The following is a 279,685-nucleotide window of genomic DNA, read 5'->3' on the forward strand; positions in this document are numbered from 1 at the left end:
AATATTTGGATTGTAAACAATTTTAATGTATTACATAAACTAAAAATTTATTAAAAAAATAATATTTATTTCTAACATAGTTAACTTCAAATAATATCATATTAGTTAATTAAATAATTATTTAAATATTATATTAATTAATAAATTTATAATTCAAATATCATATTAAAAATTTTATAAATTTAAAATCAAATTAAATATTTTATTATAATAAAAAAATGATTCATCATATATATATATATATTTTTTAAATGCTTTTCCCTCTCAAATGAAATGAGTCGGTATGTTTCTCTGTCTCAACTCTTTATAAAGTTATCGAATCATAATTGTGGCTTAGAATTATATCTAACTTGGATTAACTTTGTCGGTCTTACATGACCAAATTATTATTAAACTTTGACAAAAAGGAAATATATAATATAATTGAGAACCTCTGTGGTGTATGCAATTTTCTTTCCCGCCATTTTTCCTTTTATCAGACCTTTTATAATAAACTTATAATTTTTTTTTCTTTTCATTTGTTACAAATTTTTATATATATTAAAAAAATAGAAATCAACTTACATTAATATAATTTTAATTTTTTTAAATCATTAGATTAAAATTATTAAATTAAAAATATTATTTTAATTCAAATAAATCATAAATTTAATTTTTATTAAAAAATATAAAAAATTATATAAAAATTATACTAATATAAGTACATATTTTATCCATAAATAACCTATGAGCAGAGGAAATAGGTGACGCAAGGATCAAAGGACAAATTGTAAAAACGGGTGTCAGATCCCAAAAACGAATAATCATGGCTGTAATCTAATAATCTATCTTTAGAGATTAAAATATATATATATAGTAGTACTACTTTTTTTTTTTTTAATTTCCAACAAAATCTTAATCTTATTTCAACAATCTTATTAGATTTTTTTTTAAATTAATTTGAAATTTTACAAAAAAGATAATTCTTTGAATCTAAAGCCAACTTTTATAAACTCAAATGTAATAGCAAATCAATCTTTAAAAATACGTTAGTGAAAGGTAAGATTTCATCTCCAAATGTTGTATTTAGCGTCAAGAAGTTTTAACTTCGAGTCTTTTAACTCTGTAATACTAACTCAATGAGTCACTTGAAAGTATTAGTATAGATCTAAAACCAACTTTTGGGACTTAATTTTTACACAAAACTAAATTTTAAAGCCTCAGCCTTCATTTTTACCAATTAAGGACTCAAAGTTCAAAAATTTTCTAGCATTTTCTATTCTATTTAATAATTTTTACAATATCTATTATTTTTTTGTAACAAATACATTTTTATTTAACAACAAAATCTCATTATTTTAGGTTCATTATCTTTATTTGTAATTTTTCTTTCTCCAACAAACTTTTCACCTTTTCCCATGCATCCAACTTACGGATTTAAAATTTGAGTAGTCTTTCAAGTCAAGCATGTTTGTAATGATAATAAAGACATAGTTACCAACGGTTAATGATCGATCGATCAGACTGATTAAACTTATGGCTTGTTCGATATCATGAGGTGTATCGAGACTCCATTGAACTTCGGTTGATCTAAGCCAGAAGCAAACCTCCATCAAGATAAACCTTCCCTTCTTTAAAATTTTGATTCTTTGATTTGTACAGGTGAATAATGAATTTTTAAATTTTGGTTTTTTGTAATAATAAATTTCCTTGAGGCCGATGAAGCTCCTAACAAAGGTGAATCGGGCCCATTTTATAAAGAATGTCCCTAGCCATAGCCTATAGGTGAGGCTCCAGGGTTGTAAATGAAAAAAAGCCAACCAAACCAAACCCATTTCAATGGGTGGGACTCACGGTTCGGGCCACAAATTGACATGGGTTCGACATGTCATTGCTGATGTCAGGGCGACGTCAGCATGCAGACAAAAATTAAAAACTAAACAAATCCAAATAAAAACAATTAAAACGAAAAGAGAAAGTGAAATTATTACAGGTGGGCCCAGCTTTTGATTTTGGCGATAATACAAAAACAACATTAAAAAAAAAAAAAGGAGGAAACGAAGAGGCAGAAGCTGTCATAGTCGGCGTCCAGGGATAGATTTCTCCTTTTAGATCTGAGAGAAGGGAGGCAAAGGCGGGCCGAAGTGGGCCTAAGAAGGGGCCCACCTCAATGGCCAGGCAGTACACTCCAAAAACTTTAAGTCCCTTTCAAACAAGTAAAGTCCAAACAAAAAGAAAGAGTTCTATTTGTATTATCCTACTCGCAGACCCCTAACTTTGGGCCCACAAACCGCCTCTCTCTGACTTCTTTAAAATTAAAAAACCAAAGGTCAATCTTTAAATTTCTATCCCTCTCAATTAATTTTTTTGCATAATTAACCATCCTAATTTGCATATATTTTAAAGGGGTCCAATAGTCTGATCCAAATCCATTCTAATTTTGCGATATAAAAAATACCCGTTCCGCCTCAAAAATATTCCAGTTATGCCTATCAATTAGATAAACTCTATAATTAAGTTTCATCTAATGTTAGATACTGAGTAAATTTATGAGAGAGGATAAATTGAAAAAGATTATTCTTGTTATATAATAATTCAATGGATGGATATAAAAATTAGGATAAAAAGAATTTAATTGACAGGCTAGCTAATATCAATCGACATTAGAATGTCGACTCCTATATTTTCGCTTGGCTTGATTATAAAAGTCTAAAGACTTGCATAAATCTAATTTCACAAACTTGATTTATACGAATGAATTGACCTAACAAGTTGACTCTAAGTCCTAAGCTTGGATTATTGAGTTTTTCCAAGTGCCCCCAAGATGTCAACTTTCATTTGATTACTTTAGTTGTATTATTTTAAATCTTCACCAACAAACCATCAATTTGGCAAACAAGACTAAATTAAATTCTCTCTAACCAATTTCTTCTCAATTCCAAATAAATCAACATAAAGATTTGAGATTTAATCTTCTTTTTTATTTATTTATACAATTATTTTTAAACTATAATATTTAATATATATGATTTAAATTTTAATATTTATAATTTTTTCTTTTATTTTCGAATTATGACCTTATTTTAAAAAAATTAACACCCAAACTGCTCATTATTAATAATCTACCTTATATTTTGGATTTGTGAAGTATACTTCCTCATTATCATTACTAAAATAATACTAGTAAAAATCTTTATTTTTCTTTCTTTTTTTGTATAGATTGGTGATGTGGTTACAAAAATTTTCACACATACGTACATATATATATATAGTAAAAATCCAATGTAGCTCTTATTATTATTATTATTGAATTAAAATTATTAAATTTAAAAATATTCTTTTGATTAAAATAAATCATAAATTTAATTTTGATATAAGGATTCAAAAAAAATGTAAAAGTTATATAATGTATGTTAATCATTCCTCCCTATATATCTTAGTCAATAGAGACTCGAAAAAAGCTATTGACATGTTATACATTGGCTTTTTTTTTATTTTTTCTAGAATATATATTTAACAAACTTGTAATATAAGCATAAATATTATATTATCCTTAATGATGCTACAATAAAATAAAACTTAACATCATTACACAAAACCATTAACATAATTATGAACTAGAAGAAAACTAAAATTGAGTATTTGACTAATCCCATTTTTATTTTATGCCAATTTAGTGGACAACCTCATCCAATTGAATTCAGACCTTTGTTTTTTCCTTTTCTAGTTGTACATGAATATACACCTTTTATTTTAGGTCAAATTAAACATGAATCTAAGTTGACATGCTTTTATTTTTAAGTGATCCAAAAACAAAAGGCAACCTTAGTTAATGCTGGGCAGAGAATCACTTTTTCTTTTTTGAAGTACAAATATACGGAGATTTGTCGATTTATATTAAAAAATATTTTTTTCTTATTTCATAAATCTCATTTATGTTATTTAAAATTTAAATTCAAATCTTTTAATTTTAAAATTGAAGCTCGAGCTTTTTAAGCTTTTAATATTAAATTAAGGTAGCCAAGCAATTTGCTTTTTCATCATCTCATTTTTACTTTAAAAAAAATTACACATAAGGCTTAATTTACATGTAACATGATGCGAGTAACTTTAAAAATAAATAGGAATACATAGATTTACATGCTTAGTTTACACGTGTGGTGGCATGTGGGCCACTGACCAATCTCAGTTCATGGTTCGTCCGCTAGCGCCTTGGACTCGAGCAGGGCGGTAAAGTTCGGTTTGATTAATGGGCTGTCAGTCACGTGATCTGCCGTGGGAGGTAAATTCCCTTTTTCGCGTGCGTACTTCGCTTGGCTCTATGTGCTTAAACTTGAGTGATTGTCTATCGTCTGATCTAATGACATTATTTTGAATTGTCCCACACGCTCAGATAAATCATTAAACGATAAAAGGACAGTCTGGTGGTGGGGATTGGGACCCCTCTTCTGAAATATCCTTTCTTTACCGTTAACTTGCGATCAGCATATTCTCCCCCCCCCCCCCCCCCCACCCCTATTTATGAAAGATTTATTCTTGTTGGGAAGAGGAATATGGTTTTGGTTTTATTATTATTAGTATTTTTGTAATGAGACAAATTTTGTGAGACTACACTTCATGTTTTTCACTAAAAGACTTCAAATAGATAAAACTTGTGCATCAATTATTGTGTAATCGACTTCAAATAAATAAAACTCATGCATTAATTATTGTGCAATCTGTTAATAAAATATTAAAATTTAAATTTAAATAATTATAATTCAATTATTGACAGCTAATTAATATCATTGGGAATCTTAAATCAAATTATGATATATAAATTCATAGTTTTTATAAATCATTGTTTTTAATTTTAATATAAATTAACTCTTGTGCAATTTTATTCTTTATATAGTATCATTGACTATATTGTTGTCACGCCACCCTTTACCTCCCCCCTTTTTTAATATGTCACTGATTAACCAGTCATGGAGAATTATAATTAACTTCTTTTTTTTTTGGATAAATGGAGAATTATAACTTCGTTTTATATCCTCACTATTTTTTACTAGAAAAAAAAGAGAATTAAAGCAGTACTCTTTGTAAACAAAAAAATAATAATAAAACATTGCCCTCTGAACGAGAAATACATATACTAACCTATAAATTAATTAGTTATATCTAATTTACTAACACATGAAGCATGATCATGTCAGGCATTGCTATATCTTTTTTTTTTACCATTATTTAAAGTTGTTAAATCGATATTATTATAGAGAATCAAAGATACAGCTGTTCGTTACAATGAAATTGGTATGGTTACTAACTTACTATGGCAGTAAAATTAAGCAGAAATTAAATGTTTTTTTCTAAATAAGTTAATGAAAATGATTTGAAAAAATACTTGGTGCAATTGGTTGAAATTAATTAATGTTCTGTTTTTTCTCTCTCTTGCCGCTAGGCTCTACCCCTTTGACTTTTGAAATTCAGCAGACATACTTTTGACACATGGAAGCTAGAAAAAGCTAATGTAGAAATATTAACCACTTGTTAATTATTTTATATAGAATAAAAAATAATATATTTGTTTTATTTCTGGTATTAAAAAACAATATAAGTGACTGAGTGGAGAGAAAAACAGCAAAGTGGGAATTATTTTTTCCCATATGATATATAAGAAGACAAAAGAATAAGGATTAAAATAAAAAAAAGCTTGGTGTGAGAGGGTATTGGGATCTGTATTTTAGTTGGATATAAGAAAAAGAAAGGAAGAAATCTAAATAATTATTTCATAATGAGAGTGATTGATTGAATTTTTTATACTCTGCTGGGATATGCTTCTTCCAATATTGTCTGCCAACATTATTCCTTTTATAAATTTTATATTTTATGTTATTTTAAATTTGCTTTATGAAATTTAATATTTGATTAAAACAAAGATGCCTTAGGAAAGTTTGTGCAAAATTAAAAACTAGAAGCATATATTATTATATGCAAAAATTAGAATTACTTGGAAGGTGAACCTAAGAAAAAGGCAAGAAAGGGGAAGAAAATTATGGGAAAGATTTGATGAATTTTAATCATAAAAAAAAAAAAAAGTCTGAAAGATTTTGGTTGGATGCTTTTAAATGCGTGCACGCCAAGCCAAAAAAGCACAAAGATGAACATAGTTTCAATCTAAAAAATGCATCTTCAATCTTGGGTTGACACTTGAGAAAATTCTCAGTCAATATAAATCGTTTATTGATGATCAAATAATTAATTAATAGTTTTTTTCTTGCCATTTATTAATTTTTTTATTAATTAGTTAACAATATATGCAATTTGATTATCAATGCTTTACAATATTTGTTTGGTGAATTCTTCATTAGTTAAAATGGACTTGATGTTGATATGGCCAGGGAATGATCTATCGATGTTTTTTTTAGGACATTAATGATTCTGTGTTCACAAAAATGCAACATTCTTAATAATTCCGAAATGTTGCACTGACAGCATGCAGTTGGGCAATAAACTTTTTTTTTTTTTTCATTTAGTAGGAGATTTGGCTACAGCATAAAAAAAAAAAAGAGTTAATTATTAGCAATAAGCATGATGTCTATGATTAAATTGGGTGAATCACATTCAAAAGAAGAAAAAAAAGAGAACTACTAAAGTTTAAGTCATTAGTCACAAGCTATAAAAATGGAAAAGAAAAAGAAGAGGGAATTTTCATGGTCTAAAATAGAGTTTTATCCCAAAATTTTAAAAGTGACGTTACAGGAAATTGGACTGTTTTTTATTACTTCTATCGCAACGTTTCATTAAAAAAATACCTCGAGCTTCCATACTTTTCAATTTTAACAGTGATTATATAGCCATTTCATACTTTGCACGACAACGATAAACAGACAAAACATGACAGGTAAAGAAGATTTGTTCTTGTTTATTGCCACCAACTCTAGATATTTGCTGATTTTTAAACACTAAAAAAATCTGCCCCTTTGATTTTCAAATGAAAATGAAGTGTCTTTTCTTTTCTTTTCCTTTTTTTTTTTTAAACATGATTAATGCGTAAACAAACATTATGGGGAAAAATTTCAAGGAAAATTTCATGCAACTTTTTATTCTTTTTTTAATATATAGGAGTAACATGCTTTCTCCATGGCTTAGGGAAGTGGAAAACTTTCATAGAATGGCTGTTTGGATCAAATAGATCTAGTTGATCATCAGGGAGTTGATACGAAAAAAATAATTTATTAAAAATTTGAATTTAGATTTAGCAAATTTCAATAGAAATTAGATGTGAACAATTGTTTCTTAATTTTTAATACTTTTCAATTAAAGAGAAATCGAACTAATTTATATAACTTCTTTTTCCTATCACGTTTCTCTCCTATTGTTTACTTTCTTTTTCCCTACCATCCTACGCATTTATCAACTAAACACACTCATAAAAGGCCTTTGAGTTAAGGATGAGAACAAGCCCGCTTATCCCATTAAGCTAGCATATACATTTATATATTAATTTAAGAAAGAAAGATTTGAATTTAACTCTTCAAACAAATATATAATTAATCATGCATGCACTCTATTTTTATATGTCTAGGTTAGTAAATATTTCGTTACAAATTCAAATTTTCAAATATTTAACCTCAATTTGCACTAGCTACAGCTTTGCCCACCTCAAGTTCCCTTACCTTTCAAATACAAATTTTCAGTGCAATTCTCACGCTGGTGAACTTTAAAGTAGGCAAGTGGATTTCATTTCATCCACCAACATAAAACAAAACAAAAAAGAAATTGTATATATTTATGTTATACGGTGTATCTATTAAGTCTTGGGTTACCTTTATATATTCAAACTGAATTTCTCTACTTATATATAATTAATTGATTTTAGATTGAACATTTAAAATTATATTAGAATCCGTATTTATTCTATTCTCATGCCTGAATTTGTTATACTTTCATACCATATACCTTTGTTGGGTTTATCATGTGATAATCTTGTCTAGACATGATGAGGCATGTTAATTGGAGTTATATATTCCACATCTATTAAGTCTTAACTACATATGATCTTATAGCCAATTAATTTTAGAGTGGATGTTCAACAGTTTATACATCATACTTTAGCGCCTAGCTATGTTGTTTGTCTAAATTTATTTTTAACCCCTAGCTAATTACAATTAGGTGAAAAACCTACCAAACTAATTATAGCATTCCTCCATTTTAAAATAAGAAATGAAGACGAGGGTTTTAGGGTACACGGGCATATATAAAACAAGCCGTCTTGGGATCACAAACAAGAATTATGGCTTTAATTAATCCAAATTTATTGGTTGTATAAAAGTATGTGAACGAGGAATCCACTGATGAAATCATGAAACAAACAAAAAAAAAAAAAAAACGCAAGCTTTGATTGGGTATTCGAGTTGGAAGGAAACGACATGGCCAAGGGGGGTTTGAACTTTGAAACATTAATTGTCGATTTCGATAGTCAGGGATTATAATAGATATTACTGCGGAAACAACAAGCTGCAGCAGCAAGTCATGCCAATTCAATGGTGTCGGTATATCATTCTTTCTTAGATTTTGTTTTGGTGTAACGACAATTAGATGATTCAAAACCCATCATGCTTAATTTGCCTAATTAACATTAATTTAGCTTGACCGTGATGAGGCATGAATTTTGTTGTTTCTCGAGGAAGAATTTCAATTAAATAAAGTCGTATATACCAGGTGCTATATTAACTAATTAATTAATTTATTAAACAAATCCTCATTCATTCATTTTTATTATTTTTTATTCTTTCGAGCTTAAGATTTTTACTTATTAGTTAATCCTCCGGCCTCCACTCTAATTACTTGAGTTAAACCCAAATAATTCATTCCCTTTTACTACTAATATATATATATATATATATATAGTTATAGTTATATCCCTCTTACTAGGGAAAAAATCTATAGTTTGAAAATAATTTAAAGTTATAACATAAAACTATTAAAAGAATGAATCTATGAACTTAATGCAATTGGTTCATGTAATTACCTTTAAAAGATAATTTTCAATAAATTAATTTGAGATTCAAATCCTAAAATCTAACTCCTATTTTTATCCACAAATTACAATCTCTTTAAAAAAAAGGATTAATTAATATTAAATTTTATTATATAGTTGACTTAATGAATTGTAAAAAATGAACGTTCGAAATTCAAATACTCTAGTTAAGTATCAATTTAAAAGGAATGCTACTTAAGTTTCACTTAAGTGGTAAGGTGGGATTTGGATAGAACTTAATGTAATTCTTATTCTTGTATTAAAAAAAAAAAAGTTTTAGGAGGAATGAGGTTAATCAATCAAAGCATACATTAACCAATTTGAACTCCATCCTAATATAAAAAATGGAAGTAGATGGAATGAACAAAAAGTGAAAATGGAAAAAGAAGAGAATATAAGGGAAGGAAGAAGAAGACAGGAGAGAGGTGTTCGCTCCATTCTTTGTTATTATTATTATTATTTTTTTGTTCCAGCCATTCGTTGTTATTTGGTTGGAGGAAGGTGGAATAGGGACAAGCAGCATAAAATAGGAAAAGGGGGGGGGGGTGTTAAAAAAAATTGAGGTACCTAGAAAAAGACATGGTGACCCCGACAAAGATTTTGGCAGTACGGACAAAACCTATCCATGTTCCCTATCCCTTATAAAATCCTCCCCAAAAACAATATTGTTTTATGTTCCTAAATAGCTTAATTGTCAGATTAGCTCGGGATTTAAGGGGCTACAACGTTGAAATGCGGTTCAAGGGAATATTTGTCATGGAATAATCCCACGAATTAATTGGGAGATATTCGGTGCAACAATAATGAGTATTTTCAATGTTTTATTTTTGAAAAAAAATCTCATAAATCTCCTATACTATACTTAAATCATATATTTAAAATTAGTACAAAAAATATATATATTTTAAATCTGTTGAATATTATTTAATTTTTGTAAGTTGTTTTACATACATTCCATTTAGGGCATGCTAACCAAAAAAAAATTATAAATTCAAAGAGAAGAAGCTAATTATTGTCCTTTCAACATACTAGCTTGCAAGACCATTTTTACTACAAAACACAATAAAAATGGAGTACTATTTTTTTTTTTTTTTTTTACTTCATGGTGTTATTAAAATATATATAATTAGTATTTAAACATTTGATTTAGTAATTGTTACTAATTAAAATAGGGATGGGTTTTTTCTTTAAAATTAAATTTACAGTAAAAATAAATAAAAGTACTAATGTTTTTTGACCATTGGAAAAAATTTTGAAATTGAATTTTGTTTTACATAAAAACAAGGTGAGAGATGAAAGAGAGTAGCGGTATTAAAAACCCAAAAAAGAATGGCACCTCAAGTAACAAACTAAAACTACAGAGAAAAATGTTGGATGTAACCAAAAAAACAAAAAACAAATGCTGGATAAAATATTATTGATCTTGGAAATGGTAATCATTCCCTGGAAGACCTGAGGTTAGGAATCTCCAAACCCTAGGTTTTGACCTCTTGAAAACCGTGGCCTCTCTGTCCTCTCACGGGCTGCTCACCATCCTTTTTCAATTTTGTTTTAAAAAAAATAATAACAAAAACTTAATAATTAATACTTAATCCAAACACAAACCTTACCCTTATTTTCCATTTTTCCATCATCCTGACGTCAGTCACTAACACTGCCTCCAAAAATTCTACTACTGTTATCTTTAATCAAACGCAAAATTATAGTATTACTATTTATTCTTGCATAAAATCAATTAAATTAGGGTTCTTATTTTTATAAAATTAATGAATAATAATTGCTACCCTCTAAATTAAGTAGTATAATTTGAAAACCATTTCATAGCTAGCTGGAAATTATCTAGTAATATATATATATATATATGGATGTAACCTCACAATTAAGGAAACCCCTATACTAAGACAAGGACAAATCCAATCTTTAATTTCAATTAAGAAATCATACTTTCTCGTACTCACACCAAGGGTTGTGATGTGAAGCTTAGCTACCTAGATATATATGAAACCACTACACCCATCAAAATAATTGTGAGTCCATACATATCCACTAATAATATATAGCTGATCAACTAAGTTTCCTCATCACTCAAGTTTTTAATAATTGGAGAATAATATAAATATAATTCTATTTATTAGGTCATCCTAAAAGATACTCGTCAATTAAGTATATAAATGTAATTATATATTTCTTTTCAATTGTGATTAATTTCTTCAAATGTTTGTGAAATATCACTTTTTATTTTTATTGGTGTGTTTCTCTGTAATATATTATAAAAAGTTAATAGAATTAACTCAGGAATTGATTCTAGCCCATTTATAAGTTTGGAAAAAAATTGAGCACCCAAAAAGAAATAAAAACCCAATTTCATGAACTAAGTAGTACAATTAGTAGAGTGAAATTAAACATGAGTATAGATATATGTGATGAAAAAAATGGTTATGTCAAAAGTTACAGTAGCAAGGTTAATTCTTTTGCTTTTTGTGTTTGTTTGTTTTGTTATTTAATAATTAGAAATTGAGAATTGCCTCCACCTTTTCTGTCCCACTTTGAGATAAAGCAAAAGCAGGGAAAAAGCAAGAAAGAAAAAGAAAAACATAAAAGAAAGGAAGAAAGAAAAAGGCAAAGCAATAAAAAAAAAAAGAAATGAAAGAGAGAAAAAACAAAGCTTCTCAAAACCTCCATGATTCAAATTCTCTCAAGGAATAGGACTTGAGGGTGTCTTCTCTCTTCCCTCTACTTAAACCAGAGTAGGAATACCTCTCAAAATTTCTACAAAGACTTGTTTGGGAGCTAGCTTCAAGGAGAAAAAAAAGAAGGGGAAAGAGAAAGTGAAAGTGAAACGAAAACAAGGAGGAAAAAACAAAGTTTTAAGTGTTCGCTACCATCATCATCAAATTAGTTTTTGGAAGGGAAGGCCATGAACCGAGGAGTGTTGCAGAGCTCACCAGTGCAGCAGATGATGGCCGGAAACCCTAACTGGTGGAGCATCAACAGCATGCGTCCACCAACTCATCAACAAGCACCGTCTCCTTTCTTGCCTTCTCCTCCTACTACTTTCTTCCCTCAATTCATACCCACTTCTTCTTCTTCCTCCTCTTCTTCACTTTCTATTCCTTCTTGGCATGATAACCAGGATCAGCTTCCTGAGTCACTGAGTCAACTACTATTGTAACTCTCTCTCTCTACGCTTTTCTGTCTCTCGTGTATAGGCTTTAGATTAACAAAGCTTGAACTTTGATTCAATACTTAAGTATAATATTTATACATATATATACGATGCATGTTTTGAGATTCGATCTTTAAAATTGATTTTCATGTGAGCTTGATAAAAGACAGACAGTTAACTGTGTTAATTTATGTTACATGTGTTATTTCTAGGGGAGGATTGATGGGAGAAGAAGAAAAGGGTGGTATAGGCCAGTTTCAAGTTCAACCCAAGAAGTGGGAGAACTGGGAGGAACAAGCATTACAACAAGCCTCAAATGTTAATTCTATTGTGGATGTGAAGCAAGAAGACTCTACAAGCAGCTATGTGTATGGACATGCAAATGAAGATTTTCATCAGGCAACTAAACCAGCTTGGTCTCATCAAATAATGGCTCCAGCTTCATCCCCCAAGTCCTGTGTAACAAGTTTCAGCAGTAACATGTTGGATTTTTCGGGAAACAAATCTGATTTAAGGCAGCCACCCCCAGATCGGTCTTCTGAGGTAAAAGGGGACAAAAAAAGAAAATTGAATAAAAATTTTTAACACATTTTAGGGTTTCCTGATTCATTTGAAGTTATATCAAATTCGTGATCTATATATTTATAGATTAATGAATTATATATACCCGGAATTTGATCTATTATTCTACTTTGATAAAGTAGTACAACTGATGGTTGATATGAACAGTGTTTTTATCAAGGTTAGTTGGCTGAATGTCTTGATCTAGGCCATGAACGGGTTTTTTTTTTAACTAACCGTCTCTGATTTATCAGATTGCTGTCCAATCAGAATTCTCGTCCTCAGTCCTTAGTCCTTACTTTCTTTATTTTTTATTTTTCTGTAGTGTAACAGCACTGCCACTGGTGGGGCATTTAAGAAAGCTAGGGTTCAACCTTCTGCAGCCCACTCTACCTTCAAGGTAACGTACAATACAAAGAAAAAAAAAAAAAACCCAAGTAAAAAATTTACCTAACCCGTTCAACCTTCTCTTTCACTCTCTTTCCTACTCACCACATAAACACAAATTGCACGCACACTTATACCAGATACCCACAACCAGAAAACACACACATTTGCGCTGGTCAAGTACTGTTGTCCTTCTTGATTGTCCATTTCTTCACGGGTGACGATTCTTTGGCCTTGCTATATATCTCTCATATATATATTAAAAAAAATACAATGTAAGTGAAAAGTAGTTAATCATCGGCTTATTTTTCTGATTTTACAAATTTATTTATATATACCAGGTGAGGAAGGAAAAATTAGGAGACAGAATTACAGCACTTCACCAACTTGTTTCTCCATTCGGGAAGGTAATTAAAGCTTTAATCAATGAAGTTAACAAGGCTCAAATATTTAGATCTTTTGCAGAATGGAAATTAAAGGAATAAAAACATTTATATTCTTTATGTAGAAAACCCATAAAGAAGGTCTTTTTCCAAGGATGAAAGCTTTCTTTCTTCTTCCTTTTTTTTCTTTAGTTAAGCATTTGAAAAAGGGAATCCTAAATATGACTTTGGAGGGTTTTGGTGTGGTATTTTTCTCTTTTGCAGACTGACACAGCCTCTGTCTTGTTAGAGGCTATTGGGTACATCAGATTCCTTCAGAGTCAAATTGAGGTGATATTTCTTCCTTCCTTCCTCCCTTTTCTTTTTGCAAACAACCATGAGCCAGTGATGGCACACACTGTTTGAAGTCTCAGCCTCCCAATGTTTCCTTTTAACATTTCTTTGTTTATTGAAGTACCTAAATATTATTCCTTCTCTTATACATGTATATCCCCCTTGAATATAGGCTCTCAGCTTACCGTACTTGGGCCGTGGATCAGGAAACATGAGGCAGCAACAGTCTGTAAGAAAACTATATCAGTATCCTTTCCCAAAAATATGAAATAAAGACAAGGATCTCTCTATGTCTCTCTGCATGTGGAATTGTGAATATATGCATGTGCATGAGAATAAATTTTTATGAATAATGTGGTATTAATTGATTAATGATTACTATAAATCTTTTGTTTAGGTTCAAGGGGAGAGAAATTGTATATTTCCTGAAGACCCTGGTCAGGTAGTAAGCTTTATTGGATCCATTACCTCAAATTAACTCGGGGGGAGGGAACTTGAATTTGGAAAAGCTGTACCTTTTTACTGTGTTTTTTTTTCCCCTTAAAACCAATAAAGATAGTGTTCAAAGAACAATGTTCTCAGCTTTATTGCTGGCTTTACTCTTTATTAATATCAATTCATTTGCATTTTGAAATAATTAATTAAGGTCATCTAAACAAATGGAAAAAAATGATAGGCTTAGTTTGACAAATGAATTAAAATGGTAATACTTTTTTGCGCAGCTGTTGAATGAAAATTCCTTGAAGAGGAAAAGTGGCCCTGATCAGCGGGTAGCTTCTTCTTTCAATTTTTTTTTTTTTTTACATGCATGATATATCAAATGGAAATAATAAATTTTTTTTTCCATTTTCTTTTCAAAGGATTGTCATGAAGAACCAAAGAAGGACCTCAGGAGTAGAGGGCTATGCTTGGTTCCAGTGTCGTGCACACTTCAAGTTGGGAGTGACAATGGAGCTGATTACTGGGCTCCTGCTCTGGGCGGTGGATTCCGATAAAAAGGTTATTAGATCTGTTGGAAAGGGTAGCTGTAGCACACTTAAAAAGATTAAAAAAATAGTAGAAGATCAGAAGCAGCTTCACCAAAACGATATAACATCATGAGCAGTCACTCTGCTAAAAAGTTCAAAGGCTGATTGCTCATGATGCTATACAAATATTCTTTCTTTGGACTATTTCTAGCTGATGTGTGCTAAGCTGTAGCTGGCCTGGTGATTTGGAAGAACTACCTCGATATCTCTAATTTACTACTAAGATTTAAGCTTAATGATCTCTATTTTTCTTTCTTTCATTACGTTATTAGCTGCTTGCTACACTATTTGCTTAATTTTATGCATATCCAGTCGTAATTAATCAGTTTGATGATGCATTGACTGAGATTGGCAGCATTCTTGAATCACCCAATATCTTGAGCAATATTACAGTATCTACTATATGTTATACAATATTTGATATTTAAATTAACACACACACAGATATATATATATATATATATATATATCATACACAGTTAATGAAATTTAAAAACTCTATAAATGACATTAAATGATAGACACATACCTTTGTAGAATATAATAAGAAAAATGATGCATGATAATTTTTCTAACTCCACTTGCAAAGATTCAAAACTTGATCGATGGTGATGTAAGAAATAATGATCTTATATATTTTCTTCTTTAAATTAGTTTTAAGATTTACTTTTTCAAGCACTTAATTAATTTCATAAAAATTTCTGAAATATATGTGTATAGTGACAAGAATCCACTTGTGTATTTTTAATGTTAAAATTTTAAAATTTTGATTCATATTACATCAAACATTTTAAATCATATATATTCAACCCACAAATCATAAGTACTTGTGCTTCCAAAAAAAAATCATAAATATTTGTTTTTTTACAAGAATGTTTAAAAATGTGACACGTGTTACGTGTCAATGATTCTGTCCCATGTGGCTCATGCATTTCATGTCAACATGATGTTATTTGTTGGCATGGTTTGCAATGTCCAAGTCCAACCAACCCCATTCCTACCAACGTTTATTTGCTTTGCATATGTGCTCAATAAAACCTTCCTTTTTATTTTCCCAAAGAATGTTTTTCTTTTCTCCCCCTATAATTAGATCCAACTACAGGGATAAAATTTGTTGCACCGTACGTTTTACCTACTAAAAATTATATGCAAACCCTACCAACCATGAAAAAGCAAAATTCTACTAGAAATATAATTATTTCAAATAATTAAAAAATTGAGAGCATCAGATCGAGCATTTGATGCAATATATTAAGAATATATCTGAACCTCTTAATCAAGTAATTGAATTTTAACTTTTTTTTTTTTATCAATAACTATATGATATGTCGATAATAGCATTATTAGTGACTTTAAGATCATTTGAATCTTTTACATTAATTCAATTCCTTTTCCAACAATCATTAGATCTATCAATAAAATACTAAAATTTAAATTTAAATTATTAAAATTCAATCTTTATCAACTTCAACTATTATAACACTCCATTTAGTTTGGAGTGTTTTTTAATTTAATTTTAGGATTTTTGTATTTTGTTTAGTTTAAGATTATTTATTTTGTTAAATAAATTGATTTATGATTTAAAAAAAGAAAGAGAAGAGTTTGATTCCATTTGAAGTTTAGTTATTTCAATTGAAAAAAAGAATATATTGGGTCGAGTGATAGACTTGGATTAAAAATCTAAAATTGATTTTGATTAAGAAATTGAAACCAAAAAAACCTTTTCCTATTATAATTTAGATTAAAGCCTGTAAAAAGATCCTATTAGAATCAATCAAGGGACAATTAAAAAAAAATCAAGAGAAAAAAGTTAAAAAAAAGCAAAAATTAAAAGTTTTCTTATATTTTTTTTATTTTTGGGTTTAATTAATTAAGACTTTCTTTTAAGCAATTTAGGTTGGGAAAAAAAGTGGAAAAGAAACGCAAGGAAAGGCTGCGTCGTAGGAAAAGAAAGTGATCCAAGCTTGAACAAAGGCATTAATTTAAGTGGGCAAGTACCATTACATAGATTCATGTCACAAATTCCACCACTTTTAAACCAAGTAATGTCCCACCTGTAATTTTGCTTCTTTGTTTCTGTTTTTTTTTTTTTTTTCTTTATCATTTATTTGATTTCATTTATTTATTTATTTTTTAGTTTATTGTTTCATGGATATTTAATTTTTGCATATAATTTTAATTTTTTTAAAAAGATAAAGAAAGTTTAATTGGGTAAACAAATTAAATGTATATTTTTTTAATAAATAAAATTTCAACTAATGATGAAATTTTTAAAAAGTTATAGGTGTGTAATTTTCTTAGGAATTTTAAGGGAGAGAATTTTTTCTAAATTCGATTAAAACATTTGAAGATTTAGAAATTGATTTTAATATAAAAAATTTTATTTATTTTTATTTGAAAAATTAAAATTGGAAACAAATTGTGATGATTTTATAATTGATTAAATTGTGATTATTTTATCATTGTATTTTATTGAATTTTATATTTGATTATTGTATTTTGTGTGTATTAAATTTCATAAAATATTTAATAAATCCAACGATGACGCTTATTCAAGAAAACAAATGTGTTACTTGAATATTTTTGAGGTGAAGAATATTTTTATGAGATTGACCAAAGCGTTGGAAAAAATTTAAAAATATGTTCAATATTTAAATATTAAAATTAACAAATAAATCAAATAATAAGAATGAATTAGGATCATTGAATTAAGGCTAAAAAAATAATTTGAGATTAATTGATACCATTTTAGTATGAGTATTGTAGGGATGCTATAATCTTTTTTATATGTAACTAAATTTTCGAACTTAATTTTATTTAAAAAACCAAAACCTATTTTTTCAAAGAGATCCTTAGTCAAGTTTAAAATAACTTTAGTAGGAATAAATTCACTTAAGTGATTAGTCACTCATATTAAAAAAAAATTAATGATGACTCAAGTATTTAATAAGTTAGTTTTAGGACATTACACGTTATGACAACTATAAAAAAAAAAAAAAAAAATCTAAAACTAGAATGAGATAGCCTTAGCTATGCAATTGAGGACATTGGCCCATTATGTGAAAAGTTTGATGCTGTATAGGAAAAGGTTTTTCGTATCTTTCTTTTAGGCCTTAACTTTTTGCTTCTAAATTTGTTTTTGGGCCATAATAGTGAGGATTGTCCACGAAACACAGTTTCGTTTGGTCATGGGCCTAAAACTTGGGCTTCAGAATCAAACAGTTAACTTCTCTTGCCGAACGGCAAAAGAAAAAAAAATCAATAATCATCTTCCTCTTATTCTTTTAAATCTCTCATATCTTGCAAAACTTCAAACTCATAGATCTCTTTACTCTCTTTTAAAATCACCTTGTTTTTATTTGTTTGAGCTCCCATCCCCGGCCTTCTGCTCCTCTAAAAAATCTATTGAGAGAGTAATTTTTCACTTATAAAAGCCGAAGATTCCTCAAATCCATGAATTCTTGATTCTTGAAAACTTTAATGTGGGGAACGTTTATATGTTTTCGAAGCACATGATCTCAATTTTGGTTTTTGATTTAGATAGCAGAAAATCAAAAGAAGTTTTGACTTTTTGCTAGATCAAAAAGTCTTTGTCCATAATTCGAAGTGTAATTTCATTGAACATGTAAACAACATCATTCATATTTCTTTCTTTGACTTTTTGTTTTTTGGGTTTCGTAACAGTCATTATATATAAACTTAATTATTTCATTTTTTATTTGCACCCACGTGGAGAGATTATCTGAGGGAAGCCATGGCCTACTATTTTACTTTTGTTTTTTCATTTTTTTTAAATATAAGGTAGGGATTTTTTTTTAGTTGAAGTACCAAATTATAATATATATATATATATATATATATATATTGTTTTAAGGGGATAGAATCTTACAATAAAGAGAGAGGAAAAAGATTAGAATCGAACCCGACCTTATATTTTTTTAAAATGTTTTTTTAGTTGAATTATCAAATATATGCATATTTATATATTAGTAAACTAAATTATGTCAAGGAATAGTGCCTTCCAAAGGTAATAACCTTAAATCTAAATGGAATTAATTTAATTTATATTGAAGAATAAAATGGATTTAATTTAATATATATTCAAGAATTTTGCTCAACTATAAATGTATTCCACGAGTGGGAGTTGAATTCTTTAAAAATCTAAATGGACTTACAATTAAAAATGGTACTATCAAAATTAATAAATTGCTTTCCTTTCCTATGGATTGGATTCCTGAACCAGCCCGCTTAGCAAGCCTAAATTTAATTACCTTGTGATCTGTTATCTTATCATCCAATAAAAAAAAACACAATTACGGGAATCTCGAGAGAAAAAAAGTTCAAAAAAAAATAAAAAAACAAAGCAAGATACGCTGACAAATACTAGTATAATTGGTGTTTGACTCTGGTGATCCATAAGGTTGTAAACTTTGTAATATTCTATTTCTTGACGGTATCAGTGAATCCACTTACGCACGCAAACACCCTTTTTCCACGAATTTATGTACATATCAAAATTTTACTTTTCTACTACTTGATTGGTGGGAATTGGGAAGTGGGGACCCAGTATTCTGCGTCCACACATTCGGATCAACTTGGAGAAATATCTATGGTTTGGTAAAGAGTTTTTAAGTAATTTCGTATGGGAACTCTGTTTGCGGCGTTGAAATTTCCAACCCCTTGTTACATGCAGGAAGCGTGGAGCATGTAAAAGTACATTTGCACGTTTATGGAGGAGTGAACAGATATATAAAAGTGTGCGCGATTGTGAGCCTCCGGGATACAGGAAAAGATGGGGGTGTGCTTGAGGATGGTGTTGTTTCTGGTCGTTCTTGCTTTGGGTATTGGTAGCAATGGAGTCTACGGTGAATTTTCTTCTTCCGCTTTGAGAAATATCAGTGGAATAAACACGAAGGGTCCGTACTTAGGTATAATAGTGCCAAATTCCTTTGAGATGAATCCTCTTATGCAATCTGGTAGCTTTGTGGCTGATCACGACCTTCCTTACCTGGACTTTTCAGGTGATTATGACTTTTCATGAAATTTCCTTGTCATTGCATTTTCTTGGTTAAATTTTAAATTACATGTAGATTAAACCAATTCTTTGACTTTGTTTCTTGTCCAGGAAGAAGGTTTCGAATTGGAAGCTTGGAAAGTGAAAGGGTTATAATTGTTTTGACAGGGTTGAGCATGGTATGTGTATTTTGGATATGTAACGGTAGTTTCAATCTATCTTTTTGGTTGCTAAGGTATTGACACTTATCTCCTTGGAATGTTTATAGCTAAATGCGGGTATAGCTACACAATTGCTGCTCAGCCTATTCAAGGTGAAAGGAGTTCTGCACTATGGGATAGCAGGAAATGCAAATCCTCAGCTTCAAATTGGAGACGTAACCATCCCTCAATTTTGGGCTCATTCAGGTCTTTGGAATTGGCAGGTACTAAAAACTTTTTATTCATTCAATTCCTCCTCCCTCCCCCTATTGATGGTGATATATTTATTTAGAATTAAAGATGATTGGATATTCAACGTTGAAATGTTTTGCTTACTCAATGCCAGATTCCATCATTACACCATATTTAACTTTGAAAATGTTTTCAAAGTGTTTCAGTCTTCCTGTTGGCTAGATATGGGCATTGTTATTGAAATGATCATAGAAGCCTAGCTGGCACAAATTAGGAAAAAGTGCTAATCCGTTGGAATTGTTTTTAATCGGAGTATTATCTCAAATGAAGGATTTCTCTATGTCAGATTATGCATATTGTCAATTGCACAAAAAGATTAAAAAAAAAGAAGGGCAAACCTTCTATCTGTTGGGATTTGCTTTGAATCTCAGAATCTCACATCGAAAGTTAAGTAAGTTTGAGTTTATTTTGTATCCCACATCCGAAGTTTAGTAAAGGTATAAAGGGTTTCACCCTTATAAATAGGATGTTTTGGTTTTAATTTGGTAATCCCAGAGAGTTAGACATCAAGAGCTAAGTGAGTAAGCAATTAAAAGGGTATAATTGGATTTTGGGTTAAGTTTTGAGTAAAAAGTTTTATGAGATTTTTCTCATTCTAAAAATCTCACAATTGTAAAGATTTATTTGTTAGTGGATTAGGTTTGGAGTAGGCCATTTTGAGTTGGGCCGAATCAAATATGTGTGTGTTCTTATTCTTGATTTGAGTTTGCTATTTTGTGTGTGGTTGCTGCGTGTGAGTGTTGTTTTTCCTAACAAGTGGTATTAGAGTGAGGTTCGAGGTTTAAGGTTCGTGGGCCTAAGAGATTGTGAAACGGTGTTTCAAGATGTCTGAAGAAGGTATGTCAAGTATGCCTATGCCTAAGTTTGAGATTCCGTTATTTGATGAAAAGAATAATTTTATGTTATGACAAAGTACGATTCAAGATTTGTTAGTACAACAAGGGTTGGATCAGGCATTAGAGAGTAGTAAGCTTGATGAATGTCTGATGCTAATTGGAATAAGATTTAGAAGAAAGCTGTTAGTATTATTAGATTGGCGTTAGCTCTAGAAGTAAAGTACAGTGTATTGACTGAGAGTACTTCGAAAAATTTATGGGATAAGCTTGAAGGTATTTATGCTTCGAAGTTATTGACTAATAGATTATGTTTGAAGATGAATCTGTATTCTCTGAAGATGGAAGAAGGTATTGGTTTTCATAATCACCTGAATGAGTTTAATAGATTGATTTCTCAATTGCTAGCGATTTCTGTTGATGAGTTAAAAGATGAAGAGAAGGCTTTAATTTTGCTGTCATCTTTGCCCAAGTCTTATAGGCCTTTAGTTCAAACTGTGTTGGTAGGCAGGTCTACTTTGAAGTTGAATGATGTGACTACCTTGTTGCATGAGAATGAAAGGTTTATGGGAGCTCAGAGCTCATCACCTAGGGGGAGTACATTAACTGTAGAGGGTTTTGATCGAGGGATGACTCAAAAGAGGATTGATAGATCAAGATGGAGATCTAAGTCAAGAGACACAAATTACAGTGATGTAGAATATTATTATTGTGGTGAGAAGGGACATATCCAAGTGCGCTGCAGGAAGCTGAGAAGGGATATGGCTGCTTTCAAAAGGACGAATGATGAGAAGAAATCAGATGAAGAAAAGAGTGATACTGCTGCTGTCGTATCTGATGATGATGATATTGTTTTGATAACTTGTATGGATGAGACTCAGACTTTGAAAAGTGATAAAGTTGGATTTTAGATTCAGCTGTTACAATTCATGTTTGCAATGACAGGAGTTGCTTTGTGGAGTTGAATAAGAATGAAAAGTATGGGGATATTGTGGTTGCTAACAAAGAAAATGTGCAGATTCAAGGCATTGAGAATGTTCGCCTTAGATCTCACGATGGTGTTATTAGGACACTTCGTCATGTAAGGTATGTACCAAGTTGTCACTACAATTTGATTGCTTTGGATGAGTTAGTTTCTCGGGGGTACACATATTATGGTACTAATGATTGGTTAAAAGTGTACAAGAATGATAGTGTGATTCTACAAGGGAATAGAGTCAATAATCATTTGTACATGTTTGATGGAGGTTCAGTTGCTGAGATGCCTATGATGAAAGAAAAAAAGAAAGGTAAGCGTGTTAGCTTTGCAGATACTGTTGAAGTGTTTGGAGATTCAAGTCAAGGGAGGATTTGTTGGGATTTGCCTTTAATCTCAGAATCCCACATTGAAAGTTAAGTGAGTTTGAGTTTATCTTGTATCCCACATCAAAAGTTTAGTAAAGGTATAAAGGATTTCACCCTTATAAATAAGATGTTTTGGTTTTAGTTTGATAATCCCAGAGAGTTAGACACCAAGAGAATAGCTAAATGAGTAGGCTATTAAAAATGGTGTAATTGGATTTTGGGTTAAGTTTTGAGTAAGGAATTTTAGGAGACTTTTCTCATTCTAAAAATCTCATAATTGTAAAGATTTAAGAGGCCAGAAATGTTTTGTCTTTCCTTTGTTTTTTTCCTCAGAATTATTCTATAATCAGTTACTTATGATCTCCCTTTTACAATTTATTAATGTTTAAAGAGGTATGGAGATGGACCTGAGGATGAGCTAGCTTTAGAATCCAATGGAGATTACACCAGAAAAATTGGTTATCTTAGGTTTTCCGATTACAACAATAGCACAAAATGCAACACGTCTTCGGAGAACCTCCTCAACAATGTGTGGTATCAGCCTGAAGAAATATTTCCAGTGAATGGAATTCCGGAGCAGAGGCAACATGCCTTTTGGGTTCCAGTCAACAAGCATTACTTTGCCTTAGCGGAAGGAGTTCTGGTAAAGTAAATGCATCCTAAAAAATCCATTTAATTTCTGTGTCTTTGACTGCAAGTTTTGTTAAAAAAAAAAACTATATCTATTCTTTCAATTCGGCTTTTTGAAACAGGCTTTGAAGCTTGGTAGATGTTTCAATGCAACTTGCTTACCAAGAACTCCAGTGGTGGTGAGAGTACAAAGAGGGATCAGCTCAAATATCTTTGTCGACAATAGCGCTTATCGAGAATTCTTGAATTCCAAGTTCAATGCAACTCCAATCGACATGGAGACTGCTGCAGTTGCTCTGGTCTGTCACCAACAAAAGATGCCTTTTATTGCATTTAGATCCTTGTCTGATTTAGCTGGTGGAGGTTCGGCCGTGTCAAATGAGGCTGCTGTGTTTTCCGCTTTGGCAGCTCAAAATGCAGTTGATGTTCTGCTTAAATTCATTTCTTTATTATCTTCATAAGTATGAAAGCAATTTTCTTTTAAGGCATCTCTTTGATTTTTAAAGTTCTAATTTGATTTTTGTTGGCTACTACATTAATATAAGTTCCAATTTCGTTCTGAACAGTGGGTCTTATTTGTATTTGAGAACATTATTCAAAAAGGTGGTTTATCATATTTTCAATAAAAAAAAAGGGTAGTTTTTCTCAGTATCTTATTTTGCTTGGACCTGTCTGCTTTTGCATCAAGAATTATGAACACTAAACTGAAGCTTCTCTAGGTATATATATAACCTCTACTTCCCATTCCGGCTAACGGGCAAGGCAATAACGACAAATGCTAAGGTTTGAGGCTGTGGGTAAGCTGTGAAGAAGAGAAGTTGAGTTCATCACCTCAATAAAAAATTGCTGCAATTTGTCAAACTAATACTTATTAATTTACTGTATGACTATGACCCAATCTTTATTCCTGCGTATAATTTAACTTTAACTAATAAATTAGAATAAATTGCAGACAATCGGCTCAGCCGCTGAGGTAAGAAATATAGTACAAGAAATGGGGGCTATATCCATATCCATGACTACGGGTTTGAAAGAAATAGCAGGCAGCATTTCCATGGAATCTATAATCCATTTTTCATAGGCCAATTAAGCAAAGGTGTGGCCCATCTATAATTCTGAGTCTCGTGCTTTGATCATACAGGAAACCTAGCTGACGACAAATGGCAGAAACCATTGTGCAGAGCCCGGATTAGAAGCAGTCCAAGTACGCAAGAAGCGCGTTACAGTGAGGCCGGCCTGGGCGGCAAGGGCCTCTTTTTCCTCGTCTTTTGTAATGATTTGCATAACTATCAAGGGATTCAAGTCAACGCCAAACTTCAAATTTGTTTTAATTACCTTTTTAGCATGTTCAGCCGATATGTTTTCAAGCCCTAGAATTTGCAAAACTTGTTAATTGAGGGGGGACTGATGGGTCATTTTAGATAGGCCGTCCCATTGTCTTGGCGCCAACGCAAAATTAGGTATTGCTGTTAATATCATTCCATTGGCCTCCATTTCAACTTCAATCCCTCAAAATCCCACACCAAAAACCTCTCTTAGAACTTTTCTACTCAACAAAATCGCTACCATTAGGCACTAGCACCACGGCACTACCATGAATACCGCCACTACATCATCCCAAATCCTCTATCACACCACCGCTTTCACCTCCGAAATCCTTCACAATCTGAGCTCCGCCACCACATTTTCTCCATCCTTCGCCGCAACCTTTTGCCCTCTGATCAACTCATACTTAAACCCTTAAACCTTGCAGCTGAAACTCTAGAAAACGCCATTTCCACATCTAATGCCTCCATCCAATCCTCCTCTTTCTGCCCTGCTCAGCAGCTCCTCCTTTCCTATCCTGAAACTGCATTCTCTTCGTTCCTTCTATCCCTCATTTACACTCTCTCCAACCAACCCATCAAATCCTCCCTTAGTCTCCTACAACTTTTCTATCTAGACCCTTCATTGGCTAGATCAGAACTAGCACCTACCCTTTTCGAGGAGCTCTTTCTTATTCATTTTCTCCCTCTTCTTCAATGGTTCAATGAACAAAGATCAATCATTTTGTCATCTTCATCACAAAATGCGAATCATGATGCTGATGATTATTCCATATGCGATGTATCAGTCATCGTTCCATGCTTGAAATTGTTATCTAAAATAAGTGGTGATCAAGCTTCAGAGCTAAAAGAATTGGAAAGAAATTATGGAGAGGTTCTTGATGAGAAATTGAGAACTGCAGAACTTTTGTTAAGTATTTCAAAGAGGCTTTAGAAAATAGTGATGGCAACAGATTGATTAGTCTACCAGCTTTGGTGTTGAAACAAGAAGAGAAGCTGAAGAACTAGACTACCATGAAGATATGAACATTAAAACCAAGGAACTTGGATTGAAACACGGACGGTATAATGTAATGCTGTAGCTTTTAATAATCAAACCCAATTTCTTCTTCAGTTGATTTTCATTTTCAATTTTATTCCTAGACATTTCTTTTCTTGGTTTCAATTTTTTTCCTATCACGTTTCCCTCCTATTATTTACTTTCTTTTTCCCTACCATCCTATGCATTTATCAACTAAACACACTCATAAAAGGCCTTGAGTTAAGGATGAGATCAAGCCCGCTTATCCCATTAAGCTAGCATATACATATATTTATTAATATAAGAACGAAAGATTTGAATTTAACTCTTCAGACAAATATATAATTAATCATGCATGCACTCTATTTTTATATGTCTAGGTTAATAAATATTTCGTTACAAATTCAATTTTTCAAATATTCAATTTGCACTAGCTACAGCTTTGCCCACCTAAAGCTCCCTTACCTTTCAAAAACAAATTTTCAGTGCAATTCTCACGCTGGTGAGCTTTAAAGTAGGCAAGTGGATTTCATTTCATCTACCGACATAAAAACATAACAAAAAAGAATTTGTATATATTTATGTTAAACAGTATTATCTATTAAGTCTTAGGTTACCGATATATATTTAAACCGAGTTTCTTTATTTATATATAATTAATTGATTTTAAATTGAATGTTTAAAATTATATTAGAATCCATATTTATTTTATTCTTTTGCCTGAATTTGTTGTACTTTCATATCATATAACTTTGTTGGGTTTATCATGTGATAATCTCGTCTAAACATGATGAGGCATGTTAATTGGAGTTATATATTCCACATCTATTAAGTCTTAACTACCTATGATCTTATAGCTAATTAATTTTAGAGTGGATGTTCAACAGTTTATACATCATACTTTAGCGCCTAGCTATGTTGTTTGTCTAAATTTATTTTTAACCCCTAGCTAATTACAATTAGGTGAAAAACCTACCAAACTAATTATAGCATTCCTCCATTTTAAAATAAGAAATGACAACGAGGCTTTTAGGGTACACGGGCATATATAAAACAAGCCATCTTGGGATCACAAAGAAGAATTATGGCTTTAATTAATCCAAATTTATTAGTCGTATAAAAGTATGTGAACGAGGAATCCACTGATGAAATCATGAAACAAAAAAAAAAAAAAAAGCAAGCTTTGATGGGGTATTCGAGTTGGAAGGAAACGACGTGGCCAAGCTTCAGATGATTATTCCATATGCGATGTATCAGTCATCGTTCCATGCTCGAAATTGTTATCTAAAATAAGTGGTGATCAAGCTTCAGAGCTAAAAGAATTGGAAAGAAATTATGGAGAGGTTCTTGATGAGAAATTGAGAACTGCATAACTTTTGTTAAGTATTTCAAAGAGGCTTTAGAAAATAGTGATGGCAACAGATTGATTAGTCTACCAGCTTTGGTGTCGAAACAAACGGAGAAAGCTGAGGAAGTAGACAACCATGAAGATATGAACATTAAAACCAAGGAACTTGGATTGAAACACGGACGGTATAATGTAATGCTGTAGCTTTTAATAATCAAACCCAATTTCTTCTTCAGTTGATTTTCATTTTCAATTTTATTCCTAGACATTTCTTCTCTTGGTTTTAATGTGCATGACCTTCTCTCACATTTAGCTATAGTTATGAAATTATACTTGAATGCCAAGCCTAAATTATCTTTTTTTGTCCAAAATATTTGCTCTTTGCATTTGTTCTTGCCTTGGGAATTTCCTCTGGTGAATTTGAGTTGACATTTTCTAGTCCATGTTTCATTCGTTTGTACATATTTATTGCATATCAGTCTGTTAATACCTCTTATTTTCTCTTGATGCTTGAACTTCTTCTCCACCGTGTTTGGTACATTATTTTTGAATCAGTCAAACAAAAGAGATTAGTATATTAAACAAAAAGCAGAATAAGTTGCAAAAGATCTAATAGTAACGAATTATTCTTGTGTTGGTGTGCCTAACATCTTCCGGGAGCTGGACCATTGGCACTGGATCCCCAGAAAGCATCTTTAAACTGTAGAAATATTATGGCTAAACTTGGTTCAGCAGATCCAGGCAAAATAATAATAATAATAATAATAATAATAATAATAATAATAATTCTTTGCAAATTAGATTGAGAGCTCTCTTGAGGAATTTAAATTTGTAAATAGTGGCCAATAATTCTTCTTGTAATTTAATTCTTATGAAAACTAATCATTAATAGATAAATTTCAACAAAAAAAAATGATTCCTCTTTTTAATTATTACATTTTTCCAATAACTAATTCAGTCTCCCTTTTAAATTTTTTTTTTTTTCTTTATGATATGATTGGATTATTCCAAGGCTGCAAGTTCCAACTAGCAGAAAATGGTTTGGAATTATGCCCAAGATTTTCTTGTTTAAAAAGTTTTGATTATGGTCTCTTCTGCCCTGCATGTTGTAGCTACAGGTAAAAGGTATTCAAATAGTGGTTTTAATTATCTCATTTTTAGTTAATGGATGCATAATTTTCTGTGTGAAAGCGTAGTTCTCTGAATTCAGTTTCAAAATTATTAGCTTAGTCCAGTTTGTTGCTCAAGTTCAATGACTTATCCTTCAATTCATGCAGCCAATATGGGGTGAAGGAGAAAGGTCAGTTGAATTTTATAGCAGCAGCAGCAGCTGCAAATCCAAGTCTCCACCATTTTATCCTCAGAGAGTCTCTCTAGATATCCTGAGAAAACAAAATTCTAGGACATTGACAACATCTTCCTATTTAAATTCTGATTCAGAACTGGAGTCTGTTTCCAAGAACAATTCAGCCAATTCTTGTTCCTCGGAATCCGAAGCTGAGATTGAGGTAATCGATACAAACAAGTAACGAAATCTCAACCCCTGAGGCCCTGACTGATCCAACTATGCATTTATTTTAGTTTTGAAATATTACGTTTGTGTCTTGTAGGAAAACAACAAAGAAATTGCATTGTTGGAATACGGAAAGAGCCTAACACAAGAACAGAGGCAACCTGTCTTAGCTGATTCCAGCCAGTATGTAATACAGAAAATTAGCAATCATCTTTACATTGTCTACTTCACTTTCTGATATTTGGATTCTTCTTGCTATCTATCAGCTCTCCTCGTTATCTAATGGCAGATAATGGTAACCCCCCCGGCAGTGGGAAACATACACATCCCCCTAAGGATTTTGTATGCCCCATCACAAGCAATTTATTTGATGATCCTGTCACCCTTGAGACAGGTCAGACATATGAGCGTAGAGCAATCCAAGAATGGCTGGATCGAGGAAACTCAACATGTCCAATTACCCGCCAGAATCTACATAGCACTCAGCTGCCTAAAACAAATTATGTACTTAAGAGGCTGATCGCAAGCTGGCTAGAAAAGAATCCAGGTCCAGTCCCACATCAGTCTGAGAATCATCAAGATGCAGAAACTAAGCCAATGATCAAGTCAGTAGTTCCTGCAACTTCTCCTACTAGTGTCATAAGTCAAGCCACCATGGATAGAACTATCAATGAGTTGCGCCAAGCGATTACCAATCTATGTATGTCTGAAAGTCTGAAGGATACAGAAAGGGCTGTTCTCCAAATAGAGAGGTTTTGGCAAGAAATGAATATAGAACCTGATATCCTAAATATGCTCTCAAAACCTCCGGTAATCAATGGGTTTGTGGAGATCCTTTTCAATTCTGTCGACCTCCCGGTGCTGAAAGCAGCCCTTTTTCTCCTGTGTGAACTGGGGTCAAGAGATGAAGCTGTGATCCATACACTTACCCGAGTTGACTCTGACGTAGAACGTATTGTGGCTCTATTTAAGGAAGGGTTGGTGGAGGCAGTTGTGTTAATATATCTGTTACGACCTTCAATCACTGGCCTAGTGAAGATGGATATTGTGGAATCCCTCCTAGCAGTTATAAAGGAGAAAGACGACGAGTTGGTTAAAATGTGTTTGAAGCCAAAAACAGCTTCTGTTCTCTTATTGCGACAAATTCTTCAAAGTAATGAAGAGGATGTTGCATCTTCAATTATCAGTACGATTTTTTCTTCAAAAGTGATAGAAAGTATTGTTGTCAGCTCAGGAGCTGAATGGGCAGTTGAAAGGATTGCAGCAGTTGGTATCTTAAGAAGATGCATACAAGAAGATGGTAAATGCAGAAGCATCATAGCCGATAAAGCTCAGTTGGCTCCAGTTTTAGAAAGCTTCATGGGCGCAAGCAATGAAGAACGATTTGAGATAGTTTGCTTTTTGTCTGAGTTAGTCAAATTAAAGAGGTACATTTATCTTTGTGTTAGTCAATATACATTATTATCACCTTTCTTGCCGATGAATCTTGAGCTAATGCCTGCATGAATGAATTTGTCTTCTCCAGGAGGACATTCAATGAGCAAATTCTCAACATTATCAGGGATGAAGGCGCTTTTAGTACAATGCACACTCTCCTAGTTTATTTACAGACCGCACTCCTAGACCAATGTCCTATTGTAGCTGGTCTCTTGCTCCAAATTGATCTTCTGGTTTGGTCCTAATATCTCCCTCCAGAATTTAACATATAAGAAATCTGTATCTATAGGCTTTATGATTTGTCTATTTCATACAGTAATTAACTTCAACAATCTTTCATAATTGCTTAGATGGTTACATCTCTTAAGATGGTAGCATTAAACTAATAATTGATTTCTTGCTTTCTAGGCTGAGCCAAGAAAAATGAGTATATACCGTGAAGAGGCAATAGATACCCTTGTTTCATGCCTCAGAAATTCAGAATTCCCTGCTGCTCAAATTGCAGCTGCAGAGACAATTGTATCACTGCAGGGAAGGTTCACTGGCTCTGGGAAGCCCCTTACACGACCTTTTCTTCTAAAACGTGCCGGACTCGAGAAAAATTACAGAAAGCTCATGCGGATGGAGCAGCTACACAAGAATCCCGGAGACTTGGAAGATATATCCGTGAGTCATTTCAAAAATAGTGAAAACTTTATGTTGTTCACCATTTTTTGCTAGTTTAGTGTATTGCATCTATTACATGCTTTTCATTTTTCTTTTGTCACTTCAATTAACAATTGAATCAACAGGACGAAGAGAAGGCAGCTGATGCTTGGGAAAGAAGAACGGCATTTGTTTTAGTAAGTCATGAATTCGGTCTGGTTTTTGAAGCTCTGGCAGAAGGGCTGAAGAGCAGATCTGCAGAGTTATGTTCGGCGTCCTTTGTAGCAGCAACATGGCTAGTATACATGCTCAGTGTTATTCCAGACACAGGAATAAGAGGAGCAGCCCGTGTCTGCCTACTCAAGCACTTTATATCAATATTCAAGTCTGCAAAGGACATTGACGACCGAACTCTTTCCTTGTTGGCTCTCAAAAGCTTCATTCATGACCAAGGTAGATTTTAATTTTTGAAGTAAAAATGATAGATTCATACTTGTTTAAAAGTTGCAGTAAAATGCTCTCAAGTAACCCTTCGAGCTTGAAATCCTCATTTCCTTTCTTTTCATCTTTTGGTCGTTTTTATGTGCCATCAGGATAAGAATCATGACTTCTTTTTCATAGCATATGGTGGATTAAGCAATAAGATATTATAGTGAATTTTCTGTAAAGGGAAATTAATCACCAGCTCATTGCTCAGATCAGCTAATTTAGCTCTGAAGTTGGCTAACTATGCAAAGTTATCTGAATTTCAGAAGGACTGCGTGATCTGACTTCCTATTCGAAGGACATTTTGAAAGTTCTAAGAGAGCTTAGGAAATCCTCCCCACTGGCATTTGAAATTATGAAACTTCTCTCTGAAGGACAAGATTCCAGTGCTGTATGTTTGATAAACTTCTGAATTAATAATTCCAGGAAAAAAAAAAGTGAAGAATGAAGTATATAAGCAAACTTGTCTATTTCTGTTGTGCTGTAGGACTTATGGAATCACAAAGAATTATTTCAAGTAGACTCCAGTGGAAATGGAGACGTATTGTCAATTGTTAGTTTCAAAGACAAATTCTTTTCAGGCCATTCAGATGGAATTATAAAGGTAACGCTCTGCTCTGATGTTATATTTCAGAACTCCACGTATTGTTTAATAATTATACTAACTTCATTGCACAACTGTTTATAACTTTGTTGTATGCAAGTATGTGTATGGATATTCAATTATATACAAATAAATCAGATCCTGCAAATATATTAAAAGAAGAAATTGCATTTGCATCCTTTTGTATGAAGACAACTTTCAGTTTTTTGCATTGATGAAGTTCTACTCCTTATGTTTTAAATGGTGGTACAGACATATGCCAGAAAATGGTTAAACCATTATCTATGTGAGCTTTCAATGAATAAGCGGTAGGATTCAATAGGTTCCTTAGGCCACTTCTCCTATGTTGAATTTTTTTGGCCACTCCATATACGTGGAGTTTATTTCTGGAGAAAATACAGCCCTTAATTGATGATACAAGTTTAGCACTGATCCAGATGATTACCTCACCTGACAGTAGAATAAAGTCTTGAGTAAACCACTTAAGATGAACACATTAAGACTATTTTTGAACTAAAAACTTTATTTTATGAAACCGTGCTTGATAGAAAGTTATGATACTTGAGTTTGACTGTTCTGTTCAAATTTGAAGGTCTGGACCAGTAAAGGCAGCACTCTTCATCTTGTCCAAGAAATTCAAGAACATAGCAAGGCAGTTACAAGCTTGTATATTCTACAATCTGGAGAGAGATTATACAGTGGTTCACTTGATAAAACAGCAAGGGTATGCTCTTTTGCCTCTTCCAGATTACATCCGCCTCAATGGCACACTGATGCATTTTGTTGCAATGAGCAGATCTGGTCCATTGGCAATGAACTAATACATTGTGTAGAAGTACATGATATGAAGGATCAGGTTCACAACTTGGTTGTTGCCAATAGCATTTCATGCTTCATTCCCCAAGGAGCTGGGGTCAAGGTATCAGATCATTTCACTCTTCCTCTTTGTGCTGGGTTTTCATTTCATGCTTAATTCTACAAGGAGTGTCCTTATTCTCTTAGCTATCTGCATCTGAAGGGAGAACTTTAATGTGTAACTGAATTTAACCTTTTTATCCCTACCCCTTGCAGGTTCATGCATGGAATGGACAATCAAAACTATTGAATCAAAATAAACACATCAAGTGCTTGGCTCTTGTACATGGAAGATTATATTGTGGATGCCATGATAACGGTATCCAGGTATCAGGTTTTCTTTCACAAAATTAAAAGCATCATTGTACCTAATCTCTCTGGACACATTGTTTTTCATTTCTTCTCAGTCATTATTGAAATCCTAATCAAAGAAGTTTGATTTTCAGGAACTTGATTTGGCGTCAGGAACACTCAGTACCATTCAAACTGGTTCTAGAAAATTACTAGGCAAAGCACATCCTGTCCATGCACTCCAGGTTCACAACGGACACGTATATTCAGCCAGCACTGCCTTGGATGGAGTAGCTGTGAAGGTTCCTTTCTCTTTTTTGCTATCCCTTCCTTCTTTGCCTTTTCTGCATTGTGGTGACAAGCAATGACTTATACTTTCTTTTGATCTTCTTTTATTTTTCCTGGAAAGATTTGGAGCGCTACAAATTATAATATGGTAGGATCGTTGCCAACTACTTCAGAAGTGAGGTCCATGGCAATAAGCTCAGAGCTGATATACTTGGGATGCAAAGGAGGAATTGTGGAAGTTTGGGATCAGAAAAAACAAACTAGAATTGAAACACTGCAAACAGGAACTAATGGTAAAATTGCTTGCATGACTCTGGATGCTAATGAAGAAGTTTTAGTTATCGGAACTTCTGATGGCAGAATTCAGGTAAAAAAAAAACAAAAACAAATCTTACTTCCCTCTTTGTCTTCAATATTTGATGTATGCTTCAACCTTCAAACATTCACTAAAGCTGAATTATTTGATGTGATAGTTAACTGTCAAAGCTTATTTCTTCTGCAGGCATGGGGATTGAGTTAAACGCTTGAAAACGTGGAGAAAGGATGCTGTAAACTATGGGGAAGAGAACACATTGCCTACGAATTAATAGACTTGTTTACTAATTTGACATATGCTTTGCACCATTCAAATAACCATCATTGGAAACCCTGGAAGAAGAAAAAAAAAACCAGTGAAAGTTGTACAAAATTCAGCTCAACCTAAATTGTTAGTTGTCATTCTATGAATTGACTTTGCACCAAACTGAATTGTAAGTTTTGGAAACAATTAATAATTGTTTAGAATTGTATATATAGATGAACATTAATATACATTTATCCGAACCCTTAGCATTATTGGAGGAAATTCTGACATTTCAGAAAATGGCATTTGGCAAATAGAGGAGAGGAGGATGTTATATATCACTTAGTCCAAGACTCAAGAGATTCTAAAATTTTTTAAAAAATGCCAGAGCACAAACCCTAAAATTCTCATAACTTTTTATGTTCTTATTTGATTGTAAAATCATTAATTTCATGATGGTACCATTCATATAAAAATTCAAATGGCTAAAAATAATTTTTATTGTTTAATTATAGTTTGTCATGACTGCATAATTACTTTTTATATATTAAATGGACGGACAATGAATTTTTTTCTTAAAAAAAAAAAAAATTGTCTTTTTCTTTTGGCCATATGGTATTTCCAAATGGGAAGTGTAATCTCTCCATTCCGGTTTTAACTCTATATCTATTTCTTTCTTTTGGTTCTCTTTTAACTGAATTCAAGCGTAATATCAACCATTTAAAACATCGAGATTTTGATTTTCAAGTCGCAGTTTCAACCACTGTCAATGGAATAATTGGGTTAGCATCTAAACATGACAACAGTCAAGACTTTTGTCTACCAATGCATTTTGCAGTTAACAGGTTAAATTAAGGACAATTAAAATATTCTTTTAGGAAACATTTTCTTATTTAAAGTATTATGATTCTTCTCAATTTCAAAAGCAGAAATATATATTAATTATAAAATTTTTTTATAAGCTTTATCTTATTTGTTAGCATTTCCTTTCATGTATATGTCATTGTTAACTTAGTATTCAAACATTTTGAATAAAAAAAATTTATTGAAAGAGAATATTCATGCAATCGCCAAAAAAAAAAAAATCAAGAATATAAAGTAACCTTTTTTTAATATATTTGAGAGGTCTATTAATTCACCCACTCAAAAGAAGGCGACCCTAAAAATAAGGAAATGCTGCTATACCATTTGAGTGGTGTTGAAGCTGACCTCAGAAACGGGAAACACTCAGCAGCATCAGCATAACGGTTCACAGACAAGCCAAAGTCATCCGTTACTTAAAGGTTATTTCGGTAAACTTGGAGAATTCTCAATACGTGGCGAAATATCATTGGAAAATTTGGATGCGGGGTCTACGCACGTATTTTATCTCCCATAATTTTGATTTGCGGATTGCAAATGTAATTAAAATCCAGCTAAGAGTTTCTCTCTCTCCTTTTTTTTTTTTAAACGCCCTAAAGCTAAAACCCTATAAATGCCCTCCCCTTTCCTCGCTTATTACCGTTCATTTCCTCCGCCCTCATTTATCACTGTCCGATCAAGTGTCTCTAACACAGCACTAATATCATCACCGTCGATTTTTATCCAATGGCCCCGATTGCTGTCGGTGACGCGCTCCCGGACGGTTCTCTCTCCTACTTCGACGCTGAGGATAACCTCCAGCAAGTATCTATACACTCCCTCGCTGCCGGGAAAAAAGTCATTCTTTTTGGCGTTCCCGGTGCCTTTACCCCCACTTGCAGGTAAACAATTCTCTCCTTCCTCTCATGTTTTAACCATTCGTTGCCGCTCAACGGGGCCGATTATGTTTTAGTATTTTTTTAGCTGATATTTTAATAGAGGGCTTTGATTTGGTGTAAACGCAGCTTGAAACATGTGCCTGGGTTCATCGAGAAAGCAGGGGAGCTTAAATCCAAGGGTGTTGATGAGATTATTTGCATCAGTGGTAATTTTTCATTTTTCATGAGTTAGTCATTTTTTTATCATGTATTTAAGAAATGTATTGTTATAGAATGCTGAAGTCATTGCTGTGATAAAATCTTCATTTCTTGGTTAAAAATGGAAATTGTGTTCTTGAAGTAAAAGTGAAATTGAGTTTGTATTTTTAAAAAAAGTAAATATATAGTTTTTCCTATATAATAAATTGCAGGATTTGTAGTTTTATTTTACTTATTTATTTGCTTTTTTTTTCTCAATTAATATAATTTTCTTAGTTTTACTATTTTTGCTTTATAATTACATTCCAGGAATCAAAAAGTAAATAATCTTATAACCAGACTGTTTTCTCTTTTGCCTTATGAAATGTTTTTCAATGAAAATCTTATAGTGAAATGTCTATATAGTTTCTTGAAAACAGAAATTACAATAAATAGAATGCACATCCTATGTTTTTGATACTTGATTACCAGATTTGGCTTTAGACTGTTGACAGGAATTCAATTTTCTCATGTTTGAAAGGTAAGGGGACTTAGCTCTGGCTTTGTAGCATTTGTGAAAGTCCTGTAATTTGACTTTGGTCATGAATTGGTTTTTTTGCAGTGAATGACCCCTTTGTGATGAAGGCATGGGCCAAAACATACCCCGAGAACAAAGATGTCAAGTTTCTGGCCGATGGTTCAGCAACATACACCCATGCTCTTGGTCTTGAGCTTGACCTTAGTGAGAAAGGGCTTGGCACTCGTTCCAGGAGGTTTGCTCTCTTGGTCGAGGACCTCAAGGTGAAGGCTGCAAATGTTGAATCTGGAGGAGAGTTTACCGTCTCCAGTGCTGATGACATTGTTAAAGCTCTTTAGAGAATAGAGTTGCTTTGTCCACGGAGGTGTCTCTTCTTGGCCCTATAATTCCTAGTCATCTTGTTAAGCTATCATTTGGTTTTTATACTGGCTAGTGGCTATGAATACGGATCGTTTTATGTAGTACTTGATGGTTATGGTAATAAATACCTTTCTTCAATTTCTTTCGTTTGTTTGACATGATGAGAATGCCATGATTGGCATGGTTAGAGGAAATGCTCTTGCAAAAACTATGATCAATTGGAAGCTATAATATATATTCAAAACTATTTGATGATTCTCTCTTGTATGGTCTCTCAGTTGCATTCCGCATAAGTGCATCCGTCCAGAGAGTGTGAGGGCAGTTCGACCAATGGTACATTCAAGATTTTATGAGGGCCTCTTCCATGCTAAAAGGACGTGCTAGGTAGAATTAGAAAGTAGAAACGAAGGGAATGATTATTTGTTTGATGCATAACTATTCTTCTCCAAAAACTGTTCATCTAAATATAAGCCTGATGACGGACTGAACTTATCGTGATTTGTTTGCTGTCGGGCTCTATCCCTTGCTGACTAACCTCTCCAATGCTTTGTTACCATCTCGGAAGTTCATTCAGCACTTGTTTGCATCATCAGCATCTTCAAGTTTCACGATGCAAGGAAGACTTCCACATCAATTTTTTTGGGCTCTTCAATGGCCTTTAGAAATGCTGCGAGACTTGGAGGCATATATGGATTGGATTGGGTTTGGTTGATTCTTTGAAAACCCAATTTAGGACCTAGTTTAGTCCGGTCAAACTTGAATAGTTTCGATACTGTTGTTAAAATATTAAAATATTTTTTTGATATTTATAGTTTAATATATTTAATTAAATGAAGGAATTAAAATTAAATAAAAACCATTTTTATTAATTAAATAGTATCTTGGGCCCCGACTTGACCTGCCAAATCCATGGACATGTCTAGGCCTTGCTTTCAACAAATTGTAGCAATATTTTTAACAAATTTCATACGTTTGATTGATAAAAAATACTTCTAAAATATTTGCTTGTTTACATGGTCTATCTATTGTGACCACACATGAGATAAGGTTAACCTTCTGGAATTCCAGAGTATCAGATTCAATCCCCAAAGCATGAACTTCCAATTTTGTTTGTCTGTGTTTTGACTCTTTCAATTCCATAGAAGTGAAATGTTTTTTTTTTTTTCTTTTTTAATATCACATTATTATAAAATATGGAATAGGTGAGCGATTGAAACACAAAATATAAACTAGACTTTGAAATAAAGTATAAAGATAGGTATCATAGATTACATTATTTTGAGTTTAGCCAAAGAAGAGTGAGGAAAATGAAATATCAGCATTCCGAGGCAATCTGTGACAAATCTAATTCTTTGGACGTGAGGCCCCTGAATCGTTATGAGTGATGATAAAAGTAAATTTTTTACTCCAGCAGTGTCCATTTTTGGATTGACGCTCAACAGTAACATTTTCACTCCACATTGTGCCCCACTTCCCCCGAAGTGGGGGAGGGGAAGGGCTGCTTAACTGAAATAGAATATGTTAAGGAGAAAAAGAGTTACTACTAAAATTTATGTAGAAGCATTTATCAAAACAAAACAAATGCAAGTGAAATGAAGTAGTGAATTTGCATATACTCGTCAAACATCCCCAAATCAAGGGAGACCTTGTCCCTTCAGTTAATCTGGACACTGTCACTATTTTAAGTGATGGTTTGTCAAGATCTAGTGTAAGTTTGGTTTAAGACAGCTAGATCTTTTCTATGCTCCAGATTGCCCCAAATTTTGCTTTATCCTCTGTAAAGCAACAGAGAGGATAGTCCTTCCACACCAATTATTACTGAACTTAAGTTGAATTCCTTGTATTAGAACACATAATGTTCTTTTTCAGGTTTGGGTTTAACTCTTTTTCTTTCAATCCAAGTTGTGGCAATTCAAAGGTAGGTGAGTGACTAAACCGAACTCTTCAATGCAGAGAAGAGCAACCAAATCAGCCTGCTAAGCAATTAATGCCAACAAACCCAACTAACCCTGCCATCAAACATTAATACACGAAACACAATTTCACAGTCCCCCAAAAGCCAAAACTGGTCGTTCTTTTCAAGAAAAGTAGAAAACTGATGACCAATGAAGAAAAAATACAATTTTTTGTACCCTCGTTTATTTGTTACAGACTTGAGTAAAAAACACCTAAAAAAAAAAAAAGAGATTTGGGCCAAGCAGAGAAAAAATATGGCTAATGTATTTTGTCTTTTGCAATGGCTTGCATGTGTATGATGAATAAGGACAAAAGACAAGAGGACATAATATATGTTAGTGTACTAAATTGAATGAAATCTAACGGTCCCTTTCATTTCAAAAAACTATTTAAAATTGGGAACTATTAAAGAAACCATTTCTTTACTGTTACTGTGTTCTTTTTTTTTTTTTTTTTGGAGCACAGGTACAGAAAAGGCATTTAGTAATGGATTGTTGCATCTTTGTTCTGGGCCTTAAGAAAATGATGTTGCCCCATATAATTTCTTTTTAGGTCCTTTCGATCACCTTTTGGCCATTATTCTGTAGAACTACAATTAATATAGTAATTTACTGAGGTTTTTGGTCTTTAAATCAAAATTGAATGAAATTAATATTGAGCTATCGAGTTTATTCAAGTTATTTACTTGAATTGGGAGATTGGAACTTGGATAAATATTTTAAAATTTGTTCATAACATTCTTTTCTAGGTCCGTACTCAAATCAATCTTCAATGAGCCAGTGTTTTAACAATTGTATAAATTCATTGGAGGTTTATTTGTTTAATCATACCAACCTTAGCAGTAATAAATAATGTGAAAAATCACAAGCTGGAAACCAACAACAATGAAGAAAGGCCATAGCTATAGGTGCCCGTTTGAGAGAGGGGCCCATTTTTTCTGCAATTCAAAAAATTTTTCTGTTGGATTTTTGAAATCTATTGAGAGGGACGATAAAGGCAGCAACACCCTTTGACTACAGATGATTACTTCTCTCATAAGCTTTGTTTTTTTTCTTGTTCTCTTGAAACTACAGCATCTATAATATATCATCTTCTCACTCTTCAACTCACCTAAAGAAAACACTTTTCTCTTCTTTCTCTTGTTTAACTTTTTACTCTTTTACTCTGAAGAACCTTGCTTACTTTACCTCAACTTTTCAAATAGTTTTAACATATACATTAGTGCTGTAGCTAAAGAACTACTGCTATTTCTGTACAAGTTGGAAGTTTAAGAGATCATGAGTGCTACAAAGTTCATCAAATGTGTTACAGTTGGAGATGGAGCTGTTGGAAAAACCTGTATGCTTATTTGTTACACTAGCAACAAGTTCCCAACTGTAAGTTTTTCATAGTACCCACCTCCTGAAAATACTTCCTTCACTCTTTTTTTTTATTTGTTTTCGTTGTTTTTATGTACTTTGAAGTCATTTCACCATTAAGGCTTTGTCTTGCAGCACTGGATAGTGTTTCCTTACCTGTGCAATTTAAGTAATCTCAGTTTTTTTTTTTTTTGTTTTTTGCTTTTATTGGTGTCAGGATTATATACCAACAGTGTTTGACAATTTCAGTGCTAATGTGGTTGTGGATGGGAGCATTGTTAACGTGGGTTTATGGGATACTGCAGGTATTTAGGTTTTCTTGCTATGTGAACTTTAGTTCTTCTTTGCTGCTTGCTATCATTGGTCGAAGATTTGGTGGGTTTTGCTTGATGCTTCATTTCTAATTGATTTTCCTTTTCTTTTTATCTGATTTAAAGGTCAGGAGGATTATAGCAGGTTAAGGCCACTGAGTTACCGAGGTGCAGACATATTTGTCTTAGCTTTCTCGCTAATTAGCAGAGCAAGCTACGAAAATGTTCTCAAGAAGGTACTATTTTTCGATGCCAATGTTTTCTACTTTTAACTTCTCTTCTGTTCTAAAAAAAGTATTTTTTGTTATGGTACTTTTAGATCTTGTTTGAAAAAAGTGGATTTTTTTCAATTCAAATTAAAGTCAAATGATTGTTGGCTTTTTATACTCTTTCTTAGAACAAAAGATTTTTACTGTTATCTCGGTGACTGAAAATTGGATTAACAGCATCAAGTCACGAGCTGTTTTTAGTTTGTCATATCCAATATCCTAAACTATCCATTTAATCTGTTAACAGTGGATGCCAGAGTTGCGTAGATTTGCCCCAAATGTTCCAATTGTTCTGGTTGGGACAAAGCTAGGTAGGCATCTATTTTGAGAATTTTGTCATATAATGATGCACATAAGTTTTTTTATACGGAGGGAGTTCATGAATAGCATCGGATTATGTTGTTTCTATATAAATCAGATCTTCGGGAGGATAGAGCATATCTTGCTGATCAAATGGGGTCGAATATTATAACATCTGCTCAGGTATCCTTTTCTTAAGTTTAACTTAATTGTAAATTTATTTGTGGACGTTATTTGCCCTTTGGCATGAAGGAAGTAGCTCACTCAGATCATGCTTACACAGGGAGAGGAACTGAGGAAACAAATTGGTGCAGCAGCATATATTGAATGCAGCTCCAAGACTCAGCAGGTGAATTCGATGTCGCTGTATTAAGGCTTGTACTGTTGTCTTTTCCATCTCCAGCATTTCTCGTTTCTGTATTGTTTTGTAAATGTTTTAATGAATACAACTTCATCTCTGTTGACTGTTCAGAATGTCAAATCTGTTTTTGATACGGCAATCAAGGTTGTTCTTCAACCCCCAAGGAGGAAGGAGGTGGTAAGGAAGAAAAGGCACCGAAGGTCTGGCTGCTCAATTGCGTAAGTATACCATTTCTTCTCTTTTGATACTTATGGTTGCTTAAGACATAATCCTCTCATTTAAAAAACTTAGTATGTTAGTGTTCTCTTATAGACATAGGGCACATGATTGAGTTGTCTTGTACCATTATAATAAATAAATTCAGTTAAGGTTACAGAATCCTGATGGTTGTGGAGAGGATAAGTCCTGTAGAGAGCATAAATGAACTGTTTGGGAAAGGCTTTGAATGAAACACCTTATCTGATGTCCTTTTCTTATAGGATCAGATCTAGTAAAAGTTTCCTATGAATTCAGATCACTTTACACGATTAGACTCATCTAAGGCATCCCCTAGAAGCTTCTGTCAATTTGATAGCAATCCAAGCAGAAAACAAAGTAACTATTGGTGAAGAGACCTGATCTCACCATGATCTTTCAACTTCACTGATGTGGAATCTAACACCAGTTAACAAATGTTTCACTACCTTGTCTACAAATATTACTAATTATTTGCTATCTTTCAACTTAACCATTGCAGGAGTTTGGTCTGTGGAGGATGTGATGCGTAATTAGGAGATAGTGGTTGGGGATTGCTAGTTCTTGATGAAGATCATTTTGGTGTTTGACAATTACTGCTTCCTGACAGGAAATTTCATAATATGCTTTAATGTTTTTGGGGACTCAATGGCATGTAGTGGACCAAGAAACTGACTGGAAGAGGGACAGAGGGAATTGTTCATTCTCTCATGTATTATCAGTATTACTCTCTAAACTGTATTTTTGTGGTTTCTGCAGAAATATAACTCGCTATGAAGTATGAATTAAAAATATGTTGTTAAAGTCCTTGTCCACCTCTCATTTTTTGACCCTTTACTTAGAATATCTCATGTTCCCTATTTGTTGAGTTACTCTCATGGTTCCTTGCTGTTTGTGTCAATATTGGGGCTGTCTTGTCAATTGTCATGGTTCATCATCTTCTTGTTTGTGATGAAAACTATTACTTGAACTGGGTTTTCTTATATACCCTGAAAAATAGGTATTATTTCAAGTTGCATTACCCCATGTGAAGAAGAGGAAAAGAGAAAGAAGGAAAAAGGTTATGGTGCATCAACTTTATCTCAGATTGTTGTTGGAATCACTAGAAGAGTAAATTTTGTAAAATAGTTAATTCGGTGACATTATAATCTAAAAGAAATCCTGATATTAGACAAGCAATAAGTAACTTTTAATAACAAAATCAGGTTTCGATTGTTCCAAGTGATTACCACTCTCCATTTCACTGTCCCTGGACACTTTTGGGAGTTTTGTCTGATCATCTCCCATCTTCATTTCATTAAGAATGCCAAATTTTGAAGTTCAATTTGTCTCCCTAGTGATACAAGCGTGAACAAGTACGGACGGAACCATGGGATTTCTGGACAAGGACTGAAAATCATAATAAATAACAACTGGCCAACTGGAGGAAGTAGATAGGCAGAATAAATACATGTAGGAAACCTTACCCTCCCTTCACATTTTTAAGAAAATTATAAAATCAGGATAAAAAAAAGATAGTTAAATTATTATTTTAAAAAATTTAATTCAATACATTATTTTTATTAAATTCAAGAAAAAATAATGCATTTATTACAATTTTCTTTCTTTCAACATCATATTAACCAGCGTGACTAACGACCACCGCACCGGATAAAGTTTCTCAAAAACAAATTTAAAAAGAAAGTTAAGAAACCAAAAAACCAGACCCAGAAATCCATGTGCTGAAGTCTGATGATTTTACTGGCCAAAAAATAAAAGAAAGGCTGATGATTTTGACGACTGGAGCTCAGCCGAGTAGTTCATTTCATTTTTCAGTAAATTACTTGAATCACTCCCGCCCCTCATTGTTTTCTCCTTGTTTTGTATCTCTTGGGCTTTGATGTCGGGCCCAATAAAAGATGCAAGCCCTACCGATTAATTAGTAAGTGACCCATTTCTCAAAACGATGCCGTTTACTCTAACTCCTCATCCTCGTCATATTGATTCTTCTAAACGCAACGAAGACAATAAAACAAAATGGAGCATCCATCACCGAAGAGCTGGAGCATTCACACCCGACCCGATATCGTCGCCAATTGCCAGATCCTGGAGCGCGTTGGCTCTGGCGCCTACTCGGACGTCTGCAAGGCGCGTCGACTCTCCGACAACCTCATAGTTGCCCTCAAGGAAGTCCACGACTATCAATCGGCGTTCCGAGAAATCAAGGCCTTGCAAATGCTCCAAAACTGCCCCAACATCGTCGTCTTGCACGAGTACTTTTCGCGGGAATACGAGGACGCCGTGCTCGTCTTGGAGTTCTTGAGGACCGATTTAGCGGTGGTTATTCACGAAGCCAAAAGGAAGGAAGGTGGGGTCCGACTCGGAGAAGTTAAAAGATGGATGCTTCAGATTTTATGTGGGGTTGACGCCTGTCATCGGAATATGATCGTTCATCGGGATTTAAAGCCTGGGAATTTGTTGGTTTCTGATGATCGGGTTCTTAAGTTAGCTGATTTTGGCCAGGTAATTTTTATTCGATTTTCTTATCTTTAGTCTGGGAATGTTTGGATTTTGAGCTTGCTTTAATTTAATGGCACTCTCGGCAGGTGTATGAACCTGGAATTTTCAATTGTTCAAGACAATAACTTGTTTGCATATGCATTACTGCCCTGGTAAATATTCTTGTTTGCATGTGATTAGAATGTTTCTCAAGAATGTAAAGTAGAATTATAGTCTACAAAAGAACTGTGTAAATTTGTTCTACTTATCATCTTCCATGTGTCATATGTCTGTTTGGCTCTGTTTTCAGGCAAGGATATTCATGGGGCCTGGATTTGTTGCTGACAATGATAACCAACAGCCGTTTGAGCAGAACATAGGATACCAGGAAAACATTTCTCCACCATTAGATGCTGTCCATGAAGCAGGCAGCTTACCCAATAGAGGATATAACAACCAAGTAGAGGAAGATATGAGTAGAGAAGAATATTTTAGGGAGTTAGTTGAGCTCAAGGCCAAACGACATGCCATGGATGAAACTGACAAAGAAACAAATATTAATGACAGAGACACATATTGGCTTGCAGCAGGTACCATAAGTGACATAGAAGATGATCCTCTCAAGAGTCTTACTCATACGAGGCTGAAGAGGGTGGGGATGACAGACATGGTGCTCTCACATCGTGTGTTGGCACTCGCTGGTTCAGAGCCCCTGAACTACTCCATGGATCTACGTACTGTTGACAGTTTGAAATGTGTGCACGTTAGATAGAAAATTTAATTATTGATGATTAATTATTGTATTAATTTTATATATTTTTTAAATAATTATATTTGAACAGAAATAATTATCATATGACAAATAATCACAATTATTTGAATATAAATAGATTATTATTCATAAAAATCATAATTATACAAAAAGTCATAATCATCTGAATATAAATTTATATCTGTTCATTCATTATAACTAAATCTTTTAGTATAATCATTTTTATTTACTTTTGATTAGAGAGTTTGAAGCTTATTATATCGTAAAAGCATAATTGCTTTTAAAAAAATGTTTCTTACATCTTAAAGCGAAATTTTTTTTATTATTTATCTTCTCTTATTTATTTTTTTTAACAATTTAAAGGTAATTATGATAAATTTATATTTTGCATGAGAAAGATACAAGAAAAAGAAATTGATATGATTTGGAGATCAATATTAGAGAATGTTCAAGATGTTAAAGGATTAATGTTTCTATGGATCAAAATATTAAATTTCATAAAAATTTTCATTAAATGTATGTATTTTATTTTTTACATAACTGCTAGTAAAGATATTGACTAAATGAGATAACACATTAACAATTTATTTCATTAATGTGTAAAGTCAAAACACAATGTGCAAAATATTGATTACATTGTATAAGTTTATGTATATATTGAAATTGACTCCACAATTGAGTTTAATGAATTGTATTATATTTATTTAAAAAATCAATACTTATAAATACTATGATGGAAAATAGCCTAAAAACATAAAAGAGAAAGATATGAATTGATTTACGATCAAAATAATTATCACTTGTTATCAAATAACGAATTACATTAAGTTTTAATGGAATGATCGATTGTTTAATTGTCATGTCTTGATTATATATACAACAGAAAAATTGTCTCATAATTTTTATGAAAACAATCATAAATGGATAAAGAAATTTACCATGAGAAATTAGATGCAAGTAGAAACTATATACAAAATAATAAGATTTGGCTACAATATTAGTTTTATTATTAAATCATGGCACCAAAATTGAAATAATAAGTCGAGTTAAGCTATTTGTATGATTATATATTTGTTGGTCGTTTATAAATCAAATGTCGATATATATATTTAAAATTTATTGTTGGTTCAAAATTTGACTAGTATTTAATTTTCATGAAAATAATTTTAAATTAAATTGATATATGTGAAATAATTATTATTAAGATATAGTGTTTCATGGATTAATTGATGGATAATAAACTAAATAGTGATTATTATCATAAACATGAATAGTGTGACATGTATTTTGCCTGCTGGGTGTATTACACTAAAAGTGATTTTACAAAATAAAATTTTACTGTGAATACTCACAAAGTGAAAATCATAAAAAAATTGTCAAAGAGTTAATCAATGGTTATAAAAAAAAAAAAGCATTGTTGTTTTTCGTATATGGGATATTGATTAAACGAAAAGGCATGCTATTAAAAATATTGAAGCATTTGTCAGTTACTAGCATTTTGAAGGATGCTCATCGATATCTAATTAGGCATTTTATAAATTAGAAAAGAACATACAGATTCAATGTTCCAAAAGCACCAATACATGCATATGTTTAATTTTATTTTGTGATGGCATGAAAAACATTGGTACAATTATCATATATTACGAAAATGAACTAAATGTGATAGAATTTTCTTTCTTATATATATAAGAAATATATGGACTATGAAGATAAAATGCCATCATCTAATTAATACGTTATTGGTTAAAGACAATAAATGTATTTTTACTTCTTATACTTAGAAAAATGACGTTTTGCAAGCTATTAAAATGAAAAGTGAACAAGTTTTCGAGGTTTTCAATAGTTTCATGACAATGGCAAGGATGTAGTTCATTATATACCATATTAACATATGGGTTTAGATAATAATATTGGTTTGTAAAAGCTGTAAGCTTTAGAGTTAGCCAATCAATGATTTAACTTATGCAAATTCATTATGAATTTTTTCATGAAATATGAGTAGAACTTATATTATAATTATTGTTTATACTATTTTATAAAAATGATTCTTTGGATTCATGTTTCATGACTTACATTGATATGATGATCTAGATATGAACATATTGTCACAAAATGATTATGAAAGTATTTGAAATTGGAGTTAAATACACTATAGACTTTTATTGTTTATAAGCATATTGGTCCTATGAGTAAAGTTTGAATTTATTATATATCCAAAAATGTTATTATCAATTAAAAGAGATAAATAACAAAAATATATAGGCTACACAATGGTAGAGAAATAATTCTCATAAAATTTTGAAATCAAGTTTAGAGATTTCAATAATCATGAACTTGGAATCGGCCAATGGACAATTAATATATACATTGAAAACTCATGATAACATTTAAGATAGTTGGTTGTTACTAAAAGTAATCATTATAAATGAAATAATTTCAATAGCTAAATCTACATATTTTGTAGTATAAGTTGGATTATTATGGTTGGCTTAGAATAGCCATAAGCCAAAATTGATGTCACAATCTTGATCACATTATGGTAGTTTTTGTTATGTATATGGTCTACTTTATGGATTGTATAAATGATTTATCATCTATAATTTTATATCGTGAAAATTTCAAAGTATATTTACTTTGAAAGCCATGAGTAATTCAAAGATTTTGTGAATTTGAAAACTTTTATAATAGCAAAAAGAATGCTATTTGATCCATTTAGGTGATGAAAATGGTTTTGTTCATTGTAATAAAAAATTATTAATAGTATCCATGATGAAATAGATTCATATAAATATTTATGAATTGACATAAAAGTCTTAAAAAAAATTATAGAAACATTATTATATTTGAAATCTGCTTATTAATGCAAACTCTTATATTGAGTTAAAATATAAAAGTTTTGAAACTTTTATTAAAATATTAAGATATTAGCTAATTATCTTTCACTAAGGGTGGATTTGGAGGCCTCCCACTAAAAAAAAAATCAAAAAATAATGAAAAGATAAATGAAATGATAACTTGATTAAGTATATATGATATTTTGATAATTGAATGAGATATTTTTTAATAAAAGAATGCATACTTGCATATGGTGGGGGTGATGAGAATAAAATGAAATAAAAATCATCAACATAGTGTTGTAAGATTTTAGTATACTTTTATGAGCAAATTATATAAGCTAATAAGTTTAAACACTTATTAAAGTAAAGTCCTAAAAAGGTCCTTAAAAGTCTTAAAAATGCTAATATTTTGGTTTATTCATTGAGTTTATCTAATTGTATTAGAAGTATAATTGTATTAAAAATGTGCAAAAGTATGAAAATAGAATAGTCGAAATTAATAAATATATAGTGGTGGTCATAACCAAAACCATCTATTTTTTATAATGATAAGAATGAGGCAATAATGTTTGGAGCATATAAATGATATGCAAAATAAAAAGTTTAGACATATTAATTTAAAGTGATTTTATTAGAGATTCAATCTTAAGTGAGAGTAATTACCATAAAAAAAATTAAATTTTAAGATATTTGGTTAGTAGTATTACAAGTAGAATGGATTTAAAACACTTACTATTATACATCAATAATGAGAACCAAACTTTGAATTAGTAACCTTTAATTACAAAGTTTAATAAGTAAAAATAAATTATTGTTATGTATCTGTTAAACACTAGTAAAATTCATTCAAATTTTAGAAACTAGTGTGATCCATTACATGAGAATGATAAATTTTTATACTCTTATTGGAGTTTTAAATGTCTAAAGCAATGGAGACATAATGAAAATTTTACCTATATAAACATAGAGATAGTGCTACTTTAACAAGAAAAATTAAGGTATCTCTTGTAAATATTTATGAATAAGATAAGTACATGGCTATAATAGTACTAAAAATGATTATAAATCCCTAACAGAAGAATAATAAGTATTATATATGTTATATGTTTAATTCTAACACTAGGAGTTGATATTTAATCTGCGGACACCATCAAATTTGTTAGAATTCTAAGATATATATACGTTAATTAAAAGTTTAAATTGAGAGATACCTTCTTGTATTTATAATATTTATTTATGTGAAAGGTAAAAATTAAGCACAAATATTCCAAACTAGTGAGGGGATTGTTAATAATTTAGAATGTAATGAATCTCACATTGAATAAAAAGATTTAATTATTGATGAATAAAATTAATTTATATTAATTATATTCATATTTTAAATAATTTTATTTGAACAAAAATAATTATCATATGACAAATAGTCATAACTATTTAAATATAAATATATTATTATTCATAAAGATCATAATTATACAAAAAGTCATAACTATTTGAATAAAAATTTATGTCTATTCATTTATTATAAAATTTTTTTTTAATATAATCATTTTCACTACTTCTGATAAAAAAGTTTGAGATTTTGTTGTATCATAAAAATATAATTATTTTTTAAAAAATATTTTTTATGCTTTAAAATTATTTTTTTTATTATATATCTTCTGTTTTTTATTTTTTCTAACATAGACTATGAACTGGATGTGAATTTGTGACCATTGCGTTGTACTTTTTCAGAACCCTTGAGGCCCTTTTCCCTGGGATTTCTTACATTGGTCAGCTTGGCAGAATCATCAGTGTTTTAGGAAACTTGACTGAATAAGTCTCGCCAAGCTGTTCTAAACTTCCTGATTACAGAACAATCTCTTTTGCCAAGATAGAAAATCCTACTGGTTTAGAAGCCTGTTGACCCAACCGGTCCCCAGATGAAATCTCTCTTGTCAAAAGACTTGTTTGTTATGACCCAGCTAATAGAGCCACTACAATGGAACTTCTCAATGACAAGTATTTTAGTGAAGAGCCTCTTCCACTTCCCGCTTCTGAAGTGCATTTACCTCTCACAAAGAAGGGCCATGATGAGGTTTCACCTGGTGGGTGGAATGATTATGATGATATGGGTTCTGACTCTGATTTCGATGAGTTTGGCCCTGTTAATTTCAGGACCACCAGCAGTGGTTTTTCTATTCAATTCTTTTGAGCTTGGTCTGTATTTAGGTTTGGTGAATGCTTAAATTATATTATTCCATTATGTTTAAGGTATAATTAAAACCACAAATTAGCAAGGTGAGAAATCATGAATCTGTCAAACTTTCCTTTTATTGTAAAAACCAAAAATATATTATACACGTGGTAAAACGAAAGTTTTATCCCTTTTTTTATTTTAGTTATTTGAGGAAAGGCATAAGGAAAAGACCTTTAACCTATTAGTTCTCATCCCAACTTTTTATTAAAATCCATCTTTCTAGTTAATACTGTCATGGTTAGTGAAAACAGGGACTCAGTAACATCCATGGAGCAGTTCAGTATGCATTGAGTAATTGAAAAAAGCTAGTAACTAGAAATAAATCACAAATTCATCCCCAGTGATTGAATGTAGAATATGAAAAATTAACTCCTTTCAAAATCCTACCTTGTAGGCAATGCTCTCAACTTTTCTTCATTTTGTGGGGAAACCGTTCGGCTGTCTTTGTTTGAGGTTAGGTTTCGATTGAAAGTACTAATTGCAGAAGCAATTTCTTGGGATTTATCAATTACTCACTATAAGTTTAAGGTCATGGGTTGCTTTGGTTTCAACTTATAAGTTAGAAATCGAAGATTTTGTGTCGCGTGATCCTGAAGTCAATTCCCTATAAGCGCATGCAAACGATATGCTGATTGGAAGAAATGCAATGTTACCTGAGAATCAAGCGAAATGAAGTGAACCACAAAGATCCCATACAAATGTCACTTAGCATTATCGACGGCACTTCTTATATCATTTGAGGCCGGAATACATCGGTCTTACTACAATATTACGAGAAAATAAAGCCCCACACAGATCACATTGGCCCGAAAGAATTAAGGGGCCAGATGGATTTTTACAACCGTAACTTTACGTCAAACACCCATCTGTCTACGAAAAGTTGGTTGCATGAAATCTATTGTTAAATCAAGATTTATGTTTGACCTGCACCTAAATTCATTCCACCATGTCAGAAGGAATTATTTATAGGCAGAAGTATCTCCCTCTCTCAGCACTACATGTACTTGTGATATGGTACAAGCAAATCCATTTTACGTGTTAGGTGGGTATTCTGCAGTTGCTCTATAACTAACATCCGAGATTGAATCGCCAAGAAAATTTTAGGATGCAAATATACCTCTATTCCTGTGGGAGAAGAGCAATCTCGATTTCTTGAAGAGATTTTCCTTTGGTCTCCATTACATTCTTTTTAACAAAGATCACAGCTGTCATGCAAACGCTTGCAAATATTGAGTATAAGAGTTGCGGCCCAAGTTGCTCCAGCAAACGCAGGAACAGCAAACCAACAAAGAAATTGATTACCTAAAGAGAAATGCAAAAGCAACCAAAGAAAAACCATCAGAAGATAGCAGCAAGATTCCAGTTTGATATCCCAGCTTGTGTAGCTAGCTGCATTTGATTGCAAAAGCTGTCACGATCACAAGGATGCTAGTTCGTGCTTGGAAGAAGAGAAGCAAACAACCAACAATGAAAATGAAAGGAGAGAGAAGAGAAGAGAAGTAAATTACCCAGTGCACTGACATACAGAATGCCATAGCTTTTGCCCTAATTCGACTAGGGAAAATTTCTGGTAGAAGGAGACCTGGAACAGGACCAGCTCCTAGTGCAAATGTTAAGACGAACCTGCACAATGTTCGAAATTAGAGTCCGTTTCCTGAAATTATCTATCTATTTGCCTTCCAGCAACCAAGGCTGACATTTTACATGATAGTTAATTTACATTTCCAGTTTTCCACAATGAAGGACATAATCAATTACTGAAAGTTCTGCCTCATGGTTTATGCTGACTGGATGCAAAAAGACTAATATTAGATATATTTGATAATCTTTTCATCATTTGCGGAACATCAATTCCACTTCTAAGTTGTTGCTTATTCCATTGATCAGGTTCAGTCAGGGACTCAGGTCTCAGGACCCAAATGCACTGAACTTGCAACCAAGATTTCCAACCATGACTTCCACAAATTTTGAATACTTTCTGCCACGCCATATAAAATCTTCATGTTTAGAGTTTTTAAAAAGCAAGTGAATTATAGCAATACTTACATTAGCATTCCGCCAACTGATAGCCATAGGTATAAAGATCCAGAGCCAGACACATAAGTATTTGCCGCAGCAACTTGAAGGACCATTGATATAGTCTGAAAAAATCAAACGCACACATAAAGTCCAATTTTCAAAATTAATTTCCATTCTTTCATTCAAGAAAAGAGAATAAACATTTGCTTTAGCTGAGCCACGCAAACATGGTAGCAGCAGTGTAACTTAAAACCGTACTTCCAAATTCCTTGTAAGAATGATATACTAGCTTCTTTCACTAAAAATAATCATTTTTGTTTCAAACTTGAGATGCATGGTAAAATTTAACCAATGAGGGCTCCTTTCCATTGGCACAAAAGACAAAACGTATAAAAGCATAAGGGATGTAAATTCTAATGCGCATGGGCAAACAATATGCCTTCTTTTCTTCATTTCTCTGGTTGCACGTCATGTAGCTCTCCTACAATACTGCGTATATATGAAAGGGCTTTCCATGAGAAAATTAGTGAGACTGCTATTTACCATGCCAAAGAAGCTCCACAAAAGAAGCACCTTCCTTCCAAGTTTATCCATTAAAAGCATCGCAATGATAGATCCTATCATGAAGGAAAAATCATGCATCATGAGACAAGGAAAAATAACATAATACAATGTGGGCAAGAAAGCTATCAAGGGAAAAATATATACCTGATAAATTTGCAACTCCGATTAACACATTCGCAATGTCTGATGGTACTACCGCACTTTTAAAGACAGATGATGAAAAATAAAATACAGCATTTATACCAGATAGCTGTTGTAAAGCAAATAGGGTTGCCCCAATATAAACAACTGCAAAAGGAGAACATGAATAACAAAGCCCAAAAGGAAAGAAGCAAAGCAGAAGAGGAAGCAACAGTGGTGGCAGCAGCAATGAAAGCAGCTTTAGATACCAAAAAAGTACTCAGAAAGCCTTTTTACAAGCATAGCAAGAAATGGAAATATCTACCTCTGAAATGGCGGCCATAGAGCAGTTCTGAGAGTTTCACGGTGTCTGCTTCATCCCCCCTGTCCAATTTGGATAATTCTACCATGGCATATTTGACAGGTGATCCACCTAAACGCCTCTCAAACTCAGCTTCAGCGTCAGCGCTTCTTCCTTGCTGCAGGACACCACCAAGACAATGCAATCATTTTACTTCAGCATGAGCTTTAATAAAACTGACAATCTGTTTTTAAGGAATTTGGTCACATGCTACAGGCAGTGGGCACATCTTGGAAAATCTTCAAAAGAATAATGGTGCAGTTTTATATGGAAAAAGTAGAAAGAATAGAATAACATGACAGAAAGGGATCTAAGTAAAAATTGATAGTGATTCTAACCAATGAATTGCATCTTTAAAAGTGAGGAAGCAACACACATACACGTAGAGAAGGGCATGGAAACAATTTATATTCAAACATAAAATCAGATGATTAGAATAATGCAAAAGGGAAAAATGATAAGAATCAATATCCAAGGCTTTGATTCAACACTCATATAATACTATTAAGATTGACATGGAAAATTATCTTGGAATTGCAAATCATGCAAATCAGAGAGCAAACCTTGTATAACCAATGTGGACTCTCTGCACAAAACATCATAGCAAATGCAAGGAATCCAGCAGGAATAGTGGAGATCCAGAAACAAATGCGCCACCTGAGCAAATTATGCAAATTAAGTCTGAAAAGCAACATATGAATAACAGATACTGTGATACCTAAAGCATGATTCATACCAGCCAGCAATTTCTTTGACAGGGATTCCAATAAGAAGAGCTGCCATAAGACCCAGACATGTTGCAATCTGGATGAAGCTTCCAAAAGTTCCCCTTACAGAAGCAGGGGAAACCTACACACATTGAGTACATAATATCAGCAGACAAAACACAGTTCATGTTCATGCACAAAAGAGAGAGTGCTATAAAAGTCCGTGATTAATGCAACATAAAATTAACAGTGTGAAAACCTCTGTCACATAAAGAGCTGCAACAGGTGGACCAAGTCCCATTCCAGTCCCAACTAAGAACCTTCCAATGAGCATACCTGCCAAACTTTTTGTTGTTGCACTAAAATGAAATTTTTGTTAGTCAGAGTCCTAGCCTTATAAATTCAGACTTTATGAAGTGAAACAGAGAGAACAGAATGATGAGGGGATTAGAGCAAGTAAACCAAAGTTTCTAAGGACAATAAGGAAATACTCCATAAAATATCTATTAACTAGTTCAATACATGACCTCCACCAAACTAAGGATGTAAGAGTAAAAAGTTGTCACAGGTTAAAATAGAAGAAAAATAATTGTTTAACATCTATCAATCAATGTCCTACCTATTCTTCATTCAAGATAATAGAGTTGAATTCAGTCGTAAGTTTTTCTAAAGGTTATCAATGTATATCTAATCCATATTCCTTGCATTATAAAAAGTAAAATTTAATCCACTGCACCAAAGTTAAACAAATATATTAAAAAAAGGGAGGGGGTTAAATTTAAATCACAAGCTATTATTAGGAGCATTAGCAAATAAAATAAAGAGCATAGCACCAAAATCATTCATTACAAGCATTTGATTAGATTGCATATCACCTTGTAGAAGCACCAATAATCATAGGCAGAGCACACAATTGAAATGCCCTACGACGCCCAAAACCATCAGCAATCCAACCACTGAACAAAGATCCAATAAGAGCACCACCCAAACATGTACTCACCACCAGACCTACATTTAACATTTCATCATAAAGCCTATAATTTTACAAGTCAAGACTCTAGATGCAAAAGTCAGAAAAAGGAAAGAAAGATTGAGAAAAAATGTCACCTTCAGCCAGGGTATTCCCACTGAAACCTAAATCTAAAGAGATGCTTTCAAGCGGTTCATTAACTACGCTGTATAGTATGGACAATATGCAAAACATAAACACCTAGTCTTGTTATGAGGGTTATCAAAATGAGTAACAAGAAAAATAAGGAAAATACAGAGATGGCAGTTTAAGATAGCACACAAACCCAAGGTGGTAGCCAAACAGGAATGAAGAAATGGTTGCCACTATTACATGCGGGAAAGAAAGCCACCATGAAGGATTTGTAGTTTCCACATCCGCGCTGTTCTGTAAGAGAGCTAAACAAACACAATAGTTAAGAACAAAATTCTTCTTAAATACTTGAACAATAAACGCTAATAATGATTTAAAAGAACTAATTCAAGTAACACTTTTCCTAATTTAGTTAGATATCCTAAAACAACTGCAAATTTTTAATCTGTTTTTCACATCATGAATAACCAAATGCCAATTTCTGAAGGATCAATTAAAAAGAGCCAAAAAATTCTGCAACTGAAAAATGTAATGCAGGAAAAGAAGAAAAACAATTCCAAAATCCTGCCATTGGTAAAAAATTTTCTCTATACAAAATTCACAAAGACCCATCTCACAGGAACAATAAAAGTAAGTGCTTCAGGCAATTAGAGTCAAATTGGAGTTTGTTGATTCTGGGTCTCTCAACTCCACAGCCATGGCTGTGCAGAGACCCTCAGCTGGTCTATAGATAAATTTACCTGAGCTCTCTTCTACATCCACTACAGCTGAATGATCTCTTGATGGCATCCTCTTGTACATCGAGAATGCTTCACGTTGAAGTCCCCACATGCCAAACTAGTGCATCCAGCTCTGGCCTTCAAATCACTCAATCTTGCTCGTTTTTGTAAGGGCCGTACTGTCACATTGCATGTAGGACATAAATTAGCATTGAACATCAAAATCCAATTTCCTTCGTTCATAAAAAAAACGTTTAACATAAAAAGCTTTATTTATTTGCCTGTACTAGAACTTCAATATAAAAGTTAAACCATTCAAGCTCAACAGCTTGTAATTTACGCTAATTTCCAACAACCAAACAAGTTCAACAAAATCTCCAAACAAATCATATAATCGACTGAAAGATAACTGTTTAGATTGCAATTATGTAAATAAAAAGCAAACAACTCTTTAGTGTCATCACAATAACAGAAAAATGATCTTACTCTGATTTTGATTAAATTTACACCAGAAATTTAAATTGACACTACAAACCTGAAAATTAAGCTAACTTCTATCTTTACCGTTCAACAGTCACTTCATTTTTCCCTTTTCCTTGATTTTCTTAACAACCAAACGGAAGGCAAAGGAAAACAAAGGATCTCCAAAGTGAACCGAACTAAAACTATGAAACTAAAATAGATCACCTTCATCAATCAATACAAATGCAATTAGCTTTTCTTTTAACAGAAAATCAAATTAAGTTATAAACCGTACAACGGAATGCCCATTAAAAAAAGAAACCAACGAAGATTAACGCTAAACAAGCTAATATTTGATAAAAAAAACAGGTAAAATTAAATTCACCTCGCTTAAGATGTTTTGATAGATCTGGCGTAAGAAATCAGCAGAGAACTTTGGTGACGCTTTTACTGTAAGGTAACGAAATTTCGAGAAAAGAGAGAAAGCTCTCTCGTCATTTATAAGTGAATAAAAACGAAAAAAAATATGGCTGGGTACTATCGTGCGCCGGGTGAGGTGGTTTATGAGAAATAAGGAAAGAGAGCGGAGGCAATGGTTTTCTTTTTCTACAGAGACTGGCAGAATTAAAGCACAAGAAAGAGACAAATTTTATAGCACACTATTTAATAAAGCTTATTTAATATAATTAAAATTAATTAAGTTAATTAACATGTTGATTAGAAGCTCAAACACATTTACGTATCTGGGAAATCAAATTAGTGTCTTAAAGAAACGTGATTTATGAACTCACTGTCAGTCCGTACGAGAAAAAGCCAGGGGGTTTGATTTGGTGTCCCAATTGTTTATTATTTTTTTTAAGGTGGACACCTATCTTTAAAGGGAAGGTGACAAGTGGGTGGAAGAAGACGGTGAGTGGGGGTAATTTAGACATTTCGTGTATGGGGAATTTAATTTTGACGGTCGTGGAGAAGACAGGTGGCGAAATGTTGAACCTGTTGCAGCCATAAAGAGACTGCAGAGTCGTCGTTACGTAATGCAGTGCTAATATCTTCATGCTTTAAACCACCTTGGAGACAAGTTTTTTCTAGGGTTAAGTAATTTATAATCTTAATTTCTAAGGGAAGTACATTTTAACGGTGTTCATTCTCGGATAAGGTCGGATTAGAATAGAATTCATAGTAGATATTAATAATTTATATTTATATTTTATGTAATAAAAATATAAAATAAATATAATATTAAAATAAAATTTTATATATATTTATATAATTATAATATTTAATTATATTTATTTTATTTAAATCAAATTCAATTTTTATTTTTATATAGATTCAAAAATTAAATAATTATAAATAATTTATTTAAATTCATTTAATGAATTTTAAATTTTTATTTAAATCTTTTTAAAATTTAAACAAATTTTTAAGTAATAAATAATTCCACTCTTGAATTAAATTTAGTACTTTGTAAACTTTTATTTTAAAAATAAAAATATTTTTGTATGTCTAAATTTATGTCAGGATTCCATTTTAGGAAGACTCCAAATTAGCATGTTAAAAGTGAAAATGCTGCTCCTCTCTTTCTCTATTCTCTCCTCCAACCATATATATATTCACATGATCTCTCTCCGATTCGTATCTTCTTTTGCCAAAAGCACGCACTTATCGTTAATTATTGTCATAAGAGATAATGATACTTACATTTCTATCCTTCATAATAATTTAGTAGGAGGGCCATTAGATATTAATTCTTTCCATTTAATATATTTATTTATAAAAAAAGATGTTTAGAGACCTATAAAGAAGGCAAAAAATATTGGTGGGATCTTTGTGCGATCTTGCTAACATAATTTGGTTGTTAGTAAAATATGAGATCACAATCTGCTGTGCCTATTAGCCTTTCATTAAATTTTTTCATAAGCTAGGTCTTAAGTCAAAGTAATTTTTTAAAGGTTTTATTCAATTTGTCAAATTTAAAAGATTGAAAAATTTTTAAAAATATATAAAATATTAAAAAATTTATAATCTTAATATTTATAAATATATTTTGAATAAAAAAATATTAATAATTTAATATCTAAAAAAAAAAAAACTCGAAAAATCTCTATGAAAGCCTCCTCTCGTGAACAAATATACCTTCACAAAGAAAAAATGCACTTCAATTTTCTTTTCCTCACCCTGTCCCGAATTTCCAGTTTTGTAGTTTCTTTATATGTTAGAAAATCTAAAACAATTGGCCGGTGAGATGTCATTCTTCCCCTACCCACTCCACATCTCTCCAAATTTGATGACCCAAAATGATTATATGATAAATCATCCATTTGTAATAATGAAGAGTAGCTTGGCTTCTTTAACAAAAATTCGAATGAAAAAGAGACAAACCGAAAAGCATAGTGTGCAAAAACTAAAAAAGATTCATGCTTGACGTGGATTTTGATCTTACATTTTACTTGAGTTTACATATATATATATATATATATATAGGGTTGAAAAAGAAAAAGGATTAAATACCAAAAAAATTTGTTTAATTTTTACCAAGATTTTGTTTGGAAAAAATTATTATTAGGAACTCTATTTTTAAAAAAATTTATGATTTGTTATTTTCTTTTGAAAAAAATGACATAACATACCTTATTTATAAAAATAAATTTAAAAGTACTTATTTTGAGATTAAATATTTTAAACTATCCTAATTAAAGAAAAATTCTATATTTTTTAAAAATTATTAATCTATCCTTAATTTCCAATCTCAAATTATATTAGCAACTAAATCATAAACTTCAACATTAAATAACAATAAAAAAGTATTGAAGAATTTAATGAAAATTTAATGTTATGTAGATTAGAAGGAATTATCTGTAATATATAGAAGAACTTAGGGAGAAAGTACAAAATTCAGAAGCACCGGGGGCTATTTCAAAACAAAAAGAAACATCGGGGGGCAAAACGAACTTTCCGGAAGTCCCTTTGCAAAATCGAAAAAAAGCTCTCGCTTCTCACGTAATTCCACGGCCGAAAAATCAAGTACGTGGCGCTAGGGTTTATATACTTCACCCACACCAAAGTATCCAAAATCTCGGCGATTGGTCATCAGACAAACGTTCTCATACAAAGAGGAAGAGAGAGAGAGAGAGAGAGAGAGAGAGAGAGAGAAATGGGGTCTAGAGACAAGGACCAAACGACCTCGCATCACCAGCCACTCCTAAGCAGCCTTGTTGTGCGGCCTTCGGCCAGCGACGGAGCTGCTGGCGGTGGAGGCGGAGGAGGAGGCCGTGGCGGTGGTAGCGATTACGAGCCTGGAGAGGTTCGACGCGAGCCGCCTCCTTATTCTCGCTCTGATCGACACAATGATGAGCCTGGTTCGTTTTTCTTTTTTCTTTCCTTTTTGTTAATTCGTTAATCAATTTTCTATTTGTTGTTTGATTTTGTTTCTGTGTTTTATTAATCTACTGGTAATCTGGAGTTCAAATTACATTTGCGACGTTGTTTTAATTGAAAGTAAAATGAATCTTGTGATTTGAAAGTTAAAACCGTAGATCGAAATAGGATTTAAAACCAAATTGAATTGGGCAATATACTGTGTGATTGATTAGATGGCACTGATGAACTTAAATGACTCTAATTGCATTTAGTGATTTGTGCTATTGAGGAGTAATTAGATGATTAATAGGCTACTCAGTGAATTTAGGGGCTCCTAACAAAAATACGATTCATGTTCCCGAGAGAGGAAACATAGCAGTGAGGCAAACAGCCTAATTGCAGTGTATTTTGTAAATTTGATGAAACATTTCAGTAAGAAATAGGTTATAAAAAGGTTTTGTTTATATTTGTGTTTCAATGTCATGTAACCTGTCCTGTTTGTGCTGTTTTGGTATTCCTCTTACCAGGATTCTCTATTGACACATTTGCATTATGGTATAAGCATATATAGGGTCTTGTAGCTGTTGTTTAAATGCTCAATTGTTTATGTTCTTGCGGAGTGAGATTTGTAACATTATTTGGTGACTATTAAAGTTCAATGATTTTGTTCAATGACTGTATTTGTTACATAACAGTTGGGTTTGTACAGCCTGTTATCTCTTCCTTATGTTGCATGCTGAGCAAGTGGATCTAATACGCTTATGGAATATTGAGTTGAGAATGAATTTTGCTGTTGTGTGTTACAGCTGTGAATGTTGCCTGCAAGAACTTGGGTCTTGACGAAGGCATGTTGGTGTGAGTGCAATCTTGGATCATTTTTGGGGTTAATTGTTTTTCTATGTTTAGGGGTTAATGTTTTGTGCCAAATGCCACTATATGTGTTGGGTATGATGAAAGAACTTGTGATGCTGATCACTGAAGACAAATTATTGTATCTCGGTTTTGAAGCTATTATCACTAGTTTCAGATTGGGCAAGAGTTTGAAGATAGTGACTATGGGGTTGGCTTCGATAGAGTATCATATCTAATTTGATATGCTAATTTAAATGCCATTTTAAAGGGTTTGTGGTTATGCGTTTCAAGATAGTTGCAAAGCATGATATGGGAAATGAAATACTGACAGCATCAAATGGTTTGGGATGGCCAGTTGGGTCTGCTCAATGGTAAGGTTGGTCTCTTGGCTGGAAAAACTAGTGTAGTTGAGGCCTTCAGTGTATGTTTTAATGGAAGACAGTATTGGGCCATGATAACTAATTTCGTTGGTGGGAATGGAGTTCTGTCTCTCCTGGAATTTTGTTGGTTTTGTTAATTTGTGGAAGTGCTCAATAGTGGAGTATGTGGTAAACTGATAGTGGGACACTTTGGAAGGAATTTTACTTGGTTTGCTTGTGGTTTTTATTTAATTTAATTTTTCTTTTTCCTCTGGAAGGGGTAAATAGGTTTAAGTTAGATGGCTTTAGAATAATAATTTTTGTGATTAGTTGTATTCTTTTACAGGTGAATGGGATATTGTGGAAATCTTTCATGTGCTATATTCTATCTTCTTGAGGCATCTTGTGTGTTTCTGTATAATTTTGTGTTTAATGGGGTAGTTAAGCTGTTGGACAAAGTTACTGGTTATATAAGCATTTAGCAAAAGTGGTCAGTGAATGATGCATTGCTGCTTTGGGGATGGAAGAAGCCCTGTTGGTTTCTACTTTCTAGCCACCAAGTCGTGTATAGAGATAATGAGCTCAGGTTTGGGTGGTAATTTGTAGTGTCAAATGGTGGAACCTTTTCAAACAGTTTGCTGGGATGAGCTATTGAGAAGAGCATAAAATCTGGTGGTGGTTGACTTACTGGTCAATTTTCTATTTCCACATGGGTGGATATTCTTTGGTGGTTTACACCCTTTAGTTTTGCTTTGTTGCTCAGACTGCTGCTTTTTATTAATGCAATTTGGATGAAGGTTTTAGGCATAAATTTTGGTGGTTAATGGTTTTTGTGTTGGACTATCATGTATTAGGTATATGTACATTTTATTATCTGCATGCTGCGGATGTAGATGCTGTCCTTTTCCTGCTTTCTACGTCTACTGTATCAAATTTGGTTGCTCCAGATTTATGATTTTGGGGTTGATAGCTCAGATATTAGGTTGAAAATCCATCTTTAAGCATGTAAGGTTTACAAGGTAGACGATTTTGGCGCTTGAGTCTAGAACTTGGCCTCTTTTCCTCCTGAGGACTGTGAGCTGTTCTAATGTATGTTGGGTGTTGGTAACACTCCTGGTTTTGACATGCTTGATGCTGGTAAAATGCTGTGTTTGAAAGTGACAAGGACAGTTAACATTCGAAACAAGTAATCCCTTCTATTCTGGATTTTTCTTTCTGTAGTTATGATGAGGAGATCTTGACTGGTGGTAACCGTCCTTGCAAACTTTATTTTATTGGTCATTTGGACATTGGACTAGCCATAAGTCTTCCAATATCATAAATACATCATATTCCATAATATTTCCCTTATTGAATTGGATTTGCTTATCTATAAGCATTATTGGCTTTTTTTCCAGGATATAGAATTCATGCAGGTTCTAGTTCTCCTGTACGTCACAGGGATGTGGATCATCGATATGGTTCCAATTTTGATCGCTCAGGTGGCCCATCAAGAAGTCGTGATTTTGGTAATGGGAGGGATCCTGGCAGATATCGAGACTCTTCACCTCCTTATAGTCGAGGACCAGGTGGTGGCAGGCCACATAGTAGCAGAGGTTTTGATGGGACTGCATATGGTCCTGCACCTTTCAGAGGTGAAGGCATGACTAGAAATAATCCTAATGTGCACCCTCGGGAAGGAGACTGGATATGCCCTGATCATTCGTAAGTTTTTGACCTTCATGATGTGAACTTTGTTTCTAGTTTTCTTGTTTTTTTAATATTTTTATGCTGCTTGCTTTACATTTTTTTTTATGCCTTGTCACCCTGCTTTTTTTTGTGCGTCAGTTGAGGCATTCTTTTGCCAGTTCTTGTCCTTCAAAATTCTAAACAAACATAGATTGTGTAATTTTAATTGATTGACAAGTTGTATTTTAATCAGCAAGAGTTATAAATCTTTACTGTTTTAAGTTTAATCCTGCTTTCCTGGCACAGATGACAGATTTTTTTTTATATAATTAGCCTATTTTCTGTCTAGTGCCTTTTCTTATGAATTTGTAAGTTTGAAGCATCGGAAGTTACATTTTATTTTATATCCTCACCATGTCTCAGGTGTGGAAACTTAAACTTTGCAAGGAGAGAGTACTGTAACAACTGCATGAGATTTCGCTATGCACCTGTGGGAAGTCCTCGTGGAGGCTACCCTGGTCCTCCTCCTTCGCATGCTCCTCCCAGGCGCTTTCCTTGCTCTCCCAGGTATCTATCACCGCCTGGCAGGAATATGAATGGGTTTAGATCTCCTCCTCGTGGTTGGGCTAGGGAGTTCCCCAGAGACTTTGGAGTTGGTGGTCCACCACCTCCCAGGCATGAAGGCAAGTTTTCTGATCATAGCATGCGTAGAGATCGGCTGGATTATCTAGATGATGACTACAGGGGGAAGAGTAGATTTGACAGGCCACTGCCTTTGGATTGGGGACATAGAGATCGCGGAAGGGATAACTTCTTCAATGAAAGGAAAGGGTATGAGAGACGACCACCATCTCCACCTCCACAGCTTCCTCCTCGTGGCAGATGGCCACGTGATGAGAGAGAGAGGAGCAGATCACCAATCAGGGGTGGTCCTCTGCCAAAAGAATATCGTCGGGATATGTATTTGGAAAGAGGACGAGAGGATCATCGGGGTGTGGGACGAGATAGAATGGGAGACGCATATTAGCAAGGGTAGAACTTTTAGATATTGGTTTACATGGAGCTTGTGTTTTCTGTAAACTGAGGGAAGTGTTGACAAGACAGCTAGGACTTAATTCCAGTTCTTGCTTATGATTCCTATTACCCCCGAAACATTTGGTAAATTTGTAAGAGTTGACTGTTAAATTCATTATTGTGCTTGTTGACTTGAAGAAAAATTCTTGTTATTAAGTGTAGACTTAAAGAAAAGAGATTGGAGGCGTTGTTCTTCTGTCTTACCAAACTCTACGTTGCAAATCGACTCAAGTCATTATGCTGTCATCTCCTTCTTTCACTAACACGTTCTTGGTCATTTTTGTAAGGTGCGTGTCTTAAAAGTCTAAGGTAAGTGTTTTGTTCATACTTTTGCACAGGACTTTGCATTTAAATCTAATGGACCAAAGTTTAAACAATGTACTAGCTGACAAAAACCTTGCTCGAAACAATGTGCTAACTTATAAATCCCTGCTCCAATTTTTCGCTTCAATAGGCTAATATTTATCAAGTAGGTGTGTTGTGTATTGTTGTATTCTGTTTTCTTTTTTGTTGAAATATTCACAATTTTATAATATTTTGTTTTTATTTTTTAAATTATTTTCATAATCAGATATATACTGCTACTACTATAACTTTTGTTAAAACAAACAAAGCCAGATAGTAAATGGTAGTAGTATTAGCGTCATTCAGATAATCTCCAAATATATCTTCCACGTGTCAAAACTGGAATGGAAGTCACTACCGTACCCTATAGTCACAATCTCACTTTACACTCTGCCTTTTAAGTAGCCCGCACCATTTTTGTGGAAACCTTGCGTTTAATCAGATTCAACGGTCAGCAACTTATCACACTCACTCCTATGAATTTCTCCCGTCAGATTAATTCTTTCAACGTGGACCGTCGATCGAAAACTCAAGCGAATCTCACCATTCAATATACATAAAAAAAATTGAAATTTCAAAACTTAGCTAGAGAGAGGGAGGAGAAGCGAAGCGGAAGAAGAGGAGAAGCAGAACACTAACAACGAAATAAAAAAGGTCCTTCCACTTTTGCTTCTCTTTTCCCTTGTTTGTTTTACAAAATCACTGCTGTAAAAACCTTAGCCCACTCTTGTCTTTCTAGAGTTATTTAGCTTCTTTCTCTATGCACCGATTGCAATCAAAATCTTCTCGATTTTTTGGCAGCACTCGGTGGAAATATCGAGCTTGGAGAAGTCGCGGATATTTTTGTAATTTGAGGATTTGGAGATTGTAGATTGGGATTTGGATCTAAAAGTGGATGAATTTGGGTTGATTTAAGGCAATTTGTGAGATTATGTGGTGGATTTTCAGCCGTGGCCGTGTGGACGAATTGGAAAAAAGATTGGAATTTGATTAAATTTTTTTAAATTTAGGGGAGTTGGAATTGAATGGGGGAAGGAGAAGGAGGTGAATTCCCGCCAAAAAATGTGCAATCGGGTACGGTGGATTTTCCGGCGAAGAAGCTAGCAAGGCAGCTAGATTTCACGGCCGGTTTTGGCGGGTTTTCTTCCGGTGGTGTAGTTTTGCCTGAGCACCCGCAATCCACACAAGGGATGGGTGTGGCTTCGTCTTCGGCTGCGTCGGCTTCAGTTACTCAGCAACAGCAGCAGCCACAGATAAAGCAGCAGATAGTGGCGACCACTCCTGTGGCCGCCGCGCAATCTGTTCCTCTAACTACGGCATCGTCGAGGGTTGTGTAAGTTTTTGCTATAAAATTTTGAGATTTTTTCTTTTATTTTGTCATTCTTTTTTCGTGTTTGCTCTGTAGATTAATTTTTTGTTTAATAAAAATTAACTGTTTTTTTTTTTTTTCCTTTTTGAGAGTGTACATGGTAAGGAAGCCTCGGTTACGGTCTTCCATATCCTGAGTAACATATGTTTTTACATGCTTCAAAATTAACTCTTTAGTTTCAATAGTCAATTATGTTTAAATCAAATTCTGGTTAATTTTGTTTTTTTTTTCCTCTAAGAAATAAACGATGTTTGAGTATTTTTTCTTCTGATTATTAAACAGAATAGTTGGTTTCTTTTGGGAATTGATCTCTTGGGGCTAATTGGTGCTTTTGCATCCTTTCCTCTTACAAATTGAACATTGTTTTGGAGTGAAGGAATGAATCAGTTGCTTTGTTGGGAACTTGGTTTTGTTTAAGCTTTATCAGTCACCGTATATAGCTTCCTAGGTTCTTTCCTGTTTTTGTCCCATTCTTTCTGTTTTGATCATAGGCTGTAACTGTACGGTGTGAACATTGGTCTTTTTTGTCAAGGGTGTACTGTTTTCTAGGACATAACAGTTTGGGGTATTTTCCTCCTTACCTGTTAATTGCAATGAAAGTTGTCTTGTTCTCTTTCTTTTTTCTTTTTTTTTTTGTCAATTTGGATGGAAAAATCGTTCTTTCTATTGTTCTTGATTTCATTTATTGAAATGCTCATATTTCTGACCCTCCAACTGAGGATGTGTTCAGCATTGCTGTTCCTTTTCTATCTCTGATGATTATTAATCTTAAAGTGCTGATGAAATACTTATGGTGATTATTAATGCTGATCTTCACAAATATTTGTTGCATTTATTGAAGATATTTACTTTACAATGTGTTATTGTCTGAAAATTTACTGTTGAAGCTAGTTACCTTTAATTTTATTCTTTTTCTTCATTTCTTGCTCTATTCAGAAAACCAGAATCCCCAACATCAAAACCAAGACCAAATGAACTAAAAGATGGTACTCCGAAGAAGCAGAAGCAGTGTAACTGTAAACATTCTCGATGTCTGAAACTGTAAGTGCATTGACTTATATGCTCATTTGGCATGAATGAGTTATTCTTCCATGATTCACTGCTGCTTTACTCTGGATATCTTATTAGCAGCTGTTGTTACTATTTTACATGTTAGTGACATATTTCTTACAAAGTTTTCTATATTGGATTCCATGTGCCATTTTAGATATTGTATGCGTAAGACGTGCAATCTTTTTCGTGTACATGATGAGAAATTGGTTTTCTTCCTTACATGCAACTTTACAGTTCATGAAATACTCATTAGGTTATAGGTAGTGTCTTTAAGTGTATCATTTTGCTGAAAACAGAAATTTCTCATTTTGCAGCTAAAGAAGCTTTGGTTAGCTAGAAATGTTTAGGTTTAGTCTTGTGACCATAATCTTAAGAATTTTTTTGTGTTCATCTTTTTGTGCTACTTTAACAATGCCATTGATCTGATTACCTCAAGCCTTTTTTTTTTCTTATTTTTCTCTTCTTTCAAATTTTTAGGGAAATAAATGTCCAATGAATTTGAAGGCCACTAAAAGAAAAATACTTGCAAAGTTGAGTTGGATAATAGAAGGAAATATTTTGCCATAAATAGGGAAGTTTAGTACTTCCTATTTGATTTAGTGTTATATCTATCTATGTTTTAATAAAAGAGTACTACAACTAATCAGCAACAATAAAGTAAATACTCTTTTCTATATTTGGTACCAATATTAGTTAATGCATAGTTCTTTGAAATATGTCTTGCAATATTAATTTCTGTATCACTAGCCCCTAGCTAAATCCAATGTCACCTTTTATCTGGCTGATAAGTGGTATTTCCTAGCTTACAAGTTTATTTTGCATCACCTTTTTTCCACATTTAGATTGGTTTGGCCCAAGTAGCTTCAAAATGAAAGTAGTACAAGGTGTAGGAATATTTCCTTCTGTACTAATTGCGGAAATAAGATGAACTCTACTAATTGCTGAAATAGGAGGAACATGCCTTCAATTTTCAAAAATTCACTTCATTCTCCATCCAAATGTGCCAAGACCCTTGGCATGCTTCAATAACAGATACTTCTGTTAAAATATTTCCTTAAGGCTAACATTTCCTTCTTATTTTTTACCCTATTCACTTGAGGTATCTAAATAAATTTTCTAGCTTAGGATCTCTATGACAGATGTATAGATCACACTGATTAGATTTAAAGTTCCCGTATGTTCTATCTATTGAGAAGTGTGCATGACAGGAACTTAAGGTTATGACTTTTATTGGTAGCATCTAAGCAGTTTGCCTTGGCATTTTAGATAATACTAATTTTCCTTTATTATTTTTTTGTATGATTTTTCTGTTCATATAATGTGATTAAACGATTTTATATGTGAATTGTAATCAATGTGTTTGATGATATAAGATGTAGAAAGTTAATAATGCAATGCCTTGACCAGGTACTGTGAGTGCTTTGCATCTGGCATATACTGTGATGGGTGCAATTGTGTTAATTGTTATAACAATGTTGAGAATGAAGCTGCAAGACGAGATGCTGTCGAAGCAACCCTGGAGCGTAATCCAAACGCATTCAGGCCAAAAATTGCTAGCAGCCCACATGGTGCACGGGATAAAAGGGTATGGATGTCAAACCTGATTTTTGTTTTTTTTTTCATTTTGATTCACATTATGAAATAAAAAGTTACCTTGTAGATTTTGCACAGCATTGATCCAACAAAAAGCCACATGATCTTTTCATTAATTTTTTTTTATCATTGAAGATACTAATATTTATAGGGCTTAGTTAACATGTCTAGTCAGGGTCATATTTTTGTTGCCTTTACTTATTGACGGGCCTGTTGGAATATACTGAATCTTTTAAAACAATATCCTTCTGTTGAAATGTATGACCATGCATTTGGTTTAGCACATATTTGATATCCTCTTTTCTGAATTCTATCTGGTTACACTCTTGGAAAATTATCTTATGGAAAAAGGACTTCGGCTGAGTTTCTGATAGCAAAATATACAATTCAAAGTATAGCATGAATGCCTTTGTGATTTGATATAGCTTGCTAAAATTGGCATTCTCATATGGACTAGTTTTGAATTGTTTTTAGGAAGAGGCTGGGGAAGTTTTGATGCTGGGAAAGCACAATAAAGGATGCCACTGTAAGAAATCTGGGTGCCTTAAAAAGTACTGTGAGTGTTTCCAAGCCAACATTCTTTGCTCCGAAAACTGCAAATGCATGGACTGCAAAAATTTTGAGGGAAGTGAAGAGAGACAGGCTCTATTTCATGGTGACCATGCTAACAATATGGCATATATTCAGCAGGCAGCAAATGCTGCCATAACTGGAGCTATTGGGTCATCTGGTTATGCATCCGCTCCAGTATATAAGAAGAGAAAAGGTCAGGATCTGTTCTTTGGGTCATCTGCCAAGGATCCATCTATTCACAGGCTTGGACACTTCCCACAGGTAAACAGGTCTATGCATATTTATTGGCATTTGTCTTTGGAGAAACTTTGTGAATCTTTTATCAATTACAGTTTACTTTGTCTTAAGCTAATACTTCCTTTGTTTTGAAAGAAAAGAATGCGTGCACAGCTAGTGAATTTAATTTTTCCATTCTCATTCTTCTTCTGCTGCTTAACATTTGAGTTGTGCTTCACTTGTCCCAATAAAAGCTTTCTCATTATTAGTTTGAGCTTATGCTCCTAGAACTTACATTTGCTGATTATTTTATATGTTAATCAGGCAAATCATATCAGAGCTTCTGCACCCTCCTCTTTCTTGTCTTCTATGCCAGTTTTTCGTGCTGGTACAACTGCTGCAGTTGGCCCATCAAAATTCACATATAGGTAAATGGAGTGTCTTGATGGAAAGATATTTGTAGTCTGCTTGTTCGGGAAACTAACTTATGCAATTTGGTGGAAGGTCTCTGTTAGCAGACATAATTCAAAAGCAGGACTTGAAGGAGCTTTGCTCTGTTTTGGTAGTTCTATCTGGAGAAGCTGCAAAGACACTTAAAGGTAAAAGGGAATGCATGTATTCAATTCACTGGTCTAAACCTGCAGAGTCTAATTCCTGACATCAGTGCTTAATTCATGCATTTGCATGAGTAAGCATATGGTCATTTGTGCTTATTTATCCAAAAACACTATGAATTTTATCTTGCGTGATGATCAACTTATGCTTGCTTTGCAGTTGTATTCATCTCTAGCTGTATTTGTCTACTGATATGTTATTCTCTAATGGAAAAAAATTTGTGTAATGCTGTTTTATTTGAATCCTTTGCAAGTACATGTATATAAGAAGATTAATGGTACAACTTTTTTCTTTGTGATGAATAAATTAATGGAACAAGTTTTGTTTCAAATGAAGACATAATGCCAGCATTTAAAGTTAGAGACTTCCTTAGTCAACAAATACCGTATTAAAAATGTTTTGAATATTGGTATTTATGTTGGTTCCGTAAATATTTCTTTTACTTTCGACCATTCTTTTTGTAGTGAGTACTTGTAAGAAATAATACTTGGACAGTTGAAGCCACTAAAAAAATCCTTATGTTTTGAATTTGCTTTTGGCAATTAACTTTTGAGTCAGTTAGAAGAAGTTAATCAATGTGCCACTTTTTCATCTTATGGGTTTTCCTTCAATTTCTGTATACATTCAGATCAGAGAAGCTTGACTGAAAAACTGGTAGAAGATCAGACAGAAACTTCCCTTGCATCATCCACTCAAGACAGGCGGCAAAGCCATAAGGATTCTGATGCTGAGAAAACCACAGCTGACGATTGTTCAAGTGCCAACCAGGCTGATAAAGCTGGCCCTGAGGATTCCAGCTCAGATGGTGCTGATATGCCAAAGGGAAGGCCTATGTCTCCAGGAACTTTGGCATTGATGTGTGATGAACAAGATACAATGTTCATGGCAGCTGCTTCTCCTAATGGGATCATGGGCCATGGCTGCAGCACATCTTCACAATTGCCTTATGGACAAGGCATGACAGAGATCTATGAAGAGCAGGAAAGAGTTGTTTTGACAAAGTTCCGAGATTCTCTCAATAGGCTTATCACTTGCGGAGAAATAAAGGGCAAGTTTCCCTCTCTTTTCTGAAAATTTGATTTATAATGAATTATATTCTGTACATCAAAAAGGAAGAAGGTTTCAAATGATGAAACCATCCTTGCAGACACTGAAAAACTTCCTTAATAACTAGGAAAGAATCAGTTTACCAAAAGTTTGTGGATGTTTAAAGGAAGGGGTTACTGAAATAAATAAAGTTGATATGTTGGAATTTAGAAAGTTAGATCATTTTGTTTCACAGATATTTGAAATAAGGTTCCTGAATTTTAATTTTTTGGAATAGTACTATATGATGGTGTGGACAAACTAAGAAATAAATCAGTGTGGAAACAGAATGTATATTGGAAAATTGCTTCTTATGAATTATACAAGAATCTTAGGTTTATATACAACTAACTAGGGGTTAAACTAGGAAACTAAATCTTCCTAAAAAACTAATCTTATATTTGAGGGATTGTTTATCCTAATTTTAGGGATACAAATACTTAATTCTAGAGATACAAATATAAATATACAGATTACAATATTACAATCAGCTGTAAATAAGTGTTTTTTCACACTCCCCCTCAAGTTGGTGAATAGGTGTTTTCCATTCTTAGCTTGAAAATAATTTTTTGAAATGTTGCACTACTGAGACATTTAGTCAACACATCTGCAAGTTGACCCTTGGTTGATACATAAGGTATACAAATCAATCCACTGTCTAGTTTTTCCTTTATGAAATGTCGGTCTACTTCAATGTGTTTTGTTCTATCATGTTGCACAGGATTGTGTGCAATGCTTATTGCAGACTTGTTATCATAGTAGAGTCTCATTGGTCCATCCCACTTGATCTTCAAGTCTTCTAGGATAATATTTAATCATAGTAGTTCATAAATTTCTTGAGCCATTGCTCTGAACTCTGCTTCAGCACTTGATCTTGCCATCACTTTCTGTTTTTTACTCCTCCAAGTCACAAGATTACCACCTAAGAAAGTGCAGTAGCCTGAGATGGATCCTCTATCAGTTACTGAATCTGCATAATCAGCATCTGTATATGCTTCTAGAACTAACCCCGAATTTCTTTTGAATAAGATACCTCTCCTAGGATTGGCCTTCAAATAGTGCAATATACGGTAGACAGCCTGTAGGTGCACTTTTCTAGGACTATGCATAAATTGACTTATCACACTCACAGCATATGCTATATCAGGTCTAGTATTTGAGAGATAAATGAGTCTTTCAATTAATCTTTGGTATATCTCTCTATTTACAGCAGCATCTTCATTAGCTTCTCCAATTTTATGATTAGGATCTATAGGGGTATTTGCAGGTTTACATGCAAGCTTCCCAGTTTTCTTCAGAAGATCCATCACATATTTCTGTTGTGAGATGAAAATATCATGCCGTGAGTGAGCTAATTCAATTTCTAGGAAGTACTTCAATCTTCCTAGCTTTTTTATCTCAAATTCTCTAGCCAAACACTGTTTTAGAGATTCTCTCTCTTTTTCATCATCTCTAGTTATAATTATATCATCAACATACACTAATAGAACTATGACTCTCCTTGAATCAGAGTGCTTGATAAACAATGTGTGATCTCCTTGACTCTGTTTATATCCCATTGCTAGCATCACTTTGGCAAATCTTCCGAACCAAGCTCTAGGAGACTGTTTAAGGCCATATAAAGCTTTTTTCAGCCTGTATACTTTGTTTGCTTCTAGATGATCTCCAAATCCCGATGAAACCTTCATATATATTTCTTCTTCCAAATCACCATATAGAAAAGTATTTTTTACATCAAATTGTTGAAGCTACCAATTGTAATTTGCAGCCAATGATAACAAAATTCTAATGGTATTCATCTTGGCAACTGGAGCAAAGGTTTCTTGGTAATCCACTCCATAGGGTTGAGTGTAGCCTTTAGCCACTAACCTGGTTTTATACCTTGCAATAGTACCATTAGCCTTGTATTTTACAGTGAAAATTCATTTACACCCCACTGGATTTTTTTCTTTAGGCAACTCTACCAGTTTTCATGTCTGATTTTTCTTTAAGGCCTCCATTTCTATTTTCATGGCTTGCCTCCATTTCTCATTGGATAATGCCTCGGATAATGTAGTTGGAACAAAAATAGTGTTTAGGCTCACAAGAAAATTTTTGTGGGATGGTGAGAATTTTTCAAATGACACAAAATTAGAGATTGGTATAGTGGATGCTTGGTACATTCTCTAGTTCCTTTCCTAATGGCAATAGACAGATCATAATCACTAGTTATAGTTTTAGGATATTCATGCTCATTTTGAGAAATAGAGTCAAAAACTGTAGTTACCTTATTTTTAGAGTTAGGATCAGGTTCTTGGACTGGCACTGCCTCAGGATCTGAAACTTTTTTTTTTTGAGTATATCTATAATTCTTTCATAGAATCAATAACAATATTATCTTTTGTCACATTTTTCGCATTTGGAATGGGTTCAGACTCAAATTCAGTGTTTGACTTGGGCTCAGCAAAAACAGGTTTCGACTCAGAAGAATTAATGGGTGTAAATATTGAAGAAGGGGGCAAATCAAGCAAAAAGAAGTCTCTATCCTTATCTTTCATGAATGAAGTCTCCTTCTGAAGATAATGTTGAGTAAAAAATGGTTTATTTTCTTCAAAAGTGACATCTGCAGACACATAAAATTTTTTGGTAAGAGGATGATAGCACTTATATCTTTTTTGAGTTGAAGAATACCTCACAAAAATACACTTAATCGCTCTTGGATCCAATTTTCTCTTGTTATGACTGTGAACATGAACAAATGATGTACAACCAAATATCTTAGGTGTGAGATTATTTGTGGTTTTGAGGTTGGGATAAAATTATGAGAGTAGTTTCATAGGAGTTTTAAATCTTAAAACCCTTGAAGGTAATCTATTTATAATATGTGTGACAGTGAGAATAGCTTCGTCCCAGTAAAATTTAGGTACATTTGCTTGAAAAAGAAAGGCTCGAGTTGTGGCTAGTAAATGGTTGTTTTTCCTCTCTGTCATTCCATTTTGCTGTGGAGTATTAACACAAGATGACTTATGGATAATCTCTTCTTTTTGAAAATAGGTAGATAAACTCTGGTTGAAGTAGTCTCTTGCATTATCAAACCTAAATCTCTTGATTCTCACTCCAAATTGATTTTGGATCATGTTTTGGAAGCTTAAAAATATACTATTCACATCTGATTTGGATTTAAGTAACAAAATTCAAGAGACCCTGGTACAATCATCTATGAATGAAACAAATCATCTCTCACCAGAAATATTAGGAATTGTAGAGGGATCCCAAATGTGACTATGAATTAAGTAAAAGGGAGTAGAACTTCTTTTGTTGTTGATTGAAAAAGACACGTCTATGCTTTGCAAGTTCGCAAACATCATAATGAAAATCTTCAACATTTAATCCTTTGAACAAAGAAGGAAACATGTTTCTCAAGGTTCCAAAAGAAAGATATCCAAGAGGAAAATGATAAAGTCAGATTTTATGTTTATTGGAAGATTTTTCAGAAAGAAATGACAAAGGTAAACTATTCTTGATACTACTTGTGTTATTTCATGTCTCAAGATAGTATAGTCCATCTTTCTCTTTAGCAAGTCTAATCATCTTCCTCGAACTCTGATAATGAAATTCACAATAAGAGGGATAAAAAGTTACTTTGCAATTCATATCTCTGGTAAGTTTTTGTATAGATATCAGATTAGTAGATAATTCAGGAACATGAAGAGCATTTTTTTAGAACAAATGAGGGATTAATTTGAATATCTAATCCTGCCACTATGGTAAGTGAACTATCTGCAACAACAATTTTCTTATTACTAGGACAAAGGTTATATGTAATAAACTTTTGTGAGGAATGAGTCATGTGGTCTGTGGTTCCTGAGTCAATGACCCAAAAATTCGTAATAGGCTTAGCCGAGACATTTAATCCATGAGAACTAGAAGTTTTACCTGAACTAGAAACCTTACTCAAAGAACATACCACAGTAGGCTTTTCAAGGATTTTCAATAAGTTTCTCAGCTTTTCAATCTCTTCCCTGTCGAACTCTCCTTGTTTATGAGACATCTGTAGCACTCCAGTGATTTTTTCAGTTAACATTTTTTCAAATTGGGTGGTAGTGATATCTTTCTTTGAAAGGGTTCGGCAATGAAGGCCTAAACATGATTCGGCAATGAAGGTCTAAAAAAGTCAGCAATGAAGGCTGAAAATTTTGCTTTACAAGAAGAGCCTAAAGCTCTGATACTATGTGGACAAACTAAGAAATAAATCAATGTGGAAACTAAATGTATATTGAAAAATTGCTTCTTATGAATTATACAAGAATCTTATGTTTATATACAACTAACTAGAGGTTAAATTAGGAAATTAAATCTTCCTAAAAAACTAATTTTATATTTGAAGGATTGTCTCTCCTAATTTTAGGGATACAAATATTTAATTTTAGAGATACAAATATAAATATACAGATTACAAAATTACAACCAATTGTAAATAAGTATTTTTTCACGTATGACATATGTAAAACATGGTTAATGATTGATAGGTTCTCTAGAATGAGACAGTTTGCATCAGCACCTATCAGCCCGCAGAGATTCCAAGTCGTAATATGTATCTAATTGCTGTGCTTTTCTGATCCTGGAGTGCTGAAGCAAATTGCTATCTGTAAAGTGGCAGAGAGTGTACTTTTTCAATTTTTATATAAATATATGTATCTTATGGTGTATTATGTTTTCCATGCATAAAACTACCGGTATATTGACGATGCTGCTCTTTTCAATCACAGAAACGCAATGTTCGTTAGCTAGAACAGAGATAGGTAGTCAAAGAGGCCCTCTCAGCAGTGGAACTGAAATTGTCAGAACTGAGACTGGGAATCGACAAGGATCCATTACCAATGGAGTTGCGAAAACTGTCAGTTCACCTACAGTCAAAGCATCTCAGATGGCTGCTGTGGTGGTCACCACCGCTAACAATGATCTCCCAAAAGTTCCATCCCTACCTGAAAACGGGGATGCTAAATCAAAAACCGAAAAACAGATGTAAAGATCCTAAATGCTGACAATTGGCCCAAGGTATGATACTGCAGCTCTCTGCAACATTCCACTGTTCACTCCACCTTCAGCTTTGATTCAATATCAAGGTGATTGTGGGCATAATTCTTGGAACTGACCACTGCTTTGATTAATTTCTCCCATTATTGATATATTTATCAGTTTTCTGCCTCAACACTTCAGCTCATACCACTGTAAATTGCATGGGAGTACAATATATACAAACATGCCAGCCAACGATCGTCAATAGCTCCTAGGTTAATATATGGAGCACAAGATATCTGCTACACCTAGCATGTTATATGAGATTAATTATATAAATTATAATGCAATTTAAAATGTGAGATTAATTGGAATTAAAATGCAATATAAAATTTGAAGTTACGGAGCTGACTTCTCTCTAACATCATTTGTCAAAGTCTGCTATGTTATTAGTAATGTTTATTGACCAACGGTAGTTTTAGTTAAACTGGCGAAAATTTTTTTAAATAAACCTTTAAATTTTTATTATATCCAATTGAGTTCTTAAAATACCATTATTGTTTAATTAAGTCCTTATTTTGTATCCAATTAGGCATGCATCAATATATATCCATGGTATGAAAGATTTATAATCTATATTAATTATAAAAGTCTAGATTTAGTATTGTGATGCAAGTATCATCGGTTCAACTGAAGAATTTATTTAAAAGATAAAATAAAATTATAACTAAAATTAAATTAAAAATATTTGTGTCTTTTTTTTTTTATATAAAGATAAATTAAAAAATTACCACATTTTAACAAAATGTAATTTTCTCTTCCCTATAAAAACACATTCTTTTTATCAAAACATGTATGGTTGGCCAAATTCTAGTTATAGCTAAAACTAGTGCGTAGAATAGGAACAGGAATAAGAATGGAAACAGGATGGGGGAATTAGAGCACTTCTTACTGCATTGGATGGGCCTCCCAAAACATTATTGGACCCATCCTACTCCGAGTTAGCCTATCAATCCTTACAGCAAGTAGGCCACAAATTTATTGCTTTCATTTCAACAATTATGTTGGAGTTAGAGTCTATCAGTCCTTATAGCATACTATTATTGAACCATAAATTTATTGCTTTCATTTCAACAATTGTGTCGGAGCTTCTCGGAGAATGACAAAAGGAAATAAGAGGACGACAGGCATATATAATATTTCTATATGAAACCAAACTCTTTCTGTTGGTTTTAATGACTGGGTGAATTTTGAAATTTTATTAGCCTAGAGCCTCGACTTTGATGATGGAGATGATGTTGCTCCTGCACTCTGCAAACAGGAAAAGGTAAAAGAAGGAAGTTATAATCTTTTTCCCTTTCTAACTCCATTTTGAGAAACACATCTATGTCCGGAAAATGCTTGTGAATCAAACAAAATGAATTTGGTTCTTACCAATGGGATGCCCTTAATGGCTCTTTCTTCCAAATACTTTGATGGTTTATAGAAGCCACCATACATTTCTGACCACTTCTTTAAACTTTTATATACATGATTTGCCCCAACCGTATCTGCCCAAAACACTATACCACCGCTGCCAAAAACGAGATAAACACTGTCAGATGCAGCAGAACCCACAAACAAAATATGGGTTGTGAGGCATTACTGCATAACCTATATTAATCAAAATGACCATGCGTTTGATGAAACAATATGCAAGTAAATATTTAGGATAGCTGCAATGGCATTAAGAAATTATCAAATTAGCTATAAATAATAATAAATAAAATAGAAACTGTCCCTGAATTTTCCTGCTCTCAACCCCAAAACAGTATGAAAGAAAACTGCCCCCAAAGACTCACCGATAAGATGGGAAGCTCATTCCAAGAACAGATGCAATGTCAAGGTCTGCTGCTCGAACCACGACTCCTTCATCAAGAACCCGGCTTGCCTCATTAACTACTGGGAAGAGTATCATCTCCAGAATTTCATTATCAGTAATTGATATAGGCTGTCAAACGTTTGCAATAACAATACATTAGCTATTTTGCCTACAAAAACAACAGAAAAGATGATGACAGTTGTTTTGTATTTTTTATAGCCTGCTAACAACAACGCTACTATGGGCCATAAATCTTATAGTTGGCATCAGTTGACCAAATTTCATGCCTCTAGAATGTTTTTGAAGGCAAGTGTACCTTTCCACCTGGCATATTTTTGGTATGCTGTCTAAACTCCTCAATAATAGGTAACACTGAAGGATCAGGCTTTGGCTTGCTTCCCTTCTCATAAATATAGTATCCTTTCCCATTGTTTTTCCCTGAAATACCAAAAGTTCATAAAATGCCCCAATAACAAAGGAACATGCATTAACAACATTGTTAACGGGGAAAAGAATGTCACATCAATGGAAATATAGTATTTCTTTACCATTTCGTCCATTTTTAACCAAAAGTTCAACCAACGAAGATTTGAATATTCGATCTGGGAATGCATTTGCAAATTCTTTCCCAACTGCCAAGGCCACCCCGTAGCCAGATAAGTCTTGAAGCCTGTAAGTATTGCAAAATAGAAGCATAACTTATCACCACTCATTAATAAATATCAGGACATACAAGTTCATATGTTTTGCTTCAATCGGATCTCCACAATCAGATGAACTGAAATCTGATCAGTACTAGAGCTCTAAGTTTAACTGATCCATTTTCTATTCAGCCATCAGCCATCAGTTGTGTGTGTTTGTGCAGATGCATCAATATGCGGCAATTATTACTTCTTAGGTTTCCACCTCACGGATAGACCACTGGTACCCAGATTTTAAGTTGTAGAAGCATATTATGCTGAAATCATCGTTACACCTAAGCTACAATAAAGTAAGATGACAGTTCGATGACACAAAAGTTATTTGATTGGCTCACTTTCTATCATAAGAGATCATGAAAATTGGAAACATAGGTACTCAAATCATGACAAAGCTATCTAATGCTAAAGAAAGAATATTACCGGAAAGGACCGATAGGAAGGCCAAAATTGCTGATCACCCTGTCAATTCTGAACACGTCGACACCTAAACTGACCAATAAATGTGCACCTTGTGTGTAGGGGAAAAATGTCCGATTGACTGCAAAGCCGGTGCAATTACCAACCACAACAGGAACTTTCTTTATTGTTTTCCCAACTGTCATGAGATCAAGAATTACTTGTGGGGAAGTTTTTTGTGCTCGTACAATCTCCAAAAGAGGCATCACATGGGCAGGACTGTTTATCAGAGAGCCAAGTCAAATAAGCAGATAAAAAATGCCGGTTTATTAAGAATCAATATTAGAAAATACATTTAACAGATATAGTGCATATGACATTTAAGGAACCAACTCATTTTATGTAAGGTCTAATCTGTTCTACTCAAGTATCATCACTTCCTTAAGTATTCATTTTTTTAAGCTCTGCAAAGAAATCATATATCTTGTGCCATTTATGATTTATCCAAAGGGTGAAAATTTCATGTTTGTTAAAACAGGTTTCCCACTAAACAAACAAATCCCTACAAATTAATTAATTGTCCATGGTGTAAAGAGGAGGGGGGAAAAGAAAGTAGGAAAGGAAGAAATGAAAGCTTCTGAGGAATAGCATTCCTGCTATCAAAATCATTCTCGAATGCAATCAATTAAAAGTGCCATTGACTCCAAGAATGTCCACATAAGAAACACTCGGTATCGATTTATGTCAGGGCCCCTAAGAAACATTCTAGTGCTATCCCAAACACAAAAGTTCAATGTACCAAATGGAAGAAGAGAAAGGCGGTAAAAAATAAAGTTTAATCAGTTTGTTTTGGATGATCCTTTTAACTACGATTGAAGTGTAACTACTGATTACACTTATTGTTGTTAAAACAGAAAATGTTAAGATATGCAAGAACTGAAGAGAAAGTTTTACAGATTGGCAAAATATTCTTCGTTCGCAGCAACTATAAAGATTATATTAACTAGGCTGCTTAAAAATCACTTAAGGTTCTTGCAGAAATGTTAACCTCTCCCAATGTCCATGAGGGCCACAAGATGTAAGAGGGCTATAGCTCCATAAACCCCCAAAATAATGCACCTTTCAAACTTCATGGAGGATTGAGATGCTAGATTCTCCATGTACAAGGCATATGATAGAGAATTAGAATGTCAACAACATATCAGCAAAAAAAAAAAAAAAGGAAAATAAGTTTGATAACCTGAAAAAGTGAGCTCCTATAACACGATCTTCTGATTTTATTTTTTCTCCAATTAAATTGAGGTCAATAGTGGATGTGTTTGTTGCCAAAATGCAGTGAGGAGGGCAAGCCTTCTCTATCTCACTATATATTTTTTGCTTTAAAGGGACATTTTCAATAACAGCCTGCATAGAAGAACTACATTAGAAATATTTCATGGCAAATCCTCCAACATGACAAAAACCAAAGTAAGTAGATATTGACAAATTACAAGTAAAGACAGTCGTTAAAGATTATGTGTGGCCACATGGCAATCAATGGTTCAGAAGTGTTATAAATTCCATAACATGGCTCACCTCAATTACCATGTCTACATCTTTAAATTCAGAGTAATCCAAAACTCCTTTAAGCATTGAGAGAGCTCTTTCTGCCTCATCCTTTGTCAATTTTCCTCTAGTTACTAAACCTCGAACATTCGCTGCCAACCAAAAAAAAAAAAGGAGAAAAAGGATTATTAACCATCTATAACATGCAAATAGTTCCACGTACAATATATATATATATATCTTGAAATAATTATCAATGTCAAAATTTAAAAATAAGAATTAGAACATTATAATTCCTTGTCAAGAAAATACTAGTATCATCAGTTTATTGACTATTAAAGGAGCAACCATAATCTATGAATAACCACCTTCTATCGTTTTTATCCCCTTCAGGAGATATTCAGAATTAACTTCCTTGAGAACAACAAATATATTGCTCACTATAAGAGCCGTAGCTATTCCAGAACCCATTAGGCCTCCACCAATAATGGCAACTTTCTTTGTTTGCCTTGGTTTTAGACCAACATCAGTAACATTTGGCACCTGCACAAGTAAAATTTCAGAATAAATAAGACCACAAAAGATCCTATTATTTGTGAGGCTTCAATTTCAACTTTTAAGTTTGGATTCCTCCACTCTATATAGACAGCCAACTATTTCACATGGCAAGTGCCAACACTGCTTAATTACTGCTAGTTGAATTAAAATGAGAAAAAGGTGCAAAGTGTTCCAGGTATCAGCAATTACCTTTGATGTAGCACGCTGGGCAAGAAAGACATGAACGAGACCTTTTGCAGTGTCTGAAAGGATTAATTCCTTAAAAACTTTTTCCTCCTGCATAAAAAAATTCCTATGTGAAAAATAAATATGAATATAGCAAACCAAATGTTTAAGTACAACCAAGTAGAGATTCTTATGGGACTAAACATAGTCACAGATAAGATTAAATGCAGGGGATCATATAAAATCCATCAATGCACACCCCAAAAGTTTACGAGGTACTATTATAAATGCTGCATTACAAAGAAAAAAACAGCAGAAGCAATTTCTACAGCAAGACCATTATACAAGTAAATGCAACAGGTCTGTAAGAGCAAAAACTACCTTTAGAACTCCGTTATATCCCCCACGGACAATGCCCTCCTCAATTACATCTAGACAGGCCTGATGCTGAGGCAAATTTGGGGCGGTCATTTTGGCTTGTTGTCTTGCAATTCTTAACACCTCCTGTGCTTCAGAGAGGGATCCAATCTTGTCCGTTCTGTGGAGGGAACGTACCCATGGTTTACGTCTCTCTGCAATTTCTAATGCCCATGTGCGAGAAACTTTCAGCAACTCTTCAGAAGGGACAATAGCATCAATAAGACCTAGCTTTTTCCCTTCTTCAGACATCGTTGGTTTGGATAACTGCAAAGCATTATGCATATATGAATTAGATTTATTAAGTGAAAAAAGTGGACTCCACAACCATTAACAATGAAAAGCATTTAAAGTTCAGGCGGTGAAGGATAAAGCACCAGCATAGGGAAACTAAACATTTTCTTAATCCACTCAAAGTGTCCGGAAACTAGTTTACAACAAAGGAATGAACCGTAACGACAAAGTTTTCCAACTCTAGGGGAAGATGGAATTCATAACATGGACTTTTTAATGTGTTGAAAAATAAACCCCTCTCCATCACTCCCTTTTTGTAGTGACGAATAGGTAAAATGACAATGCAGAATTAATTACAAGGCACTAAAAGTGGGAAAAATAAGTTAACAAGCCATAAAAATTTTCAAAAAGCATCACAGACAGGGAGTATTACCAGCATCATTTCAATAGCCTTTGACAGCCCTACAAGCCTTGGAAGACGTTGTGTACCTTTTGAAAGAGCCATAGCATAAGAAGTCAGTCAATGATTGTAAAGTACAAACTAGTAGTTATCATCCAAACTCAAAATAATTGCACATCTAAACATGTTTTTTTCAACATATACAAGTGGTACACCTCCAAACCCAGGAATCACTCCAAGTGACAATTCTGGCAAGCCAAGTTGAGCTCTAGGCGCAGCAACACGTGCATGGCAACCCTGCATACGGATAACAGGATTAGACAACTGAGCAAATTAACGATCATGACAGACAAAAAAAATTGTTAGCAAAAGAAGTTAACCACGTAAAATATTCATCAAGAGAGAAAAGAACAAACCATTGCCAATTCTAAGCCACCTCCAAGAGCCAATCCCTCAACAGCTGCCACAATAGGCTTCTTGCAATCTGAGAGGATGAAAAGAACCACATAAGAGTAGCCATTAATAACAGTAAAAAAAAAAAAAAAAACACTTAAAATAAGTAAAAAGGATAAGGAAAGACCTTCAATAGCATTAACGACAAGATCAACAGATACATCGGGTATAATTGATGCATCACCTGTTGTAAATTTCCACTTCTCGTTAAGTAAGTTCCAGTAACTAACTTGTGAATTAGTAAAATTAGCCGCACAAAAAGAACTGCAAAGAGTCTAATTAATCAACTAACTCATACCGGTTCCGTGAACTTTCTGGAAAATATTGATATCAAAACCACCAGAAAACCTTCCTCCCCTGCCTTCAATAACCAATTCAAAAAATATATTTGAAAAAATCAGTAAAAAATTTCAAGAAATTATAAGATAATTCAACATAAGATAATTATAAAAAATATATTTTATTAAATTCGATTTTAAAAATTGGAAGCTCACCGGTTAAAACAATAGCTTTAACATCGCTTCTCCTCGCCGCCTCATGGAATTTCTCCTTCAATCCAGTAAGTACTGCAACAAGAAAAAAAAGAAAAGAAAATCAAATTAAATCACCAAATGGCAAATGAAGAAATAAAAGAGAAATGAAAAGAAAGCCATAGAGTTTGACTGGGCAGATATTTACTGGGAAGAGCTAAGGCGTTAACGGGAGGATTAGAGATGGTGATAACTGCAACGCCGTCTTTTCCGAGTTCCATCGTTACTTGAATTTGCGACATCGCTCTTTTAGCTCTCAGTTATAGACCTTTCCCAACACGATAACATGTACGTGAGAGTGCCGTTGCTTCGCTTTATGTAGCCGTTGAGTGGAGAATTTGGAGATGTCTACTCAATTCACGTGGACAATAGAATTTGGACTTTGAAAAAAAAATTTTCCGCTTTTTTTTTTCCCGGAGGTGAATGCGAATTGTAAGGAATTTTCCCATTGCGTCGTGTGCCACTTGGATTTTTGGCCGGTATCTTTGGCGGTACAATTACAATCCATGAACCCATGAAAATCGTGAAGGTAGGTGTACGAACTAGTCGTTTTCAGTTTCAATCAAGTCAATGGTTGTTGGTTTGAATTTATGAAAGAAGAAGTTTCGAAGAAAGAAATTTTAGGGCTTTTTTGTGAATGACTTTCCAATTTCACATCGTAACTTATTTTGTTGCGTTCACAACTCATATAACCATATTGTCTTTATTATTATTATTATTATTATTATTATTATTATTATTATTGATAATATATTTATTTGTTGAAAAAGTTTAACATTATTAAATTATTTATCAATTAAGTAATATAAAGAAAAACGAGTGCAAGTGTAAGGTTATTTTTATATTTAAGTTTTGTTTTTATTGGAGACCCGGACTCCTAGTTTTTCTTTTTTCACTTAATGCTCATTTCTTTTTCGAAACTCCACTATCATACTTACCTATTCTTTTAATGAATGAGTTCGTTCGGTAGAACTTTTAAAATTTCATAAGTAATATTAAAAGATTAGTGTATTTTTTTAGTTATATTTTTTTTTTTTACTTTTAGTATATTTTAAAAAATATATGATAATTTTTTTATTTTTTTGATAGAGTAAACAATTTTTTCTGTTATTGTATGAAATAATTTTTCAATAATAATCAATTAAAAAGTGTAAATTTACAATTAATTTATTGAAACTTGGATCCACCGGTACTGTTTTTAGTGCTGCAGTCAATAAGCACAGATGACTAATGTGGCATTATGTTTTGTATTTTGGTCTTGGTCTGAATCACGAGCCAACGAGTCAACGAGTCAACCAGTCAAGGAGACAAGACGACAAACTCGATTGCTTAAGAAGGCTTTGAATTTTTTTTTTTTTAAAAAGAGGATTTGAATTTAGTGCACCAAAAAGGAGGTTGTTGAGTTATTGTGGGAACTTCAAAGCCCCTATCCCAATGGGCCTAAATCCAGTTTTCTTCATTTTAACAATGATTCTCATTCTTCAAAGATTGATTTCATTTTCATTCAAGATTTTTTTTTTTTTTGCAAAAAATAATAAAAAGAAAAAAAGAAGAAGAGAAAAAGTATCAATTAAAAGGAACTTAAATGAAAAATAATTTGTTTAGTAACATTATTAAAGCATGTTACTTTATAAAAATGTGGGTGAAAAAAGTATTTGCAAAAACCAAGATTCAACCTTGACAATTACATCTATTTCTCAAGGACAGAATTATAACACGATCAAATAACTTCCACGTTGTCACTCTCAATTGAAACACGTTGCCACCCACACAAAACAGCACGACATGCTAACGTCTAGAAAAATGCCACCGCATGCACATAAATCCTATCCTATTCTTTTCTGTTCTGTTCGTCGTGGTTCACTTTCAATCAGAAGTTTGAGTGTTTGGCATGTCCGAATTTGATAAAGTTACCTTACACCAAAGAAACATATGGTTTGGCACTTGGCTAGCTGGCATATCTGAATTCAGATGTGATTGTTGTATCGAAAGTCAGGCTTTACCCTTAAAAAAAAGAAGAAACAGAAGAAATTGACATGTAATTTATCCTAACTGCATATGCTTCTGCCTGTTCAACACTTTTTTAAGGTTTCAGAAAATGAAATTGGGACAAATACCAATTTCTTATTGCTTTAAAGGTTGGTGTGCATTAAGACAGATGTATCCATAACACTGGTTTTTCCCAGCCACCACATTCTTGTTATCCGGCTAGAGCTTTGAGTTTGGTTTTAGAGATGATGATGCTGCTGCACTCTGCAAAAGAAGAGGAACAAGAGATGATACAAACTAGAAACTGAGCACCATGAGACATAAAATATACCAGGTTCTAAAGTCAACTAGAATTGCAGAAAGTTAGTATACTACTTTAAGTTGGCATTAGAAATTTATAATGTGACAGATAAACTTTCAATTTATTAGACTCATGATAGAACAGATAAAACAAGGAAATAGTTCTTAGTTCTTACCAGTGGCATGCCTTTCATGGCTCGTTCCTCTAAAAATCTAGATGGTTTAAAGAAGCTACCATACATTTCTGACCACCTCTTGAGACTCGTATAGATATGGTTTGAACCAACTGTATCTGCCCAAAACATGACACCACCACTGCCACAGAAGAGATTGTTTTTGTAAGACATGGAGGCAATAAGAGACCAAGTAATGAACCAGAAAAAAGGAGTGCAACAGAGCAAGGTGACTTTCTGGCATATTCAGGAATCAAATAGCAAACAAACTAGACACAAGTAGATTTACTTCAAAAATATTACCTGAAGAGACTGAATATCATCTATATATAAAAGTGTGAACTCTAAAAGTCTTAATAGTGAACGACATAAATACTCTTATAAATTTTAAGAAATAACAAATTTACTTTTAAATTTCTAGCATTTTTTAATTATTTAATAATGATTATTTGTCATTAAATATATAGCTTTTATTAGTTAGTTATTTAAATTTAAATCTAAAAGTGTTAAAAATGAATAACATAAATATCTTTATAAATTTTAAAAAATAACAAATTTATAATTCAATTTCTAGCATTTTTATTTATTTAATAAAGATTATTTGTCATTAAAAATATAGCTTTTATTTGTTAGTTATTTAAATTTAAATCAATTAAAAATTTACAAATAAAATTTATATCAAATTAAACTACATTAAAAATTTATTTGTGGGATATGGTAGGCCTATTGTCCAAAATTAACTTAAATTTACTCTTATCTTTATTTTTAAAATTCTTTTGTTAAATTTCATAAGTAATAATTCAATCAAATTAATATAAAATACATTATCATCCTATGGGCTGTGGCATACTATGAATCCATAATATTGAACAAAACATAGATAAAATTTTTTTTTCTGTTTCTCAATTACTAATTGTTTTAGTCTAAATTATTAGATCATAATGTGTATATCCCAAAACATTTAACTTTATCTTAAGTAAAGCATATAATTTTTCATTTTCAAGATATAATCTAATTTGCTCTTAATCTTCTTTAATGACACATATCATGAGTCCTTAAATATATTTGTACTTTTTGTTTATTTATTATAGATTAATTGAAATTAAAATTCATACAAAATTATAAATTAAATTATAAAAAAATTATTCAAAAAGAGTAATACGTGTATTATGGTAAATTTATATGTTTGATTATTTTTATTTTTATGATAAATATAAATTTTTATGTTTAATGATTGCAATAATTGATTATAATATTTCTAATTACTCTATGCAATCACGCCTTAACATTATAATACTTAAATGAATGTTTATTTTATGAACATAATCTCATGTACCCTTGAATTGTTACTAAACTTAGTTTTTATTTTATCTTCTATAGATTGATTCTATACTACACCCAAGTTAATTTCATTCTATCCTTATTTTTTTTTTATAGTTAATGTCAAATATTTAGTACTTAAGATATTTTTATGAGACTAAAGTCAATATTGCTAAGAAACATTAATCTTGAAGAAAAGAAATTATTTGATATATTGTTAGCTGAATTTTTTTTATCTTCTCAAGTGGGTTAAGAAATTAACACATCACTCTTTTTTTTTAATTAATTTTTTTAATATACTCTAAAGCTTAAAAGGTATATGTTTCGTTGCTAACTTCATTTGTGAAATTTAAAATTTATATTATGAATATATTTTATGATTTTTCCTTGAAAAATATAAATGTATTTTTTTCAATTAAGAATACTCTAACATATTTTTATGTTTTGATAGTAAAAAATATTGATTAATTGTACGCATTTTGTTGAATGATCAATGCTTTGTTAATTCTCTAATCAATTATTATATTCTTTGAAACAATAATGTTATAGTTCATTTCATTTTATTTGTTTATATACTTAAAGTATATGATTATTGATTTATATTATTATCATAAAAGTATTTATTTAATAATTATTTGTACTTTTATGAGTGTGTTTATTATATATAAATACATATATCATCTATGATATATACATAAAAAAAGTGAACTCCAAACAATATTAAAAGTGATTTTTTTAATTAGGTAGACTACTATTAATAATACACTACATGCCAATCATGCATATTTAACTAATTTTTCAATTCATAAAGAAAGGAAGACTTATAATTGAACTCATTAAACGCATGATAAAAAATTTGAAGTATGATGATGCGAAATTAAATATATTTATTTTATAGTCTTATAATTAAGATAAAAAATTAACTCAATTGATAAAATTAAATTATATATATATAATAAGATAAATGAATCAATTAATATTTCATATAGATCTTAAGATTACTAAATTAGTCTTTTTATTACGCAATAGGTCAATACATCATAATATATATGAAAATGAAAAAAAAAAAAAAGCATTAGATTATAGATGATAACATGAACTCTGTTTTTTTTTAATTAATGTGTAAAAGGTGCTCCATTTGAAATTTAGCTAACTTTACTGTACGTAGTTATTTAAATTTTAGCTAAAAATTTAGAATATTGACAAACATTTGCATATTTTAGATTTTATAACCTACTTTAAATAGGAAATTTTATAATTAAAAAGATGTTTAATATATATATATATCTATATTATATATAAAATGTGATAATTTATTAAATTATCTCTACTTATTTTTATTTAATAGTTTTTAACAAATTAAAATATTGTCTACTTTTTATTTATTTTTTTATTAAAATATCTTAGTTAAGTCATTCATGCCCCACTTAACATAAACAATACAACTAGAAGGTTTAAAATAGTTTTTCTATATATGAATATTTTAGTGTTTATAACACATTTTACCTATTAATATGTTTTATACAATTAAATTAATTATAGAAGATTTAGTGGTAAATAAATTATAACATAGTAGTAAATGTATAATATTCCCTCTATCTTATTTTTTGTCCATCTTTTTTTTTTTTTTTGGATGTCCTAAAATTTTGTTTATTTTTGTTTTAAACATCTAAAACTCTTACTTTTTTATATTTTAAATTATTTTTTTATTTTTTAACATTAAAAATCATAAAACTTTAATTTTATAAAAAAAATTTAATTTTAATATTAAATACATTAAAGTCAAAACTTTTATTTTAACTCCATAAAAATTAATGCAAGACAAATAAATAAAGATGGAAAGAGTAATATAGTAGCAAATTATTAATAATTTTATTATAAATTAATGATAATTTAGACACTATTCTTAATCTTTTAATCTTTCTCAAATATTTCAAAAATATTCGAAGTTAAAAGTAATCAAATGATATCACCGAGTTACTAATGGCAAAAAAATTTTTTTTTTCAAAATTATGTATCATTTAACAAATTAACTACAAGTCTCATTCGAATTTGATTGAAAATGAAAATTAGGCATACTCTCTCTTCGAGCTTGACCAATTACCAATTAATAGAAAAAAATTCAAGTTTGTTTTTTATTAGATAGATAAAATGGTTTTTTTTTTTTACATTTTTTTGTTTTGATGTATTTTTCATGTATAAATGGAGATGTATAAATTATAAATGTAGTATGATAAAAAAAATAGGCAGAGATAGAAAAGGAAAGACTTTTTTTGTGTTTTTTTTTTTTATTTCATCAATTCAATTTATATATCATAATATATCCTAATCTATCATATATTTAATCAATGATAACTCTATATTAAATTATGGATAACTTAATAATAAATAAATAATAATTTAGTAATAAATAATTGATAAGATAATTATATGCCAATGATAACATAATAATAAATACATAATAATATAGTAGTAAATAATAAATAACTTAATGGTAAATTATTTATACATAATTGTAAATATATAATAATACAATAGTAAATTAAGAATAATTTAATAAAAATAAGTGATAACTTAATAATAAAGTAATGATAGCTTAATAGTAAAGTGATGATAACTTAATAATAAATTAATAATAATTTAATAGTAAATATGATTCAGTTTAATAATTCCTCCATCCCACTAAAATTGTCACATTTTTATTTTTGTTGGTCAATTTTTTAACTTTAGTAACTTATTATTTTATATTTATTATTGATAAAAATATGAAAAAATATATTTTTTAAAAACTTTAAATAAAATGGTTTCTAAATGTATGTTTTATAAAATTTGATTTATTAAAATATTTAAAATAATAGATGTCAAAATTAAAAAATTTTAACAAAAAAAAGTCAACTGTGACAATTTAACTGGGACAGATAGAGAGAATAATAATTAATTGATAAATTTAATGGTAAATCATAAAGAACTTAATATAAATTAATGATAATTTAGTAGTAAATAATTTAGAACTTAGTAGTAATTAATAATTAAAAATTAAAAATAAATCAATATAATTTAATAGTAATCATCGATAAATTAACAATTAATTAGTGATGATTCTGTATAATAAATTAGTGATAACTTAATAATATATCAATAATAATTTAATAGTAAATAATTGATAACTTAATAGTAAATCAATAATAATATAATAGTAAATGCATAATAACTTAATAGTAAATCAATTATAACATATTTGTAAATGCATAACAGCATAGTAGTAAATCAATGATAATTTAATAAAAAATAAATGATAATTTAATAATTAATCATTGATAATTTAATAGTAAATCAATGAAAATTTAGCAATAAATTATAGATAACTTAATAGTAAATCTGTTTTAGTTTAATATAAATTAAATTATAAACTTAGCAATAAATCATAAATAATTTAGAAATAAATCAATGATAATTTAGTAGTTAATCACTAAAACTCAATAGTAAATCAATGATAACATGATAGCAAATACATAATAGTATTTAGTAAATCATTGGTATTTTTATAGTAAACTATTGATAATTTAGTAGTAAATCACTAATAATGTTATAGTAAATTATTGATAACTTCGCTGTAAATAAGTGATAATTTAGTATAAATTAATAATGATTTAGTTGTAAATTAATTAATTATTAACAACTTCTTAGTAAATTATCAATAACTTTATAGTAAATTAGTAATAATTTTATAATAAATTATAGTAAATTAGTAATAACTTTATAATAAATTATCTATAACTTAATAGTAAATTATTAATAATTTAGTATTAAATCGTTTTAACTTAATAGTAAATCATCTATAACTTAGTGATAAATTAATGATAATATAAAAGTAATCAGTGATAAGATAGTAATATGTAATCGATAACTTATTTGTTAATTAGTGATAATATTTTTCTATATTTGAAATTACCAGTGATTGAACATTGGTTACTAGAAAGAGTGAAGCTAGAACTTTCATCATTAGGAAATATAATAGACCTACCATAAACTTATTCATTAAAAAAATTTAGTAAAAAAAATTCTAAATTTGAATGAAACAATGATGTTATTGTATAAAAAGAAAATTATCTCATATATTGTAATTTATTGATAAATTAATAGTAAAGCATAAATAACTTTAGTAATTCAATTGAAAACTTAGTAGTAAATAATTAATAACTTAATAGCCAATTATTAAAAAATTAGTAATTGATCAATGGTAATTAGTAAATGCATAATAATATAATAGTAAATTATTGAATTTAGTAATAAATCACTAATACCATACTAATAAATCATTTATAATTTAATTGTATATCAATGATAATTTAGTAATAAATTAGTTAATCATTGATAATTGTATAGAAATCATTTATAACTTTATAAAAAATTAGTTATAACTTTATAATAAATTATCAATAACTTAATAGTAAATTATTCATAACTTAATAGTAAACCATTGATAATTTAATAATAAATCATTAATAATATAATAATAAATTAGTTATAATAATATATCAGTGTTAATTTAATCGTAATTTATTGATAACTTAATGATAAATTAGTTATAACTAAGTTGTAAATCAGTGATAATAATAAATTAATGATAATTTATAATAAATCAATTTTAGCTTAGTAGTAAAGTATGGATAACTTAATAATAAACTATTCATATTTTAATAGTAAATTAGTGATATAATTTAGTAGTAAATCATTTCTAACTTTTTTTTTTTGTTTTGGTTGAATATTAATATGGAGCTATATTTTTTTAATATGTGTAACATAGTTGATTCATTTAAAAAATTTTATTTATTGCCATTTAATACCAAGGTATTGAATTACAAATATTTGTGGATATTGTACACCTATATAAATGATTAAAACAATATTCATATACCAATTACTATAACAACATAATTTTATTGAAAAAAAATCCATTTTTGAAGTGAAAATTTGGAATGACTTTATCTAAATTTGTATCTCATTGATTGTCTACTTGATAATAAATTAATAGTAACTAGAGTAATGCTATATCTTTATTAAAAATAAAATTGTTGTGTTATGTGGTATCCTTTATAACACTAATAGCAACTATATAAAAAATTATTGTCTTTAAAGATATTTTTAAAATGAAAGAAAGAAATAATTAGTCTAAACTTATTAGAAAACACCATAGAAAAATTACGTATAAGTTATTTTCTCAAGTACATAATATTTTAAATTAAAATACCTGATTTAATAATACTAATAATAGTATGAATTCTATAAATTAAAATTTTATAATAATATCAGTTAAATGATGAATTTTTTGTATGAATTATACTAAATATATGATTAAGTATTCGTCAAATAAAAAAATTACTCTATTTTAATTAAAAAAGAGTTCAAATATTAAAAATATATTCATTATCAATTTTAAAGTTAAGATTTAAAACATAGTTTACCTTCAAAATATAATAATATCTTTTTATATTTATCTAAAATAAGTCATATCTTATTAATTTTAGAATTCTTATATTTTGTTATTTAACAAACAATAATAATATTGAACCAAATTAATTAAGAAGAGTATTTCAATATTTAAAAAACAACATAAAAATACCATTTGATTATGATAAGATATATCTTTAAGTAAAGTGTGTTATTTAAACTTTTATTATAACATATTTTAGTAAGTTATATGTATTTATGGCTTTTTAAGAAACCAATATTCAATATTAAAAGTAGTTTTAGTCAATATTCCTTGTAAATACATAAATAAACATCATTGATGATTACATCGAAATTTTAATAATTCTTGATTGCTTCAAATCCTTTTTTTTACAATATGTTTATGTAATTTTTTTTAATTAGTAAAATTCATGTAAGTATGTAATTTTTTACCATAAAATTAAACTACAAGATGATTTATGTGACATAATTAAGTACATATCAAAATCAGAGATAAGTGATCATGAAAAAGAAAACATCATATATTTACTTTATTTCAAGCGACAAAAACTTTATAACAAAATATTTCAAATCAAAATAAGAAATTTAAATTTCAAATAGCAAATAGATAAAAAGTAAGAGTTTAAATGAGTTCAACAATAATCGATTGTCTCAAAAATTTATAAAATTGAAAATAAAAATCCACTATAAAAAAAGTTTAAAAAAAAAAACTCGAGAAAAAGCATAAAATAAATAAGAAAGGAAAGTACAAAATCGGATTCAATTGTGGTATAAGATAATCTTTTGAAAAAATTTAAAAAGAAAGAAAAATATATAAACAATGAATGAAGATGATGATCTAAAAACACAAGACTTAAAAAAAATCAAAATAGAGAAAGATTAAATATTTATTTTTATTAGAATTTTAATTAAAAAATTTTGTTATATTTATTTTTTTCAAACTTAAATTTATATTTTCAATTTAATTTAATACGATGATAGTTATTTCAATTTTATTACTATAAAAGTAATAAAATTATTTTATTATGTTAGAATTATAATTTGGTTAACAATTACGTGCATAGCAGGTAAAAGAAAACTAGTATATAAAATGACTGAGAAAAACACATTACATGAAAATCAGGCAATACACAACGTATTTCAGCAACAATTTCTTTGGTGTGAGATGGAATTTAACTGAAAGGTATTTGGCATTGCAATTTATTAGCAAAGAGAGGCTTTTAATAGATAACAAAGAACCCCACATCTAAAAATAGTTATTGAAGAAACTTAATAGATAACAAAGAACCCCACATCTAAAAATAGTTATTGAAGAAACTACAGCAGTTGAAAATGGAACCAAAAAATTTTCCAAACATCAGAGATTATTCTTGAGGAGTTCATGTAGAAGAGACCAAAAAATGTCAGTGAAGTACCTACCGGTAAGATGGAAAGCTCATTCCTAGTACAGAAGCAACGTCAAGGTCTGATGCTCGAGCAACTACACCCTCATCCAAAACACGACATGCCTCATTAATGGTTGGAAAAAGTACCATCTCTATAATTTCTTCATCTGAAACTGATATAGGCTGTCAAATAAAGTCCAACAAAAATATATTAGTGACACTCAGAAGATATAAAAAGAGTAATTTTTGTTGTTAACTCACACAGAATGCAGCCAGCTGAGGAATGTGCCCCTATAATCAATCTAAGGTGGTGTATAAAAGTTCATGCTGTACAACAGTTTTGTTCAAATAAGAGGCTATAATACCTTTCCACCAGGCATAATATTCATAAGCTGTCTAGATTCCTCAATAATAGGTAGCACCGAAGGATCAGGTTTTGGTCTGCTTCCCTTTTCATAAATATAAAATCCTTTTCCATTGCTTTTGCCTAAAATGCCAGAAAAAAATCCAATGATTCCAAATGCTAGATGATAGAAAAGCATTAAAAGCGTGAATTGAAGGGGAAAGAGAAAATATTAGGAGCAGAATCAAAATCCCTTTTTTTTTTACCATTTCGTCCATTTTTCAACAAAAGTTCTGTCAATGGCGACCTGAATGTTCGGTTGGGGAATGCATTTGCATATTCTTTCCCAGCTGACAAGCCTAGTCTATATCCACCCAAGTCCTGAAGCCTGCAAGCATTGCAATTGAAAAGCATAAATTATCACATCCATTCAGAAGGCACTTCTAAATGCAAGTCTACATGCATTGCTTTGAAATACAGCTTCCTAAGGAATCATGCATAGCATAACATACAACTCAGCGGATGGAAAAACCACTAGACATCTCAGATTTGCGGTCACAAGACTACGTATGTGCTAGCAACTGCATTTGCAGAAGTCAATGTTGCTATTATGCCAAAGTCATCATTACCATTTACCACATAGCTACATTAAAGCATACAACATTTTTACTTTAATGTAGTGCTGACTTTCTGTTGACGCATTTTCTATTTCAAGAAAGAAATCATCTATGAAACATTACACACATCAGACTCAAAAGTCATACAGAAAGATTTGGGAAGAAACATACTGAAATGGACCCATGGGAAGGCCAAAATTCCTGATCACCCTGTCAATTCTGAACAAGTCCACACCTAAATTGACCAAAAGATGTGGACCTTGCATATAGGGGAAGAATGTACGATTAACTGCAAAGCCAGTGCAGTTACCTACCACTATAGGAACTTTCTTTATTGTTTTTCCAACAGTTAGGAGATCAAGAATAACTTGCGGGGAAGTTTTATCTGTTCGTACAATCTCCAGTAGAGGCATTATATGAGCAGGACTGTTCATCAGAGAGCCAGGTCAGAGAAGCATAAACAAGTCATTCAGATAAACAGAGTGGTTAAAATTTAGGTACACTAAAAATTTATGGTGTGCATCCAACAAAAAGTAGTTCATTTCCGTAAATAGCAGCATATGCTTCCTCTTAACCAGATGATGGTAGTGAAGATAAAGCAAGCCTTACACAAGTTCATGTCTAAATAAGGAATGAAGAAGCCAACAACTCTTTTCCTTTTTATGCTTTTGGTTTAGAGGAGCTGTATACTCCTGGTTTTATTTCATGGAATCCATAATTGGGGTTATTATGGCGGTAATAATAAATACATTAGCATACAACTTAAACAAGTTTAACAACCTGAAAAAATGAGCCCCAATAATTCGTTCTTGTGAGTTGGTCTTTTCTCCAACTACATTAAGGTCAATGGTGGATGTATTTGTTGCCAAAATGCAGCAAGAAGAGCAGACGCTCTCGAGTTCACTAAATATTTTTTGTTTCAATGGAACATCCTCAATAACTGCCTGCAAGAGGTATAAATGAAGTGAATAATTACAACTAGCATAGGGTGTAGACAGCTAGGCACAAATGCATCTTATATTTCTGAAATCCTCTGATATCATAAAAACCTAAGTTACTAAGTAAAAATTGATAAATAAAAAATTCACAGAGGAGAAACTTCAATTAATTCCTCTTTATTCTGACTATAGTTTCTGGCCTGATCATGTTTTGTAAAGATTGAAGGTGCTATATTGTTCATGCTACATGTGAAGCTAAATCCTACGTGGAAAGGCTTGCTGGAAATGCTAGAGGACATCACTTATGTTTTCTTATTCACAATTCTATTCTTCATTAGCTAGAAGGCTCCGATCAACAAGGACTGTTTGGGAATACTAACACCTAGTTATAAATTGGCATAAACTACATCCATCTATGGAATAGGAACAGCAAATTATATTTGGCCAACTTGAGATTATCTTCTGGTACACCAATTTACCAGCAGAGACAAAGGCAACCAAGATTTTGAGGAGGAGCTAATTTTCAACTACTTGATGATAAAACACCCCACCTCTATGACCGTATCCACTTCCTTAAATTCTGAATAGTTGGACACTCCTTTAAGCATTGAAAGCGCTTTTCTTGCCTTATCCTGTGGCACTTTTCCTCTAGTTACTAAGCCTTGAATATTAGCTGCCATAAAAAAAAAAAAGCATGTAATTTCTCTGACATGAAAAAAGTGTGATGTCCAAAATGAATCCAAGAAATAAAATATCATAGTAAAAAATAAAAGATAAAAAACCAAATACTTTATCCAGTTCTCAATGTTAAAGGTCTATACTCTGATTGTCCTTATGTTCGAATTCAACTATAAGATCTAGTTGCCCTATGCTTACACTTCTAGAAACAAGTCCGGCCAAGATGGCAAAGTCAGTTCTTCATTATACCTTATTAAAAATACAAATATTTCTAATTTACAGAAATACCAATTAATGTATGTAATATCAATTGTTTTTATTGTCACAATAATATTTAAATCTTTACTGCCTCTGACATTGTCAATAGCAAAATCATAAAATAAACTCATCTATTTGACTGAATAGATAGGTGCCAATAACCTGAACATATTTGCAAAAATTCAAGTGACAATGTATAGATGCCATCTTTCAGTAATTCAACCCTCCAACAAACCTATTGACATTTTTGGTTTTTAAAGGCTAATGTTCAAATATGACCATTTCCTTCAAACTATATTATTATTCCCAAAAGAGCACATATTGTATCAATGTCATAGCCACCTTCTATTGTTTTCATTCCCTTTAGAAGATAATCAGAGTTGATTTCCTTAAGCAAAACAGATATGTTGCTTAGGATAAGAGCTGTAGCTATTCCAGAGCCCATTATGCCTCCACCAATAATAGCAACTTTCTTCACATTCCTTGGTTTGAGACCGACATCAGTAACGTTTGGCACCTGAAGAAGTAAAAAATTCGAGGAAAATATTGGAGATCTGAAATATTACAGTTTCTAATTTTTAGAAAACGAACCAATCAACTTCCATAAAAAAGATTTGGATGCCCTATATGGCAAAAGGATGACAGTGCGTCAAGAACACCGGGTTTAGAACTCACTCAACCTGCTATGCTACTAAATCACTGCAAGATGGAATCAACTAAAATACATGGGAAGAGACTAGGGATTCTAAGAATCATTAGTTACCTTTGCAGTAGCGCGTTGTGCAAAGAAAAGATGAGCAAGAGCTTTTGAAGTGTTTGAAAGAAGTAACTCTTTGGACACTGCAGCCTCCTGTTCCAATTAATTACCATATAAAGAATGTTTATGAATAGATTAAACCCAGCTGGTGCATGACAAATTGACTTGGCAGATCTTATGAGATGAAAAGTTGTTCACTAATGAAAATTAAAATGTAAGATATCTGACAGGTTGTCACTGAACTTAACATACTGCAGGGGAATAAACAACTATTGCTAAGAAAGTCAGCTTGATGTTATTAGCATTACTAGGAAACAGCGGAAGAAATTTCTTCTATAAGGATGTTGATGTAACAATGTAAAGTAAATACATAGGCCTCAAAACTAAATACCTTTAGAAGCCCATTATATCCTCCATGGAGAATGCCCTCCTCGACTACATCAAGGCATGCGAGGTGGTGAGGCAAATTGGGAGCAGTCCTTTTGGCTTGTTCTCTAGCAGTTCTTAACAACCCCTGTGCTTCAGACAGGGATCCAATTTTGTCTGTTCTGTAGAGAGAACACACCCATGGTTTACGTCTCTCTGCAATCCCTAGAGCCCATAGTCGAGACGCTCTCAGTAACTCTTCAGAAGATGCAATGTCATCAATAAGACCTAGCGACTTTCCTTCTTCAGACGTTATGGGTTTCGAAAACTGTAAAGAGATTATATTTATATTGAATTAGATTTAGTGACAAAGAAAATTGTCCCGACAAATCATTTAACCATTCAAAATCAGTTCATTGAAAGAAGCATGGATGTGGAAGGATATAACCCATGTTAGGTTCTCTTCTCATAAGGAAAAGGTGGTGGTTTTGTTCTTCCATAGCTTACTTGCAGCAGTGAGTTTTATGTATCATTCTACCATAACCATTAAAAAAAATTAAAACTAGTGGGACATGAATAATAATTCAAATATTTTATTATTAAAGAAATTCTGAATTGGAACCACTCAAATCATCCAGAAACAGGACTACATGATGCCTCTAGCCGAAGCAAAAGAAATCAATGAAACGAAATTCAAATCATCCAGAAAGAGGACTACATGATGCCTCTAGCCTAAGCAAAAGAAATCAATGAAACGAAATTAAGGAATCAAGACAATGATTTTTTTACTATGATGATCAATGACCATAATATGTATCTGCTCCACCCATAACAGTCTTACCAGCAGCATTTCAACGGCCTTTGGTACCCCTACAAGCCTTGGAAGGCGTTGTGTACCTTAAAAAACAACCATATTGAAAATCAGTGAATGCTCGTAAAATGATCACTTGAACAAAGCACCATTCTGCAAGAAGAACAATGCTATTTTTCAAGAACTCTACATAAATGAGCAGCCATACCTCCAAGCCCAGGAATCACCCCAAGTGCCAATTCTGGCAAGCCTAATTGAGTTTGTGAAGCAGCAATACGTGCATGACAACCCTGTATGAGATTCAGCAGAATGAGACAATTGTGCTATGATTCTACTGTCAAAGTTGCTAACAAAAGAAGTTAATCACAGCTGCTTCCCTGCAGAAAATACAAACCATTGCCAATTCTAAGCCACCTCCAAGAGCCAATCCTTCAACAGCTGCAACAACAGGCTTCTTGCAATCTAGATTAAAGAAGACCAGAATTGACAGAGTCACAATACTGTAGATCAATTTTGGCCAATTACAAATTAATCAAATTAACCTCATTCCTAAGAATGTCTTGTAGGTATTAGTAATGATATTATGTAGCCAACAGTCATGTGGTCTGTTGGTACTTGGTAGAGTGCTGGACTCTTAGTTTGAGCGGTCAGGGTTCAATCCGTGGCATCCTCAATTATAATATATATATATATTATATATATATTATGTAATCAAGTTAGTGCATTAAACTCCTTTTTCTGGTAGGGTCTATGAGTTTATTCCATATTCCTAAGATGTTTTAGAAAGTTTTGGCCTAGTGGACTCAAATGATAACCTTTCTCTGAGATGATGAGTGTCATCAAATATGTTATTCTTGACATCTGGCTGATTAATACCAGCCCTATAACAATTTTTTACTAGAAGGCAGTTACCTAGACTTTACTAAAGCTTTCTTTAGTACAGCAAACTGACATAATATCGGATGCACTAAATTCATTTCATATCTTCATGTATGGCGTATAAAACCTCATTTTGGAAACTAGGGACTTTTTCATATAGAATTTCTCTTCCCCACACTTGCTTCTCACTTTCTACGCTCAAGTCCTATTCACTATTCCAATGCCTTCCTGCTTTCTTCATTTCTAATAGCACTCTTTACTCCAGGACTAACCCAGATCCTCTTCTTTTCTGTCTCTACTTGTACCATTTACTCAATTGCAGCACTCACGTAACTCATAGAAAAGAAGAAAGAGAGAAAGCAAGAAAAAGAAAGAGTTTAAAAGTACATAACGAACACTCTGTAATATTGCAAGAATTCCTCAAAACCCAAACCAAATTAAAAGAATATAACAGTAACAAGTAATAAGTTCAAGAAATCAACTAAGGCCAAGCAAACACCTTCTATAGTGCTGACAACGAGATCAAATGATTCATTTGGTGAATCTGAAAAATCACCTGCCATGCCAACAATATTGATGTTTACTTGAGTACTTTCAGAAAATATATATAACATGTAAACAATCACAAGGTCAACTGGAAATGGGCCAACAAATAACTCATACCTCTCTGATGAACTTTCTGAAAAGCACTGATGTCAAACCCCCCCGAAAACCTTCCACCCTTGCCTTCAATTGCAATGAAAACTCACAGAATCAGCAAGAAATCTCCAGTCTTAAAACAACTTTTAACATGATGACATTTGTCATGCTTTCACTTTGCTATAATTTTATTTTTCTTTAAACAAACAATTGAAAACTAAAAGTAGAAATAGTTAGTCTCATCACTTAAATGCAAACTCAAAATCCTCTTATATATGGCTTTTAATCCAGTGCTCATTTATAAAGAACAGAAATTCTTTAAAAAAAGAAAAATTATCCAATAAATACACCAGGAATCTAAGAGGGGAGAGATTTTGGCGCTCGAATTAGTAGATGTATAAATAATGAGAGTTGTAAGGAATGATGGAAAGACCTAAAGAGAGTTGTAGGATTTTATGGGACTAAAAGAGATTGAGAATGCCATAAGTATGTGTGTTTGAATGTTTTGGTATGCAGATATTTCATTGGGAGAATGAGAGCGCTTATAAGTATTGGATGTTTAATTTGAGATTACTCTAAGAAACTAAAGAAAAATGAGAGTGTTCGCGGGTGTGGTAAGTGTTTGTTCGAGTCGAGATTAATTTATGTATTATTGCTGCTTTAGCCCAACAATTTCTTAACTTGGATAAGCTTAACATATGCCTCTGACTTGAACAAAACTACTGTAAGAATACTATCAAAAGGAACTAAAAAAAAAAGGAGATTATTGATCATTCAACCAGATTTAAAAACTCACCTGTCAAAACAATAGCAGTAACATCCCTCCTCCTCGTAGCCTCACTGAATTTCTCCTTCATTCCCGCAATCACTGCATACACAGAATATAACAAAATAGTATATACCCAAACGAACACAACATCATTAAAAAAATAAAGTAAAAAGATTCTTAAATCTTACTTGCAGCGTTTAAAACATTCAAGGGAGGATTAGAGATGGAGATGACAGCAACACCATCATTTCCAACCTGCATTGTCACCCCAGACGTTACAGACATTGCTAAAGCTCTGTCTTCTGTCTTTTACTTTCTTTCTTTTGTTTCTCAATATTTTGAAGAAGTTGAAATCAAGAGCTAAAGCTCAAGCTTCAGACAGAAGATTAAAAGCAGCTCGGTAGCTGGTAATGACGAAAAGGACCCCATAATGTTTCCTATTGAATCAGAATTGCCTTTCTGGTATGTTGAATTCTTTAAATAGCATTTACTGCAATGTGCATAGGATGTAAATGTTAACCATAGCCCATGAAGAATCCCATTTTTTATTCTAATAGAGATAAATATATGTATGGAGAGAAGTGTAAGTATGATTTTAAAATTTTATTAAATATAAAAATAAAATATATAATATAATATTCGTTTGATATTCGTACATTAATTATATATTTATAATTAATTAATTAATTAATTAATTTAAAGTATTATTTTAGATTAATTGAAATTAATATATTTTTATTAAAAAATATATTAATATATATTTATAAAAAATTATCTAAATATATATGATAAAAATAAAAATATTTTATTTTATTTTTTAACTATAAATATAGAAATTATCTATATCTAATTAAAATTCACAAAAATAAAAATAAATTTAAATTTAAAATATTCATAAAATAAAAATACAAAAATTAATATAATATAAATTTTTTTTTTAAAAAATCTTTATTCTTTTCCAGGTGTCCCCTTCATTTATTCCATAGCTTCCACTTTAAATATCTAATTATAGCTTCGGAAATTGGTAATTTGGTTTTGATTTTGTTTTAAATTGAAAATGATGCCGTCTTCCCTCTCCAATCGTCACACGTGATGTATGCAGGCATATTGGGCGACAGAATGCTGTAAATTTTACGGCCACTGGGAGGGCTTTCTTGGACATGTTGAAACACATTTAACGCTGGCGTAGCTCCCAAAAGTTGTTCTACATGGGTAAAGCCGCACGTCAATTTCAACTCACTCCAAGTCCATACCATGCCTCATTCCCAGAGCGTCCGACAATGCACGGAGTTTCAAGTACTGAGTCAACAAGTTACAAGAGTTAAAATTATTCAGCTTTTTTGACTTAATGGTTAAAAAAAAAAAAGCTTAAAATGATGTAAGTGAGAGTTTCAACTCTATCATTTTCATTCATATCTCTTATCCAACGAATAAAAAAAAATTAAGTGTTAAAAGAAGTGGAGTATTAATGGAAAAAAGCATATTGTATACCTAATACATTAAATTACTATAATTTTGTTTAAGTTTGATTAAAGTTGTTTGGTAATTGCAAATTGCCATTCGCTTTTTCGAAAAGAAAGATATTTATATTTTTATTGTTGCGTGAATCGCAAAACATAATTCATGAAAATAGTTCTGCGTTAAACAAAGAAAATTAATACTGTCATAAATTTGATTTGATTTGATTAATCTCTACTTAATTATTATATTACAACTATCTATATACTATTAGTTGCTTTCAGATATCTGCATGATTAACGGTACCAAGAATTACAAATGAAATATAATTTATATATTTTGCATGATTGAGTGCTGGAATAATATATAACAATTATTGTATGGGGTTGGCAACTTGGTTTGGGGTAGCTGGCTAGATCTTTTTCTTTTTTATGTTTAATTGTTTTCTTCTTTACTACACAGTGATTTTGCATTAATTATTTGCAGAATGACTATTTTTTCTGTATATTTACGTTTAGAATATTATTAAGGGAAGTATTATTATTATCAAATTTGAAATTTGAGATAAAGTTCAAATATATCATCGTGCTTAGTTGATGTAATTTTACTAGCATAATTTTAATTTTGGAAAGAATTTAACATTATACTTTTTAATTTTGAAAAAATTAAAAAATATTCAATAAAATATTTCATTAAAAGTTGTTTTACAATTAAAAAAACAATTCTAAAAACAGCACGACATAGAAAAATAATCATGAAACTAAAATATGATTTTTTTTTATTTTATGATGAAATTTTAATAAAATATAATGCTACATAATCCTACAATTTTTTTGTTATTTATTTGCTTCTTTCATCATTTAAATTTTTACTAAATAAAATGTATTTTTTAAATTTAATTGAGGAGGAGCTACCCCATTTTAAAATTGTAAATAATATGACTCGAATTTAAATATTACAAAAAAAAAATCTTATTCTTACTAATTCAACTAACACAAATAAAAATTCATATCATGATTTTTGGTTAACCTTGGTTTTTTTTTTTTCTTTCTTGTCATTCCATTATTTTTAAATTAATTAATTATAAATTAAAAGTATAATAGTAAATGTGCTTCAAAATTAAAATATGATAAAATTATTAAAATATTGCTGATAAATTTGGAGCACTAGAATGATAAATTTATACTTTTATATCTAAAAAATTTATATATAAATCAATTAATTTTTTGTAATAAATTAATATTTCGTTCACTAAATTAATTAAAAAAAAAAAACTCAAAGTGCTCTGAAGGAGATAATAAAATTTTTCATACATAAGAGTAGTGTGACTTGAACCTAAAATATTTTCAACAAGACCTCACTCACTGCTCTCTAATCCACTTCTCTGTCACAGGTCGATTCCTGCCGCATTCATCACATTCTCATTGTTCAACTACACGCATTTAAAACCTGTAAAAAAAAACATGTTGCCAATAAAATTACGAACAAAGTTCAGAGAATGAGAATATTGTAACTGATAAAACAATAACCTTTTTTGCATCGCGTGATATATTGAAAGCTTGAAATCGAGGGCTTTTGCTGCACTCTTTGTTACTAGAACTTTTAAATAAGAGGGAACTTTGAAAATTAAACGTGAGGCAGATGCGTGATCTATCCGGATTCTTGATTTTGAAACTTAACTGTTTAGATGATCTGCACCAGTTATCTAACTTTAGACTGGTATCCTATTTGAAGGCGTAACTTGGAAGCATCTTTTTCATATTCCATTTGAGTAGGGCATTCTTGATTCAGTTTCTTAATGGCTCACGTGGTTAGATGGTATCTTAGTGTTTTTGATGGATGGTAATTATTTAGAATTTAAGAAATGTCGACTCTATCGTTATTATTTTTTTTTTTTGTGATTGATTAATTATAAGATTATAAATTATAAAAAAAAAATTATAGGTGAAATATATATTTTTTGTATTTTTTTATTAATAGATACTAAATAAATTTGCTATGATCGTCTTAAAAATGTCATTGTATTTCTGAACTTGGTGAGAACTTGAACATTTATGGCACTAAAATTGTTTTAATAAACGCAGGTAAAAGTCCTTCAAGATTTTCTTCTGGAAGAACATAGAATGAAGAGCTATGGGAAACCCAGCAGACGTTCTCCAGCTTGTCTAAGCCTTGCACAAGGTGAAAGAATTTTTTAAAAAATTGATGACCCTGCATAAATTTTTATTGCGTTTGATTAGTTATAAAATTATATTGACAACAAATTTAATTGTAAAAAAATAATAAAAAAATTATAAGGGATATGCTTGGTTTTTTTTTTTTTTTAATTAAAATTGTAGTGGGGACTGACTGGAGAGATTTCAACTTTCAAAACAAACGTTACCTTTGGTGAAAATCTAAAATATTGTTCCAATCGAGGTGGATTTGCCTTAGATACGAGGAAAAGGTGAAGACTGAAGATTATTAATTTGTCATTTTGATTAAATTTCTAAAAATTTTCTAATTTAATAGTCTATAGTTAAAGACACGTATAGTAAAAGAAAATGAATTTTATTTGTTTATTGAAAGGAAAAAATTTAAGTGATATTTCGGTATGTAAAAGTTTTGTTAATAGATCGAATAATTTATTAAGTTTCTGGGTCGAGTTTGACTCAGATCAACTTTTAAATATTGGTTTGATTTGGTCAATTATTATTTTATTAATAAAAAATTGGCTTTATTTAAATTTAATTTTAAATATATTTTAAAATATAAAAAGTTTTTAAATATTTTAATATTAGATTAAGTAATAAATTGTTCTATTTGGGCCAAATGAATGGGCCGAACCTAACGTAAGAGTAAGGCCTTAGCCTGACCCAACCAGGCCACGGTAACTTCTAGTACAATGTACTAAGTACATAATAAGCCCCACAGAGATTTTTTAGGCCGAAGCCCCACTCAGTTCAATGCTATTCCCGTTCCTATCAAAGGAAAAAAAAAAAATGATGGAATTTTATTTATTTTAATTGGAACCCAACCCATATATTTGTTTATTTTAATTGGAACCCTGGTAAGTAGAATTTATTAAATTATTACGAGACCATATCATAAAGACAAAGGAGGGTATCTCTACGGCCACGCATGGCCTCCTTTAGTTTCAGGACTCTGCAACACCAAGGGCACTTGCTTTCCATCACTCTTTGTGAGTACCCTTCATCTTTTACTGCTTTCAACTTCCCTTGTTTCTCTCATTTTCTTGACCGTTCACCTCCAAAACACAAAATTTCTTTACTTTTCGTAGATAGAAGACATGTTAGAGTTAGACAACAATTTCATGCAAAATTACCCACAAAAGACTGTGAAACCTTAAGAAAGACTGGGAATTCTAGAAGTAAGAAAGAAGCTGGTTCTGGGTTTAGTTCTTTAAGGTCTGAAAATGAGGGAGCAGAGAGAAACTCCTTGGAAAACCTGTCTTGTTCAGTGTTGGAAGAGAAGGCTGAAGAGAAGAGGTATGCAAAAGATAATAATGCAAGAAAAAGAGAGAAATTATTTAAAGAAGGGAGAGAAATGGGTTCTGGGAATTCTTCATTGAGGGTTGAAGATGAGAATATGGGGGTTAAATTCAAATCTTCTAATACCATGAACAATTCAGTAGCTAAGAATGGTGATGGGGTGGTGGGAGAGAAAAAGGTGGGGAAAAGGTCTAAGAAAGATAAGGCTAATGCACCTGAAGTACACTTGAGAGTTCAGCTGGAAATGTGTTCAAAGAGGGGGGATGTGATGGGGGCAATTCAGTTGTATGATGAGGCTCTGAGAGAAGGAATTACAATGGGGCAGTACCATTATGCTGTGCTTTTGTATCTTTGCTCTTCTGCAGCTGTGGGTTTTGTTCAACGTGCTAAAAGTGGTAGTGGTAGTCGAACTTTAAATATGTTACACGTGTCCAATGGAGCTTCGAATGAGAATTCAATAGGGTTGGGTGAATCAATAGATGAGGATAGTGAGAATTCTAGTTCTTCAGAATTGAGCAATCCTCTTTTAAACAATGGGAAATTAGTCGATAGTGGTAGAAGCCAGGAGAATAGTGAAAAAATGGAGGCTAAGTTTAGTAAAAGGTTTGATAATCTAGATAATAGTTTTCCTGGCAAGAACTTAATTCAGTTTTCAAATGGGTCTGTAAAGCCATATTCTCAACTTTCGGTAGGTTCTAGTTCTCAAAAAAAGGGAGATGAAGATCATTTAGATAAAATCGATGGGAGCAGCAGTGACCAAGAAGGTTATAAAATTTGGGTAAGTGAAGATGTCAAGAAGTATGCACTTCTCAAGGGATTTGAGATCTATGAAAAGATGTGTTCTGATAATGTCCCAATGAATGAAGCAACCTTGACAGCTGTGGCAAGAATGGCAATGTCAATGGGTAATGGTGAAATGGCATTTGATATGGTAAAGCAAATGAAGCCACTGGGTATAAATCCTAGATTGCGGTCTTATGGTCCTGCTCTATCTGTTTTTTGCAATACTGGAGATGTTGACAAAGCATTTGATGTTGAAAAACACATGTTGGAACATGGTGTTCAGCCAGAAAAGCCTGAACTGGAGGCACTCTTAAGAGTTAGCGAAGAAGCCGGAAAAGGTGACAAGGTGTATTATTTATTGCATAAACTAAGAACAAGTGTAAGATTAGTGTCAATTTCTACTGCAGACATAATCGTAAGATGGTTTGAGGGCAAGGCAGCCTCAAGAGTGGGGAAACGAACAATGGATCAGAGATTAATAAAGGAAGCAATTGAAAATGGAGGGGGAGGTTGGCATGGGCAGGGCTGGTTGGGTAAAGGAAGGTGGAACGTATCAGATACAGCTGTTGGAGATGATGGCTTATGTAAATGCTGTGGGGAAAAGTTGGCTTTAATAGATCTTGACCCTGTAGAAACAGAGAAGTTTGCTGAATTAGTTGCATCTATAGCAATAAAGAGAGATAAGAATTTCAGCTTTCAAAAATTTCAAGTATGAAAAGCATCTTGATGTCTTTTCAACCACTCTAATCATGTACATAAGTTTTGATAAAGTGGTAAACTTATTTTGTTGCAGAAATGGCTTGACTACTATGGACCATTTGAGGCTGTGGTAGATGCAGCTAATGTTGGTCTTTTGAACCAGAGAAGATTCATGCCATCAAAGGTTAGTTTGGCTTAAATGAATCACTAAAACTTCACCCAATTGTTTACCTTTGCATTTTTGTGATTGACTTAGAATTCTCATATGGTAAATTCTTTAGGTCAATTCTGTTGTTGACGGAATACACCGGAAACTTCCATCAAAGAAATGGCCACTCATTGTTTTGCATAACAAACGGATCACTGCACGGAAGAAGGATAAACCAGTATATAAAGCATTACTTGAAAAGTGGAAAAATGCAGATGCACTATATGCAACACCTACTGGATCCAATGATGATTGGTAGGAAAGATATGCTCAGAAGTTACAGCTGACTTGCATGATTGCTTATTTGCATAATTTCATCAACTTTAGACATTATGGCTTGGTTTGTGTCTGGCATTTTTTTCCAATGCATATGCATTTAAAGCCATGGGTAATAACCTGTGCTTCAGGTACTGGTTGTTTGCAGCTATCAAGTTCAAGTGCTTAATTGTGACCAACGATGAGATGAGAGACCATACATTTCAACTTTTGGGAAATGACTTCTTTCCAAAATGGAAAGAAAGGCATCAAGTGAGTAAAGCTCTCTAGTATTCCAAGCCTTTCAATGAACTTTTTGGTTTACATCTATATCTTCCAAAATTTTGTTTATTTAGATTGCTGCGTGCAACTTGTTGATAAACCTTGTAACAAATATGCTCAGTTGACTAGTATGATTCTCTAAAGCAATTTTCCTAACAAGGCATCTGTTGTTCTACACCTAAGGTGCATTTCAGTTTTTCGAAAGCTGGTCTAGTTTTTTCCATGCCTCCTCCCTATTCTGTTGTAATTCAGGTCAGTTCCTATAAACTTTTGTATCCAATATAAGTGAATAAACTGACAGAATAGAGCTATAAAGTGTGCCGAATACTCATAATGGAAATACATGTTAACAGGAATCAGAGAAAGGTCACTGGCATATTCCCATTGAATCCGAACTTGATTATGATACTGAAAGGACATGGTTATGCATTACACGAGCAAACTCACATGCAGTGAGGGAAGATTCCGCAATGATAACTGAAGGTAAAACCATGTTTAGCTTATTGATGGTTCTTCTCTTCAAACATATGGATTTGGTATTTTCTTAGCCATAATCTGTGATAACTAATTGCTGATTTTGTGTTCTGTTATTTCTATTTGAACAAAGCTCTTTTAGGAGACTCAAATAGCGTTCTCATGGTAGTAGTAGTGTGCATGCAATTAATTTGATGCCAATAACTGCATGTCCTTTAGATGATTCTTTTATGGCTACAATTTCAGTAACTTTATTTATTTTTTTCACTTTTTAGAGTTTCTGGGTTTGTTGAGGTGTTGACAATTTTATGAAAAGATGGCTGTAACCAAACTTTATTTTCGCAAGGAAAGAGCCTTTATTTGTTGGAAAATTTGTAGTTATGAGTTTTAAGGTGTAATTATTGTGAAAAGTCTTTGTTCCTTTGAATGGATTGTTTTGCATATCTTGGGATGGTTATGCACAGAAAGGTTAGCTAGTTCAATCACTGGTTTGACTTAAATTGATAATCTGCTTATGAGGGCTAAAGCCAAATTGACTTTATGGTGTCCTATAGATATATTTACTTACAGAGTTTTCTTGTATAACAGATTCGCAGCCTCTTGACCATAATAAGGAATGTCCAAGCCCAACTACTCAAACCAAAGTTAATACGAACTCTCTGCCACTAAATGATGGCAACCAAGATAAACCACAAAAGCGTACTGAGGAAATATACAAAAATATCGGAGATATTTTGTCAGCTTCCATCTCCTCGGATCAATACACTGTTCTGTCTGAAATAGAGGCTGCAGAGATGGTAGGTAACTGTGTAATTGATTTTCAAATATGAAGCAAGTGGCTGTTGTGTAAAGTTGCAGAAATACAAATGAACTCCCAGTTGGAATCCCTTTGTATAGCTTTGAAGAAGTCCCTGATTGATGCTTGGTTTACTTTAGCAAGGTTTTTGCCCATTGAAAAGTTACTATAACATATATTGAGGGTATTTCTTTCAGGAGAGGTGGAGGAGTGGGGTGGGGAAGGAAAAAGGTTGCTGTTTCTTCATATGCAGTTGTAATTTTGTTCTCATTGAAAAATTCATTTTTGAGAAGAAATCAGTTCATCCATGCTTGCAAACAGTAGATTTTGCTGATACTACCCGTTAAAATGTCTTCTGGCTCTGCAATCACTTGTCGGTGAGTCACATGCTAGCTCAGATTTCAGCTACTCAATTTAATTAATCACCAGCATAATCACTCGGATATATGCTGGCAGGCAGACCATACATTCTGTTGCTGCATTATAATAACAGGTTACATTTTGTTATTGCTGGGAATAGTTGCATATTATACCAATTGATCTTGTCTTCTTTCTACAAAGTTAGAGAAGGTTGGTAAAGAGTCTAAAGACTAATGTGACTCGATTTGGTCGCCTTTTTTTTTTAACTTGGATTTACTCTTTCTTTCACAACAAACAAAAAAAACAATGATCAAAGAATTTCTTGAAAAGTTTCCCCTGATTAGCATAAAGAAAAAAAAAAAAAAAACTTTCGAGGGTTCACAAACAGGTGAATTCCAGCAAGCTATGGTCCTACGGTTTGCTGTTTCAAAGAGAGAGACTATGGCTGAAGAAATGTCGGTGATAAAGGAAAACATGCTAGAAAAATGCTATTTTTAATAATGTAACCAAACAAAAGTGTAAACAGTACCACTTTATCTAACATTATTCAAAAGCTCATGAACATAAGCTTCTGGAGTTGAGTAGTTTTGATTTGATATGATATCAGACTCGCAAGTTTGTCTTACAGCTCCTTATATGTTTTATTCGTGATACTACTACATGTAAAATGAGCGGTATATCTACATTTATTATATATGCCATGACAAATGAAGTGTGTGGCAATATCACCAGTTGATTTTTTCAGAAAGGGACTGCTCTTTTGCCAGAGAAAGAGTTTAAAAAAAAAAAAAAGCTAAGAAACACAAGATCACGGGACTGAAATGCTTTATTGTCGTCTTTCTCTATTATTCCCATTCGTGCCAAGGAGATAGGCTTTAATGACTTCCTAAGTTTCTTTTGGGGTTGTTTCACTGCTCCATGATGAAGACAGCTCATGCCTTTATCTTCTCCATTCCGCCTTATTTTCACTTAACCTAGCTACTCTAGCAACTTACCAGTTACCATCATCAGTTAGCTCTGATTTTGAAAGACAAGAAATTAAGAATGCATATTACAGAAATATTTTCTCCTTCGAATAAAGAAGATAATTCGGACGAGGGCTTTCGTTTTGACAAGTCTCTCCAGGTTTACTCCATCTTTTCTATTTGGGGGGGAGGGGTTAGTTTTCATTGAACAAAACTTCCATGTTAATGCTTGTTTTATTTTTTATGGTTGTAGGAACTCAGAGATTTGCGGTCTCAGCTTCATTACGCAGCAGATTACTATGAAACAACATTCTTAAACTCTGAAGGGGAGAAAGCGTGAGTTTTCTTGATCTCTAAGCAGTCAAACTACTGTGACAACTGAAAAAAAAAAACTCGTTTTGCATCCTAAACCTGATGAAGCTTTGTTTCTCTTCCTATTCTTCCGTTGATGGTGGGGTTTTTCTTGTAACTGTCTATAATTTGGAAGTTGGTGTTTACTCCGAACTCGCAACCAGAAGTCTCGACGGGCCATGTCAAAGCTCCAATGTTCCAAGCTCTTTCATGGTTGAGTGAGTCTAACATGAGCTTGAGTCGTGAGTTAACTTATGACTGACTGGCTCAGCTTCTCTCTAGTTTTTCTTCAGGGGCTTGAGAAGCCATGTAGGATCATGACGCTACCTGCTTCTCTGCACCTGATAATGGGGTCCCAATCGTCATTCAGGACTCATTTACAGCCCATTACTCTTCAGAACCCAAGACCTCTTTCTTTCTCTTATTTTGTGCCTGAACCTCTTTCTCTCTCTTGGTCTTGACTTATATAAAGTCCATTACTTCAGTCTTTGGACCCAGTCACTGCGAACCCATCGTTAGGATGTTTATGGCCATTTGAGCAGGTCTTGGGCCTTATCCGTGCTAGCCCATTTGTCTCCTCATCCTGTGGTCATTGGGTCAGTGACCTCATGACCAAGTGATGCCATGATGTAGGCTTGGGCTCACCCTCTCCCAGCCCATTTCATACAGTTCCTACCCTCGACCTGTCGGCCACTCGCCTCTGCTCTGAGGAACTGACGTTTGGACCAATAGAGATAAACACTTTCCGATGTGAGCGTGTGAAACATGGAAAGTCACTTACCATATTAAATTACGATTGGTATGTTTGGTAATTTGCAGTGTGGTGGAAAACACAAAAGAGTATATATGCAAGGCAGTTGTTACTTTTGTTGATCATCTGGGAAACGTCTCTGCTAATCTAAATCACTCCATTTCCCAGACTAATGCATTTTCTGAGGCTGAGCTCCGCATCAATTGCCTAAAACAAGTCAGTGTATATGGTCATCTTGATGATACACGCAACTCAAATTTAGGAATTGGCATTTACATATGACTTGTTTGATGTTCTACCAGAGACTTCTCTCATGCGAACAATTTGCTCACAAGCTTGCTCTAACCAGAGTCAAGTGGAACCCAAATTTGCCAAGACATCACAGGCGCTACTTATCTGCACGTAATTATTCCAAATCACCTCTCTTGATTATGTTTATAATTAGCTACTTTCCTCTATGCATTACTATTTTAATTCTTTCTGTTAATCATTTGTTGTTTCTCTTTTTCTAAACACTGACAGCAACATTAGCAACAGTAGAGAAGTGGAATGAAGACTCAAGGTGCCATCAACTCTATTCAATCTTCATATTATCACAATGATAAACATAGGTATAGATATTCGTTCTACGGCTTCCAACCATTTTCTCTAATGCAGGGTTTCCATTGCTCCAAATCCTGCAAAAGTCATGGACAAGCATGAACTTGACACTGAAGGAGTGCCACTTTTCTTCTTCACTTGTACAAACAAGCCTTCATTATCTAACTGTCCATCACTCAGATCAAATTTGGACGAAAGTGACTCTGATTCAGCATTTGGTAAAATATATTTTATCAATCGAAAGTACTTGAGCTAGTAGTATTTCCTTTAATTTCCTTCAAGTCTGCGATAGTTTGATTGTTTTCATTTTTCCCAACGGGGGTCTTAATTTCCCAGGGCCTGTTCGCGATGGCCTCTTGACGCTATCAAAGGGTTCAAATCCTACTTTTCATTTCCAGGTGATTTTAGCTTTGGTATGGTATCTTAAATTAATAATTCCCATTTGCATCAAATTGAACTTTGGTCTGGTGGTATATATGTTTTGCAGCAAGGAAACAAAAAACTTGGAAGGAAAAGCTTGTACAGAAAACCATTGCAGAGTGTTGATATCTTATCTTTCTTTCGACGGGCAAGAAGATCAGCAGCTTGAGAAATTTTCTTTTGCTACTCTTTTTATGTTGAGCTAATCGTTACATAACTCATGTCTGGTTTTAGGACCTCAGAGAGATGCCTGAATATTCCTCAATGCAAATGGCTATTATTGAAGATTTCTTGTAATATAATATTAATGGGTTTTGCTAAAGTTATTATTGTTAAATAATATTTTCTTTCGTTTCATTGAAAAACGGCATATTAACTATTAACCATTACATTTATCAAAAGCAATCAATTATTAAAATCAGCGAGACTACCTTAAATGTAATTTATAAATCAACTTTCTAACAGATCAAGTTAAAAAAAAAAAAAAAACTTATTTAATTATTTATATCTAATTACACAGCTACTGTAATTTATGAGTATTCATTTACAAGAGCTTCTAAAGTTTCATAGCTCGATAATTAGGTGATAACTGCATTGTTAATAGAATCAATATACTATTATCAGGGCATGAAATGTCAAAAAGCAATTAAAGAAAATAAATCATGATAACGTTAACCATTATAAAGAGAACAACAAAATGTCAAATTTTATTTGAAGTTGACCAATGACAATTAAAGATACCAAAAAAAGATTTTATTAAACCGACTTTACTAGCCAATAATTTATGGCTTTTCATTTGTAGGGTTGAAAACTATTTTCTTTTAATATTTGCATTTAAAATTGTTGATATATTGTCAATGAGATCTTGAATTTTGATTCAATTATAATTTATTAATTAATTATTTAATGTAATTTTTAAAAATCCATGTATGCTTTAAGTACCGCTTCTTTATTTTAGTATTATTATATCTAAAAAATATTTTCAGCTATTTTATTTCTATTTATTGGGGGTGGGACCCATGAATCCACGTAAGACCTCACGCCCGACGCCGCATCAGCATTTCTCTACCTAAACATTTCATAAAAAAAAGGTCATCGAAGAAAGTTAATAAAAACGATCTGAAAAAGTGCAGCGTTGAGAAATGCACAAACGCCCACAGTTTAAGGTCTTTTAAGCGCCCACTGCTTAAAAGAAACCAACCTAAGAATCTCATCTTATAAGAAACAGAGACCTCCTCTGATTCTAATAATTCTCAACCTTCCACTAAGCCCACATAAGGTCGTCCATTCTTTTCCAAAGGCAATGGATTCAGTGTTTGCCGCCATTGCTCAAGCTCCTGAAGATCCCATTCTTGGGGTAACTCATCATCATCATCTTCTCTCTCTCTCTCTCTCTCTCTCTCTCACTCACTCTCTGGTTTATACATTTCTTTCGTGAATTATGAAGTAATACCTTATTGTAAGTTTGAACCGATCCTCTTCGTTGATCGGATCATTACGAGTTCGATCGTAGGCAATCATGAACCGTATGATCAAACATAACCGAAGATTTGTTTTTGCTTATTTGCATGTTGCTGTAATAGTAAAATTTAATTTTTTTTGACAGTTTCCTTTTTCTAAAAAAGGATAAATAGACGAACCTTCGTTTTATTGATTAATGTTTTTATGTAATGATTTGATTGTTTTTCTATTATTCTGGATATTTTATTTGAAAAAATAGGTGACTGTTGCTTATAACAAGGATCCAAGCCCGATCAAGTTGAATTTAGGCGTTGGGGCTTACAGAACTGAGGTCTTTTAAATCTCCGTTTTTTTCCCCTTTAAAAATAATCTTGATTAATTTTTTCTCATGGTGTTGATTCAGTTGATCTGTTTATGCCAATAACAGGAAGGAAAACCTTTAGTTCTCAATGTAGTTCGAAAAGCGGAACAATTTCTTGTTAATGACCAGTAAGCGACTCAAACCCATTTTGTTTTTCATGCCTCGGTAACGTTTTTCAACTGTCCTGTAAATTTGTTAATCATTTTTTGTGTATTTCAGGTCAAGAGTCAAGGAATATCTTCCTATTCTTGGTCTAGCAGAGTTCAATAAATTGAGTGCTAAACTCATTCTTGGTGATGGCTGGTAAAGAAAGAAAGAAATAAAGAAATAATTAAAGAAAAAAAGCGCCTTTTGATTCATTTGAAACCATTTATAATATTTTTGTCTAGTTCTTTTGCAATTTTTGTTGTAATACGTTGATAGCTTATTGGATTTTTCTTTTGTTTGTTGCTTTTGGGGTAGTGCTGCTATTGAAGAGAACAGAGTGGCTACTGCTCAGTGCTTGTCCGGTACCGGTTCCTTGAGGGTTGGAGCTGAGTTTTTAGCAAAGCATTACCACCAAGTAAAATGCACAATCTTTTACCGTTTTTAGTTTGTGTATGAGGAAGTTGTTATTATTTTAAGATTAAGTAATGCTTATTTACCTATCTTCTGTTTGCCAGCATACTATATACATTCCACTGCCATCATGGGGAAACCATTTGAAAGTTTTCACGATGGCAGGGTTGTCTGTGAAGACTTATCGCTACTATGATCCAACAACTCGTGGGCTTAATTTCCAAGGTCTGTGTTAATGATTCTATCGATAGGCTGTACTGTGAATGAGTTGCTGCTGTTAATAATTTGATTAGATTAACAAGTTCTTCGAGAAACAATTGAAGTCTTCATTTATTACAGCTTGCCATAAGTCATTACCTTTTTATTGCCTGTTTTTGGTTACAAATTTCTTCACACAAGTTCTCTATAGTTTATGGAACCAATGATCTTGGTTCTTAATTGCCCTGGTATACTAATAAAAAAGAATGGTAAAACTTTTGGGAAGCAGGCTTGCTAGAAGATCTTGGTGCAGCACCAGCAGGAGCTATGGTGCTTCTTCATGCGTGTGCTCATAACCCAACTGGTGTTGACCCAACTCTTGAGCAATGGGAACAGATCCGGCAGCTGATAAGATCTAAAGGGTTATTGCCTTTCTTTGACAGTGCTTACCAGGTAACTGTCCAATATCGAATAAACTAATTTTTAAAGCTATATGTGATATTGTTAGAATGCTGCATAATGGACTCCATAAACGTTAATCTTAGAGTTTTAATAGGTTATGCAATAGTTGATTTACAAACACTTGAATTTTGACATTCCAGGGATTCGCAAGCGGTATTTTAGATGCTGATGCACAGCCTGTTCGCATGTTTGTTGCAGATGGTGGTGAATGCCTTGTAGCTCAGAGTTATGCAAAAAACATGGGACTTTATGGGGAACGCGTTGGTGCTCTCAGCATTGTAAGATGGTGTACTTATAAATCTTGAGCTAATCTCTTTCATTAGGAGTAGGTAAATGCTGGAGGCCCATATCTTATAGGTGAAAACTGTAACTCTGACAATTAAGCAGAATCATCCCTGATGTTCATTAAGACATTTAACCTTGTAGGTAAAAATAATTTTACCCTCTCTTGTTGATTTGTCTGTCAACACTGTCTGAAAGTTAAAACTTTACCACATTCATTGGTTCAAAATAGAAATGATATTTTGGAGGCAGGCCTTCTTTTGTTTTATAATAAGCATGGCAGTCAGGGAAAATTGAGTGCTCTGCTTCCATTTACTCCTAGCTACATTAGCATAGGAATAATAATCGGTCTTTTGTGCCTGACACTCGGAGTTGTATTCTGCAATCAGATTGAATTGGCTTTAAACCATATAAGTCCACATTTATAGAAAGAACTCACAACATGATGTCTTTTACTGTGTGTAAATTGCCAAGTGTTTTCATTCCTTCTTCTTTTTTAATTTTTCGAATATATTGCTGTGTGCAATTTTTACAATATTTTGGAATTCATTGAAGACGATTGGTTTGCTAGATAGCCATTTAAGCGAATTCAGAGGGAGAAATTATGTTTTGCATTTTAATCACTGGCATTGCTCCACCTGTTTTAGTTTTTTATGTGAAGTATGGCTTCTTGCATGGAATATAGTAATAATTTTATTTACAGGTCTGTAAGGCGGCTGATGTTGCAAGCAGGGTTGAGAGCCAGTTGAAGCTTGTGATTAGGCCTATGTATTCTAATCCACCTATTCATGGTGCATCAATTGCAGCCACCATTCTTAAGAATAGGTAAGGCCTTTTTATAGTGTAACCAAAGAACCTGTATTTAGAACTTGTTAGATGACAGAGAAACTAGTAGCATTCTAGAAATTTTCAGAAAATATAATGATTGGAACAGTTTGTCTTGATGTTAGAGATTGATTAAAAGTGAATGTTAAGAGTCTTGAGACATTCTGATTACTGGTGACCACTGCCCAAATCGTCTAATAATAATTAGAGAAAAAGAAGATGTGTTTACTTTTTTGGGGATAATTTTTCATCTATTATTTTCTTGTTGGACATTGGACATTGAGTGAGGTAATTACTCAAATCAACTTTAAATTTATTTATATTTATCGTTGCAGTGATATGTATGATGAGTGGAAGATTGAACTGAAAGCTATGGCAGACCGAATTATTAGCATGCGCAAACAACTATTTGATGCTTTAAGCGCTAGAGGTTTTACTTAATCATTTCCTCCTATGTTATATATATACTTGTGCCTTTTTTTTTTTTTTTAGTTTTCCTGTTGGCATGAAATGTAAGTTTGATAGATATTAGTCAATCAACATTTGTTGTTCATATCAACTTAAAAAAATTCTGCTGACCTCCTTTACATATAATTGACAAAAATTTTGCTTGTATTCTTTTCTGGTATTTTCTTCACTGTTGAGTGAAATCTTTGGCGTATTCATCTAACTCAGAAACTAAACATGTTTCTATCTCCTTCGAGGCAGGCACTCCTGGTGACTGGAGTCACATTATCAAGCAGATTGGAATGTTTACTTTCACAGGATTGAACAGTGATCAAGTTGCGTTCATGACCAAAGAGTACCACATTTACATGACATCTGATGGGTAAAAAAATCTATTTCTTTTTTCTTTTCACCTTTTTTATTGATTTTTCTTTTAAAACATCCTTTGAGGGTGAGAGGAAGTTTGGGGGTTTGGTGGTGTTTGGGTAACAAGGATTTAGTTCCCTGTTTCCAAAATTCTGCTTTTTTGCAGGGAAAATCATTTCTAGGCTAGAAAATTACGCCTTTGGATTTCTCCTCCCAGTATTCTTGCATGAGTAGAATAAGATCATTTGACATCGATGCGATAACTGTTGTGCTGTGATTATACATTTTCATTCAACACGTAGAGAGCTTCTTTACTGCTATGATAAAGTCGTTTTCTGTTTTGAATTTATATGGTTTTGTATTGCTAAGAAATGGATCTACTTCCTAAATGGAATAAGTAGATATTCTAGTTATAGTTAAAAGGAATAAGTAGATATTCAAGTTATAGTTTGGTATTCTCTTCTTCCTCTAATGCTAGTGGCTCACCACCTCCCCTGCTCCCTCACCGACCATGTCAAGGGCTTTCTATGAACCAACCACAAGGCAAATACTGTCTCACCAACTAATATGGATATGTTAGGGCCTGAAACTTTGCTTAATATAGCATAGGCTTTAATGTCATTTTTCTTACTTCTTCTTTGCAGGAGGATTAGCATGGCAGGTCTTAGTTCCAAGACTGTCCCCCATCTTGCTGATGCTATACATGCTGCAGTCACCCGTGGCTGTTACAAACAGATTTGAAATTTATGTTGCAAGTACTTTTGGTTTTTAGTCAATCTGTGTGATGACTTTTCAACAACCTTTTCAATCAAATATGATTTTCCATAATAAACACTTTGGATTTAAACCAGATGTTGATATTCCGTGTTATATCATCTATGTTAACTTTTTGCCAAAGGTACCGTAAATGCAATCGTAAATCGTGTTCAATCAGCCAGGAGAAAATCACTTACCCCTTCTGACCCAACTTTAAATGACGTGATTGAAAATTTTTGAAAAAGAAATTTCAGCTTCATTTATTAGGCTTGCGATTGTGAATCTCTCTTTGCTGTTTGTGGAAATGATAACAATCTGAAAAGAGGAGAAATTTACAAATAAAGCACAATTGCAGAGCAAACCAAAAAGTTCTGCACATTGAAGGCAAAAAGCTGCATAACCCCAGACCAGATAGCTGACAGTAACTAGAGATCAAGACAGCCAGAAGCAATTCCTATTAAGATTTACATAATCACACTTAATTTCTTGTTGCCCAAGTTCTGAAGGAAGAACACTGTTAAGTTCTAGAAAGCTACTGTCCCAACGGAATCCTACACGGAACTGAATGTACACATAATTAAGGTAAGCTTTGTAAGTAGCTGTTTTCCTCTATATAGTCTACCCCCTTGTTCCTCGTCTTTCCCTCTTTCTTCTACTTCCTCGTCTCCTCTTCTAAGTAAAGTTACCGGTTATCAATCAATCGCGATCATTCGGACTTCTTAGGCCACTTAAGTTTTCAAGCTTCTCTAGATCGGAAGCTTTCTTGGGGGTGGGATTAAGTGGAGGCTTGGACGGTTTTCTGTCATTATCACCCTTAAAGCAGATTTCTAACTCACTTGAACTACTCCTCGAGGAAGCAATATCCCAACCCATGAAATCTGAGAGTGTTGGTATCTCTGAAGCACTCAGCCTCGCTGCTTCTTCGTCGGAGGTGGAGGACATGTCAGATCTTGCTGGTGATGACGATGTTTGAGTAAGGGAGTCGGCGTAAAGGACATCCTCAATTCTTGAGATGACTGTGAAAGCCAAGCTCTCTAGAATCCTAGAATAGCTCTCCAGAATAGCGTGTCCTACATCCTGTGAAGTTCAAAAGCAAATCAGCTTTTATCAAACTTGAATACGTTGAAGGAAAAAGATTAAAGGCGGCTACAATGGTTTCGGTACCCTATTATCTTGGATCTTAGATATATCAAGTGAAGATTGTGGAAGTCCTGGAAAGTGCTGCTTGAGTAGGAGTAAGACAGTCTCTGCCCTCTCTTCAAAGAGTTCCCTCTTCTCCAAGCTGACGCCTGAACCCCAAGAAGACCTTCCGTCTTTCTGGTGCATCTTCCTCTTCCAAATAACAATTGAGGCCTCAATCCTGTTCTTAAGGTCAAGAACTTTGTGTTCTGTTGACAAGTCCATGGTTGTCAGGAATTGCGCGGGATCAAAGTACTCCACCGTGATGCTTCTATAGATTGAATCTCCAAGACTTGCTCTTCCATTCTACATAGACACGACGGAGGAGATCAGTCAAAGTTATAAAAATTCTTTATGGTTTTAGTAGATGGGGGAGTTGCATTTCTTTACCTTGGGGAGGGAATCGATGTAGCTTTCAGGGATCTCTATTTCTGATAGGACTCCAGCATTGATGGCCATAGCTGCTTTCAGTACCTGGTTCACAGACTCCTTTTGAGACTGCAGCCATCTTCGCGATGTTTCTGATAGCCCATTTGCAGGAACCTTAACAGTTGGATGCCACCATTTGTCACCCCCTTGTCTCTTTTCGTTCTCTTGATCATCATTTTTGGACACATACCAAAATTCTTTTTCTTGTCCAAAGTTGTCAAGAGTCTCCTGTTCATTATAATTTGATCAGCAACCATTTGCTATATTATTAAGTGATTTTATCAGGTTAGAAAATAGAAGGATAAAGATACTCACAATAAGCAATGTGTCGAGTTTGCGCAGGCCAGGTATATTCACAAGCAGATCGCTCCTTTGTCTTGTGACCATAATCTATCAAGTTGAAAAAAATTGTTGGCAGATAATATGGTGAAATTGTAATCAAGTTCTGGAACTGATGAAGGAAAGATTTTCCAACAAATTCAACAATATAGCTTGAAAAAAAATCTGTGGTGTACCTCCATGTTTGTTCCATCCTTGGACTTCTGTTGTGAAGGAACAAATTCAACAATGTGATCAGTTACAGATAAAAGCCAATCCATTTCTTTTCTCCACCTTGCTTTCCTTTCAGGAGCCATAGGTTCTAATTTCCCTTTTTCTCCAAATACGGATGCTGCATTTATAATTAGCCATAGGGAGAGGTGAATGAGAACGACCATGAGTTAGGTGCATTTTTGTACTACAATAAAGTGGTAAAGTGTAGACTAAAATTCGTCCAATAGGCTCAAAATTATTAACATTTTGCATCATGAGATGAAAAGGAAAAGCCAGAAGATTGCAACATGGGCAACCCTGAAACCTGGCCGCTTGCAAGTATATTTCTACATGAAAACATATGCATTTGGTAATTGGATTTTATTATACCGGCTAGGTTTGTCACTGCATTTGACAAAGCCAAAGCTGAAGAAACACCTTTTCCTCCTCCTGACATGTCTTCACCCAAAAGCAACTTGGCAAACCTTTCCTTCATCAGTTCCATATCTATATCAACGAGAAAACAATTTATTAGAAGACAATCATTAGCATAATCTTCATTCTTGTGATGAGGAGAAAAAGACAGACAGAGATTCCCCTTTCTACCATATATTTAGGTTTGGCATTGCAATTTACATATGCAAATTAGCTTTCTTGTTCGTAAATGGTAAAGCAGAATATATAAACAAGATTAACTCGTGACAAAAATCTCACTCACTTGACAACAACGTGAGGAGAACTTTAATATTTATATAGCCGCAGCACAAAGATTAAGATAAACCAGCTTACAATTTAAACAAAAGATACTAGTTTTGAATTCAAATTTCAATTGTTGTAATTCCTATCAAATTAGCAATGAAAAAGATAGACTTTCTATGGAACAAGAATTCCAGATATGGTAATCAACATAGAAAGGTGCTTAAGTGCACCTGATTGTGGCCTCTCCTGTGGAGTTCCTGTCCCAGACTCTCCTACATTTTGGTGTTCCATTGATTGGTCTTCTGCATTTCCTGTGTCAATACTCCTTAATTGCAGGTTATCATCAACATCTTCCACATCATTACCGTCTGGGATCGGCTGCCTTCCTGGATTGTCAGGCATTCTCCTAATGAAAGACGTCGAGTTCTGAATGCTGTACCGACGTGTCAGTGTTCGAACCATTCTCAGTGCAAGCTTCTTCTCTTTGTGTTTCTTCTTTGTTTAAACAACAAAAATAAAGAAGAAACAAAGGTGAAAATGATTATAAAAAAAAAAAAAAGAAGAAAAGTCTCCTTCAGTTTTTAGTTATAACAATACCTTATCAGATAAAAAAGGGAAAACTAACCCTTTGAAATGAAAGGCTAGCGATTAAAAATGAAAGGGTCTATCTAATTCTGCAAGGGATGAAGAGATAGAGCTCCGAGTGTTTAATCTCGTTTTCTTTTTTTGCAACAAAAGAATGTGGGGTGCATGTTTTCAGAAACATAAATTTGAGGGTCAGTTGTAACAAATAAACAACAAAGATAGTAATTTTGAAGGGATTTTGTCTAAAAGAAGTCAATTGTTAAGAGAGGAGAATGCTGGCAAAATGCCTGGGAAAACATACAAACCTTAACTGCTTTAATTAACTTCTCTCTTTTCTCTCTTACTGCAACCCATTTTAGTAAAATTTTGTTCAGTTACCTATGACAGTGTTTTAGTTGGAGAATGTTATGGTTCCCAAATCTTTACGTTTCACAAAATTTTGTCTCTCTCTATCTTAAGCAGAGGCATAACCTTGTGACATTAGGACAAATGCAGGGGCCAAAAGGTCAAATAGCAGGATATTTTCAACAAGTGGCACGAGAAGAGGTTCAATGAGGTATGAAGTATCTCAGATTAATTTAAGTCGACCAACATAAATATCTTGAATGGAACATACTAGGAATATCATTGGATGATTCAGTCAAAATAACTAGAAAGCTTGAGGGAGGTTGTGTATAATGTGAAGTAAAGGGATCTGAACTATTATCTGTAAATTCTTAATCATGAATTTCAAGCTCATCTATCACTTTATCTAAGAAAAACTACCTCAGCGGCTAGCAAGTGATTGTTCAAGCAAATATGTGTGTAGACAAAGGCTTAAAGTGCTAGCTCATACCCTGCCCTAATATAGAAAATATATATAACGCTGATGAAAAATGGAAGAAAATACTTTCCTTATACTTAAATTTACATTAATAAACTATGAATGGAGCTAAAGTTTACTCGAAAGTGAAGGCAATTAAAAGACTAGAAACTCAATGGTAGTGTTTTATATGCTTATAGCTTCCAAGGATACTTGAACTCCCTGGATCGATTCTCCTTACCTCAAATCCTTTGATTGACAAAAACTTCTTCATTTTCTCTGAAATCTGAAATGAAAGAAAAATGTACCAACGTTTTGTTTTCTGAAACATGTTTGGCGAAGGGGGAAACCGACTTTTTCAACGTTCCTTCAATATCAATGGAGGGCAATGTTCCCATGGTTACAGCTGATAAAAATATTGAGTTTACGTTAATAGTTATTACTCCTATATACAAAGATTGAAGTTTAACCATTAAAAAAAGAAAAAGACTGAAGTTTAAGATTTGAATTTTTGCTCTTTGTTATATCTGTAAGTATCATATACTGTATCATTACAGCTCCGGAAGTTAGACAAAAGCATTAGGAGGGCCACAGTAACTTTGTCTTCACATTTCACATGCCCAGACAACAAATTTTGTATTTACAATAAGGAAAAAAAATAGGGAATATTTTGATTGTGAGGCATTCCCTTGTGTGCTCTTTTTCTGAAGGTTTTTCACCCTATTATGGAATATAATGTCGGGAAGTTCATTGTTGATTTTTCATCCAGAAGTTTTTTTTTTTTTTTTTTTTAATTTGATTGCAATATAGCTTGACTTTTAGTTTATGATGAACAGTCGGAAACTTTTGTCTAATTATTAATGGCCCTTGTTTGTACCAATCTGATTAAGCACTTTTGGCACAATAATTAGAAGCCTTACTAGCTAAAATACCGTGTTTTAGTTGCATTAATAAAGATTACAGATACATCAAAACATAGAGCATGTGCTGACTGTCCTCCTTGAAGGGGAAAGTGTGATGTGATTGGGAAGACCATTTTGATCCTTAATTAAAGGATATACTGTTGTATTTTATGATTTGGATTATTGGCAATATGGAATATATAGCCGCATTGACAAATTCTTGGTCAGAGATTTAAGACTTTACGCAGAGACAGGAAACAAAACTAAAACTGCCAACCATAACAAGAATTGTAGGCTCTTCTTAATCTTAAACAGTGAAGATCAACACTTGATGAATCATATAATCACCACTTTCTGAAAAACATGCCATATATTATATATAGCTAAGAATGACATGGCTTGTGCAGTTGTTTTTAAATATTTGATGCATTTTTTTTGTAGTTCAAATGGGAGCTAAGAAGCTGAATCAGATAATGGACTCATCAAGGTAGAAAAAAGATATATCTATATCATTGATAACCTGAAAAAGAAAAAGAAAAAGAAAAAAAAGAAAAGAAAGAAAATTATATCAGGATTGAATTAGAGAGAGGTTTATGATGGTCCCAAATGTCTTTTGGCTCAGCATGAGTGCAGGGACAAAAGGGTTCTGTCAATTTCATTTCAAGTTGCTGATAGCTTTCTGGGCTGAGCAGTCCATGTTGGTAAAAAAAGTAGTGAAATTCAAAGCATGGCTAAGCCAATAACCTTACATGTACGTTAACACCAGCCAAAAGAATGGGATCAAAAAAAAAAAAAAAGAGGTTAGGATTCGATTACATTTATGATAGACACCAAAAGTAGTAGTAACACCATACAAGAGTCCCGTGACAGCATTAAACTGTTCAATATTTTCAGCTCTGATAAGTTTTACCTGCTCACTGCAAAACATAGATAGGAAAGGTAAATCTTGAATCTATTAAAAGTTCATTTAATTAATAATGTGATGGTGAGAGGTGATTTAGACATGGATGCAAGTGGCTTTTCCCTTACCTGCCTTTCCCTTTTTTTTTTTTTTTCCTGATATTTTTTTGGGTTCTTTCCCTTACCTCCAAGGCATTGTGAGCCCATGATTTCCACTAAGTGGTAGAAATTTAATGTAGTAGGCATACTATGGTCAAGACTGAACAGTTTTGGTAAGTAATGAGTAAATGAAAAGAAAAAATGGAGCCTGTTTCTGAAAGAACTCCCAACATTCAAAGGCTTGATACTTTCATTTGGTATCTGTTTTAATTAAAATTTGAAGCTTTCATTGTTCAAATTTTCCACTTGCACTCGTGTTAGGTGTTCTAAACCTGTTGAATTTGTTTCTGGTTAGTCGAAAAGAGTTAGGTGTTCTGAACCATGTACGCACCCAAAATGTGGCTCATTAATGCACGATTTCTGTCTTTAAAACCTTCGATTTAAAGTAAAGTAGTGAAAGATTTTTTAGGTTTGTGTGAGTAAATTACAGCTTCTCTCCTAGAAAGTGAAATCTCAAAAATTCATTGAGGATAATACTATAGGCTTATAGAACTAGTCATTAGATGGTTGGTTAGGCATCTTTCTTTTTCCCAAATAAAAAAAAAATATAGTAATTTGGTTTCAAGATTAGCAACAAGTAAACCAAAATTTTGGTCACTCAAGTCAGCTAATTGGAGGTAAAAATTTTTGGACAAAGATTTGAAGTTCTGAGCTTTAATACTTTATCACTTTTTCTTTCTTTAATTTCAAACATGAGGTTCATTTTTAATTTCTTTTCGAATATTATAATCAGCTGGTTGATTCTTCTTTTGTCTCTCTTTTTTTTCTAATACTAGTGGTAATATTTTTTAGTTTTTTCCTCCACAAGCATCACACCTTGTACATATTAAATAAAAATGAAAAAAAAAAACCATAAAAATATACAATTTATCGGTTAAATATGAAAATCCCAGCATTGTCCATGCATTTTCTAAAAGATACTCGTAATAGGTGAAAGTGTGAAACCACCATAACTGATGTTGGTTTCTGAAGGAGTTAAAGTGGAGAGAGTTGCCTTCCGTTCCCTCGTCCTGCATTTGAACAGATTCCTTTGTTTTGGTTAGTCTTCTCTGTCTCTCTCTGCAACACGCGTACGAAAAATATAACTAAAAGTCCTACCGTCGTGAAATCACGCCGCTTACTAATCTCATCATCCCCATTAAACTAAACGAATAAACTGTATTTTCAACTCTCTTTTTCTTTGCTTTGGAAGAAAAACGAAAGCCCCCCCCCCCTGTACACACTCCTTCTTCATTGCTTCACAAAGCCAATGCACCTTACTACTTTCTCTTTCTCTTTGGATCTGAGTCTCTGCTAGCTCACTTGCAGCAGGTCAGCTTTCCCTGCTTAAATTCTTGGGTTGGGTCTTGATTTTGTTTCTTTTTTACTTGCATTTTCTCATCTTTTTTAGTTCTTGGTTCTGAGTGTTGGGTTAAAGAAGAGAGAATTGGGTTCATTGACCGGTGTTCAGGTTCTTCTGCACTAAGTATTGAGAAAAAATGATTCCTTTGCCTGTTCATAAATAGATAACCTTTTGCTTTTAGTCTGGTAGTCTTGTATCCTTTTTCAATCATGTAATGGAATTATATAAGTTAATCTTTCATGCTTATGTATGGTCAAACTATGAATATACTTTCTTGCTCAAATCTAGTGCCTCCATTTTTCAACACATCTCTGTCTCTCTCCTGGATTTATGATCAACATTAGTTTTAAGGATCTCTTTGGATAAGAATCTCCGGGAGATGATTCAATGGCTAAAGTTTGAAACATTACAAAGGGAAATGGAATTTTTTCCCCATTTCTTTAATGACATTGATTTTGTTTATTAGGACGGCACCAACTGATTATGGTTTTGCTTATGTTGTTTTCACTGAAGCAGAACCGAACAAGTGTTCCTTTTATTGGCCAAAAAAAAACAAGTGTTCCTTTTGTCTGTTTCAGATAATCATTGCAAAGAACGATTAGAATATCAAGAGCATGTAAGCATCATCTCATGAGAAATATATATTATTGGTGGATTTGGTCTTTCAACATTTGTAAGCATCTGACTTTATTAATACTTTTGGTAACAGAATATGCCTCAAGGCAGTCTGATATCAGTTGTGTACAGGTCATTTGTTACATGTGATGATCCAAAGGGAGTCGTCGAATGCGGAACAATTAGAAGGTCCAAAAGTGCTTCTGAGAAGATGGAGCATAAGAATGAAGGCCGGAAAACACAGAACAGATCGAACGTATATGTGTCGCATAAGGAAGAAAGAGAAGAGGTGGTGTCTAAAGGGGCCATAGAAGAAATACATAGCTCATCTTCCTGTCAGCTCTTAGAGGTTTCAAGAGGAGCTCACAAGCTGAATCAGGTAATTGACTCATGGTCCAAAGGGCTTTGGTATGATGGCCATTCGAAAGATATAGCAAAAGATTTGTTGAAAGGAGCACTTGATTTGCAAGACTCTCTAAACATGCTAGGGAAATTGCATGAAGCATCTCATTATATGGCTAGGTTGAAGAAGAAAGAAAACGAAAAATGCGATAATGTGAGAAATGATCAAGCGATTCAGAGAACGAATTCTAGTCCAGTTGCAGAGCGAAATTACCAAACGGGAAGCCAAAATCCACGTCTTTCTGCTGATGGTTCTTCAAGAGATTGCATTGAGGAGCTTAGGAAAGTAATTAGAGACAGCCTAGCTCGGCAAAATCTGTTGCCAAACATAAATGCTGAAGAAAAGAGATGCTTCAATAGAAGATTTCTGGACTCAGCTTCAGAAATCCCGTCCACAAGCTCGAGCCAATCTTCAACTGTCCAAGCTGACAACTTTACCTCCATAGTTTCATCTATCTCTTCAGCAGCTCTGGAGAAGAAGGCAAAGGGCCCAAGTTTGATTGCAAAGCTTATGGGCCTAGAAGAAATGCCTTCAAAATCATTACAGACAAGTTCCCAGAAAGATTTGGAGAATAAGAAGATTTTCAGTCAACAGAGGCCTATATTTGAAATTGATACGCCAAAAGTAAGGAAGTCTTGGTTTGTTTTTCAGAAGGAAGATCCAGAGAGCAGGACGCTGAAGGACATCCTTGAGACCATGCATTTTAAAGGACTTCTGAAAAGCAACTCCATCAACGAGATTAAGCCTGATTCCCATCAACAAAGTGACTTCTTTTCTGAACAGAAGTTGATTAATAATAGCCCTCCTATTGTGCTCATTAAACCTCGACGTGATCCAAACCTGCGACCACAAACAAAGTTTGCACCAGTTTTTCAGGATGGAAGCTCAAACACAGAAACTATGCTCAAAAAACTGAAAGTAAAAGAGGATTCTCCTTCCAAAATAACCCACTCCAATAATAGAGGTTTGGACTTCAACAAAATGAGCAGAAGATTGGAAGCAAAAGAAACTCCAGTGAAGAGACTTAGCCAGCAGGAAGGTGCCAAAGACAGCCAAGAGAAAGAGACCAGACCAGTAAAAAAGGAAGTAAAGATTAAACAGAGGCTTTCTACTAAGATGAAAAGTTCTGGGCCTATAACTCATCTATCCCTGAAGAAAGAGGAAACTGACAAGATACCAAAACCTGTGATAAGCGGCAGGAAAACAGTCGAGAAGGAGGTTGCAAAAGCAAAGAATTTATTGAGGGCTAATAAAGATCAAGCCAAGGTTACCCCTCCAAAGCCCAATAAGCCCGAAAATGGATCAAATGTTACAAAAAATAAAATTTCCAGTCAAATAAGTGCTACTGCAAACTCCAATTCTGATTGCACACCACAAACTATGGTTGATGGTCCCAGTGATCTGGAAAAGAGTCCAACAAAAAAGGCTGTGCGCAAGGGTACAGCAGTTAAAATAACTGTGAGTCCTTTTAAGTTTACATTCTGCTTTTATAATTCTAAATTTCATTAAACAGCATGTTGACATATGAGATTTGAAATTCCTCTGCTACATGTATCAAGCAATAACATTAAATGCAGTTTATCTTCTGTGCAGAGTAAGAAATTAGAATGCAAAGGAGATCATATTGTTTTGGAAGGAAAGAGTTTTGATCTTACATCTGAAAATGATACTGTTTTGGAAGGAAAGAGGATTGATCTTGCATCAGAAAATGACACTGTTTTGGAAGGAAAGAGGATTGATCCTGCATCAGAAAATGATACTGTTTTGGAAGGATATAGCACTGAAACTGCAGATCAACTTGCTATAGAGGAGGGAACAGAAGCCACTGATATTCAGATTGGAGGTAACACCCTTTTTAACCGAAAATTTATTAAATCACAGTGTTGTAGGTGACATAAATCAGCTGCCATTTGCTCACTTTAGAGAAGTAAATACATATAGACATGCATTTCTGATGTAATTGCATGTAGAATGCATGTCATACTCAAATAATTACATGTTGAAATTTGCTGATTTTCTCCTCTAATGCTGATACCTCTCCTGTCCAACAAGAACTTTTCGGGAAAAAATTCAAAGCAGTCAGCAACATAATATTTGAAAGCTATCAACATGTTGAGAAACATGACTATTAACTCAGATTATCTAACCTTAAAAAGAAAAGCATATAGCTTTTGAATAAACTTAATTGGATACAGCGCAATATGCTTTCTCATTTTGTTATTTTAAGAAAAACTTACGGGATGAATGATGAGAAAACATTCTAGGACCTCCAAGTCATAGGTGGAGTGTTTATCATCATAAATATTCTTTTTTCCCCATTTTGATGATATATATTTGGAGTGAACTATTAACTGCCTTTAATTAACCATCTAATGGAACTGGAAAAATACATTCTAATATGTCAGTTCAGAAAAATGTACTCTTGTACTTTTTGTGCAAAATGTAGATGCTTAACAAGTTCTTTTATTTTCTTTTTCCCCTTTTTTCTTTTTTATAGAACACTACGATAATAGTGAGAGTTCTGTTTGTGATGTTACCCTGGTGATTACTGATGATCATAACAACAGAAAATCTATTGGAGAAGTTGATGATAACTCCATAATTCCCACTGGAACCAACAGTGAACACTTCATGACAGGGACCAGTCTTAAGGCTTTGCTATTGAGCAGTCCAGCTTTTCTCAATCACGCAGAGGAGCTTTTTGATTTCAACGTGCATGGTCCTACAACTTCACAAAATTTTGGCATCGGTGACTTCACCAATTCCAATACACGGCTCTCCTTGGATTGTGCAAATGAAATTGTTCGACGAAGAAGCTTTCCTGATTCTCAAATGATCCACCCTCCGTTATTAACCCTGGTTGGAAATGCCAGAAGCCATATCTCTTTAGATCGTTTGTTAAAGGAAACTTGTGATGGTATTGAGGCTCTGAGAAGCTATAGTGAACTTGCTGGTGAAAACTGTCCTACTGATAGTCTTTACGCAATGCTGGAAAGAGATATAAAGCGCAGTGAAGTTTTAAGTGGAATATGGGACTTGGGTTGGAGGAAATGCTTTTCTGTGGATGACACAATGCAAGTAGTGGATGATATAGAGAAGCAATTATTGAGCGGGTTAATTGAGGAGATTTGTGCCTAAAGTCTGCTTTACGTACCATCTTCTTAAATGGTTCAACAGATGTTCTGCTTCAAGAGGTCAGTGTTGCAGCATTGTAAATAAGCTTACTTTGGTTGAATAAAGGTGGCAAGAGTTGGAAGTGTCAGCCATATCTCGGATTCAAAATTATATTTCAACTGAAATTTTAGTTGCTATTTGTGCAAATGTAAATTTAGATTTCAGGCACTGAAAAAGAGTTAAAGCCTGGCACTTAGGTGTATTGATATCTTGATCAATTGAAATATGTATAGAACCCTTGTCTTTTTTTTTTTATATAATATGAATTAGTTATATCATATCTTTTCATGATTATTAAAAGACACATGACCTAATGTAAGTGTCTTTGGATGCAAATATTCTCTTCAAATTTCGTAAGTCGAGCTCAACTAAGGAACTCAATTTTGGCCCAAAACAAAACAAAAACAAAGAAAACTTGCCCATTTTTACTCAGTCAACCATTACACCTCCGTCTGTCAAGCTTAAATTTCAAAAGGGCAGGGCAGCAAACCTGCAACCATTGAAAAGGAATGGCGTTTGCCAACTGCCAAGTCTATGAGAAGTAGCTTGCCCGTTGAAAAGGACAACCACCATATTAAAAAAATACAACAGATTTCGTAGTAGCAATAATTACATTATTCCAAGTCCATAGTATTTCTTTTTTATCAAATGCAGCTGAAGTCAAGAATCCCTTATCCTACTTCCTTGCAAACAGGCAAATTTGGAGTACCGTGCGTCTCTACAGATTCAGAATAAAAAGGACATTTTAACTACTAGTCTGCCATTTGAACAGAACTCTTGGCACCAGCATCTTACACCCTAATTTCTGCTCGTACCCTGGATCAGTCACTGCTAACAAATAAAGCTGTTTTTGGTATGGCTGGCCTGGCTGCGTTTTGTTCTTCTGTCAGTCTCTTCTCATCTTCATAATATTAAGAAGATGCTCCCTTGAAGATAAGGAAATTGAGGGTCCCCAGAGCAAAATAAACGAAAGTACCTTTTGTATGAGTGAAGAAGCACCCAAAGTTTGAACCCACCACACATTGCCATACGCCCCCATATCTCTTGTCAAATTCCTGCCAGAAATTCCAAACATATGAACATACCACTAAAGATGCCCCAAACCCAAAGCCAAGTTTATACCTTGTAATAAATACAACTTCATTCAAACGAAAACAGTAACCGATAAATAAAACAGAAAAAAAAAGGGTTTAGTGAAAATGAAAAAGAAAAACTAGCTAGAAGCAAATAAAGACCTTCTTGATGTAGGCAGCAATTGAGATGCAGTCAGAAACATCATAGAGATCTAGTGCATGCGAAGCAGAAGCCATGGCTTGCCTTTGCATCTTCTCTGGCATGTCTGTTTCTTTTATCATAGCTTTGCCTTCCAACATCTCTTTTTTAATCCTTTCTGCCTTGCCCTCTCTCACAGCCTATAAAAGATTCTTCTGTCTCTCAAGTTTTGTTCATGCATGTATCATTTGGCGGTCTTCAGCTATAAATATATCTATATATAAGCAAAAAAGTGAAAAAAAAAAAACCTTAAAACCAGAAGTTTCTATGTTCCACAATGATATAGAACAGAAGAGAGAGTAAAAGAGATCATTATTATTGCGTATAAATCGGAGAACCTTTTTGAGACGGCGGCACGTTGTCCAACCTTTTTTTCTACATTTGTTTTGTCAGCTTCTTCACCTCTTTGCTGAGTCTTACTTTTCAATCCCTTGTGGCTCCCGTCTCATCATCTCTACTTGTAATAATCCTTGGATAATTGTTAACCAAAGTTAACTTTTCCTTTTTCATTTTTATAATAGTAATAACAATATTATTATTTTTGAACAATTTATCCAATAAAGTTAGTATTGCTTGTAAATAAGACGGGTAATATTATGAATATTTTTATCGTAATTTAGATTAATTAAAGAAGAAATTTAATTAACGTTGAAAAATAATATACGAGAAACATGGCTTAAATTATCCAATTTGCTAATCAGCCACTAGTAGTACGGGTTAGGGTCGTTTTTTTTTTTTTAAAATCGGATATCGGTTTGGATTGTGGTCGGATAAAGTAAAAAATTTTCGAGTTCGAGTCGGAGTCGGGTTTTAGTCAAATCCGACCCGATATATATAAAAAAATTATTTTTTTAATTATTTTTTTAATTTTATATTTAATTATATATATTTATATATATATATATATATTTAATTTTATATTTATATTTAAAATAATATTTTATTAATTTCGAGTCGAATCGGATCGGATTAATTTTATACAATGTCGGATCGAATATTAAAAATAAAAAATTATCAGATCGGATACGAGTTCGAGTATTATATATTTAAAATCGGATCGAATTCGAGACGAGCAAAAACCTACCCCGACCCGACCCGTTGCCATCACTAGCTGCAAGAAACTGCAACGTGTTTTCGTCCTGCGGGCCTGCATAGTCCACATAGCTGTATGGGCCAAAGGTTGGAAAGGGTTTAGTTCTTAAACACTGTAGCCCCATCTCCAACAAGGAAAATTTTTTATAGGTGTTTTTTTACCACTGTTGTCAAATTTTTTTTTTTAATTTTTTAAGTTAGTTTCTATTAGCCATAATTCAAAACATGTTTGGTTATTGTTGCAAAGTTTTAACAATAAAAAAGGAAAAATGTCACTCTTTAAAAATATGTTTGTAACAGTGTATATGAATAAAATTTTTAATAAATTATTTGTGAATATAATTTGTTTGTATTTATTTAGTAAGTTTATTAAATTATTTAAAATAATCTTTTAATATTTATTTAATAAAAAAATTGAATACAAATAAAATTATTTTGAAACTTTGGACATCAAATTAACAATATACAACTTAAAGTTAAAAGGAACACAAATGTAATTTACATGTTAAATTATTACAAATGAACAAGTAGAAATATATGGACTATGAATGGATTGATAATGTGTATTTTATATTAAGACAAGTATTAAAATTGAAGCATTTTGTTCTTTTTCTTCTTTTTATTTTAGAAAAGGAATAAGTGAGGGAGGGTTTCAAACTTAATGATTCTTAACTTTTCTAAAGGTATGACTATTGACCAACATTTTTGTGTCAAGCTTGTCTTGGTCTTCCACTTGAATTGTACGCCATTGACCATTGGTAAGTCTCAATATCATGTGTGTTGAACCTAAATGGTTTTGGAATTGTGAATATTCAATTAGTAGTTTTTGCATGCACGTTTCAACTTCACATTAACCTTTTATAAGAGCTTTTTCTTGATAATTTTTCTCAACAATAATTGAACTCATAATTTAATCAAAGATCATGCTATTGAAACATTAAAAAAAAAAAAAAAAAAACTCATTAAACAAATAAAGAAAAAAGCTTTTTTTTTTTTCATTTTTGTTAAGTAAATAATAAAATTTATCTTATTCACCATTAATAGAGTTTTTAAAAAGGAGTGACACATTTCTTTTAAAATAGATTAAAAATAAAAAAATAACAATTCTTAATCTGTAAAATTAAAAAAAAATCTCACCATATAAAAACAAAATCTTAAATTAATTAATTAAATATGACAAAAAAACTAATTAATAAAGTTTTATGGATTTGGATTACATACGTGGCTTTGAGGCATAATGCCAGCCGTCGACAGCTCATCCACAAGACAGCAAAAATACGGTTAAAAAATTTAACCCCACGAAACCCGAAAAAAAAAAAACAGCTTATCAGATAATTTTTATTAAGCTTTGATTAATCCGCCCTTAAACCCATAACTATTATAGCGCTAAAAAACATAAACATCTCCTTGAAAGATCCTCCAATTGTTCTTCAGCTCTGATCTTACCCGCCCCAATGACCCGACCCCATTATTTTAGTACTATTCTTTTATTAATAATAAATAAATAAATAAATAAATTAAATAAAAAAGGAATAAATGGCAGCCAGATTAAGCGAGGCGGATTTCAAAGAGTCTTCTCTTATCTCAATTGCCAAAATTGAACCTCTCCCTTTCTTTTTCTTTTTATTATTTTGTTGTCTTTCTTCTTCTTTACTGATAAACAGTGAGTTGAGAGAAAACGGTTGAAGCCAGTTAGGGTTTTTGGGATTATTGAGAAGGACAATAATAGCGGGGTGTTCTGGTGATGGGGGATGAGAAATCGACGATCGTGATGGCGAGTAGAGATAGAGAGAGTAGAGATCGAGAGCTTCTAATCCCGGTCGCTGACTCCGTCCACGATGATTCTTCCAAGCCTTCTTCTTCTTCCTCTTCTTCGCATCACGCCGGCCGCGAGGTCTCTCTTTTTCTCTCTCATTTCTTTTTTTTCTTTTTAAGTTGTTACCATAAGATACGACCACTTAGGGGATAAAATTAAAGACTGATGGTTGATAGGGTTCTGTCCAAGATTTGTGATAATGGTTGCCTTTTCTCTTGGAGGTTTCGTATATATCTGGGATTCATTGTCTAGCTTAAAAAACTGTGTAAAGCGTGTTAAAGCCCATAACGGAGACTATATTATTACTTATATATTTGTATTCAATATCTGTTTTAATTCCCTATGATAAATTTAGTAAGTTGAATTATAGGTTTGAATTTGAAGTTACCCTTCCTCTCATGAGACTTGTTAACATTGTTTTGTCTGGTTGATGGAGTGGGTTAAGAAAATTGATGGTTTCTAATGAAATCTTTCAAGACAAATGTTTTCAGCCTGTTTCCTGTATAGGAACTGTATGGTTATACTTGTTTATGTACTCATGTAATGGTACGTTATTTTTAAAATTTTTCATGACAAGCTTTGTTTTATCCAGACCTTTTACAAAGTTTTCCGGAGCTGGGCTTCCAAGAAGTTTATGACAGGATGGTAGGCGGCATTGTTTCAAAGCCTTGCTTTAGATTTATGGGCTCATTATAGATATTTTTGCAATTATCATCTCTATGATATTTAATGATTTGCATGGTCCTACTATTATCTCCTTATAGAAAAATGATTCGCACATGCTTCCAAATCAGCTTCTTGTATCTTATGTCCTTGATATTGAGTGAAAATGCTTTCACTAATGTATCAAACCTAAATATCTTTGTTTAGCTTTTCACTTTTAATTATGATTATAGTAAATTTTAGAACTTTGTTAGCTGTTAATTGTTGGAATAAGAGATAAGTTTATTTCCCAAATTATTCAGCTATTTCATACACAAAGTGCTTGTTGAAAAATAAGTGTTTCAGTGGAATGGTTGGGATGCATTGTTCTCTCCTTTCATTGGCATTATTCAGCCATTATTCCATATAATTAGTTTCTTCATTCAAAATGCTTTCTTGGAAGAGTTATGTTGGAATCTTCATTTGAGAAGTGAAATGGAGGTGACAGATTTAATTCTGTGACCAGCCTGATACCTTAATTTAGTTTTTCCTTGTTTCCACCTTTTGTCTTCTCATAGGTTGATTGTCTTGAAATTCCTATGCTACTTATCTATCATCTTACAAAATGGTAGTTCTTGTCATCATGAATTAGTGCTAACATTTTATTTGATGGACTTAGAAATTTAGTAGATTTAGTTTCTAATAGTGAATGTATGTTTATGGCATTTTATCATATAGAATTTCTATTGTCATTCACGATTCTGTTATTGCAGTTGCTGATTCATAGTTGTTTTGCAGTGTCATACTGTTTCCTATAGCAATCACTTTCTACATAACATGGTGGTTTATTCACTTTGTGGATAGCTTTTTTTCTCCAATTTATGCTCAACTTGGCATTGATATATTTGGTGAGCATCTCACTTAGTTTGCTGCTAAAAACTTTCCTATGCCTTTCCCGTCTAGACCTGTGAGCTTGTTTCATAATTTGTTAAATCTTTTACTCTTTTTCTCCTTTAATTGGATCTTGGAGATTGTAAAGTTATGTTATCTTTCCTTAAGGCTTCTGAATGACAAGGATTGTTTTGCACTGCATTTCTTTTTTTTTTTTGGGAGATTGTGGACAATAGCTGTGATAATTGTGAGAGCTTGTATGATATTCCATAGACTGGAGGAATCTTTTTTTTTTTTTTTTGTCATCGGTCATCTTTTCCGAATTTTTCCTTATGCCTACAGCCTACATAATACTTATTAGCATTCTTTGTATGAAATTTCCATGAAGCAGACTTCAATTTTATGGAAATAAACACACAGATAGATATTCAGGACAGTTTAGCCTACGAGAAATTGCTTATTAGATTGCAGTTTTACATATCTTTAACATGATATCTTGCTATGTATGATATCTACTGCAAGAAAGCTAAATTGATTTTCACACAGTGGCCTTTGCAAATGATTTGCTGATATCACATGTATCTAAATATTGATCTTTTTCATTTTTTTTTAAGAATGTCTTTTTCAAGAGTATGTACCATCTGGTTAACTTAACAGGCGTCTTAATGTTTTCTCCTCCTTTTGCATCTTGGATAGGTCTTGGATTTGTAACTTCTATAACATTCATCTTCTTGGTTGGGGTATTCATGTCATCGTGGTTGGGAGCATCTGTCCTGGGCCTTGGTGAGTGGTTTATCAAGCGGATGCCATTTGTTCGTCATATCTACAATGCCTCTAAGCAGATTAGTTCTGCTATATCACCAGGTGTGCTTTTCTGCTGGCTTTCTTCCACATTAAAATAAATTATTTGAGTTGGTCACTTTATTAAAATTGGTTCAGTCAGTGACAATCTATATGCTACATCACTTTTTATGTTTTATATCTTTCTTGTGCTTCAGATCAGAACACACAGGCCTTCAAGGAAGTAGCCATCATAAGGCATCCACGTATTGGTGAATATGCATTTGGGTTCATCACTTCATCTGTTACTCTGCAGGTGGGCAAATGTAGTTTTTGTTCCAAAACTATCATTTTGGATTGGCTTCCCTTGTTTTTCTTATTTTCTGATTTCATAATCATCACGCTTCACATGATCTTATTGGCATGCTGTCTGCATCACTTTTTCTTTCCACAAAACTCTTGGAACTGCTTGTTGCCAAGTGGTTTGGTTCTTGATCATGGCATTTTTCTTGGGAAAGACTGCCGACTGTACAAAAATCTTTTTCCTGAAATGTAGCTAGTGATTCTCCTCTCTTTTTGTCCCAATGTTATTGTGTACATCCCATGTTGTGGTGACACAACTGAAGCTCAGGAGGAGTTTCCATGCAGCAGCAGTATTTGACATCTCATTATCTACTACTTTTTTTTTTTTTTTAAAAGAAATCTCATCATCTATTTTTATGTCCTATAAACTATTAAAATTTTGGTTGCTTGACTTTCATTTTAAAATATGAGCAATATCAATAATGATGTTTTTATTATTTTTCATTTTTAAAATGCAGACCTACTCTGGTGAAGAAGATCTATGCTGTGTCTATGTTCCCACGAATCATCTTTACATTGGTGATATATTCCTCATCAATACCAAGGATGTCATCAGACCGAATCTATCAGTCCGTGAAGGAATTGGTGAGGGATTCCTCTTCTTTTGTTGTCCTTATTTACAAACACAAGGAAAAAAGAAGGGGGGGGGAGAGGGGGGGGGGGGGCAGGGTTATGTTTTGTTTTCTATTACCGATTATTATGTCTTGTTATGGGCCTCCTAACTCTTTACTCCCTATTGTTTGGGGTAATAGGAAGCCTTGTTAATTGCATTGCTTCATGGGGGTTATTTTGAAATTGCCCCATCCATGAGGATGGTTTCTCTATTCTGAAGTGATGGTCTGTTATAGTTGTGGAATATTTATATGAAAAAGGAAAAAAACAGAATGGAGTAAGGGCATTACTATAACTTTTCCTGCTTCAATTTAAGCTTATATCTTATTCATTCTTCCATTGCAGAAATTGTTGTGTCCGGGGGGATGTCCATGCCCCAGATCCTGTCAACACTAGATACACGTTTGCAAATGGAAAGTAGATCTGACAGAAGCTGAGGTTTAAGGTGACAGTTGTAGAGGTCTTTATTTACTGTATTTTCTCTGGTTTCAGATTTGAGTCATCAGAGCTTTTATGCAATCAAATGTGTTGGTAATGAAGGATTCAGAATTAGGTTATAAATTTTGTTGGTTGTGTCTGATTCTGGTGGCTTATGTACGTTGCTTGTCTACATAGAATGTTACACTTTGTTTTCATATATAATTTCGTTGAGATTATGGGGCAGGTGCTTTGTGTTGGATTGTGTTTCTTCTTTCAACTATTAGAACGGCAATGTTAATGTACTGAATATGTTCAAGTCTCTACCTCTGAGCTTCGGTTCAGTTGAGTTATATATAGCCTGGTTCAGTTGAGTTAGCTTCAAGGTTGTCTTTGGCCTTCCTTTGGGACTGGAAGTTCTTGCATCAGTTGTTGCCTGAAGGATCCATGTGTGGTAGACTGGTAGTGAAATGCAATTAGTAATATTTAATCATGGTATTAAAATTTTGAAAGCAAATAATAATGTAATGAAAATGGAATTTTATTAACAGAAATTCATATCGATATGCTGAAGCAGCCATGCGAAAGGTTATACAGAAACACGAGGATTTCGTGATCCTTCAAAAAATTTTCCTGTTTTTCCTTTCTTTGAATTTTTTTTTAAAAGAAAAATATTAAGAAAAAGGGAACGCTGACGATTTCAACTTTGAAAGGTCTTGTTTGTCGTATTTGGCTGTTTTTCTCTTTCCTTATTTCCATTTTGTTGTTTACAAAGCTAGTAATGGTTTTGATTGAAAATCGACCGGCCGATGATTATGTATTTTGAATGACAATCAAATGTCCGAAATATTTCATGTTGAAATGCCTAATCTTCTCTATGAGGTCGATTCTCCCTTTCTTTTTCCCCCCTTCTGAGGCTCGTTTAATTTTGTTTTCATGTTTTTTAATTTAAAAGATTTTTGGAAGAAGTGGTCAAGTGATGATTGAAAAAGCATAGATCAGCTGATAATCCCCTTGATTGTTAAACTGTCAAGTCTGTTGCTCCCATCCGATGACCCATTTTTTTTATTACTACTATTAACTCTGCTTCTAAGGTGATAAATTTTGCGTTTTTTTTTTTTTTTTCTCTGGGGACATTCTCAACTCTGTCAACGAGCAAAATTTATAACATCTTTTTTTTTTTTGGTTATAAATTTTTAACATCGATCGATGCGACTATAACATTATTTACTAAAACTAGAAATTTTGCCAACTAAGTTCACATAGGGCTTAATTTGCTGCGACAAAACCCATCTCAAATCTTAATTGAGATTTGAGGCTTGGTGCAAAATCGCACACTCTTTTATCTTTTAAGGGTCGTTGTTTTTTTTTTTTTTTTTAACTCTATTTTATTTTGAGATAAAGGGTATAAATTTACTATTACACTTAATGATTCAAATTTATCATTAATTTTTTAATGACGTATTTTATAATTAAATTAAATTTATTATCATAGTGTATAATTGAAGGAAAAAAATTCTTAAACGTAGAACAATGCCAAATAACTCTTCCCATCTGTCTCGTATCTTTTGCTTTTTCGGTTTATAGAAATGAAAATTTTCAATTATAAAAAAAAAGTCTTCAAATTAAAATAAGAAGCATAGTTCAATAAAAAAAAAAGTAGTTATCTAAGTTCTAAAAGGTTAAACAAGCTGAAAACTTTTCATCGAAAAAATTTGGAATTGCAATGTTTGGGAACATGGATTTAAAAATAACGGATTTAAACTTCGGTTATTATATAAATTATGAAAATAAAATTTAATAATTATACAAAAAATAATTAAAATTTAATATAATTATATTTAAAGGTATAAAAAATGAATTTCAAATTTAAAAATACTATATATTTCAATTTTACAACTAAATAAACATTCAACAAATTCATAAATTTAAAAAATGATCTTGAATATTGTATTAATTTTAAAATCCAAGTTTCTAAGACTACCTAAACTAATTTATGAAATCCTACTAGCTCCAAGTAAAAACGACGTCGAGATGCTTTACTAACTATGTTCATCAACCTCCGTCAAACATGACGTGAACAGTATTCCCACCCAACAAACAAAATAAACGGAATCACAGCCGACACTCGTCCCCGAACCTCCAGCTTCACACGTCCCATACCTTACGTCCGAACCTAACCTTGGTTGTACGGTAGTAGTTCTTACATTTCCCCACTCTCGTCTGTCTCCCCGAGTCCCTTCCTCCCCTAGTCCTCACTGTAAACTGTCCCACACAACTCAACTGATTGATTACCGATCTCTCATCTTTGGAAGCAATTCGGTTGGAAGATCATGATGCACACCAAATCAGATTCTGATGTAACAAGCTCAGTCGACCCATCGTCTCCAAGATCTCCCAAACGTCAACTCTACTACGTCCAAAGCCCTTCCAGGGACTCCCACGATGGGGACAAGTCATCGTCCGTGCAAGCAACGCCCGCCTACAACAGCCCCATGGAATCTCCTTCTCACCCTTCCTACAGCCGTCACTCCAGGGCCTCATCTGCTAGTCGTTTCTCTGGAACCCTCAAGAAAGAAAGGAAGAGAAACGAAAAGGGTTGGAATGAGTGTAATGTTATTGAAGAAGAAGCTGATTATGGGGAGTATTTTTATGGAAGGGACAAAGGGTTGACGAGGAGGTGCCAGATTTTGATGGGTGTGTTTGGGTTTGTGGCGGTTTTCAGTTTGTTTTGTTTGATCATCTGGGGTGCCAGCCGCCCTTACAAAGCTCAAATCGCTGTTAAGGTTTGCTTTTCTGAAATATACAATTTTCTTGTCGATATGTGAGATAATATTATTTAATTACCCTCTGATTCCTTTAGACATAAGATACTCGAAAAAAGTAATATTAAAAATCTTAAACTTTTGGGTCTTGTCAGTAACTTGGGATAGTTCTGTTCTTTCTTAATTTCTGCTCTACAAATTGACTTGTCTTAATGAAAAAATTATTGTTTTGCAGAGCTTGACAGTCCATAATTTTTATTTTGGAGAGGGAGCGGACACGACAGGAGTTCCAAGCAAGATGCTTACCATGAATTGTTCAGTGAGGATGACAGTATACAATCCTGCTACTTTCTTTGGTATTCATGTTAGCTCCAATCCAGTCAACCTAATGTACTCAGAAATTGCAGTTGCCACTGGTCAGGTAACATTTTCTCGGACATTTTACACAACAATCACTGAAATCTTGGAACAAGCTCAGATTATCCCAAGTTAATTCTACTTATTTATAGTAGCCGTTTTTGTCTACCATTTTGGTTTCTTATTGTTTCTATTTATATGTTTCTGATTGCAGTTGAAGAAGTACTATCAACCAAGAAAGAGTCATCGTACTGTAGTTGTGACTCTCCGTGGAGATAAGGTTCCTTTGTATGGGGCTGGGGCAAGCTTAGCAGTCTCAGATGATGGAGGTGGAGTTCCAATGAATTTAATCTTTGAAATTCGGTCCAGAGGGAATGTGGTGGGAAAGTTGGTGAGGTCAAGGTATCGGAAACTTATCTCTTGTTCCTTGGTTATTGACTCCCATAGTAGCAAACCTCTCAAGCTAAAAAATAGTTCCTGCCAACATGACTGAGTCTGAGAGTGCTGGTTCTCCAGCATCTACAGAAGATTGCTCTCCGCTTGGAAATGGTGGTTTTGGGCTGTTTTGAGTCATTTGCAAAGCTTCTAGTGGCTTGGTATGTGTGGAAGTAATAAATTCTTTAGAAAACAGTATAATCATTTAAATCAGTTTTGGGTGAAATTGAAAATTTGTTCCAAGTTAATTTGTTTCTATTTGGAGAAATATGAACTATCATCTTGGTGTAGGTTATATCTTGTCGATTAGGATATTAATTTTGATTCATTAAGAAGTTCCTTGTTTCCATTTACACCTCTATGGGTGTGTAGAAACTCCATGAATGATTTCTGTGATAATTGTTAAAACAAGATTTTATTCATATCTGTTGTTGCTATTAGCTTTTGTTCTACAAGGTTGTATTTCGTTTCCCTTGTGCGAGTAGTCTTGGAATATGGCTTGCCTTACATCAGTGAAGCATGGCGGCGTGTTACCACATAAATTTGTGCTAGCCAACCAACGTCTAGGGGAAACAGAAGCAACTAGAAAATTGCGACGTACATGATGAATAGAAACTTGTATAAGCAGCAACGGAAGCTCTGTTCTTGCTCTTAATGCATGGCCATTTTGTAACATTAGAGAAGAACATAGGAGTTTAAGAAAAGATTCAGTGTTTCTGAACAAAAGGAGAAACAAGGGGAACTGACAGATGATTAGGTAATTAGGTGTTTTTGAGTAAATTTTACGTGGGGAACGGGGAACTCTTCTCCACAAAACTATGGAAGCAACATTTAAACTTGTCTCAAGGGAGTTAGAGTAAGTGATGTTTGAATATCTAAATTTTGATCCTTCCCTCCTACAAAACTATGCATGCAAATCAGAGCTCTGAACTTATTTGCAATGCCAAATTTAGAGGATTTCCTTCCTCAATGAAGAATTTCAAGTCCTTTATTAGTATTATTAAACTGTAATTCAATAAATCAACTTGCACTGAACTAGAAATGGATCGATGGAAAACAGAAAATTGGTTGCATTAATCATTACAAGGGTCAATCTACATTCGCAGGAAGACCATATAACAGGCCAAAAGAAGGACCTGTCTTACAAGAATAGCCTTTCTACTAAAAAATGATAGTATTGCAGAAATTTTGTAAGAGAGAGAAGAGAGAGAGAGAGAGAGAGAGAGAGAGAGAGAGAGAGAGAGAGAGAGAGAACTAAAAGCTCACAATGAGTAAGAAAAGAAACAGAAAGGTTATTAGGGAAAATGGCTTAAACAGCCAAAGGATTACTTTTCATATAAATCAGTAAGCCTGAATATATCTATTCAGATGCTTTGACACTCTCCTGCTTGTCAACAGCACAGCCACGCTCAAGTACTGTGCTACCTATCCTCTTTGGAGGCCAATATCGAAGTACTGATCTTCCTATGATATTCTTGGCAGGGAGGGGACCCCTAAACAAAACAAAACTCAAGAAATCAACAAAATGATATAAAGGGTAAATCAGGAGATTCGAAGGATCATGGATGCACCATTATCAAGCTGCTAGAGCATAGTATCTTACCAAACGTGGGAATCATAACTATTATTACGATTGTCACCCATCACAAAGACAGAGTTCTCAGGTATTCGCTGCAACATGAATAGCACATAGACAATTAGAAACATATGGCACAAACTTACAAATAAGGCAAAACTTCAAGCTAGCACTACTTGTGAATTATTTGTTCCTTAACTTAAGACCATGGTTTAACCTCTACGTCACAGGAAAGGTTTATATAAGCACGATTGTCTCCATACTCCTTCCAATGTTCTCCTCTCTTCCCCTCTTTCTTTCTATTTTTTGTCTTTTTCTCTTTCACGCAGGCAAATCTTATCTTAATGAGAAAGGCAAACTACTTGTATTACATAACTTGAAATAAATTTTCTACTCAATAGCTATCCCACTCATTTGGGCTTGGGTCAATGGAAAAAAAAAAAAATAGAAGCTATAGGATTCAAAGATTAGATATCAATACTTACAATTGGTGTCATTTCATAAGAAGGTGCTTCATTGATGAACTCTTCATCTCGTACAACCCCATTAACAATAAGCTTTCCGTTATGAACCTGCATCGGAACAAATTTTCATATTTCAATTCTAATGAACCCAAAAAATAGTTAATAATGCATGTGTCAAAAGGAAATAAAACAAATGGGTAATAACTGTAAAGGAATAGCATCTTATACGTAACTCAGAAAAGTAAGATAAGATGTCTCCGTGCCTAACATGTGGGATTGAAAGCTAAACAAAGTGGATAATTTGCAAAAATATCCTTTTACTCTATTGTCTTCCTTAGTTCTTGTGATTACACATCACAACATCCAACATTAATACACGTAATAGTTTTTCCAATACAGTGAGAAACAGAACACTATCAGGTTATCAAAAGAAGAAATATAGATGCTAAGAAATTGTCAGAGTAACCTCACCTCCACAATATCACCTTCCTTAGCTACTACTCGTTTAACGAAGACATCTTCATCAGTGTATCCTACTTCCTGAAGAACTGGTGGGCTTTTGAATATGACAATATCATTAGCACATGGCTTCCTGAAGTAGTATGAAACCTGACATTTTCAATTCAAAAAACTGTTCATGGTATATGTAAGAATTAAACATGTCCACTTATTGAAGCATGTTTAAAGCAAAATAAGATCTGATGTTCACGTCATATCCCTTTTTTAGTTAGATTAGAGCTCTTGGTAAATCCTAAAACATGCATATCCTTCGGCGGTAGTCTATAAAGCTAACACTGACTGTCGTATCATAGTTTTTTTTTTTTTTTTTTGGTTTTTGAGGCTTAAGAGGTCTTTTCACTTTCAGATTTTAGCATAACTATGAAAATCATTAAACCAAAAGCCTGCAGGCATGTTCCAGTTAAGGCAATCTAAAAATAAAATACTTCAACAAAAACCAACTTTGAGATCACTTAAGCATCCAAAGCAAAAATTATACTTCCTTGAACCCTATACAATATATGCCTTCTTACACTTACCAATTTCAGGTATCAACAAAGGTAAGTTAAAATCTTATTAGACGAAGACACCTATGTTTAACATTGATCATTCCAGTCAAAGGTAAATCAGGCCTTTAACTCATCTTTAATCACTCCAGAAGTGCTGTTTTCATTATTAATTTGAGACAAGCATACTTAAAACTCCATTAAACTTCATTTCTTTGCCTTCACTGAAAGTTAAGAATGTATGTAAACCTTAACACTAATGTTTCACACAATTTAACCTAAGATGAAGCCATTAGCAGAAAACTTTAAGAGATAAACGCCAATCCTTATCCATAAAAAAAACATAAACACAAACATAAAAAATCCATAGCATGTAATCGATCTTTCCACTAGAAACTTTGTGCCAATTAACTAACTAACTATCAAACAAATAATAACTACCTTCTCAGCAACAATTCGATCCCCAACATCAAACGTAGGATACATCGACAACGAAGGAATATACCTCGGCTCAGCCACGAATGACCGAAAAGCAAGCGATATTGCCACAGCAGCAAAAACCGTTTTTGCATCATCTGAAGTAACATTCAACCATTCTGGCAATGACCCACTTTTCTTCTCTACCTCTCCATCGTCTCCATCCCCGCCGTCACCACCACCACCACCACCACCTCCGCCGCCGCCACCACTGGAGTCCACCACTACTTTATTATCCTCCCCGGAGTCCTTAACCCCATAACAGTTAAGTCTTTGAAATAGGTTTCTAGGGCCTAAAGTTGTCGCATTTTCTATCTTAAACCCCAAAGAGTCAGGAATTTGGGAGGGAAATGTGGAATGGGAATGGCTTAAAAGGTAGGGTTTTGAAGATTGGTGGAGATTGAGGATTGTGAGATTAGGGGTTTTGAGGGATTTGAAGGGGATTGAAGTGAAATTAGGAGTTTTAATGGGTTTGGAGAATAGGGTTGAATTGGGATTAGGGTTTTGAAAGAAAAGCAATGGAGGAACAGAGAGTAGAGATACCACCATCTCCACTCAAATAAGTCCAGAATTTAATTTTCCGAGGGATTGAAATCTGAGCGTATAAATATAGGGGGAGTGGAAATCCTGCGCATTTAATATTAAATATATTTTCTGCAATCGGTTATGGTATTAGTTGTTGTAGTGGGGTCCATGCCCACTTGTTATGTTATGATTTTATCAGTTGGCTAAAGACATACCAGAATCCCATGTAAAAAACCCCAAGAACTAGAACAACATTTTTTAAAATTTTAAGGGTTTATTATAAAATAATTAATTGCTTTGCAATGGTTTTTTTTTTATTCCAAGTACTAAAAACTCTACAATGTTGCCTAATTTCTCCAGCTTTTCCAACAACCTGGGTTCTTCCCATCTTCATCATATATAAGCCTGTGCTACCTCCTTGCAAACATAGTTGCATTTGATGCAAAACCTGAAACCATAACTCCGGCGTCTAGATGTTCTATGATTAGCTAATTCTCGATCAATCAGGATATTACCCTTATCTTCAAACCAATCTGGTTATAAAAGGATGTGCTGTGGTCCACAAATGCTGTAGGGTTAGGATTCGAGGCGCTGGCTACACAACGAATCCTCCTAAGCTTTGGTAATCTCTAAGCCAAAGCAGGATCTTTTGTAGGAACGGGTCGCCCAGTTCCCTAGAATTTGTAATCCTGTCTAAAAGGAAACTACTAACAATGCCCAACACCAACTGAATGTGCACCCAAAAGCGTAACCATACCATTCATGGTTATAGTTTTAGCCCTGAAAGCCTGAGATACAAGACAATGTTGGCCCTGGTAAGTTTACTTCATCAGGATTTCAGACTAGACTGTCTAGCCTTCCTATAGGAACAGCATAAAAGTCCTCCTGCTAGAAGCCTAGAACTGCAGCATCTCGGGTTGCTCAGCAAGGGAAACCGTTGAAATGCATTCAGCCTCTAGGTTTTTCTTTGCTTCATCAATGAGCTCAAATCCACTTATGGATTGGCTGCATCTTCGTCTGATTGCCTTTTCAAGGAAGAGTCAGAATAGATAAATAGATGCTTTACAAGCCCATATATAGTATAATGTTATAAGCATATGGTGCAAAAACTTTCATGCATTTTCCCTTGATCAATTTTTTTATAAATTCAAACAACTATAATTTTAGTTTAACTGTGATTAAAAGCAATGTTTTCCTGCTTTTTATAGCAACTAGTCATCAAGATCAAATTCTAATTGGAGCATTTAGTACTCGAGACAAATTCACTACATATCTGTACGAGTCATACAAATTCGTTACTCATTCTTCTCACGAGAAAAAGAAATATCCTTGCACATAACTCTTACTAATTAGCAAATTGAAAAAGAAGCAGAGTATGCATAGGCCTCCGAACACTGTGATACCGTATCCTCAAGAGAGCAATTCTCTAGAGATGATCTTTTATTTGGACTTTAGCCTTGAGGAAGATGCATGAAGGTACAACAAGAGAGTGAATAATGACAAGAAGATTTGATTAACAAACAATAAATTGCACACTGTTATGAGACTCTGAGGATAAAAAAAGAGACTCGGAAGAAGAGATATGACTAACAATCATTGTGAAAAAGTCATGTTTGTCTTTAGCAGGCTGCAAATATTTTCATGATGGATTCAGATCATAATATTTGTTACATTCAACGCAATTTGCAAACTAAACAAGTAATCAAAACTTTCCAATAGACTTGGCAGCCGTTATTCACTGTTTGGAATGATGTAAATGCAGACATATACTGAGCAGAGAATTTTGGGAATAAATAATGACATTATTTCACAATATATACCTCCACAAGAATCACAACTGCTTGGAAAGTGAACAGCAATAAGCATCTACTTTGCACAATTGTTGCTAGTAGTAAAATGTAAAGTCTGATGACAGCGAACCACCTTTGTGGAAAATGTCGGGAAAACCAGCAGTCAATCTAAGGCTTTAACTGGCTTTAACAATTTCTATTTTTTTGCAGAGTTGCAAGCCATTTAATAGAAACTATATATAAATAACAAATCCATAAAAGTCTATCAAAAAGACAAAGTAATTACCATGCATGCATTGATGCTGCTACACAGTTATTTGGACTTCAAAATCTTGTGACATGAATTTTGAATGCACTTGGGAGTACAACAGCTAATTGGGCAAACCAGTTTGATGTTCAGTTGAATTTTGCACCAATAATAAACCACGTAGATTACAAATGATAAGCTGCAGAAAAAGATTAACATATCCAAAATTGCATTGATTCAGACAAAAATGTAGACTGTGCATTCCAATTTGGTAAATTAGTAACAAATGTAAAAACAAATGAACCAGAGCCTCTGCTTGCGTTTGCAATGTTCTGGACCTATGAAGAGTTCAGACTCTATCCCTTTTCACGACCATATAGTTTATTCGGATGTTAGGAATACCGGAGATATTGAACTCACTTTCCAGAATAGGACACCATCTAATCTCCAACGTCTCAATACTCGAATTTTGAAGGTGGTGTGGCAGTGACTTCAACCTCGGGCATCTGTTAATCAACAAGAAATTCAGACATGGCATTATAGTAGTTTGCTCTTTTCTCTTGCCTAGGAAAGGAATCACCCCATATTCCCACTCTTCCAACTCATTCATGTCATGAATTTCAAGTCTTTTCAGATTCGGGAAGGGAATAATAGATGAGGATGAAGATGGTTGCTCCTCGTCTCTTTCCAGCCCTAAAAATTCAACTCCCACTTTCTTTACTCTCCTCATGTCATAGATCCAAAGTGATTCAAGGAATGGAAGTTTCCCCAAGGGAGGCAATCTCTCCCAGTTTCTGCATGAGCACACTGCAAGATGCCTTAGGTTAGTCAATGCCAACATCCAACTTGGCAATATGCTGGGGCCTCTGTAGTTATGTATCTCTAAACATTCCAAGTATGGAGGTGGCTGTAAGGCTTCAAGAACAAGTGCATCGCCATGTGGTATCCTCCCTTCCGCATTTTCCTCATCCATATCAAATTTTAATAACAGATTAAGGAGGCATTCCTTGCTCTGAAGTTTTGCTTCCTTGGCCTCATTCACATCTCTCACATTTCCCAATCCTCTAATCTCAAGATAATCTCGAAGGTGGTTCAAGCTTCCCAATTTCCCAATTGAAGATGTTTCACAATTACTGCCACCTTCCCCCAATGCAAACTCCCTTAGTGTTCGAAGACATGTTAATTTCTCCATTCCTTTAGGCATGGACCTTACTCTCCAAGTACCGTAATTCTTAAGATGCCTCAAGTTTACTAGTTTTCCAATTCCATTTGGTAATCTCTTCAGCTTTTTGCAAAAACTGAGGTCCAAGGTTTGTAAGTTATATAGTTCACACAATGCATCTGGCAATTCTTCTAAATCACCATTGTTACTCATGTTAAGGTATCTCAAATGAATCAAATTTTCTATCTCTTTAGGAATTTCTGTGATTGAACTACCAAAGGTAGTATGATATTTCATACTCAAGTCCAACGTCCTCAGGCAAGTCAACTGATTAAACAACTTGGGTAAGGATTCACTCATTATTGAACCATAAAAATTGCTTGGTTCAACAAGGAGCGTACGCAATTGTTTAATACTATAAAGGTAGCTAGGAAATGTGACCTTCTCTCCAAGCACCAACATTAAATGATGACCTTTTTCACTGTAAGTATCTACCTTGGACTGTCCAACACCACTGGCTTCTACCATGAAACACTCATCCTTTGTCAGAAACTGGGAAAAGTCATGGACTATATCATGCATTTTGCATTTAATTATGTTACCATCATCATCTCTTTCTAAGTCTTGAAAAAAAGAGCATATTGCTAAGTCTTCAAAATAATCTTGACCAAGGATTTCCATATCTTTGCTTTGCTTCTCCTTAAGGAAACCTTGCGCCATCCATAGTTTGATCAGCCTATCTTTCTCTATCACATAGTCTTTAGGAAATATGGCACAATATGAGAAGCATTGTCTTAAAGCAGGGGCCAAATCGTAATAACTCAACAATAAGGGAGGGAAAATACCTCTTTCAGCTTCCTTCAGCTCCCATATTTCACTATTCAAAACACTTTGCCATTGTTCTATAGTTCTTTTGAAGCGCATTAGACCCCCAATAGTCTTCACAGCAAGTGGCATTCCTTGGCATTTGGCTGCAATTTTCCTACCACAATCTTCCAAAATCCGGCATTCTCTGCTAGTCCTTCCATAAAAGGCTATCCGACTAAACAAAAGCCAACATTCTTCTTTGGGCAACTTCCCTAGTGGGAACAAAGTAGTGCAACCCATTATAACTGCAACATTCTTCTTACGTGTGGTCATTAAGATTTTGCTTCCCAAAGAACCACAACTGAGGGTTTCTTTGAAGGGTTCCCACTTCCTGTCATCTTCATTCCACACATCATCTAAAACAAGAAGAAACTTTTTTCCTACAATTGCCTTCCTAATTTGATGTAGAAGAGTTTGTAATTCAACAAAGTTTGTAGCATCTCCAAGAGCTTCAAGAATTCCTTTGGCGATCTTGATGTCATCAAAAGGATCCGAGACACTCGCCCACATTTTTTTGTCAAAATGATTATCCACAGCATTATCATTGTAGACTAGTCGGGCAAGAGTAGTTTTCCCGATTCCTCCCATCCCTAATATAGAGATGATTTGAACTTTGGATGCTTTTTCATTATTCTCTTCCAACAATATCTTTAAAACAGCATTCTTTTCTTGATCTCTACCATATACCTCAGTAACATCTATGAAAGAGGTAGTTATTCGATGTTCAGGTTCCTCATGAACTCCCCTCCCTAGTTCGAACTTGTACCTATCTTTCTCAGCAGCAACAAAGTCTAATCGGTCATTCAATTCTTTGATCTTCACAGCAATGTTGTGATGTAGCATGATTTGAGTGGAAGAGAAGGAGAAAGTGTAGCATAGCTTCTTCAGCAAAGGAGCATGTTCAGCTGCTCTTTCTTGTTTCTGAAGTTCTGATTTGAATTTCGCAGTATTCCACTCATCCAACACATCCTCCACATCGTAGGAAATACTTTTGAGCTTACATAACCAATATCTCACGCTGGCATCCTTCACCTGTCTTCTTTCTGCATCTTCAAGAACAGCTTGTATGGCCTCAAAGTTGCTGGTGAGTTTATGGATTTCTTCTTCAAGATCAACAGCCAATCCAACATGTTGCTTTATCTCTTCCGGAATGAACAAACCATCCAACTGCCCCAGGATCATGGAAAGAAGTGCTTTTGCCATTGCTTTTGTTGTTACTGAAATGGAAGTTAATCAATGAAAATAGAATTAATTGGTTGACTGAACAAGAGGATGAGACTGAAGCTGCTTTTCACTGACCCTGTTTCTTAACAATGAAAAAGGTAGACATCACCTCCTATAATGATGGAGAAGACAAATCTCTTACAATTTAACCCCAAAATCACTCTTAAAATACAACATGACACGTAAAATACTTTAAATTGGCTTGTAATTTTTCTTGAAAGACAACTAGACATAACTACAGAACCATTTGACTAGAATGGTTCTGCTGAACAACTTCAAATGGTCTTTAATTGATTAGAAAAACAAATATTAATAAGTAACTTCTTCAGAGTTAATATATATTTCCCAACTTTAAACAGCTCAAAACGTTTGAGAACTTTATTTGGTTATAGTTTTGATGATGAATTTGAAAGTTAATACTAATATGAAATATAAGCTTGAAATAAGTCATCCAAAAGTCCAAGCATATAATATAATTTTCCAACAATCAAAACTTTAAAAAGTTACATAACAAAGGTAAAAGAAAAGCTACGAACTTACCCACTGAAAGTAAATGCGATGAGAATCAGGAGAATTGCAAATGGTGGCGGCGGCGGCGGCGGCGGTAGTAGTGGCTGTAGGTGCCAAGCAGCGAGCGGTGGGAATGATGGTAGCAATTGTTTTCCTTTTGAAGCAACGCGAGACTCCTGGGTGGTGTTGGTTGGACAAAATGAGGAAGAAAGTTCGTAGGTAAGTGTTAATGGATGGGATGTATAACTGATGACGGATGACTAAAATTACAGCTAATAAGGTGTATCTGTAACAGCTTGGTTGGTTGAACGTGCACTAAAGATAAAGACTTTTTCGTTCTTAACATTTGTCTCTATGCAATACTATGAAGTGTGAGGCTTCCCGTTCAATTAATCTGTCCGACGAGGTGAATAATTTTGACATTAAATAATAATAATGAAAATGTAAATGATCCAGAGGTCGGCCTAAGAAATGAGGACGTGAAAACACTCCATGCCAAGCTTCAAATCCGAAAATTTAGAATATAATAATATCGTATATTCATGAGATGAGAAGAATTTCATAAATATGCAAAACATTATCCATGCAAAATAAGTTCTATAATCATTTAACAGAAAATTTTCACATCTTGACAATATATAAAAATATTATTATGAAATCATATTTAAAAAATATCAAACTATATTTTAAACTCATAACAAAGAAATCATATATACATCTTACATACTCAACTCGATTTATAAAACAAATGGATAAAATAATATATATTATATATTTTAACTCTAAATATATTGAAGCTGATTTTTAAGGACATAAAAATCAAAAAAATATCAAATCACTTATTTGATGTGTTAAACCGAAACTTAAGCAACGAATTATTCAATTCTTCTAATATTTTAATAATTCAAAAAATATTTAAAAATCAAAATTTAACCTAAATACATAAATTTCATAAGTCAAACCTTTCACCAATCATTTTAAGCAAATTGAGTTGTGTGACAATTTTTTCGATAATTCGAAACTATTCGAAAGTATTTTCTTTTAATATATAGAATAAAATTTTTTTAATATAGCAAAATGATTAGAATTGAATATAGATATGAAATTAATGATTAAAACATAAAAATCAATAACAATATAAAATTTTCTACAAATATTTAATTTTCAACATTTAATAGTATTTTTTTTAAATCTGAATATAATTTAATAGCCATTTAATAATACTAATAGCATGTAATTAACATAATAAAAATATATTAAAATAAGTAAAAATTTATTAAAAATAATAAAACTAAAATTCAAGTAATTTATAACTAAATACATAAAATATTGATTGGAAATAATTTTTAAAATTATTAAAAACATAATTTTTTAAGTTCTAAAATTTTTGTATTTTATAATCATTTGACTTATTTTTAACTTCAAAATTTCTAATATCTTATAGTTCCTAGTGCCAAAGGAAAGCATGAATTTAAAGTAAGAATGTAATCCTAAAACTTAAAATTTTGTTTTAACAAATATGATTTCTAAAAGCCTAAGTTTTGAAGGCAACAACTTGACAAATTATCACAAACAGTCTAGATTTTTTAAGTTTCAGATTCATGAAACCTATTTTAGGATTTTGATTATCTTATTTTATAAATCATCTGATCAAATCAATTATATCACTAATACTATCAAAAGCACCTAAAATTCAATCAAATAGGCCATCGGAATAAGAAGTTTTGATTACTTAAAGTTGATTGTCTGTAGTTATTAGAAACCTAAAAATAAAAAATTTGAAACATTAAATTCTCTTAAATTACTCAACTAAATCAAGTATTACCTACAATTTCGCTAAAAAGTTATTGGAATTGCCTTAAAATTGAAAATATTAAAAACCCTAACCTAATATTTGGGTTTTTATCACAAAAACAAAAAAATTTAAAAAATAAATATTTCAAATTTTCAATTACACGATTAAATTCTCAATCTTAACCATTCTCTTCTCTTCCTTATAATTTTTTTTTCTAATATTTGTATTTTCTTTCTTTTAAGAGAAATTATCAAAGGAAAACTAGTAAATTTTTTTTAAAAATTTATAACATATGAATTAAGTCAACTAATTAAAATATGAAATTGAGGTTGGGTATTACACTCCACCTAAAAATTCTTTTTATTTTTTAAGTTGATATGGTAGTGGCTGATCATGATGTTCTAACGTAGGTTGATGCTTGGGTTGCTTGAATGCTTCTTTTTCTCATTTCTTGCTCTTTGGTTAACTCACCTCCAAACAAATCATTTTTCTACAAATTTGTGACCGCATTCCTCTTCTTTCCCTTGAAAAGAACTGACTTCATTTCTTTCTTTTTTTTTTTGTGCCAGCATCTCTTTTTTGTGATGGATCATGGTAAAAAATTGAAGAAACAACACATGAACAAGAAAGAAAACAATTCCTGGGACTGGTGAATCACGTTCTTGGTATCAGAGAATCAGCAATACAAGGGAGAATGCAAATACATACTATATAAAAATTGAGTATTCACTTGTCAAAATAAAACTAATTGTGTTACTTTCACAAACAAATTCAAAGTAGCATTTTTCTGGCCTGTCTGATACCAACACTGTGGGAAGCCATTGCATTACCTACACAGAATGATTGTATAATCAATCATCCAATAAATATGAAGGTATGTGTTGAAGAACAGCTTCATCAATATCTACAGCTTTGAGTCATCAGCATTTCCAAAAGTCCATGGTGCTGAAAAATCAAACCACATGATCTCTAGACAACCATCCCAAAAATTCTCATCAGTTTATGAACACCAATTTACATGAATTTACAAACAGCCCATGCATCCTATCCCTTCTAGTTAACTGCTTCTGGCATATAATCGCTGGTTGAACCAAAGTAAAACTTGCTCGAGAAAGAAACATAGATGAAGAATTGTTTTTCTTCAACACCATTTGAATTCTTATTTTTGCAGTGGATGATCCGTTTTGGTCAGGCCTGGCTACTCTAGGTATCTGCAGAACATTAGAATAAGGAGCAGTAAGTTTTTGTTTCTTATAAACCTTCTCCAAACCCTCTGCTGGTATCTCATCTGTATTATTTGATGCAACTTGATCAAAATTCTTTACAATTCTTCTTACTTCACTTAGTAAACCAATGGCACGCCAAGCATCCGCAACAAGCTTCATGGTGCTTCTCTCAGCAGAGATACCCTTATCTTCTATAACCTACAAGAGTTCTTCAGCTTACCCTGGCTGTTTAGCGTCCCCATATCCCCATATCAAAGTCTCATAAGTAGTCAAATAGGGGGAAACACCAATTTCACACATTTTCTTGTAAACTCTGGCTGCATTCTCCATTTTTCCTGCAGTGCACCACCCGCTGATGATGGTTGTGAAGATCACAACATTTGGATGCACATTGAATTTGCACATGAAATCAAGGAGTGACTCAGCCTCTCCTGGCTCCCCGGCACGAACATAACCTTTTGCCAGGATGCTAAATGCAAGGGCATAACCTTTTGCCAGGATGCTAAATGCAAGGGCATGCTAAATGCAAGGGCATCCGGTTCTATACTAGCCTTCACCATATCATCAAATATCTCCAGGCATTTGTTCATCAGCCCTGCTGAGCTCCATGCATTCATGATCGTGCTAAATGTTATAACATCTGGTTTGATCCTGAATTCTTCCATCAGTGTTAGTGCCTGTCAAATTATGCTTATTGTAAGCGAATGATTAACAAGAAATATGATATAAGTGGTGCTTTCAAATGCTATACAACCAACTAAAGGAATATGTGAAACCTTTGTTTACATTTTCTCAAAATTGGGACGAACAAAGCTATTCTATTCTACCTAGTTGTACTCTTATCCTTGTGGAAGTGTCAAAATGAACATGAAAGTAAAGCAAAAACTTGCAACACATTGAGCTAATGACAGCAGATTAAAAATTCCATTCTTCATTTTCCTTTATTACACAATCTCAGAACAGGAACAACTCATAATCATCCAGTTAAAAAGATTAAAATATGGCTGTTTAAAGAGAAAGCTTTACAATTTGAATCTCTCTAGTGAAGGGAAAAGTTCAAACCCAAAACACAGTTCTCTGTCTTCATAACATAAAGTTTGCCATTTATTATCCTTGAGATATCTGGAAGCCCTTTAGGCATAGCACATATTGAAATACCTAGTGCATGATTCCAGCAGCATTTTAGCCCTTTGAAGCATGTTATAATATACAAGATGAAGGAGAAGAACTTTCAGAAGAAAAATATACAAGAGTAAAGGTCGAAACTCACCTCATCAACTCCTTCAGTGTCTTTAACATCTAGAAAACCTTTTATCAGAGAGTTGAAAACAACAGGATTTGGATGTACTCCTAACTCCTTCATTCTGTACACAAACCTTAAAGCTTCCTACATGTTACCTTCTTTGCAATATCCAGTCACAATGATACCACAAGTACGCTCATTGGGAGCCACTTTGTTGTTTTGCATCTCAAGTATCATCTGCTCTGCCATATAAGTCTCCCCAGTCTGAGCATAGGCTCTTGCTATTGTATTATAAGTGACAACATCAGGATACATACCAGATGCAACCATTCTATAAACCACATTCCATGCTTCTTTTATGCTCTTTTTGTTGCACCAGGCTCTAATTAGGATATTATATGTCCTATTATTTGGTTGCACATTTTCATCCTGCAACATTAACTCTAGTAATTTTGAAGATTCTTCAGCGTTGCCAATATTTCCATATCCTTTCATGAGGGTATTAAAAGTACTGGTTGTGGGCTTGCATCCACTCTTCTTTATTTTCTGAAAGATTTTCATAGCTTCTTTGACATTTCCAGACTCAGAAAAGGCATTGATCATAGCATTGAAGAGAATTGAATCAGGCTTCATACCATTCTCTTCCACTTTGGAGATAAGTGAAATAATGGACTTGTATCGTTTCTGATGGGTTAAGGCAGACACAAGAGTCGTGTAGGTCACAAGAGTTGGTTTATGTCCATCTTCTGTTAAGCTGTTGAAAATAGAATGAGCTTCTTGAGGCTTCCCCTTCTCAATCAGAATATTCATCAGTTTTGTTCTTGCACGAACGGTCCGGCAACCATTGTTTCCCAAGCAAACAATGCATTTGGATTTAACTTCAGAGTCTGCAGAAAATGTAACTGAAAGCAACTGGCCCTTCTCATATATATGTGATTCCTATGACATTCAAACAAATCTTAATTTGATAATGACCGTGCATATAACAGGAATGTGCTCATTTAGATAGGTATCCATACAAGGTAAAAGAACTAAACCATAGAAAATCTTTTATCAAAGTAAGCAGCATCATTCTCATGTTAATTATGATGTATTTGAATGCAATTCAAAGAAAGGTACAAGCATCCAGGCCAAATGAAGTGAAACTAGTCAAAATCTAAATGATAAGATGTCATAATGCATGATAAATGATTTAATCAATCCCCAGCATGAACTGATTGTTAAGCGGCTGGAGAACCATGTTACTTGCTAAGTCAGTGTTAAGTATTCAGCTAAGAGAAATGGAGTTGTTAAGATAACTGAGTATCAATGACTAATGACTTCAATCTCAACAAAAATTTATAACATAAATATTAAATGCATTCAGAACAGATCAAGTTAATGCCTGAGAAGCTGATCCATAAAAAGGATAGAAACTTTGATTTCCCATTCTGAAGCAGGCACGAGGGAAGCATTAGTTTTCACTTTCCACAGACAATAATTGTTTAAACTATAACTTACTAAAACATAAAGCTAATGATCAATCGGTTAGTAGACTACGACCAAATTCTTCATCACAGATCACTTCCTTAGGCTTCATTACGACTTTGTTAAGGCATCATAAAATGAAATTGAACAAAGTTACAATTTTATTACTAACCTATTAGAAATACAAAATAAATCAGGAACAGCAACAATACAGCAACTGCTGAAGCTTTAACTGGCTTCTTGCTAATGATTGTCCTCTCCTGATGTTGACCCATGGCAATGGACCTTCTGCTTGCCACACTATCCAAACTTTCTTCTCTACTGTTCACTGTGTACAAAACCACCGTCCACCCTTTGTTGGGTTGAAAATAATCACTTCCATACGATATTAGGAGGCCAGGAACTTGTTTTCCAACTCAAATTCCCGTGTTTAAAGGTTATACTGGAGAAGCTGTCCTAAATAGAACCTGAGAGTGCCGCAAAACCGACATGTTATGCATCAGAAAACTAAGTGAAGCAAGAATGACCTTCAGCAACAACTAGGCCCAATGGCACCAAAAGGAAACTGTGAAAGTAGATGCACAGAAGAAGATTCCGAAATCTGCACAACTTAGTTCCTAGAAGCGAATTTTAAATGTACGCAGTAAATCCCAGAATGTCACAGATTAAATGGAATAAAAGTCTTTTATATTTTCTACATAAAGTAGCTTTTGACAATTGTCGATTTTCCATCTTACACAGCCTACTTGTACAGTCAATCTTCCTAGAAAGACTACAGATATTTCGATCTCTTACAAATCACGTCCATGCTTCTAATAATTTACTAGATTTCACTGCCAGCAAATTAAAATCCTGTCATTTCCCGTGATCTAGTCATCCCATTACACACACACTCACACAAAAGGAAAAAAGAAAAAGAGAAACTTAATAAGAATGGCAAGAGGCATTTGACAAATACAGAACCACCAAAATGGTATTCGTAAAAAATTCAAATCTTCATCACAAAAAATGGTAATGCCATATCATTCAATTCCAATAAAAAACAGTAACTGAGATATATTGAAAACTTAGTTGAGAACATCCAATTCAACATTCTACTTTACACTAAATCATGTTTTTGGCATGAACATTCAGTCCACTAACTACGATCTCAATTCACTAGAAGACCAGATGAACATCTATCAATAATCTAATCTTAATCATGTAAGTATACAAGTCCACGAGAATGAACAGATTAAAATGCAATTCCCATGTATCATCAGACGTAATGTTTAATGACCAAGGTCAGACCCTGGAACTAAATTAATATTTACACATAACAAGAATCTAGATTAAAATAAAAATTCCAAACATTTAAAGCAGTGTTGGTCATACCTCTAGAGGCAGGAAGCTGCAAAGCGTGGAGAGAGAAATGGGTTTTTGCAAACATGCAAACGCAAATAGAGTTGAAGTAGGGAAGAAGTGTAGTGTGTTGGAGTGTGGTCGGCGGTGGTGCTTGTGTTTGGACATCCATCCACAAAATATTATCCCGATAGATTCTCTTCGGATAATTTTTTGAGGCCGTCAAAATTTTGTTGCTTCATACAACTTGTACATTATTTGTGGAAGCAGGTGCTGCCACGGCAGCCTTTGCTCCCTAGGTCAACATTTTAGAACAAAGAAATTTTGTAAAATATTTATATGAAAGATTTTTTTTCCTTCGCCTGTATAACACTGAAAGCCAATGTGGACCAAAAGTAATGCTAGAAATATATATTTATTTTTTTAATTTGAATTTGTTGACAAGTGTCTTATAAATATTTTAAAGTATAGAAAATAATATTTTTATTAAATCATTTAAAGTGAAAAGATTATATGACATTAATCATTTAAAAAGAAAAAAAAATGTAGAACTTGGGCTTCTCCTACTTGACAACCATTAAAAGTTACTCCACAAGAGAAAAAAAACCATTATCACACCCCACTATTTGCTAATATTTGTGGTTCAAAAGCTTAAGTATACATTAAGTTTAGGATTCAATGGAAACTTTGTGGGTGACCTAGGCACTGGGACTAGGTCAATCTCACATCACTAGCATTTCCATTTACTAATAAATCATTATTAAAATAGTGGTCAAATTAGAATAATACTACATCTTTTATTATTTTGTTAATCATTACATCAAATTTGTTGTGTTTTGAATAGCAATAATGAAATAATGAAATATTTTCCATGTTTTTGTTCAAATAAAAGTCAGTCACCCGAATTTGCAAAATCAATGAGTCAAAGATAGGCATGGTCTGACCTCCTGCTGGCAAGGTGGTCATCAATAGGCCATGGGTTCCAAATTTCTCTTACAGCCGCCTCCTCCTCTCTCTGCCCACTTTTTTTTCTTCACTTCTCTTCTTCTTATTTTACGTCACAAAATGTTGTGGACATGGAAATGGTACCAGAGCTGCTTATCCCTTCATCCTCTGAAAACCCAAGTTATCAGCTCAGGTTTCCTTTGGGGCATTGGGGATGTTTCTGCTCAATACATCACCCATTCCACCGCAAAGAAACGCCTTCCACATCAAGTAAGCATCTTTCTCCAATCCCCAGGAAATCCATTTTTTCTCTATCTCATTTTCATGTTGTTTTCACCTATCTGAGGTATTGGGTATCTGCGTTTTTTGTTATACCATTCAAAAAATTCCTTTATTTATTATACTTTTTTTTTAATTGGGTATCTGCATGTTAGATTTTTTATGTTGGTTTCTTGTGGTTCTTGCAATCTTCAATGGTTGTTTTTGTTTATATATTCCCATTTTATTCATAGGTCTAGCATTATGGCCCCTAAATATTTTTTATTGTCTATATCGTCCTGCTTGATGTTCATAATCATATCCTTGATTGAGTGCTATTGGTTGGTAATGTTCGAGGAATAATTTAAAGGTTTCATTTTCAAGGGGTAATGTAAATTGAATCTGATAATGGCAATTATCCATGAGGCATTTGTTGAAAACATATGGCTTTACGAGAACAGCTGGTAAAGTTTCATAATCGGCGCTGTTTCAGTAATGCAAACTAATATTTACATCTTGTGGTGATGGCTCCAATGTTGGTGATGATAAATGCTAAAACACCAATTGATGGTGTGCAATTAAGTCCATGAGACATCCTAGTGTGCTACAAGGGTCTCACTTGAGATAGAAAGAGCTGTTAAGGAAAGCATGCTCACTGTTTTCTTCCCTCTTTCTTTTGTTGTGGTTTCAACAGTTACTGCTGATCTAATGGTGATAAAAGCGAAAATGTGTCTTAGTTAGCATCTCTGCATACCCATATTTATGGTCACAATGGATTTAATGATGCTATGAATGCATTTATTAGCATACAATATAAGTTCGAGTTGTTCCTTATTCATTTTCTTGTTTATTCTGTCATTTGCAAAATGCTCTCATAAGTCTTAGGTGATATGAATAATAATGCCAGTGACAAAAGTCTTAAAAACTTGTGTGGTTGTGATAACTTGATCCCAAAATAATTTGTTATAAGAGTTGGTCGATCTTTGTGTTTTACGCATTTAACAAATTCGCACGGTTGTCCTCAAGTTTCGCAGTAAGAATAAAAAAACCTTGTCTATAAATTTACTTAATTGAACTTTGGAAATAATTTCCTAATTCTGCACCAAGATAATGTTGGTTAAGCACTTGGTGTCAGGAGTTTTCTTTCAGTTGATCTTATGCTTTCCAGTCAATTAATTCTTGGATTATTCATAATTTAATGGCATATTTTCCAGATCCTTTGCTCTCTATTTATGCTTACTGTTTGTGCGTGTAAGATATTCTAGTGTGTCAGAGGCGACTCACGTAGAAGGCAATAGAAGTATTAAGTGCATGGTTTATTTATTTTTATTACTTTCTTACATTTTAAGCAACCAATTTCTTCTGTACGGTGGTTCTTGTGTAATGACGTCAACAAATAACATTATTCGTATTGATATAACTACTTGTACTGATTGGACATATGTTTTCTTACATGTTTTATTTTTTTATTACTTACATTTTAAGCAACCAATTTCTTCTGTATGGTGGTTCTTGTGTCATGATATCAACAAATAACATTATTCATATTGATATAACTACTCGTACTGATTGGACATATGTTTTATATATTCTGTTTTTGTTTACGTTGCCCAATGACTTGTTGGTTAGAACCATGATTGATTTCAGAAATTACTGGTTTTATTCATCGGTTTGAGTGAGTGAAACTGGATGCTGAATAAAACAGCTCCTCTTACACTAGTAAGACAATAATTGGTGTTTCATTTTCAGGATGCAGACCATGAATTTAAAATCAACTGGAAAAGGGTAGCTATCACAGGTATGTTTGGGTTTGGCTTTGTTGGACCAGTCGGACACTTCTGGTTCGTTGTTTTTCTTTGTTCCTTTCCTATGACTTATGTAGCCTGATTTTTGTTTATCTGCTGAATTATACTGGCTTCTTATGGAACACTGTCTTAAATTAGACAGAGTTTGTGCTCAAAAAGAAAAAAACTTGGAAGGTAGTTCTTGGGGAGTATTTGACAGTTTGAAAAAAACTGTGTTGCCTTGATTACATCTTAGAAGAGCTTGCTGAATTCTTCCAATTTCTTACAGATTAGTAGAATTAATATGTAGAAAACTGTAAAGTAAATTGTAAATAAGACTTAGAGCTAGCTTTTGAAGTCAAATTAAAGAAACACAATTATGTATGAGATTGGCGATGGCAAAGTATCTGTTGAATTGGTTACGCTGGATGTTCATAGTGTGAACTGGCAGCTGCTTACAACCCGTCGTTTCCCATGTAGGTATGAAGGCTTGGACAGATTTATAAAGACGAGGCTTCAACTACGCCCAAAGTCAGCCAGGTTTTTTGCTACCAAAGTCGCGATGGATGGCCTTATCTTTGGCCCCTTTGACTTGTTTGTATTTTTCACTTATATGGGGTTTTCCACCGGCAAAAGTGTTGCTCAAGTGAAGGAAGATGTGGAGAGGGATTTTCTGCCAGCCTTGATTTTGGAGGGTGGTGTATGGCCAATAGTTCAGGTTGCAAATTTCCGATATGTTCCTGTGAGATACCAGCTCCTTTATGTTAATAACTTCTGCTTGTTAGACTGTGCCTTTTTGTCATGGATTGAGCAACAGAAGGATGCACCCTGGAAACAGCGGTTTGCCTCTTTTACCTAGATGAAGGAAATGGGAGGCCAAGGCAGATTGTGATATTCCTCCCCACATTTATATATATATGTATATATATATATATTTTCTTACTGATCCCAAGCGTACAATAGAGGATTCATGTACTGTTGAAAGATTTGACGTCCCCAAAATGCCAACTGGGGTTTTAGACTTTGAGATTTGGGGAGTGATGGAATTACTTTAAGCTTTCATTAATGTTACAATCGATCTGGTGTGCAATTCTTCTTGAATGCACCAATAAATATGGATGATGCGTGTTGAGAAGCATGAGCTCAGGTTGGCATAAGCAAGTCGGTTCCCTTCATCAGCATCAACAAACACTCCTAAAAATAAACAAATGATTTTTTTTCAAGCAGAAACCCAACAAAGAGGAGCAAAAAGAAGCTAGCCAATACGGTTGTGGTGTTCGATTCCGGCCACAGCCATCCTCCTGGAGAAAGCTTTGTTGTACTTGTCCATATCTACTAAGATTGGCGTTTGGGAGCCAAGGCAACGGCAAAAGACGCGAGTTGAAGGAAGTTATTGAGTTCCATAACAGAGGTGATGATGGTGGTGGTGGGGCTTGAACCAGAATTTGGGTTTTGGGTGTGGAGGGTAAAGGTAGGCTTTGGTTCTGATTTGTGAACAGAGGACTACGCCTGGCGCCATCTAATGGGTCGAAGCAGTCCGGTGTGCATTGCCACCTGCGAGTAAGCCGGCGAGTACTTAAAAGACTAAGTACAAGTCACAAAACCACTTTGGTGTATTATAGAAATGTAATCGATAGAGTGTAAATCGATACAATATTAAATTTTATTTTTAATTTAATTTATAATTTAAAATTTGAGTTAAATTCAATTAAATTTTATTTTTTTAATTTAAATTTAATTTGAGATAAAAATTAAATTATTTAAGTTTATTTAATTAGATTTATTAATATATAAAAATAAATTCAATTAATACAATTGATAAAAATTTAAATTTTTTTGTTCAAATTTAAAATATTTTATTAATTAAAATAATAAAAATATATTTAAATATAAAAATTTGATTAGAATTATAAATTATTCAAGTAAAATATAAAAATATTTAAATTTAATTTAATCGATAAATTAAATTATTTAAATTTAAATTTAATTTGATAATAATTAAAATAAATTTAAATTTTATTTAAATCAAATTTATATAATTTATGAATATTAATATATTATTTATATTTTTAATAAATTATCAATCGGTTTTGTTACATATAATTGAGGTCCCAACCCATTGACACAATTACCATAAAGTATTAAACCCGCCCATGGGTTACGACTTGATTTCTTTTATTATTATTTTTTTATTTTGAAGCTACTTGAACACTGAATTAAATTGATTATATGGAGTTGGCATTTTGTTTTGCCTGATAATTAGGCCACGTCACTTTCTCCCTCGCGTAATATTTGGTTTTACGCCATGTGGCACTTCACTCTGATAAGTAATTTAAGTATTAGATATTGAGGTTGTTACAAATAATAATAAAAAAAAGTATTAGATTGACGAGGTTGTCCGAACTCGGAAGCCCAATACCAAGATCCAAGCGAAGTTCAACAGATCTCATCTTCTTCCATTTCTCTCTATCCGATGAGGGGATTTTCCCTCCAAACCAATCATGATCACACTTCAACCTCCATTTCCTCTCAAATCCTTCCTTTTCATTCTTCTCCTCTCCCTTTCCCTTCTCCGTTTCAAACTCTCTTTCAACCCCACCCGTTACCAAACCCTAACCCTTACCCATAACCCAACGACACAACCCCCAACCCAAACCACCCCTAACAACTACGTAATCCGGTTCACCCACTACAAACCGGCGTCCCATCATCGTTCGTACTTAGAATCCAGCCTTCGATCCGATGGCTGGGAATGGATCGAGAGACGCAACCCGGCCGCTAAGTTTCCAACCGACTTTGGGCTTCTTTCAATTAAGGATTCCGTAAAAGAAGCCGTGATTGAGGAAATTGAGAGGTTGGGATTGGTTAAAGATGTGAACGTTGATTTGAGCTATAACAGGGGCCTGCTTGGTGGTGCTTTCGAGAATGAGCAAAAACGACCCGGAAAGATGTTTACTTCGATGTCATTTAGTGAAGAGAAACATTTCCACTATTCGGGTTTAAGTAATTCCTCAATTAATTGGAGTCGCCATCTTTTGATGGAGGTAAATTTTTAATTTGATTAAGTAAATTTGCCAAAGTTAAAAATTTTCTTTTTTTTTTTTTATTGAGAATTAAAATGCGGAAAGTTATGGAATTACATATTTTGATGTTGCAGAGGTCTCAAGTTACTTCCTTGTTCGGAGCGGATGCTCTTTGGCGAAAGGGGTATACTGGTTCTAAAGTAAAAATGGCTATTTTTGATACTGGAATACGTGCTAATCACCCTCATTTTCGAAACATTAAGGTATATCGTTAGTGGGAAAATGGAGTTCTTTAAACTTTTGTTTTTGTGAAATTAATTTCTCATTGAAAATGACATTTGTTTTACCAAGTTAATAATGCGGCTTTGATCGGGAGCTTTAATATTCATTCTTGAGAGCAAATTTTTCAGGAACGTACTAATTGGACTAATGAGGATACTTTGAATGATAACCTTGGACATGGGACATTTGTGGCTGGTGTTATTGCTGGTGAGGACGCAGAATGTCTTGGTTTTGCACCGGATACTGAGATTTATGCTTTTCGTGTTTTTACTGATGCACAGGTAACACACATCGGCATTTGAAATTTTCTGTGTTTTTGTATCGTGATTGGAAGTTTGCACCTTGTCTTTACTAATTACACCCTTTTTGCCCATGGTTTCCTCTGTATTTTATCTGGTTATCTATTTGAAAATGCCAAGCATGCATTACAGAAATCTGAAGTTCTATAAAATTTTGCTAGATTATGAGAATTTTGTCCTCAGCTTATTGCAGGTATCATACACATCCTGGTTCCTTGATGCTTTCAACTATGCTATTGCAACCAACATGGATGTGCTAAACTTGAGCATAGGTGGACCTGATTACTTGGATCTCCCATTTGTAGAGAAGGTAAAACTCCCATGGCCTGTGGATTTATTGGGGCCAACATGTCAACCATCATTTGATATTTTGGACTGCAAAATGTTGGTTTTATTCTGCTGTACTTTTGTCTCACTATTTTTGTATGTTATTGACTGTGCCTAATTTTGTTTTTAGTAGCACATGGAAATGCATCAATCATGTGGCTCATTTCTTTATCAAAGTTATTGAATATTCTGCTAGGTTTATGAGTGTATTCAATGCATTTACTTGACTCCATCAAGCTTCTATGGCCTCTCTTAAATTCGATGATCCATGCTATGATCATTCAAATTCAATGAGTTGACTTTCTCTTTTAATATTTTACATTTCAAAGAAGATTGCTTGTCTTCTTTTGACATTTATTTCCAAATAGGGAAGGATCAACTTTTGAGGTTGTCCACTTTAGTGCTGAAACTTCCAATTTTTGTATGCACATGCACTTTTGCATACCTTTTTCTTTGTTTTTTAATATGATGCAGCTGAACCCTTTTTGTTTAATGTTTGCTTCTTTATGCTTCTCCAGGTTTGGGAAATAACAGCCAATAATATTATTATGGTATCAGCCATTGGAAATGATGGGCCACTTTACGGCACTTTAAACAATCCAGCAGACCAAAGTGATGTTATTGGTGTTGGTGGCATCGATTATAGTGATCACATTGCCTCATTTTCATCGCGGGGCATGAGTACTTGGGAGATTCCTCATGGGTAGCATATCATTCTATTCTATGATATTTACTTATCAAGTAATTTTATATTTATCTTACTGGGTTTTGAATCACTAAATGCTCCAGTACTGTTTCTCTCTCTTTCTTCTCCACTTTGATAAACTACTTAAGTTGCTTAGTGATTTTTCTTTTTATGCAATACCTCTTCTAGCCCTCTATCTTTTTCTTTTTAAGAGAAAAAAAAAAAAAAAAAAAGCTAGCCCACCTCTCCTGGCTCTTGACTCAATTTTTGGTTGGGTTGTATTGGCAACAATGAAACTTAAATATGTTTAATTTTGGAGTAAAGCTTCTTATTAATGTAACCCCTTTACTTTTTGTTTTCTTTAAATGTGTTCAGGTCTAGGTATCGACACATGTCACTTATCCCTTCTTATTAGTGCTGATCTTATGAAGGCTTTAAATTTTCATAGTCATGTTGACTTTTTCTTTTTGTTATGATGCTCCATGTATATTTCCCTTAACAAAAAAGCTTTATTATGCTGATTAATGCATGAAGATTTAGCTTGGTTAATTCTCTTTGCAGTTATGGTCGTGTCAAACCAGATGTTGTGGCATATGGACGGGAAATTATGGGATCCAAGATCAGCACTGGATGTAAAAGTTTATCAGGCACTAGTGTGGCGAGTCCTGTGGTTGCTGGTGTTGTATGCCTGCTTGTCAGTATCATTCCTGAGAACAAACGAAAGGAGATTCTAAATCCTGCTAGTATGAAACAGGCTCTGGTTGAGGGTGCTGCTAAGCTTGCTGGTCCTAACATGTATGAGCAGGGTGCAGGGAGAGTAGATTTGTAAGTTCATCAATCACATGGCTTCTCCCTCCTCTAAACATTGAGAATTATTTCTTTTACATCTATTTAGTGTGCTAATTACTGGTTTTTTTGCTATTCTTATTCTGACTATCTGCATTTCCAGTTCCAGTAAAAGCAGCTCTGATTATGTTTATTTCATTTTCAGATTAGAATCATTTGAAATTCTGAAGAGCTATCGACCTCGAGCAAGCATCTTCCCTAATATTCTTGATTATACTGATTGTCCCTATTCCTGGCCCTTTTGTCATCAACCACTCTATGCCGGTGCCATGCCTGTGATATTCAATGCTACTATTCTGAATGGGATGGGTGTCATTGGCTATGTTCAGAGTCCACCGACATGGCATCCTTCGGATGAGGAAGGGAATCTTCTAAGCATTCACTTTACTTATTCAGAAGTCATCTGGCCTTGGACTGGTTACTTAGCACTGCACATGCAAATTAAGGAAGAAGGTGCACATTTTTCTGGAGTGATTGAGGGCAATGTAACTATTAGAATATACAGTCCTCCAGCCCAAGGAGAGAAGGCTGCTCGAAGTAGTACTTGTGTGCTTCAGTTAAAATTGAATGTGGTTCCAACCCCACCACGATCAAAACGGGTTTTGTGGGATCAGTTTCACAGTATTAAATATCCTCCTGGATATATTCCAAGAGACTCATTGGATGTGCGGAATGACATTCTTGATTGGCATGGGGATCACCTGCATACAAATTTTCACATTATGTTCAACATGTTGCGAGACACTGGCTATTATGTTGAGACGCTTGGTTCTCCTCTTACATGCTTTGATGCTAGCCAATATGGGACACTTTTGCTGGTTGATCTTGAGGATGAGTACTTTCAAGAAGAGATTGAAAAGCTCAGGAGTGATGTTATTAATACTGGGTTGGGGTTGGCTGTGTTTGCTGAGTGGTATAATGTGGACACAATGGTGAAAATGAGATTTTTTGATGACAACACAAGGAGTTGGTGGACACCAGTAACTGGAGGTGCAAATATTCCAGCACTAAATGATCTTTTGGAACCATTTGGGATTGCTTTTGGGGATAAGATTTTGAATGGTGATTTTTCTATTGATGGTGAGCAGAGTCGATATGCATCTGGAACAGATCTAATGAGGTTCCCAAGAGGCGGGTTTGTACACAGCTTTCCTTTTTTGGATAGCTCAGAAAGTGGGGCCACTCAAAATGTGCTGCTAAATTCTGGCGTGAACAAGGTGATTGGACATAGTTGTTCTGTTTTTTTTTTGTTTTGACTCATGGAGCATCATTCATCCTCCTCCCCCTTCCCAATTACACTTCCACTCATCTAATACCTACAATTAGATTATTTCAGCACACATGAAATTTTCATCTTTTTAATAATTTATGGTTGGCAAACGTTAAAATGATGGGGATCTATTTGGCATATGCAGGCAGACTCTCCTATCCTTGGCCTGTTAGAGGTTGGCAAAGGTCGCATTGCTGTGTATGGAGACTCGAACTGCTTGGACAGCAGCCATATGGTTACTAATTGCTACTGGCTTCTAAGAAAAATATTGGATTTCACTGGTTCAAATATTAAAGATCCAGTGCTTTTCTCAGAGTCTGTTAAGCAAGATATGCCAGTGTATGAAGATGACAGCCACTTACCAACTAGAAGAACCGATGTAAATTTCTCTGTGTATTCTGCCGTCATGGGGAAGGATCTAGTCTGTCGAAGTGACTCTAGATTTGAAGTGTGGGGAACTAAAGGATACAATTTACACGTTAGGGGAAGAAACAAAAGGCTGCCGGGCTATCATGTTATTGACTTGGGGAGAGGCTTAAATTCCACTTTTGATACTACTGGATCAAGGCGTCCCAAGTTTACAGAGAAAAGTAAGGGTGATTCTTTGGGAAACAGGTACTTGGGGCTGCTGTACAGAGACGAGGTAAGAAGCAGAAGATTTGGTGTAACTGATTCTTTCTTTTCATACATTAAATCTAAAGACTGATAAACTTCCTTCTCGTTTGCAGCTGGATGTGCCTGAACTAGTTGCTAGTCATTGGCTTGTACCTGCAGTAGTTGCAGTTACAGGTTGGTGAATGTATTCTAATTTTGAAATAAATCTTGCTTTTTTTGGCCTAGTAATTTGATTAATGTCTCTGCTCTTTTTTAGGCTTTTTACTATTTTTGAGCATTTGGCGGATTCGACAAAAGCGGCGGCGGCGAAGGCGATCTGGCTCTGGTCGATTGGCTAATCCATAATTGAGGATAGATTTTTTGGAGCAACTTTTGTCTCTTTTCACAATATTACGCCTCTACTGTTATATATTTCAAAGTTTTGACAGCGGTGCCACCCATAAGAGTTAATTTTGAATTCATATATGTAAGATCAGTAGCATTTTTCTCGGTTTAATGACACAAATTTACGTAGTAACGAGATTATTAGGCCATGTCAATATCTCAACGACGTGGTCGTTGCAAGTAGCTGCGTAGCATGTGCCAGAAATTTTCTCCTCTTTTTTTTTTTTTTTTTCATTCAATATTTCGATAAGTGATGGTACTTCCTATATGAAATGAAAGGAAATTGCCACACTAACGAATTAAAAGAATTGATCAAACCATCGAATGCAAGTAACCTCACAACTGAATACCAGAGGGGCAAACAATAAAAGCTGAAACAACAAATGGAAAGGAAAATGAAAATATTCTACTAGAAATATATAATGAATTAATAAAGTATCATCAGATGATTTTCTCTGAGCAAATGTAATATTCAAATGACTTGAATAACCTTCCCTTACTTCTAGAGTGGTGCAAAGTGTATATAAAATAACATTTGTGAAGTTGTTTTCTTAGCATTTGCAACCTGAAGATCTTTGCTGCTGTCCTCCACCCACATCTATGGTATCCGGGAGATAACTTCATCAACAAAGTTAAATGAATTAACTATCTAGGTTGGTATTAGTGTGTGTGAAATCAAACACAGAAACTTGTCATCGTAATAATAGAAACCAGCAAAGCTTAAATGAATTAAAATGTAAAGTACTTCAAATAGAAAAAGGAAAAGCATCAGAACATAACACTAAGAAAGGAAAAAAAAAAAAAAAAGGCATATAGCATCTTTGAGACAAAATAACAGAGTAATTCAATAATGGAGGATGTTCAGACAAGATGAAATAAGTCTTAAACCCATCAATGCAGTAAAATTAGGGGCATCATTCATGCTGAAATAGATGATAGGAAACGGAAGGGAGAAGAGTCCAATGATGATAGACCCACAACAACATAATCCAAGTTTGATAACAGTGCAGATAGTTATCAATGACAAAGTTTCAATAGTGAATGTCATGCTAGGTTTACAGCAGTTGAATAACTCTAGTATCGACCTAGAAAGTGATTTTTAATAATATACTCACATTTCCTCTTCAGGTTCATTTTTGAGAGCATTTTTGGCTATACACTGGAAGGCAGCTTCCACGTTGAAACCTTCTTTTGCAGACGTTTCAAAATAAGGGATGTTTCCTTTGGAGGCACACCATGCCTTTGCTTTCTTCTCAGACACCTGAAAATGGTAATGAGCAGCTAATGTTATGCATTGACGATTACAAGCGAATCAAATTACACCTAGATAGGGTAATTGTTCATGATAAGAGATAACATCTTATATTAACTTATAAATATATAAAAAACATGTTGAAAGGAGGAAGATTATCATACCACTCGACTATTACCACCATCAACATCCACCTTGTTACCCAATATGACAAAAGGAAAATTGTCCGGATTGGTAGGCCTAGTGTCACAGACCTAAGGGGGAGTCCTGAATCCCACATCGAACATAATAGGAAGGTCCTTGGGGTATAAAAGGGTTCACACCATCTCCGCCTTGTGAGGCGCCTTTTGTAGGACAAAACCGTGAGACCAAGGGGGCCAGAGCGGACAATACCTCACAAGGGTGTGAACCGTGGTAGAAGGCTGATCTGGGACGCCGGAAGGGTGAATGCCCGGGTTCCGGAGCCGCGTGGGTTCGGAGCTTGAGTCTCGACCCGTGACAAGTGGTATCAGAGCCAGCCCTAAACCGTTCGATCCACGCCGAGCACCTCGAGGGAGGTAGGCAGGGTAGCCGGCCTCCGTGACGAGGGCGTCACGAGGTTGGGTGCGGGAGAATGTCACGGACCTAAGGGGGAGTCCTGAATCCCACATCGAACATAATAGGAAGGTCCCTGGGGTATAAAAGGGTTCACACCATCTCCGCCTTATGAGGCGCCTTTTGTAGGACAAAATCGTGAGGCCAAGGAGGCCAGAGCGGACAATACCTCACAAGGGTGTGAACCGTGGCGAGAAGACTGATCTGAGATGCCGGAAGGGTGAATGCCCGGATCCCGAAGCCGTGTGAGTTCGAAGCTTGAGTCTCGACCCGTGACACCTAGCCTGGATAAGATCTCATTAGGAAAAGACTGAGTAAGCGATAAAAAGGAAACAGGAATCAAGAGAATGCTAAAGGGTAAAAACCTTTACCTGGATCAGGAACTCCTCCCTCCAGTTGTTGAGGTGATCAAATGATTTCATGACATTCACATCATAAACTAGCACGCAACAGTCTGCACCACGGTAAAATGCCACACCTAGGCTTTGAAATCTTTCCTGTCCTGCCGTATCCCATATCCAACAGAGTTGTTCAAAATCGGCTGATTACAGTCTTAAAGGGTTGAATTCAGGCAAAACAAGACTGTTGAAAAGTGGTTTCAGACAAATGATATTATTTTGACAGAAACATTAAATTCCAGTTGTTCCAAAGGTTAGTACAGAAACATTAATTCAAATTTGTTTTAAGTTCATCATCATCATTGGATGTAAGCTCATTACTAACAGTTAAAATTATCATTGGATGTAAACTCATTACTAACAGTTAAAATTAGTGGCAAAAATAATTTGAGAAATCTATAATCAATTAAAAAATACTAGTAAATGATAAATGGGAAATTAATTTCCAACCTGCAATGTGAAAATCCTATCTTCAAACCGGACCTCTTTGGTCAAAAAATCCGCTCCAATGGTCGCTTTGTACTGATTACTAAACTTGCGATTAACATATCTAAAAATCCAGAATGTGAGGGTAATTAAACATTGCAATTAGACTTTATTTATCAAAATATAAAGAATTGAATCACGAAATTCAAGGATACTGATTCATCAAAGATGTCTTCCCAACCCTGTCCAAAAACAAAGGGAGAAATTAGTAACACATTCGCAATGATTAAGTTTTTTTTTTTTTTTTTTAAAAAAGGAAAAGTTACCCGCTGTCACCAAGGATTATGACCTTGAGAAGCATGCGGCTTCCAGAAGCCATTTTTCATTCAAAGCTTCTGAATTTTTGGGAGAATTGGGATTTTTTTTTTTTTTTCATTTGGGATCTTATTCAGGACAAATTAGATCAAATTTTTATCTGTTTTTTTTTCTCCCTTGCGTTACAAAATGAGTAAAAATTTAAAAAAACAAACAAAAAAAAAAATCAAAATGATTGAGTGAACGAAAGTACAGAACAGAACCGTTCAGAAAAACACGCAAGCACCGGTCTTAACAACCTTGTTCGCCTGTCCTGATCTTTTGTATCCCGAAAGTAACCCCCCGTTTTCCTTAACTTACAACTAAACCAAATTGAATTGGGTTAGGTTTGTCAATGGGATTGGGCTAAGGAAATCCAAACCAAATTTACTCTGATTTGGGTTAACGGGTCATGCTGTAAGAAGTAATAGTAGGCTTTTTTTTTTTTTTAATCATAATCTAAAGATAAATTTAAAAAAAAAAAATTTCTAATTTTGGAATAAATATTTGTATAGGAATAAATGAATAGGATGATGAATAATTGAACTTTTCTTCCATAAACGTTTAGAAATTAATTCCTTAATCCAATTTTATCAACTAATCATAATTGTGGGATCCTTAAAAAACATTGGTTCCTAGGCATATTGAGATTGAATGAATGTGTTGTCTACTCTTTTAATAGGGAAGGAATTGTAAGAGTCGGTAATTGTTTTTTACAGTTCAGGAGAATTCCGAGTTGGTTGGCAATCAACGGCTAGATGGTAAGGTTTGTTGGGTAGGCACTGAAATGTCTTTGAGGCCAGGCCAGAGAGGACCACAGCCCACAAAGTGCTGGCCACTTTTCTCGTTTTCAATAATTTCTGTAATGGAACGTGACAGCATGAACTGAATCTATCCCGTTTCTAGTTAAGTGAGCGTGACATTTAAGCCTTAGATTTGGTTTTTCTTTGTCAGAAAAAAAAAGATGGTGAGTCCTAGCTGGAAACTTGATTTAAATGCTAACAAGCTAGCTAGGTTCTAATGTCACCCACCGAACAAAGGAATCCAAGCATGCTGACAGGAAAAAATTAACAACAAATCAATGTAGAAAGTAAGGTCTCAGCAAACCAAATTGATATTAACATTTACACAACAAATAAAAATAATCAACCAAAATGAATCCATTATTTACTTTTTGTGAATCACTAATAAATACAAATCAATCAAAAACCCTTGATTTAAAAAATTATAGGGATAAAAATTTGTGTGTTATCTCATGAAAAAACACGCCAGTTTTTGCAATCACTACGACATCCAAGTCATAGTATGAAAAAGACAAGGAATGGGGCCTATACAAAGAAATTTGGCAATATTATCGTCAAGAGGTTGAATTTCCGCTAAAGCCTTGGCTATTCTTCTTCTTCATCTTTCCCATCTCCATTTCCCGGGTCGTTTGGCCTTCATTGCTTGAGCCAGAAGGGTATAAACCATATTCGCTGGTGGGCTCACTGTACTCACTACTAGCACCATATTCCTGCGAGCCCAATGCCATCCTCCTGAACCTTTTCATGTCTTCATTGTATTGGCTTGTGTCATAGTCTGAGCTTCCATAAGAGCTGTAAACATTGCTGTGTCCAGGTCTCATTCTTTCATTGAGATCAGACAATGATGCATCTCCTTCTAAAGCACGGACTATCTGCTTGGTTACAAGTTTTGGGTCATTCTGATAAGGACTGGAACATGAAAGTAACTATTATGTCTAACAGAAAGTATGGTATTCACTCATGAACCATCAATCACCACTTGAGCCAACTTGGTTGACAACAGTCATCATACAAAGAAGATTCTTAAGTTGGTTGATAATAGTCATCATACAAAGAAGATCCGAAAGTATGTAATATGCAATCTCTCCCATTAAATTTCCATTAATAGAGATGGATTACTGTCACAGTTATGTGATCATCTTATCAATCTATCTTCAGAGTTATACCTATCAACTAGACATGGCAGAACTAGAATTGAATCTCAATACCCAAAATGGCATTTGAAAGAAATTTCGCTACACCAATTACCTGGCTCATTCGTGGTCGACGTCGTGCTGAATGTCTCACACAAGCAGCAGCACAAGCAACCATGCGACCCATCTCATTGTGGTTATATTCCTTTTGTAACTTTGGATCAACCAGACTGTCAAAGTTTCCATCATCCAAAGCTCTTGTGAGCAAAGGCCTAGCCTGCAATGCCAAATCAGAATTACTTAAATAAAGATTCTAAGAAATTTATATCTAGAATTCTGTAGCTGCAACTGATTCAGAGAGACGCAGAAGAAAATGTAGATGAAACTTATGCATGTTGGTGTGCACTTGTACAGAGAGACCATCATAGACCAAAGTACTAACTAACCCAGTCCACCAAACTGTCTTCCATATTAGAAGAGCCAACGGGTCTGTGTCCGGTAATCAACTCCAAAAGCATGACCCCAAACGAGAAAACGTCTGATTTGTCCGTGAGTTTTCCAGTTGAAGCATACTCAGGAGCCAAATACCTGGAGAGAGTGATAATTATGTGAGTGAAAAACAACTAAAACAATTTTTATCACATATCCTATGTACCAAGCAACAAGATTGCAGGAGGTCTTCTTACCCAAAAGTACCCATCACCCTGGTGGAGACATGTGTGTTGACATCAGAAGAAAACTTTGCTAGACCAAAATCAGCAACCTGAAAACAAAAGTTTCATCTATTATCTCAATGACAATTGTGAGAGACAAGAAAATGCATATATGTTTGGGCAACCAAATAAAGCAAGACGGTCACATTCGAAACTACTGTATCCAAACTTCTACATAGGAGTATTTAAATGAAATCAATACCTTTGCCTCAAACTTGAAGTCCAAAAGAATATTAGTCGTCTTAATATCACGATGAATGATCTTAGGATGACCTGAAAACATTTATAATGGTTACCACAAAGTAGGAGATTAAAATTCTACATCTAGAGCAAGTATGCAAGTGAGAGAGTCAGAAAGCATACAATCTTCATGAAGATATGCCAGTCCTTTCGCAGATCCTAAAGCAATTTTCATCCTAGTTGGCCAATCCATGGTTGGTCGCCCCTTTCCTGCAAGTAGCATTCTCTATCAGAACACTTTACCCAATGAATCAAACATCAATTAGCATTCACAATACTTCAAAGAAGCATTACGACCTGCAACTTCAAAGACAATCTTACCATGCAAGTGAAACTCCAAAGTATTGTTTGGAACAAACTCATAAACAAGCATTCTTGTTGTCCCAGAGATACAGTATCCAACCAGTGAGACAAGATGTTTGTGATGAACACGGCTGATAATCTCAACTTCAGCCTGAAATTCTCTCTCCCCCTGCCCACTTCCAGCCTTCAGTTGCTTGACTGCTACTTCCTTCCCATTTGGGAGAACTCCTCTGTGCACATATCCAAAACCACCTTGTCCAAGGAGGTTTGCATCTGAGAAGCCATCTGTTGCCCTTGCTAATTCCTCATAGGTAAATGTGCTCTTTGAGAAACCTAATGCAATACCAGGTGGGGGTGGTGGAAGTGGGTTTTCAGAACCAGAATAATTAGAGCCAGAACCTCCACTGCTGCTCATGAAAGGTGGAGGTGGTGGAGGAGGTGGCATTGGAGGTGTAGGAGAGCGTCCTGGAGATGGAGGTCGCCATGCTGTAACTGGTGGAGGAATGGGCTTTGGAGGCACTGCACCACATCGATCCGCACGCGGGGGAGGATTTTGTTGCCACTGATACTGCTGGACACCATATGGATCATCTGGGAAAATAAAGAAAAAAAGCCAACAAGCTCTATGAGTTATGATTACCTAGGTCGGAGTTAACAGGGCTACAAGTAAGAAGTTGATAAAATCCTTTTACAATTATCATATGCATCAGCCTCTATGATTCCCAAACAGCCAAAATAAAATAAAATCTCCAAACTCAGTCAAACTGAAATTCAAGTAGAAACATCATGGGCGCAAGGAAGTAGTGTGAACAAAAGCAAAGGTTTAATTAGTCAAAGGCTTGAAGCTTGATCATATGACAGCTCCAGCGAAAGCCATTTACAAAGTTATCCACCTTCCTTATGATCCAATCAAAATCGAAGAGGCTCATGCTAATGCACTAACAACAATGTATATGTAAAACACCAAATATATGATTCAAAAAATCTAATACTATTTGCTTCACTCCAATCATAGATCAATCTTCAAAACCATAAAAATGTGTTTTTTTTTTTTTTAAGAAAAACCATGCAAACCCAAAATGATAAAAAAAAAAAAAAAAAGCCATCTTTTTAATGCAATAGAACGAAAATAAACATAACCCAATTTTCCTATTTAAAACATCAACAAAGTCAATAAAATACCCATAAATCCTATTAACATTCCAATTCCAGAAATATGAAAAAGATCTGACCTTTAGGCCTTGGAGGTGGAGGAGGCACATAGTAACTTTCCTCATCTCTTCTTCTCCTCTTCTTCTGACAACATATAAACAATAAACTCAAAACCAACAATATCGCCACTCCTCCTATAGCTATCCCCACTACCAGTTCCGTCGACACCCCACTGCCCGAATCAGACGAAGACGACGGCGGGGGAGGAGACGGAGTCCCCGAACTCCTCGAAGATGGTGGTGGCGATGAAGTCCCCGGACTTCTCGGGATTGGTGGCGATGGGGTTGACGTAGAAGGAGGCGGAGGGGAAGAATTGGATGATGATGGGGGTGGAGATGTGGTGGCAGGAGGCGGAGGGGAGGTAGAGGAAGAAGGGGGAGGTGATGACGTAGAGGGAGGAGGGGATGGGGTGGTTGAAGGCGGAGGAGCTGATGGGGTGGCTGGAGGTGGAGATGGAGATGGATTGGCGGGTGGTGGGGAGGGCGTGTTAGTTGGCGGCGGAGTTGTGGCGGCTGCTGGCGGTGGGGATGAAGTATTGGTTGATGGCGGTGATGTTGGGGCTGGGGTAGCCCCTGGTGATGGTGATGACATTTTTGTCTCTAAAAAAAAGGAGAAGGGCTGTGAAAAACCTAAAAACTAAAAACTTTTTTAGGTTTTAGTTAGTGAAAAAAAGTAATGTCTGGGGGAAGTTTTTAAGAAAAAAAGGAGAAAAAAAATGAAAGGAAAAAAAAGATTAATTGGGTTTCGGGCGACTGAAGCATTTGATTTGGTAAGAAAATAAGCTTGAGCAAGTTTGAAAGCAGTCGTACTAGTAGTATTTTTGGCACATGCTGGTGGCCCCGGCCCTGCTTGGAACCTTTTCAGATAACGGAAAAAAATGAAAAAGAGATGGGGAGTTAATTGTCTGTTACTGCTACTATTGTTGCTGCTATTAAAATGCCTGTGTTCTTTGGTTTGCTATCGAGTTTAGGACAAAGAGTTGTTTAGTGGGTCCCTTTGACGCGATTGGCCCGCGGTTTTAACCCTACTTACCAAACTCGTTTTGGATGTTTTGTTTTCTATATGTAATTAAATTACTCGTTTTGGATCCTTCTCAAAATCTCGTCTTATGCTATTGTGTTTTTGGAAGTTTCCAATTCGGATTTGCATTCTTTCAGGCTTTGTTTTTCTTTTTATAATTTTGATATGATCAATAATAATTATAGAACAGGAGGCTTGAATTTTTGTCCACGTCGTAATTTATAAGAGTTGTTTTCACTGGTGAACCGTCTTTGAAGTTATTAATTCAGGTTGGTAGGACAAGTGACAGCTGATTATATAAATCCAATTCGATCAAAACTCAAGTTTTTCTTTTATAGCAATAAATTCACCTGAATAGGTCGAATTTGAATGGATTCAAATAGTTTATCATTTTTTTTCTTTTTTTTTTTTCTCTCAAACAAATTGTTATTGATTATGATTGGACCAACTTAAGTTACGAATTGCAGAATCAATCATGGTAGATTGTTTGGATTAGATGGCTATCCAATCAGCACCAACCCCGATCGAGTTGCCAAGAAATTGGCTTCAAATTCGATTCCAAAGCCTAGCAAATGAAATCTATGCAGTCTCAAATTTCAGAAGTTTTTTTTTTTTTTTCCTTGTTGGGCATTGATACTAAAGCTGTAAAATTTTCCAATTCCCGAGTCTCTCTCTGGATTCATGATAACGCAAAAATAAATAAATAAATAAATAAAAAGATTAGCTCAATGTGTAGTCTTGGCAGCGTTGAAACTTCCGACAAGGAAAGGACGAACACATGTAGCGGAAATCGTTCCTTCGTCAATGGCTCAATGCCGAATTTACGGTCTTAAGCATCTTTCCAATTCGGTCGTATCAGTTTTCCTCAGGATTCAGTCTTTCTTAGCAATTGCTCCGCATCGTTTTAGATGTTACTTCTTCTAAAGTAGCCAATTGGCATCAATGCTTGCAACTAAGAAGAATGTTAATTAATTAAAAGGATGACATATTTACAAATGATTTTTTGTATTTTTGCTTAATCATAAATGGTTTGAGTGAGTAGTATTTAAGAAATGGGGCTCCGAGATTAAGTTTGAAACCTAAAGATGATGATGATTGAAAAGTTAATGCTACATTGCTTTCAAAATCAATGTCATGAAATAAAAGTGTAAGGCTAGAGGTGAAATATATCTTTTTGGCTAATTTGAGATTGAAAATGACGTTTACACTCAATTTTTTTTTAAATTTAAATTTACTATTAAATAACAAAAAGTATTTATTTATTTAAAATTTTAATTTACAAACCCAAATTAAAAAGTTTCTAAAGTCAAAAATTATGTAATCTGTTAATAAACTGCTTAATTCTTAATTTTAATTATCAAAATTTAAATTTTGATAATTTTAAATATAAAAAAAATATTAAAGATGTATTTTTACAATCAACCTCAATCTTTGTAAGTAAAATGATTTTATTGTTTCAATATTTTTAAACTTTTATTATTTTATACATATATTTCAAGACATTTAATTCATCATTCAAAATAATGTTAAATACTAAAAATTTTTAAATTATATTTTTTTATCATATTTTTAAACATATTTTTGCAATCTATTTTTTTTTTTACCTGTAATATCAATGCTAAATTGGTGAGAGAACGAAATAGTTAATTGATAATATGCAATTATATTAGAAATGCAATTTTGGGATTAATAACTGTAGGATAAGTAACGGATAAGGTAAAGCATTTTGGTATAGATTTATATACTATCTATATTTGTTTTTCACATGTGAAGCGTATTTAATCGAAGTGATAGGATAGTTGTTACTCCAAGTAAAAGGCAAGCCAGCTGGAAACCAACAGCTAATTGCTTGCAACAATAAGATGCGGATGTACGTGTTTCGTAGTAATAATTATAATAAAATGCTACAATTAGAAATATAATAATAATAATAATAATAATATTGGAAGACTTTTTACGACAAAAAATTTCATAATCTGAATTGTGGTTGTGGATTTTATCGTGTCAGTTCCAGAATTCCAGCATTAGCATATATTTGCCTCCAAAACTAAGCCATCCGGTTTGCATACAAAACCTGAACTTGTCTCAACTTTCAGATAAATTCTGATTATATTGACATTTGAGGAATGAATCCCAAAATCGTCTCTTGTCAGTAGTAAGGTTATAAAAATGAATCCCACTAACAACAAGGCAACGCCAAACAATGAAAATGTAATTTGTTCTTGGCAATAAACATATGGTTTGCGTTTCTCAATTGAGAGGATCCAGGAAGGAAGAAGTAAGCTGCCGGCAATGAATTCTTATAAATACTTAGTGGGTGGAGAGATGTCCTCAAACCTGACTGTAAGCTGACACTGCAGGCTTGTTAGGACTAGACACATTTTTTTACTCGACAGAATCAAAATCTTAAATCATTTCACACACACACACACAGATACATATATATATATATATATATATATATATCCAGCGGAACAACCAAATCAAGATTAATGCAAATCTGGAATACTAAATTCAATTAATATTTTCTGATTAACAATAGCTATCAAATGTCATTTCTTGTCGTTATTTCGGCCCAAAGATTGAACCCAGTGGCATGGTGCATCATTTTTAATTATATTGAAATCTGTTTCTAGCATTAGATTTCCATTTGGGGAAAAACAGAGGAAAAAAAGCAGCTCCACAACAAGTGATTAACAGTAAACTACGTTATACATGTTAATGCTTAAAACTTGGAACTACCTTTCATTGGCACCAACAACGCTTGCAAAGTTGGCGTCAAAGCCATTTAGCTAATCAAATGGACTTATTTTTGAAATTGTTACTATAACATAATATCACAAAAAATGATGATGATGATGATGATCAATGCAGATTCTAATTATTTAACTCAAATGATTCCATGGAAGATCTATTCTCCTATATGACAGCATGTCTTTTACCTTCTGCTACCATTGTCTTCCGAATGGTCTCTTGAAATGTTGTACAGACCAAAATCTTGTTTCCCTTTGGTCTTTACATGATTATTATTATTATAACATTTGGAATTCAAAGGCTCAGCTAACAGATAGAAGTAACTGGCTGGGTGTCATGGGCTATGCTTTCTCTCAATGAAGCAATAGATCGTGTGGCACTTAAATAGATGCTTCCACCTAAGTCAACCAAAGATAGTTCAATATCTAAACAAGCAACTAAGAAGCTATAAGTTAGTCTCAAGCATACACAACGTTATATCGGGATAAAATGGAAGTACACCAAGATGATCTCAACCTTCCTGTATATATAAAAATATATATTTTATTAATATCAAAAAAAGTACATCAAACATTCCCATCATCATCGGGCCAGAGGGGTAGCCCTAGAAGGGTGATCTAATACATACCTTAACCAGTGAGACAGTCTAATTATATACCGACTGTTCACCTCCTCTAAAGAACAAATAAGATTTTATAGTTGTCTTACCTACAACCATTACAATGCTTAAAATGGAGACACTTTTCCTAACACATGAGATCTACCCTCCCCTTTGGCACCTTTATTCGATCATGGCCCTATACATGAGTGGCACATGACAACTTATGCCTAGTCATAACCCATTACAAGGTTGGCTCATGTCATCCTCCTCCACCTATTCTATTGACGTCATCGTCAACTTGTTGGCCTGGAATTTTTTGATCTTTCGCTCGAATGCTCAAAAGTCAGGATCTTTTTCCCAGCTAGTTTCCTCAGGTCCTAAGCCTTCCCACTTCACTAAATATTCATAAATTATTCTTCGAGATACTCTAGATACTCTATCAGCTAAAATCTCTTCAACTTGACGTTCTGATGGTGGTTTTATGGTGATGGTAGCCTTGGTTAACTCCTTGTGACTTGCATCTGTTCACATGAAACGACTTTAAGCTGTTCACATGGAACACTGGATGTACCTTCATCCATTTTGGTGAGTTAATTTTGTAAAAGGCATTTCCCACCTTGAAAAAGATCTTCACTAGACCCTCATATTTACAAACCAACCTATGATCTTGCTTCTTTAAGAACCTAATTTGTTCGGGCAATAGTCTGACAAAAACAAGATCACCAACTTTGAATTGTTGTACCTTCGACCCTTATTGACCCACTTTTTCATGCATTTTGATGCTTTCTCCAAGTATGCTTGTGTAATTTCTGTATTTTATCTCCATTCTTTACTGAGGTTGAATGCTTATGAATTTTTCCCTCCATATGACTCAAAAATATATGTGATAGTCTTGGTAGTTATCTTGTGACCATTTTAAATGGACTTTTGTTTGTGAAAAAACACTTATTAAAATTAAAACAAAGCTAAACTACATCTAACAATGAAGGTCAATCCTTCTTATTAGCTTAAATGAAGTATTTCAAGTACTCCTCAATAACCTATTAAATCGTTCAGTTTGATCATCGATTTTATGGGTGATAGCTTGAAAAAAATGTTAAGTTGAGATCTCAAGATCTTGAAAAGTTTTCTCCAGAATGATCTAATAAATCTCGAATCCTTATCACTAACAATGTTTTAAGAAAGGTCCCAATACTTAATTACATGTTTAAACATCAATCGGGCTGTGTCTTTCAGAGTGTAATACTTTTCGGTAGGAATGAAGGTGACATATTTTGAGAAGCAGTCGATCACCACCAGAATAGAACTAAAATCGCCAACTTTGGGAAGACCCGATATGAAGTCAATGGAGATACTTTTCTAAGGTCTAGTAGGCATAAGTAGTGGTTCAAACAAGCTTACTAGTTTTTTTTTTTTTAACTTTATCCTATTCGCAAATGAGATAAGTCTTAGTATAGTCCATCACATCTTACCGCATATGAGGCCAATAATAGCCTTGTTTTAGTAGAGCCAAAGTACGTTGTCAACCAAGATGACTTGCCCATAGTGTGTCATGGCATTCCCTCATTGGCATCTGTCTTAGACCTCATATTTTTGGCATAAACAATCGAAGACCCTTTGTCAATAAGACCTCATTTTCTTATCAAAAGTATTTGGATTTTTCTTCTTTTACTAACTTCAAGATGGTACTGACCTGCGAATCTTTTCTCAGATTATCTTTAATTTACTTGCAAACATTTACCGTGACTTTACTAGTCGTCATTGAAGCTACTCTTCTAAAAGCAGCCAACTCAGCTCATCTACTCAGTGCATCTGCTACTCAATTGGTTCTTTCGATTGTGTGCTCGAAATAAAATTCAAATTCAACTAAAAATTTTTATCATCTAGCTTGTTTAACCGTAAGTCTAGACTGAGTGAGGAAATGACTAACTGTTGTATTGTCCATCTTCATGACAAATTGTGAACTCAACAAATAGTGTCGCTATGCTCTTAAATAATGAATTACTGCTAGGAGTTCCTTTTTTTGAGTCGTATATCTCATTTCAGCTTCACTCAACTTTTGACTTTCAAAGGTTATCGGGTGTTGTTCTTGTATGAGTACTCCCTCAATAGCAAAATCAGATGCATCAGTTTAAACTTTAAAAGGCTTCGTAATGTCAGAGAGAGCCAAGATAGGATCTTTCATCATAGCTTCTTTCAATCCTTTAAAAGCCTCTTAACATTCATTTGTCCAACACTATTTATGTTTTTTTTAATAGCTCTGTAAGGCAATGATTTTACGAGAGTACCTTTCTATAAATCTTTTATAACAATTGAAAAATAATAAAAATGAGCGAAATTCATTGACATTATTTGGTGTTACCCATTTTTTGATAACCTTAACTTTTTTCATGTCCATTCGAATATGGCCTTATTCAACAATGTGGCCTAAGAAGTGGATTCGTGTCTGAGTAAATGCACATTTCTCTTTTTTAACATACAGCTGGTGGTCTTGTAATCTTTGAAACACAAGACATAGGTGCCCTTAGTTCTTCTTTAGGGTAAAACTATAGACCATTATATCATCTAAATAAATGACCATAAACTTGTCAAGGCAGTCATGAAATATCTTATTCATCAAGGTACAAAATGTGACAGGGGCATTAGTCAATCCAAAAGGCATAACAAGGAATTTGAATGCACCATATCGCGTTACACAAGTGATCTTTAGCTCATCTCTTTCAGTAATTCTGACCTGATGATAACCATATCTTAAATCCAATTTGAAAAGTACTTAGCCTGGCTTAGTTGATCAAATAAATTTATAATAAGTGGGATGGGATATTTGTTCTTCACAGTGACTTTGTTCCAGGCCCTATAATCCACACACAACTATAAACTCCCATCAGGCTTTTTTTAAAATAGTACAAGTGCTTCAAATGATACTTTTAATGGTTTAATGAACCCAGCTTGTAAAAGTTCATCTAATTATCTTCTCAATTCAGCTAACTCGGGGGGAGCCATGCAATAGAGAGCTTTAGCTGGTAGCTTGACTCCCGAAAAAAGCTTAATCTCATGGTCCATTGATCTTCGAAAAGGTAAGACTTTAGGTAATTGCTCTAGCATCACACTCTTATATGCTTCTAATACCTTTTTCACCTCATTTGGTACCTCTTCCAACTCAGTCCCTTCTTTATAGATTAGCATGGCCACATATAAGGGCTTGTCTGTCTTTATCATTTTTTTAAATTTTAAGGCTAAAATTATTTTTTTCTCATTCTTAGGATGGATCATGGCTGGTACAACACATGAATGTTTCCCTAAGAATAATAGATAACTAACAGCGGGGATTGGGATTACCTGAGCCAACATCATGAATTCTAATTTTAAGACAACATCAAAATCATCCATGGGGGAGACCGTGAAGTCTACATTTTTTTTTCATGGCCCTAACTTGATTATCACACTTTTAGAGCTCTCACTGATCGTAAAGGCTAGTGAATGAACTGCTTTCATTTATCCACAGTCTTTATTAACCTTGAGACCACACCTCTTTACTTCTTCTGGTGTGATAAAGGTATCGGTTGCACCCGTGTCTACCATGACTTTTGTGTTCTTCCTATTTACTATTAGGTTCACATACATCGAGTCTCTCTCAATTTTTTTTTATCAAATTTAATTAAATACAAAGGGCATTAAAGAATCATATTGAGCCTATCTTAGCTGGCTCATCTGTATCTTCTTCGATTATTTCGGGCACTTTAGTGGACTCTTGAAATGAGACTCTCAAAGTATTAAAGGCACTTTTATGTGGGCATTCAACCACTCGCTACCGCCCTTGGCATAGAAAGCAAGCTAGTGGTTGTCTTGGTTTAAAAAATAATGCATTGTTTACCTTGGGTTGTGTATTGTCTCGACCAAAAGGCCTCTTATCAAATCTCCTATTAAGGGGTCATCCATTCTAGCCATTTTTTTCTCATTCTTAAAGTTTGAGTTACTGCCACCTGATGAAGGATTCTTTCATTTTAAGGGACTATCATCATAATTATGAAGACGTTCAGCAACAGCCATGGCAATGGTCACATCTTGCACCTTCTATCTTTGTAATTTTACCTTGGCCCAAGGTTTGAGGCCCTCAAAAAAATAAAACATCTTATCCTTTTCAAACATATCTCTAATGTCCAACATCATAGTAGAAAAGCTCCTCATAAACTTTTATATCGTTCTTGTTTGCACTAATTCTTGAAGCCTCATTCAAGCTATATACTGCACATTCTCAGGGAAGAATTAGTTCTTTAACTCTTGTTTAAGATCTGTCCAAGTTTTAATAGGACATTCATCATTTACAAATTTTGAATACCACCATAACTTGGCATCACCTCCAAGGTACATTAAAGCCATTGTAACTTTATTCTTCTCTTATTCTGTGTGTACAGCTCGAAAGTATTGCTCCATATTAAACAAAAAATTCTCAAGCTCTTTGGCATCTCTTGCCCCCTCATAACATCTAGGCTCTGGCATTTTGGCCTTTTTTCTTTTTTCCATCAAACTAGCATCTGAACTAGCTACCGCCATTCACAGAACACTCACTGGAGCCCTAAGCTCCTCAAAGTCTCTTTAGAGGACATTTAAAGCATCTCTGGTCTCTTTGCCCAAGTTATGTAGAGATCAGACAATTCTCGCTGGGTTGTCTCGATCTCTCTCAATCGATCATTAGTTATCACGTGAGCTTTTAGGGCAGCCATCGCATCCTCAAGCTCCTCAATCCTTTGTTGATCACTAAATCCATCACTCGTTGCCATTTTATTAATTCTCTAGCACTTCTCAACCGTGCTCTGATACCACGTGTCACGGACTATGCTTTTTCTCAATCAAGCAATAGATCGTACGACACTTGAATGGACGTTTTCACCCAAGTCAGCTAAGGATAGTTCAATATCTGAACAAGCAACCAAGAAGTCATAAGTCAGTCTCAAGCATACACAACATTATATTAGGGCAAAATGGGAACACACCAAGGTGACTTCAGCCTTCCCGTATATATAAAAATATCTATTTTATTAATATCAAAAAAGTACATCAAACCTTCTCACCATCGTCTGGTCAAAGGGGCAGCCTAGATGGGTGATCTAGCACATACCTTATCCAATGAGGCAGCCCAACAATATGCCGATTGCTCACCCCCTCTAAAGAGCAAATGAGATTTTATAGCTGTCTTCCCTACAACCATTATAATGCTTAAAATAGGGATATTTTTTCTAACACATGAGATCTACTATTCCCTTTGGCACCTCTACATGGTCATGGCCCTATACATGGGTGGCACATAACAACCTATGCCCAGTCATGACCCTATACAAGGTTGGCTCATGACACCGGGTTAGCATTTCCAGACATCATGAAAAAAATTTGATTGAAGTTGCTGGGGATCATTGACTTATTGTTTCGAATGGTTCGGCAGGCTTAAGGCTGGAGAGTAAGGTATCCACTACGAAAGTTTTAATCCCATGGGTCTTGACCTTAATACTATTCTGCGAATTGTTTAGAATGGCTTTTGCTATTAAGTTCGGGCATTTAAATAGCGGTTGTGGTCATGTTTTTTGTCATATCACATTTATCACGTTTTCGGATACAACAGAGATTATTGCGGTCATCAAAATCATCGCGGTCGTGAATTTTTTTTAATTTTACACAATTTGTTATAAAATATAATAATTATAATTATAATTATAATCATAAAAACTCTTATTTAATAATTTTTAAAATAGTTTATGATACTTTTTTTATTTTCTAAAAAACAACTATTCACAATTTTAATTAGATTATAATAAATAGAATATTCAATAATTATACAAAAATAAAAATAAATTAATAAGAATTAGTTTAATAGCAAAAGAATTGACAACAATATAAATACCAAAACAACAAAAAAATTATTAAATTTTAAATATAAAATTATAAATTAATAAATAACAAAATCAAAATATAATATTTAATTTTAATTATTTTTAATTTAACTTATACAAAAAAATTTATTAAAATTTTTCATCTAAAATCTTTATATATATCATATTAAATTATTAATCTCTTAATTTTTTCAATTATAAAATCTCAATCCCTCTAACTAAATTTTATCTAAAAAAATTTTAAAAATTATAAATTTATAAATTTATATTTTAATAAAATTAAATAAAAAACCACTCATCCTCACCCTTGCCCAATGCACCCGACCCCACCCCCTCACTTTACCCCCAACGCATCATACCCCACCAAATCCCACCCCCCACCCATCATTCTATCTGAGATAAGACCCCACCTTACCCCACTCTTTCATTCAAACAATCCCTAAATTTTTTTTAAAATTTTTTCTGTTCATTTTCAACTTTTTTCATGACGTTGTTCTCTCAAATCAACTCAGTCAATTTTTATTTTTTTTTTGCATCTCTCTCTCTTATATTCTCATCTTTCTTACTCAGATTTTCACAAATATAAATATCAACATTATTCAACAAAAATTAAAAAAAATAATTTAATTTCTTCTTATCTTTTTTGATTTTGATTGTTAATTAAAGATTTGCGATTGATTTGAATTAAGGTAATTATCGATTGAATGTTTGATAGTTAATACTGTTTTTTAATATTTTTTAGATGAATTTTGAAATTGAGAATATGAGAATAAAATTGACTAACTAAGTTACCTTTTCTTTTGACTTTTATTTTTACTTTTGCTTTTGTAATCTTAGTTATTTTATTTTGATTTTTTAAAATCTCACTATATTGGGTTGAAACTTGAATTTTTTTTTTTATTTGTACTAATGAAAAAACGGGATAACGGTAATAATATCATTTTAAGTGTGATTAAATTTTTTAACCATATTTTTTTTTATAACAGTAGCGGGTGGTAGCACTTTCGCAATTTCGTGGTCACTATTATGTTAAAAACACTGCTATTTGATCTCTGATTGAGTTTTCTGCACATACAACCCAAAAGGCACGGCCGAGTCTGCAATAAACAAGCAATGCAAGGGAACCTATGGGCCTAGAATTGTGCATGGGGACTGGGGAAACAAGTAAAAAGCGCTTTGCAGAAAGAGTGCTCTTAGAATGGTTTTTAACATCTAATACTAGCAAGTAAGAATAAAGGAAGGATCTAAATTTCATTACATGAATACATGTTACAAGTTTAGGAATAAAAAATGCTTCAATAAAAATCTAATGTCTATCTGCTACTGTATTCAGAACCCATAAATCTTGTCCAAACCAGTATTCATATACTTGGAAGTCAAAACATATGGGCTTATGTGTAAGACAAACTGATGAGTTGGAGGTTAGATAAATGCCTATCCTGAGAGGTTGCAGGCGAAAAAAACCAACCATAAAACGGCTGTTTGGGCTTTAGAATCGTACCATATGTCACTTCTACAACGACAGGCATCATACTTGGCTCCTTCACTGAGAGCACTGCTATACTGTAGTCTTGATGCCTTCGGATTATGACTGCGAAGTCTCAGGTGCCGGGTAATGTGCTGCTCGTACTAGAAAGGATAATGAAGGCACAAACAACTGAAAGTGAGAACACAGACACCCAAGTGTTTTCTGTGTACATATCCATTGCATCTGTAAATGAGAACCGAGTACGGTTTTCAGCCCAATTTCGAATTCGGTCTGCCTCTGCTGCATATAATGCCCTGCCCTGCACATACACATGCTTGCATTCAAACCAAATTTTGGGAAATAGGAAAGAGGAAACATGTTCAATGTCCCAACAGTTTAACTATCAGAATGACAACATCCATTTCACCGAAATGCAATCAATTCAAGCAAAGAGAGGCTTTAGTGCCAGAAACTGGGATTAGGACAAAAGACCATGCAGCATAGAAAATTAGGAGAAGTGGCCTGAGCTATAAAAATCTGACTTTTCGCATCATTAATGAGGCTGGCTTTAGATGTGGAGTATCTTTAAAGCTTGAATTATCAGTTCATCCATACAGCTGATTTAATTAAAAGGATTCTAAGAACAAAACTTTGCCAATTGAGTCCAAACATTCCCTTACTACAGGATTTATTAGCTGCTGGATACCATTTTGTTATAATGATTGCAACTATGTGACAAATGCTTTCCCCAGAGAATCAAGAATACCTGTTCATCAAACCAGCGACCTTGTCGCAGCCAGGCAGTGACTAAAGCCAATAGTATCCGAGGTGGGGTCAAGTAGTTGATGGCCTTCCCTGTCCCCTTTACAACCCGCATTCTTGGAACTAGACTTCTAGCAACAGTCTCGGGAAGCTCACAGATTATATTAAACATTTGTTTATTCTTAATGGTTGAACCACTGCAAAAGAGCAAAACAAATATTGAACAACAATAGCACATTTATCCAGAAATAAATATTTGTATCATGCAAAATAAAATGACACTGAGGGACAAGTCACTAAACGCAAATTGGATCCGGCAAGTTTACGTTGTCAAACACTCGAATTACATGTTCAAAATAGGTATATAAATAGTTGCAACCTCTTGCAATGATGAGCTGAGCAAGCCAACAGATGCATAAAAGAGACTGCCTCGCAAAAATCAGGATGTATCCAACATACCTTAACAGCAGATCTGTAAGGACCATGCCTGGAGATGCTGTATGGATTCCTACTTTAGAACGTTTGCACTCCTTCAAAAGTGATGCATTAAGCTGTCTTAGACCACACTTCGTTGACCCATATCTAGAAGTTTGTGAAAATAAAGAGAGTAATCATCGTCATTAACTATTGAAAACTTCAAAACATCACAAATTTTTGAGATCTGTTGAGTGAAATTTTCAAAAACATTACTGGTGCAAGACATAAGTGGCTGCCCACGAGAAAAAGAACTAACTACAGTGACAAATAATGGCAACTTACACAGCAGTCAAAGGAGTGCTAGATCCCCCAGAACCTGCACCATCCATGTTAAATATGTGCCCCCCCTTCGGCTGGTTTTTCATGATGAGCATGGCATCCCGAGTGCAGAGAATAGAACCAACAAGGTTTGTTGAGACAATCTACCACATAATCAGCTAGTCAGAGACAAGCTACTGCCATCTTGTTAATCATATACTACAAGCCATTTCAGCCACTAGGTATCAAAGTGCATATGTCACGGACCTAAGGAAGAGTCATGAATTTTACATCGAACATAATAGGAGGGTCACTGAGGTATAAAAAAGGTTCACACCACCTTTTTCTTGTGAGACGCTTTTTATAAGACAAAATCATGAGGCCAAGGGGCCAGAGCGGATAATACCTCACAAAGGTGTGAACCATGGCGGTCAAGCTGATCCGGGACGTCGAACGAATGGATGCCTGGGTCCCGGAGCTGCACGGGTTCAAAGCTTAAGTCTCGACCCGTGACACGTGCATCTGACTTAAATATTTGTGTTTCATAAACGAATTACAGTGAGAGAAAATCAATCACTAGTTGGCTATTGGCTCTTGGTTAGTTGTGTTACACACACTAATTACAGGCAGAAAAATTTGAGAAAATGATAAATAGAAGGAACAGGTAATTCAATATCCTAGTTCCTACACTTTAGGGAACCTTACAAGCTTCAGAGAATTAGAGAGGATTCTACATTATTGAAATGCAAAAAGGTGGATTTGCTCAAGTAACATATCTAACAAATCAAAAATACCTGTTTAATATCTTCATCACTGAACTGTAGCAACGGTCTAAAACCTTTGTTAGTGCCAGCATTATTTATCTGCCGATGAAAAAACAAATCAGAATCACAAAGTGCATCGTATTTTGCACACTTCTTTGTCCAACCCCAACAAACAGAACTAAATTGCAGATAATCAAACATGCAATAATCGCTGTAGTCATCATCAATAGTCCCACATCATGCACAACTGTTATAAACTCAGCATCTATAAGAACATAATAAGCAAATACATTAAAACCTCCCAAACAGAATAGGAAATGGCCATTTGTGAAGAGCTATTTGCTTGCAGGTTCAAGATTTCAGTTTAATAATATCAATACAGATTTCATTATGTTTCATAAGGTTTTGAGTCAAGAATAATTCATAATTATCATAAGGTCATTCAATTTCCTCCAAAATTTGACCTAACACCATTCCCCAAAAGCATCGACATGCTAACATGACACTGCAGTGCATCTTGTATGCATGTGTTCGCATGGCATGCAAGAGAGTGAGAGGGAAAAAAGTTACAAACATCAGGCTATATAACTCACCCAAATGTCAACAGAACCAAGTTCACTGGTGGCAAATTTGGCCAATTTTTCAACATCATTGAAGTCGCAAACATCACATGCTATGCCAACCACTTTTGCTTGTTCCAGATTCTTGCTAGATGAACCACCACCAGCAGTCATACCTTCCTTCAGGTTTTCCTCAAGTTCTTTGACAGTCATATGAACAGACTCAGGACTGTCTTCACAATATCCAATAAGGATAGGGTGTTGTGAGAACCATATTGATAAAAATTATATGTAAAGTATCATAAACTAGGGTTAATTATGAGTTTGTACTCCACCTGCGAGAAGCAACAACCACACGATCTCCCGAAAGAAGAAATTCTCGAGCAAGTGCTTTTCCCAGTCCCCTTGTGCTACATCAGACCAGTCAAAAACACAACCACAAAAAAGAAAAGGTAAGTGCTCTGTATCACAGATCCATTAGCAACTTACCTATGTAAAATTCTGTTTCTAAGTAACTAAATATGACTTCAGGTCTTAAGTGAAACCGATAGTAAAGCTTACCAAAGAAACTAAAAATCAAATACCATGAGCAAACCATATATTGTACCTTCCAGTTATAACAACATTTCTTGGACCGGCTCGACAGTGTTCATCTAGAACCATATTAGCTCCAGTCATGGTTCCAATGATAATCCCTCCAACCCAGCTATACCAAATCAATGTATTCATCTGACTGTCCCCACCTATATATAGAAATATTGAACTTTCAGAGATGGATCATTCCTTGAAGAAAGGCATCTAAATCAATTCAAATATCCACAAGTACGAAATGTAGATTGGCTAACCGGACAACTGAAAAGCAGTCAAGAGTATCGCTCCAGTGCTCATCATGGTCACAATATATCTTCCTATTTGGATAGCAATCTGGTTCATAAGAGAAACCCAAAGGTTAAATCCAAGTTGCACCGGTGTTTATATAGATCAATATTGGATAAAATAATTTTGAAATGTTACAACAAGCCCTATAGCTCATATCAGCCAACACTAGAAACCCAGCAATGAGTAAATTTTCATAAATTACTTGGAAATTAACCAATTATACAAATTCTAAGATACTTGCATAGACTCATTTACCAGACTAATTATAAAGCATAATAAAAATAGTTGAAACTTGAATTTTATAGAACAAATTCCAAAAGCAATCCAAAAAGAGAGAGAGAGAGAGAGAGAGAGAGAGAGAGAGAGAGATTCAATTAATTAAACACAACTGACAATTACATATAACTCACCGAAGAGAAAACTTCATCAACTTTAGCCACAGCTTTTTCATATTCATCTTGAGATTGAGAACCGAACTTACTAACCCCAAAAACAGTAGATTTCAAAGATTTCCAAAACCCATCTCCTTTTTCTAACTTCACTTCATTTTCCATTAAAACCCCATACTTTCTCTCTCTTTCCATCTCTTTCTCTTTCACTTCCTCTCCATCTTCTCTCTTAAACGACCGACACTTTTGCACGTAAACCCCATAACGGTTTCTAGTTATAACAGGTAACCGTACAAAACAACCCCGTTTAAGCCAGTTCCGTTGTTGTTCCTTGAAACAAAACTGTTGGTCTTTCTGGAAAGTACATAAGTGAATCTTTGTCACTGCCGCCATTTTTGTAAGAGATTGGAAATTTGGAACTAAAAACTGAACGTTTCAGTTCCAACTTCCAACTTTAATGGGAATGAAACAAAAAAAAAATCGTTTCTCACGTACAACAATTCTCTGTTCAGTTTTCTCCTAATTATCCAATTTATGCATTTTTGCAGTCAAATTTTGTTCTTACAAAATACAATAAGGTAATAACTGTGTGATAAAAAAATTTTAAAAATATCGGAGAGATGGATTTGAGACGAATCTTAGGTGGAGGAGTGTGATGACCACACGTTAAAGAAACCAAATCTGGTGCATTTTTAGACGACACGTGGCGTCGTGGGTCGGCTTCTCCTTGTCGGTTAGGAAGCCGAAGGAGGGCTACGCTTTTACGCCATGTATTTTAGGCTTTTGCGTTTTGGCTTTGGGCGGTTGGGTTTTTGGGTACTCAACTCAATTTGGTTTAGTACGTAATCTAAATACTAACCATTAACGACCAGCAGCAAGTTAGGACTTTGGGACTCATTTTGGTTGACTGTGGGGATAACCATGAAGACAATACGCAAAAGCAGCCATGGATTTGACCGTCATCTCTAGTCGATGGTAATGTCGACTCCTTTGTCACAAATACTTGCTAAATTATGAAACTAAAAGCTTAGTTCACGATCAACTTTGTTTTTTTTTTTTTTTTTAATTTTAGAAACTATCATTGATACTCAAAGATGGTTACAGTCAACAGTAATAATTTCTTGGATAATGGGAGGAAATTCCTCTACCCAATACATATATAATAGTTTCTGCCACGGTAGGTTCCTTTACCCCCCCCCCCTCTCCATGGTTGATACCGCACCTAACACTATTTCTTCATTGTCCCTTACAGCCACCCTAATGCCCATTACATTTTAAGGCACCATCAAAATTTACCTTCATAAGAAAAGGGGCTGGTGCTACAATGATCCTTTAATCCACTATCTGATTTTGCTGCATTGGCTTGTCGAAACTCCTCCAGGAAGTTAGTTGTCCTATTCGGATGTCTTCTCTCATTATTTTTAACCTGGACATTTATGCTATTCCAAATGGGCCAGCATATTATCAGACCATATTCAAAGCTATTTTTTATCAACCACCTCGGAGATTTTTTAGTGCCACCCTTTGTCCTCATCACAACATGTATTTATCCAGGCAGGATCGATTGTCACCTCATCCCACACTTCCTTTGCAGCTTCACAGCCCTTATTCCAAGAGAAGAATCAAATTCTGAATTCTCCTTTTCAAACTATTAGTAAAAAAAAGCAGATTCGTTAGAGCGTTTTATCAAACTTAAAAGCCTAACTTTGTTTGATTCTAATCACGTAATAGAAGGTTTTGGACCGACAAATCCGGAAAAAAAAATTTACTATTACTCTAATTGGTCAAGGAGAGAGCTTATAGACTCGATTTTTTTGGTAAGTATTTCCAAAAGAAAATTATAAATGCATCATAGGTGTTTTTTATTTTTTTATAAAGCATTATATGTGCTTTTAAAATTATTCGATAAATAAATTAAACCTAGATAAAATTTCAAAAATACCCATGTCATAACCATATTATAAAAAATTCCATGAGAGCTTAGGTTGGCTTCAGTTATGCGCAGTCAAGCCATACTCCCACCATCTCAAAATGTATATCCTTATTTAATTTTCATGATATTTAAAAAAATAATTTTAGAGTATTTAATATTATAATTATTTGTACTAAAATTAATATATCACAATTTTTAATATCAAAAAATAAAAAATTTATGAAAATAAATTTAAAATATAGAAAAAAAAGTTTTAACCTTTTAGGTGCTTGAAAACTAAAAGAAACATAACATAAACAAATAAGTATATAATTTTATTATTTTTTAAAAAATACGTACAGTTGGATAGAATTTAAATTTTATGATGAGACACAAATCTAAAATTTAAGAAATATTTATAATTAATAACTTTGACTAAAATCACTATCATTAATAATTATTGATAGTTAATATAAGTACTTTAAAGATATATTTCATATATAAAATTATAATATAATAATATAATAAATTAAATTAAATTAAATAATATTATTTTATTTTATATTTGATATGTATAAATATTATGATAGAATAATTTATTTATATATTAAAATTATTTTTTTAAAATATATAAATTTAAATTATTAATATAATTTTTAAGTATATAATAATACATATAAATTTAATCTCATTGAATAAAAATATTTTTTTTTACTTTTGAAAAATGGAATCATCGTTTTACACTAAAAAAATAATTAATCATTCTTATAATTCTATTTTTTCATATATAAATTAAATATAATATAAAATAATCACCATCTTATTTATAATTTTATATATCAAATATAATCCAAAATTTTAATATTATTAATTAATATCAGTTGTAGCAAACATATTAAAATAGTATTAGTTTCGTGAGAATTAGCACAAAATTTTGACATGATTCAATGATAATCACATATCATTAATTCATAATAAATGAAAGATAAATATTATTTTAAATATTTCAAATGGATAAGTATGACTTTTTTTGTAAAAAAATTATAGAATTTACAATATATTACTTAGCCCTAAAAAAATAAATCATGATAGTTTCTTCTGTACTTCTACTTGCAAAACTTTATTTCTTCTTTTTTTTATCCTCCATAATTGGTTTTCTTGCCACTTCACCATTTTCCCCTTAGTCACTTCCCTCCTGTATTAACACCTCTGAATCTGTCTCAATCTTTACCTTGCTAAAACCCGGCTCCTTTGCTAACTTAACCCCTTCTCTCACAGCCGATGCTTCAACCACCAAAGCTGAGCCAGCTAGAGCCTCTTCTGGAGCCCTCCATTTTTCTTGCGTTTGCTTGTTCACTCTTTTTTTATTTTCTCCATCTGACTGTTATTCAGAATCTTTTCAGCAAAGAAATTTGTGAATTTTGAATTACTTGATTTTAGAAGAACATAAGCACGTTCACTTCCAAAATTTCATCCTGATTAACTAGCAAAAATAATTAGTGTTTGTTTTGTATACAATAATAATATTCTACACGTTTTCCCAACCACATGCTTGCCAAAGTGATAGTGACGCCAAGCTTGAGAAATAAGTAATGAGTCTTTATGATTGTTCCTTTTTTTTGTGTTCCCAGAAAAATGAATGATTGTACCTTGTTTCCATTCTTTTTTTTTTTTTCCCAAAACAACTTGTTTACATTAATACTTTGTAACTTTACGGCAAATAAATTAACAAATAATTAATTTAATTGGTTAAGTTTATTTTTTTTAATGAAAAGATCTTAAATTTAAATTTTATTAGTGATTATTTGTTAGAATTATTTTAAATATATAATTTATAGTCACTTATTTTAAATTATTAAGTATAATATATTTTATTTTGATTTAAAAAATTGAATAATTTATTTATTTTTAAAATTTTTCCAAAAAAAAAATAAATTTTACAGCAAAGAAAATTTATGAATTTTCAATTAATTGAAACAACTTGGACCTTAAGAAACAACATACATGCTTAATAAAATGTTCATCGCCAGCGACTATTGCATTAATTTTTTTTTTAATAAATTAAAATTTTATTTATTCAAAGTCAACAAAAATATGTTATAATATAACTATTTTATAATTTAACAAACAAAAAAAATTCGTTAACAACTTATTTTAAAAATTTTACATTCAAATTTTAATTTTCTCTAAATTTTTTATTTGTCATATCTCCTATAATTATTGGAAATAAAATGATTAAAAACAAAATAATACTCCAAAATAAGTATTAAATTTAATTTTTTTAAAATTATGCTATTTGCATTTCATAATTCATATCCTTATTTTTATTTTTCCATTAGGCAGTAGGCACGTGCCTTTGAATTTTTTATCATTTCCCATTTTTTTTATATAAAAGTCAAGATTTAAGAGGAATTAAAGTAGAAAATTTTGAAAGTACTGTGAATCAAACGTCAACTTTAGGTGAATTTACTTTTTAAAAAAATAAATAATTTGAGTTAAGTGCAAATTCAAAAATCTAATATATTTATATGGATGACTTGACAGGATTTGACTATGTTTCACTCTTTTTCAAGTGCTACAAGGTTTATAAACTCAAATTTTAGTTATATAATATTAAAATGTTAAAATTTTAATTTAATAATTATTTTTTTATAATTTAAAGCATAAAAAATATATTTATATAAATATTATAAATAAATTAAAATGTTTATCTCCATGCAAATAATTAAAAAAATTAAAATATATTCTCCTAGTAATTAAATAAAATACATTTAAAACGTGATAAAAATTTTGGTATTTTATCTAAAATTATTAAAGTCACTTAATTATAATTTAAAATTATATAAAATCTAATAAAATTATATATAGAGTTTATATTAATAAGTGATGGATTATTATATAATATTTTATTGTGATTGAATAATAAGTGAAGGAAAAAAGTGTACTATTTATTATTGATTTATAATTATTGACAGCTTTCAAGTAGGTGGACACTACCGGATGTGGGCGGTGGCAAGTGGAAAGCTAACCGGTGAATGAGAGGCTCGAGCCCACAGTAGACAAGGAAAAAAAAGGGTTGTAAACCCACACCACGCAAAATCGGGAAAACGAAGGAAAATAGATAGGAAAGGGAAGGGAAGAGCTAAAGAAAAATCAGTGTCAGATTCAGACGCGAGCGTCGGACTCGGGCTGGATTTTATGTCCATTTTGGCATCCCAATGACTCGTCCCTCTTCCTACTAAAAATCCTCTCATTTCCCTCTCAATTTCTTTCTTTCTTTCTTCTTTCAATTTTCTTCTTCAGAAAGGGAAAAAGAAGGAAGTAACAACGTTTTAATTTTTTTGTAAAGGATGAAGAGGCTTCAGGATCAACGGTTGAGATCTGCCAAGCCCACCACCATTCATGGGTTTGCTCAATCCGGGGATCTTGTTGGTCTCCAGAAGTTGCTCAAGGACAAGCCTTTTCTTCTCAACGAGAGAAACCCTGTTGTCAGATTCTTTCTTTCACCCTTTTTTCCCCCTGTTAGTAGTTCGTAAATGATGCATGAATTTGGATGATTAGGCTTAGTTTTGGTTAAATTTTGATGTTTTAAGATCAATGAAAGACTTACATTTCTTACCCTTTTCTCTTTTTTTTTTCTCTATATATTTTTCTTTTTGAATAAAGAATAACAGAGTCCATAGTGGACGAATTAGATCTAACTGGAACTTACTTGGGCAATTCTTTAGGTATCGAAAAAGTTGTGCATCGTTAATATCTGTCTCAATTAGTTGTTTTTACGATATTCAGTTATTTAATGTAGGTTGTTATTGATGGTATAAAGTATAGTATTATAAAAAATAAAAATAAAAAAAAAACCATGGCATCTTGTTTTAGCATCTATGCAGTTATGAATTCGAGGAATAATGAAAAGTGATCCAGGGTTTTTTCTTGTAAGCAAGAAAGTCTGTCTATTGCACAAGGGAGGTTGAGGGTGACACCGACCAGTAGTTATATATTATGATGGATGGGGTAGAGAAATGGGTTAACAATGCTGTTCGGTTGGGGCATGAAATCATCATCTTAAGCAAGCATAAATGTCTTTTAATCATTCATTGATGCAAAATTCAACTTATATCCTAAGTTTACTGCGAAAAGCCAAAAGTATGGTGGTAAAGGGAAGTTATAAGATGTTGACCATAAATATGATAGAACCTGTAGACAGCATGTGAGGCGATTTCAAATGCTGGATGAAGCTATCCTAGGCCTTCTGTTTGACAGTTTGACTTAATATTGTACTGCTTCATTGCTTATAACAAATGTTTTTCCTGTTCAAAGTAGCAAGTGCAAAACTGTTGTTTCCCTGTTTTATTATCTTAGCTTGTTAGCAATTTTATTTTATTCTTTTTCTTTAAGTTTTTGGCCGTTGTACATCTTGGACTCATGGCACACGATGACTGCTTCATTCTTGATTTTGAGCTTCTAAAAGTGAACTTAAATTATAAGCTGCTTCTTACATGATTATTGCTACTATTCTTCCTCTAAGAATTAGACAGATCAAATTGAATAACTACTACAGATATATGTATATGTCAGTGTGCACACACATATGAAATCTATTCCATCTTAGCCTTAGGTATACTGATTTCATTTGGTGTTAAATGCAGATGGCACAGACACCTTTACATGTTTCTGCCGGATATGATAGGGCTGAGATAATTAAGTATTTGCTTGACTGGCAAGGACCAGCAAAGGCTGAGCTGGAGGCCAAGAATATGGTAGGTAAACATTTTATTTTGTCTTTTTTTAAATATGTTGATGTTTTAACTGCATAAATCTTCCTTTGAAAATCCAGTAAGGATCCTTGCTTTGGACCTTTTGGATTCCTCCTCTGAGTTCTATGTGTTGACTTTTGCAGTATGGGGAAACTCCATTGCATATGGCGGCCAAGAATGGATGTAGTGAGGCAGCACGATTGCTTCTTGCTCATGGTGCTTTCATTGAAGCCAAAGCTAATGTGCTGTTTCTTCGCTCTTTATTTTCCTTTTGTTGTTGTATGTGATTAGAACTGGATGGAAAGTTTTCTTCTATTGAAGATTTTCTTCATCCATGTCATTTATGCAGAATGGAATGACACCATTACACCTTGCTGTTTGGTATTCGATTCGATCTGATGACTATGCAACTGTCAAGACACTACTTGAGTACAATGCTGATTGCAGGGCTGAGGACAATGTAATATTCATTGCATTTGCTTGGTGTATTCCATTCTGCTTGATTTGTCTTTATACCAACTCGTGATTGTTAGTTTACTTTTGCATTGCAGGAGGGAATGACTCCTATAAAACATCTTTCAAAAGGCCCTGGAAGTGAGAAGTTAAGCGAACTATTGCACTGGCACCTTGAAGAGCAGCGCAAGAGAAAAGCGCTTGAAGCATGTGGTGAAACAAAGGCTAAGATGGATGAACTTGAAAAGGAACTGTCCAATATCGTGGGCTTGCATGAGCTGAAAGTACAACTTCGGAAATGGGCAAAGGGAATGCTCTTGGATGAAAGACGCAGGGCCCTTGGGTTGAAAGTTGGTGCCAGAAGGCCTCCTCATATGGCATTCCTTGGCAATCCGGGGACAGGTAAATGCTATTGGATTGCATGTCTTGAAATGGATTACTTTTCTTTTGGTGATGTTCTAGAAACATGTTGGTTTCACATGTCTCATGATGTTTGGTAAGTATGAACGAGGAGATGATTATATGTTCAACAGGAAAGACCATGGTAGCCCGGATTCTTGGGAAATTACTCCATATGGTGGGAATTCTACCTACTGACAAGGTAATAGAAGTGCAACGGACAGATTTGGTTGGTGAATTTGTTGGACACACTGGGCCAAAGACAAGGAGAAAGGTGTTGCCTTGTCCTTCTTATTTTCTTTTTTGTGTGCTTTTTCTCAAACTAGATTATTTTGCTTTCTCAAATGAAATAATTTATGACTGATCATGTGCAGATCCAAGATGCAGAGGGAGGAATTCTTTTTGTTGATGAAGCATATCGGTTAATACCCATGCAAAAGGCAGATGATAAGGACTATGGATTGGAGGCCTTGGAAGAGATCATGTCTGTAATGGACAGTGGAAAAATTGTAGTCATATTTGCTGGGTATTGTGAACCAATGAAGCGTGTAATTGCTTCTAATGAAGGGTTCTGCAGAAGAGTGACAAAATTTTTTCATTTTAGTGACTTCAACTCTGAAGAACTAGCCAAGATCCTCCATATCAAGATGAATAATCAAACAGAGGAGAGTTTGTTATATGGATTTAAGTTGCATAGTTCTTGCAGTTTAGATGCAATAGCAAGACTAATAGAGAGAGAAACAACAGAAAAGCAGCGTAAGGAGATGAATGGAGGTTTAGTTGCTCCAATGCTAGTTAATGCTAGGGAGAACCTTGATCTTAGGCTCAATTTTGATTGTATAGACGCTGATGAACTGGGTACTATAACCTTAGAAGATCTTGAAGCAGGCATTCGGCTTTTAACACAATGAGACAGGGTTTCAATCAAAGCTGAGAAGCATGAATATATTCTTTTATCATTTCTGGTGACCTTGATGGGATCTCGTCAAATCAAACTAGAAGGTTTCATCCGTTATATTCTTCCAAGTATCTTTGTCGGTTAGTTTGAACTGCTGCTGAGAACTCAAAAGCTGAGTGGGTGGGCTTATATTATTCTTGTAGTACTTTCATTTCCTTGCTACTTCATTCCTTGGTGGCAACAATTGATGAAATCATACATATCTATTGTTCCCCAGAAGGGCATTCTTTTTTGGGTCATGTAATAAGAGTATTCATTTGGTTTACAGGGCAGTAATAAATTTCATTTCCAGCACCTCTGGTGGATGCTTCGGTTGTTTCTTTACGGAATTTCTGTTCATTTTGTCTTGTTTTACCAACCAGTAATTCATGTGTGAGTTCCTTCATTTTGGTGTGAGCTTGTGATTTCCTTGCTGTGATTACCGAGAATAATTTTTTTCAGCATAAGTACAATTCTTTTATTTATTGAGAAAAAAAAAAGCAAAAAAGAAAAACAATATTGTGAATAATTACAGCACTGTCGTTTTCATTAGATGGATGGATTTGATATTGAATTGTCAACTTAATCAAGTGTTCCTTACTTGACATCTTTGTGAGATTAACTGGTTTCACTTGCTAACAAAATTCTAGGACTTTGCCTTAACGTACAAAATACCACGAACCAAAAGGGAAAATAATATATCATCTATCATTTATATATAAAAATGTGAATTTTAAAAATATTAATAGTGAGCGGCTTAAATATTTTTATAAATTTTTTAAATTAACAAATTTATCTTTAAATATATAATTTTTATTAATTTATTTAAGTTTAATTTAAATCAATTAGAATTAAAAAAAGAGTTTACAAAAAATTAAACTACTTAAATTTTAAAATTTTAACTTTAAAAGTGTTAACAGTGATTAACTAAAAATATCTTTAGTAAAAATTTTTATAAATTTAATTTAAATGAATTTTTTTATTATTAGACTATTTCTTTTATAATTAGACTAAAAAAATGCTCAAAATTGATTGACTAAACCCTTAATAAAATTTAATTCCAAAAATATTAAAAGTGATTTATTAAAATATCATTAATTATTTTTTATAAATTTTAATTTAAATGATTTTATTTTTATTATTAAACTTATTTTTTACATAAAATAAAAATATAAATAGAACGTTGTAAAAGTTTAATGTGCATAAGAATAAAATAATTATTTAAAGTTTGTTTTTTTAGTTATTGCAAAAATAATTGTATATGTAATTTATGTTGATAAATAAATTTATTAAAAATAATCATAATTAAGTTATTTAAGCATTTTTTTTTTTTTGCCTTTCAATTTTTTGTTTTAATATATTAACTATATATGTATGATAATAATTTTATTATCTATATACCTCATGAGTTGATCATTTAATCATTGATAATATGATTAAATCTTTTTAATCCATTGAAATAATTTTTTTAATATATCATTTTTTACACTTTAATATGACTTTTATAATTACTACCAATAGCTCAACTTACTATAAGAATTGTTCACCTTGTTTTAAACAATAATTGATTTTATTTTTTCTCAACTTTTATCTTAATATATTTATATATGATTAGTTTATATCTCAAGATTATTTACTTTCTCAATTATATTAAATTGCTTCTTTCTTTTTTTTTTTTGCATCCATGTGGTTAAATAACCTAATGTGAATTATTTTAAGTAAAAAAAATCAAGTGATGGAAAATTAATTGTTTTTGATGAATTCTTTTAACATGTGACAAATTCATTGGAATTATCTTTTGAATGTCTTTATACCAAAATTACACTCATTCATGAAATTTTATATTATTAATGCTAAAAATTAAATCATTATAAATTGTATAAGTATTACATAACAAGTTTGTTATTCTTAAATTTGAAATTTTCTTAATAAAACGTTACAAGTAACAATGTTAGGAATTTTATTTTATTTTATTTTTTCAAATTATGTATTTTAATATTTCTATATAGTAAAAATTTATGTATAAAAAAATTTTAAATAAAGGAAAAATTAATCTTTCAATTGATAGAATATACAATTACATTTAATTAATGGAAGCATCAATGAAAAATTATCTTAAGCAGAAAAATGAGATAAAAAATTTATTGGTTATGTATAATTTTATCTTTTCCAAATCACAAAAATGGTTAGTGCCACATGATATTCAATAAAAAATATACAAATATTTTGATTTCAAATTTCTTTAGGATTATTATAAAACCTTTTATTTGAGAAAACATTGTATACTCCATTTTCTCCTTTATGTTAGTTTAAGAATATTCATAGTGTATCCAACTTTTTAAAATTGCCATATTAGATAATATTTATTTAAAATAATCAAAATTTATCAAATTAATTATCGCTATTACATTTAATATAAAATATTATTATAAATAATTTAACTAAAGTTAAAAGTAATTTAAAAGTATTTATTAGCAAATTTTATTTGATAAATATTTATTTAATTGTGTATTTAGTATTTTAATCATTTTGAATTTTGACTTTTCATAATTTCAAGTTGAATTTTATATTTATAATCAACGACCAATTAGATTGAGTCAAATTTTATCATTTATTTCTATTCATAGTGTACTCAATTATTTATTTATACAATTGAGTAAATTTAACTTAATAATTGATGTATGTTTCTCTTTATTTAAAAAGTTAGATTCAAATCGTCCTAAATTCAAATAAAAAATTATACTATGTTATTTATAATTATAATTTCATTTTAAAAATACTTTTAAAAATTAATTAATTAATTCAACAATAAAGACAGTAAAAATAAGACATTAAAGATAAAAAAAAAGCTTAAATAAGAAACTTTTAAATTGTTATAGCAGATGAATAAAAAATATTAAATTTTGATTGGGTTACTATTTTAATTTGGATTTTGGTTATATTCAATTATTTCTAATTTTAAATAACCACTAAGTTGTTAACTTTTAAAATTAATTGAAATCAAGTCAAATTAGTTCATTTTAATAATTATATGTATTATATTATTTTTAATTAAATTAAAATTTAAAATGAGTAAAAAAAATTTGTATACTCAATTTGAATTTTAAATTATTTTAAATTTGTGTTGATTAATTCATGTTATTTTAGTTATATATTTATGACACCGATAATAAATTTTAAAATAGAATGAGAATATAACACAATAAAAATTTAAGTGTAAATATTATGAAATACTAATAATAATTTTAGAAGAAAATCTTTATATTCAAGTCTTTTAGAGATTAAAAGATAAATATTATTTTGGAGATTTTGAAATTCGTATTACAAAAATATTAATCTAAGTCAACGAGTTTATAATTGTTCATTTGTTGATCAAGTTGCTATTATATAAGTTGAGAGAAATAATTTAAACATTTCATTTGAAATAGATATCATAATTTATACTCATTTAGAAAGACAGTATAAAGTTATATATTATTTGAATTATTATAACTCCTTATAATATTTTTTATTCTTTCCAAATGAAAAAAAAATAATTAGCATTAAAATATTGAAAAGGTTATTTTGAAGATGGTAATAATAATAAAGTAATAATTAACAATATACCATCATTTTTATTTAGTAAAAGAAAATTTTTATGGAGAATGCGAAAGTAATTATTATGAATTTAATATTTTTTAAAATTGTGATTTGTTTAATTTTTATAAATTTAATTTAGTAAATTTGTTTTCATTACTTTTATCACATTTATAACAAAATTGTTACCCAAAATTATATACTTAAAGATAAAAATATAAGGCAAAATTTATTATTTTCATTATTGACACATCATTTCAAAATTTTTAATTTTTTATATTCAATTGTATTTTGCTAATAAGTATAAAAACATATACACTAATATTTCAATCAAACCATTAATAAAGTTTATCTTAATATGTATTATTTTATCATGAACTAAAAATTTGAAGAATATTTTAGAAATATTGACTTAATGTATATTATATACATATATTTTAATTTAGTTTTAATAATTGCATTAGTATAAAAAAATTATGATTTTAACGTATTATTACATGTTAAACTCTGATAATAAATTAAAAGTATTTATTTATACTTTTCAAGTTATTTACACTTTAATTTTTTCTTGTTTCTTTCTGTACCTTATGTATTTTATCATCTAGCATATATTGTAATTATTTATATATATATATATATATACATAAATTAATGATAACAGGATAATTAATAATTGAATAATTAATTATTGAAAACTTAAATATAATTAGTATAATTTTGTAGTAATCATTGATAATTTAGTAGTAAAGTAGTAATAATTTAATAGTAAATGAATTATAATTTAATAGTCAATAATTGGTAATTTTTTAATAAATTTGTAATAATACAATAATAAATGCATAATATTTTAATAGTAAATGAATTATAATATAATTATAAATGAATAACAACATAATACTAAATAAAAGTTAACAAAAAAATAAGTGATAACTTAGTAATTAATTGTTGCTAACTTAGTAATAAATCAATGATATATTAATAGTAGATGAGTGATAATTTAATATTAAATCAGTTTCAGTTTAATAGTAATTAATTAATAGTAGTAAATAATAAATAATTTAGTGATAAATCAATTATAAATTAATGGTAAATAATTGATAATTTAGTAGTTATTTATTGAAAACTTAAAAGTAAATTAGTATAATTTAATAATAAATCATCGATAATATAATCATTAATTATTTATAACTTAATATTAAATAATGTATAATTTAATATAAAACAGTAATAATTTAGTAGTAAATCATAAATAATTTTGTGATAATTTTGTGATAAATGATTAAAAATTAAGAAGTAAATTAATAATAGCATAATAATAAATATATAAAAATATAACAGTAAATCATTGATAATTTAGTAGTAAATTGATAATGTAATCGTAATCACTAATAATTTAGTTGTAAATTAATAACAATTTAGTAGTAAATTAGTTAACAAATAATAACTTTTTAGTAAATTATCGATAAATTAGTAGTAAATCAGATATAATTTTACAATAAATCTTCAATAATTTAATGGTAAATCACCAACAATGATTATTAAATCATTTATAATTTAATGACAAATCATTTATAAATTAATAGTAAATCATTAATAGCTTAATAATAAATAACTGATAACTTAATTATTAATTATTGATATTTTTTATTATATTTAAAGTTGACAGGAGTTGAACCCTGGGTACTAATAGAAATGAAGTCAAAATTTTCATTTTAAGAATTAGGATAAACTTACCATGGACATAGTCAATAAAAAATTAGTGAAAAAATTATAAACTTGAATAAAACAATAATATTATTATATAAAAAGAAAATTATCTTTTACATTATTAGTGGACTTTTAAATTTCATATTTCATAGTTATAAATACATAATAACATATTAGTAAATTAATGATAAGTTAATAAAAAAAAAGTAATAACTTAGTAGAAAATAATTAATAAATTAATAATAAATCGATTATAACTTAACAGTAAATTAGTTTCAATTTAATAGTAATTAATTAATAAATTTAGTACTAAATTAATAATAACTTAATAGTTAATAATTAAAAACTTAAAAGTAAATCAATATAATTAATACTAGTTAATCATCAATAACTAATAGTTGATTAATGATAACTTAATATAAATCATGGACAATTTAATATAAATAAATGATAACTTGATAATAAATCATGGTTAATTTTGTGATAAATCTATGATTATTTTGTGATAAATAATCGAAACTAAGTAGTAAATTAATGATAATCTAGTAGTAAATGTATAATAACATAATAATAAATTATTAATAATTTAAATACAAATTATTGATAATTTAGTAGTAAATCACTAATAATTTAGTTGTAAATAAATAATAATTTAGTAGCAAATTAGTTAATAATTGATAATTTTGTAGTAAAGTATTGATAAATTAATAGTAAATTAGTTATAACTTTATAACAAATTATCAATAACTTAATAGTAAATTATCAACAATTTGGTAGTAAATTAATCATAACTTAGTATAAATTTATTTATAAATTAGTAGTAATTAGTAGTAAATTATTTATAAATTAGTGGTAAATAAATGCTAATTTAGTAATAAATTACTGATAATTTGGTAGTATATCATTGATAACTTAACAATAAATCGTTGAAAATATAATAATAAATCAATGATAACTTAATTATTAATAATTGATAAATTTTTTTAAACTTGAAATTGTCAAGAATTAAATCTTGATTACTAGCAAAAATAGACTTAAAAATTTTATTTTAAGAGATTAGGATAAACTTACTGTAAATCTATTTAATAAAAAAAATTAGTGGACAAAAATTCTAAATTTAAATGAAATAAAAATGTTATTGTATAAAAAAAATTATTTTATATTAAAACTGAACACACTCTTTTTAAAAGATTTCATTGTTAAATATATGATTACACAAATTTTATCAATAATTACTAAAAATATATTATAAGTTATTAAAAAATTATTAAAATTATATAAAGAGATTATTAAAATTTTATAAAAAATTATCAAAATTATATTAATGATTATCAAAATTATATCATAATTTATCAAAATTTTATGAAAGTTATCAAAATTTTATAAAAACTTATCAAAATCAAAATTTACTTAAATTATATGAAAATTAAAATTAAATTATTAAAATTTATCATTATTATTATAATATCAAAAAAATTTATTTTTTAAAATAAAATCTTTAAAAATAAAAATTACACGTGCGACAAAAACTAGAATACACTCAAAAACTATGAAGCAGGTTATTTTGTTCAGTGGCAAAAAAACCCAATTCCACTCGTTCTATCTCTGGCAACTATGGTTTCGAGCTCTCTGTTACTTGTCTCTTCCACATCTTCATTTCCTTCAAGTTCAAGCCCTGATTCTCCCGTGTCTACTTCTCTTCGGCCTATCTCATTTAAGCTCTGCAAACCCAATCCTAGATTCTCAAAAGCTCTCAAATACCCGTCGTTGAAGGTTTTGCGTTGTTCCTCGAACAGGTCCGCTGAAGATGGGTCGGCGGAGCAGTTCTTTGACAACAATTCGATAGCGGATTTCATGAGATTCAAGAGAGGGAGTCACAGGGGCAGCGGCCAGTTGCAGACTGCTGTTGTCAGTTTTCGTAAGAAGTTTCCTTGGTTTATTCTTTACCCTTTTCTTCAGGTGCAAATTCGACCGCTGGAGCTTCGGTTCTAATTCTAACTATTTAAAGAAGAATCAGTTTTCTGGATTCTAATTGTGGGATTTTCTTGATGGTTCAGGTTGATTTGGTCTCAACGATTCATATCGCGGATAAAGAGTATGTTTGGCTAATTCAAACTAGGAATTTTTGTGAGATTACAAGTAATTTATGTTTTGTTTCTGTCATTATTATGTATTATGAATGGAGGGTTGTGCTTAGTTATCTGGTTTCAATTTTTATCTGGTTTTAGTTTTATTTATTTTTTACCCAAAAGACTTGTATCCTAATTTGAAGATAATTAAACTTTAATTTACCATATAGAAGTGATACCAAACTCAACTGATGAATTTATGTATCAGTCAATAAAATTATGGGGGTACATATGTCTTTATTTTTTAAAATATATCAAAAAAAAAAAAAAACCATTCAACCTTTTTTTTTTCAAAACATTTTTCTTTTTTCACCCACATAGTGGGTGTGTCCAATTCTAGTTATTTTTAAAGAGAAAGCTGAATTGTAGATGGAAATATTTGGTAAACTATAAGTTAATGGAATGAAGCTGAATGAAGTTCTATTAAAAAAATAATAATAAGAAAATGAATGAAGTTGAGCATCATTTGGACAGTAAGTCTGTAACCCTGTATGAATGTACTTGAGCAGTGATGATAATTAGTGAAAATGATGTTAAAAAGTGGTTGTAGACAGCTAGGACAAACGTGCTTGTCTTGCTATAAGAATATGCCCCATGGAAGAGGCAAGGAAAGAATGATTATATTGATTAATATGACCTGCTAATGAAAATCTGAGTTTTTGTTTCGCCTGCCTGCATAAAGAATGACGAAAATATGTTTAAGGATAGAAAATTTTTTTTTCTTAATATTTCTTTTGGAACCTTCATAAGGGGATAATGGATTGACTTTGCACCCTCCATGACAATTTCCTTTTGCTTGTGTGGCTAAAATATCCAGTTGCATGTAAAAACATTTTTATGTGTGCTAATGTGGATTGTTCTAATTAAATTGGTTGAATGATTAATCTTCTGCAGGTATTTTGAAATCCTCCAGAAGGAACTTGTACCATATGATTGTGTCCTGTATGAGATGGTGGCCAGCAGGGAGAGTTTGGAAAATAGAAGGAACCCTACAGCTGCAAAAAGGCTTAAAAGTTCACGTTCACGAGGTTTCAACATTCTGGGATGCATTCAGCGGCAGATGGCTCTAGTACTTATGCTTGATTACCAATTAGATTGTCTTGATTACCAGGCTGATAATTGGTACCATGCAGATCTTGACTATGAGACCTTCAAGTTACTTCAGGTTATATGAAAGTGTTGGATGCTTTTATAATTTGAAGTCTGAGGTCAATTTTATATTCAACAATAACATTGTGCTTCTACATCTAATCTTCTGAATCATATTTTGTCCAGCTTGAAAAGGGTGAAAGCTTCTTTACATTTGCTAGGGATATGATCCTTAAATCTAAAAAAGCTTTAGTGCAGTCTGCTTCAATCCCAGAGGACCTTGATCCTTGGAGATCTAAGCTTCTCTGGGCTTCACGTGTGCTACCTATGCCACTTGTAGGTCTTCTCATTATTGGTGGTGTTTGTGCGGATGTGGGAAGCCGGGCATCTGATTATCCAGAGCTAGAAGCTTTATCAAGGCTTGACTTTGGTGCTGCTATGAAGGTTTTCCTGGCAAAGCTACTAACTTCTGAGTAAGTTTTGGCAAAATATTTGCACTTCTATACTATATGGTTTTTACAATTGCTTGAAGATGTCATAGTGAATGATACAGTATTTATGAGGAAACTAATTTTCTTAATTTTTGAGCATTTGTATGTTTTGGCTGCTAGTAGCTATAGTTTTTTGTATTTGGGCAGGAAAAGGGGGGAGGGGGGTAGGTTTTTGCATTTCAAGGCAAGTTCACATATGTCATATGACAAACATTGTTGATAAGAAAATGACCCAAAAGTGTAATTTGTGAAGGTTCACACAAGTGACAGCTGATGTGGAACAAAAATCTGTTATCATCGGTGAAAGGAACAGAGCTGCTATAGAAGCACTCAGAAGAGCGATTGATGATGGTCATAATAAGATAGCCATACTGTATGGGGGTGGTCACATGCCAGACTTGGGGAGGCGCTTAAGAGAGGAATTTGACCTGGTTCCTTCACATGTCCAGTGGATAACAGCTTGGTCCATTAAAAAACGAGATTTCCAGGGCAGTTCCCTTCCATTTTTGAAGACAATGGCTGAAGTTTCTGGCTGGCCATTGAATCGGTATCAGACATTGGCATTGCTTATATTTTCTTCAGTCCTTGCATTGGATCTCTGGTTTTGGGAAATCTTTTGTGGCACTGCAGTTAACTGGATCTCAGAAATAGCTTCTGAAGTTGTTCAATATGTAGATAATGCGAAGGTGATGTGAGCCTTGGACGAATAAATTGTTTCTATCAACATTCAACACGGATGTCTGTCAGTGCCTGTGTAAATATGAACACTTATTTTACTGATATAGCTGATTTTAGGATAAAAAATGTAAAAATAGCAACTTGTCCTACTTAATGAATTTATTGAATTCATTCGTAGTGGAAAAATAAACTAATTGATTAATAGGTGCCCTCCACTTGAGGGCATCTCCTATACAAGCGTGTGTTCGTCTTTTTTTTTTTTTTTTTTTCCTTTTTTTAATTCTTTTTGGGGTTAAATTTTGGATGGCCTAAAAAATAACTTGTTCAGGTTTAACTCTGAACAATAAAATGATGATTTGCCTAGCGAAAAACACAAAGATGCGTGCACCAATTTTTCTCTGTAACATTTATAACTCTATATATTGGCCTCCATGTATTTGAAAAGAAAAGCAAGATAAGATTTTTACACTAGTTTTTTTTTGGCGGTTGCCAAAAACGGTAAAGCTGACACTTGACGTTTAGGTGCTAAACCAAGGCATAAACACGTCGTCTTCCCTGGACCTCGATGCAGTAATATCTACAACAATTAAATGCTTTCTTGTTTAGGAATTAAGATTTTGTTCACAGAGGTAGGAAGTTGGATCATAAATTCAAAGGTACAATTTATTGAAAATAATGACTTAAATTTCATAATAAATTTATTTAAAATTAGTTAGATATTATTTAATAAATAAAAAATAATAAAAAAAAAATTTTAAAATTTTTTTTTAATATATAAGTTTGAGTTACAGAAAAATTTTAAGAGAAAATTGATTTTTAATAGATAAATTTATATATTTATAAATAGATAGAGTTTTTTTAGGATTATGTAAGAAAAAAAAATATAAAAAAATTATATGATTTTATAAGATAAATAACTCATAAGACTATTGGAGATATGGGTGTGTATGAATGTTATGTTTGAGAGTAGACTAAAGAGGATTGAGATGATTTATATAAGTATGGGTGCATGAGTGTATATGAATATGTGTCTATTTGGATTGAGAATATTCTATAAGAATAGATTGTAAAAATTTATAGATATTGATTGTTAATGGTTGATTTGATGTTTATTTGTAATTATCTAAAACTAATAAATTTTATCCTTCATCCATCGTAAATTGATTAGATTGAATTACGTTAAATTATTATTTTTTTATGTGATTGATTGATTTTTTTATTTTGTTTTCATTAATTTTATTGAATGGAGGCTTTTTGCCGACCACAATTCACTTTACATTTTGCATCCATTTGATTTTGCTCGGTTCTTGTTTTCTTTGTTGCTTAAACCAAAAAGGGCATTGAAGTTAATTAAGGTCCCATATGATTCAAAAGCATGTCAAGAACTTTCCTTGTCATCATCTTTTTCAAGTTCAATATATATATGGACTTCCAAATTCCAAAGCTTTTGGATTTTTGACATTGACGATGATCCAAAAATAGGATTCAAGGCTCTTGGCCGCCTGCAGAAATTTCAGATTATGGAAGGAAAAGCATTGAGTTTCCCTTTGTCAACTCAGCTTCTACTTTCCTGCATCTAGAATCTAGATAGACTAATGACGGAAGCATCTATTTTTTCTTCGTTCTTTTCACAAAACATGTTCCTCGTTTCCTTGACATTTTACCAGCAAATTCGGGCAAAGGCTCCTCTTTAAAAGCTTGTCAAATTTCATTTATAGAAACTATTCTGTTTTTTTGCTGGCAACCAAACTACCAAAGTAGTTCATCTTTCGTTTGTTTGCAGTTTGTGCATGCAAAATGCAACACGTCAGTTTGGATGCCAACCAAGTTTCTAATTCTAGTTGCAAGCCTTATTAATTCATTGTCCCCATATCTAGCAAGTTTTGCATCAACAGAGTTGTTTTTATTAAAAGCCATCCAAATGTCTGGAATGCCAGTTTTCTGACTATATATAAAGCAAACTTTAAGAAATAAACATTGATTTTTTTTGTCTTTGTCTTAATTACTTCAGTGGCATTTCACAATACCGTGAGCTGCCTTTAGGAACATTTAAATCTGAAAAGTTTTTTCCTCTTTAATAGTGCTTATAATTTTTTCTAAGCAACAGGAAGGCAAGTTTTTGCCTTTCAGGAACAAGCATATATAGTATATGCCTTATCATGGTAGCTCTCCTCCATCTTACCTGTCGTCGTTTTCCTTGATCATCATCGGCTTCTCGGATCACCTTCTTGCATTATTTCTCTCCGATTACTTGATTGATTTTTTCTCAGAAAAGAGGACTGAGAGGGTTTTGGCCAGCAAAATTCAAAATCTGAAAACCCTGTTAGGAGGATTGCAGTTTTAATGTTTTATGCAGTCCATCTAATGCTAATATGGTATGATTTCTTATCTCTCAGTCCTGCGTCTGATTGCCTTGATGCTTTAGCTCGTTTCTGAGTCCATTTTGATCAACAAATTTTTCTATAACTAAATTGCCTGTCATCGAAATCACATAGAATAGAGCTCTTAAAAAATATTCGATGAGGAGCATCAATCGGTAAATAACTGCTTTTCATTTTTTTTGGGTGGGTTATTAGCAAGAATAATCCCAACTAGAAAATTTTTTTTGAAAATCTGGATTTCCCTTTTGTTGTTGGACCTAATCACGAGTTTCATTTTATTTTTGCTATATAATAATTGAACAAAAGAAAGTTAACAAAAGAAAAAAATAAGTATATTCAATGTGGATTTTATTTCCTGTTTTCATTGACAGTGATTGGTTTTTATTAGAAAAAAGATGTTCCTTCTGAGATGCTGTTCACATTGCAAATGTTTTCATTGACAGTGATTGGTTTCTGCTGGGCCTATATATCACCTGAAATATATTAGAATAGAAAAAAAGGACATTCCTTCTGAGATTCGTGTTCACATTGCTCATTCTCTTAGGAAATGAGGATATGCAATTGTTTAAAAGCTAGCTGGTTCTTACCTTCATAGTTAGTAGATCCTAGGAATCTGACTGACTCAGAGCTACGTAGCGCTTAGAAGAACTGGGAATCTCTGAGGTTTAATTTATACCTTCTTCATTTAAAACCAGAATTCCTGCAAGCAAGCATGGCTGCAACGTTTTTGGTCTATTAAGGAAATGTTCAAATTTTCAAACAAATATGCTAATTGCAGAGGCATATCTCTGCCTACTTAATTCAAACCACGTTTAAAACGAGTAAAGACAACAAATGAGGTGAGCTAAATCAAATTTGATGAGCATCTGATCCTAGCCAGATGCTCTCATAATATCTAATCCTATATATATATATATTGTTTGTTGATTAACACATACTGAATCTTTTTGCTGGTAATTAGCAACTATAAAATCTAATATAATAAGGTTAGGAGGAGCCATGGTTGGTTGAAAGGTCTTTAGAATACTCAAAAATCAAAATGAGAGCAAAAATTGACCACCCCCCCCCCCCCCCATTAGCAGTATCTCATGTCGACTTCTCATGCCCATCGATTTCCTCGTCTGGTTAGAATTAGATAATTATTATTTTTACCCCAACACATCCTGAAATCTTCAAGTCCAGCTCAGCACAGAGCGACATCGTTTTCATGATGGCTTTGTCTTATTTTAGTATGAATGCGGGAGACAGCTATTAATTTCTTGTTGGATACTTCATTAATACTTGAAAAGCAGGAGTCGCGTGCCTGGCAGAAGCCACTGTGAGAAAAAGTGGCTTTGACGAAAAACAACCGTCTTTCCTTCTTTAGAGTTCTACTAAAATATAAACATGTTCTGAAGTTCGGAGATAATATAGATATAAACCGGGTTTGGGGGGTCAAGCAGTAAGCACATGTATTAAATATTGTTCCGAGTTTATGTTTCAGCTTTTGGCAGTAAAGTTTCCAGTTATGCAATTCAGTTCTCCTCAGGAATTGGACAAACAACATTACTACCATCTACTTCCTGATTCTGATCTGCAAAATGAAACAAGAACTGAAAGAAAGTGGAAGAAGGAGGCTATTAAACAAGAGGTCGCTGGTCATAGAAGGGGTCGTTTCAACAAATATGCTCTTGCTGGTGCTATTCTTGCCTCCACAAATTCAATTCTACTTGGTTATGGTGAGCTGTTTTAAATTAGGTCAATTGAATTTTCCACTAAGTGCAGAAGGTCTTACTTCTAAATTTTGATCTCCACACACAAGAAAAGCAAGATAGAATCTGAGCACTAATTAATCTAGCCAAGTTTCTGGTTTTTTTTTGGTAAATTTTTTTGCTTGCAAATATTGGGGTGATGAGTGGAGCAGTATTATATATCAGGGATGATCTCAAGATCCCAAGTGGAGATCTTGGTGGGCAGCCCGAATGTATGTTCTCTAATTGGTTCACTTGCCTCAGGTAAAACTTCTGACGGTATAGGCAGGCGTTATACAATAGTATTGGCGGCAGCCACCTTTTTGATAGGAGCAATTTTAATGGGACTAGCACCATCTTTCCCTTTCCTCATGGCTGGAAGAGTAGTAGCTGGAATTGGCGTCGGCTACTCTCTTATGATAGGTCCAGTCTACACTGCAGAGATCTCTCCGGCCATGACTCGGGCCTTTTTCTCTTCGCTCCCTGAAGTCTTCATTAATATTGGAATTCTACTTGGTTATATCTCCAACTATGCACTGTCAAGCCTTCCGGAGTACTTTAATTGGAGACTGATGCTAGGAATAGCAGCATTGCCAGCACTTGCTGTTGTTCTAGGGGTCATAGCGATGCCAGAGTCCCCTCGTTGGCTAGTCATGAAAGGCCGATTTGTGGAAGCGAAGAGAATTTTAATTAAAACATCAGAATCTGAAGAGGAAGCTGAAGTGAGACTCGCTGAAATGGCAAAGGCTGCTGAAAATTTAGAACAAGAACCATCTTCAAGTAGCTGGCATGGCCAAGGGGTTTGGAAGGAGTTATTAAGGCCATCTAGGCCTATTCGACGAATCCTTATTGCTGCCAGTGGTGTTAACTTCTTTATGCAAGCTTCTGGCAACGATGCTGTCATATATTACAGCCCTGAAGTTTTCAAGGACGCTGGAATTCACGACAGGAAACAGCAATTCGGTGTTACAATCATCATGGGAATTGTCAAAACATGCTTCGTTTTCATATCGGCTCTTTCCTTGGACCATTTCGGGAGGCGGCCCCTTTTATTGTTGGGCTCAACAGGGATGGCGTTTTCATTATCTGGGTTAGGGCTTGGCTCCAAGTACCTTCAGCAATCCTATGACAAGCCAGCTTGGGCCACTGCCTTGTGTATACTTGCTGTGTGCGCCGATGTTTCCTTCTTTTCAATTGGGCTTGGACCTATCACATGGTTCTATTCTTCAGAGATATTTCCAATGAGGTTAAGAGCCCAAGGTTCAAGCCTGGCAATATCTGTCAACAGGATGGTTAGTGGGATTGTCTCCTTGACATTCCTGAGCATTTCAGGGAAGACTACATTCGGGGTAATGTTTTTTGCACTTGCAGGAATCATGGCGGTTGGTACAGTTTTCTTTTACTTCTTTTTGCCCGAAACTAAAGGCAAGAGCTTAGAAGAGATTGAGATTCTTTTTGAGGATAACCCTAGTGATGGAAACAACAAAGTTCTTGCTTCCTAATACAAAAGTTCCCTCAAAAAACAGTTCCAAGTTTTGTTGTTTTGCCCACTAATTGAAAAATGATTTGCAAATATATTTCTTCCATGTTGGATGCATAGCGTTTGGTGATGCTATAAAGAAAAACTCCCTAGAGTTTAGATAGACATGGACTTATGGGAAAATAAGTGAATTATGTGTAAGGAATAATGATTTAAATTTCATAAAAGATTTGTTTGATAATAAGTAAATTTGTATGCTTATAAATAAGTAAAATTTTTACAAGATTAAATATAAAAAATATATATAATAAAGTTGTAAGGTTTTATGATAGAGACATAGTAGTGCTGGAGATTTATGTTTGAATGTTAAGTGAATTAGAGGATAATGAGATGGTTTGTATATGTATGGATGCATGAATGTATATGGTATATATTTGTTTGAGTTAAGAATATTTTATAAGATTAGAGGAGATTGAGAGAGTTTAATGATTTTTAATTGTGAGTGTTTGATATAAATTGTATATTTATAATTTTTTACAATTAATGAATTTTATTTTTCATCTGTGGATATAAGTTGATTGGATCAAATTATATTAAATTATTATTTATTATGTAATTAATTAATTATTTGATTTGATTTTAATTGATTGGATTGAATTGAGATTTTTTGCCTAATTCTATCATCATGTCATGGGTAGATTTTGGTAACATTCCAGCTCACGATGGAATGATATCTCCACTGTTAACGTGTTATTCATTCCTAGCATTATATTTATGCCAAGCTTTGCACTTCTGATTTCACGCAGTTTGAGTTTCATTTGCATTAATTCTACTTCAACTTACTCCTCATTTTAGTCTTCACTTCTCCCACACCTAACTTATCTTTTCAAAGGTACTTCAAGGAAAAAAAAAAAAAAAGGTTGAAGGAAAAGCATAAAATGGCTGCAGAGAAAACTCAAATGGACGCCAATGGGATGGAATCCCAATAATAAAATGCGGCGGGTAATGATATTTTGGGGGCAGAAGCACAGCTGGTCTAAACAAGTATACTCTTTTTTGTACTCTTTTGGCCTCTGCAAACTCTATTCTCCTAGGTTATGGTGAGTCAACTTTCATTTGTCTCATTTCTAATTTTTATTTATTTTTTCAATAACATTGTGAAGAACCCAAGTATAGATTTAATAAAATAGCTTCTTGATTATTAATCAAAACCCACGATTAATTAATGCTTGTATCTTGCATGCCTTCAAATTAATATCCTTTTTCATGATGAGTGAAATTTTGGGTGAATTGCTGTGTATATCTTTTGCAGATATTGGTGTAAGGAGTGGTGCACTGCTGTTTATCAAAGACAACCTCAAAATCACATCAGTTCAAGTAGAAATCTTGATTGGTAGCCCGAGTATACTTCCACTCATGGGCTCACTTGCCTCTGGCAAAACCTCAGATTTCATAGGTAGACGTTAAACAATTGTCCTAGCAGCAGCCCATTCCTACAAGGTGCACTTCTAATGGGTTTTGCACCCTCTTTCCCATTGCTCCTAGCAGGCCGCATAGTTGCTGAGATTGGCGGTGGCTATTCCCTCATGATTTCTCCTCTATACACAGCTAAAATCTCCCCTGCTATGAAACGTGGGTTGCTGACTTCCCTTCCTGAAGTATTCATCGTCTCTGGTATCCTCCTTGGTTTGCCCCAAACGTAAACTGGAGACTGATGCTTGGTTTCGGAGCAATACCGGCTGTTGCAATGGGATTAGGTGTTACAGCGATGCCAGGATGACCTCGCTGGCTTGTCATAAAAGGTAAAACAGATCATGAAGCGAAAAGGGTTTTGATCAAAGTCTCGGATAGTTCTCAAGAAGCTGGATTTAGACTCGGTGAAATAACCAAAGCTGCTGCTATGGATTTAGGCCATGCAACTTCTTCAAGCAATAGCGAATTGCATGGCCAAGGGGTTTGGAGGAAACTTCTATTAAGCACATCAAGACATGTTCATTGAATTCTAATTGCAGCCATTGGGATTAACTTTTTTATGCAAGCTTTTGGCAATGATGCTGTTAATATACTATTTCCCCGAACTGTTCAAAGATGCTGGAATTCAAAATAGGAGGCAGTAAGAGTGTAATTGCGTCGAATCGAGTCGATACAGTGAGAAGTTCGAGTTTGAGCTCGACTTTCAACTTGCGGTTCGATATTCGGCTTGAACTCGATCAAGTTTTATTTTTTTAGCTCGAGTTCGATTCGTGATCGAAATTGAACTACTTGAGCTTACTCGATTAAGCTTGATTAATATATAAAAATAAGCTCGATTCGTATACTCGACAAGAGTTCGATTATTTGTGTTCGAGTTCAAACTTGAATTCGAGATATTTTATTAATTAAAATAATAAAAATATATTTAAATATAAAAGTTTGATTAGACTCGTAAGTTACTTGAGTTAAGTATAAGAATATTCGAATTCGTTTCTATCGATGAGTAGAGCTACTCGATTTGAGTTTGACTTGATAATAATAAAAATCGAATTTAAATTTTATTTAAATTAAATTCAAATAATTTATAAATATTAATGTATTATTTTCACCTTAAGGAGTAAGCGCTATGGTGTCACTGTAATCATGGGAGTAACCAAGGCTTCTTTTGTGTTTGATTTCAGCTCTTATATGGACAGGTTAGGGAAACGCCCTCCTTTGTTGCGAGGCTCAATTAGAATGGTCGTGTTGGGCATGGGTTCCAAATTTCTCGAACACTCAGAAACCAAGCATTTGTGGGCTATCATTGGGTGCATCATTGCAGTCTGTGTTGTTTCATTCTACTCAATTGGGTTTATTCATCAGAAATATTTACGTTCGGGCTAAAGGCCCAAGGCACAGACCTAATATTATCAGTGAACAGGCTGGCGAGTGGAGTGGAGTCCGTGGCATTTCTGACAATATCCTAGAAAATAACATTTGGAGGACCGAGGAAGGTTTTTTGCCCTTTCTGGGATAATGCTTTTTGGGCAGTGTTTTTTTTTTTTAATTTCTTTATGCCAGAGACAAAAAACAAGAGCTTGGATTTTGGAAGAGGCGTGGGCACTCTTTGAGGATAAAGCTAAAAGTGGTGATGATGAAAGGGGGATGCAAATGAGAGAATGTGATGCTATTGCTATTCAGGCAGTTAACAAAGGATTGTACTTAAAATTAGTATTTCCTACATGCATTGACTTAATCATGGGAAGTATATTTACTGCACTTTTCGGAGTTTTTTACAGCAAAATAGTTTCACGTGATTTACATATCCAAGCTAACAGGGCCGTATTATTATTCTAATACCTCAATACTCTTCCTTGATCCATATCTAATTCAATTATTGAATTGAAACAAGACTTCGTTCTCCCTCATATATATCTGCTAAGGAGTTAATTTCTTGTAGTTATCTTGACATAGTGGTCAAAGTTTGCTAATTCTTGGACCTTTTTTCCCCTACCCATTCAGGATAGTTAATTAGGCGACTAGCAATTTTATAAAACAAACTTGATGTGGGATCATGTAGTGTATCAACAACTATTAAGATCATGGATTTTTTACTTGCAATTTGAAGTCAAATTGTATATAATATTCGGTTTCAAAACAATATAAATACTAATATATATACTTGAGAATGAATTCCACGAACACAATTTTCTTATAGAATTGGTTGTTTATTAATCAAGGATGCATTAATTGATGAAGAAAAAGGCTAATTTTAGTATCCCACAAACTTGGCTTATATCTTTGGTCTAACGTTCTTGTCTTGTAATGAAGGATCTATATACTCTATAATCAAAATTCAATAAAAAAATAAAAAAGTTATGGGATTTGTTTTCTTGACAGCCAAGGTAATAACAAGACTTGATTATGGTAATCCAATAATGAGGTTATGAATGTTGCAGTACGCTGTTTGATAAAGCCAAATGAAAAAGACAACCGCACATGAAAATTTGACATAATTAAATCCACAAAAATAATGTTACAAAAACGTCATTATAATCCACATGGCAAAATGCTGCTACCCTTCTCAAACCCCCTCCCTACTGGTCAAGCCTCAGTTGGGAAACCAAATGGGGTTTTGGTTTAGCTTTTGATATTGAAAAATTTTCAGATCTCTTTCGTAATGATGACCTTGGAGTTTCGAAGGCTAGCAAAGAAAAAAAAAAAGGGGTCAGGAAATCTACGTCAAATCAAAACAAATGGGTTTCTACTTGTTACGGAGCTTAATTAATTACCTCGTACTCCAAAAAGCTGAACTGAACCACTCAAAACTGTCTGTTAGCTCTTGGTGTGGCATTTCAAAGGTTAAGAAGTGCAGCTGTTTGATATGTTTTTTTGCAGTTGGAAGCTTCTTAGACGGTGAGATGCTCATTGAGAGTCTTGAGGCCTTGAAATTGTGAGTTTTATGACCCTTATTTTTGGGAAATAGAGATGTACACACACACACACATATATATATATATATATATATATATAGTCTGATGATATTAAGAGTACTCTCTGAGATTCAACTTCTTGGTGTAGCCAAAGCCTTAGACCTGTTTATTTGTCCTCTAACGTACAAGTTTAAGCCAGACACCAGCATATTGACAAGCTTTTGAATAAAAAAAAACTGTAGCTTTTCTAGTATCAAACATGGAAAAGGTGACAACATTACCTTTGTCTTCCAATTTCCGTCCACTCTTTTAAAATACATTTCCTAACTTAATTTCTCTCACCCTTACAGGCACAGATGTGGAAGCACTCACCCAAGTATTACGCTTGCACTGTAAGCTTTACTTTCCTTTATTTCTTTTTCGGGGTTTGAAAAGTAAAAACTTCAAAGCTTTTGATATGACTCAAACTTCAATAGTATTTCAATATTGGAGTTTAGGCTATTGTAATTTAGGCAAGGCAAGGCAGTTGCTGATTATTTTGGTGGCTTTGAAACTATATTCTGTCATATGACTTTAAAAAACAACAAGATTGAATTTTGGGTTGTTGTCATGTGATTTGATGTAATAATCACATTTAGTTTTAAAAAGAAAGGCCAAATTGAAATCATTGTCTTCTGTTAATATATCCATCTACCAACATTGATGATATCAAGAAGTTGTTAATTCGCTAGGAGTAGCAGTTGGTATATATTAGGCATAAAATATATAGATGAATAGCTAAGGGCCAACATCCCAATTAAGTTCCATACTTCATTCGTGATCATGAAATATATGTATACAAGTATTCAAGCATATTCTTTTAGGTTTTGGTGGTTACCCTGAAAAGAAAAGTAAGTTCTTATGGCAGCAACCCAATTTGTAGGTCCAAAGAAAAGGCAAACAAATGAAGTCGTACGTTGGGAATGCCACGGTTTCCAATAGGTACTGTCCCACTTCCACCCTAATATTTATGGCGTTATTCTAACAAATTTTATTATTTATCTTCAATTATTTCCTACTAATTATTTTCTGGTGAAAGATATATTTTCTAATCTTAGATAGCATATTTTATTTTATTTCAATTTTAAATTTAAGAATATAGTTTAATTTGATGTTACATAAATTGAATTTTTTTTTTTTTTTGGAAAAGTGATGTTACATAAACTTGATTATCTTGAGAAAGTAGTTAGTAGGGCTTAGGGCTACGAAGAAAAAAAATTATAAAATCGGATCATATCCTGATGTTTGCCTTGATTTATTATATTCAGTTTGGTTCTCAATTGAGAATGGTTAAAAAAAATATTTATTTTTTGAGAAATTATTTGATATATTGTTAGTGGAGTTTGAGAAAATATCGTTTATAAAATTAACAAATTTCAGTGTGTTTGATATTTTTTTAATTTAATAAAGTTTTTGAAGTATTTTGAAATTGAGTGGAATTGAAAGAAACTTTAAAATGTTTTTTTTATTAAATCTAAATAAATAAGTTAAAAAATAAACCTAATTAACTGCCACAAAATTGTAATAACCAATTAATTATCAAACAAGTAATTCAATTTCGTTAAAAATATTTTTAATTAATTGAAACTCGAGTATATTATAATTCTAAGTTTAACTTTATAATTCATACAATTATTTTTAAGAATTATCATTGAATAGTTTCAAAATTTAAATTTCAACACCTAAAATTTTTTCTCTTCTTCTCATACTACAAAAATTTCTGAATGCCTTTGTACCAAAAAAGACTGTAACGTATATAGCAACCAATTTGAAATTGTCAATAGAGACAGATCTTTGGAATCATACTTATTTTCGCACAAATTTATACTCTATTGGGCTAAAGCGATATATATGTAAGTGGCAACATAGAATTTTACAAATTTAATGGGAATACTATTCATCAAATAATTTCAAACTACTGCCTTCAACTATCCCTTTAAAGGGTATGTGAATATTTATTTAGTAATAGTAAAAATTAGTTAATTAATTATTTAATTATCTATAGACAGATTCTTTGAAATATTTTGTGGCACATTTGAAATTCCGCCACACCAAAAAAAAAAAAAAAAAACCACAATTATAGTAGTATTAAAGTGGTACCACCCAAGCAGGTATGTTTAAAAGCTACTAATAATAATAAGCAGCAGATACTGTTTTTTTTTTAGGATCAGATGTTATGGAGACAGCCTCCAGAATGTAGCTAGTGGATTTACGTTTTGGGATACTATAGTTTCAATTTTTAGTACATCTAATTTCTTTCTTTATTTTTTTTTTTTTTTTAAATTCTCGGCAATAATTTTTGTATTAAAAAATACAAATAAAATTGCTGAAGAGTTAATTTAATTTGTTTTAATTCTTTTGGTCTCCTACTCCAATTTCAAATCTCTCTGTCAATAAAAATGTGGTTGGTTTGGCATTTACTTTAACCATACCTTACCTGGAATTCATTTCCTATATTGGTTACTACCTCCGTTTTCTAACCTAAAAATTTATCAATATTCAATTAGCTTTATCAAATGTAATTAAATTTCAGAATTGGTAATGTCATAACGTATAGATCTATGGATCTATCGCTAGACATTAACTTAAAGAGTTACCATCAATCTTTTTTATTTAGGTGCGATTGACCACCTAACTGAATCTATTCCTTAAAAAAAAATTCTAAGTTTGACTTAAGTATCTTTAAAAGATAGATTCAATGTCTGCAAAACCAGAACTAGGTCCGGGAGTATAGTTACGTGTGAAGAATGTTATAGTACCCTCACAACGCCCATCAAAAGATGGTATTAGCTTAATTTTATGTTATTCATTAAGCCTTAAAAATTTTACCAAGTAATTAATTATTGAAAATTATTCTTAATTGACTCTAATACTTTTAACAGAAAATTAAGAAAGTTTTCTCACCTCAAGAGCATGCAAGAAAACTACTGTTATACTCGAGAGGCTCCATCGTCGGATTATCTAGCATTAAAAAATTTTTAAAAAATGAAAGGAAAAAAGAAATAAAAAAAAGAGGAATAATGATTCGACTTTTGATATAAATCTTTTTCTTTTCATTTTATAAGAAAAAAAACTCATTGCCTTTATACAAGGAAAATTGATACTTTTAACTTTTTCTAAAAATGTTTTTCTTGATAATTTTTATTTTTTAAGAAAAATTGGTACTTCCAACTTTTCCTCAAAATGCTTTTTTTTTTTGAAATTTTAATTTCAAGAAAAATTAATACTTTCAACTTTTCCTCAAAATGTTTTTGAAAATTTTTATTTTAGAAATTTTATTTTTAAGAAAAATTGATACTTTCAACTTTTCTTTTAAAAATATTTTTCTTCAAGTTTTATTTTTAAGAAAAATTGATACTTCAAACTTTTCCTCTAGAAATGTTTTTTTTGAAAAATTTATTTTAAAAGAAAATCGATACTTTCAACTTTTCCTTTAAAAATATATATTTTTTAATTTTTATGTTCAAAGAAAATTGATACATTCAACTTTCCTTCAAAACATTTTTTTTTTCAAATTTTCATTTTAAAGAGATCATTGAAAATTAAAGGATATTTAATTAAATAAATAACTTATTTTAATTTAGTCATTAAATAAATAAGGAAGAATAAATAAATAAATAATAAAACTAAATGAAAAAGAAAAAAAAACCTTTGGCGCGGCTCGGCTCGATTTGTAGCACAATGACCGATTCAGAGGTGCGGCTTGGCGGCTCGATTTGTGACTCGATTAAACTGGAGACCAAGTAGGGATGCGGGTTGTTGATTTGGGTCACGGTACAGGTCGGGTCACCAGCTTGAAAATGCGCGGATCCTCTGGGATTAGTAAGGCCAAAACGACGTCATTTTCAATGGATATATAAGGCTAATTCTCAGCCTTTTCAGTAGAATTCTTCTTTTTCCTCTCTCTCTTCCCCCTTCTTTCCTCTCTCTCTTCCCCCTTCTTTTCTCTCATTCTCTTTCTTTCAGGATAAACACCAGTTGAATCTCCATCGAATTCTGAAAAACGTCACCGAAATCTGGGTTGTGTTACTGAAAGTTGGTCGAAAAATTCAACTTTCATTAGAATCGTCATCGAATTCTGGAATTTCTTGCCAAAAAATTCAAACGACGTCGAAAAAATTGTTAAAAAATTCAATCGGTGCTGAAAAATTCAATGAAAACTGAAAAATTTTGAAAAATTTTCCAGGAAAAAAAAAGCCAAAAATTCTAAGAAAAATCTTAAAAATGCCTCTGACACCCTCTAGAAAATTTTCTAAATTCTACCTTTTGTATTTTTTATGTGTTCCCCTCTAATTTGTTCATGGGTTGTATTTATAGAGAACACTCAACAAAGTTTTTGATCAATTAGGAATTCCTTTCAATTGGATTTTTACATTATCAGAAACTCTAAGAACTATCTTGTAGAGATTAAAACAAATTGCAATTCTGTCAGTGCCTATGCACGACAGAATTTGCAATCTTTCCTCTTTTTTTTTTACTAATAAAATAAATAATAAAAATTCAAAATAAAAACAAGAATAAAAAAAAATAATAGTAAAAAAAAAAAAAACAGTTGGGCCTATCACTTGGACCCCATTGAATCGGGCCCTAAGGGTTTAGGCTCGGACCCTATTGAATTAGGCATAATGGGCCTGAGCCAATACCAATTAGGGTTAGGGGTGAGTAATTGGTTGATTCGGTTTGAAAAAATCAATAACTGACTTAATCGACTTTCATTTAACACATAACCAATCCGATCGATTATTTTTAAATAACCGACCATAACAGAACCGATCAAAATCGATTTGATTCGGTTGGTTCGGTTAAATAATCGATTTTTTTTATCATTTTTCTTTCTATTATGAATAATTATTTAATCACAAATTCAATTCAATAAAACTCAAACTCAAGTATCATTCAACTAAATGACTAAAGGATTTAATAATTTCAACAATATTTTACAAGAAAAAAATAAATAAAAATATTTATCTCAATTTTTTTTATTTTTACTTATTAAAAAGTCTATTATTCGGTCAGTTCGGTTATCAATTTTAAAAATAAAAAATTGATCGAATTAACCAATTTAATTGATTTAAAAAATTGATTATAATTAAAAACTGAATAACCCAAACCGATTCAACCGAATCCACTTGGTTTCGATCGGTCTAGTTGATTTAAATCGACTTTTGCTCACCTCTAATTAAGGTGTCTACAGTTACATTTCTTTGTGCATTTTCTGTGCAACAAGAATTGTACAAAGAAGTAGACACCATGTATATATTCATCCCAACACATTCATCTTTTTCATTTTTTTTTGGTGAAAAAGTAAACAAAGTTTCTCTAAATAGAGGCTCAATAACTTTGAAAAAAAATAAATGCTCCTCTAAATAGAGGCACCACAACTTTGAAAAGTAAAAGGCTCATCGACAATCATGTTCAGAGGTGTCATAGATCAGACCTGATAAAATTTATCATGGAAACTTAAAATTCAAAGGTTCAGATTTACAAAAACCTTTTAACTTCGCAAGAACTCACTGAAATTTGATTATCACAATTTCAAATATGCAAGAATTCAATTTTGTAGGATCTTAAGATTCATATTTGCAAGACTCATATCCAACATTTAAAGATTCTCATTCGAATTTTGGGGATTCTCATCCAAAAGCTTAAAGCTTTTCATTTGAATTCAAAAAGTTCACATTCAAAAAATCTTAGAGTTTCACATCTAAGTTCAAAGATACTCACTCAAAAATTTAGAGATTCGCATATAAAAGTAGAGTTCAAAGCTTTTCGTTTGAATTTTGGAGATTCACATCCAAGAAATCTTAGAGTTTCACATCTAAGTTCAAAGGTTCTCACTAAAAAATTTAGAGATTCGAATCCAAAAGTTGAGTTCAAAGCTTTTCGTTTGAATTTTGAAGATTCACATCCATAAGTTTAAAACTTTTCATTAGTTTGAAGATTCACACCTAACAAACTTTAGGGTTTCATATCTCAAATATTCTCATTTGAATTCGAAGATTTACATTCAATAAATTTTAGGTTTCACACCTCAAAGATTCTTATTTAAGTTTAAAGATTCACATTCGACAAATTTTAAAGTTTCACACCTCAAAGATTCTCATTTGAAATTTAAAGATTCTCATTTGAAATTCAAAGATTCTCATTTGAATTCGAAAATTCTCATTTGATACTCAAAGATTCTCATTTAAGGATTTCTTAAAGATTTTCATTTAAGAAATCAAGATTCTTATAAAAAAAATCATAATTTCTTCTTCGAGTAACTTAAAATTTTATATGTCATGATAAAAAATGCAAGTGCAATAATCTGGATTCACACAATAATGTAGATGCCATATCCTAGATCATAATTTCAATATTTGCTAGCTGATGCATGTCCAAACAAAACTTTAAATATTCATCGAATCATGTACATGTACTGTTCAAATAACGAAGTAAACATAATGCATGTAATGCAGATAAATGTCATGAAATTATGGTAATATGGTTCTCAAGATCCCACCATATCACATTTCACGAGTTTCATCAACTGATCTATATTATTTTCATCACTTGATCACCATTCATAGGCTTTTCAACAGTAACTGATTCAAAACAAATTCTATCACGTTTCTCAGCACTAGTCGTTCCAGAATGAATTTTGTCCATTGATTCTCATCATTTGATCATAATATACAGGTTATGTTGATCAGTCTATCACCATATTCATCTCTTGATCACATTATCTTTTTAGATCATATTAAGCAATCCATCACCATGTTCAACATTTGGCCATCTCGTGTGTCATTTTTCAAGTTTCTGCCACCTCTTCATCATTTTTACCTTCGATCATTTTGGATTTCTTTTTAAAAGAATGCAAGAACCTTTTAAACACATATTCATTCATTCATTATCATTTCAATTCTTGACAAACACAATGCAATCATACATTTTTTCAATTTATTCTAAGGATGTGCGAATAAAAGAGCACAATGTGCATTGAAAAAAAGGTAATCAATGGGGAGTGAGTTTGGTACAAAAACAAACGAAAAAAGAAACAAGTTGGATGTGTACCATTGGGACAAACGGTATATCCAAACAATGAATATTCGAACAATTCTAAACATTAATCTATGATTTTTTTAAAAAAACTCATCGAAATCATTTTGAACTCATCAAACTTTGCCCCAACTTTGGAGGATCTTTAGATACTTTGATCTTTTATATATTTGACCTATTCATCCAACTTTCAGCTAAGAGATTTATCTACCCCAAATTACTCTTTCGGGTTTTTAATTTTAGTATTTCTTTTTATCTTTTTTTTTTCTTATTCTCTCTCTTTTTTTTTCTTTTTTTTTCATTTTTCATTTTTTCTCTTTTTCTTGTTTTTTCATCCATTTTTTCTTTCCCTTTTCAAAATTTTTTCATCCTTTTTTTTTTTCATCTTTCATCTATTGTTAATATCTCTCACACATTAATCTCTAGAGTAATATAGCATGATTTTATTATTCCATCATGAGCACGTCTTTGCCCAACATATGATCATTCAATTCGAGTATTTACACTTGATCTAAATGAACATTTCAAGATTGTAATGTAGGACATGGTGAGGGGTCATAAAAGAAATGGATAAAATAGGCTCAAAACATGTGTTTAAAGGGTTCAAAACCAAATGATCATTTACCTCATTTCGTATTATTTCACTACTTCATCGACTTCATTCTTTACAAAAAAATTCCTCTTACTTTGCCCTAAATCATGTGTGACATTTATTCTCTTTCCATCTTTGAGACCTTTTGTAATCTTTTATCTTTTTCTTTTACAAAAATTACCCCCTAGTGTGGAGGGTGATCCTTGGTTATGGTTTTTTAAATATGATCATAATATGTTCAAAGGGGTAGCAATGAATGGTCTTTCGAATGATAAAAGAAAGATGACTATTTTTCATCTCAAAAGTGAATGCTTTCTTTAAAGATCATCTGTTGAATAAAAACAAGCTCATGGATCTTCATAAAAGATTGCATCTTCAAGACATATCCATCTCATGTCTGTCAGTAACTTTTTTTTTCAAATAATCTCCTCAAATCAATGTGAATGAGTTCTTAAAATTAAATCTCAGAATTATTATTAGCATAATTATCTAAATATTCATCGTTTGGAGTTAAAAAATGAGAATGAAAAATTATGAAAGGTGACAAAGAATGGAACAGTGATTGAATAAAAGAGAAAATATAATGAAATGCATTAACCTTACTTTTTATTAAAATGATAACCAATGAAATCCTATTGCATAAAAAAAATCCTAACATTACTTTAAAAGAAATTTTAAAATGACACGTATCTTCCAACCAACTTTGATATCCTTATCTAAAATCATGCCCCTATGCAATCAAGTGAAGAATTTTTATTGACATCTTGCCCCTCTGATTCGTTGAAACTCACTAAGCTTTTTTGGATCAAACTTTACATTTTATGTTTAAAAGCAGGGCAAGTCTCAATAGAATGACCCACATTTTCATTATGATAATCGCACGTCGCATTAGCATCATACCATTTTGGATAGAGTGTCTTTAACGATTCAAAATAACGAAAGATACCAAGTTATTTTTGATCACTTTTGAGAATAACTTAATGTAAGTCATGGGGATAGGATCAATATATGCCATTTTTTTATTATCTCGATATCTTCTTAAACCCATTTCTTGGTTGTTAAGCCTTAAAGCTGATGCAGGTACTTCAAGGGCTGACTGTGAATAAGTTGATTGTGGATATGGTTGGTAAGGTGAGATATTATTCACAACAGGATAGTACGGAGAATTAGCTTATGGTGGATAAGGTTGATAACCCCTGAATTGTTTATCAAAGCTCACGACTTGAGTTTCTGCCTCTTTTTTCTCTTGCGTCTTCTTGGTTTCTCTTCCTTTCAACTTATCATTTTTAATGACATTCTCAATGATTTCATTTGAGATTACCATGTCGATAAAATTCTTCATGACATTCCCTATCATCTTTTTATAATAAGAAGATTTCAAAGTACTGATGAATAATACCGTAGTTTTTTTCTTCGTTAACGAAGGCTGCACTTGAGAGGCTATGTCCTTCTATCTCTAGGCATATTCTTTAAATGATTCAGTCAGTTTTTTTTCATATTCTATAAAGAAAGATGATCAGGGGCCAAGTCTATAATATATCGGTACTTATTAATAAAGGCATGGGTTATATCGCTTCAAGAACGAATATGGGTCATGTCCAGCTAGACATACCATCTAGCAGCAGAGCCCATAAAGTTATCTTGGAATACATGCATCAATAGCTTTTCATTATTAGCATAGATAGTCATTTTTTGATAGTACATGGTAATATGAGTTTTCAGACACTTTATACCATTATACTTATTAAACTCTGGTACTTTAAATTTTGGAAGAATTATCACATCTGAGATTAAACAGAACCCAGTAGCATCCACTGAATCATAAGAACCAATGCTTTTTATGGCTCGTAACCTCTCATCTAACAAGTTCATCTTCTGTTTAGCTTTTGAGGCTTCTAAAGTCTCATTCTCTTTTGGGCCTCAGCTTTTTTTTTTTTTGGATCATCCAAATTAGGGACTGGTATTGGTTCTACTATCTTTTCAACAAAGACATGATTTACATAACTTTGATACTGTCATTGATTTAAAGTTGATGACATTTCAGGATATGTGTACCCTACAGAATAGATAAACTGCTGTAGTGGTAGACCTTATGTAGGTTGGATTTGATGTGACCCAAAATCAAGAGGATACAGTGGGTTATTTTCCTCTTGTGAGAGATGATCTTATTGGTTGGTATTCTCTTTTACACTCTTTCCCTTATTTAACTTGTTTAAAGCCTCCAAAATCCTATTCAACTTTTCTTCTAACTTCTCTTGAGCTTTCTCTATCCTTTCGAGATGATTAAAATTTTCGCTTTTCATTTGTCTGATTCGAGCTTTTGTATTGTATTGGTGAGTGAGGTTGCTTGGTGGAGCTATCTTTGAACCTTTAGCATCACAGTTATGATTTAAAATATCATGCTATGCTTTATGTATGATACGTTGATGCATGAATGAAATGTATATTTTTATGGATGAAATCTAATATGAAAATGATGCAGATACACAATGTTACATATGACAATAAAAATGATGCATGACATGATAATGCAAATAAACAAAGTCAAACAATCAACACAACTTGTCCCTTCTTATGTCTTAGTTTTGAGGTATTACTATCATTGGGTAAGAAGGGCTGTATCTTAGGGTTGGCCACTTAAGTATACACTATATGCTGGGTTAGACGATTTTGACCACTAAATGTTCTCAAATTATTTCTTACATCATCGTCCATCATAGACTAATAAAGTAATCTAAACCTCATCCATCACAGGCTACTAATGGACAAGATTTAATTTGAGTGAGAGTATTTCGTTAATCACTGAGAAGCATTAGAACCTCACGAAAGTATAGGTACTTTACTCCATCCTAAAAAGATTAAACTCGGGTATAGAGCTCATGTTATGCATATGCATATGAATGACATAGTTTGTAATATAAATAAATAAAATGAATGAAAAAGAAAGAAATTACAAAGAATTTAATTTTATTAGGCTTTTTGGATAATACGAATTTATGTGCTAGCTTGACTCTTAGCTATCTCTAGTGAAGTCACCAAACTGTCATAACGTCTAGATATGGGGATATATCGCTAAACATTGACTTAAGACGTTACCACCAATCTTTTTTATTTAGGTGCGATTGGTCACCTGACTGAATTCACCCTTAAAGAAAAATTTTAAGTTTGACTTAAGTATCTTTAAAAAGTAGATTCAATATCTGCAAAACCAAAACTAGATCTGAGAGTATAGTTACGTGTGAGAAATGTTATAGCACCCCCACAACGCCCATCAAAAGATGGTACTAGCTCAATTTTATGTTATCCATTAAGCTTTAAAAATTTTATCAAATAATTAATTATTAAAAATTATTCTTAATTGACTCCAATATTTTTGACAAAAAATTAAGAAAATTTTCTCACCTCAAGAGAATGCAAGAAAACTATTGTTCTACTTGTAGAGGCTCCATTGTCGGATTATCTAACATTAAAAAATTTTCAAGAAAAGAAAAGAAAAAAAATAAAATAATAAAAAAAGAGGAATATTGATTCGACTTTTGATATAAATCCTTTTCTTTTCATTTTATAAGAAAAAAAACTAATTATTTTTGTACAAGAAAAATTGATACTTTCAACTTTTTCTAAAAATATTTTTCTTGGTAATTTTTATTTTTTAAGAAAAATTGGTACTTTTAATATTTTCTCAAAATGCTTTTTTTTAAAATTTTAATTTCAAGAAAAATTGATACTTTCAACTTTTCCTCAAAATGCTTTTGGAAATTTTTATTTTAGAAATTTTATTTTTAAAGAAAATTGATACTTTCAACTTTTCCTAAAAATATTTTTAAAAAATTTTTGTTGTCAAGAAAAATTGATACTTTCAACTTTTCTTTTAAAAATATTTTTCTTCAAGTTTTATTTTTAAGAAAAATTGGTACTTCCAACTTTTTCTCAAGAAATGTTTTTTTTGAAAATTTTATTTTCAAGAAAAATTGATACTTTCAACTTTTCTTTTAAAAATATATTTTTTTAATTTTTATGTTTAGAGGAAATTGATACATTCAACTTTCCTTCAAAAAATATTTTTTTTTCAAATTTTCATTTTAAAGAGATCATTAAAAATTAAATGATGTTTAATTAAATAAATAACTTATTTTAATTTAGTCATTAAATAAATAAGAGAAAAAATAATCAATAAATAAATAATAAAACTAAATGAAAAAGAAAGAAAGGAAAAAGGAAAAAAAAAAACCTTTGGCGTGGCTCGGCTTGAGGCACAAAGAGCGACTCAGAGGTGCAGCTTGGTGGCTCAGTTTGTGGCTTGGCTCGACTAGAGCCAGGCAGGGATGTGGGTTGCTGGTTCGGATCACCCGTTTGAAAACATGCGGATCCTCTGGGATTAGTAAGGCCAAAACGACGTTATTTTCAATGGGTATATAAGGCTAATTCTCAACCTTTTCAGCAGAATTTTTCTTTCTCCTCTCTCTCTTCCCTCTTCTTTCCTCTCCCTCTCTCTATCCGGATGAACACCGGTTGAATCTTCATCGGATTCTGGAAAGCGTCGTCGGAATCGGGTTGTCGCTAAAAGTTCTTCAAAAAATTCAACTTTCACTGGAATCATCATCGGATTTTGGAATTCCTTACCAAAAAATTCAAATGGCATCGAAAATTAATGAAAACTGAAAAATTTGCAGAAATTTTCCAGGAAAAAAAAATTCAAAGAAAAATCCTAAAATTGCCTCTGACACCTTTAGAAATTTTTTTGAATTTTGCCTTCTATATTTTTGTGTGTTCCCCTCTAGTTTGTTCATGGGTTGTATTTATAGAGAACACTCGACAGAGTTTCTAATCAATTAGGAATTCCTTTTCAATCGGATTTTTACATTATCAGAAACTCTAAAAACTATCCTGTAGAGATTGAAACTAATTGTAATTCTGTCAGTGCAATTTGCAATCTTTTTTTTTTTTTTTTTGACTAATAAAATAAATAATAAAAATTCAAAATAAAAACAAGAATAAAATAATAATAATAGTAAAACAAACAAACAGTTGGGCATATCACTTGAATCCCATTGAATCGGGTTTTATTAGTTTAGACTCAGACCCTATTGAATCAAGCCCAATAAACTTGAGCTCGGACCAATTAAAGTGTCTAGAACTAATGAAACTTTTAGTTGGAACAATTTAAACTTACAAATTTAAAAATTAATGGACATGAGAAAAGTTGCAGGGTGTGACTTAATAAAAAAATGTCTTCTACTTAACCAAAAAATTTCCATAATAAGAACAAAGAAATGGACGAAAAACACAGGAAAGTTTTCACCATACAACTCATTAAATTATTATTATTATTATTATTATAAGAATCAATTCCAATTTCGGTTTCTCATGTATTTATATAAGTTTTCTTTCTTCATTCATTACCGCCACTCTCTCTTCAAGAAAAAAAAAAAAAACCCAAATTCTCTCTCTGGAAATGGAAAATCGATTCAAGCTACGAATCTCTAGCATGTTTCGATCCTCGTTTGGTTCCTGCCGAACCCGGAACATCTCGGACGTTATTGAAAAAGCCGTTTTCTCACCTCAAAACCACAACAACTTCCACTTGATCGAGTCATCGTCGTCATCGCCACCTAAGGCTCGACCCTTCCCTTCCATTTGTAAACCCAGATGCCCTGAATCAACCCAAGGCCCCATCAGTCATGATTGTATCATGATTACTCCTAGAGAAACTCTCCCAAGACGTAAAGTGTCTGCTCGTTACCCTTCTTTTCTAGTCTCAGCCGCTGATTTTGACGGCCGCCAGTGTCCTCCTACTTCCCCTATAGCGCCTTTGAGCCTGTTCTCTGACTGCAAAGACTTTGGTTTCTATGAGAGAAAGAATAGCTTGGCCAGACATAAGAAGACAAAAATGAAGAATAACAAAAAGGTTCATGTTAAAAGCAAGAATTTGTCTTCTGCTACCACATTTTTCAGCTTACCTTCTCAAGAAAGTGCTACTTATAATAATAATAATAATAATTATAATTATAATTACAGAATGTGGTGGTTTAGCAGTGAAGATGCAACCGAGACTATTTTCTCTTCAAGGACTCCTTCGTCGGATTCATCTGATTCTCGCCGGAAACATTTTAATTACAGGAAAACGTGCAACACTCGTCGGAGAAGAGCTAAGAACAGGAGCTATGACATGGGGGTTTTACCTTTGGAAGGAACCAATAAAGTCAAAGACAGCTTTGCTGTGGTGAAAAGTTCTAGTGATCCCTACAATGATTTCAGGACATCAATGATGGAGATGATCGTTGAGAGACAGATATTTGCAGCTAAGGATCTCGAGCAACTATTGCAGTGTTTCCTGTCACTGAACTCTCATCATCATCATAGGATTATTGTTGAGGTTTTTACAGAGATTTGGGGGACCTTATTCTCTAAGTGGTCTTGAAATGTAGAAGACGAAGAAATCTGTTAACATTGCTTGGTTTGTCTTTGTTTATTTTACTGCAGGTTCTTAAGAAATGTAGTAGTTTTAATTAGAAATTAGAGTTCCAACTGATCTGAATTAACATTGTTAATCAATGTGATAAGCTTTGATCCATATTATCCAAAACATTTTGTGGTTTTTTTGTCTGTTTGTTTGTCTCTTGTACTTGTAGCCGTAGCTGGCTTAATTGATTTGTTTCGATGAAAACCCTAAAGTGGAAAATTTCTTAAAATTAAGCAGGGATTGGGTTGGTTTGTTTGCCTTTCCAATGACATATTTCTGCAGGGGAGAACCGTTACCGAAAAGATGATAGGCCATAAAGAAGGGGAGAGGAGAAGAGAGGAGAAGGGAGGAAAAGCTGGAAAAGGAATGGAAAAACGAGAAAAATTTTGTGGCATGCAGTCTCATTTTTTTGTTCTTTTGAAAAGACAGGATTTTTGGAATGCTCAAACTTTTTGAGCAAGGAAGCATAGACTTCCCTTGGATTCAACTTGAAAAGGATTTAAAGGAAAATGAAATAATCGTTTGATTTGGAAGAAGATGGGTTAGAATGACACCAAAAAAGTTGCAAATCCCAGTCATCGCTGTCGGACTTTTTGAAAAAAGCTTCTTTTTAAACAATTTACAAATTGCAGCAAAAGAATAGAAGAAAAAGGAAAATCCCCTAACATTATTTTTTTTATTCTCAATTTCTCATCTGTAGTTATATTTTTTTTAACAATACTGTATGTACATTATCTACACAATAATAATAGTTTAAAAAACTATTTGCTTTGCCTGCCTTAGTTTAAAAATCTCCGTTAAGAAAGTAGTATTATTAAAATTTAAATACCAACTTATCCAAATCGATGATTAATTATATTATTATGGGTAAGAAAGATTCCTTTACCCAGGATAATGCTGATATTCCTATAATTTATAGCTTTTTCATCACTATAATGATAATTAATTTTTTATATTAATTATCATTATAAAAATTAATAATTAAGACAATAATTATTAATATATATATATATATATATTTGAACTAAGTTATATTTCATGTTGCGGTGGATCTAATTCGGTGATTTGATTTATATGTATTTATATTATAAAATTAAAAAAAATTTTAATATCTGTGCATCAAAATGAACTCAAAAAATTAAAAGGGTAAAACATTTATGGCATGCACAAAAGTGATTAAATCGTTTGTTTTAAATCTTTGATTTCCTCATCAACGTCTTTCGTCAAATAAAGGAATCGTACACTGACATGTCTTTATAAAATATGGCATCTTTATATATAATTAATTAAATTAATATTGCCTTTTATACTTTTGGATCACAGGTTGGTACCTTTACTTAATTAAAATTCAAATATAATTATACTTTTTGCCACCAAAAAATTTAACCCTTTTTTTTTTTTTTTTTTTATGAACAATTAACACTTATTAAACATAAAAGCGTCTGACAACAAAATTACAACAAGCTGAATGGCCAAAGATGCTTGCAGCCATCAATCTTTATGAACCCTTAATTCTATCCAACTAGAGAATAATTGGACCATCAAATCATTTAGCCAAAGCTTGCCATTTTCGATTTTGAATGATATTAAATTATGTTTGACATGATGCCTAGAGACAAAACTAATTAAATTGATGACATGAAAATTAATTATTGGTTTGCCAAAACAGACAAAAATGTTGCCACTTAAATTTTAAAGTACATCTCTATGTTTTATTGTGTTATTACCTAATTAATTAATTAATTAATTAATTCAATATATTTTATGCAATTCATTTTTGTTTCCATTATGTAGATAAAGAAGCAAGAAAAAACCAGCATATCCCACCACCCTAACGCTAAATAGATACCATTTTGTTTTGTTTTTTGCAGTGTAATATCTTTCCAAAATTTTCAAGACTTTTCAAAATTAAAGAAATTTTGTCCCCATGTAAAACCTCCGACAAATAATCACAAAATACCAACAAACTATTCTTTTTTCTTTTGAATAGAACCAAGAAACTATTAAGTCAAGCACATTAAGGATGATTTTTAAAATAATCTTTGTCGATTATAATACCCTAAACTTTATAGATTAAAAACGACACAACCCAATGGACTGAGAAAGAGTGAAAAGCAGACAGAAAGGTTATTGCGGAAAGGAAAAACCTGCTGGGGTTTACAATAATGTGAGCCCGCAGATATCTGTTTTCCTTCCATATGTGGGGGACAATTCGATCGATGTGCCCCTTTTTGTTTTTTTACTGTCTGTCTCTTAGGCTTGAAAGCTATGTAACATTGCATATATAAGATCATGAGAAAAGAAATTAAGAGGTAGGTTGGGTTACTTTCTCTTATATATCCATATATATATATATATATATCATGCATATATGAGCACCGGCATTCTTTTACATGCATTCCCTTCCCTCCCCCAACGTATTTAAATTTAGCAACAGATTTTGCAGCACAGATTGCCAAAGACATATCCTTATTTGGATTACAATTTAAAATAAAGTCAGATTTCGGCGGTGACTTTGCCTTTCCTCATTGGGTTAACCACCTAGCATTCTCATTAATGGTAGCATTTTCTTGGTTCTTGAGCCCCTTCCCCAAGCCCAAACAAAAATCAACCCCTCTCTTTCTCTCTGTTTTTAAAATTTTAAATAATCAATAATTCACCTGGGCTTGCATGGTTTTTAAGCCCGTAGCTGTCAATACATAGCTAAAAGCTTTAGGCCAGGCTTTTGATGATGGTTGGGACCCATCGATAAATTGGTGTAGCCCTTTAACCTTAGCTAAGCCCGTCCTATGTTTTAGGTTATGTTTCTTTACTTTCTCGGCTCCTTTCTGTCTGACATTACTTGTAGAAGATGGAATAATCCAAAATGAGGCAAATTAAACCATAATGAAAAATGTTTTGAATGTTGACACATTACTACATTAGGAACAAAAGAATCATTTGAGAATGAGTACGTTCTCGTATTTGGCTTAATGTTTTCCGAAGTATGGTACTAAATTCAGTTTTCAAGTCCATGCTGGAATAAGAATCGAATTTGAATGTTATTTTTTATCCTCCATGAAAACAGAGAACTTAGGAACTAAACAACAGTAAACAGCACAAAGAAATTTCAGACTAATTCAGATTAGCTAAATTACAGCTTGAAAGTACTAATTGATGGAAACTTTGTTCCAAAAAGTTCTATTTTTGAAAACCATATGTTCAATTAATCTTTCCAATACTTAGATGAATTTGAGCAATGAATAATTACTATGATCTTCTTAAAAAAAAATTCTAATTACCACTAATTACACGTTACATAGGTAATAGAAGGGATTTTTTTTTTGTTATAAAGAGATTGAAATTTAAATGATAAAAAAATGTAAATGATGAAAATTAAATCTTAATTTTGTAAAAATTTATTTCTTAAAAGAAATGGATGAATCATTTAGATTAAGTATTGAATTTTAAAACTGATTTTATTTTAGTGACTAGGTGTACAATTCTCATTTCTTGTTTGAAGTTTGGGGCAACAATGCAAGCAGCTGATGTTATGTCCTTGATTGGTAGAAGAATATAGGAGATAAGTTGAGAAGAAGAGACTGGAGAGAAGGCGCAGCAGTTTTGACGAAGAAGAAAGAAGGGTCCAAAACTAGTCTTGAAATTAAAGGAAGGCTAGAGACTTGAGAGAGCAGGCTAGGCATAGACCACAAAGACTAGTTCCAACCCTAATTTAGACTACGTGGGCAACGGTCTACATCTACTAGATTAGACCTCTTTTTCCCCAGTCTCGATCACATCACTACATTCTCTTTTCTGCAAAATGGATGGAGACAGCCAGCCAGCCAGCCAAGTAAGTTAAACTACTTGTCCTTTTTTAACCTTTTTGTTAGAGTACTGTAGAAAAGATCTTAACGTAATACACAGTCATATCCTTAACGCATTCGATTAAGGTGACATCTAGAATATTGACTTTCAACTATTCTGCTCTGCCCCTACGTACCAAATATATATATTAGTTAATTATATATGGAATTTTGATGTGTCTGCGGCCAACAGGCCTTACAGCTTTGATTAATGCTTGGCAAGTTTAACTTGAATGACCCTCTAATCCAAAGCTTTAAACTTGGGCCTGGTTAGCTGCTCTCTTGCTAGTAATTAACGTCCCAATCAAGAAATCATATATATTTCGGTTGTGGTTAATGCTAATCCCAAATCCCAATCAATGAAGTACCTCTATTCTAGACTCAAGTGTAAGGCTAAGGCATGAACTTTCTCATTCTTTTTAAATAAGATTAAGGTATCTCATATTTTATTTGAATTTAATCCTTTTGCCACATACTCATTATTCTTAATTATCTTGATGTATTTAACAATTTTATTATTAACGTGTTTCACACAAGGATCAAACCTAGATTGATATGTAAATAAAGTTTTTTTTATCAATGGGACTAATCCTTTATTGGCCGAATTTTTTAATCTTTCAATTTAATGGTTTTTTTTTTATTTTTTATAAATGCATGCTACATTAATTTCTTTAAAAAAAAAAATCCATGCATTTGTTTGTTTAAATCTATTTTTTCTAATTTTGAAAATTTGTAAAAAATATTACCACAATTAGGAAGGCTAACTTTTACTGTTTTATTTTTATATAATAACCTGAGTTCTCAATTTCTTTAGGGTAGTATGTATATGATTTATCAAGATTTATGGCCCCATGTATTGGGTCATTGACTTGTATGTAAGATATTAGGATTCTTTTTTTGGGCACATAAGAGGCTGTAGTCTAAGAATAGAAAAAAAGAATTATAAATATTAAAATTTGGATTACAGACCTGTTTAATGATATTTTGTAAAAATAATTATATAAACTAATTGAATTAAGTTTCGAATTCAATATTAAGACTCTTTCTAATGTCATAACGTCTAGATCCGGGGATCTATCGCTAGACATTAATTTTTAGGAGTCGCCACCAATCTTTTTTATCTAGGTGCGATTGGTCACCTAAAGAATCTGTCCTTTCAGAGGACACCTAAGCTTAAGGGTCCCTAAAAGAATAGGTTCAAGTCTGCTAACCAGAACAGGGTTCGGGAGTTCGATTACGTGTGAGGAAGGTTATAACACCCTCACAACGCCCATCAAAAGATGGTACCAGCTTAAATTTGTGTTATCCAAAAGCCTTAAAATTTTACAAAGTAATTAATTATTGAAAATTTTTCTCAATTGACTCTAATACTTTTAGTAAAAAATTGAAAAAATTTCCTCATCTCAAGAGTATGCAAGAAAAACTACTGTTTCACTTACAGAAGCTCCGTCGTTGGATTATTTAAAGAAAAAAACAAAATCAAAATTAAGATAGAAAGGAAGGAAAGAATGATTTTTTTTTGTGTGAGAAAAATTGATACTTTCAACTTTTCCCCAAAAATATTTTTTTGGAAATTTCGATTTTCAAGGAAAATTGATACTTTCAACTTTTCCTCAAAAATCTTTTTTTTTTTTGAAAATTTATTTTTAAAGAAAATTGATACTTTCAACTTTTCCCTAAAAATATTTTTTTGGAAATTTTGATTTTCAAGGAAAATTGATACTTTCAACTTTTCCTCAAAAATTCCTTTTTTTTTGAAAATTTATTTTTAAGGAAAATTGATACTTTCAACTTTTCCCTAAAAATATTTTTTTGGAAATTTTGATTTTTCTTTAAAGAAAATAGAATAATAAAAAAAGTGAAAATAAATAAAAATAAAAAAAATTAAAGAAAAGTAAAACAAAAATAAAAATAAGATAAAGAAAAAACATTAAATAAATTTAATCTAATAAATAAAAATAAATAAAGATAAAACAAATAAAAAAAAAACCTGGAGCGGCTCGGATCGCGGCTCGGCTCGGCTCAAGGAAGAGAAACGGCTTGGAGGAGCGACTTGGGAAGCTCGGCTCGGCTCGACTTGGCTCGGAGTGGGGCTGGCACGCGCGGGTCAGGAAGCGGGTCGACGCCCGGGTCGGATCGGGTTCGGCAAAACGCGCGGATCCTCTGGGTTACTTAAGGCCAAAACGACGTCGTTTTGAGAGGGTATAAAAGGTACTTCCCTCTATTTTTCGGCAGAACGCTCCTCCCCTCTCTCTCTCTCTTCTTCCCTTTTTCTCTGCCTTCTCTCTAAAAGCTGCAGAACTCCGGTGGAAATTTCACCAGATTTTGGAAAAAGTCACCGGAATCTGGAAATTTCATCGGAAGTTGGCCGGATGATCACCGGTTTCTGAGATTCTTCACCGGAAACTAGGCAGGTCGTCGAAACTTCAAGTTGGCCGAAATTTTCATCGAAAAATTCAAACTTCACCGGAATTTTCGTCGGAATCTGGAAATTTCCCAGAAATTCCCAGAAAAAAAAATAAAAAAAATTCCAAAATTTTTTTGATGATTCATGGAACTCTCCTAACCCTTTTCTTAGCCTTCTATACTCTTCTCTACGCCTTTTCCTCTCAAATCAGTAGCTCTGGCTTCTATTTTCTGTGTGTTCTTCATCTGTTCCAGGAGGGTGCATTTTATATGGGTTGATCAGGAGTTCCTGATCAATCCCAATTTCTCCTTGGACGGGGATTCAATCTTTGAATCCAATTGGACTCTTTTGATTGAATCCCCACTCCTAGTAGGATTCTTTAACATTTAATCTTAGCCATCAAAAAAAGAGAAAAAAAAAATAATACTATCAGATAATCAAACAAAATCAGATGGATGAATAAAATAAAATTAACAGATAATTAAAATATAAAATAAGATAAATCCAAAAATATTTACCAGAAAAAAATGATAATGATAATAATAATGATAACATAATAATAACAAATATAACTATATAAATAAAATACATATAAATATTAACAGAAAAAAAATAAATATATATATTAATACACAATAATAATAATAATAAATAATAAAATACATAAAATACAAAAGAAAGAAAAAAAATAATAAAAATAATACCAGATAGAAATTGAATTGGGGTTACCTTTTTTGGGCCAGGCCCAATTGATCTGGGCTTGGACCCAATTGGGTGTCTACAGCTGCCCCTCTTTGCACATTTTTTGTGAAACAAAAATTACGCAAAGACGTAGACACCTAATCAAGACTTAACTCAACATTATCATTTTTTTTGTTTTTTTGTGTTTTTTGTGTTTTTTGTTTTGTTTTTTGTTCTTTTTTTTTGTTTTTGTTTTTTTATTTTTGTTTTTTTGTTTTTTTTTTACCAAAGCTTCTCTAAACAGAGGCTCAACGACTTTGAGAAACATAAATTGCTCCTCTAAACAGAGGCACCACGACTTTGAAAAGTAAATTGCTCCTTTAAACAGAGGCACCACGATTTTGAAAGTAAATTGCTCCTCTAAACAGAGGCACCATGACTTTGAAAAAGTAAATTGCTCCTCTAAACAGAGGCACCACGACTTTGAAAAGTAAATTGCTCCTCTAAACAGAGGCACCACGACTTTGGAAAGTAAATTGCTCCTCTAAACAGAGGCACCACGACTTTGAAATGTAAATTGGTCATTGACAATCATGTCCGAAGGAGTTGAAAGTTGTGTTTGAAGAAATTTCAGGAGATTATGCCCAAAGGTCTTATAAATCAACCCTGATACCAAAAGACATCCTATTTCAAGGATTAGGAACTTACCTGACAAGTTTCTTCTCAAACTTGTAAAATATCTTTATATCTGTCTTTCCATGTGGGATGTTAGAACACCCTTGCTTATTGGATTTATACACTATACTTTCTTGAAAGTAGTGTATGCTATGCAAATATACATGAATTTCAATGCATGCTATGCAAATGTTGGCCAATTAATTCCTGTTTAATGTATGGTACTCAAGTTTCTCAAGCTCTTTTCTTAGGCATCAAGCCCTTTGATTCTTCAGAGATCCAATTACACTGTTCTTCTAAGATCAAACCAGTGTAGCTCTCAATTGTCTTTTCCACTCGCATTCTTCTTTGTTCAGTTTCTCGATACTTTGGAATAAGTTTCATCAATCGATCATCACTTGACCATCATTCAATGAATTTCCCAGCATTAACAAATTTCAAAATAAGTTTCATCCATCATCACTGGGTCATTACTCATAGATGTCCCAGCATTAACCATTTCAAAACAAACTCTGTCTACTGATTGTCTTCATCATTCAATCATAACTTGCAAGTCATATCGATCAATTCATCACTTTTCAAGATTTGCCCTATTATATCATATACCTTTTCAAATCATCTCTTTCAGTTTTCTACCGTTTCTTCATCATCTTAGATTTCTTTTCAAATGAATGTAAGATTTTTTTAAGCACATATTCATTCATTCATTATCATTTCAAATCTTGACAAATACAATGCAATCAAGCATTTTCTCAATTCACTTAGGGGTGAAATAACAAGAGAACATAAGGTGAATTATCACTGAAGATCTATTTTGGTATAAAACAAATGAGAAAGGACATAAATTGGATATATGTCATTGGGATGGATGGTATGTCCAAATGATGAATATTCAGATAATTCTCAACATTAATCTAGGATTCTTTTTCAAAAACTCATTCCATTTACTGTTGAAGTCATCTTGAGCTTGGCGAACTCTGTCCCAATCTTTGAGGGATCTTCAGATGTCTTTGATCTTTCATTCATGTGAGCCATTTGACCTGGATCTTTTTTTTTTTTGCTACCAAAATCACCCTTTCAGGTTTTCAATTTGAATCTCTTTTTTTATTTTTTTCATTTTCTCATTTTTCCCCTTTTTTTTTTTTCTTTTTTCTCTTTTCTCATTTTTCATCCATTGTTGATAACTTTCATGTAGCATGATTCCATTGCTTCATCATGAGCATGTCTTTGCTCACCCTATGATCATTCAAGTTGAGTATTCACATTTGATCCAAATGGACTTTTCAAGGTTGTAATGTAGGCCAAGGTGAAGGGTCATAAAAAAAGAATATAATAGGCTCAAAACATGTATTAAAAAGGTTCAAAACCAAAGGATCATTTGATACAACTTGACATTTTACCCCCACATCGTTTCACTATTTTTCTTTCTTCACACAAAGGATTCTCATTACTTTATCTCAAATCATGTGTGGCATTTATTTTTCTTTTGCTTTTCTTTCTCTTTCTATTTTTGAAACCTTTTGTGGTGTTTTTTTTTTCTTTTTCAAAATTTACCCTCCAGTGTAGAGGGTGATCCTTGGTTGGGGTTCTTTAAAAAAAAGATAAGCTCAAAGGGGTAACAATAAATGGTTTTTCAAATGGTAAAAGAAAGATGACCATTTTTCATCTCAATTGTGAATACCTTTTTTGAACATCATCTATTGAACAAAGCTCATGAACTTGTATAAAAGATTGCACACCTTCAAGACATATCTATTTCACCTTCAGTAACAGCTTACTTTTTGCTCAAATCATCTCCTCACATTAACGTGGATGAGTTCTCAAAATTAAATCCCAGAATTATTGTTATCATTGTCTAAATATTCATCATCTAAAATTTAAGAATGGGAATGTGAAGTTATGAAAGGTAACAGGGCATGGAATAATGGTCAAGTGAAAGAGAAAAATGTAATGAAATGCATTGACTTGCCTTTATTAAAATGATAACAAGCGAAGTCACATTGCAAAAAGAAATCCAACAATCACTCGAAAAAAAATCCTAAGAAACCTTCAACCAGCCTTATCTCCATTTTTTTAAAATTGTCCCCCTATGCGATCATGTGAAGAATCTCTATTGACATCTTGCCCCTCAATTCATTGTGATTCTTCGGACCCTTTCTGTTCTTGACTTTCACTCAGAGCGCTAACATTAGATGTTGTTGCTTTTCCTTGATCAAAACTTACCATTCCATTATTGATCAATCGTTGCACCTTATACTTTAAAGCAGTGCAATTTTCAGTAGAATGGCCAGTAATTCCATAGTGATAGTCGCAGCGGGCTGTAGGATCATACCACTTTAGGTAGGGTGGTTTAAGCGGCTCCACATGGCTGGGGGCAATCAAGTGACTATTATAGAGTTCTCGATATAACTCTGTATAAGTCATAGGGATTGAATCAAATACAGGTTTTTCTCGAGTAGTTCGTTGTTCTCGTGAACCACTTGTTAGGTTAATAGGGCGAACTTGGGTTCTTGCAGGAGCTTGAATGTTGAGGCTGTATGTGAGATCTTGAGGGCTATAAATTGATCAGTATGTGGATGAATAAAGTGATTGTGGAGCTAGCTGGTATGGGTAAGATGAGGCATTATTCACAGCAGGATAGTATGGAGAGTAACCTTAGGATGGATAGGGTTGATAACACCTGAATTGTTGTCTATCAAAGCTCACAGCTTGAGCTTTAGCTTCCTTCTTTTCTGATGCCTTCTTGGTTTTTCCTCCTTTCAACTTACCATTTTTTATGACACTTTCAATAATTTCTCCAGAAATCACCATATCAGCAAAATTCTTTGTTACATTCCCTATCATCTTTTCATAATAGGGAGGTTTCAAAGTGCTAACAAACAATACAGTAGTCTCTTTTTCTGTCAATGGAAGTTGTACCTGTGAAGCTATATCTCTCCATCTCTGGGCGTATTCTTTAAAAGACTTGTTTGCCTTTTTTTCCAGATTCTGTAAAGACAAACGATCAGGGGTCAAATCGATAATATGTCGATATTGACTGATGAAGTTATGTGCCATATCGCTCCAGGAGCGAATGTGGGTTCTATCCAACTGAACATACCACCTAACAGCAGAACCAGTAAGGCTATCTTAGAAGACATGCATCAAAAGTTTTTCATCATGTGCATGAGCTACCATCTTTCTGCAATACATGGTGATATGGGTTTTGGGGCACTTTATACCGTCATATTTTTCAAACTTCGATACTTTGAACTTATAGGGGATAACCACATCAAGAACTAGGCAGAGCCCAGCAGCATCAACTGACCCATAAAAGCTAAATCCTTCCACATCCCGTAACCTCTGCTCTAGCATGCTAATTTTAGAGCTTTCCTGAACTTTCACTCTTATCTTTTCTTTTTCCTTCTCCTTTAAATCATATAGATCAGAAACTGGTTCTACTACTTTTTCAGTGAATACAGGATTTATATAGCTATTATACTGCCCTGGGTTGAAAGCTGATGGCATTCCAGGATATGCGAAATATTGTGACGGGACCTCTTGGGCAGACTGGGCTTGAGGTGGATCAAAACTTGAAGGGTACAAAGGGTCAGCCTCTTTTTGCTGGCTTGTACTTCTTTCAACTCCTTTTCCTTTATTCATGTTATTAAGGGCCTCTAGAATCTTGTTTAATTCACTCTCAATCTTCTCCTGAGCTTTTTCTAGCTTTTCAAATCTATGAAAACTTTTCTCTTCCATTTGCCTTGCTCTGGATCTTGTATTGTATGGATGAGCAAGGTTTTCGTTAGATGGAGCTATCTTCGGACCTTGAGTACCATACTTATGATTAGAAATATTATGCTGTGCCTTATGTATGATGCTTTGATACACAAATAAAATGTACATTTTTTGAATGAAATCTAGTATGAAATGAATGCAAATGATTGTGTTGAAACATGATCATGAAAAGAATACAGATGCATACAATCAGACAAACAACATAGTTAATTCCATAGATGAAATGTAAGTGATGCTGATGCATAATGTTACATATAATAAAAATAATACACAAAGTTAAGCAATCAAAATGATTAGATAAACACCCTTTTTGTGTCCTAATTTTAGGGTATATCTATCATTGGTTAGAAAGAGCTCTATCCTAGGTGTAGGCACTCTTAAAGTTCACTACATGCGGTTTTAAGGTCAGAGTCTAAAGGTCCTCAAATTGCTCCTTACATCCCTGTCCATTACAGACTAGTAAGGCACCCTAATCCTCACCCATTACAGGTTACAAGCGGAAAAAGTTCAATTTGAGTGAGAGTATTTCGCTAGCCACTGCGGAGGTATTAGACCTCACGAAAGCAATAGGTACTTTACTCCCTCCTAGAGGGACGGAGCTCGGGTGTAGAGCTCATGTTATGCACATGCACATGAATGACATAATTAACAAAGCAAATAAACATGAATGAATAATAACACATATATACAGAAGGGTTCAATTTTATTAGGCTTTTGGATAACATAAATTATTTGCTGGCCTGACTCTCAAGGTCCCCAGTGGAGTCGTCAAGCTGTCATAACGTCTAGATCCGGGGATCTATCGCTAGACATTGACTTTTAGGAGTCACCACCAATCTTTTTTATTTAGGTGCGATTGGCCACCTAAAGAATCTGTCCTTTCAGAGGACACCTAAGCTTAAGGGTCCCTAAAAAAATAGGTTCAGGTCTGCTAACCAGAACAGGGTTCGAGAGTTCGATTACGTGTGAGAAAGGTTATCGTACCCTCACAACGCCCATCAAAAGATGGTACCAACTTAAATTTGTGTTATCCAAAAGTCTTAAAATTTTACCAAGTAATTAATTATGGAAAATTTTTCTCAATTGACTTTAATACTTTTAGCAAAAAATTGAAAAAATTTCCTCACCTCAAAAGTATGCAAGAAAAACTACTGTTTCACTTGTAGAGGCTCCGTCGTCGGATTATTTAAAGAAAAAAAAATCAAAATTAAGATAGAAAGGAAGGAAAGAATGATTTTTTTTGTGTATGGAAAATTGATACTTTCAACTTTTCCCCAAAAATATTTTTTGAAAATTTCGATTTTCAAGAAAAATTGATACTTTCAACTTTTCCTCAAAAATCCTTTTTTTTTTTTGAAAATTTATTTTTAAGGAAAATTGATACTTTCAACTTTTCCCTAAAAATATTTTTTTGGAAATTTTGATTTTCAAGGAAAATTGATACTTTCAACTTTTCCTCAAAAATCCTTTTTTTTTTGAAAATTTATTTTTAAAGAAAATTGATACTTTCAACTTTTTCCTAAAAATATTTTTTTGGAAATTTTGATTTTCAAGGAAATTTGATACTTTCAACTTTTCCTCAAAAATCCCTTTTTTTTTGAAAATTTATTTTTAAGGAAAATTGATACTTTCAACTTTTCCCTAAAAATATTTTTTTAGAAATTTTGATTTTTCTTTAAAGAAAATAAAATAATAAAAAAAGTAAAAATAAATAAAAATAAAAAAATTAAAGAAAAGTAAAACAAAAATAAAAATAAGATAAAGAAAAAATATTAAATAAATTTAATCTAATAAATAAAAATAAATAAAGATAAAACAAATAAATAAAAAAAAAAACCTGGAGCGGCTTGGATCGCGGCTCGACTCGGCTTGGCTCGGAGGGGGGCTGGCACGCGCGGGTCAGGAAGCGGGTCGACACCCGGGTCGGGTCGGGTTCGGCAAAACGTGTAGATCCTCTGGGTTACTTAAGGCCAAAACGACGTCGTTTTGAGAGGGTATAAAAGGTAATTCCCTCTATTTTTCGGCAGAACGCTCCTCCCCTCTCTCTCTCTTCTTCCCTTTTTCTCTGCCTTCTCTCTAAAAGCTGAAGAACTTCGGTGAAAATTTCGTCGGATTCTGAAAAAAGTCACCGAAATCTGGAAATTTCGTCGAAAGTTGACCGGATGATCACCGATTTCTGGGATTCTTCACCGAAAACTGGGCAGGTCACCGAAAACTTCAAGTTGGCCGGAATTTTAGCCGAAAAATTCAAATTTCGTCGGAATTTTCGTCGGAATATGGAAATTTCCCAGAAATTCCCAGAAAAAAAATCGAAAAAATTCTAAAAAATTTCTAATGATTCCTGAAACTCTCCTAACCCTTTTCTTATCCTTCTATACTCTTTTCTACGCCTTTTTCTCTCAAATCAGTAGCTCTGGCTTCTGTTTTCTGTGTGTTCTTCATCTGTTCCAGGAGGGTGCCTTTTATAGGGGTTGATCAGGAGTTCCTGATCAATCCCAATTCCTCCTTGGACGGGAATTCAATCTTTGAATCCAATTGGACTCTTTTGATTGAATCCCCACTCCTAGTAGGATTCTTCAACATTTAATCTTAGCCATAAAAAAAGAGAAAAAAAAATAATAATACTATAAGATAATCAAACAAAATCAGATGGATGAATAAAATAAAATTAACAGATAATTAAAATATAAAATAAGATAAATCCAAAAATATTTACCAGAAAAAAAATGATAATGATAATAATAATATAATAATATGATAACATAATAATAACAAATATAACTATATAAATAAAATACATATAAATATTAACAGAAAAAAATAAATAAATATATATATTAATACACAATAATAATAATAATAATAAATAATAAAATACATAAAATACAAAAGAAAGAAAAAAAAATAATAAAAATAATACCAGATAAAAATTGAATTGGGCTTACCCTTTTTGGGCCAGGCCCAATTGATCTGGGCTTGGACCCAATTGGGTGTCTACATCTAAAGTATGATAACATGTCAAAAGAAAACTTTATTTTTTGAGAGATAAAAATTTATATATATATATATATATAGGACCCTACATAAAAAAGATAAAAATGTTTGTGTCCAAAGACAACTAATTGTCAAAGTCTCAACCATATAGAGATATAGTTCGTAGTTCATATCTAGTTGGTAGGTTAAAAATCAATTTACTGCTTAAGACGCTTACGATTATTAGTTGAGTGATATGATCTTAATAAGTAGAGTATGGGACGGGTAGAGCATTTTTTATCTTCATATCAAATTCTTATTTTATACCCATCCTCATATATATACTCAATAAGCATTTTAAATCTATTCCATTCTCACTCCTACAAGTATTTAATAGGTATAGATAATTTTCGTATTTATAAATTTTTTTAAAAATAAAAACCAAATTTTATTTTTTTTGCTTTTTTATTTTTATTTTTTGCATTTATGTAATTTTTTAATAAATCTATATTAATATATATTTTAAATAAAAATATATTACTTTTAATTAAAAATATACTAGTAAATATATGTAAATATATATAAGATACATGATAAGTGCTATATTATTCATCTTCATCTTTATACCTAATAAAAAATTTAAAATCATATTTATACTCATTCCTATCTCTATTTGAGCAAAAAATTGAGTTCCGTATTGGACAAGGTTAACATCCTCATACTTTCCTCATTTCTACACCATTCATTCAATAGGGTAGGTATTTATCTCCTATTTTTTCTATGTTTTTGTGCGTTAAGATATAGGGTAGGTAGACGTAAATTTGTGTCTTCTTTAAGGGGGCATATCACCTATAAATATTAAGTGGTAAATCTTTACGTAATTTTTAATTGTAGTTGATAAATTGTAATATTATAATAAAAAAAATTCTAAATGAATCCCTCTCAGAATGTAACCCGTTATAGTTGGCTTGAATGATTATACCATAAAAACAACTTTTTATCATAATGTATCTATAAACCCCAATTCCCACTCAAAACCTGCATGAACTTTTAAATTTTCATATCCAAACTGCAAATCTATTCTCTACTTTGTTTAACATTCCAATGAAAATATAAAGTATTTTTTATTAAACAAAATTATAAAAATTTGAAAAAAAAAAGCGAACAATAAAATTTTCACAATTTTCCTGTTTAAAAGTCCAAAATGAATCTCCTTATAACAAGCAGGTTGGAAAGCTGAAGTTTGAACACCATTAATTCAAAGGAATCCAATATTCGACGGCTGTCGTTAAGTCAAATTTGTCAGCTATCCAGCGTTGTCCCATTCCATATCATTACCAGTTATTCACCATTTCCCAATCATCTTTTTGTACTTAAAGGGAAACCCAAATTTTCTACTCCCATCCTGTAATTCTTGAACTTCAAAATGAAGAAATTCATATTTCATAGCCACGTTTCAACAAGAGGTGTGTGTTATTTTCAAAAGAAAAAAAAAAAAAAAAAAGGAAAAAGGTGTGCGTTACTAATATATTTATGTACATATTAATTATCAAAATATCATATATCAATAACATTGAGTCTCAATGTCACAAATTTAAACTGTTTAAAAAACAGTTTAATTAAGTGGAAATTAATGATGAATAAAGATTAGGTAAACAAAAATTAATTAAATTTGAATTCGTAAAGACAAAAAAAAATGATATATTCTTTTTGTAGTTATTTGAGCAGCTAAAAGGGAAAGGCTATATATCTCTCTCAGATAAAAGAAAAGATCAAAAAGTTGGAAAAAAAAAAATAGACAAATCTCTGCAATATAACTTTTTGTTGTAATTTATGAATGAAAATAGAAAATAGAGGAGCTTTTTCCTGCACCAGTGTAAAATAAAATCTTTATTCCCTAATAAGGGTACTTTTAATTTTATTTACTTAAATGGGATATTTTATTCCACGCCATTTTTTTCCCAAATCATCAAAGTAACTCAAATATTTAAAAGTCACCAAGGGACTTCTAGTTTTGATCTGAATCGGTTTACACACCCACCGAACTTCTGGAAATGCTAATGACAATTTAACAGTAAAAGAGCACACAAGGATGATATATGGGATGGATGACAGGTTAAACACTACAATAACATTAAGAAAAAGAGAGGTATGTGGTAGGACTTGGGAGGCAACAACAAAGAACAAAATAGAAAATGTTGACTCATTGGACCATACAAGGAGAAGAGGTGATGATCGAAAAAAGGAAACATGGAGAACATAGAGTGGTAGATATGGACATTGATAGCACTTTCAAAAGCAGTAAGCAGGAGGATGAAAGTAAAACAAGCATAACTTCCATTTTTTTTGTGGATAGTTGAAGCCTTTTATTCATTTGAAGCAAAATTGATCGGAGTCGATCAATCCGAAAATCAGTCGAAGGTCAGAAGAGTCCCTGTTGAAAAGCCTCCTTTGGTCCCGTTGAAGAAATTTGATGCCTGATTTCCATTGTTTATCTTGGTCTTCACTGTGACCTTGCACCACGGTCAGGAAAGAAGCATGAATGTTGGGCTTTACTTTTGGAATAGTTAAGGAGCAGTGGTATTTTTGTAAGGTCACCATGGCTCTGAAAATTTCACTGTCTCTATGCTCCCTAGCTACTTTCTCTATAAAAGAAAAAAAAAAAAAAAAAAAAAAAAAAAAAAAAACCTTTATGGCTCACCTCCTGGTTTAAGAGTGAAAGGTTGAAGGAAGAAAAGTGAGGGCCATGCATATCTTCCTGTACAGTTAATTCCTGTTCAACATGTGCTTTACTTTGAGATTTACTGTCAATTTATTTTGCGTCCAGATCAAAAGAGAGTTTTATTTGGCTGCACAGATAATACTTGAGGAGGAGTGGAGCATTGGGAGTTCGCTTGCGATAGGGATTGAAAAATATTAAGTATCTCGTTTAGAGAAATTAGATTAACAATATAACTTTTTGTTGTAATTTATGAATGAAAATAGAAAGTAGAGTCTATAAATGGTGGAAGTCCAGCTGGCTCCGTGATTCACGTGTTGCTTTTGATTTTATCTTCTACTATTTATTTCTCTACAATTAATTCTGCTGCATCATCTAAGTCTAAATGATTGAGATCACTCAATCAAATCAGGAAGCTAGGTTTAACAAATCAATCAATGGAAACATCTCAATGATTAAAAGTGGCATACCAAAATTTGATTGGAAAACTACAACCCTTCCTCTTTTGATTATTTCGTCCGCTCGGCCACAATTTTACTCAATCCTTGTCATTATATATTTAAAATGTTGGATTACAAAATATGTACAGTATAAAAATATTTAAAACATAAAATAAAATTAATTTTACTGATCCCTTAGCTAATTATTTACAATTTTTTCAATGTCAGCTTTTTTGGTATAGAAAAACTCTTCTTATAAAAATAAAAAATAAATCTTAAATTTTAAGCTTCAAATTTACAAAATAGCATCTCTTAAATAATACATGAGCCTAACAAAATGAAAAATGTTATATGTTAATTTGAAATAACTATTTTGTATAATCTTTTACCATTTCGCACATAAAAATACTAGGACCAAATTAATTAATCAAATTAGCTAAGGTGATTCAACAACGACGACCGCTCCTTCCTTCCTCCTAAAGGGCCTACACACCAACTCCACTATCAAAAGAAAAAGTGACGAAATAATAATAATAATAATAACATCACCAAAGCTTCCATAAAAACTTGATCACCAGCTTGGCCAAGTAGGGACTCTTAATTTCGTGAGGAAAGAACCAAACACAAAGACAAGGAAGGAGCGTGTGAAGACAAAGAAATAAAAGATTAAAGTGGAACACCAAATTAATTAGACCCAAGTTTCATTTTAACAGCCTTCAGTGGCTCCTTCTCCCTTATTTGTATAAAGAAAACTTCATCTGATCAAATTCATCACCATCACCAAAGAAAAGAAGCCAAACATACAAATAATTCCCACTTTGAATATCTTAATTTGCTGGCAGGTAAACAAGAAACCAAACAAAAATATCATCCAATTTAAAACAGTAGTTAGTTACCAATGCTGCTTAGAAATTCCCTTAACAACACCAAAAAGTTCTTTCAAAAAAACGTTGCAAAGTTTCAAGTCTTTCTTCTCTGGTGCTGAACCTTACCAAAAACTACCTAAAACCTCTCTTTACAATCCCTATTCATTCACTGCTACTGCCTGCGTTGACATGTATCCCCAAACAAGTAATTACCAAGACCTCGAAAACTTCTACAGTGACTTCACTGACCGGTGGGAGTCAGATAACGGCAAAGCAAAAAAGAGAAACAAGAAGAAGATAATGTCAACTCAGACAGAAGAAACAAAAAGAAGGAAACAAGGGAAGTTTCACGCTGTTTAAAACAAAAATAAGAGATAATCATGACACTAATGATCAGTGTAAAACGAGGAATGCCAAGGTCGAGAAAAGGAAAGAGGATTCATGTTCAGGCAAGGGTAAGAGAGAAGCAAAGAGTCTGTCAATGGCACAAAAGCTAAAGGAGCTAGAGATTATGGATATGAGCAATGTGGATCATGTTCTTGACATTGAAGAGGTTCTTCATTACTATTCTCGCCTTACTTGCCCTGCCTATATTGACATCGTCGACAAGTTTTTCATGGACTTGTACACAGAATTTTTGGAACCCCCTGCTTCTCCAATAAGTGTCAATCCAAGACCAAAATTTCGATCAGTGAGAGCCTGATCAACCTTTTTTTTTTTCCTCTGTGTTTTGAGAATTTGGAACAGGTCAAGAATTGAAGTTGTCATAATTACTTTCGTTACTACTTTTTTTCTTCTTTTTTTAATTATTATGATAATTTATTTGTGATTCGCTTTGTTAATATTTTTCTCCAATCCATTCATTCTTTGAGTTTTTCTCTAGATCTCTGTGTTTGTCATATTTATATCTATACTAAAAGAAAAGCTATATATGATTTGAGTTTGATATTATAAGTAAAGTGATGTCAATTCGATTGATGAATGTATAAAAAAATTTTCTCATTTAATAACAAAAATAAAGTAATAAATCTTTTACTCTTTTTGAAAATATAATTTAAAACCACTTCTTAAATCATTTCATTTTAAATAGATAATTCAACATATATTTTTTTATATTTCTAAACTGTATGTACATTTTATTTTTATATTTTTAGATATATAGTATTTTTTTAATATTTATTTAAATTTATAAAATTAATTATCCATAATTTTACTCACATAATGAGTGGGTCAAGGACTAGCTAATATATATTGATTTGGTATCGATTATGATTTTGAGTTGAGCCAGCTTGATTTGAACCATTCAATCCTAAACACAATTAGCACATAGTTATATGGCTGAGTTTGAAGCTTTCAATTTTAATTTTATCATACAATTTAGCAATTCCAACTTCCCTTAGAAATCAAATAACAAACATATTTTTAGACACCCCATTTAGCCTGAGGTTAATTTATATTTAAGATTAAACTTTGAATTTTTTTTATTTATTTTTTATATTATACTTAGTTTAGAGTTATTATTATTATTTAAAAAAATAAAAAGGGAAATAATTATTATTATTATTTAAAAAAATAAAAAGGGAAATAATTAAACAAAAAAAAAAGAAGGCAATTACCATAGGTAAAGGGCACTAGCAAAGTCATAAACTATTTTGTAGAGAAATAAGAAAGAAGACAAGAGGGTGAAGAAGCAAGAAAAGTAAAAGGGGACTGATATTTGTTTGTAGCTCAATCTTTGTTATTTACTTTTTATTTTTTATTTTTTAAGTTTTAGTTATCTTTGTATTTTATCATAATTGTCTATTTATTTATTTGTTTGTTTGTTTATTTTATTTTATTTATTTATTTTACTATTTATGTATTTATTTATTTTTAAATATTAAAAAAAAGGAAAAAAGAGGAAAAATATTTTTTAAATAAAATAAAAAGAATCTTACCAACATATTGAAAGGTTCAAATTTTTTTAAAATAAATGTTTAAATAAAAAGAATCTTACCAACATATTAGAAAGATTCAAATTTTTAATAAATTATTTTAATAAAACAAAAAGGCTCACCAACATATTAGAAAGCAATTTGATTTTTAAAATAAGGTTTTACCAACATATTAGAAAACTTTATTAATTTTTTATAAAAAACAAATTTCAAGAAAAAAAATAGTTTTTGATAAAGTCCTACTAGCATATTGGAAGGTAATTTGATTTTTAAGATACGATTTTATCATCATATTGAAAAACCTTATGATTTTTAAATAAAAATTAATTTTTAGAAAAGAAATAATTTTCATAAAATCTTACCAATATATTGGAGGATAATTTATAGTAGAAAATCTTACTAATATATTGAAGGATATTTATGAAAATAAAGAGTTTTTTTATAAAGTTAGATTTTGAATATCCGATCATATAATCATTAAAAGCGTTGTAAATAGCAATCTTTATGTAAATTCCTAGGTAATAAATTTTTTTAAAATTTTACCAACATATTAGAGAATTTAGAAAAGATTTTCAATATCAAGATTCTTACCAAAATGTCAATTATCATAAATAAAAGTTTTGTACAGAAATTAAATGAATCCAACGACGAAGCTTTTTCAAAGTATGACAAATAGTCTCATTGAATACTCTTGAAATGAGAGGATATTCTTGAATTATTACCAATAGATTAGAGTGATTTTAAAGATAATTTTTGATAACGAATTATTTGGTAAAATTTAAGGCTTTGGATAACATGAAATCAAACTGGTACTATTATGTAGATGAGTGATGTGGGAGTGTGATAACTTTTCTCAAATGTAACCATACTCTTAAACTTAGTTCTAGTTTCATAGATAAGAATCTACCTTTTAAAGATATCTAAGTCAATCTTGAGACTTCTTTTTAAAATGAGACAGATTTAGTTAGGTGATCAATCACATCTAAACTAAAAAAGATTAGTGATGACTCTTTAAAGTCAAGTATAGCGATAGATTTTTAGATCTATACGTTATGATAGTTTGACAACTTTGTTGGGAATGTCGAGAGTTAGGCCAGTAAACTTGTGTTATCCAAAGCCTAAGTTAAAATTAAATTTTTTTTTTGAATGCTTTATCTATTTCTTTTTGTCATTCACTTGTATCCACATAATATGAACTCTATACCTGAGCTTTATTCCATAGGAGAGAGTAAAGTACTTATGCTTTCATTAGATTTCATATCTTCACCTGTGTTATTAAAACATTCACTCAAATTGAACCTTTTTTATTCGTAACCTATAATGGATGAGGATTAAAGTGCCTTACTAGTATGTGATAGATAATGATGTATGAAACAATTTGGAAACCTTTAGAGTTAACCTAAACTATATGTAGTAGAACATAATAAGCCAACCTTAAGTTAGAGCTATGTCTATCATCATTAGAATGTAACCTTAGTTAAGACATATAAGTGAACTTTTTTAGCTTTATTTTATCTCTTATTTATTGTTAAGTTGTTGTATGTTGTAATTGTATTTTAATCTAGTATCATTAACATATATATTCATCGATGTATCATAATATGACAAACATTAGTATCGCATTCATTTACATATTCATACATTGTGGTTCATACATTCATGTGTTTATGTATCATAATTTGTTATGTCAAGCATTTAATGTATTTATTCATTCATACATATAAGATTCTTAACAAGTTAAGTTAATGTTAAAAACTTTGGCATAAATATTTAGTAATACGTGCATGCTAATTGTGGTACATAAGGTTTAAAAATATCTCTTTTATCCAAGAACCCTACTCACTACCAATACAATACTAGAGCTTGAGCCAGATAGATGGAACAAAAAAATTTTAATTGTTTTGACAAGGTAAAAAAAGCCCACAAAAAACTTGAAAAAGAGTTGAATAAAATCTTGAAAGCCCTAAATAAACTAAATAAAGAAAAAAGGTGAAAGACCCTCCAAATTAATTAGAGCATCCAGTGTAAGATGTTTTGATCATTTGTACTCTTTAGAATTCAGCCCTTATCAAGGCTAGTCTTTTCAAGGGACATAAACAAATTTTTCTAATGCATATCCATACACCTACCTAGGAATGAAATCTACTATTACACAAAATCAATTCTAAAGTTATGTTAATCCAATCTTTGAAGAAAAAGCCTAAAAACTAATCCAAGTCCTTAATCTGGATGATTTGAAAGAGAAAGAGAATGAGAAGTTAAAAGTGGTCAAATTTTTGAAGGATTAAAAGGGTGATTAAAAGATGAACATGCTCGAGGAAATGTTATGAGCCATTGAGGAAATTAATTTTTATGGCTCCATGAATGAGGTCAGACTTTATTTGGTTCCTGATGTAGTTATCCTACCAAAGTTTAATGTCTCAGAGTTTGAAAAATATGATAGTATTAAGTGTCTAGTGACTCCTATTACTATATACTATTAGAAAATGGCTACTTATACTAGTGATAAAAAGCTCTTAATGCATGTGTTCGAAGATAAACTTACTAGTTTCATTGCTAAATGGTATGTTTAGCTTAATAGAGCTCATATTACTTCATGGACAGAATTGGTAAAGGCATTTATTTTTTAATACTAGCATATCATGACTTGGCTCTAGATTGTCTCTTTTTGCAGAGCATGAAAAAGAAGACAACTGAGTCATTCAAGTATATGCTTAAATGTGAAGCGATATAGCTACCCAAGTTCAGCCACCTCTATATCCCTTCACCTTTGATTGAAAATGAAACTACAATATTGTTTGTCAGCATTCTGAAGGCACTTTACTATAAGAAGTTGATAGAAAATGTAACAAAAAACTTTGTTGACATAGTAATCTCAATAGAGATTATTAAAAATACCATTAAAATGACAAGTTTAAAAAAGAAAAGACCATTAGGACAAAGAAATTAGGGATGCCTAAATAAAAAAAAATCAAAGCTCGAGCTATAAATTTTGAGAGATAATAATTCAGAAGTTATATTCTATATTTACCATCTGTTCATCCGATTTACTACCCACAATTAATAGTATTGTGTAAGCCCCTTACCAACTTATTCCATAACCAGCTTATTCACTAACCTATCAACTAACTTTTTAAATACCTACATATGGGTCTAGTCATATCACTATACCAACTTTAAGGCCTAATAGCCAATTGAGTGATTTGGGAAGATCTATGAACAACCAACAAAAAGTTCGCATTGATGTTATTCACATAACCTACATTGATTCCTAAAACTGGTCAAGAATAACTTAGTATCTTTAATTATTCTAAAACCATTGAAGCCACCCTATCTAAAATGGTATGATGCTAATGTCACTTGTGATTATTATAATGAGAACACGGGTCATTTTATAAAAACTTGTCTTGCTATTAAGCACAAAGTGTAAAGTTTGATTAGAGTAGGCTTTGTGAGTTTTGATGAGCCAGATGGGCCAAAAATTGATAAAAACTTTTTGCCTAACCATACAAAGGCATAATTTTAACAATGATAAGGATAGTTGGAGATATCTGGAGCTATTTGTCATTTTAAGATTTCTTTTAGAATAACACTAAGATTTTTTTTATGTATTAGGATTTTATTTTATTTTATTTTTTATCATTTTAATAAAAATGGCAAATAGGATATTTTTATAACATTTCCTCTTTCATGAATCACCATTATATGTTTTTATCTTCCCATATTTTCTCTTATATCCATTCTCATATTTCAAATAATGAATGTTCAGGCAATAATGATTATAATATGGGATTCAATTTAGAAACTTGTTCATATTGATAAACTTGATCTATAAAGATTAGTTATGCAAGTTGTGTAAAGAGAGTTCAAAAGCAAATTATGAAGATTGTTTGACTATTTATTAAAAGCAAAATAAAGACGTCTCACAAGCATGTGGTCTTTTATGGTGATCTATCAACAAGCAAGTTTATGTTTAATAAATGATCTGCAAAGAAAGCATTCATATTTGAGATGAGAAATGGTCATATTTCTTTTACCTTTTGCAAAAATAAAATTTGTCCATCCGCTACCTCTTTTAAGCCTATTATGATTTTTTTTCTTAAAATCTCTAACCAAGAATCACCTTTCATATTGAGAGGTAAATTTTAAAAAAATTTTGTTTGAAAAAAATAGAAAAAAATAACCCGAAAGGTTTCAAGGATGAAGGTTGAAAAAAAAAACCCTTTTATTAAAAGAAAAGTGAATGCCTCAAATAATGTGAAGGATAAAGTAGAAGAAACTTTTTATGAATAAACTCTTTTTGAATAGAAACTAATGAAAAAAAAAATGATATGAAAAATAAAAAGATGAAAAAAATGAAAAGAAAAAAGAAATGTGAAGAAACGAGGCAATCAATGTGCTTCAAATGATGCAATGATCCTTTGGTTCATAACCCTTCAAATACATATTTTGAGCCTATTTTATCTTTTTTTTCATAAGCCTTTACCATAACCTACGTTACGTCCCTTAAAACTCTATTTTAATCAAATATGAATGCTTGAATTGAAGAGTAAAGTATTGAACTAAGGCATGCTTGTGATAAGACAATGAGATCATGATTTGTTTCAGCATTTTGGGATTGGTTTGAAATTAAATGGGGATGTCAATAATGAATAAAGTGAAACAAAATGAAAAAAAAAAATAATGAAAAAATGAGAAAAAGAAATGAAAAAGAAAAATGAAGAAAAATGAGAAAGATGTGAAAAAAAAGACTTAAATTGAAAACCTGAAAAGTTATTTGGGTACAAATATCGGAGTTAAAAAAATCAATGTCATCTGAAGATTCTACTGAATTAGGGTAAGATTTGATAAACTCAATGATTTAAAAATTCAATGGAATGAGTTTTTAAGAAAAAATTATAAATTAGAATTCAAAATTGTTTGAATATCCATTATTTGGATGTTGATATCCCACCCAATAGTTTTAATGATTTGCTTTTATTTATCTTTGATTTTTTTCAGACCAGCTTTTTTTTATTCTTTTCAATAATAAATACCCATTTTTCTCTTATTTTTCTTATTGTTTACCAACTTTTGCATCCCTAAAACCAATTAAAGAAATATATGATTGCATTATATTTGTTATAAAATTGATATGATAATAAATAATAAATGATAATGTTTATAAAAGATTCTTACATTCATTTGAAAGGAAATCTAGAATGACAAAAAGAAAAAGAAAATAAAATGAGAAATGTGAAAGAAACATGAGAAAATGTTTTGTAGATATGATGACTAAGTGATGAAAACAGTGATGGATTAGTTAATGGAGTTTGTAAGTTTTGATCAAATGATGGAAATGGTAATGGATCAGTTGATAGAATTTGTGAATTATTTTAAAATCATTAGTATTGAAAAACTGAAAAGAAAATTTATGAATGATGAGATTAAAAAGAGATCATAGGGTAGTTATGATCACCTAAAAAGATGAAAAAGAAAGACTTAGAAGTTAAATACACTGGAATGATCTTGAGAACCTTTTTTACCATAATTAGAGTTACATTCATTAACATTGCATTCATGTATTGCATTCATAAACATTGTATTCATAAATATTGCTTTCATGCATTGCATTCATAAACATTACAGTCATGTAATTTGTTTGGTAAGAAGTTATGATTTTTGATTTTGAAATAATGAGAATGTGAAATATTTTTACTTGATGATAAGTTTTTTCCAAAAATGAGATTTTAATCGTTGGTAGAGGATAATTTTCAAAGATAAGATTTTGATTTCGAATAGTAAAAATTTTTGGAAAAATGAGTAAGGTAATAATCTTCTATTGAGAAAATATTTTGCAAAAATAAAGCCTTTTGATGATATTTTGATCCTTGTATAAGGAAAACTTTGCAAAAATGAAGTTTGAAACCTTTGGATGAAGAAAATGATTTTGAGAAGAATAGGTAAACCTTGGTTAAGGAGCTCTTCCAGTTTTTAAAGTTTCATAGCCTCTATTTAGAGGAGTCTTTTCATTTCAATATGAGAATTTCTATGTGAATCCTTGAGAGATTGAATTTTAGATTTGAACTTTTCAATTAAGAATCTTTGAATCTTGAATGTGAATCTCTAATATTTTCAAGTATGAATCTTTAAATCCTTGATGCGAATCTAGAAGAATTATGTAAATCTCGAGAACCTTTTGGTGAGAATCTTGAATCTTCGATTTGAATATTCGAATGAACCATTGATCTCTTTCAAATAAGAATTTTTTTTTATATTTCAAAAGTTGTTAAGCCTCTATTGAAATGAGCATTCTATATTTTTTGAAAGTTGTTGAGTCTCTGTTGAGAGAAGTTTTTTATATTTACAAAAACTATTAAGCTTTTGTTTAGAAGAGCCTTTTTTATTTTCAAAAGTTATTGAGCCTCTATTGAGAGTAGATTTTTATATATTTTCAAAAGTTGTTGAGCCTTTGTTGGGAGAAACATTTTTATATATTTTTTTCAAAGTTGTTGAGCTTCTGATAAAAGAAACCTTTTTTTTGTATTTTTCAAAGTTGTTAAGCCTTTGTCCACGGGGTTTTATTAGGATGAAAATTTAAAACTATTAAGAAAATCTTTTTAAATATGAATCTTTGATGAGAATCTCAAAAAGTTTTTGAATGCGAACCTTTGAATCTTAGATTTGAATTTCTAAGATTTTTGAATGAGAACCTTAATCTTGGATTTGAATCTTTAAAAGTTTCAATTGTGAATCTTTGAATCACTTGCGAATATTTGAATCTTAAATTTTGCGAATTTTGAATTCTTGAGAATCTTGAAACTAGTGAACTTTTTAACTTTTACAAATATTTAAATTTTTGCAAATCTTGAATTTCTTACGAATCTTTAAATCTTTGTAAATCTTGAATTTTTTGCAAGTCTTGAATCACTTGCAAATCTGGAATCTTTTATTAATCTTGAATTTTTTATAATCTTGAATCTTTTGCGAATTTTGAACTTTTTTAAATATTTGAATTCAATTCATTTGCGAATCTTTGAACTTTTGGGATAACCTTGAATTTTTTGCGAGCCTTTAAATTTAAATTGAAAGTCTTTTGAATTTTATTATGAACTTTTGAACTTTAAGTTGAGATTTTTTTTAATTTCAAATTATAAATGTTTAAATTTTCAGTTGCAAACTTTTGAATTTCAGTTGCGAATTACGAATATTTATTGAAAAATAACTATAAAAGGGAATTGGTTTGAGAGGTGGATTTGGATTAAAAATCAAAAGTTGAAGTTAATTAGGAGATTCAAACCAAGAAAATTTATTTTCTTATTGTAATCAGGATTAGAGGCCTATAAAAAAAAGTCATTAGGATCAATTAGAAACAATCAAGAATCAATCAAAAAAATCACGAGGGAGGCATTCAACAAAATGTTTTGGTAACAAATATTCGAAGGTTACGAGTATATATATTTTAAGTTTCTGTTTAATTTTTGTTTAAACAAAAAAAGAAGGCAATCACCATAGGTGAGAGGTACTAGCAAAGCCATAGGTTATTTTGTAGAGAAACAAAAAAGAAGACAAGGGTAAAGAAACAAGAAAAGTAAAGGGGGACTAACATTTGTTTGTAGCTTAATCTTTGATATTTATTTTTTACTTATCTTTTTCTTAAGTTCTAGTTGTCTTTGTATTTTATCATAATTGTTTATTTATTTATTTATTTGTTTATTTGTTTATTTTATTTATTTGACTATTTATGTATTTATTTATTTTTAAATATTTATAAAAAAGAAAAAATATTTTTAAAATAAAATAAAAAGAACCTTACTAACATATTGAAGGGTTAAATTTTCTTAAAATAAATGTTTAAATAAAAAAAAATCTTACCAACATATTGAAAATATTCAAATTTTTAATAAATTATTTTAATAAAATAAAAAACCTTACCAATATATTGAATGACAATTTGATTTTTAAAATAAAGTTTTATCAACATATTAGAGAACTTTATAAATTTTTTATAAAAAACATATTTCAAGAGAAAAAATAGTTTTTAATAAAGTTTTACTAACATATTGGAAGGTAATTTTATTTTTAAGGTACAATTTTATCAATATATTGAAAAATCTTATGATTTTTAAATAAAAATTAATTTTTAAAAAAAATAATAAAATCCTCCTAATATATTAGAGGATAATTTATAGTAAAAAATCTTAGCAACATATTAAAAGATATTTTTGAAAAGAAAGAATTTTTTTACAAAGTTAGATTTTGAATCTTTGATGATGAAATCATTAAAAACGTTGTAAATAGTAATCTTATATAAATTATTAGATTTTGAATATTCGATGATGAAATCATTAAAAGCATTGTAAATAGTAATCTTATATAAAATATTAGATGAGAAATTTTTTTTCAATTTTACCAACATATTGGAGAATTTAAAAAAGATTTTCAATATCAAAATTTTCATAAAATTGTCAATTATTACAAATAAAAGTTTTTTACAAAAATTAAATAAATCCGATGACAGAGTCTTTTTAAAGCTTGATAAATAGTCTCATTGAATACTCTTGAGGTGAGAGGATATTCTTGAATTATTACCAATATATTGAAGAAATTTTAAAGATAATTTTTAAAAATTAATTATTTGGTAAGAATTTTAAGGTTTTAGATAACATGAAATCAAATTAGTATCATTCTGTGAGTGAGCGATATGGGGTACTATAACTTTTTTTACATGTATCCGTACTATTGAACTTAATTTTAGTTTTGTAAATAAGAATTTACCTTTTAAATATATCTAAATTAAACTTGAAATTATTTTTTAAAATAAGATAAATTTAATTAGGTAATCAATCATATTTAAATAAAAAAATTAATAATGACTCATTAAAATCAAGTATGATGATAAATTTTTGGATGTACCCGTTATGATAATATTATTACGCCAAGACTCTCTGCACTGCAATTTTTAGTCGCCTATTTAATCTTTGATGATTGAACACTTTGGTTGAGCAAAATGGTGAAATCACCGGTTCCATTCCACGTACATTATAAAATAGTTCCATCCATATTTTCATCCAAGTTGAAAAGTTAAAACTTGACGGAAAAATGATCAGCCCATACTGGACGAATTTACAAAAAAAGCTGGGGGGCTTCTTTTTCGCCCATGACCCATTCTTATAAAAATTTGGATTCAGGCCCTGGGCTGGGGATTGTTAAAGATAAAAAGCACTTCATTGTTTTAACGTTTCTGCTTTTCGTAGCTATTTACTGACAAGGTTGAATTAGGACTCCAGGATAATTATTTTATACATTAGTGGTCACATTTTTCGTTCTTCTATAATTAAAATAATTTTAAATTGGGCATGCATTAATTATAAAAACCTTCTTATAAATTTAAAAATTTCACCATAATTAAATTAAGTACTTGCCTCACCATATGTTTCTTTTTTTAGTGTAAATTGAATTTTGATAATTAAAATTAAAATTTTAAGATTCTATTAATAAATTATATGACTGTGGACATGTCAACATATCCTTATATAGTACTATCGTGGAACAAAAATATTAATATAAGAGGATATTCGTTGCCAGAAAAGGAGAAAAAAAATGATGAAAGGATAATCATAGAAAAAATGAAAACATTAAAAGATACGAAATCTTGCAACAATGAAGAATAGTCAAAGTTATGGGGAAGAAGATGGTTCCTGGTATATGTATTTTGCAATATCCATGCGAAATTAAAGATCAACTAACCATTCACATGCAAACAAAAAGAAGCAATCATTGCTGTCTAAATTAGACTTCTTTTTAATGTAAATATATTTCGCTAAGCTTGAAATGAGATGTGATGTTTGGTAATAAGTACTTGTTTCCTATAGTCCATGATTAAGAAAGCAAAAATAATATGTTGTCTTTCTATGTTAAAGCTGTAAACATCAGAGATATATATAGGAGAAAACTAGGACACCTTTTTCCCTGTTGTTGTTTTTATATGATTGAAACCAAGGAACATATATTACGACTTTGATACGTGGCCTTTGAGCTTCAAGGAGAAATGTGATCAGAATTGAAGCAATAATTTTGTCCCTAGCACAATTGTGTACGTTTAACATTTTCACAACTTAACTGTACTTGAAACTTCTTTCATTCGGTATATGTACTTATCATAGAGTCATAATAATGACACAGGAACAAACAAAAATCTATGCCAAGAACAACAACACAACTTTCAAAATATATATATAGATACTTGCATTTCACTTGACATAAAATTCTATAAAGTAACAATTCTGTATTTTGCTTTAGTTTTCTCTTTTAATTAAAATTCTGAATTTGGTGTCAATGCAAAACAAATTAAAAAGCAAAACAAGTAAACAAAGTAAAAAAGATAAGAACCGATATACGTGAAATATAAATAATGTTAAAGCTTGAGATATATATATATATATATATAAAGAAACAATATATTTTTTGAAAATACTTCAATTTGAGAAAATAACTTACATTATATGATATATCTCTAGTTAAAATGTTTTTTTATTTGAAAATTGAATTTTAATAATTAAAATAAAAAATTTAATGTTCTATTAATTAACAGTCAACAGAAGACGGTAGTGATTACAATATCAGGTTAATCTAATTTTCCAAGTGCTTTAAGCGCGCTGTCACTTGTTCGGATAAAAAAAAAAGAACCTAAGTTTATACATTGTCAAGGGAGATTGAAAAGGAATCAAAGAAAAGTCTAAAATTTAGGAAATGGAGGTGGAGATACTCTTTTTTAGCTTTCTCCCACTAATCAATTTTGTGGATCCCATCCCCAACTCCCCCCCCCCCCCCCCCCCAAAAAAAAAACATGGAATCCAGCAGACCACACGAATGACTAAAATGTTGGGTTATTCATCTAATTTTCCAAGCGCTTTAAATACACTGTTACTTGTTTGAAAAAATGAAGAAAAAAAAATTATCAACTTAAATTTATAACTTGTCGAGGGAGATTGAAAGGGAATCAAAGTAAGAAAAGTTCAAAATTTAGGAAATGGAGATTTAGAGAATCTTCTTTTTATCTTTCTCCAGCCACTCATAAATTTGGTGGATCCCATTCCCAATTCCCGATTCTCATGAAAAAAAAAAAAAAAAAAAAAAAAAAAACTGAAAATTTTAGAAATTTAAAACATGGAATTCGAAATGTTACAAGGTTTTGTTCTCTGTTTGTGGCTTTTTCTGCCAGCAAGAGGAGATTCCACAAGTATCCTACATAAAGATTCCAACAATAAAGGAAAGAAGACCAAACTTTCACTAAATAATTTTTCTTTACAAAGGGTGATGATAGGAGCAAGAGAGTACTCTTCCCTTTAGGCTTTAAGTAATCAATTTGTAATTCATGTATATGGTGTCCCCGAGTCACTTTCATCTGCAATGGAAAAACAAGGATAAGGGAACCACCTTTTCTCTCACTTGTCTTTCTCAAAGTACTTGCAGCTGGTGAGAGAGAGGGAATTAGCTTGGGAAGATGGAGTTGAAATATTTTGTCGGAGCTCCTCTCTTTCATACCTTTGGGTAACACATTATGCATGTTGTTCAACACTTCAACTATCTTTTATCCTTTTTTATTCAAATGAAAAAAAAAAAGATTATTTGAATAATCATGAAGATGATTATTCAAATGATTGAACCTCAAGTAGTAATGATTGGACATCGATGCCAAAATTTGTGGCGACGAAATGGTTATCGATGCTAAAAGATAGAAGGTATAATCTGGATACGACTTACTGATAGTTGAAATATACACTGATTTTGACACCTTTCAATATTTCTGCTCTATCTTAATTAAAGTAGCTGGAACTACACTAGGAACATTCAATCATTTATGATAGTATTAAGAAGTTGAAAGTCATATTAATTATTAATTCTATGGTTTGGTTATATGGGTACGAGCAAGAAATGCAAGATCACATGCCAGCAAAGAAAAAAGGAGATTTGCTAAAAGGAAAGTGCAGCCTCTCCCTCACTCACTCCCCCTGCATCCTATCACTTTTGGGAACCCCTTAACATGTGGAGTGAGAGATACATGGTCTAATGATTGAAGACGACAAGTTGCAAGTAGAGGTGGTCCCTTTAGAGTATATATAAAATATTGGTGATCAAAAGAGTCAATAGAAAGATAGCCAACGATTGAGAGTCGTCTATCACAAAACTCTCGCACTTTCTCAGTACTGACGAGTGATGATCTGCTCTAGTTTGCAAGCAGACTCGCGCGCCTGCATGTCTTGGCCCTTTCATCTACTTAATAAAGTGTATGCAGAAGCAAAAGAGAAACTTTTATTTATATATTTCATTACCAAAATCATGTCAGCCTATCATATTTTTGTACAACAATATTATACATATCTATTTGTTCTACAGAGATTGTTATTTATTACCCTTCCTTTCCCTTTTTTTTTTTTTTGACAATTTAATTAAGAATTTCTTAGCAATGTTGAGTGACATCAACCACATTGATTAAGTCTTGAGTTGTTTATAATCAAATTATATATAGGTCACATCTCTCGAGATATTTATAATAAAATAATTTTATGTTGACTATTTAACACATGCTTACAAAAGTATATTTTTAGAAGTTGTTTGCTTGGAAATAGGAGATTAAGTGCAAAAGTGGAATGATATACTTGAAAGACTAGATCTGATTAATTTAACACTTCTCAGGATCCTAAACATGCGTTGACACCAACTTGACATTGTGAAAGTTTAGCCTGACCCTTTTTTTAACCAATACAAAAGAGGAAGAGGAACATCTACTAGCATGGATCAACCCTAAATCTTTAAAAGCAAGCAGCAATTTTTTTTATTGCAAGAAATGCAAGATTTATTAGATCAAAAGCCGATTCTTTGTTTCGCCTACATCTAGATGTCTCAATCCTTTGAAGGATTGCAAAGTTACAAGTCATTAAAGAATAACCCTTTTGCAGTTAAACCTTGTAATCCTTATCTTATGAAATATAGCTGAATGCAATACAATGAGTACAAGCCTTTTTCTTGTCAATAGTTTAATGATTTATCAGTAAAGTGTTAAACTTTTAATTAGCTCATGCAATAATTACCTGGAGTAGCGAAAAAAACATTACGACCTTTTTAATTTCATCCGAATTTCGTTTATTATTAATTTTTGATATGATATCAAAGCTCTAAGCTACGATGAGAGTTCAATTTTTTCTTTCTCCTTTAAGCTAGTACTATATATGGCATCTTCAACCTCTGTTTTAAGATTGTCACCATAATTCAGCTTTTCTCTCAAATCACAATTTTCTCTTTTCAAACCAACAGACTCCCATTATCCCCATCAATGCTAGTATTCATTTTTCCACTTTCTAATTAACACAAGGCTGGAGAGATGGTAATGATGAATAAAATATCACAAGCGAATTTTATTTCCAAATCATGACTTTAATTTTCTAAACATGCCTTCTTGGTCAATCGATTAATTTAAGTGTATATAAAAAAGAAAGAAAACATAAGAAGATAACAATGTAAGGGCACACCAGCTCTGAGATGGTGCATTTAATCATAATAATGGAAAATGGTCCAGCGGGTGGAAAAAAATAGAAATAAGACGGTTACTACTGCCATAAATAATAGGACCACGAACAATAAAAGCAGTAAATCCATCATTATTTAGTATTTAGTTTTAGATGGTCCAAATCCACGGGCCTGCATGTGCACCATGTGTACCTTAGGCTCGGGAGAGCCGCACCCCATCGCTACTTGTACGTCCGCGTGGCTATCACACTATCTCTGGACCATATGTAAGCTGCAGCTACGATCTCTACCAGGTCACTATTTTCGATCGTCTTCCAAATCCAAACAGCTACCTAGCTGGAGTAATAGAGAAGTAGCACTCTTCAAAAAGGTCTAACCTTTAACTAGAAAAGTCTGTCATTTCACTAATATCTTATTTTCTTTTATTCAAAAAAAACATTGTTAACAGTCGTGTGTTTGTTGATGAAATTTAAATTTTAAGTGATCACGATTCATTTATTTGCAACCTTAAATATATTAAAAAAGGAAAAATATGTGATGATGATGTTAGTGGGAGAGGAAGCAATCGGCAATGAAGCAAGCCACGAAAGGAAAAGAAAACTATGCAGTGCATTTTCAAAAGGTTTAGCTCTACACTATCCCAGGGTATATTAAAGAAACCAAAAGAGTCGGTAGGGAAATGGGAGTAAGATGGAATTATGGAGAGGTTTTCAATGGGCCAGGTCAGGCAATAATTAGTAGGCCAACGTTACTGGTCCTAAGCCGGATTTTACAAGCAGAGAAGCCTTTGATGTTGATACTTGATCCTACTCTCTCTCTCTCTCTCTCTCTCTCTCTCTCTGTGTTTGAGTTTAATGTCTTTTTTTTTTTTTTTTTTTCAAAGCCAAAGATTCGATTTGTAAGTGGCCATCAAAGTCCATTCGGTCGGAATAAAACCCACTAACAACATATCTTTAAACCCTAACTAACACCTTCATTCTAACATTATGATCTTGTCCATGTCCACATACTATTCTTATATTATAAAACATTACTTACTTTCCTTTTAGGAATTAATTAAATTCTTCATTTGCTTATAGTATAATTATAAATACACATTATTCATACCATATCTGATCTGATATCTAGGCTTACTTTTGACTTAAGCCTTTTTTTATTTTTATATTTTTGCTAAATCTAATTGGGTTTAACAAGTGAGGCTAGTTTTCTTGAATGATATGACTAATATTGATCAAGTTCATGTACAAGTACCCAAGATTTATCTATAATTTTATCATGAAATAAAAAATAAATATAGTGATCAATAGATCAATCATTCATTTTTTTGGTGGTATATGTGAAAATTTATTGAATTTTGAATTACATAGCAAAAAGTAATTCTATAGCATCTCATAAAAAAATATTTAATTTTCAAATAACTTAAAATTAAGGTTTTATATTTTAATTGTTATGGTGTTTATTTGTAGATAGATATATCCTCTTTTAGTTTAGAATTTGGTATTAGTTTTAAGATTATTGTAATGATTTAATTACCATGATTATAAGATCTTAAAGTGGTTTGATCACTAATAATCTTAAATTACTAATTTGCTGCAATATCATCTTATCTTAAATCACTATTTTTAATATTATCGTAAAAAAAAAAAAAACACACTGAAATAAAAGGACTCAAAATAATTTTATTATTAATTAATAATAAAATTATTTAAAAAAAACAAACAATTTCAATTTTTATTGAATGAATAATTTATAAAATAAGAATTCTAAGAAAGTATAAGGTATGAACTATTTTTGGTGAGTATAATTTAAAGTTATTGACATGTTCATATTTAATGAAGATTTACTTCTAAAATTAAATTTTGAAAAGAAACGGTTTTTTGGTCTTATCACGTAAATTTTTCTAAAATAAATTTGGATATCAATCTTTCTCGGTAATAAAATTTTCATATCCTTATGGATAAGATATGGATCACCTTATAAGATAATAATTTAATCACTTTTGACGATCTAATATCACTACTTTGTAAAATTTTCAAATTACTATAAATCTACTCATACAAATTACTTCGAGAGTATATCATCTACAATTATTAAACTATAATTAATCAGTCATAATTTAAAATTGTGTGAGATCAATCAAAATTTTATATAAAGTATGTACTTATAAATAGTAGATTCTTACATAATTTTTCATTGTAATTAGATAAGTGTATGATTGTAGTAAAAAAATTATAGATGAAGGGGTTCCAGATTAGTTCACCCCCAACTTAAAAAAAAAAAAAATACACCATACCATACGCAATTAATGACTACTAAAAACTAGTTAAGTTGACTAATTTAGCACTATTGTTGTAGTTGGAAAATTTGAATTGAAAAAAGTGTAATGAGAAATTTTAAGTATTTGATATTATTGTGAAAAAAATATTGTAAGTAATTAAAATATCTAAAAAGATATGTATAAAATAATAAAATATTAAAAAATATTGGGATATTTTATTTTATTTTTTATCTCAAATGTACTTTTTCATCACAAAAATATTTTTTAAGGAATTTTTTTATTTAAGTTTTAAAATCAAAATTTTAAACTAAAAAAATCATATTTTTTTTATTGTTAAACGTTGAGATTGAGTCAAAGTAACTTTTAAACACAAAAATTGCTTTCAACATGTATGCAAAATTAGTCCTAAATTTAATGAATACTGTTGTTTGGCTTTTGAAACTGTGTCGGCGTCCATTTATATATTCCAAAAAACCTACTGAGTCTTGTAAAATTAAGCTTTAGTCTCAATTGTACGAATGCAACGCAACCCTTTCCTTCGCCCACCTAAAATAATTACAAAATTAATACTAGTATACAATGTTACATCTCCCCACTCTTATCAACTGAAAGCAGACTAATTCAAACCTCTTTGTCTTGCATATCTCAAAAGTTCAGGTATAATTATGACTGCCCTTCTTCAAGTTCTTTTTTTTTTCCCTGACAAATGATTTGTTTTAAATACAGCAGACCCCAGCCAAGAGTTGAAATGGTAGGGAACAAGCTGCGGTGGAGATTGCTTGGACTGTGCTTAGATAATGGGTGGTCCAACTTTCTTATATTATATATACTATAGTATACCAAAGCCCAACATTAAGAAAAGATATCCAATTTCAATTTTTTTATATAATTAGCTGTAAAAAACTAATGAAAAAAGGTTATGATCTGCTGAAGATATACAAAGAAGACTTGAAGCTTCATACATGGGACCTTTCCATCATCTTAAAAGGGATTTTTTTCTTTTTTCTTTTATATATTTTTTAATATTTTAATATTTTTCTATTTAAGAGTATCAATATTTAAATCTTAATCACTCAAATAATCATTAAAATTAAAACTTTAATATTTTATTATCAGATCATATAATTATTGATATTTATTTAACAAAAAAATCTATATATATATATATATAATTTAAAAGTTCCAGGAATCATTAAGGATAACTATTGGCTCAATCATTTGCTTATTAGTAAAAATCATTCATGTGGTACCCAAAATTATGACCCGTTGTGGAATTTTCAGTCTATTTTAAAGGTACACGAAACTTTTATTTGAAAACCAAATATTCAAGAAAATAACACATTATTGTTTTATATACATGATTGACCCCAAATCCGATGGAAACACATAGACACAGAAAACCAAATATCACCATGGCAACATGTAAAATAATGGTAGACCAACAACCCCCACCCCTCCCCTCCCAGAAAAATGAAAAGAAAAAAAAAAAAAAAACTAGCAATTTACTTCACTATGGAAAAAAGGAAATTTACAAGATATTCTGACTGAGAATATTTTTACTCTAAATCCTTGCCAAGCCTACCTAGCTACGTACTACCACATTCTATTTAGTTGACAAATACATAAAATAATCACAGACATTTCTTGTTCCCTTTTCTTGTCTTTTAGCATATTTAGTCAATAGGGAAGAAGTGGGGCGGAAACAATTTGGCAAAATGGTGGAGCAGATCAGGTAGTCCATTGGTCTTTTTTATCTTAGATCAGTTGTCGCACTTCAAGTCATGAAATTTCTGGCCTCAGCTCTCCATTGATGCTCAATATCTTCAGCTATCCTTTTTGCATCAAAGGAGGCACCAAGCAAACCACGCTTTGTAAATCCTACAGCATACAACCCACGTTCACCTTTCCATCCGTTAGGGAATGACTCCCGAGGCAAACCATCTTTCTCTGAAAACAAATCTGCCTCCTGATCAGTGCAAAATCCTCAAGTCAACACATCTTTAAGTTTCTTGAGTCTTAAAAGAAACAAAATATATATGTTTACATCTTTAATTATCCAAAAAAATTAATAAATTTAATTACCTTCAACCATTGTGGTACATTGCTTTTGTAACCAGTGGCAAGGATTATGGCATCAAATTTCTCCTTTCTCCCATCTACAAACTCTGCCGCACGGTATGTTAGTCGCTCTATTCCGGGACAGACCTATACATTACATAGAGAAATTTATTTTTAATTATAATTCTCAACAATCCAATATGACAAAATAAACTGTTGAGATTCATCCCTTCCTTTTTTTTCACTATTTTTTAATGCACTCATCACTACCATAATTATGATTTTCACATTTCATAAGTGGATCTTATACATGTGAATGGTGGGTGTTTATGATTGTATTGAAAAATAATGAAAAAAAAATTAATGGAGAGATGAACCTAAAATTAACACAGTAACTAATTTAGTTAGAAAATAACAATATTACTACTTAGCTATCATTTATCATTGTATTTGGGCAGTAGGGTTGAATTAATTAGCACAGAGAAAATTTTTGCTTTCAACCTTAATGTTGCCACTCTTGATCTTTGCTAGTGTCCCAACATCCAAAACAGGTGTCTTGCCGGATCTGCTCTTGAGCTCAAGAGGACCGAGTTGGGGACGATGGATGCCGAATTTTTCAGTGTCTCCGAGCATGAAACGCGACACCAGAAGTAAAAACCGATCCACGAGGCGCATGGGGAACCACTTGAGCAACCACATGGACAGTCCAAAAGTTGATCTGCCTAGCATCTCTTGAGGCAAGACGTGCACCTGCAACAATGAAGAAGAAGGTTGCTTTAAAAGGCCTTTTAAAAAAGAAAGTACTGCTAAAGATGAGATGATAAATGAGCCTCCACATACTCCCGTATGAATTTGCGTCTTCTAGGGCATTTATCCCTTGTCACTTATCCATACATATGCCTTCTAGAATCTGAGGCGTAATGGTGCTTTCTACAGAAGAATCCGTAGACGAAAAAAGGAAAAAAAAAAGGGACTGTACGGCATAAAATTTTGGGCTACCGACCACTGTTGCGCATGCAACCAAATTCCAAGAAAGTGAGAAGAAAATTTAGTCTTGCAACTGCTGCACTGTACTTTAATAGCGGCACTTGGGAGCAAATAAAATCCTAAGGTGAAGTGGTCTTACATAAACAAGGTCTCATACTTCTTAAATCCTATAACAAGTATTTGTGCATGTGAAAGCTGGCGACAAGGAATTGATGGAAGTTTTTCTTCTATTTTTGGCTTGGAATAAAAACCAAGCATTTTTCTGAAGAAATAAAACGATTGCTTTCCAGGTTATTATATGATGTATGAAAAGGATAGAAGCATGCTCACCGAATCTCTAACGACGAGGGATGGGCGAGCATTACAATTGCAGAGATCCAAAGAGACCTCCATACCAGAATTCCCACAACCAATCACCAAAACAGCCTTTCCTCGAAACAATCGGCCGCTTTTGTATGAGCTTGTGTGAATTATAGGCCCACCAAAATCATCCATTCCTTCAATTTGAGGCACCACTTCGTCAGCATTCTCCCCAGTAGCTACAATTAGCCACTGACACACATACTCGGTTTCTTCTTGTTTCAGCCCCAATGTGTTAATCCGCCAAAATCCACATCGATGATCAAATTCTGCACTCACTACAGTTTTGTTGAAAACTGGGTCTAAACCAAAGTGGTTTTTGTAGGACTCTAAGTAAGCCACAAACTGCTTTTTGGTTGGATAAGTTGGGAAATTTGCTGGGAATGGCATGAGGGGTAGTTCACAGAATTGCTTTGGAAGATGAAGGCGAAGACGGTCATAGGTTTTTAGCTTCCACAAGGAAGCTATGCAATCAGCCCTTTCAAGGATTAAGCTAGGGATACCTCTTTCTTTGAGACAAGCAGCTGTGGCTAGACCTGAAGGGCCAGCACCAATTATAACAGGACATGGCACCCATATACACCTTGCTAACGTGGTCATATTCTTGTTAAAATGGTCATGCACTCTTTTTCCTTCAACTTCCTTGGAGTAGTCCATGAACAGAAAAAGAACCAAAATGCAAGCTACAGTTTGAAAGAAGCAAGCTTGATCTTATGTTTCAAAGCTTGCGATTCGATTGCTCTAATTTAAAAATGAAGAAAAACTAAGGATAAGAGATGAGTAATTAGCGGTTTTTGGCACAAACTAAAACTCATAGTACTTCACATCACACAGTTCAACGTCCCCTTTTTCTCCCCTTCCCACGATTGAATCTAGAACTAGGATTAGGTTGATGAGGGAAAAGGTGACATGGTTTTATCTTATCTACAACGAGATATATTGGAGAGAGAAAATATTCTGCGAATTCCTGCTCCTGGATTTTTGGAATTATGAATTGAAAGGGTCTTATCCGCGTTGTGAAATAACTAACATCAACCAATAACAAACTAATTCATCGACTCCCAGGAGAGAAAAACCAGAGAGAATAAAAGGAAAAACAGTCCAGTTTAGAAAGACAAGTAGTAGCTAATGGCTATACTCTAGAAAATCTATATTAATTGATGATACTATTCAATCAAGCAGGGTCAACCAGTGTCCAGGGTTTGGATATTTTCGAGTGTTTTCTGGGAAACGGTCCTACCAGACTTTGATTCCTCCGAAGGCAATCTCATCTCTGAAGAGCAAAATATAAGTAAAATATAAAGAAATAAGGAAATTAGAAAGCGATAAATAAGGAAAGAAAACGCTACTGAAAGTTCCTAGCCATCCGATTTTCTTAAAGGCTCCCTCTCAAGTCTGAACTACTCGTAATAATTAAACATATATCTTGAACCAATCCTGCTAATTAATGGTTAGTGATAATGGAGATCGAAAACCAATCAACTAATGATCAACATGGGTTTTGAAAGAGAGATCAAAAAGTGTCCAAATTTCTATGAAAACAAATTAAAACTGATCAAATTTTAAGAGAATATGGGTTGTATTCGTTAGGGTGGTGTTTGTTTTTTTTTTTTTTTTTTGCTTTTTGTGTTTCAATTATTATTAGAGAAGTAATTTCAGCTGTGCTTCAACTTTATCTTGACATTACTCAAGTTGATGATTTGAATTTTCGTGTTTATCCTTATTAGAAAGATTTTAGCAGAAATATTTTCCATGTTGATGATGGGATTTTGAAATCTTTTCTATAAACTTTTTTCTATATCAACTGACTGCGCCGGCTGCCTAAATGGTCCAAAAAGAGGAAGGGTGTCATTTTTTTCAAATGGTACCATATGTTCTGGTTAACATCAGGAGGGCCTATAGGCTATTAGTAATGTATAACAATTATTTCAAACTTGTGTTCAAAAACTGACATAATTATATATATATATATATATATAACATTATTTGCAAATTGTACGCATATCCTAAATATGATAAAAGGACGTAAATAATACCATCACAACCTCTTTTTTCATACAGCTAGAGATGATACCAAACAGCGACGTTTACACTCATTCGCATTAATTCATCCAAAGTTAACCTTATGCATGAATTATTCAAATGTGTCATATTCTTTCTCGCATCATGCTTAAGGTGGACATGAAGTGTGCATGAGATATATGCAAATAATGAGTTTTATATTATGTATATTTTTAATTTGTATATATATTCCAAATTTAATCTGCTTTAATTTGTTTTATAAACAAGCTAAATAGTTTTTTAAGGGTTTATATAAGATGCAATTTCATTTTATAAATTTTATGCATTATCAACGAATCATATGATATTATTTCATTGACAAATAAATAATTTAAAATTTTTATCTAAATTTTCATTCATCTCTTACTAAGTAATACTGTTTGAAATGCTTGATCATTGGTGTAAATTAAAATAAATTATTAATTTTATACAAAGATGATGGCTTTAATGATCTGTAAAATTAATTTATCGAATCAAATTTTGAATTATATGATCATGAGAAAGGTGAAATCCTTGTAAAATGCTTGGTCTTAATTAATCCTATGATTATACGTAGTGTGTGTTATTAACCAAATATGGTACCATATATCAATTAATAGTGATAAATTTCCATGCTTGATAACAATATCGATCATGGCCCTTGAAAGTAATCTCTTAATCTCTTTTAATCCCATAAGATTTTCATAAAATCTTACTTTTCTTACATCTTTCTCTAAAATCATATCCCAATAATCCATTGATACTCTTTCTATTTACAAACCAATTAACTTGTGTGTCGAAAATCACATTTTTTTACTTTTAATGATGGATTGAATCTTTGGTAGTTTCAAATATATGGAAAAAGAATTAGTGCAAGCTGGATTAGCTGCACGTGCCGACAATATTCCTCAACGCTTGCTCCCATCCCATCAACCCGTTTCATTCATAAATGAAAAATAAAATCCGGTCTCCTTTTTCATTCTTCAAATTTTCTGAATATAATTTACAAAATTAAGGTAGATGCTATCAACCCGTTTCATTCATAAATGAAAAATAAAATCCGGTCTCCTTTTTCATTCTCCAAATTTTCTGAATATAATTTACAAAATTAAGGTAGATGCTATCCGGAGATCATTACCAGTAGACTACCCTTTGCTCTTTTCGAAAGGCTTTGGCTTTAAAGGGATCAGCAGTTGACTTGATGATCAAATATTCTTTATCTACGTGATTTGATGTATCACAGGACAGGGGAATTCATGTTATATAGTCAACTTTCAAAAACCTTAGCAGTTTACATGAACATTTTCATCTTTTCCAAAGATTCAGGGTCTGTTCCATTGAGGATTTAAGATTTCAGACCATCGTCAGTGGCCATAATCATGACTCCACTTTCAATGTATATAACTCATAATTTCCAGATTCAGATTGCTGAGCTTTGATTCCAACCGCTGGGAGGCTTTTTTTCTTAATAAAATATGCATATGCTTAAGTGTTTTCTTCTATAGGTACAAATGATTCTTCATTCTCCAAATCCTACTATTTTGGTGAATGGTCACGGTTTTGAATAACATAAAATTGGCTTTCCAAAATCTAATGATTTGATAATAAGCTATGATGGTTCTAATGGCCCGGCCTGATGGCAATATGCACTTTGGGATTGTGCATTTAAATTTAAGAAAAAAAAGAAAACTAAGGAATTTTAATGTGAGCTATCATTTTAGTAAGCTAAATTCACTTACTTCACTGGGTGAAAAGCAGCCGATTTCAGTCACGCCAAAACAAAAAAAAAAAGAATAGAAACAGCAGCTGATCCTTCACTAAATTGAAGAATCAAAAGGAAATGGCACTTTTAAATTGCATTTTCACTCAGACAGGTACAAAGTATACTTGAATGACATGAAAAGCAGCCAGCCAATTTTTTGCAAGCAGAATGATAATAAAGGAGTTAAAATAAATCATCCAAGGCCCGACTTTTGAATTGGGATTTTCTTCAAAAGTAAGTTCAGCTGTTATTGCTGCATAATTTACTTACATTTCTCCAGGAATATATATATATATATATATATATATGTATGTATTGTCATAACGTCTAGATCCGGGGATCTTTTGCTAGACATTGACTTGAAGGAATCACCATCAATCTTTTTTATCTAGGTGCGATTGATCACCTAAAGAATCTATCATTTCAGGGAACACCTAAGTTTAAGTGTCACTAGAAGAATAAGTTCGGGTCTACTAATCAGAACAGGGTTCGGAGTTCAGTTACGTGTGAGGAAGGTTATAGCACCCTCACTACGCCTATCAAAAGATGGTACCAGCTTAATTTTATGTTATCCAATAAGCCTTAAAAATTTATCAAGTAATTAATTATTGAAAATTATTCTCAATTGACTCTAATACTTTTAGCAAAAAATTGAAAAAATTCTCTCACCTCAAGAGTATGCAAGAAAACTATTGTTTCACTTGCAGATGCTCCCTTGTCGGATTATTTAACATTAAAGAAAATCTAAGAAAATAAAAAAAAAAAAAAAGAAAGAAAAAAAATGATTGCTTTTGTACAAGAAAAATTAATACTTTTAACTTTTTCCAAAAATTTTTTTTTGAAAACTTAGTTTTAAGGAAAATTGATACTTTCAACTTTTTCTTAAAAATATTTTTTTTAGAAAGCTTATTTTCAAAGAAAATTGATACTTTTAACTTTTCCTCAAAAATATTTTTTAGAAAGCTTATTTTCAAGGAAAATTGATACTTTCAATTTTTCCTCAAAAATATATATTTTTGAATTTTATTTAAAAATAAAAAATAAAAAAAATGTATTAAACAATTCTAATCTAATAAATAATAATAATAATAATAAATAAATAAATAATGAAAAAAAAACCTAAAAATGGCTCGACTTGGCGGCTCGACTCGGCGCGGCTTGAGAAAAAAAAAGATGGCTCGAAGACGCGGCTCGGCTTGGTTTAGGAAACGGCTTGCACTTGGGTTGAACGTGGGTCGAAAGCGGGTTGATGCTCGGGTCGGGTCGCTCGATTTCAAAACAGGTGGATCTTCTGGGCATAATAACGTGAAAACGACGTCATTTTCACTGGGTATAAAAGGCTAATTCTTTTGTTTTTCAGTAAACCGAGCATTCCTTCTCTCTCTCTTCCTTTCTTTTTCTCTCATTTTTCTTTAAACTGATGAAGAACTCCGATTGAGTCTCGTAGGATTCTAAAAATTTTCATCGAAATCTGGGTTTTTTGTTGAAAGTTCACTGAAAAGCTGGTCGGTTTCTGAAAATAGTAGTCGAAAACTGGGTAGCTAATCGAAAAATTCAAACTTTGATGAAAAAGTCGTCGAAAAATTCAAACTTCGTTGAAAAATTCAACCGAAATCTAAAAATTTTCCAAAAATTTTCAAAAAAAAAAATCTCCAAAAATTCAAAAAAATTCCCACTGATTCCTAGAGCTATTATAACACACAAAAACCCTTTTTTAACTTATGTTTCTCCTCTGTGTCTGTGTTTCTCTGTTCCTGTTTCTGTTCTTCGAGCACCTATTTATAAAAATTGATTAGAAGAGTTTCTGATCAATCACAATTTCTTCTAGGGCTTGGATTCAATCTTTTAATCCAATCCCAACTCTGTCAGCCCCAAATTTTCGTCAAAATTTCAGTCTTTCTAATTCTAATCCCAATCGAGATTCAACTAAGAAATAAAATAAAATAAAAAATATATTAATAGATAAATGATAATATGTAAATAGATAAATAATAATAATAATATATAATAGATATATAAACAGATAATATATATATTAATAAATAGTAATAATAGATAAATAAATAAATAAAATACAAAAATACATAATACAAAATACAGAATAAATAAAATAATAATAAAATAAAACAAACTGAAATGGGGTTACCCATTTGGACCAGATCCAATTGATCCGAGCTTGGACCAAATTGGGTGTCTACAGCTGCCTCTCTTTGCACATTTTCTGTGAAACAGAAATTGCGCAAAGACATAGACACCAATTTAAGGCTCTACTCGACCTTTTTTTTATTTTTTTCGTTAAAATTCTGATGAAAACTCCTTTAAGCAGAGGTTCAACGACTCTGAAAAATATAAACAAAGCTCCTCTAATCAGAGGCTCCACGACTTTGAAAGATAAACAAAGCTCCTCTAATCAGAGGCTCACACTGGATCTTTTTTTCTTTTTACTTTTTTTCGTTCAAATTCTGATCAAAGCTCCTCTAAGCAGAGGCTCAACGACTTTGAAAAACATAAACAAAGCTCCTCTAATTAGAGGCTCTACGACTTTGAAAGATAAACAAAGCTCCTATAATCAGAGGCTCAACGACTTTGAAAATAAATAAAGCTCCTCTAAACAAAAGCTCAATGACTTTTAGAAAATAAATGGCTCCTCTAATCAGAGGCTCAACGACTTTTGAAAAATAAATGGCTCCTCTAATCAGAGATTCAACGACTTTTGAAAAATAAATAGCTTCTCTAATCAGAGGCTCAACAACTTTTGAAAGTAAATTGCTCCTTTAAACAGAGGTATCACAACTTTGAAAAATAAATCGCTCATTGAAACTCATGTCCAAAGGAGTTGAAAATCGTGTTTGAAGGAATTTCAAGAGATTATGCCCAAAGG

The 279,685-nt window shown here is 32.5% G+C and overlaps 29 protein-coding genes, 1 non-coding gene and 6 pseudogenes across 58 annotated transcripts; 24 read left to right on the forward strand and 12 right to left on the reverse strand.

Moving 5' to 3' along the window:
- The first annotated feature begins 11,582 nt into the window (after positions 1–11,582).
- LOC111285078 (transcription factor bHLH68-like) lies at positions 11,583–15,119 on the forward strand. The gene is made up of 9 exons (XM_022874312.2): positions 11,583–12,169; positions 12,380–12,710; positions 13,054–13,128; positions 13,457–13,522; positions 13,763–13,828; positions 14,004–14,060; positions 14,229–14,273; positions 14,554–14,601; positions 14,692–15,119. The coding sequence occupies exons 1-9, from the start codon at positions 11,919–11,921 to the stop codon at positions 14,824–14,826; spliced, it is 1,074 nt and encodes a 357-aa protein (XP_022730047.2). The 5' UTR covers positions 11,583–11,918; the 3' UTR covers positions 14,827–15,119.
- A 4,397-nt stretch (positions 15,120–19,516) lies between these two features.
- Positions 19,517–24,167, forward strand: LOC111285746 (Phosphorylase superfamily protein). Of its 4 annotated transcripts, XR_016343285.1 has the most exons (7): positions 19,517–19,880; positions 19,985–20,052; positions 20,142–20,297; positions 22,894–23,145; positions 23,255–23,593; positions 23,852–23,949; positions 24,085–24,167. XR_016343285.1 is itself a non-coding variant. In XM_089763238.1 (6 exons), the coding sequence occupies exons 1-5, from the start codon at positions 19,652–19,654 to the stop codon at positions 23,591–23,593; spliced, it is 1,044 nt and encodes a 347-aa protein (XP_089619364.1). In that variant the 5' UTR covers positions 19,517–19,651; the 3' UTR covers positions 24,085–24,100. The 4 variants fall into 4 exon arrangements, 3 of the variants coding, with proteins under 3 accessions (XP_089619364.1, XP_089619363.1, XP_022731073.1); XM_089763238.1 differs by lacking the exon at positions 23,852–23,949 and having other exon boundaries at positions 24,085–24,100; XM_089763237.1 differs by lacking the exon at positions 24,085–24,167 and having other exon boundaries at positions 23,852–24,016.
- Positions 24,168–24,219: 52 nt separating this feature from the next.
- Positions 24,220–25,570, forward strand: LOC149518616 (putative E3 ubiquitin-protein ligase LIN; annotated as a pseudogene).
- A 2,462-nt stretch (positions 25,571–28,032) lies between these two features.
- LOC111285745 (putative E3 ubiquitin-protein ligase LIN-1) lies at positions 28,033–33,735 on the forward strand. Of its 2 annotated transcripts, XM_022875336.2 has the most exons (14): positions 28,036–28,334; positions 28,437–28,522; positions 28,606–29,766; positions 29,865–30,009; positions 30,185–30,442; positions 30,568–30,874; positions 31,174–31,298; positions 31,395–31,511; positions 32,104–32,235; positions 32,308–32,430; positions 32,583–32,693; positions 32,813–32,959; positions 33,067–33,312; positions 33,448–33,735. In XM_022875336.2, the coding sequence occupies exons 1-14, from the start codon at positions 28,098–28,100 to the stop codon at positions 33,463–33,465; spliced, it is 3,213 nt and encodes a 1,070-aa protein (XP_022731071.2). In that variant the 5' UTR covers positions 28,036–28,097; the 3' UTR covers positions 33,466–33,735. The 2 variants fall into 2 exon arrangements, with proteins under 2 accessions (XP_089619362.1, XP_022731071.2); XM_089763236.1 differs by lacking the exons at positions 33,067–33,312; positions 33,448–33,735 and having other exon boundaries at positions 28,033–28,334; positions 32,583–32,700; positions 32,813–32,953.
- A 1,236-nt stretch (positions 33,736–34,971) lies between these two features.
- LOC111285075 (peroxiredoxin-2) lies at positions 34,972–36,459 on the forward strand. Its single transcript, XM_022874310.2, has 3 exons — positions 34,972–35,249; positions 35,373–35,452; positions 36,046–36,459. The coding sequence occupies exons 1-3, from the start codon at positions 35,095–35,097 to the stop codon at positions 36,297–36,299; spliced, it is 489 nt and encodes a 162-aa protein (XP_022730045.2). The 5' UTR covers positions 34,972–35,094; the 3' UTR covers positions 36,300–36,459.
- A 2,881-nt stretch (positions 36,460–39,340) lies between these two features.
- Positions 39,341–41,925, forward strand: ROP9 (RHO-related protein from plants 9). The gene is made up of 8 exons (XM_022876408.2): positions 39,341–39,653; positions 39,853–39,940; positions 40,073–40,182; positions 40,463–40,526; positions 40,634–40,698; positions 40,799–40,864; positions 40,988–41,094; positions 41,613–41,925. The coding sequence occupies exons 1-8, from the start codon at positions 39,555–39,557 to the stop codon at positions 41,641–41,643; spliced, it is 630 nt and encodes a 209-aa protein (XP_022732143.2). The 5' UTR covers positions 39,341–39,554; the 3' UTR covers positions 41,644–41,925.
- Positions 41,926–43,009: 1,084 nt separating this feature from the next.
- Positions 43,010–49,467, forward strand: LOC111286448 (cyclin-dependent kinase F-1-like; annotated as a pseudogene). The gene is made up of 3 exons (XR_016343286.1): positions 43,010–43,612; positions 43,899–44,343; positions 48,887–49,467. The product of XR_016343286.1 is annotated as a cyclin-dependent kinase F-1-like (transcript).
- Positions 49,468–50,132: 665 nt separating this feature from the next.
- Positions 50,133–55,963, reverse strand: LOC111286446 (putative plastidic glucose transporter 2). Of its 5 annotated transcripts, XM_022876403.2 has the most exons (15): positions 55,879–55,963; positions 55,053–55,210; positions 54,506–54,617; positions 54,318–54,385; positions 54,086–54,218; positions 53,470–53,569; positions 53,240–53,352; positions 53,067–53,160; positions 52,468–52,621; positions 52,167–52,310; positions 52,002–52,075; positions 51,486–51,580; positions 50,948–51,062; positions 50,557–50,741; positions 50,133–50,363 (listed from the first exon to the last, which is right to left on the reverse strand). In XM_022876403.2, exons 2-14 carry the CDS (start codon positions 55,141–55,143, stop codon positions 50,559–50,561), a joined length of 1,476 nt encoding a protein of 491 aa, XP_022732138.2. In that variant the 5' UTR covers positions 55,144–55,210; positions 55,879–55,963; the 3' UTR covers positions 50,133–50,363; positions 50,557–50,558. The 5 variants fall into 5 exon arrangements, with proteins under 5 accessions (XP_022732138.2, XP_089619365.1, XP_089619367.1 ...); XM_089763239.1 differs by having other exon boundaries at positions 50,133–50,741; XM_089763241.1 differs by having other exon boundaries at positions 50,133–50,828.
- Positions 55,964–58,493: 2,530 nt separating this feature from the next.
- On the forward strand, positions 58,494–63,052 carry LOC111286388 (RNA-binding protein-like protein). Of its 2 annotated transcripts, none has more exons than XM_022876314.2 (3): positions 58,494–58,852; positions 61,462–61,768; positions 62,156–63,052. In XM_022876314.2, exons 1-3 carry the CDS (start codon positions 58,648–58,650, stop codon positions 62,757–62,759), a joined length of 1,116 nt encoding a protein of 371 aa, XP_022732049.2. In that variant the 5' UTR covers positions 58,494–58,647; the 3' UTR covers positions 62,760–63,052. The 2 variants fall into 2 exon arrangements, with proteins under 2 accessions (XP_022732049.2, XP_089619369.1); XM_089763243.1 differs by lacking the exon at positions 58,494–58,852 and adding an exon at positions 59,845–60,076.
- A 697-nt stretch (positions 63,053–63,749) lies between these two features.
- On the forward strand, positions 63,750–74,824 carry LOC111286387 (protein tesmin/TSO1-like CXC 5; annotated as a pseudogene). The gene is made up of 8 exons (XR_016343288.1): positions 63,750–64,484; positions 65,457–65,561; positions 66,981–67,158; positions 67,641–68,000; positions 68,280–68,383; positions 68,460–68,554; positions 69,199–69,618; positions 74,405–74,824. The product of XR_016343288.1 is annotated as a protein tesmin/TSO1-like CXC 5 (transcript).
- Positions 74,825–75,578: 754 nt separating this feature from the next.
- On the reverse strand, positions 75,579–82,200 carry LOC111284788 (peroxisomal fatty acid beta-oxidation multifunctional protein AIM1-like). 2 transcript variants are annotated; one of them, XM_022873731.2, is made up of 18 exons: positions 82,063–82,200; positions 81,879–81,950; positions 81,683–81,745; positions 81,512–81,568; positions 81,348–81,415; positions 81,147–81,228; positions 80,965–81,020; positions 80,262–80,564; positions 79,905–79,991; positions 79,526–79,700; positions 79,188–79,309; positions 78,853–79,016; positions 77,637–77,891; positions 77,064–77,185; positions 76,832–76,953; positions 76,496–76,644; positions 76,089–76,227; positions 75,579–75,965 (listed from the first exon to the last, which is right to left on the reverse strand). In XM_022873731.2, the coding sequence occupies exons 1-18, from the start codon at positions 82,154–82,156 to the stop codon at positions 75,921–75,923; spliced, it is 2,175 nt and encodes a 724-aa protein (XP_022729466.2). In that variant the 5' UTR covers positions 82,157–82,200; the 3' UTR covers positions 75,579–75,920. The 2 variants fall into 2 exon arrangements, 1 of the variants encoding a protein (XP_022729466.2); XR_016343287.1 differs by having other exon boundaries at positions 75,755–75,965; positions 76,496–76,684.
- Positions 82,201–83,940: 1,740 nt separating this feature from the next.
- On the reverse strand, positions 83,941–100,148 carry LOC111284789 (peroxisomal fatty acid beta-oxidation multifunctional protein AIM1-like). Its single transcript, XM_022873732.2, has 18 exons — positions 99,797–100,148; positions 99,636–99,707; positions 98,864–98,926; positions 98,700–98,756; positions 97,716–97,783; positions 97,530–97,611; positions 97,352–97,407; positions 96,536–96,838; positions 96,151–96,237; positions 95,730–95,904; positions 95,003–95,124; positions 94,294–94,457; positions 93,685–93,939; positions 93,163–93,284; positions 92,919–93,040; positions 92,588–92,736; positions 84,380–84,518; positions 83,941–84,167 (listed from the first exon to the last, which is right to left on the reverse strand). The coding sequence occupies exons 1-18, from the start codon at positions 99,891–99,893 to the stop codon at positions 84,123–84,125; spliced, it is 2,178 nt and encodes a 725-aa protein (XP_022729467.2). The 5' UTR covers positions 99,894–100,148; the 3' UTR covers positions 83,941–84,122.
- A 3,971-nt stretch (positions 100,149–104,119) lies between these two features.
- On the forward strand, positions 104,120–108,375 carry LOC111285290 (proteinaceous RNase P 1, chloroplastic/mitochondrial-like). 2 transcript variants are annotated; one of them, XM_022874653.2, is made up of 7 exons: positions 104,120–106,049; positions 106,134–106,223; positions 106,321–106,502; positions 106,655–106,775; positions 106,968–107,036; positions 107,138–107,267; positions 107,847–108,375. In XM_022874653.2, the coding sequence occupies exons 1-7, from the start codon at positions 104,187–104,189 to the stop codon at positions 108,086–108,088; spliced, it is 2,697 nt and encodes an 898-aa protein (XP_022730388.2). In that variant the 5' UTR covers positions 104,120–104,186; the 3' UTR covers positions 108,089–108,375. The 2 variants fall into 2 exon arrangements, 1 of the variants encoding a protein (XP_022730388.2); XR_016343289.1 differs by having other exon boundaries at positions 104,121–106,049; positions 106,672–106,775.
- A 916-nt stretch (positions 108,376–109,291) lies between these two features.
- On the forward strand, positions 109,292–111,823 carry LOC111285598 (putative protein ABIL5). The gene is made up of 8 exons (XM_022875120.2): positions 109,292–109,539; positions 109,633–109,715; positions 110,550–110,697; positions 110,784–110,883; positions 111,004–111,043; positions 111,139–111,299; positions 111,418–111,479; positions 111,569–111,823. Exons 1-8 carry the CDS (start codon positions 109,459–109,461, stop codon positions 111,668–111,670), a joined length of 777 nt encoding a protein of 258 aa, XP_022730855.2. The 5' UTR covers positions 109,292–109,458; the 3' UTR covers positions 111,671–111,823.
- Positions 111,824–112,749: 926 nt separating this feature from the next.
- LOC111284590 (aspartate aminotransferase, cytoplasmic-like) lies at positions 112,750–117,311 on the forward strand. 2 transcript variants are annotated; one of them, XM_022873328.2, is made up of 12 exons: positions 112,750–112,858; positions 113,222–113,293; positions 113,390–113,451; positions 113,543–113,626; positions 113,786–113,885; positions 113,986–114,106; positions 114,369–114,532; positions 114,682–114,819; positions 115,527–115,648; positions 115,984–116,078; positions 116,357–116,477; positions 117,106–117,311. In XM_022873328.2, the coding sequence occupies exons 1-12, from the start codon at positions 112,805–112,807 to the stop codon at positions 117,200–117,202; spliced, it is 1,230 nt and encodes a 409-aa protein (XP_022729063.2). In that variant the 5' UTR covers positions 112,750–112,804; the 3' UTR covers positions 117,203–117,311. The 2 variants fall into 2 exon arrangements, with proteins under 2 accessions (XP_022729063.2, XP_022729065.2); XM_022873330.2 differs by lacking the exon at positions 117,106–117,311 and having other exon boundaries at positions 115,984–116,099; positions 116,357–116,479.
- A 602-nt stretch (positions 117,312–117,913) lies between these two features.
- LOC111284512 (rho guanine nucleotide exchange factor 8-like) lies at positions 117,914–121,370 on the reverse strand. The gene is made up of 7 exons (XM_089763250.1): positions 120,286–121,370; positions 119,747–119,863; positions 119,341–119,495; positions 119,141–119,215; positions 118,787–119,053; positions 118,382–118,702; positions 117,914–118,294 (listed from the first exon to the last, which is right to left on the reverse strand). Exons 1-7 carry the CDS (start codon positions 120,515–120,517, stop codon positions 117,914–117,916), a joined length of 1,548 nt encoding a protein of 515 aa, XP_089619376.1. The 5' UTR covers positions 120,518–121,370.
- A 2,970-nt stretch (positions 121,371–124,340) lies between these two features.
- Positions 124,341–129,237, forward strand: LOC149518617 (uncharacterized). Of its 5 annotated transcripts, none has more exons than XM_089763245.1 (5): positions 124,341–124,441; positions 125,262–125,361; positions 125,455–127,221; positions 127,357–127,606; positions 128,261–129,237. In XM_089763245.1, the coding sequence occupies exons 3-5, from the start codon at positions 125,458–125,460 to the stop codon at positions 128,899–128,901; spliced, it is 2,655 nt and encodes an 884-aa protein (XP_089619371.1). In that variant the 5' UTR covers positions 124,341–124,441; positions 125,262–125,361; positions 125,455–125,457; the 3' UTR covers positions 128,902–129,237. The 5 variants fall into 5 exon arrangements, with proteins under 5 accessions (XP_089619371.1, XP_089619374.1, XP_089619370.1 ...); XM_089763244.1 differs by having other exon boundaries at positions 124,418–124,714; XM_089763248.1 differs by lacking the exon at positions 125,262–125,361 and having other exon boundaries at positions 124,416–124,714.
- Positions 129,238–129,333: 96 nt separating this feature from the next.
- LOC111284591 (dynein light chain 1, cytoplasmic-like) lies at positions 129,334–130,679 on the reverse strand. 3 transcript variants are annotated; one of them, XM_089763249.1, is made up of 3 exons: positions 130,548–130,679; positions 130,173–130,423; positions 129,334–129,992 (listed from the first exon to the last, which is right to left on the reverse strand). In XM_089763249.1, exons 2-3 carry the CDS (start codon positions 130,308–130,310, stop codon positions 129,849–129,851), a joined length of 282 nt encoding a protein of 93 aa, XP_089619375.1. In that variant the 5' UTR covers positions 130,311–130,423; positions 130,548–130,679; the 3' UTR covers positions 129,334–129,848. The 3 variants fall into 3 exon arrangements, with proteins under 3 accessions (XP_089619375.1, XP_022729067.2, XP_022729066.2); XM_022873332.2 differs by lacking the exon at positions 130,548–130,679 and having other exon boundaries at positions 129,334–129,805; positions 129,914–129,992; positions 130,173–130,502; XM_022873331.2 differs by lacking the exon at positions 130,548–130,679 and having other exon boundaries at positions 130,173–130,493.
- Positions 130,680–132,849: 2,170 nt separating this feature from the next.
- Positions 132,850–137,068, forward strand: LOC111285679 (protein CONTINUOUS VASCULAR RING 1-like). Of its 2 annotated transcripts, XM_022875244.2 has the most exons (7): positions 132,850–133,195; positions 133,710–133,762; positions 134,558–134,667; positions 135,347–135,514; positions 135,649–135,746; positions 136,252–136,378; positions 136,751–137,068. In XM_022875244.2, the coding sequence occupies exons 1-7, from the start codon at positions 133,046–133,048 to the stop codon at positions 136,840–136,842; spliced, it is 798 nt and encodes a 265-aa protein (XP_022730979.1). In that variant the 5' UTR covers positions 132,850–133,045; the 3' UTR covers positions 136,843–137,068. The 2 variants fall into 2 exon arrangements, with proteins under 2 accessions (XP_022730979.1, XP_022730980.2); XM_022875245.2 differs by lacking the exon at positions 133,710–133,762 and having other exon boundaries at positions 132,856–133,195.
- A 721-nt stretch (positions 137,069–137,789) lies between these two features.
- On the forward strand, positions 137,790–137,882 carry LOC149518618 (small nucleolar RNA snR60/Z15/Z230/Z193/J17). The gene has a single exon (XR_016343368.1). It is a non-coding gene; the product is annotated as a small nucleolar RNA snR60/Z15/Z230/Z193/J17 (small nucleolar RNA).
- Positions 137,883–138,905: 1,023 nt separating this feature from the next.
- LOC111285370 (uncharacterized) lies at positions 138,906–140,801 on the forward strand. The gene is made up of 3 exons (XM_089763253.1): positions 138,906–139,608; positions 139,823–140,008; positions 140,159–140,801. Exons 1-3 carry the CDS (start codon positions 139,156–139,158, stop codon positions 140,435–140,437), a joined length of 918 nt encoding a protein of 305 aa, XP_089619379.1. The 5' UTR covers positions 138,906–139,155; the 3' UTR covers positions 140,438–140,801.
- A 630-nt stretch (positions 140,802–141,431) lies between these two features.
- Positions 141,432–144,538, reverse strand: LOC111285369 (chloroplast processing peptidase-like). The gene is made up of 5 exons (XM_022874788.2): positions 143,865–144,538; positions 142,891–143,028; positions 142,441–142,527; positions 141,983–142,050; positions 141,432–141,872 (listed from the first exon to the last, which is right to left on the reverse strand). The coding sequence occupies exons 1-5, from the start codon at positions 144,447–144,449 to the stop codon at positions 141,740–141,742; spliced, it is 1,011 nt and encodes a 336-aa protein (XP_022730523.1). The 5' UTR covers positions 144,450–144,538; the 3' UTR covers positions 141,432–141,739.
- A 1,899-nt stretch (positions 144,539–146,437) lies between these two features.
- Positions 146,438–150,552, reverse strand: LOC111285334 (putative disease resistance protein RGA1). Its single transcript, XM_022874728.2, has 2 exons — positions 150,256–150,552; positions 146,438–149,708 (listed from the first exon to the last, which is right to left on the reverse strand). Exon 2 carries the CDS (start codon positions 149,692–149,694, stop codon positions 146,812–146,814), a length of 2,883 nt encoding a protein of 960 aa, XP_022730463.2. The 5' UTR covers positions 149,695–149,708; positions 150,256–150,552; the 3' UTR covers positions 146,438–146,811.
- Positions 150,553–152,712: 2,160 nt separating this feature from the next.
- On the reverse strand, positions 152,713–156,370 carry LOC111284513 (pentatricopeptide repeat-containing protein At5g25630-like; annotated as a pseudogene). Its single transcript, XR_016343292.1, has 4 exons — positions 156,169–156,370; positions 154,517–155,428; positions 153,763–153,923; positions 152,713–153,715 (listed from the first exon to the last, which is right to left on the reverse strand). The product of XR_016343292.1 is annotated as a pentatricopeptide repeat-containing protein At5g25630-like (transcript).
- A 1,843-nt stretch (positions 156,371–158,213) lies between these two features.
- On the forward strand, positions 158,214–161,311 carry LOC111286621 (protein SYM1-like). 2 transcript variants are annotated; one of them, XM_089763251.1, is made up of 3 exons: positions 158,214–158,512; positions 160,250–160,341; positions 160,765–161,311. In XM_089763251.1, exons 1-3 carry the CDS (start codon positions 158,273–158,275, stop codon positions 161,141–161,143), a joined length of 711 nt encoding a protein of 236 aa, XP_089619377.1. In that variant the 5' UTR covers positions 158,214–158,272; the 3' UTR covers positions 161,144–161,311. The 2 variants fall into 2 exon arrangements, 1 of the variants encoding a protein (XP_089619377.1); XR_016343290.1 differs by lacking the exon at positions 158,214–158,512 and having other exon boundaries at positions 158,541–160,298; positions 160,765–160,863.
- Positions 161,312–162,647: 1,336 nt separating this feature from the next.
- On the forward strand, positions 162,648–168,164 carry LOC111284694 (subtilisin-like protease SBT6.1). 2 transcript variants are annotated; one of them, XM_022873547.2, is made up of 10 exons: positions 162,648–163,328; positions 163,442–163,570; positions 163,718–163,870; positions 164,082–164,198; positions 164,734–164,918; positions 165,462–165,725; positions 165,892–166,963; positions 167,162–167,659; positions 167,745–167,805; positions 167,888–168,164. In XM_022873547.2, the coding sequence occupies exons 1-10, from the start codon at positions 162,786–162,788 to the stop codon at positions 167,974–167,976; spliced, it is 3,111 nt and encodes a 1,036-aa protein (XP_022729282.2). In that variant the 5' UTR covers positions 162,648–162,785; the 3' UTR covers positions 167,977–168,164. The 2 variants fall into 2 exon arrangements, with proteins under 2 accessions (XP_022729282.2, XP_022729283.2); XM_022873548.2 differs by lacking the exon at positions 164,082–164,198.
- A 235-nt stretch (positions 168,165–168,399) lies between these two features.
- LOC111284695 (ras-related protein Rab7-like) lies at positions 168,400–171,352 on the reverse strand. 2 transcript variants are annotated; one of them, XM_089763254.1, is made up of 7 exons: positions 171,012–171,316; positions 170,901–170,927; positions 170,710–170,809; positions 170,232–170,358; positions 169,432–169,511; positions 169,131–169,276; positions 168,400–168,633 (listed from the first exon to the last, which is right to left on the reverse strand). In XM_089763254.1, the coding sequence occupies exons 1-7, from the start codon at positions 171,062–171,064 to the stop codon at positions 168,567–168,569; spliced, it is 600 nt and encodes a 199-aa protein (XP_089619380.1). In that variant the 5' UTR covers positions 171,065–171,316; the 3' UTR covers positions 168,400–168,566. The 2 variants fall into 2 exon arrangements, 1 of the variants encoding a protein (XP_089619380.1); XR_016343291.1 differs by lacking the exon at positions 168,400–168,633 and having other exon boundaries at positions 169,208–169,276; positions 169,432–170,140; positions 170,233–170,358; positions 171,012–171,352.
- Positions 171,353–172,175: 823 nt separating this feature from the next.
- LOC111285356 (proline-rich receptor-like protein kinase PERK15) lies at positions 172,176–176,419 on the reverse strand. 2 transcript variants are annotated; one of them, XM_022874771.2, is made up of 8 exons: positions 175,464–176,419; positions 174,250–174,822; positions 174,052–174,138; positions 173,891–173,961; positions 173,662–173,738; positions 173,422–173,563; positions 173,091–173,252; positions 172,176–172,751 (listed from the first exon to the last, which is right to left on the reverse strand). In XM_022874771.2, exons 1-8 carry the CDS (start codon positions 176,032–176,034, stop codon positions 172,737–172,739), a joined length of 1,698 nt encoding a protein of 565 aa, XP_022730506.2. In that variant the 5' UTR covers positions 176,035–176,419; the 3' UTR covers positions 172,176–172,736. The 2 variants fall into 2 exon arrangements, with proteins under 2 accessions (XP_022730506.2, XP_022730505.2); XM_022874770.2 differs by having other exon boundaries at positions 172,176–172,714; positions 175,464–176,382.
- A 10,510-nt stretch (positions 176,420–186,929) lies between these two features.
- On the reverse strand, positions 186,930–191,900 carry LOC111285578 (putative chlorophyll(ide) b reductase NYC1, chloroplastic). Its single transcript, XM_022875094.2, has 10 exons — positions 191,282–191,900; positions 190,838–190,916; positions 190,600–190,735; positions 190,328–190,402; positions 190,026–190,221; positions 189,463–189,531; positions 188,693–188,832; positions 188,393–188,515; positions 187,938–188,130; positions 186,930–187,490 (listed from the first exon to the last, which is right to left on the reverse strand). The coding sequence occupies exons 1-10, from the start codon at positions 191,651–191,653 to the stop codon at positions 187,305–187,307; spliced, it is 1,569 nt and encodes a 522-aa protein (XP_022730829.2). The 5' UTR covers positions 191,654–191,900; the 3' UTR covers positions 186,930–187,304.
- Positions 191,901–196,273: 4,373 nt separating this feature from the next.
- Positions 196,274–200,060, forward strand: LOC111285312 (uncharacterized). The gene is made up of 7 exons (XM_089763255.1): positions 196,274–196,660; positions 197,819–197,929; positions 198,070–198,168; positions 198,276–198,386; positions 198,478–198,781; positions 198,913–199,052; positions 199,153–200,060. Exons 1-7 carry the CDS (start codon positions 196,523–196,525, stop codon positions 199,687–199,689), a joined length of 1,440 nt encoding a protein of 479 aa, XP_089619381.1. The 5' UTR covers positions 196,274–196,522; the 3' UTR covers positions 199,690–200,060.
- Positions 200,061–206,551: 6,491 nt separating this feature from the next.
- On the forward strand, positions 206,552–209,622 carry LOC111285026 (uncharacterized). Its single transcript, XM_022874235.2, has 5 exons — positions 206,552–206,957; positions 207,056–207,093; positions 208,022–208,292; positions 208,403–208,689; positions 208,961–209,622. Exons 1-5 carry the CDS (start codon positions 206,613–206,615, stop codon positions 209,400–209,402), a joined length of 1,383 nt encoding a protein of 460 aa, XP_022729970.2. The 5' UTR covers positions 206,552–206,612; the 3' UTR covers positions 209,403–209,622.
- A 3,293-nt stretch (positions 209,623–212,915) lies between these two features.
- Positions 212,916–216,064, forward strand: LOC111285849 (polyol transporter 5-like). 2 transcript variants are annotated; one of them, XM_089763257.1, is made up of 3 exons: positions 212,916–213,484; positions 213,761–214,845; positions 215,869–216,064. In XM_089763257.1, the coding sequence occupies exons 1-3, from the start codon at positions 213,241–213,243 to the stop codon at positions 215,911–215,913; spliced, it is 1,374 nt and encodes a 457-aa protein (XP_089619383.1). In that variant the 5' UTR covers positions 212,916–213,240; the 3' UTR covers positions 215,914–216,064. The 2 variants fall into 2 exon arrangements, with proteins under 2 accessions (XP_089619383.1, XP_089619382.1); XM_089763256.1 differs by lacking the exon at positions 215,869–216,064 and having other exon boundaries at positions 213,761–215,500.
- On the forward strand, positions 215,936–218,349 carry LOC111286100 (putative polyol transporter 6; annotated as a pseudogene). Its single transcript, XR_016343293.1, has 3 exons — positions 215,936–216,076; positions 216,289–217,089; positions 217,565–218,349. The product of XR_016343293.1 is annotated as a putative polyol transporter 6 (transcript).
- A 14,090-nt stretch (positions 218,350–232,439) lies between these two features.
- LOC111284515 (transcription repressor OFP8-like) lies at positions 232,440–233,520 on the forward strand. Its single transcript, XM_089763258.1, has one exon. The coding sequence runs from the start codon at positions 232,486–232,488 to the stop codon at positions 233,449–233,451; it is 966 nt and encodes a 321-aa protein (XP_089619384.1). The 5' UTR covers positions 232,440–232,485; the 3' UTR covers positions 233,452–233,520.
- Positions 233,521–251,565: 18,045 nt separating this feature from the next.
- Positions 251,566–252,950, forward strand: LOC149518619 (uncharacterized; annotated as a pseudogene).
- Positions 252,951–271,121: 18,171 nt separating this feature from the next.
- LOC111285696 (indole-3-pyruvate monooxygenase YUCCA2-like) lies at positions 271,122–274,082 on the reverse strand. Its single transcript, XM_022875263.2, has 4 exons — positions 272,973–274,082; positions 272,157–272,405; positions 271,680–271,802; positions 271,122–271,563 (listed from the first exon to the last, which is right to left on the reverse strand). The coding sequence occupies exons 1-4, from the start codon at positions 273,657–273,659 to the stop codon at positions 271,372–271,374; spliced, it is 1,251 nt and encodes a 416-aa protein (XP_022730998.2). The 5' UTR covers positions 273,660–274,082; the 3' UTR covers positions 271,122–271,371.
- Positions 274,083–279,685: the final 5,603 nt, after the last annotated feature.

Source organism: Durio zibethinus, chromosome 6 (genome assembly GCF_047325235.1).
Source record: "Durio zibethinus cultivar Kanyao isolate XHJ-2024 chromosome 6, ASM4732523v1, whole genome shotgun sequence".
NCBI classification, from domain to species: Eukaryota; Viridiplantae; Streptophyta; class Magnoliopsida; order Malvales; family Malvaceae; genus Durio; species Durio zibethinus.

Bases quoted from the DNA above. Each gene is read 5' to 3' on its own strand.
- LOC111285078 (XM_022874312.2), top strand. From the start codon at position 11,919: ATGAACCGAGGAGTGTTGCAGAGCTCACCAGTGCAGCAGATGATGGCC. The intron at 12,170-12,379 runs GTAACTCTCTCT...TGTTATTTCTAG, and splicing joins TCACTGAGTCAACTACTATT to GGGAGGATTGATGGGAGAAG. The intron at 12,711-13,053 runs GTAAAAGGGGAC...ATTTTTCTGTAG, and splicing joins CCCCAGATCGGTCTTCTGAG to TGTAACAGCACTGCCACTGG.
- LOC111285746 (XM_089763238.1), top strand. From the start codon at position 19,652: ATGGGGGTGTGCTTGAGGATGGTGTTGTTTCTGGTCGTTCTTGCTTTG. The intron at 20,053-20,141 runs GTATGTGTATTT...GAATGTTTATAG, and splicing joins TTTTGACAGGGTTGAGCATG to CTAAATGCGGGTATAGCTAC. The intron at 20,298-22,893 runs GTACTAAAAACT...TAATGTTTAAAG, and splicing joins CAGGTCTTTGGAATTGGCAG to AGGTATGGAGATGGACCTGA.
- LOC111285745 (XM_022875336.2), top strand. From the start codon at position 28,098: ATGCAGCCAATATGGGGTGAAGGAGAAAGGTCAGTTGAATTTTATAGC. The intron at 30,443-30,567 runs GTGAGTCATTTC...TTGAATCAACAG, and splicing joins GAGACTTGGAAGATATATCC to GACGAAGAGAAGGCAGCTGA. The intron at 32,431-32,582 runs GTATCAGATCAT...TACCCCTTGCAG, and splicing joins CCCAAGGAGCTGGGGTCAAG to GTTCATGCATGGAATGGACA.
- LOC111285075 (XM_022874310.2), top strand. From the start codon at position 35,095: ATGGCCCCGATTGCTGTCGGTGACGCGCTCCCGGACGGTTCTCTCTCC. The intron at 35,250-35,372 runs GTAAACAATTCT...GTGTAAACGCAG, and splicing joins GCCTTTACCCCCACTTGCAG to CTTGAAACATGTGCCTGGGT. The intron at 35,453-36,045 runs GTAATTTTTCAT...GTTTTTTTGCAG, and splicing joins TGAGATTATTTGCATCAGTG to TGAATGACCCCTTTGTGATG.
- ROP9 (XM_022876408.2), top strand. From the start codon at position 39,555: ATGAGTGCTACAAAGTTCATCAAATGTGTTACAGTTGGAGATGGAGCT. The intron at 39,654-39,852 runs GTAAGTTTTTCA...TATTGGTGTCAG, and splicing joins CTAGCAACAAGTTCCCAACT to GATTATATACCAACAGTGTT. The intron at 40,699-40,798 runs GTATCCTTTTCT...ATGCTTACACAG, and splicing joins ATATTATAACATCTGCTCAG to GGAGAGGAACTGAGGAAACA.
- LOC111286446 (XM_022876403.2), bottom strand. From the start codon at position 55,143: ATGTGGGGACTTCAACGTGAAGCATTCTCGATGTACAAGAGGATGCCA. The intron at 52,311-52,467 runs GTAGATATTTCC...CTCCTTTTGCAG, and splicing joins CTATGGCCGCCATTTCAGAG to TTGTTTATATTGGGGCAACC. The intron at 51,063-51,485 runs GTAAGTATTGCT...AACATTGTGCAG, and splicing joins TCAGTTGGCGGAATGCTAAT to GTTCGTCTTAACATTTGCAC.
- LOC111286388 (XM_022876314.2), top strand. From the start codon at position 58,648: ATGGGGTCTAGAGACAAGGACCAAACGACCTCGCATCACCAGCCACTC. The intron at 58,853-61,461 runs GTTCGTTTTTCT...CTTTTTTTCCAG, and splicing joins TCGACACAATGATGAGCCTG to GATATAGAATTCATGCAGGT. The intron at 61,769-62,155 runs GTAAGTTTTTGA...ACCATGTCTCAG, and splicing joins TGGATATGCCCTGATCATTC to GTGTGGAAACTTAAACTTTG.
- LOC111284788 (XM_022873731.2), bottom strand. From the start codon at position 82,156: ATGTCGCAAATTCAAGTAACGATGGAACTCGGAAAAGACGGCGTTGCA. The intron at 81,746-81,878 runs GTGAGCTTCCAA...TGGTTATTGAAG, and splicing joins TAAAGCTATTGTTTTAACCG to GCAGGGGAGGAAGGTTTTCT. The intron at 81,569-81,682 runs GTATGAGTTAGT...AATTTACAACAG, and splicing joins CCAGAAAGTTCACGGAACCG to GTGATGCATCAATTATACCC.
- LOC111284789 (XM_022873732.2), bottom strand. From the start codon at position 99,893: ATGTCTGTAACGTCTGGGGTGACAATGCAGGTTGGAAATGATGGTGTT. The intron at 96,238-96,535 runs GTATTTAGTTTT...TAATTGGAACAG, and splicing joins GATATAATGGGCTTCTAAAG to GAGGCTGCAGTGTCCAAAGA. The intron at 93,285-93,684 runs GTATGTTTCTTC...CAATGCTTGCAG, and splicing joins CTTCCCATGGGTCCATTTCA to GCTTCAGGACTTGGGTGGAT.
- LOC111285290 (XM_022874653.2), top strand. From the start codon at position 104,187: ATGGCCTCCTTTAGTTTCAGGACTCTGCAACACCAAGGGCACTTGCTT. The intron at 107,037-107,137 runs GTCAGTTCCTAT...ACATGTTAACAG, and splicing joins CCTATTCTGTTGTAATTCAG to GAATCAGAGAAAGGTCACTG. The intron at 107,268-107,846 runs GTAAAACCATGT...CTTGTATAACAG, and splicing joins TTCCGCAATGATAACTGAAG to ATTCGCAGCCTCTTGACCAT.
- LOC111285598 (XM_022875120.2), top strand. From the start codon at position 109,459: ATGCATATTACAGAAATATTTTCTCCTTCGAATAAAGAAGATAATTCG. The intron at 109,540-109,632 runs GTTTACTCCATC...TTATGGTTGTAG, and splicing joins GTTTTGACAAGTCTCTCCAG to GAACTCAGAGATTTGCGGTC. The intron at 111,044-111,138 runs GTGCCATCAACT...TCTCTAATGCAG, and splicing joins AAGTGGAATGAAGACTCAAG to GGTTTCCATTGCTCCAAATC.
- LOC111284590 (XM_022873328.2), top strand. From the start codon at position 112,805: ATGGATTCAGTGTTTGCCGCCATTGCTCAAGCTCCTGAAGATCCCATT. The intron at 113,452-113,542 runs GTAAGCGACTCA...TGTGTATTTCAG, and splicing joins CAATTTCTTGTTAATGACCA to GTCAAGAGTCAAGGAATATC. The intron at 114,107-114,368 runs GTCTGTGTTAAT...TTTGGGAAGCAG, and splicing joins TCGTGGGCTTAATTTCCAAG to GCTTGCTAGAAGATCTTGGT.
- LOC111284512 (XM_089763250.1), bottom strand. From the start codon at position 120,517: ATGGTTCGAACACTGACACGTCGGTACAGCATTCAGAACTCGACGTCT. The intron at 119,496-119,746 runs GTATAATAAAAT...TTATAAATGCAG, and splicing joins TGCAGTGACAAACCTAGCCG to CATCCGTATTTGGAGAAAAA. The intron at 119,216-119,340 runs GTACACCACAGA...TCAACTTGATAG, and splicing joins AGGATGGAACAAACATGGAG to ATTATGGTCACAAGACAAAG.
- LOC149518617 (XM_089763245.1), top strand. From the start codon at position 125,458: ATGCCTCAAGGCAGTCTGATATCAGTTGTGTACAGGTCATTTGTTACA. The intron at 127,222-127,356 runs GTGAGTCCTTTT...TCTTCTGTGCAG, and splicing joins GTACAGCAGTTAAAATAACT to AGTAAGAAATTAGAATGCAA. The intron at 127,607-128,260 runs GTAACACCCTTT...TCTTTTTTATAG, and splicing joins CACTGATATTCAGATTGGAG to AACACTACGATAATAGTGAG.
- LOC111284591 (XM_089763249.1), bottom strand. From the start codon at position 130,310: ATGTTGGAAGGCAAAGCTATGATAAAAGAAACAGACATGCCAGAGAAG. The intron at 129,993-130,172 runs GTCTTTATTTGC...AATTTCTGGCAG, and splicing joins TTGCTGCCTACATCAAGAAG to GAATTTGACAAGAGATATGG.
- LOC111285679 (XM_022875244.2), top strand. From the start codon at position 133,046: ATGGGGGATGAGAAATCGACGATCGTGATGGCGAGTAGAGATAGAGAG. The intron at 135,515-135,648 runs GTGTGCTTTTCT...CTTGTGCTTCAG, and splicing joins TAGTTCTGCTATATCACCAG to ATCAGAACACACAGGCCTTC. The intron at 136,379-136,750 runs GTGAGGGATTCC...CTTCCATTGCAG, and splicing joins ATCAGTCCGTGAAGGAATTG to AAATTGTTGTGTCCGGGGGG.
- LOC111285370 (XM_089763253.1), top strand. From the start codon at position 139,156: ATGATGCACACCAAATCAGATTCTGATGTAACAAGCTCAGTCGACCCA. The intron at 139,609-139,822 runs GTTTGCTTTTCT...ATTGTTTTGCAG, and splicing joins AAGCTCAAATCGCTGTTAAG to AGCTTGACAGTCCATAATTT. The intron at 140,009-140,158 runs GTAACATTTTCT...TTCTGATTGCAG, and splicing joins TTGCAGTTGCCACTGGTCAG to TTGAAGAAGTACTATCAACC.
- LOC111285369 (XM_022874788.2), bottom strand. From the start codon at position 144,449: ATGGTGGTATCTCTACTCTCTGTTCCTCCATTGCTTTTCTTTCAAAAC. The intron at 142,528-142,890 runs GTGAGGTTACTC...GTTCCGATGCAG, and splicing joins AGGAAGGTGATATTGTGGAG to GTTCATAACGGAAAGCTTAT. The intron at 141,873-141,982 runs GTAAGATACTAT...TGTTTTGTTTAG, and splicing joins AGTTATGATTCCCACGTTTG to GGGTCCCCTCCCTGCCAAGA.
- LOC111285334 (XM_022874728.2), bottom strand. From the start codon at position 149,694: ATGGCAAAAGCACTTCTTTCCATGATCCTGGGGCAGTTGGATGGTTTG.
- LOC111286621 (XM_089763251.1), top strand. From the start codon at position 158,273: ATGGGTTCCAAATTTCTCTTACAGCCGCCTCCTCCTCTCTCTGCCCAC. The intron at 158,513-160,249 runs GTAAGCATCTTT...TTTCATTTTCAG, and splicing joins AGAAACGCCTTCCACATCAA to GATGCAGACCATGAATTTAA. The intron at 160,342-160,764 runs GTTCGTTGTTTT...TTTCCCATGTAG, and splicing joins GGACCAGTCGGACACTTCTG to GTATGAAGGCTTGGACAGAT.
- LOC111284694 (XM_022873547.2), top strand. From the start codon at position 162,786: ATGATCACACTTCAACCTCCATTTCCTCTCAAATCCTTCCTTTTCATT. The intron at 165,726-165,891 runs GTAAGTTCATCA...TTTCATTTTCAG, and splicing joins GGTGCAGGGAGAGTAGATTT to ATTAGAATCATTTGAAATTC. The intron at 166,964-167,161 runs GTGATTGGACAT...TGGCATATGCAG, and splicing joins TAAATTCTGGCGTGAACAAG to GCAGACTCTCCTATCCTTGG.
- LOC111284695 (XM_089763254.1), bottom strand. From the start codon at position 171,064: ATGGCTTCTGGAAGCCGCATGCTTCTCAAGGTCATAATCCTTGGTGAC. The intron at 170,928-171,011 runs GTAACTTTTCCT...GTTTTTGGACAG, and splicing joins ATAATCCTTGGTGACAGCGG to GGTTGGGAAGACATCTTTGA. The intron at 170,359-170,709 runs GTTGGAAATTAA...ACGGCAGGACAG, and splicing joins ATAGGATTTTCACATTGCAG to GAAAGATTTCAAAGCCTAGG.
- LOC111285356 (XM_022874770.2), bottom strand. From the start codon at position 176,034: ATGTCATCACCATCACCAGGGGCTACCCCAGCCCCAACATCACCGCCA. The intron at 174,823-175,463 runs GTCAGATCTTTT...TTATTTTCCCAG, and splicing joins TCCACCTCCAAGGCCTAAAG to ATGATCCATATGGTGTCCAG. The intron at 174,139-174,249 runs GTAAGATTGTCT...TGCTACTTGCAG, and splicing joins TTTGGAGTTTCACTTGCATG to GAAAGGGGCGACCAACCATG.
- LOC111285578 (XM_022875094.2), bottom strand. From the start codon at position 191,653: ATGGCGGCAGTGACAAAGATTCACTTATGTACTTTCCAGAAAGACCAA. The intron at 190,917-191,281 runs GTGAGTTATATG...CTTATGAACCAG, and splicing joins TTGATGAAGTTTTCTCTTCG to ATTGCTATCCAAATAGGAAG. The intron at 188,131-188,392 runs GTATGTTGGATA...GCTCTTTTGCAG, and splicing joins CTTACAGATCTGCTGTTAAG to TGGTTCAACCATTAAGAATA.
- LOC111285312 (XM_089763255.1), top strand. From the start codon at position 196,523: ATGAAGAGGCTTCAGGATCAACGGTTGAGATCTGCCAAGCCCACCACC. The intron at 197,930-198,069 runs GTAGGTAAACAT...TGACTTTTGCAG, and splicing joins AGCTGGAGGCCAAGAATATG to TATGGGGAAACTCCATTGCA. The intron at 199,053-199,152 runs GTGTTGCCTTGT...GATCATGTGCAG, and splicing joins GGCCAAAGACAAGGAGAAAG to ATCCAAGATGCAGAGGGAGG.
- LOC111285026 (XM_022874235.2), top strand. From the start codon at position 206,613: ATGGTTTCGAGCTCTCTGTTACTTGTCTCTTCCACATCTTCATTTCCT. The intron at 206,958-207,055 runs GTGCAAATTCGA...TTGATGGTTCAG, and splicing joins TTCTTTACCCTTTTCTTCAG to GTTGATTTGGTCTCAACGAT. The intron at 208,293-208,402 runs GTTATATGAAAG...TATTTTGTCCAG, and splicing joins AGACCTTCAAGTTACTTCAG to CTTGAAAAGGGTGAAAGCTT.
- LOC111285849 (XM_089763256.1), top strand. From the start codon at position 213,241: ATGTTTCAGCTTTTGGCAGTAAAGTTTCCAGTTATGCAATTCAGTTCT. The intron at 213,485-213,760 runs GTGAGCTGTTTT...CACTTGCCTCAG, and splicing joins TTCAATTCTACTTGGTTATG to GTAAAACTTCTGACGGTATA.
- LOC111284515 (XM_089763258.1), top strand. From the start codon at position 232,486: ATGGAAAATCGATTCAAGCTACGAATCTCTAGCATGTTTCGATCCTCG.
- LOC111285696 (XM_022875263.2), bottom strand. From the start codon at position 273,659: ATGGACTACTCCAAGGAAGTTGAAGGAAAAAGAGTGCATGACCATTTT. The intron at 272,406-272,972 runs GTGAGCATGCTT...TCATTGTTGCAG, and splicing joins CCCTCGTCGTTAGAGATTCG to GTGCACGTCTTGCCTCAAGA. The intron at 271,564-271,679 runs GTAATTAAATTT...TGCACTGATCAG, and splicing joins ATGTACCACAATGGTTGAAG to GAGGCAGATTTGTTTTCAGA.